The sequence below is a fragment of the Cheilinus undulatus genome, linkage group 24 (genome assembly GCF_018320785.1).
Source record: "Cheilinus undulatus linkage group 24, ASM1832078v1, whole genome shotgun sequence".
Classification (NCBI taxonomy): domain Eukaryota; kingdom Metazoa; phylum Chordata; class Actinopteri; order Labriformes; family Labridae; genus Cheilinus; species Cheilinus undulatus.
In genome coordinates this window covers 11,769,833-12,034,129 of record NC_054888.1, presented here as the reverse complement: position 1 = coordinate 12,034,129, position 264,297 = coordinate 11,769,833, and the positions used below count along the sequence as shown (strand labels likewise).

Below are 264,297 nucleotides of genomic sequence, written 5' to 3'. Positions count from 1 at the left end.
ACAATAGATGACACTGGATGGACATCAGCTGAGGAAACACAGGTAAGATTAAAGTTTATTAAGCTAAACCATGACAAAACTGGACTGAACCAAACCAGACACCGCTTGTCCAGGCTTTCAGTGGGGGCCTTTTTAATCCATGTCTGCTGCTATTTCTTGATGAGGTTTTTTTGTGTGTTTTTCGTATTTTTCCTGGATATTTCACTACTTTCAGGACACAAAAGTAGCTTAAGAATTAAGAATGTTTTATCTTGCACTTTGAACACGTGGCATAGTTATCAGCCGTTTGAAACGTGGCCTTTTGGTTGCATTTTTATATGCAAAAGTCACTGCTTGCCCCCTAATGAATATTCACCACTACTGCTTCTGCAAAGAACCAATAAACAGTCTTAATAAGGGGCTAGCATAGCATTTTTTTGGTTCACTTAATTTTTGCATTTTATACATCTTTATTTTTTAAAATTATTTATAAAACCATTCATATATTATATTCATATATATTTACTTTTGAAACCTACTATTTTTTATGTTTTGTGGGGTTTTTTGCTGAATTTTGAAGCACGAGTTCATAAGTTCTAGTCAGTGTAACTTGGTCTGAAAATCTTTCTGCTTATTCATTGTACTTCAGCTCAAATTTCAGCTTCACTTGTTCTTATTTCATCTTCATAGTGAGGAACACCCTGCATTGGATAAAGTGCATCATCTAGCTCAATTACACAAAATGGCAGGATTAAAGGCTGCAGTGAAGGAGTTTGGCCGACCTCTTCAAACAAGCTTGGATGGAACAAACCCTCCAATCAGGACCTGTTTATATCTGGACATCACAAACATTTGGCTGTCTGTAGGCCGTTGCTCTCCTGCTCCTGCGAACACTTAACCTCTGCACTGCCGAACATGTGGAATCTGTGATGTGGTGCTCAGAGGCAGAGGTGTCGGCCTTTTGAGGCCTTTCTGCGGCTTAAACTCTGTTGAGAGGATGACGCTGGCTTCAGGCGTGATGAAACCCACATGGCCGTTGAAGACAGCGAGCAGGTCATGGTCTTTTCATTGCCCGCGGCTTTGAACTGAAGTCTTTTGTTACTCGATTAATCTGAGGTAAACCGCAGCACTGCGTCTCACTTCCTTGCTTTCAGACGACGCACGCTGCACTTCTCTCATTCAAAAGGGAACCAAAGAGTAAAACAACACGATGTGCTAGTTCACAGCTTAGAGGAAGTAACGCATAACAGGAAGTAGGTGAGCAGTCTGGAACCAGCTTGCTTTTGAAAGGGCTTGAATTGATGTTTGGAGATTTTTTGGTTCCCTTGAAATAAGAGCCTGCATGCTTCTTACTGTGTGCAGAAAAGAAACCAAAGTGGCCCGAGATAGTCATGATTTGAAGCCTTAGGGCCACAAATCTCATTTTTAAAATGTCCTCCTGAGCTTTTAAGATCAACCATTACATCAGCTGTTAGGTGATTATAAACGACCATTTAAGGGCATCTGGGACATCCAAACAAACCAATAGCAGCATGGCGGCTTTTGGGTTAATTGTATGTACTTTGATACAGACAGTCAGTGAAACAGAGCAGCTGTGGCGGAAAAGGGGAAATGTTTTCTCCACGCGGTGCAAAGGTTCACAAACTCACCCTGGCTGCCTCGACTCGGTTACATAACGGTGAACATGTGAAGGGAAAAAAAGGGCAGAAAAAAGAGGGGAAGATAGAAGAGAGAGAGAGAGAGAGACAGACGAGGGGAGGAGGGGGAGAAACCAGATGATGTCATACATTCATAGTACGAGAGGGGGGATCGAGTCAGCAGGGTAAAACACATACACGCTTCTTTCTTTCTTTTACATGCCGAAACGCTGAATCCAGACCTCAGTATCAGTAGATGTGGCAAACTGGCCTTATTTGGCATCTCAGGACAGAAAGAAGGAAGGAAGGAGGCAGCCAAATTCCACATCAGGTTTTTATCAAACCAAGACTGATGCAGCGTCAGCAGCAGGAGCCTTTCAACTTCATCCCTCCTCCTACAAAAGCTGAATAACAATATCTGGAGGCGATCAAGTCGGCCATATTGAGGCCTGGGATCTTTCTGTCAAGCAAACAAGATGAATTAAAAGCCAATGAAAGCATGTTTTTTGTAGATTTCATTGATTTTGAGAACACCTGGGTGATAAAAGCTGCAAAAGCACGCTCAGACTCCTCTGTAGAGGTCTCTCAGAGCCGCCGCAGCGACCTCAAAGCACAAACAGTTCGTTTCTGACACATAAAGACACATTCAGCCGCTCACATCTGACAAAACAACCAACAGGAAGCCCAACAGACACCTCCTTGTCTGCTCTAAAGCTCGCCGTTTTTCAGAAATAGCCACCCCCGCTGTTATCAAGCGTGGGTCACACTTCCTGTCTTTCTGCCGCAAGGGATTCTGGGTGGTGCAGAAGCTCCGCCTGCCTCAGCGTGCAAGCAGGAAGTCGCCACAGTCCCACTTCCTCCTGGATGAGAGCGAATGCAGAAGTGGAGATGGTTCGGGTCAGAGAAAGGTTGCTCTCAGTTCTCTTTCTAGAATCACTGTCTTCCTCCTTGTTGTTGACATTCACATATAAAGGGCTATTTCACTGCTTTTCTCACTGTATTTTTATTTACAACAAGCTTAACGACCCTCGAAAACATAAGGTTTACTATTTTCTAGATATGTTTGACTTTGTGCACAAAAAAGTCATGATATTTTTACCTCCGCCAAGGAGGTCATGTGATCAGGTGGGTTTGTGCATTTTTTTTTTTTGTTTGTTTGTTTGTTTGTTTGTTAGCAACATAAGTCAAAAAGTCATGGACGGATTTTCATGAAATTTTCAGGAAATGTCAGAAATGGCATAAGGAAGAACTGATTAGATTTTGGGACTGATCCGGATCACCATCTGGATCCAGGAATTTTTTTAAAGGATTCTTTACTATTGGGAGATGGGGCTAATGGTGGAGGTCTGCGCTGTTACAACTTTACACCAGGAGATGACGGACATGAGTAACTTCAATCCCAGCAGCATGTTTTTGGTGTGTTTTTATTCAAAGTTTTGGAGTTTAAAGAGTTTGAAAGACGCACGCCTGGTTGAGGAGACGAGTCGGAGTGTAACAGAGAGAAAGACAGCGAATTGTTGCGAGAATACTCACAGTGCTGGGAGGAATAGAGGAATATTCATCCTCTGCCATGACAGTCCACATGTAGCGAAGCCAATGCTTTGCCTCACTGTGTCTCCACCCCACCAGGGAGGGAGTAATCAGCGAATAGATTTTGGGAGTGGTCCGGATCACCATCTGGATCCAGGAATGTTTTTAAAGGATTCTTCATTATTGGGAGAGAGGGCTGATTGTGGAGGTCTGCGCTCTCTGAGTGCTTTTCTAGTTACTATTGGTTGCCTGTCTCATCCTATTTTATTGGGAAGTGCATCACTTATGAAACCACAGCAAAAAATATGCAATGCTACATCAAAACTCCTGTAAAAATAAATATTCTGCTGCAGTATTTTGGATTTATGCCTATTATACAGTTGTGTGTGTATGCATTGCATTGCTGGGCAGTGAAAGTAGAGTTGTGGGTTAAAATCAGGGTCTGGGATGGTTTCTGTGGTTGTGTGTTTAGTAGAAATCTGACTTCTTTTGAGGTTTTGTCGCACTTTTTGTAATAAACTTTTAGATGCAGAGCTAATTAAGTGTATGTTGGTCAAATTGGTTCATAAAATATGATCTTTGAACTCCAAAATCCAATCGGTCCAGTCAGTGTGTTTTACATCACTCCATCCAATGCTCAGCATTGGAGTTTGTGACGTGAGGCTTGCATACAGCTGCTCAGACATGGAAAGCCATTCCATGAAGCTCCTGTCACAGCTTTTGTGCTTACATTAATGCAAGTGGAAGTTCAGAACTCTTCAGCTATGGAATCAGCAGAGTGCTGGTGACTTTTACCGTTGATTCACTGATTTACATGGTGTTCTGCTTCACGGCTAAGTTGCTGTTGTTCCTGAACGCTTCCACTTTCCAATGTCACAACATTACTTATAGTTGACTGTGGAATATCCAACAGAGATGAAATTTCACAAATCTTATTGCAAAGGTGGTATCCACTGGAAGTCCCTGAACTCTTCAGAGCGACCCATTAATTATCGCAAATGTTTGCAAATGGAGACTGCATGGCGAGAGTCACGATTTTATACAACTGTAGCAACAGGATGGAAACACCTTAATTCAGTAATCAACAGGTGTGGCTGAATACTTTTGTCCATATAGTGTACTTTAGGGACATACTGGCCACTTTGATTGATATGGAGACATGAGAATATTTATTCTAAATTGTGGTTAACAGCTAATAGTAACTCAATATGTCAAAGCTATTTGGACCCACCCATTTACTAGAGTGTATTCCAGCATACAGCTGGTGAAAGGTGAAGCCAGATCAGTGTCAGGCTGTGGGAGGAAACAGTGCTAACACTATAGCACAGAGGAAGATGGCTCTTTGTCCAGCCTCCCCAGGGAGCCAGTCAGACAAAACACCTGTTAGGCCTCATGTCTTGGCTCTTGTTGTCTGTCAGAGGGACATGAGGAGGGTAGGAAGCAGTGCAATTTGTTTGAATGAAGCCTCGGACTGGCAAAGGTGGTGATGCAGTGGCATCTAAGGGCCATGTGACGGTTATGCAGCTCAACATAATTTTGGATTTGGTACTAAAGTAATAATAAATGATTGATCAAGTGATTGAATCACAGTGCATATGCATTTGATTTGTAGAAACAGCATTCAACCTTGTTTTTAAGTGAAACTCACTGCACACCTCATTCAAAGGTTGAACAATTCCATGCAAAAGATAGCCTCTTTAAAAGTGATCATCATATGATATGAAGACACTGGTTTTTGCTTGATAAATAAATGAACGTCCACCAGCAAACTCTTAAGAAGACTATCCTTCGTGTTAAAAACAGTGGTCTGCTGCCCTTGAGCTGCATTTAGTCTAACATTACCTCTGCTTTAGTTATACAGTAGCGACAGTTTGTTTAGTCTTGGTGTTTGTCCCTTCAGCTACCCTGCAAAACACGGCAGCATCGAAACTGTCTGGCTTATTACTGCGCCTACACACTGACAACAAACAAGGTGACACATAACTGTGAAAGCAGCACTCATTTGTGGGAGTATTTTTCCCTTTATCTTTCATTTTTATCAGAAAATGGGGATACATGAGGCAATACAGTATGAATCTAATGAAAAGGATGGCACATTAGTGAATATAAAGGGGTTTTAAATAAAAGGGATGCTTTTATATGCAGGTTTAATGAAAGGATTGATCAAATAATGCTTTCTACTTTGAAAAAACATACATTTCAAAGCTGCTGGGTGACTTCTCATGCTGTCCTGGCCTCGATAACCACACCATTCCTCCCACATTCCTGAAACAATGACTGCTCTCTGCACCAAAAACAGACGTTCTTCAGCTCAGGGACGTGTGATGGAGTAGAAAAAAAACCTCTTGATGTGGTTACATATTGTCCTTGTATTGGGAAGGTTATCTGACTGGTTTCAGTGTAACAGAGGAAGGGACAGCCCACATTCTTTTGAACTGACCTCATGCTTTGAGACCATTTTACCTGCTCTGGAAATGGTGTGCTAAAGTAAGAAAACAGCTGAGTTTAAGAGGGATTATGTTCCAAAACACATTATCTTTACTTACAATTATTCTAACAGGGAAATGATTACGATTTGAGGTGTTATCTAGCCTACAATGTCATACAAAAATGTGCAAAAGACTTAAGGAGCTCTGGAATGGGTGCAAGAATGCAAAAAGTCTTAATGAAGTTCCTCTGCTTGAGTCTCACCGAGCTATGCGAAGAAAAATTGTGTTATTATTTATTACTATTTCCCTTCCCTAGAAGACTTTGTGTTATCTCTGCTTCGATTACCAGAGATAAGGGGCCATGTTGGGAAATTCCTGCACAGAAAAACGGGAACATTCGTGTCCAAATAAGGCTGCATGCTGGCACTTGGCATGAAGCAAAAAAGTGAGGTAAGAGCGACAGATTTGAGCTTGCGTATGCGTTCCACATGGACGTCCCGAAAGGAAAAGGCACATTTTTTGACGCCCACGCTGATAAAAGAAGAAACCAGACCTCTGACCCCAGGTGAAGACTGACGTGACACTCCTTCAAACTGCAAAAAAGCTCTGATAAGTCTTTACTCTGTGCATCTGCTGTGCACAGACATCTTGTTTTCTCCTGCTGTCTGGGAGGTCTCATACATATTCATTTCCTTCTTCTTACTTTACCTGCCACGGTCAATTCATCACCCAGCTACGTTCTCACTCAAACGCATGCACAAAAAGATGAACAACAAAGCGTGCTAATGAGCAGGAATGTCCACAGATCAGTGGAACAGCACGGCAGCTGTCGCAGCAGGGGGGTCCTCTTATTGGGCGGCTGTTGTCTGTGGCTAACGGTACCCCCCAATCAGACAATGGCACGCCTGGCTTTTCCCGCCACGGCTGTGTTAATACTGTAGAGAGGGACAGAAAAAAAGAACAACAGCAGAAAGACTTGTGGGTGGTGGTTTCTTGGGGTCACTCAGGCGCCTAGGAGAAAAAAAAAAAACCCTATGTAGAGCACCACATTGGCTGTTAAAAGACAAATGTATTAAACTGTTGGAAGCATTATCAGTCAGAGGCAGGGACATTTCCTATCTCAAGATAAAATGCCTCACATTGCAGTTATAAAAGGCTCCTTCCTGTTTAAGAGCCATTAGGACTGTTTCCAAGAGCTAGCTTGAAGCTAATTTCTTTTAGCAAGTATCATCTTTAAATCATGAGCTCTGACATCACTCTAACACCCTAACATCTTATCAGATAGTTCTGGATCAGTTAAATCCTGAACTTTAAAAGGGGGTAACTAAACTCTGCTACAGCTGCTTAGTATTAAAGAGAAAAGTAGCAACAACTACAGGAAGCTTACAGCTAAAAGGAAGATAAGACTAAGAATATGAAACAGCATACATCATTATTTACTCTCTTGAAAAACAAGGAGCCTAGTGGCTAAAACACATGTATGTCCCATTAAGAGAGCAACAGTTAAGCTAGCTGTAGCAAGGCTAACGTCACTAGCAAGAAACTCTTAAGTATTTGTATGTCCTGTAGAAAATCAGTATGACTTTTTTCATTTAACCTACTGTTTGTCAGTCTGTTTACTGCTACTGTTAAGAAATTAACTATTATGACATAAATTTACATTTTTAAGCTGCCATTAACAAGGCTAACGCTACCAGGAGCTCTGTGTAAGACCAAGCTTAGCCACCAGGCCTACTCTTTCTTCATAGAAATGTTGTAGGTGTCAAAGAAAATATGTCTGGCCTTGTTATTCTTGATATTTGTTTGGACTAAATCCTAGTTTATCTCTAAGGTGAAACAGAACAGCTAATTTTGAGCTAAAATCAGTTTTTTATGTCACAAGCATCCTATAGTTCTTTGGTTTGTATTTTGTGTAGATTTTGTGTAGATAGTACACTACTATACTTTTTTTTCTTTTAGTAAACCTTTTTTTTGGTCAGTCTATTAACTGCCACTGTAAAGAAATGTACTTTATCACATACTTTTTTAGCTGCCATTAATCATGCTAACGCTACCAGGAGCTCTGTGCAACATGAAGCATAGCCACTAGGCCTACCTTTTTTCGTATAAATGTTGTAGGGAAGAAAATATAATTTTCGTTTTATTTTTGCTATATGTTTCGACTAAATCCTAGTTTACCTGTTAGGTGAAACACAACAGCTAATTTTAAGCTAACAGCAGTTCTTTATTCATGTTACGCAAGCTAATACTTGTATTCCAAATCACATACTTATGTGAGTATTCACCATATGATCCAATATAATATTCATTTATCACATTTTTTTTTCTTTGGGAGGACATCATTAACTGGAGAAAAAGACACTAAAGTGGAAGTTGAAAGACAACAGCACAGGGCTGAGTGAGCAGGGTTAAATACAGGGAATAATTACACTAGAATACTATAATATGCAGTCTACCATTTTGCACTTACCAAAAGTAACGACAGGTAATACGCCCTTTTCTTCTGCTACTTCTTTTTAATGGCGTACTATGGCTGCTTAACCTGACACAAATGGATTTATTTCACACATCCATCTGGTAAACTACTCATAGACAGTGTTTGGGAAAGGGCAGTCAGGAGAAGAGCAAAACATCTATGCCACCAAGAAAACCAGTTTTAATAAAACTTGTAGATGAGTCTAAGCCAATCTCTTCATTGGCCCCCATTGTTTACAGGCTTGCAGTGGCTTCAACTGAAGCACGCCTGTAGCTATGGCTTCTTTCTCTTCAAATATGACTGATTGGCCCAGTCATTCTCTGACAAGAGTTTCAGCTTGAAGCTTTGCAAGATGGATCTGCCTGGGTTAATCCATAGCGGCCTTCAGGATGGACTCCGGTTAACACAAGTGATTGCCATGGTTGCTTCTTTTTTGTCTTCTTCTTCGCAGATTAGCAAACCAACTACTGCCATCTATAATGCACATGCTCAGGCCTAATATGAAAACCTTGTAATGGGCAATATCCACTACATAAGGAAACTGCTCCAGAACTCTGTTTAAGACTTTATTCTGTGGTCAGATATGGTATGATGTTTTTCCACTATAGGCAGAGGCATTATATAATCTTCTAAAAGAGCATCATTTGCGTCAGAGGTGCACTGTGGTTCTCAACAATGGCACTACACCTGTGGTACTGCCAGGAACAATGACATAATGAGACTCAAGTGTGATTGAATGAAAATAGGCAAATGGCTTTTATAAGAGGGAAAATAAGCCGCTGTCTTTCTGCTAAAAGCGAAAATATTCAAAGATGGATGATGGAAAAGGGGCTCCACATTCACATTAAAGTATTACACCACTGTAATCCTCTCCTGTATTGTAAATAGAAGTGCTACTTTCCACATGTTTATCCTTTTTGGAGCGCCAGTAAAACACATCATCATTCATTACATCCCAAACACGCAGCGGCCAGTACGTCATTCTTTAATTCACATGTGTGGGATGACATAAGTGGAACAGAAGTGGGTACAGTAATTCCCATTTGCTGCAGCGGCTCAATCTAACGTCTAAGGAATGCACAACAGGAGACGTTGGCTCGGGGAGGAGGAATGTTTGCAATTATGGCCGGTCTGGGTGGACCGAGAGAGTTTTGGAGCCTGTGTACAAAAAAACCCCAAAAGCCTAACAGACAAAGAAGGAGAAAAATGTGACTCCAGACACAATAGGGAATGGATCACTTTAGTGATAAAATGATTGGACTGTGGTTGTGTCTGCTCCCACTCATGAACTGTTCCTCCACAGTTTGTCTGCCGTCAGTGTGCTGCTCGATGGATGCAGAGATTACATAAGAGGAGGGCTGATTGGCTGCTTCCGAGCATGACAGCTAAACTGCCCTGCACACACTCATCCCAGTGGATTATGGGTAATATTGGAAAGATGCATCAAAGGCAGACGGCCAATCTGTCTGTCTGTTTTCTCTCTGCACTCTATTGATATTAAAGCTCATACTAATGCCGTGGACGCACAGTGAGAGGAAAACAGAAAAACAATGACATGGCTCTTTAATAGTGCAGCAGGGTTAAAGATAAATGTTCTTCATTGTTTTTGGATGATTGATTAAGCAGATGACCCCTTTTTATAGGATTGACCCAGATAAAAGAGGCTCAAAACATTTTAGATGTAGATTATAACAGTTTTATAGGTTTGCTGACCAGTCTGCTATTTCTAAAATGTATATAGTTAAATCAATAAATGCCTTAAAGAGTGCAATTAGCATTGGTTATAGAGTCCAAGGTATTTAAGAAGACTATCTCCTGCAAAACTGAACACTTTAAAGAACAAAGATTTAAATTTCACTTTGACATGTAAAGCTGACAACACTTCAGTTTTTAATGATCTGTATTATATCTTGCAAAAACATACATTCTAGATGGTTTGGCTGGACTGCAAGACCACATCCCTGCTATTTGTAGTAGCGACTGCACAGTGGGGATTCCACAGACATGAGAACTCACAGAAACTTGTGTGATTAAACATGACTTCAGAAGAAAAATAAATATGGAGGATGATCAACATCATCCTGACAAAACTCAACTCACTTCCACTGGCTATTGCAGGTTTTATTAGAGATCTAGAAGCGTAGATACACTGTATGGACTGAAGTATTTGGCCACACTGTTTAATAATTGAATTCAGGTGTTTCAATCAGACTCGTTGCCACAGGTGTATAAACTCAAGCACCTATGCAGTGATAGAAAATGGGTCGTTCAGAGACTGTGATGGATGCAACCTTTGCAATAAGATGGTTTATGAAATTTTACCCCTGCTGGATATTCCACAGTCAGCTGTAAGTGAAAGTGGAAGCATTTAGGAGCACCAACAGCTCAGTTGCGAAGCAGAAGACCATCCTAGAGTGGAGTCAAGGATTGCTCAGGTGCATGGTGTGTAAATGTCTGCTGATTCCATACCTAAACTTCCACCTGAATCAATGTAAGCACAAAAACTGCAGCGGGAGCTGGGTCTGCATGGCCGAATGGGTGCATGCAAGCCTCACATCAGCCTGCCTGACTGCACCTTGCAAAGAGTGAAGTGTGGCGGAGGGAATAATGGTATGGGGCTGTTTTTCAGGGTTTAAGGCCCCTTATGTAGTGGAGGACAATCTTAATGCTTCAGCATACCAAGACATTTTGGACAATGCTATGCTTCCAACTGTGTGGCAACAGTTTGGGGAAGGCCCTTATCTATTCCAACATGACTGCACCTCAGTGCAGAAAGCAAGGACTATGAAAACATGGTTTGATGAGTTCAATGTGGAAGAACTTGACTGAGCCCTGACCTCAACCACATCGAGCATCTTTGAGATGCGAGCCAGGCCTGCTTATCCAACATCAGTGCCTGACCTCATGAATGCTCTACAGAATGAACGGGCACATATCCCCACAGAACCACTCCAAAATCTGGTGGAAAACCTTCAGCTACAAACAGTGTTTTAAGTGTCACCTGAGGTCCCAAATTCTTTACATTACTGCACATTTCTGACATGTCAAGACCAGAAGAAGCCTTAAGATAACAACCCCTTAGACTTGGTGATAGTGACAGGCCTGTGCATGTCGTCCTCTATTTTACCCTAAAAACACAACACAACCACACACTGGGCCAAGGAACACAAGCAGGGAGCGAGTCCAAACACTTTCCCCCTGGGTCTGAGGCAAATCAGCGGATCAGCTAGTTTGAGTCTCAGCCATTGATTTCTCGGGCCATCTGCTCGCTTTTGGCCCCGGCAAACATTTCCATGACAACGTGATGTTGATAAATGGAGGAGTCTTATTTAAGTCTGCAATCTGCTTGTGCTGTGAAGTTAAATCTCTGCTGGTTTCTTGCTATGTTTATTAAAAAATGGCTGCTGATATGGCACGACTGAGATGAGCTGTAATCCTGGATCAACATTTTCATAACAGGAGGGGAAGTCAATGTTGTTGAGAACATAAACACATATTTCTCTGTTCTGTTTACCAGAAATATCCTCTACGTGTACCTGTGGATCTCTAGACTGGATTTTCTGGCATTTTTAATGAGTTGAGGACATGAAACTCCTTAATATGACTGATTTTGACAATATGTACTACAGGAGCAGAAAACAAAACACAACATCCATGCTGTGATTCCAGTTCCCATGAAAACAGGTTTCTCTCCCTTTGTCTGCTGGGAGATCCTCTTTCCTGTGACCTTTTCTCTCGAGTTTTAATCACGAGTTTTCTGTTCCTCTGGGCTGCATTCACTCCCACTTGTGTATAGCCTCTTCTTTATTTACAAATCACCGCCTTAAACCACATTTAATAGCACTGAAAGCTGCTGAAGGAGATGTTGTAAATGTGTCATGATGAAGGCATTTGCAGAGTGTTAAATCACCGCTACGATGCAGCACACACTGTACCATGACTTGGAACATATGTGGCTACTTTTGCATTGTGTTGAGAATTAAAATAAGCGTCTTAGGGATGAATAGCAGGGAGAGGTTTAAAGCCTCATTAAGAGGATCTAATAACGGGGCTTCAGCACTTTAATGTGATGTTGATTACAGACTTTTAAACAGGGATGAGGAGATAGAAAAGCTGTAACTCCTGAATTAAACCGCCTATAAATGTCTTGATCGACTGTTGAAACTTGCAGAGACACGAACTGAAAGAAAAACTGTAAAAGCTAACAGCTAATAGCATTTATAAGTAGTGCTACCTATATCCTTTAGTGGTTCTGACAACAGCTTTGAAATATATTTAACTTTCAATAATTTGCCTGTCAGTCAACAGAAAAAATCTACCAGCTAACTTCTTATGTTGAGCAAAGTGACTTTTAGCGTAGCTTAGCTTAGTTAGCATACAGGTAATGGAAGCAGCAAGAAGTAGCTAGCTAACATCATAGCTAACATCATCTTTGAGCGATGTATCTTGTTGCTTTGGCTAGCCCCCAAATTTGATGTTTTCATGCCTAGCTAACCTTCACCATGCTAACTTTAGGTCTCCTTTTTTAATTCAACTTTATCCATAAACAAAGTCTGTCAGTGACAGTCATGAAATAACTACATTACAAACAATACCAACTAAGAAAGACCTCAACTGCTAAAACAGAGAAAAGTATCAGAGGTCTAATCGGGGATTAAAATAAGTATACCCTGATTTAGACAGAGTTACGTGAACAGTGGCTCACTTTAACAGTGTAAAGCTAACATAGCTATGCTAGCTACTTAATTAATGTTACTCTTTTAGCCAATGTAGCAACGTTAGCTTTAGCAATGTGAGCTTTAGCAAACATAGCAAAAGCCATACATAGCTGCTATGTAAGCTTAACTTTAGCTACACTAGCTACATAGCTAACATAGAAGGGGATGCTAGTCCCCACATATGGGTGCCTGCTCGACCAACTGAGCCAAACTGGTGCAGAATGAAGGGGAATTTAACTTCCAGTGTTAAGCTTTTTATCATTTTATTGTTTGTGTTTAACAAAAGGCATTTAATGCTTACCTAAGCTAGCTGTCTCCTAGATTTATTGTCAAAATAGTTGGAATCATAGTATGCTATTCGTGTGAATGAAAATATATTGAATTCCATATATTTATCTTAATGTTGACTACATGATACGTTGACTATGAAGATTATATTGCACTGTGAATTGTTCTTTTGCTTTGGATATGTTCAAGGTATAAATCAAATCAAAACAAATTAAGTCCACTTCTCTGACTGCCTCTTTCACAGACTGTTCATCAGAGATACTGTATATCTCAGAAAGGAAATGCCCCAATTTGAAGTTACAACGTATTTCCTGTTTTAGATTTTCTTTTTATCCAGCTTTACTCATAACAAAGTCAAGCAGTAACATTCATGAAATAACCACAGTGCAAACATCAAAGATGAAGAAACACCCCAAAGCTAAAACAGAGAAAAAAAATCAGAGGTCTAAGCCACGATTAAATTATGCAAATATCCATTTTAGAAGTAGTTACATGAACGGTGGCTCAGTATTGCAGCCTTTGCTTAAGCTAAAGCTAACATAGCTACACTAGCTCCACGATTAATGTTACTACATAAGACAATGTAGCAAAGTTAGCTTTAGCAACGTGAGCTTTAGAAAATGTTGTTTACATAGCTATGTAGATTACATAGCTTACATAGCGTGTTTGCGAGTTAAGCTTTGCTACATTAGCTACGTTGTTAAAGTAGAGGAGGATGCTGGCCTCCCCATATGGGTGCCTGCTCAACCAGCTGAGCCAGAAGAGCACAGGAATCTTACTTACGCTATGCTAGCTATGTAATTAATGTTACTGCATAAGCCAATGTGGCTGAGTTAGCTTGAGCAAATGTAGTTAAAGCTTTGAAGTTACATAGCTTACATAGCTGCTTTGTGAGCTTAGCTTTAGCTACATAGCAAGGACGCTGGCCTCACATATGGTGCTCAACCAACTGGGCCCAACCGGCGCCCAATGAATTTTACTTCTAGAGCTACACTTTTGAGCAAAATAGTTGTTACTAGTGTTACATAATTACTGTTTTCCAAATGAAGTTTTAGTTGATCTCAGGAGACACAGTTTTAGCTACTCTGGCTCTTTCTATGGTGTTCAGAGGTGCATTGATGAGAAATCTTAGCGCATACATGTGGGTTTGCTGTAATATTTCAGGTGTTATTGTTATAATATCTGACAGCAGCTCCCTTCAACCTGCACATTTGTTTCAAACACTCCTCTGTGTCCTCACCTAGACATCCGCCCGCTCCCTAAGCGTTCATTTTGATGAGTGACAGTGTTGGATAAATGTTTAAAATGTAGGTAAGTTACATCTGTTTGAGCAGGAAGCAGAGAGGTTGGATTGTGTGTCCCCAGGGTGCAGAAAACTCCATCTTTGTGACTGGCTGTCTCTCTGTCTGTCATGAGTTATATAAGAATCAGCCCCAGGACTCACACATACGCGGACACAGCGTGTGCCTGACAGGACCTACACGTCTATCTGAAGAATCTGGCAACACTCGCCTCTGTGTGATCAGCATCTTGTCAGGGCGGATTAGAGTGTGTGTGAATGTTGGAGTGTGTTTTCTCTGACAGGCTAGTGGGTGGTGGGGAAAGTCAATGCTAATTAAGACACATGCTTAGTCTTGATTTGCTTCAGTTAGCAGCTAGCATGGACGGAGTAACAAAGCAAGCAAAAAACAATGCATTTCAACACAAAATTCATGTACTTGTTTTTGGCGAGTCTTAGCTGCCAAGGAGTCATGCAAACAGAAATCGTCTTAGCCATAAAAGCCTCCTAAGCTTTCTGCTGATAGCGACATGCATCAACATGTCCTTCCTATTGAAAGTAATGAGAAAAAGTAAGCCGAAGCATTGCTAAAGCTCCCCTTACTGTAGCTAGAAGCACCAGTTGTCCTATTTATTGGTCCTGCAATCCAACTAAAGCATTTCCCCCCTTTGGCAACCCACTGCTTCAGCAGCCGAGCCCTGATATGACATAGATGTGCAAAGGAGAGAATCCACTTAGCAGCGCTGTTCCCGTCATTGTGCAAATTGATCGGCCTTTAACATCTTCAGGCTGTCTTTAGGGCGATATGTCTGCTGGATGAAGGAATCTAAGAGGCTGCCAGACGCTAACATTAGCCTTTTGTTTCCACATCAGAGGCTGCATTGTGTAGAGACTGGTGGTTCGACTTGCCTGCTATCTAATCTCATCACCCTGTTAGCTGGGAGGAATGTAAATGTGATGTCAAAATGGTCGTATTTCCATCTGCGCCAGGTGTTTTACCTTTTTACTTTGCCCATTCTGGCTGGAGGCTGTTTAAAGCCGCTCTTACTGGGACAGTGTCAACACACTTACGGAGCTGTTTATCATTGTTCTGCTAGCGAGACGTACACAACGTCAAGGGCAGTGCACTCTCTGGATTTGCTTAGTCATTGTTTCCATGCTTAGTTGGACTAATAAAACCACTTTGTTTGGTTTAAGCAGGCCTGCCCACAGAAGCGTCTGGGCCCCTGAAAAACCTGGAGAGTGGGCCCTCAAAGGCTGTGATTTATTAATAATATCTATGCATGTATGTTGGAACAGTGTCATTGGTGCTAGCATCCTTGATAAAAGTTACTTTACTTTGGAGCTGAAAAGTGTGTTGAGCTATTTTTGGGTTCTGATGCTCAAAAGTATCTATTCATGCCGCTCCTTTTCATCACTGTTTCCTCCCATTTGGCCACATTTGTTTCCACATTAAACCTCGTTTTGGTACTTTTAGCCAATGTTTGCTACTTTTATCCTTCTTCAAACTTAAGCTGCCCTTTTTTTGTCTCTTTAGGCCAACTTTAACCCATTTTTGCCACTAATTTGTCACTTATAACTGCTTTCTAACTTTTTTTACAGCCCAATTTAGCCTTTTTTTTTAATACATTTTTACCCATTTTTGCCACTGTTTAACAGCTTTTCACCTTTTACCACCCCTTTTGTCACTTTAAAACAGTTTTTACCTCTTTGTACCCAGTTTTGCCACTTTTTAATTGTTTTTCATCATTTTTGCAACTTTTAGACTTTAATAAACCATATTTGCTTCTTATACATTTTTTGGCAATTTCTAATCTCTTTTTGCTACTTTTAACATTTTTCCACACTTTCTAACCCCGTTTTGTCCCTGTTTCTGTCCATTCAACCACATTTATTACCACTTTAAACCCAGTTTTGCAACTTTTATCCAGTTCTAGCTACTTTTTAACTGCTTTTTTACTGCCCATTGTTGCCACTATTTTCCTGTCTTAACCCATATTTGCTGCTTATACATTTTTTTGCCTCTTTTAACAAATTTTTGCCACATTTTTTTTTTATTACCCTTTAACATCACTATTTCTGTCAATTTTGCCGCAGTTGTTTTCAGATTAGACCCATTTTGCCACAGTTGGTCTTTTTTTTTTCACATTTTAGCATTTTTTTTCTGCCATTTTTTGCCATTTTAAAACCATTTTTACCAATTTTTACCCAATTTTTTCCACATTTTTTCACCATTGTTACCTCCCATTTCGTCCCTTTCTTAGCCCATCTTATTTACTCGTCCCTTTTTACCTCTTTTTTTTCCATTTTAGCCCATTTTTGTCACTTAAAAACCATTTTGCCCCTTTAAATGCTTTTCACCACTTTTACTGCCTCTTTTGCAATTTTTTTTTTTTTTTGCAACTTTTAGCCATATTTTTGCTTTTATTTGTTTTTCCCTTAAAGTTACATATTTTTCCACATGGGTTACTTCGGTATGCCCATCCACATGATTAAGTTTATAAAAAAAAGTCTAATAATTCTAACAAGTCTGATAATTCAAACTACATAAGGAAATGTAAAGGGCAATACTTCAAGCAGCTTTAGAGCAGCCTTTGTTTTCCCTGAAACTTCAAATAAAAAGCTTAACTACCCAGCTTGTATTATACAGAAAGATCAGAGAATCATACAGTAAGTCCTCTAGTTCAATAAACATTAGAAGTCAAATACAAATCAAGAAAACCACTCAGGACCTGAGCCAAATATCCCTCCAGTGTCAGTATGTGAGCAGAATGGGCCTGAAAACAAAGCTAGAATAACAACAGTGTTTAACGCAAGACTTGTGTGTTGTTTCAAGCCCAGGTGAGGCCTCAGAAAATAATCATTAAGTCTGGTGTGAGTAGCACAGTAGATCCTTGACTTTGAAGAATTACCACTCAAAAACAGTCCACAGGAGATCGTTACAAAAAGACTATCACAACACCTTCCAAGTTATTGCTAATGTAAGTTTCTGCCTTGCTGTATCACATCACATTGTGTTGCTAAAATGATCCCTGGATCAATTTAAGGCCCGTGTCCATAGCTGCCATTTTTGTGCTGGTGAAGCTCATTTTCAAAACAGTGCAGTCAAGTGTTTTTATTGGTCAGCTTTCTGAGTGCAAAACTCCTACAGTGTCAGCTGTGTTTGTTGCTGCACTCAGAAGTCTGGCCTGCAAAACCAAATTACACAACCATTAATAAAGCTGAGTGAACAACAGAAAAACAGCTTGTCCTCCACAAAAAACACTCAAACACCACAACATAGCTTATGTAACCTTGTTAACTGTGTGAGATATAGATTATGTAGCTATGTAGCTAAGGCTAAGTCTAATGAACTTAACGATTTGCCAATGTAGAGCTAATATCTATCTGTCTACATCATATATAATGACATATCTTCACAAACAAAGCTATGAAAAATGTTAGCTTAACAAGCTAGGTAACTAATTATCTACATAGCTTTTCTATGTAGTTACCTAGCTTCATCAGCTTAAGCTATGCTTGGTAACACATTGCTAAAGCTAACAATGAGGGTATGAAAAAAACGTTTGCTACATAAGCTAGGTAGCTAAACTACCTACATATCTTCCGAGCTAATAAAGCTTTAGCTATGTTTGGTAACATTCACATTGCTAAAGCTACCAATGAAGCTATGAAAAAATGTTAGCTACATAAGCTAGGTAGCTGCATTATCTATGTAGCTACCTAGCTTCATTGTTAACTTAAGCTATGTTTGGTGACATTCACGCTGCTGATGCTAACAATGAAGTTATGAAAAACTGTTAGCTACATTAGCCAGGTAGATACATTAAATGCATAGCCCCCTAGCTTTGTTAGCTTTGGCTATGTTGGTAACACTCACATTGCTAAAGCCAGCTTAGCTACTTTGGCTTATGTGGTAATGTTTACTATGTATTATGTTAGCTGTAGTTGAAGCTAACGAAGCTGTAGCAAGCCACTGTTATTTCATGAATGTAATTTTTGGACCTTGTTTATTTTGAGCATCTCTGTTTGACTTGGAAATGTCTAGTGGGACCACACTCTTTAAGGGGGTGAGGTAATGCATTGTAGATGGAGCTTGGGTGACAGAATGCCTTAGCAGTCTTTGATGTAGCATTTGGTGTTTTGACGCTAAGGAGTAACAATGGGTGATGTTTTTCTCTAGCTTTGAAAACTGTTGGAAATATTATAGGTAATGTAAATTCTTTAAAATTAACATCTAACTGGGATTTAAGTTGCAGTCCGTGGGTAAATGTCAAAAATGGGAGTGCTTAAGTAAAACTCATAAGCTGATATCTAATCTACAGGAAGTTAAAAAAAGCAAACATCACAGTGAGTTTTGGTAAAGATAATAAAAGAGGAGGGGACCACACACAGGCTGAAATAAACTACAGGCAGTAGGCAACACATCACTCCTAATTCACTTTCCAACAGTCTGAAGCGTTGTGAAATTCGTCCAACTCCATCAGGCACAATATTCGCAGCTCCTCGGGCTGAGAGTGCTCTTGTTATTGGGAGGATTTGTTATGGAAAGAGAGCGATGGAGGGTGGGCCTGTTTCTGGGAAGTAACCCTGCACTGACCTCTAAGACGCAGAGGGAGGGAGGACAGCGATGAAGAGGAGGATTCTCTGGGATTGTGGCAGCCTCTTCTCTCGACGCCTCCTCTCCACAAAAGTTTCTCTCTGTTAATCCTCTGTTGTTTTGTCTCGAGATTCTCATCTGCACTGAGGGCTGCTCAATGATCATAACAAGCCTCTGTGTGGAGAATACTCCATCTAAACCAAATAAAAACTAGAGTGGGGGTTGAGCTGGTTTCATTTTCTCTTACCCTTAATTTTACACCTATTCTACCTGGTTTTCTAGAGTCAAAAATCTAAGAACAAGGAATTTTTTTCAGTCCTTACCTACACATGAGAGACATGAATAAGCACATTTGGATCCACTAACATCTAGTGTTACCTCTCATGTCTTCAGATCAGATTTTCCAGGATGGCTGACATTCCCTTCTCTCCCACATCGTTGATTCCCGCCTACGTCCATCGACGTAGCATCGGAATGCTAATCTCTTGAGAAACAGATGGGACGAAACCTCAGTTAACCCTGTGCCATCACAAACATTTACATTCAGATGAGAGATAAATCAAAAGACGAGGCCTGTATCTGCATTTTTACTGCCTTTCAGATGTGGTTGGATAGAAGTTTCTACCTGAGGCCTCAACAGATGGTGTTGTTAGTTGTGAAAAGTGATTATTTATGGTGCAATTGGTTTGGAAATTATAATGAGGAACTCTGGAACAAATTCTTTTATAAATCTATAATTTATTGCCTTATTCATCTTTTCTTTTTAGAGCAAGTCTTTGCAAGAAGTCTGTGAAGGTTCTCATTCACCCAGGTCATGGTTATCTAAATCTTGGTCCAAAGGGGGCATGATTAAGGTCCTTGAAGATGCTTGAAAAGGCTTCTACTGAAGAGGCCTTTTGAGGCCCCCCTTTAGACCAAGATTTGGATCTTTGCAAGGATTACAACTGACTTATATGACAACTAGTACAACCATGGTATTCAAGGCATACTGTATGAATGCCAGCCAGTGAAAGTGAAGTGGAAGGGCTGGAGAGCACAGCGTCTTTGACCTTTAACCCCTAAAACGATCTGACAATGCTTTAGTCAAAATGTGCAAAGTTTTAAGCAATTCACACAAAACTTTGCTGAGATATTGCGTTAAAAAAAAGGATGAACATGAGGCCCAAATGACTTTGACCTTTTCCCTCCAAACTCAAAGTAGATCATCCCTGAGTTCAAGTGGAAATTTGTGCAGAATTTGAGGAGAATACTTCAAAGGGCTTTTAAGATATCCTGCTCACAAGCAAGGGATGAACATGAGGCCCAATGACCGCGATATATGGCATCCAACATCTAACCAGATCATCCTGGAGTCAGAGTGGACATTTTTGCAAAGATCAAAGAATATCTCCAAGAGCATTGTTAAGATATCATGATCAAGAGTAAGGGATGAACATAAGGCCAAATCTTCTCCAAAATCATATCAGTTATTCTAGAGTTAAAGTGGATATACAGTCATGTGTATACGTTTTTGGCATGTAGAGCGCCAAAGATTTGTCACTGGGCCTGATGTGCCACAGCCCAGGCCTGGCTTGTTGATACCATGTCTTTTGTCAGGGCCATTACATCCCTGTTAAAAGGTCCAGAGTCCATTGACAGTTTCCGGGCCCTTGGGACATCCACATTATGACCATTATGGGGCTCATGGTAACACTACTATCCACCCAGACGGTACTCTAGACCAGTGGTTCTCAAATGGTGTGGCAGGGCACACTAATGTGCCTTGAGCCAAGTCTAGGTGTGCCTTGGGAACTTGTACAACCATACGTTATGACTACGACTTTCTGGCAAGTAGCCCACTGTAACCAGGCCTGCCCACAGATCTGGCTGGAAAAAACCCAGAGAATGTGCCCTCCTCAGCGTATGTGAGTTGGATAAGTAGCATTGGTGCTAGTGTACTGGCCAACAGCTACCTCATTTAAAGCTGAAAAGCATGGCAAGCTAATTTTGGGTTGATTGGATTGGATCTTTTGACAGCTTAAACCATTTTGCTGCTTTTTTGCATTTTTGCCACTGCTTTTTACCACTTTTGACCAATTTTTTGTCACTTTTTGGAACTTTTGCCACATTTAATCAATTTTTGCAACCTTTTTGCAACTTTTCTGCCAATTTTGCTATTGTTTGGCCATTTTTTTACTCCTTCTTAATCACTTTTAACCCCCTTTTACCACCTTATTGCAACTTTAACCCTTTATCCTACATTTCTGCCACTTGTGATCTATTTTGCCACCTTTTGACACTTTCAACCCATTTATTCCACCTTTTTTGTCAATTTTCACCCGCTTTTGCTCAATTTTGCCCTTTGTTATCACTTTCAACCAATTTTACCACCTTTTTTTTCCCTTTTAGGCCAATTGGAACCCATTTTTGCCACTATTTTGCCACTTTCAACAAGTTTTTGCCCATTTTAACCCAATGTTTGGCCACTTTTTTTTTTTTTAACCAATTTTCACCCTTTTTGACCTTGTTTTGCCACTTTTTGCCCAATTTTGCCATCTCCATGATCCCACAGTTGGCTGGGCCCCAGAAATCTCTCCCTTTTATCTCCCTTTATAGGCCACCTTGACTGTAACATTATTTAAATTTCTAAAAGTCTATTTTGTATCGATTTAAACATAGTGTGCCTTGAGATTTTGCCTTAACCTTAGGTGTTCCTTGGGCAAATAAAGTTTGAAAACCACTGCTCAGCACCATTCTTACTCACCACATCCACCCCTTACTGTACCCTTAAGGTGTGGACTTTGTTATTTTTTTCAGCAGATTACTTTCCCATGCCCCTGGTGATATGCAAGGAAAAAGAGACCACAACGAGGGTTGAACAAGAAGCCAATTGGCTTATGACATCCAGAATATAATTTCTTTATTTTTTTGTTAGATTAGTCAGTTGTGAAAAGTTTGAAGAAAATCCTTTAAAGAATTCTTGAGATTTTGTGTTCAAAAGAATGGGATGAACATGAGGCCCAAAGACCTGGACCTTTGACCCACTGCCTCCAAATCTGGTTATCCTTGTGTGAAAGCAGACATTCAGTTAAGTAAAAAAAAAAAAAAACCTGGAAGCATTCTTGAGATATTGCAATCACACCTAAAGGATGAACATAAGGACCAAGGAACTCTACTTATAACCTCCAAGGTCTAATCAGTTCATCCTCGAGTCAGAGTGAACATTTGCATAAGGTTTGACAAAAATCCCTTGGAGCATTTTTGCTGAATTGCTGTGCTAAGCAAGGGATGAGCATGAGGCCCAGTGACCCGGACCTTTTACCTTTGAACTCCATAATCTAATAAGTTCATCCTTAAATCAAAACAGATAGTTGTGTGAAGTTTGAAGAATTTCCCTTTGGCATTTTTGAGAGAAAGCATGCCCACACAGGGGATGAACATGAGGCTATCGTCAGCATAGAGGCATATTCAGCAGTCTGTTTTTGTAGTGGTTTTTGCTCTGTGCTTAGAAACTCATCCTGCAGCGACATCACGCTGCTTTCTGCTGTCCAAATTAGTCTGTAATTACTCCCTGGAAAGTTTTGGACTTACTATGTGTTCAATGGTGCATTTTTAGGTCAGCTATTTATTGATTTACTTGATCAAAAGTGATGACTAAGCTGACACAATCACTCATTGGTGAATCCCAGACAGTGACTCACTGATAGTATGTGAGCCATTTAGGTCAACACCCTATCAATAAAGATAACAAGGCCTGATTTACTTTTGTTGTAGAGTAATTCTAATCATAAAAGTTAGTCTGTGGCTGTTATCGGGGCTGGAGATTAAAAATGTTTGTGAGTACGTGAGGAAAAAGATAAATATGTTGTGGTTAATGTTTGCAGCATTAGAGCAGCTTTAAGTTTCTAATTTTGGAAGATTTGTGTGCAAAGAAATCCTCTCTTAAGGCCTCAAAATGAGCCTCGCTGGGCTGATTTGCCTCCAGCTGCAGCATGAGGAAGTCAAAGAGCTGATTGCTCTTCCTGTTTTTCTGTGTGAGTCTTTCGCCTTTTTTGCCAAGTTTCCTCTATCTGAGTATCAAAGGTGAAACTGTGTCGTTCTGAGGTCAGGATTAATGAATTATAGAGGTTTGTTGGCAGAACTTTTGTTTATAGCAGTTGATGATTCCTTTGAAAACAAGCTCAAGAGGTTACAGAAGACAGAAGACGAACCAATTAAAAAGGAGGCTAATGAGGATGCTAACACATGCTGATGCTGCTTTTACTGTACATCAGAAAACAGGGCTTCCCGCAAGCTGCAGTGATTCCCCAAAACTCTCGCTCTAAAGATTTGAGCCGTTGCTGGGTGAATAGAATCCCAGATGCCGGAGTGCCTCTCCGTCTTTGCAAAGGGAAACAGCCGGTCCCTGTGTCTTTTTGTCCGTTGAGGCCCCCTCCTTACATAAAGGCTTTAGTCAGACGTGTGCCTACATTCTCTAGCCCCCCGCCTCCGATCACCCAATCTAACTTCGAACTGGACTGCGGCCCAGATGAGCACCGACTCACCCGCTTTGTCTGCAGATCTGGCACATGACCTGCTCTGGCAACTGGCACGGTGGGCCGAGCTCCAATCGCCACCCACGCCCCCATTGTTCCTTTCGCCTCTGTTTTGCCCCCTAAAAAAGTCCCCGCTTCTGAGCGTAGGCAGGGCGCCAAGATGGGCAAGACAACAATGATGGCGTCAGTGCTTATTTGTTTGGGGTGCTCAGTAGCTGCTTTATTGGAGAGCCTTTTTAGGCACAGACCGCCTCAGCGTGCTGGAATGAAGAATGACTGAAATATTTCACACCAGCTAGAGCCACACTGACAGATTCATTAAAGCATGATGTAAATACCTTTCAAAGTACCAAGGGCCCAGATGTTTACACTGCCTATACCACCCCGTAAAGCCAGGAAGTCCAATGATTTGTTGTTTAAATACCCAACACGAACTAGGGCTGCAAGCAGCAGTGAAGGGCCCTCACACCCTGAAGCATGCCTCATATTTGGGTGTTAACCAGAGCAGAGAGACTATATAATAATCCCAGAACTCAAATCAAATTCAAAATAATGGGCACATTCCACACACATGGATGATGCTGATATATAGATATGATCAGAGCAGGACCAATGTTTACTGTGTAAAATATAAAGAAAATGGGACATATTCTGTTAGAGTTGCTACTGGCATCCAACAGTAGGTGGCGCTACAGCAAACCCATAAAATTAAGACTTGAATGTGTAGAGGGGCAGACTTTGACCATACATGGAAAATTTGAAGAATTTTAGATGTTTCATATCAGAATTAGGCCAACTTCCTGTGAAACTGGCAAGATATCGACATTTTCCACCAGCATTAAAGCATCTTTTAATCAGTCTGTTGGCTTCCTCATCTGGGGACCTCCAGCAGGCATTGGGACGGTTCACCGGTTGGGATGAGAGTCAGCACATCCAAACCCGAGACCATGGTTATCTGCCAGAAAACGGTGGATTGGCTCCTTTGAGTGGGGAGTAAGTCTTTGCCCCAAGTGAAGGAGTTCAAGTATGTTGGGGTCTTGTTCATGAGTGAGGGTGAAAGGGAGCATGAGATTGACAGGCAGATTGGCGCAGCATCAGCAGTACTGCGGGCGTTGTGCCGGACCGTTGTGATGAAGAGGGAGCTGAGCCGAGAGGCAAAGCTCTCAATTTACTGGCTGATCTACCTCCCAACCCTCACCTGTGGTCGTGAACTCTGGGTAGTGACTGAGGTAGTGAGATTGCGGATACAGGGCTCAGCCTTAGAGATGGGGTGAGGTGCTAAGACATCCGGGGGGAGCTAGGGGTGGAGCCGCTGCTCCTTCGCATCAGGATACCTCCTGGTCGCCTCCCAGTGGAGGTATTCCGGGCACATATGTCTGGGAGAAGACCTAGAATGCATTGGAGGGATTACATAGTGTCTCTGGCCTGGGACCGCCTTGGGGTTCCCCAGAAAGAGTTGGAAAGTGTCGCTGGGGAAAGAGACATCTTGGTGGACTTGCTTAACCTGCTACCCCCGGGACCCGGCCCTGGATAAGTGGAAGAAGATAGATGGATGGATGGATGGATGGATGGATTAATCAAACATGTCAGTGGTTCAAGAAAGTCATTGATGACCTCAGCTGAAAATCTGAGCTTGATAAGTTCAACTCAGTAAGAGGAGTAAAGGAATGACCCAATTGGTTGCCCTCCTGTTGCCAGTAAATGGCGCTACAGTAAAACCATAAATTAACCTTAGAATGTGTAGAGGGGCAGGCCTTGATCGTGAAAACTGAAGCGAATCAGATGTTTCATATGAGAGTTACAGTAGCTTCCTGTGAAACTGGCGAGAAATTGAAATGCTCACCATTGCCAGTGAGGTGTCCATTAATGAAACATTTCAGTGTTGTGGACAATTTTTGAGGGTTTCAGTTCAAAATCTGAGCTTGATTCCTCGAAAAGGAATGAACAAATGACTAATATGTGACACTTCCTACTAGCAGTAGAGGGCGCTATGATGGGATGTTTGCATGTGGGCGTGTTTGTTGTGATACTGTTATGTTGCATTAGAAGGTTAAAGTAATTTGGTACCACCAAAAATTGCCTTATTTTGAAATTGAGTTGAAGCTGGTGGACTTCCTGTTGGGATTTTGGCATGGGTCCAAATCCCAACAAGAGGCTTTTTTGTAGGGCGGATGATGACCCATATGCAGACCCAAAATCATAAGCTTAGGGTAAATGGTGTGTGGGGGCTTGATTTTTTTGAGGGGGCAACTCAAAAATTAGAAGGGAAAATGTTCAACTGTCAGAAGGGGGTGATGTGACAAATTAATGATATTTATTAGATTGTGGAGCTAAAATATCATTGGTCCTCATGTTCATCCCTTACTTATAAGATTTCTAGCAACCACACTACAAAAGCACTTCTCTTTAACACAAGAAGTAGTCCTAGTCCAGTGGATCAATATGGCTATAAATGCTGTGAATCTTAATAGTTAATAATTGTCTAAAGGATCCTTTCCCTGTTTGACATGTTGTTACTTAATAACTGCTGATGAAATGCTGTAAAAATGACTAACAATTCAAATGAGCTGAATGAGTCACATTAAAGAAATACATTATATAAACCTGTGAGATGTTATGCATTGTTAAAGCTTTTATGTCTGCTGACATTTAAAATAAATCGAATCTCTCCAACAAAAACCAACAAGCAATGGAATTTGTGATACAGTTTGAGAGGAAGTTAAAAAGCAACCAAACTTCCCTTTATTTTTGGACACACAACAGCTCATTCATCTGAAAACACAGAGCTGGAAAGGCATGCTGGGACATTCAGGAAGCCGAGCAGATCCTGGCAACGATCAGGCCTCATTCCTCCACATGGGGTGAAAAAACTCTGCTGTGGTTCTCACTTGGACTAGGAGGAGAAAAGGAGGAATTTATTTGTAATTTTGCGGGTTGGGGGTTTAACTCCTGACCTCTGGCAGCGTCAGGCTGGACTAGTGATAAATCGCCGCTCAGATTAAGTGTGGTTTTAGTTGCTGAGATGGAAGAAATTGACCTCGAGTCAATTTTGCAAACTCCTGGGATGATAATGATTCCCATAATCTGTGTTGGGAAATTGGCGTCTGTAGCTAAACAGCCACAGGAGTCAAAGGCTGGGATATGACATCGAGGAGTAGTGGAGTTTCAACCACTTTCTCTAGTCTCTAGAGCACCTTTCACACATGTCCCTCAGAGCGGGGGATTTTCCCCCGACAGTAGAGAAAGCGGGTCCCAGGAGGTAAAACATGATATAAAAAGGGACCTGTATGAGTCACTGTAATGCTTGTAAAAATCCAAAATGGTAGACTAACATTCTGGCAACACAAGAGAGGAAAGCAGTCTCATCACAAGAGCAACTCTGACACCAGTCATGTGGTATAAATATCGTCACATAGCCCACTCACTCGTGGTGATTTTATGATTACTGTCACCCCTTATCCTGACATTTTTCAATATGAAATCTAGCAGGAAAAACATTCCAGCAAAATTGTGTTGAAAAATGTGGCCGTTTGTGGCACCTCACTCCAAAAAATTCTGGAAATATTCAGGACTGAAGTGCACATGTGAAAGGATCTCAACTCTTCTTAGTCATACGCATGTAAGCCTTAAATAAAAATGTAGATTTGACAGATTTTTCAACATTATAACTTAACCTTCCAGGGACCCCTAGACCCCAAAGTCCGTAATGTTAATGTGAAAACAGATATCTACAAAGTTATGTCAACTGTAGTATAAAGACACCTGTGTCTGGAAGGTCAAGTCACTGGTTAATCAGTATTCCTGGCCACCATTACACCACAAAGACAAAGGAACTCTCCAAGCAGCTCAGAGAAAAGGTTATTTATATTTGGGAGGATGACGCCAATGGGACATCCCTTCTAATTGTGATAACATTTGCTTCAATTACAAGAGGAGTTCTCAATGAGAGCATTTACTTCCTTTAGCCAAAACAACATGAGGTCATGAATTCCTGGGATGCTTTAAGAGTAGGATAAATCCAGGTTCTGTGTCCGTCTTCCTAAGTTAGTGGATGTTTGGCACTGAGGGCAGCAGCTGACCTGGAACTTCAATAAACCAGGGGTTTAAATGATGCTATTGTCTGACAACAAAGGGAGCAAAGAAAACTAAATGTAGAGGAAAACTTAAGATTTTCTTTCATCTTCTTTCCTAGCTTTGCTCTTCTGAGCTATCAGGCTGGTTTGCATTGCAGTAATGAGGCAAAAATTGGCCTGAATGATGCCACCCGCTGTGCCCAGACTTGAAAGTGTGATATAATTCATAATAATGATTACACACAGATTTCTCTCGAGGTCAAAGGATTTTCTACTACAACACAAGCAGATTCCTTCATAAACAACTTGCAGACGTAGCAGAGAGAGAACGAGCATGAAGATCAGTGACATCATTATATTTCTGCACACACCCACAGCACCCTGCGCTCACACGTAAAGCTTTAATAAATCTCAGGATGAGGCAAAAGTTTCTGCTAACGAGGGCTAAATCAGCCGATTCTTGCTTTTAAAATTCACGAGAGAGTGTGTTTTGGGTCTGTGGGCGTGAATGCAGGTGTGTGTTAGCTGCAGGCTATGCAGTAAAATCCCCCATTGTATTCTCAACACAGCAGAAAAACAGCATGGGTGTTTATCTTCCTGCATGGTGGGCTGTTATAATGCGTTCATTTCAGATATGCCGCTTTTGAGCACAAATATCTGTAACTGTGGCGCCATCATTGAAAACAGAGGCACTCTTGTTTAAGTAGCATTCATGCTAAGGGGGATCAGATGTCCTGATTTGACTGGGACGGTCACGTTTTGAAGCTCCATGTCCTGAGTCAAGACACAATTCTTTAAACCTTCATACTGCCCCCGTGCTAAAGTTAAACACTGATTTGTCTGTTCATTTGTCAGCCAGTCTTGTTGTGCAGCGGATGCTAAGCTAGCTCAGCTCATTATACTGCTGTGTCATGCTAGTTTGGCTAGCTGTCATGATGAAAAGTGAGATAGTGTTTACCAATGAGCTCCAGGAGAGTTTGCCCTCTTCAGAAAGTAACAGGGGATGAATATGCGGCGTTGTCCAATGTCAGTCAGCCATGGTGGAAATGCTGACATACGGGTTCATATTCAAACTAGCAAACATAAACAGTGGCAGGCTGGAAGCAGCGCCACTGAGACGGACCTCAGTGAGGCTGTTTACAACCAACTGATTCTATTGGTACAGATTAATCAAAGTCTAAAGCAGTGTTACTTAACCCTGCTCAACCAAAGAGCCAAACTGTTGAAAAATACATTTACAAGGCCGCATCTGAGTGGTGAGAAGTGGCAAAAATGGGTTAAAGTGGCAATAAAAACACCTGAAATGTTGCAACAATGGTCAAAAAGTTGCAGAAAATGGGTGGAAAAGGGCAAAAATGGGTTTAAGTGGCAATAAAGATAAGTTAAAGGGGGCAAAAAATGGTCAAAAAGTGACAAAAAGTGGGTGAAAAGTGGCAAAACACGTGTGAAAATTAGCAAAAATGGGTTAAAGTGGCAATTAAAAAAGTTAATGTTGGCAACAATGGTCAATAAAGTTGCAAAAAATGGGTGAAAAGGGGCAAAAGCGGCAAAAGTGGTCAAAAAGTGGCCCAAAATTAGTGAAAAGGGGGCAAAACAGGCATAAAATGGCAATAACTGGTTGAAAACTGTCAAGATTGGTTTAAGTGCCAATAAAAAAAGTTAAAGGGTGCAAAATTGTCGAAGTGGCAAAAATTGGGTGAAAGGGGCAAAAGAGAACAGCAACAGAAAATGAGTGAAAAGTGACAAGAATGGGCAAAACGCAGCAAAGAGTGGCAAAAAATGGGGGGGGGTGGTATTTAATGGAAAAGGGCAGCTTAAATGGGTGAAAAGGGGCAAGAAATGGCACAAAAGGGAGGAAAAATTGCAAATTGCAAAAAGCAGTATATAAGAGGCAAAAATGGGTAAAAAAAAAAAGTAGTAAAAAATGGAAAAAAGGGGCAAAAAATTGGAGATTAAGGGCGATAGAAATATAAAGACAAAAAAATCAAGTTTGATGATTAAAGCCTACTGCCAAACTGATTAACGTGACTTGCATTGGCTCATTTCTGAGGTCAAACTCTCCTTGTTTTTAAGGCTTTCATGGGAAGTAATATTTCAAGTTAAGATGTAAAGTATTCACCTCTTTGGATGTTTTTCCCTTCTATCAATATTATAAATCAACCATGGTCAATATAATTTGTTTTTGGTTTTTTGTCAAATGAATTGTGAGGTGGAGTTACAAGCTTCAGCAGTTGAGACGACAGAGACTCTGCATACAACTACTGTCGCCAGAATTCTTCACCAGTCAAAGCTTTATGGGAGAGTGGCAAAAAGGAAGCCACTGTTGAGGAAAACTCAGATTAAATCTCCACTAGAGTTCACCAGAAGGCATGTGGGAGACTCCATGGTCAAGTTTTTTGGTCTGATGAGACCAAAATAATGCTTTCTGGCCATCAGACAAGACACCAAACACACCATCCCCACTGTGAAGCATGGTGTTGGCAGCATCACGCTGTGGGGATGTTTCTTGGCAGCAGGCCATGAAAGACTTGTAAAGACGGAGGGGAGAATGAATGCAGTAAAATGTATGGAAATCCTGGAAGACAATCTTATTATACAAGGTGAAAGTTTTGGAGTTGCATTAAAGATGTTTTTTGTATTTTTCCCTGTCATAAAAGCCTAATTAAATTGACCATGACAGATTTATAAAATCAGTAAAAGGGTAAAACATCCAAGGAGGTGATTAATCTGTATCAGCGTTGTATGATTGTGTAGATATCATGCCCATGTTGAAACATTTTTGAATTGTAAGTGTGAGAGACATCTGAATGTATTTATTTACATGTCTGCAGAAGTAGCCTTCCTCAAGGTTAATGCTGGCAACAACAGGGACTTATTATTTAAGCTAAGCACGCTCTAGTCCCATGGCAGTGGTCCAGCTTCCTTGTTGTCCCACCTTGCTCTGGAAGCGTGTTCCTCTGCTGTTGTTGACACAGCTTCGAGCTGACCTCAGCTCGGTGTGACTCACTGCCATGCCAGCGGGCGTTATCGCCACTGCACTGACCTCGACAACGGGAAATAAAAAATAAACAACATGTCAAACAACTGGAAATTTGAGGTTAAGTGGTTTATGGGAGTGGGCCTAAACTGCTGTGATTCAATCAGAGCTGTAAATCTGTACAATCTGATAGATATATTTATCAGACTGTTCTAAGTCCCTGCTCTACTTACCACGATTCATTAACGCTATGGAGACGCTATCACTTTAGCATCGTAGGTGTTGCACAAAGAGGCCTTTAAGCAACACTGTTTGAGCAACCAGTCTCATGTCACATATCCTGCATGATGTAACACCATAAGGATGCTTTATTAAAGCCCTGAAGAGAAAACAAAGGCAAGGAATAGCAGGCTAGAGGGTCTGAGTGCCGTCTCCAGCAGTATGAGCATGTCATTAACCCCAGGGCCTCCAAACACAGATAATGAGCTTATAGATCCAAAAGAACATTTAACATGTCTCACTGTTAGTCTGCTTTTTAATAAAACCCTTCCTCTAGGCTACAGAAGGAGAGGAACAGAGAGTTAGTGTTGTGTAATTACAAGAGACACACACAGGCTCAGATAAAGTCATGTTAGAACCAACACTCAGCAAAATAAAAACATCTACAAAATACTGCAGGAGAAGAGCGACTAAGTCCAGAGAGGACACATCAGCTTGAAAAGCATGGGCGTCTCTCCAAATCTGACTCATCAATCACCTTTGTGCAACAGAGAGGTGTCCTTGGGCTTTTCACCTGCAGAGCTGGAACGTGGGGAACATCAGGGAAAGAACAGGATCATAAATAAGTCTCATCCACAGCTATAAGAGGCACTGTCTATACATCCATTCATTCAAGTGTCTGCTAGTTTTTAACACACAAACGCCTCCAGACAGTGAAAGTACAATAGTGGCTTTGAGCATCATCATTCCTAATCCAAAATCTGTCCATGTCACCCTTGAGTCAGAGTAGACGTTTGTGCAAAGTTTGGCAAAAATCCCTCGAAATGCTCTTGAGATATCACGTTTACAGGCAAAGGATGAACATGAGGCCCCCTAAGCTTGACTTTTGATCTTCAAACTCCAAAATCTGATGAGTTGTCCTTGAGTCAGAGCGGATCTTGCTGCAAAAGTTGTTAGAAATTTCTGGAAGTGTTCATGAGATGTCGCTTTTACAATCAAGGGATGAATATAAGGCCCAATGACCTCGTCCTTTAACCTTTGACCTCCAAAATCTAATTGGTAGAAGTTGACATTTGCACATAGTTTGAAGAATATCCCTAAGTGTTCTTGTTACACACATGAGGCCCAGTGGTCTTGATTTTTGGCATACAAACTCCAAAATCAAATGGTAATTGAGTATCCACAAGCAAAGTAAGAACATGAGGCCCACTGACCTTGACTTTGACACATGATGTCCAAAATCCAATCAGTTGATCCTTGAATCAGAGTGGACGATCTGTGCTAAGTTTGACAAAATGTCTCAAAGTATTATTATTATTAACATGAGGCCCAATGGCTTTGGCTTTTACCCTCTAAAAATTAAGCAGCTCCTCCGTGAATCAGAGTGGATCTTGGTATAATTTTAAAATGCTTTTAAGTATTCTTCCAATATTGTATTTGCACGCCAGATAGACTGTTTCATATATCTACTGCATGGATATAATTCACATTCATCTGGGAAAGCTCCCAAAGAAAGCATTAGGAAAGGGCAGAAAATTCTTAGAAAGTGATTGGACATGAGATCTGCCACATTCATTATGAGCCAATCAGAGCGAATAGACAAAATGAGGTTGTACACCTGCTCAGGTCCAGGAAGCTAAACAGCTGTATCTATCAGCAGTGAAGCATGATGTGGATAAAACATGCCGAGGCCAGTGAGAGGAAGTGAATTTTGTCATGAAAAGCTTTTTAGCGTGGTTCATTGCTCTTTAATTTCATGAGGAACTGTGGTACAAATCTGATGAAACTGATGTTGCATTCAAGAGCCACACTAAGCAAAAGCCATTGCTATTGGCAAAAAATACCACCTCATTCTCCTCAGATCAACACGATTGGTCCGAACTGTGTTTGGTTCGGCACAAACGTTACAGATTGGAGCTTAGCAAGATGAATTTGCCTGATGGCAAACATGGAGCAGTGCAAATCCATCAGCTTTGCAAGGTTATTTACAAGCAAGTGAACCACGGGACTTGACCTCTGACATATCATCTCCAAAATCTAACAACTTAAGCCTTGACTAAGGGTGGATATTTATGCCAAGTTAGGAGAAAATCTCTCAGTGGGTTCTTCAGATATCCTGTGCAGGAATAAAAGATAAGCATGAGGCCCAGTGACTTTTAATCTATGACCTCCAAAATCCAGAAAGTTGGACATTTGCACATCCCTCAAACAACCTTGAGACATTCCTACAAAAGAATGGCCTATATGGACAGAATGACAGACTTTAGTTGCCAAAAAAAGTCAAATTACAAAACGAAACAAAGCATAAAAATCCATCAATTCCATGCAAAAAAACATTCAAAATAGTATCTCTGTAAATGGCCCTGGATTGGAACAGATGTAGTTGGATTATTATATTTCTTTAAAGCTCCTGTGTTGACTTTTTAAGTAACAAACTAACTGCTTTAAAGTAGACTAAAAATCAACACTAATGCCTCCCCGTGACCTACAAAAGCAGGCAAGACAATCAGAGTCAAGACTGGCCATTTCTATATAGCTGTTTTTAATGCCTGAATCCACTGGCATGGGGTAGGCGTCACGCTCTCAATGCACGATACATACAGCTGTTAAAAGACAGAAGAATAACATAAATTTTTTAAAATACTACTTTGACATTTACATGGAAAATCAATGAAGAAATCGGCTTTATCCACAGGGGATGCCAAAATCAACTGAAAATCCTCACAGTAGCTTTAAAATTGTAACCAACTACATTACAAAGTGTCTATCTATATATTGAATGTTATATAGCATGCAAAAATAAATGAAGACATAATACTACTACATACTGGAATGAAAATAGATAAAATATGAATTAAGATAAGGTATTTAGCACACTATGCAGGAATCTTTCAAGACTGAGCCGCCTTAGATGGACTAAAAAATGAATTTGCAACAGAGTGAAGCATCTTCTCAGAGTTTGACTATCTTTGTGTATTCCCAGGAACAGTAATTGTTACCAGTGAGGCAAAAAGAAATCCATTAGCAGAAAAATGCTGCTAAAAATAGAGGAATTTGTGGTGCTTGGGGAGTCTCTGAGGTTGAGTTGCTTGCTGGATTAATGTTTATCATGAGTGTTAATTACCCACACGGTCCCAGTGGAGAGGCCTAATTACTACCCCCATGTTAATATGAAGCTTAGTCATGTCAGTGCCTTAATTGGGACTGATTATTCAGGAATAGAGCAACAGAAACAAAGAGAAAAATTCAACACTTTTTGTGTCCATAAAGACACAAGAAACGTGACTAGATTACAGAGGTCAAAGGTCAAGGTCACTTCCTCAAATGATATTGACAGCCTGGGCCCTTCTTCTTGACCCAGCACTGCCAGCGATTGTAAACCTCACAGAAGCATATCACTGCCAGGAAGTAGTTCCAGATAAAAATGTTTTTAAAGGGAATAGTCACCTAGTTCTTCACAAAGATTCAGCTACACATACGACATCTTCAAGCCACGTCGTTTTTTCAAAGAGAAACCAAAAGAGTGAGGCTTCTGTGGAGGAAAAGCAGATATATGTGGCCCAGATGTGCGCCCACAGCGAGGGAGGGGGCGTCTCGTCTGCAGTCTCTCAGCTCGGGGGAAATGTCACGGCTGTCGCTCCATTTCACCCTCAGGAGAGCAGCCGCTGAGAGCTTCTCTGTGTTTACACCTCATGCATGCACCAAGGTGACTCCTGCACGCATGCAAGGAGGATCCCCCTGCAGACGCACATGCATGCACAGCTCAGAAGTGAGAGATTTTTCAGGAGCACCTCATCAAGTCACAAAGAGTTGATCTGACACATTGTGATACTCTGCACCGTCTATACAGCTGCATCGATTCTCTGCAACTCGTCGACTAATGCATTTACAAGCAATGGAGAACGTCAACACCATTTACGCCATTGATCCGGGACCCATCTGGGGCCGGAATAATAGAGCATGTCTGGAATAATCAACACAATGTATAGACAAGCTGCTGGAAAAATCTGTAATGTAGGAACACACTTTCTCTATATGCACCACTGATTCTTAATCTGTGTTTCTGCATCAGTTTGACAGCTTAGTTAGCAACTGTGCCACTCTGATCCAACTAAAAGTGTCTCATGTGTGCTTTGTCCTCGGTTTCAAACAGCTCGGTGTCTTTGTTCAGCTATAAAAAGTCAGTTCCTGCTTCCCTGCTAACACCGGACGCAGAGCTGCACTTATCTGTAAACACATTGCATGAAGAGGACGTGACTGGGAAAAACAAGCCTGTTTGAAAGGATTACAACATTTTTAAGATTACACTTCATTTGAGAAAGTCCAGAGTCAGAATGCCCACTTCAACACATAAATTAAAGGTAAAACAAAGCAATCATGCTTCAAATAAAGGGAAGAGTTTCTTGAGTCAAGCTGCAACATTCAATCATACTTCTCCTTTTCTCAACTCTTTCACAACACCTCGGACTCATGCATGCTTTATTCCAGCTTTAAAGGGCATGTTTAATTATTCCTAAGGTAGGAAATTCACAAGAAAAGTGAAAGACTACATGGCAAGGAAAGGGTTTTTCATGCACATTATGATGTCAGAGTGAACTATGGCTTTTAGGCGGCAAAGTGTCTGAATTTAACCTTTCATTTATGTTACATTATGTAAAAACATACTGCGTCACAGCATAAAAACTAAAATCCCCTAAATCGTCTTGTTTAAGGGTAAAATAAGTAGAATTTTTCCGCTAGATTGTCTATATTAGGGGTGTCAAACTCAAGGCCCAAGGCCCACGTTATACCCGGCCCGCATGAACAGATCATGTTTTTATTCTAACTGGCCCACCGGTGGGAGGTTTGCAGATTTCCTCCAGTATAAAAATGTAAACTTAACCTTGATAATTCAAGATATCCTTAAATCATAAAAATCAGAAAAAGCGAAGAGTAAAAAGAAGTAGACAGTTGTTTTCATTTTGTATTCTCAATTTTGCATCTCACCATTACAACTCAAACCAATACATATACATAATCAAAGCTGAGTTAGACCTCTGACCTCTTTCTCTGTTTTATTTATGACATGTTCCTTAGTCTGTAGCATTTGAAATGCAATCTAATACCGGCAAATTACACCGTCTCTGATGAATGGTCTCTGAGATTTGCTAATATGACTAATATGTTTTGGCTTGTGGCCTTCATCAGGTTTATCGAGAAGAATATCACAAACATATTCTATTAATGTAGTGGGCTTACAGTTTGCTAGTATAAGGTAAGCATGGCTCTTTACTTATCATTTTACTGGCTAATTTGGCCAAGAAACAAGGCTGGCTCATGGAAAAAATGGGCAAACCTTCTGTTATCTAGATTCTCTACATATGAGATGAATGTATCAGGCTCATGTATGCAGTCTGAAAGCCCTGACTTGTTAGCATGCACACCAAAATGAAAATGAAACCGTGATGCTGCCATTACACAGCCGCCATGCACTCAGTTTAAAATGGCTAGCATAAGAAGCAAAAGTCTCTACTTGAAGCTGCTGTTCTGTTGCTGTATCCTACTCATGTTTGCTCTACTAACTTGTGTAAGTCCCTGTTGTTGCCAGCACTTGTGATTCTTCTCTGCCACTGGCTGTGCATTCTGGTTACTCAACCCCCCAACCTCAGTAATGTGGCCCCACTAGACATTTCAAAGTAGAGTGCTTGTTATTTTGTCAATTCAACAAATGTACACTATATAAGAAGTATTTACTAAACAGTAAAGATAAGGTTTCATGGATGGATTCATGGAAATGAGGGTGAAAGCTGTTAAAAGTGACCTTCTTTGTTAATACCGCAAGCAAACCTAGAATGCTTTGCAGCAGGATCCAAGACGGCCACTTTTAACAGCTTTTCCACCTGACTATGTTGAAAATGTTCCATAAAACTACAGGGTTGGTTTACCATGTACTAATAACACCTTAAGGAGTCCCCAATCTAAAACAGGAAGTGAGTTTAGCCAAGCAGCACGTCTCTACTCGTCATCTTTTGTTATGGTTTGACTGAGAGCACCCTGGCAGTGGAATTTACCTGCTGTCTGTTTAAAATGATAAAAGTAATTTGAAAAAATATGTTCTGTAACACCAAGATATGCCAAGAAATCCACATTATTAATATGTTATCATGGAAAAACAAGCATTTGTATCTTGAAATAATGAGTTAAATGAGTCCAAAGCTTCAGAAAACAACCAAGATTTACTTTGATATCATTATAAAATTGAGTAAAATTAACAGTATAGCTGCATGTCCTTTCCAGGCTTCCATAAAAATGACTAAATTATGTGTTCATATTGAAAATTGAGCATGCTACTATAAATATAATCTTTAAACCCATAGTTCTTGTCCTCCATGTGATGGTAGAATTCCCAGACTGTTTAGATAGCTGTATTAAGTTACCCTCTGAATCACATCTTGTAAGCTAACATACACATGCTCCCTCAGGCTCATACCTCATGAGCTCGTCATGGCCATATGTCAGAAAAAAGCAGCAGTTGTGGGTATCCAATGACTTCTAACACAGCAGAGGAGGAACAAGTGTTACATATTTGCTGGGTGCAGCTACTTTGAGGTCTCCTTTGTGTTATTTTATCATCATAGCCGACAGCTGAGATAGCGAGCACTCAACAAAAGCGCCACAAACAGTCTACAGAGATACGGCTGGGACAGGAAACCATAATAATGACCCCAACAAACATGTTTTCCTGTTTAAACCACCCTCTCTGTTTAGACACAGTGGAGATCTGAGTGTGTAAAGCTAATGGTCAGGTGTTAATGTGCAGTCGATGGCAGCCACATCCCGTCTCAACAGCAATGCCAAATGTAGCTCCTGGGTGCGTAGTTGCCATGGAAATCCACAGCCAGATCCTGTGTTTGTCTGTGGCGACGAGTGAAAGAGAGATAATTGAGTCAGTCGGCTTTCTGAGGAAAACCAAGCAGTGACTGAATGTCATATGCAACAAAGAGATACACTGGGAATGGGCTGGACTGATACATGGCTGCTCACTTAGTTCATTTATAACGAAGGAGAGGGTGACTGAGGGGTCTGCTGCCATGCTAGTGACACTGTGGGGCTGTGATAAATGCAGGCATGGTCGCTTAGATGATACTAACACTAGCAGGTGTATTGTTTGGCATTTTCACTGTGCATTTAAGCAGGCCAATGTTTGCTTACAAGTGAATGGTTAGAATTGACTTGGAGGTCATGAACCAAACTGTTAGAAGAATCAAGAATTTGAGGTAATAGTGGCACTAGAGGTTGGAAAATGAAAAGCTGCCTTACCAGTAAAAGCATGTTGACATAAAGCTAAAGAGATAACCATGTGCCAACTGCCAACGTGCCAACAAAGAGAAGCAATTTGTAATTGTGTTGTTTTTTAACATAACGTATACCTGCATTGAACTATCTGAAAGTCAAGGGATCAGACGACACACCCTCAGACTACATCCTCCCCTGGTTTCATTAATACCTGCAACAAATTTCAATGCAATAATTTGAACAGTTAACCTCACGGTGGCGCAAGAAGGAAAGTCATAGGTACACCAAAATTGGTAGGATTTTCTGTCTGGAAACAACAAATGGGTGTACCAAATTTAATGAAATTCTTTCAAACAGTAGTGGAGATATTCCAGTCTACAGCAAAGTGGCACACTGTTTATCCACACAGACAAGACTTGGGCAGGCCACCCTTGTATAGTTACAGCTACAAGTAAATTTAATGACCATTTTTATGCTTCCTTCTGATAAATGTACCCATTAAGGAGCGGCTTCCAACATTAAAAATTACTCAGGTTTTCCACAGGTTCTTGCTGCCAATATTATCTTGTACTCCTACACCCTAGGGCGATAGTTACAAGCCAATACCTTATCAACCAAAAGCCTTCCAACATGCAGCTCAAATGATAGAGTATCGAGTGAAACATTTCCAAAAGCAAGTGAATTTATTTGAACGTCTTTATCCAACAGACTGCTGATGAATACTGTTCAAAGAACAGAAAACTCCTCCAAAAACTAAACACACTGAATGAGGCACAGTGAAATTGCAAACCCTACCACCCAATTAAAGTGTCATTCTTTGGGAAAATCTGCTGACCTGTTTGAGAAACTCGAATCAGTCACCAGTCTAAGGAAAATATCTCCTTGAGCTCATGAATATCCGCAACAAATATTAAGGGCATCTAGCGGAATATTCTTAATTAATTTCACAATAGAACTGAAAGGCCAACTTCATGGTGGCACAAGGGGAAAGTCAGGAAAGCACTAAGTTTGTGGGATTATCTACCTGAGAAGCATGAATGGGCACAACAAAACTGAGGACCAAAGTTGTTGAGATGTTAAAGTCTAGACAAAAGTGACTTGCTTTGCATCATGAATGTCTGGAGTAAATTTCAAGGCCTTTTACCAGATTACTGGTGAGATACTTCACTATACAGCCACTAATTCAACTTCCTGGTGGCACTAGAGGGAACGCTTGGGGAAGACCAAAGTTGGTTGAACTGTCTGTCTGGGTATAATGGATAGGTGCACCAAGGTTTGTGCCATGTCATCAAACTGCTGGCTGAAGTGAAGTGTTAGGGAAACCATGCAAAAGTCAGGGAAGTACCTAAGTTGGTGGTTTCTCTATCTAGGAACAATGATTGGGTTAACTTAGTTACAAGACATGCCATAAAACAGTTGTTGATATATTGAAGTCCAGACCAAAGAAAACCTACTTACAGGGCTTTATGAAAGTTCAGGGATAGTTAAAGTCTTTGGACTATTCTCTCTTGGCATCATGAATATCAGAAGTAAAGTCCAAGGCCTTCTACTTGATAGCTAGTGAGACAATTCAAGAAAGAGCTAGAATTCAACCTCTTCTTGGCGCTAAAGGGAAACTCAGGGGACTACCAAAGTTGGCAGGATTCTTTATCTGGGTACAATGAATAGGTGTACCAAATTTCATGTCATTATACCAAACAGTTACTGAGATGTTTCAGTCTATACCAACGTGACCTTCTCGTTGACTGGCATTTCTCTGAACACTGTTGATCAGTTTTTACAAAAGGACTAGAATTTCAACCTTGTGATGAGGCTAGGCGAAAGTCAGGGAAGTACCAAAGTTGGTAAAATTGTTTGTCTGGGAATAATGATTGGGTGTACCAAATTTTGTGTCATTCCGTCAAATAATTGCAGAGATAGTTTGGACCAAAGTGGCTGATGAAGCTAAAATGCTAGAATGGCTAAGTACAATGGATGTAGCCACAAGCTAAGCATGACTAATCATCTCTAACACAATGAATAAGGACACCAAGCTTGCTAATGGAGCTTTGACAAAGTCACGTGTGTCTTGTAAATGTTAATCACTCCTTCAGATAATCAATCCAGTTTCAAAGAAGTGCCTTCACTTAGAAAAGAGGCTTCAGGAGACAGCTGATCAAATATGTCTGAATTCACCCAACAGAGCGCCGTGTGCTTCATAATCTCCAGAGTATTCCAACACGCCTACAGGAGGACAAGTTTAATGTGAGGGCTACAGGGAGAAACAGTCTCCACAAGCATCCGGCCGCCCAGCACCAGGGAGTGACTCAGCAGCAGCTGTTGCCATGGGATACCATGCAGGACACATCTGACACCCCCCCTCCTCCTCTACCCATGCACCCATCTGCTGCTGCTCCACCTTAAATCCTCCTGTCACTTTCCCGGGGAAGCTCTGTCCCAGCATGCAGAGGGAGAAACTGGCGATGGGAGGTGTTAATCCCATCTGTGGGAGGACCTGCGAGGCTTTGGCCCGAGTCTCTCCAAGCGTACTAGCCCACTGACCTCCACATCCACCCCTCCTTGTTGGTGCAGATTAATGCCTTATTAAGAGCAACTGACTTAGCAACAATCCACTTATGCTAACTGTAAGATTTGCCGACTATTGCAAGGCCTTAACAATCTTAACTGTTTGCCCCAAAGGAAAAAACAGCCAAGAATGGTCCAAGATGCTTTATCTCACTTTAGCATGCCTTGTTTTAGCACTACAGTAGAAATGAACTAATATTAGCTAATTCCCCCAACCAAAACACACCTAACTAGCTTAAAAGTGCCTGCTAATGTCTCATGGTGCATCGCCACTACATCCTCCTAAAGATCAGCTAGAACCCAAGTAAACAAAAGCAACAAACATTGGTTTTCTAGTGTTTGCTGTTTACAGATATTAGCAATGTCATGCTAATGACATTAAGGCTTTGTAGGTGGTGGCTAATTTAGGACGAAGTAGGTTAGCAAAGAAGGGCTGAGTAAATCTCCCGCTGCGGCTTCATCTTGGGTCAGGGCATGCTGACCCATAAGCCAATGGTAGCCAATACATCAAACCAGGTGATAAACACAAGAAAAACCTGCCTTTTTTGATATTTTTCCAGCTAATTTGGTAAAGACGTGCAACCAAATGGGATAAAAATGAGCGTTAAAATGCTCAGCAGACACGATCTACTTCCTGGAACACCAGATTATTTTGCTTTGAGCTTTTCTGCAATAATCACCAGCTTTAAAAGTTTTCTGCTGACTGCAGCGAACAACTTCAAGTAAAAACCTCCTTGACAGGCGGTCTGACAAGACGCTTTCAGCCTTTTTTCCCTCAGCCACAGAGGGATGCAAACCTCATCTCCTGTGCTGCTAAATCCCTGCCAGGCTTTCTGCAGAGACGTTTAAGCCTTTCAATAGTGCACAGCCTCATCCCTTAAGTAACACTGAAGGATTGTTTGGCATCTGAAGTGTGAAAGTGGGTTACAGTAAGATAAAGAGGCTAATTTTAAGACACAAAATTACATAAACTGATAAGAATAGAGATTAAATTAGGGATTGTGTTTAAATGTGCAGCTGTGTTGCAGTGAAAAATGACTCTGCAGAAGGATTTTTTTTAGTAACAAATCTTTTTTATTACAACATTTCACGGTTTTCCATTTCTGGTAATGGTTTGTGGCAGAGTTACATGACTGCTGAAACTCCAAAGACTTTTGATCTACGGTTGAAAGCAAATGCATGGAATCAATTTCTGATATATATAGTTTTTTTTTTTTTTTTCAAAAGGTTTTCCTTATTTGAGACAATTCAGAGACAGATTGCAAGACAGAAGCTATCCCGAATCACTCCGACAGAATTAACCGTAAATAAGGTCCATTTGAGCATCTCCCACATCAAGATGGAATCCGTTACACTTAAGTTTTTATCATTGTGTACATACAAAAAGAAAAAACATTGTGATAGACAACAATATCATTTTTGGGGCATTTACATTTTGGCCAGCGTACAAACAAATTTGTGCATTTCCCGAAAATTAGAAGACGATAAAAACAACAAATAAAAAGCTTGACGCCTCGGCTTCGGCGCAAAAGCAGCCACATAGGAAGTTGGGTACTGGTGGTGAGACGAAGACGAGCTTCCTGGGACGAGGGCCACACCCTGTCCCTAAGACCTCTCCGCCGCCTGGGTGATGCCAGGTGTTAGGGTGCACCTCCTGCGGCCCCCCCTCCTCCGTCTCTTCCTCATCGTCGCAGAAACACAAGGTGGTAAAGGGAGACGTTAAGGGGGGCACACAGCCCCGACGAAGGCTTCGTCTGTCATCGGGCTCGGTTATTGTTGTCGTTTCATAATTTTCGGTTACAAAGTTATACAGCTAAAAGAAGTGACTGAAAACAAGGCAATGCGGGAGGAGGAGGGGGTGTACAGTGCATGATGGGAGGGAGGGACTTCACGACGACGACGCCTTCTCCTGTTCGATGGCTGTGGAGGGAAAAGGAGCAGAAATCAGACTCAGATCTGGAGAAAATGTGCCCAGCCTCTTTTAAAATAAAAGCCTTACTTACTTTCTTTTGTTGGCAGGGGGTTCTTCTCCTGCGTCTCCGTCTTCTTCAGCTTGGATTTGTCGAATGTGTTGACTTCTGACATGTCAGCCTTGTCTGCCATTGTTGCAGGTGGTCTGCAAGATCAGGAAGTGGGCAGACATTTTAATAAAACACATGCAATCAACAAGCAACAACTCACATTAATCAAAATTAAAAATGCAGCCTTGTCATGTAGCTATGTTGTGTTAAAGAATCCACCCAAAGCACGTGCTGCACCCTGACTTTGAATCATCAGAAGGGCGTTGCCTAAATCTCAGTAACGGGACTACTTTTCCTCTAAAATATGCATCCGCCTCCTTTTGTTCGCCTGCAGCTCTGCCCAGCGTGATTTGACTGCCTTCCATCCCCGTTATCCAACACACAAACCCCACAGGGATGATACACACTCAGTAACACACACTGACTCACACAAACAGAGAGGGGACAGGCTGCTCCAGACAATGAAGCCAGTCCACAACGCCTTCAAACCCTCCACATTTACATAACAATAGGAGTTCCCATGCTGGGCAGAGCGAGGAAAATGTGGAAAAAAAGAAGCTTGAATGCAAAATGATGCAAAATTATTCCAGAAAATGTTAGATTTATTGGTTAAATGTTGCTTTTAGGATGTCCACGCACATGCAACATCCGCAAATTCACTTGTCACGTACTTCTCCCTCCTGGGGGTGCAACGTGAAGGAACCACCGCCCAGATTGGCATGCTCACATGCCCCCTTAGGTCTTAAAAAAGCCAAGTTCAATGCCAAAACACGCCAAAATTAACCGCTAAAACCGCCGGGAGTGAGAATAAAGCGCCGCGAGCGCACCATTTTCATAACGGAACCAGGCGCGTGCATCAACAAAGGAAACACGTTCAGATGGATGAATGTGAATAAAGACAAAGACACATGTCCACCATGCTGTCAAAACACACCCTTAAACGCAACATATCAACCCAAAAACCAAGCTGCGTTCACGTAAAATCAGAATAACCACCTCTTTCTTCCTCTTTATCTTTATATCACATTTCCCTAAACGCCTCAATCTCCATCCTCGCTGTTTTCTCACTCTATTTAGCTCTAGGATAAAACAATAGAGATGAAACGATACTTACCAGAGTGTTTGCTGATGCCTGGGTGTCTCTGGTCAGTGCGGTAGGTGCAGCAGTAGTGGCGCGTCTTTGCGCAGGCATTAGTTATAGTCAGAAATATGCTAATGACATCTGACATCACCAGCTCCCTGCCTCCAGCCCCCTGCTGGTGAGACACAAACCTTCATCCTGAGACTGAAACTAAACACTGGAAACACCTTAAGAGAGGCCTCATATCATCAGAATCCAGAAGGGGAAACAAAAACAATGATTTACAGCTTATCTGTGCTGAATTTATCACTCTATCTGCTATTTTCCAACACTGTTAAAGTCAGTTTACCTTCCAATACTAATGCTAATTATCACTTTATATGTTTAGCTTAAAACACAACATTATTACGGCTGTATTTGATGAGTAAACGGGTTTAAAATATGATTAAAGTGGCTCATTATCTCTATGACTTTCATCTACCTGCAGCTGCAGAGTCATGTAGAAACAGCGCCATCTGGTGGCGGCTTCACTGTTTCAGGAGATGAGAGCGTGTACATCGTGTATATGATTAAATAAAAAGATTTATCGCCATGTTTTATCATTTTAGACCACAATTATTAACCGTTTTCAAAGTACACTGTATAAATGCACGGGTAAATTTTTGTCTATTGTGAAAATTACAGCTGTTTCATTCATGTATTTCTTTGTTGATGTACGTACGCCTGAGAAACGTGACGTATATGTAGGCGCATGCCACCTTGTGGTTGTAGCACGGAAAATCAATAAATGTCGGCCAGGCTAGATATATTTTTTGAAAATTAAAAGAATGATTATATTCGAATTGGAAATATTTATATACTTGCTGTATTTTTAAAGGGATAGTTTATTTACGGATGCCCGAAGAGGACATAAAGGCAATGGGCTTTATTTAACTCCCTTTTCCCGCGAGAATGAGTGAATTTTGGCTGTTCTGAGTCAGGTAACATATCCATTTAGTTTTTCAGCTTTCGTGGATCTTAAATGATTTTATTCCCAAAAAATCCTTCCACAAAATCAACTTAAAGAGTTAAAACAATAAGTAAATAGTCTAAAGGTAACCAGAAAGTTTTGCCCCAAATGATTATAAATAGTTGAAATAATTATTTAGAATATTTGGATAGTTAATAGAGCAGGTTAGATCAAGAAATGAAAGCTAACATAAACCCCACTTAATCATTTTTTCCTAAAATGAATAAATAAAAATAACAACACATTTCCTCTTCTAAACAAAAATCTACTTACTAATCCAGTTTAGCAGGACATAAATAAAAACACAAAGCTATGTCACCTTTCTAGCTGCTGAGTAATTCACCATGAGAGTGAGGTCATTGTGATGATATCAGGGTTATCTCAGCCTCAGTTTGGTGACTACAAACTTTGATTGCATTATGGGAAATGTAGGACACAATTTTTCACCATTACAAGAATTGTAAAGCCACAAAAAATGAGGTGAACAATTCACTTGCACCTATCATGTTTCAAGTAAATGTACAAGTGATAATGATGACATCACAGTGACATCATCAGGGTTATCTCCCAGTGATCTTGCAACATGTCACTGTTTTGCATTATGGGAAATGTAAGATAACATCCACTACCATCATACAAATATGGAAAGAAAAACATATCTGAAGAAGAGATTATCAGAGTTGCATTATGGGAAATGTAGGATGCAACATTTTTTAAATTAAACCAAGTCTTTTACACATTCACCAGCTCAATAAAACAAAGTAAAGTCAGGAAGAGGTTTTTTTAAGCCATTGTCAATGCTTTATTGTCAACAAAACAGCTTTGTTACATATAAAAAAATTAAATCACGCCTTTTTCCATCCATCTTTTTTTATTTTCAAATCCACCAACAGGCAAACAGTGAAGCCTCGTCTGAACTAAAGTGACCCATTCCAGCTGTGATGAGGTTTCTTTTTTACAACTCTGTTGAAATCTTGAAATAACACTACTATCAAGCTTGGGCTCTCCTTTTTAATGACCTTTTTGAAACACGGGTAAAGCACCCAAAAAACCTCGTATGAGACACTTATTTCTAAACAGACCTGTCGATAGCTCATTGAATTATATAGAAGGGCAGGAAAGAGCAGCATGTTTGGGGAGAAATTACCCTACAGAGATTAAAATTTTACTGTAGGCAGCCAAAACATTACAATCAGAGCGTTAGCAAGTTAAGCTTTTGTTTTCATTATTTTAGCAGCTATTAAGGCAAACACCTTGGGAGGAAAGGTGCTACATTATCACATATTTATTTTTTTCGTAAGCAGAAAAAGCCAAAATATTCTAATTACATAACTTGGAGGAATGATTCATTTAAGTGAGGTACAAAAATTAAATGTTACATCATAGACCCTTTGGTTAAAGTGAAGGCCAGAACTCGGCTGTATGAAGTGAAACAAGAGAAGAAGAAAAAGGAACTCATAAATACAAACGGGTCTCCAGATGAAGTGAGATTTCGTCTCCTCAGAGACGGCGATCGTGAGGGCGCAACCTTTAAACAGTCACATGTGGTTGGCTGAAAACCATCAGGCCAATATTTTGCTGTTTGTTTTGTTTCTGAGCCTTTCTGGAGAATACGTGGCAGGAGAAGTACCGCAGAGAGGCTCGAAGAGGAGAAGAGAACAAGAAAAGGCTCCAGGTCTTTACAAAGGAACGTGGCTGAAGAGGTAGGACACGGACTCGCCGTTGTGGGTTCTCCTGATCGCCTCGGCCAGGATCATTGAGATGTCAATGACCTGCAGAAGAGAAAGGCCAGTCGGTTAAATCTGAGGCATATTACAACATGAATCCTACTGTAATCAGTGCTTTCTAATCACATCCCCACTTCCTTCTTTAATCAATGATGCAGCTTTTTTCTATACTTGACTTGGGCTTTGCTCACAAAAGAAAACTCAATGTTTGAGAATGTAGGGGCAGATTTCTGACCCAATTACGTTTAACTAACTTTAAAGCATCAGAATTTTGTGGTAGTAATAATCAGTCTAACCACATGATGGCACTATTGTAAAACAACTGATCACATGCAACTGTTATGTCAAAGGTGGCATTTTATCAGTAGCAGAGCTACTGCTCATGTGTAGCCTGTTTTTAATGCCAACATCCATATACTAACGTCACCATGTGACATGTTCTTTAACACAATTTAGCCCTTTTAGATGGCTGTGTCACCTGTTTTGGGGAGCTGTCACATCAAAGATAGATATAAGACTGCTATTTTCAGAGTGTGGGAGCTCTAATTTTTTACTACCACGTTTTCCAGTGGTATAACCTCCAGTATGCTCATTATTGATATCATTAAAACTCTCTTCCTCCAAGGCCACAATGACCACAAAATCCTGAAACTGACATGTCCTGTTGACAACACTGGTGCTGAAAAATGATCACCACCATCAAACACAGTTGTGCATCAAGTTAAAAGGAATCTGATTTGTTTGTGAAGAGCATAACAGTAATGATTCAATCTTTAAGGAGATGCTGGTGAAATGAGAGTTCTCTACCTGTATTTTGGGGCACGCCTTCATCTTCTCCTCCTGTGGGATGGTGTTGGTCACCACCACAGCCTCGAATGGGGCGCTGTTGATGCGAGAGATGGCCGGACCGGAGAAAATACCATGTGTGAGGATGGCGTAGACTTTAACTGCTCCAGCATCAATCAGCCTGAGAGGAGAAATTAAAATAATTAAACAAATTAAGAGGAAATGCTTTTGAAATGTATCCAAAACACATATCGCAATCTCAATCTGTCTGATATTAATCAACTGCCCTCATCACACCTCAGACTGTGATCCCAATTAAACCCAGACTACAGCTCAGCACCCTTTGCCTCCAAAACCTCGCTCTACTTTATGACACGTAACAGAGTAACAGAGTTTAACAGGTTAAATTAAACTGACTTGTCTGCAGCGTGGCAGATGGTGCCGCAGGTGTCGGCCATGTCGTCCACCAGAATGGCCACACGGTCTTTAACGTCCCCGACTAGCACCATTCTGTCCACCTCGTTGGCCTTCTTCCTTTCCTTATGGATGAGGGCAAAGTCCACATTGAGACGGTCTGCGATGGACGTCACTCTGAACAGACACAGAACAATCAGACAAAAACATTCAAAGCTAATCTGATCTTTTTAACATTTGGACCTTTTTTCATCCCTTTGAGTTCTCTTCTTTCATATGATGATAAAAATGTCACCAATTAACCTTCACAGCAAACATGCACTTCTCTTCAGCATGCATTATTTTCTGGATGCCTGTAACCCTCGTCAACAAGTCTCTGAAATCTCACAGACTCTTACCGTTTTGCTCCTCCTGCATCTGGAGAAACGATAATACAATTCTTCCACTCAGGAATATTTTCTCGTATCCACTGTAGTACGGCAGGCTCGGCGTAAAGGTTGTCTACAGCAATGTCAAAAAAGCCCTACAGAAAAAGAAAGAGTAACTTTATTGAGGCTGAAAGACTTTGTTAGTTTTTAAACATAATACAGTTGAAGAAAACTTCAAAAGGACTGGTAAAATTCAAACTAGATCACTCAAGTCCTGTATTGATAATAGCAATAAAAAGCTGCGTGATGGTGCCATCAGTGGGAAGGAGGATCAACACAACCCCAGCTGTGCTCTAGAAGTCTTTGTATTTATGGATGAAATTCACATATTAAAGGAGGAAATGTGTTAGACATTTCACAGTTTCAAGCATTTCCAAACTCTATTAAGTCTCTCCTGACTGAATTAAAATTATGCAAGCTCTCACTGACCATCTACTCCACCAACCAGCAAAGGACGGCACAGAGGGAAGACTGGATCAGCAATAACGTACAGAAAGTAAAGCTGTTGGATCTAGATGGCTTGTTCATTCTAGAAAGTTGGTCACCAGAAAATTAGTTTGTTAACACAGGCCTAGGGTACTGTCTGAGAGATAGAAGGGTTGCCACGAGGGATCGGTCATGCTGAAAGCGCCTGAAAACTGCTGCTGGTCTCCTGGCATATTCGTTGGGGTAAAAAGGTCCAGGGTTAAGCTTGACTCTGGCCGCCCTCCTCCTCCTCTCCAACCCTGGGTTGTCTGATGAATCCTGAGTGTCCTACATGCTTCACACGTCTGCATGACTACATGCATTTCCTTACGCTGCACTAATTACTAGGAGATAGATGTGAATTCTACTGTCAAATTTCAAAACAATGCCCCTTGTACCCCCACGCATAAAATCACAGTCATCAGGCTGGACTCCATGAAGTCAATATTTGTAAAAATAAATAAATAAATAAATAAATAAATACATAAATAATAATAAAAAACAGAAATTTTGAGATTGAGCATGTCAGATGAGTAGGAGAAATACTAAAGTAAATGCATAAGATGACTACGTTAGTTGTAAAAACAATGCAACCATCTAGCAGAAAAGGCAAGCATGGAAAAAAAGCATGATGCAGATGAAGTTTGCACACAATTAAACCCAGTTAGACATCTAAAGAGGAGCAGGAAGTAGTCTGAACTTGTTAGTACAATACAGACACACGGGGCTGTTATAATGTTGCATACAAACCTGGATCTGTGATGCGTGGAGGTCCATGGTGATAATGTGGTCCGCTCCGGCCACAGACAGCATATTTGCCACCAGCTTGGCCGATATTGGGGCTCGACTCTGAGACAAGCATGAAGACACAGTCGCTTGAGGTGAGAGTGCAAAGAATCTTTTTAAAAACCTGATCAGAAGCTTTTCTTCTGCCGACTTAAAGCAATCAGTTTAAAACCCCAAGTTATGTACGGCCTTTGACGCTCTGATTTAAAGTGAGCTGTTAACAAAACTCTCGACCACCTGGGTCTGATGGGACAGCTGTTTTTGTGCGTGAACTGGGGTGTCCACAGCCAAGGATTCACATAGCCAAATATGATTTGCAGAGAATTACCTGTAGTCGACTAAATCGTAATCATAGCGGCAGTCAAATGAAACTCTTTTGGGACAAAATTAAGAGTTTAAACATGGCGCACACTGTGAGCTCAATATGAGGAGCCAGAGTGGAAAGAAATGTCCACATCATTGAGCTGAGTAAAAGTTTAACCTTTAAGTGCAGTCTTTTGCATATTCTCCACTTTTAGACTCCACGTTTAAACAACAAAAACTTGAAGGGTTTTATCCTCCTGTACCTTAAGATACCCAGATCTTTAAAACTTTTAACAAAGGTTAATGTTTGTGTCATTTTCTACATAACCACAAGCTCTTATGGAGGACATTTTAAAGGCTGAATTGTTTATCTGAACAAGCGTCCTTATAACCTTTGAGTACAGAGCGTTGACCCATATATGTTACACGTACACATCAGTACAATAAATATAGCTTTGGTAGAAAAACTGTTGATTTGCAGGTAAAGAGAAAAGAGAGGAGAAAAGAGGAGTGTAAATGTTTGTGAAACATTCTCTCCATATGCAAACTTTAAGGCTCTATATAGACCTGATTTGTTCTACAGCAGCTACATAAACAAATGAGGCAACGCCAGATAATGATTTATGAGATAAGCAGGTTGCGTGAACCTGCTGGAATGTCTGATGGCTCATTTTTCTGAACTAAATCTCTGCAGGGTCAGTGTGCATGCCGGCCTGCAGAGTTTAGAGAGAAATACTGACTTTGATCGTCTGGTTTAGGAAGTATGGTTACTGTGAGAGTATTTTAGACACTTAGATCTGCTTATAGTTAGATTATAGTGTTTTATAAAGCATTAATTACATATTTATGGCATTTTAAACACAGATCTGCTTATAATTTTATAAAGCTTATAGGTAGATTATAGTGTTTTATAAAGCATTAATTACATATTTATAGCATTTTTAGACACTTAGATCTGCTTATAGGTAGATTATAGTGTTTTATAAAGCATTCATTACATATTTATGGCATTTTAAACACAGATCTGCTTATAGGTAGATTATAGTATTTTATAAAGCATTTATTTATATTTATTACATTTTTAGACACTTAGATCTGCTTATAGGTAGATTATAGTGTTTTATAAAGCATTCATTACATATTTATGGCATTTTAAACACAGATCTGCTTATAGGTAGATTATAGTATTTTATAAAGCATTTATTTATATTTATTACATTTTTAGACACTTAGATCTGCTTATAGGTAGATTATAGTGTTTTATAAAGCATTAATTACATATTTATAGCATTTTTAGACACTTAGATCTGCTTATAGGTAGATTATAGTGTTTTATAAAGCATTTATTTGGTATTTATAAATGTGTCATAAATGTTGGATGAGGGAGATTAATGTGATGAGTAAACTTAATATCATATGGTTCATTTCCACAAAATAATTAGCGCAGTTTGGCACATTAACCATGCTCTTGTTTGCCTTTCCACAACTAATGATCATCCAACTTTACTAATAATGATGGAAATTTCACCTCCTTTTAGAGATTTGGATCATTGGTTCAGCCCAGTAGTAAGAGCTGGCCTTTCAGCACCCAAACATCTCTCATTTAATATCTTTTTGGCCTTTTGTAAAGTCTGATAACCAGTTAAAAAAGGGAAAAAGAAAGCTGGTTCTCAAACAGGAGCTGGCTCTCATCGTCCACATAAAGGAGCCTGCTCTTAGAACCATCTTGTTCATGACTGACGCATCACTATGGCTTAAAATGAGAAGTTTTGAATCTCAATCAAGCCAGTAACCCATTAAGTTTCAGCTCAGTGCATGACATGCTGCATTTTTTGTTTCCTAATTATCAGCACTATTGCAAAGGAAGTCAAGTTTCTTTTGATATTTCAACATCCTGCAGGGACTCTAGCTCCACTCTTTAGGGTCAGACAGATACCCAAAAAGAAGGGTGCAGAGAAGTAGGACTGTGCGAGTCAGGTGTTTTAGTACCTTTCCCAACTTTTGACAGTGGAAATGCAAATAACTGGACCATACTGAGCTGAGCTGAACTGCTTGGTGGAAATGCAGCATCCTTTGCACACTACAGCTGTCACCATTTGAGAAAAAAACAAACGTTTTTATTTCCAGAACAGAAGCCATGCATAAAATGTACTTCTTATGATTTTTTTTTCAGTTACAGCTTACAATTAAAGCTCTGAAGCTTAACTTTCAAGTGAAATAAGTATTCCAGTTTGAGCCTTTTCATATAAGAAGTAAAGTGCACATGAAGTATTGTGGCTTTGGACTGATTCACGTGTTTCTACCTTGTCCTTTTTGTCCTGGCGTGCATAGGGAAAGCAGGGAATGACTGCGGTAACCCTGGACGATGAGGCAATCTTGCATGCGTTTATCATGATCAACAGCTCCATGAGGTTGTCATTGATTTCGCCGCAGCCGCTCTGCACGATGTAGACATCCTCGCCACGTACACTCTCCCCAATTTCCACACTGTGGGAACAAAAATACATCAAACATTTTAGACTCAGGACCAAATCCAGGCTGCATTATTAACATTTTTTAATAATCCTTCGCAGATTAAACTGTCATAGAGGTTATCATTGAGCTTCAATGTAACATTGATAAGCAGTGACTCAGCCTGGACTCAGATGAAACTTGAATTTTAAGAAGCAAGTTCAGGCCTGAGCGCTGATTTTCCTCTGAGGGTTTTTGGATAAAAGATTTGGAGGAAAAAGCTGCACCGTCAGGCACACATGGTCAACATCCACGCTGACGTCTAACAGGGCAGCATGTGCGTGTGAAAAATTCCTGAGTGGGATGTGTCCAGGTCCCCCTCGGCCGCAGTCATGTGCAGGAATAAAAGAGCGAGGGAGGGGTCTGTCTGTGCGGTCACAAGGTTTTTATAAGAGAGGCCAGCGCTGACACATGAGCCACAACACGTCTATAAAGGTGGTGACAAAACGGCTGACACTGGCATTGTTTTAAACTTGTGTTACAGCGGGACAGTGAGGCTCTGGACAAAACCATAAACAAAACAACTCAACCTGTGCAGTTGAGGCTTCAAATGCTAAATTCAACCGATGCAGAACGTTGGAGAACAAAGTGGTCAGCAATGTCTGGAAAGAATTAAATTCAAATGCAGTCAAGTTTCCAAGCATTGAGCTGATACTATAAATAAATAACTTGTTTAGCAACTCTGGGCTTTCACCTGGAAGCTGAACGATATTAATGCTAAGCATGGCAGAAGTCGCGTTGTTGTGTTCTGCACAAGCTTGGGGGATAACGTGCACCAAGCCTGCATCGCATTTTTCCAACTGTAAAGTGTACATTGAGCACAAATTTTTCAGAGCTGTAAAGTTGTTCATTTTTTTCAACTGTTAGCTAAGTTGTTAGCCCAGTTTAAAAGGAGAAGGTCCACAGTAACCAGATTTAAGGGCGTTCTTGTTCTTGTGTATTCAATATTGTGGATTTTATGTCATGTTTGCATGTGTACAGAAAAAGTAAACGCTGCCTTGGTGATGGACAAGGAAAACAAAAATAAGAGCAAAAATGGTCTTAGATTTAAATCTAAAGGTTTAAGCATCAAGTTGCCACACAAAAACTCTCTTATGTTGTCAAAAATAGGTAAATAACCACATAAATTACGGAGTCTGTGTTGAAAGAAAAAGTTAGTGAGTTGTCGATTGAATAGTTGTCATAATACATGGAAATAAAATGTATTCATATTGATACCCGTTTCAATACAAAAGCAACAGGGATGCCTCAGGGCTCTAACTTGGGGCCACTTCTATTTTAATTGTATATTAGTGACATTACTGAAAGAAAACAAAATTGTAAAATTTATCTCTATGCTGATATGATTGTATATACTTACGCACATATGCACACTTACGCATACAGTCAAACTCTCTCTCAACTGCAACATGATTTGAATTTATTGCAACAAAATGATTAATGTAAAGCTCCCACTGAACCCCAAAAACCAAATAGATTACTTTTTTTAGCCTGACCTTGGCTCCTTTTGATGCTTTTTTGCCTATGTTAATGCAACCCCTTCATGCATTCAACAATCCAGGTATTTTGGTATTTGGCTTGATCAAGACTTGTCTTTTAAGTCACACATTTCAAATTTAATAGGAAAATGGGGCTCCAGCTTGAGTCTTGCTTTACTGTGAGTAATAGGACAGATTATTCATGATAAAAGACTGCCTGTTTTGGATGATGAAGAAACTCAACACACATGCAACTGTTTTATATTGAAGCCCTTAGATGCCTTATATCAAAGTGCTCTTGGCTTTATCACTGATGATAGATTTCATACTCATCATTGTGACCGTTATCACTCTGTTGTCGGCGTAGGAAACAGCACAGTATTCTGTTAGTTTACAGAGCTCTCATGGGTAAACTCCCTCCTTACCTGACTTCTCTCCTGTCTAAACATCTTAAGTCACACAACTAGAAGTCAAAAAACTTGATCAAAACACAAAGGTTTAGGACCAAACGGGGTAAGGTTGCTTTTAGTGTTGCTGCACCTATCTAATGGGATTACTTCAAGTTCAAGTGACGAGTGTGTGACTATGAATGTATTTGTAATTGTTCCTTCTGTATTTTTCCTTTTCTTTCTCTCATTGTATTGCTGCAGGGTTCCCCAGTGGGTTCTCCCTGCTAAGATAAAGGGTCAAGAAAAGTGTGGTCTATGAAAAGAGTGGATCTCATTCCCAAAAATGAACAAGGATCATCAGACATCTTAAAATATGGTTTAGTAGCTGCACAGGAAAATGTTGCTCTCTGTTGAGTTTGTAGAAGGTCAGTGGCCACTAAACAAGCGGCACGACTAATTTATTCCTGTTGAGTGGGAGATGTGAGCCGTAACAAAACGGATGAGAACAAGCAGCATACAAACCATTAAAAGTAGACGTTTTGTTCTTCTTTAACAGCCTTGTGGATGGATAAATTTTAAGGTATAAATAGGCCAAAATAATCTCCATCCCTTCTGTAAACTTAAGATAAATAAGTCAATGTTAAATGATCTTTATTGGAGAATAATCTTAAGTGAACAGAGCCTGTGTCTTAGGTGTGAGAAGAGCAATTATTAGCCTCGCTTTATCACCTCTATGTCGTGTGTAAGGATGGGAACACAATCTTTGTTTTGGACTATGCTTCACCCAAACAGGAGCATTCCCCAGGGAGAAGTCTACGTGTGACTAATCTTGATGTTTTCACGGATTTCAGAGCCGCCAGCAGAGAGGGTTTTACAGCTGGGATAAAAGGGCCAAGACACCTTTAAAGGCTGTGACCCTCTTTGATTGAGGGAAACAGTGGCATTTTGGCGCTCTCTTTGGTTCACATGCAAAGTAAAGATTATAAACAACATAAAAAGCTTGAATGCTTTTATCCAGAGTGCACTGCAATACAGTGAGTGCTTCCAATAGTGACCCCAGAGGGAACCAGATCCAACTCTGACAATGTTAATGCAGCTCTCGCTGAGCAGCAGGATCACAAATACATTAACCGAGTGCACTGTTTGAATAAAGAGCACTTAGATGAGATGCTTGGAAAGCTGAATAATCACACCATCAGCTGCAAATATATTCAAATATATGATGAACTCAAAGCTGCATCGGTTCAGGTCAAAACAAGTTAAATAAACAGGCCGGTGTGATAGTAAAGGTAGCCTGGAGAAGGGTTCAAACGGGCCTCACAACCTTAACTAACTCGTTCAAGGACAGGCAGCAAAACAGACACTCAAAGTTATAACAGTCTGCAGAAATGCTTACATCAAACAGGGTACATGCTCGCATGCTGGCAGTGATTACACTAACAATCAGATTGGCTGGAATTAGAACAAATGGAAAGCATGTGATTTGAGCAGTGGGGAATTAACTAATTTCCCTTTTAAAGCAGGCAATTAAAAGGGCAACCTAGACATACTTTTGCTTTTGTCAGTTTATTGTGAGTTATCCTCTAAATTTAAGGGAAAAATATATATTCTGAACAAGTTAAATGACAGTAATTCACCTATCTATCTTTATCTTTTCAGGCTGGCCGACTAACCTAAATGTATGTCAGACGCCAGTTATCTAGCAAGTGTCCATTTTCGGACAAGCTTTCCCCGTGATACGGTTTCAAGAGTGACCGAGCTAACTGGTGTCTTGGCCTAATGCGTTTGTAGTTGCCGTAGCTAAAACAGTTGTAGCAAACTTCACGAACCCCTCTCTCCTCTTCCATTAGTATTCTTTGCTTTTAAAGAGTAAAAATATACATTTCGTATATGTATTTATACATTTAAAACAGTGCCAAGAGTCGTTAGCGAGGACAGTTTGTTTTCAACGTCTTTTAACGTACGACAGCTCAAAGTTAAAAGTCACCAGTTAACACGGTCACTTGTTGAACCAACACACCGACTCGCTTGGCCTCATTTCGACAGATGCTGAACAGCTCCAAACACTGTCAGACGTTGGGTAAAAAAAAAACTGTTATAATTAATCCAGCCAAAGCCACGAATTCACCTAGCTAACAGCAATATCCAGCTAGCTAGATGAGGTGTCAGAATGAGTTTTGTTCACACCTTACAACACTTTCCCCTCGTTCAAGTAGGTAATTAAACGTTTTTAACTTAAATTAAACAAACTTGTGTTTGCTTATCATCATTATAACATAGAGGGTATGTGTTACAGAAAAGGCTAGTGACACTAAGGCACCTGTGTGCCAAATTTTGCCCAACTCTTGTCGCCTCCCTCCTCCGTTATCACTGCTGACACTGAAAGCAGCTGTAACGTTAGCTTCGTTAGCATGATACGCAGCAAGCAACATAGCACATTACGTAATGCCAAAGCAACTCTGTTGCGTGTAGCATACTTTACTTTAACGCGTACACATGCTGGAGTATACTCCAGATAAAACTCCTGAGGTGATAAAGAGTGTTTTCCAAACTGTCCGATAAATGACACATAGGTTAGCTTGCTAGCCTGGCATGTTTACATGTGGCTAACTTGTCACGTGCAGTGTTTGAGCGCTGCCCGCTGAATAGTAAACTATTGTTAGCATCAAGCTAACCATCCCACATGGGTTACAGAGGCTGAGGCAGCATGAGCAGCTAGCCACGCCACCAACAAATATAAACACTGCTTTCTGAAATGACTCAATTCGAGGGAGTGATGTGGGAAAGAAAGTACCTACCATGTCTCCTGGTTGCTGAATTTCTTCGTTATGACTTTCCCCAGCTCCAGTCCCAGCCGATCTGCCACTTTCTGGGACAGGTCGTGGTGGGAGCTCCCGCTAAAAAGCACGATGTTAGGCATGTCCGAAAACGCGCTACAGCTGGCTCAGGAAAAGAAAGAAAAAAGAAAAAGAGAGGAAATACGGCAGGTCTCCCCACTGAAGGGTTGTGAAAAAGGGAAATTTAGCGTGCTAGTGTTGCAGTTTTAGCATTGCACTGGTGCTGCGGTGGGGACAGACAGTGTGCAGAGAGGAAATATCAGGTCAGAGTGTGCATGCTGAAGGGAAGTGCCCTCCTCTCATTGGACAGGGGTGCTTTCTCATTTAGCTGCTGTATTGTTTACTAAAAACTTCAAGGAAACATTTTAAAAACACTTTGACCTCTTTTCAAACCAGCTGCATTAAATATCCTCATCTTAAAGTGCCCGATAATGCTGTTGTGTGGATTTGCTTCACAATATGTGCCTTTTAGAATAGAAAAATCTTCTTTTCAATTATATCAATAACTGATTAAATATTATTTATTGCGCTTCCTTTCTAAATTCATAAAATAACTTATTTGTGGCGTTAACTTTAAACATCTGACACTGAAATTGATACCGTCTTATTGTGATCTAATAAAACAAATCAGCAATATTACAATTTATTTCTGTTCTATAAATGCCTTAACCTGCGTAAAACAAGCTAGAAAAAAAGGGGGAACAGAAATCAACACAAGTGAAAGTTTCACATAGGAGCTTAAAAGGTTTAATTTAAAAACTACTCTTTCATGGTAGACTTTCATAAAATTATCCTATTTAACCCTGATGATGCTATAAGTATTTACATGAGGCATTTAACTTCTCAATGTGTTTTAGAAATCTATTTTTCCCCAGAAAAACATGACACTTAAAATGACCCCGAAGTCAACATTTTATAATTATTTAGTAAAAATAGCCCAACCCTGTCAACTTGAAGATCCTGTTAGAAATGTTTGGCCTATGGTGTTTTGGCTCCCCCTGTGGACAAAATAAAACCCAATAGCTAATTTTGGCTATGAAAGTATCCTATTCTACTTTCTGTAAAATGTGTATCACTCATGAAACATTTGCTGTATAAAATTTAAAAACCTGTTTTGAGGGTTTGCTGTATTTCACTTCACCACCTACCCCTCAGCAGAAGTTTCAGGTAATAAAGTTAATGTAGAACCATTCTTGTAGCCACTGGTCTTGTTTTTTATTTTTATTCTTTGGCTGTTTGATAAAGGCATTGCAACAAGTTTTAGTCAGTTTCACACCCAGTTAAAAGCTCCTAACAGAAGCTTTAGTATTTTTAAAACTTACAGTCATATTTATGAATTTATGGCAGGTGTTTTCTTTTGTGTTTAACCTTCTTTCTCCTCCCAGCAGGGCTGAAATGACATCAGTGCTCTTAATTTACCCTTTATTCACCATTTTCAGCCATTTATGTCAGGTTAACGCTTTTTTAGGGACCATCTTCAATGATAAGGCCTCGGGAATTAAAGCTCCTGTGAAGAACTTTAGATGTAGGTTTAGAGTGGCGCCCTCTTTGGTCAAAACAGTACCACTTATCTATTTGCTGATTTGTCTAGTGTATTATTCTGTCTTTTAAAACCATTTATCGCAGTTATTTGTGGTGGAAACTGATTAAATAAAAGCTGTTTCAGGAGCGTGTATGCACTTCATGTGACACCTACCCCCCAGCAGTGGTTTCAGACATAAAAAAATAACCTGTTTGAAATATCAAATTATACTTCTGATAGTGTTTTTTGTTTTTCCAGCTCATTTAGAGACATCAGTATTAATTTCAGCTTCTTTGATTACCTTTTAAAAACTCCACACAGGAGCTTTAAGCTTCTGTCTTTTGTAATTTTCTGACATTTCAAGCTAAATTTTAAAGGGGGGGAGGAAAGGGTCACCTGATACAGCTGCTGTTCTGGACTTTGCATGCACACTTGTGATATTGAGTCTTGTTATTAGATTTTCCACTAAGTGAGGAGTCAGCTGAGACTTCATGCCTTTTTGTCTCCTCAAACCAGAGACCTGTTGTCTTCATTTTCAGCCGTGGCACACTTTCTGTGAAGACGTCACGTGCTGAGGAAGATATTTTTTCAGTTTTTTAAAGATATCCTGTAAAAAGAAGAAGCTACTCAGACTTTGTAGACTCACTTGAGGAATTTAACTTAAGGCAGAAGCATTGATTACTGGCAAAGATGGACTTTGAGAGTTTGTTTTGTTAAAGCGATAAAAACAGGGAAAGCTGATAATTCTGTTGGATTATTAGAAGTTTTGTAAGGATTAGGAAGCGATATGTTGGATTGATTTTGCCCAGGTTTGATAGTGATGTGAAACATTCCAGGAAAAGCTCAACTTAAACAAACAAAAAAAACAAAAACAGATGACAGCAGGTTTATTTTTCAGAAATATATTTTATAGATGATGTCAGAGATGAAATGTCCAAAGCGTAGGTCCCAAAGAAAGATAACATTTTTCATCAATAGAGACAAACAACAAACAAAAAATAACTTTTTTATCCATTTACATGTAAACCGAGAATTGCTCTTGAGCCACAGTGGTTATATTTATATAGAGAGAACTGGCCGAGGTGGGAGTGACAATCAAAAACGGCGATGCCCTTTTTTTCCAAATGTTTCTTTCCTGTAACAGCGCACTCACAAATCTGTGAAAGAGGAACATTCTTTGGGAGTCTTTTTGAAGGTGTGGATGTAGCAGAGGTTTGGCAGAGCGTGTTTCTCTTTAGCACAGTCCGTACATGTTCTAAGTGCCATCAAAATCATCATCGGAAACAGCGGGAACAATAACAAATGTCCCTTGAAAAGTCTTGAATTGTCACACCAACGAGGAAGAAAAAAAACATCCTGTTTGGTGCTCTTGGGAGTCGCCGCTGCTGCGGGAGGTTTGTGTTTTTATTTTTTGTCTTAAAGTCCTCCAGTGTTCTTCTTCTATTGTGCAAATACATTTTTGTTACATAGACAAGCAGGCATGCTGACTCACAAACCATGCAAAGAGTTAAAGTTGGCGCGAGCAGACGGCGAAAAAGAAAGCAGTCAAAGTTTCTACAAAAAATAAAATAAGTAAAAAAATAAGCCAAATGAAACAAGTGGAATGTTTGTTAGACATGAAAATATGTTAAATAAAATGATATCAAAATAAACATGATAGTCGCCTTGAATAAGCTGGTTAACGAAGCAGTTTACAGTCTTTGAGCGTCGATTGAAGCAGAAAAAGCTGAACATGATAGTGCAACACATGCTCAGAGAGAGAATTTAAAGATATCTGCTGAGTTTTTCCTTCTAAAAAAATCAATTTGAGCTCTTTATTTTGCATTCCCCGCCAAAATAAAACCCAGCCAGCTACATTAAACTTCCTTTAAACCTCTTTATGGATGTGTTGCCACAGTTTTAAAGGTAAGTGGTAAGGAAAAATGCATCAATTAGGCAACAAAGTGATCAAATGTTTTGCTTTAAATGTCAATTGCAGTGCCATGTGATGACTTCAGTGCAGTCGATGACGAGTTAAATACGCTGCTTTTTCTCTTTTTTTTAAGTCCATGGTAATATCGTACACCATACTGTTTGTCGCTCACAATATCATAGCTGTCATTAGTTAGAGTACATTTATAAATTTTTCCATATACAAATCTGCTATAAACAGTACATGTTATAAATACATGATTGATGAAAATGCAGAAAAAGGCTGAGAGCCTTTGGAAAGAAAGAAATAAAGAAATAAAGGAGGTGTTGCTCCTTGTTTTTGATAAATACAAGAAAGAAAGTCTTGGAACAAGAGGTGACAATAGTACTAAGAGTGTGAATGGCAGCCCTATAACTATCCAGAAAACGGATAAAAACACAGAACAAAAATCTATGGATGAAAAAGTTAGAAAAATAATCTTATACGATAAAAAATAAAAAGTGGACACGCTTACCAAACACGATTTTTTTTTCTGTTTTTCTTTATATTGATGTGGAAATCATACATGTAAGATACAAACAGGCGATTACCGCCCCGCAAAATATATTCAATTCAATATACATGACTCGCTCACACTAGCAACCAAGGTAGCTGCCAACCGGCCGATGTACGGAGAGCCGACTGGTTCAGAAATGCTCGCTTGATCCGTGGAGGGTTAAATTAGTAAACATTGAACTGTTGTACCGGGAGCCTTCTCTTAAAGGGCCAGTACGAGAAATGTCTTGCCAGCTAAGTGAAGTGAAAGTACTACTGTAAATGCAAACTCATGCTTTGGCTTTTCTCGCTTGGCTTTCTCTTTTTGGGTAAAACCTCGCTAAAAAACGTCGGGTCGTTCCGCTAAAATGCATGCTTCATGTGTTTACAAAGCAGTGACTTCTGTTAAAGGGAAGCTACATCAAAGGCTTGTTTTTGAGAGTCTAATTTTGAAGTTTCCATGTTCGCACCTACTGAAGCTGGCAACTACCTTTCCAAAGCGCTTCCTTGTGATTTTTTTTCTTTTTTTACAGAAAAATAGATCCATCCAAAAGTAAAGTAACTCTTCTTCTTCGAGAAGCTGTGCGAGACGTAAACGCCGTCTTCGTCACGTTCCGAGTAAACATGCTGAAAGATTGTTTGCTTTATTTCTAAGTCGTCCCGTCCCAAAAGGAGCGGAAACTTTTCCTCCCTCGTTTGACTTAAGGCAATCTTTTCCTGAAAACAATCCTGAAATCCAGCGGGGGACCCTCCCTCACCAAGGCACTCCTCTCACTCGTCAACCTTTTTTTTTTTTTTCCAACGACAGGCTGGTCCGGCGAGGCGACAGTCTCGTCTTCAAATCTTTGTAAAAGTCGACTCAGCTCGACCAAAGTCCACAGTGAATGCATCTTTAAAATATGATCTCAATCACTGCGATGCCGTTGGCGTCGCAGGAAGAAATAGTCGATAAAAGAGAAAAGAAACTCCCGAGCTTGCAGCCGGGATCGTCTGCTGTCCCTGGTGTCCATACTGTACGTGGTCAGAAGGCAGCTGTGTAAAGCACCGTATGTTCCTGCAGTGAAATCACACCTTTCGGCGGCAAGGCCGAACCTCACCCAAACTCCAAACACACCCACCTGCTGCCTTGGTCACAGAGTTAGCCGCAGTGGGCTAACATGAGAGGGCGAAGACTGACAGAAAAAAACGAGTCTCTTTAATTTCTTTTTTTCCCATTTTCAGTCCTCTGTCTCCTGATTGGCTCCCTACTCTGAGGCTGAGCCCACCCCCTCTCCCTCGTTATATTGGCCGAGGGGCCGCCAATCAAGGTGACTGACGTGGTGAGTGGGGTTTAGGGGGACTAAATGAAGGGGTCAGTCGAAGACTCTTCGCAGCTCAAAGAGTTGTCTCCGGAGAGGTCAATGGTAACGGTGTGACACCCCAACAGTGTTTCCCTCCGTTACAGTGGCTCCTCCTCCTCCATGGGCTCCTCCTCAGGCCTGGAGGACAGGAGAAAGAACAAAAATAAGCTTAAAGTTAAGTTTAGCACACTGTCTACCTTGAGCTAATGAACTCACCCTGACAGTGTTTACAAAGTATGTGACTCAGAAGTTCATTTGCTGTCCTGACCTTAAGACATATTTCAATAAAAGCCTCCCTGGTTTTGCAAACATCCCATCATGTGATGCAATGTTTGATTTTTTTTTTTTTTGCTTAAAGATTTTGTTTATCTGAACTCAAAGCCAAAAGTAAATCCTACTTTTTTCTGTACCTTTGATCCATGGCGTTGGTGTTAGCCACGGAGAGAGAGGCCATGGCACTGACGGCCTCGGCCTCCTCAGAGTCTCCTCGTTTGGCCTCTAGCAGGGAGAGTCCAAGCCGTGGGGAGGAGCGGTGCACCGAACGCCAGTACTTACCTAAGAGGAGTGAGAAGGGAGTTAAGGGAGGGGTAAGCACATTTGTACTACAGAAATATGCATGTTAAGATGAAGCTTTACAGCACATGCCTATGGTGTTAATAGAGGATTAAATAAATCTTTCTAAAGGGGATCATAGGATAGTATTACAGACAGGGGAACACTGTGTATCACTGGGTCAGCGTGTTATCAGTGATATGGGTTTGTGTGAACTCACTGTGAGTCTCTAAAACTTTCTCCAGAGAGCGAACTGCATTGGGGTTGGGCCTCTGCTCGAGGACGGCCTTCGGCAGCGGGTCCAGCTGCAGGGGACATGAACAGACACAACTAAATGTAAACATAACTATGAGACAGGCTGAGTTTCCAAGGTTTTTTGCACAAAGGTTGACCTGGAAAATTCACCGGGTAACATTCGTTCAAGCACTGAATGAATAAAGAGCATGTGCAGATAAAAAAAAAAATCAAAAAGATATCCGAATCCATTGAAAAAAAATTGTTTTTTTGCTTGTTTTCTTGAAACAAAGGAGTTGGCGGTCTTCTCTGTCACCAGTGTGTGGGTGCATTTCCCCAGGGGCTTATGAAGCATGCTTTTCAGCTGTGAAATATAACTAAAAAATGCTTCATTAAACACATGGAAACAACTCCTTTACTTAATAAATAGAGGCACCAGACTCCAGTAAGAAACTAATTCTACCACATGGAACAAAGGAGTTGGTTGTCTTCTTCCAAACAATTTTTGAGTGTCTTTGACATGTAGCATCCATTTAAGTTGCCTCTTTAAACCAGAAAGAGTAGTTAAAATTCTCAATAAGACAGGAGACTTCAGTGACAAAAAACACTGTTCTGCCTTGAACACGGAGTTAGTTGTCTACTTCTTCCCACCGATCTTTGTATGCCTTTTCCATATCACATCATTTTATATGCTTTTTTATACCAGAAAGAGCTGCAAATCCTAACTAAAGACACCAGAATCCAGTAAAAACACTAATTTAGTGTCTTGAACAAGGGAGTTGGTTGTCTACTTTTTTCCACCAACTTTTCGGTCTTTCTCATGTAGCATCTTTTTTAAACAGCTTTTTTAAACCAGAAAAAGCTGTTAAACTTCTCAATAATGACACAAAACCTATGTGGGAAAAAGGATAACTTTACAGACTGGACAAGGGAGTTGGCTGTCTACCCCTTTTCACAAAACTTAGGGCTCCTTTCCCATGAAGCATCCTATACACATGCTTCTTAAACCACAAACACCTGTTATAATTTGACTAAATGGTAACAGATTAAAAAAACTGTTTTTATCACCTTGGGTAAGGGAGTTGGTTGTCTACTCCTTTCACCAATCTCTGGGCCACTTTACAATGTGGCATCCTTTTTAAATGCTTTCTTGAACCAGAAACAGCTGTTTAAATGATCAAAGAAGACACCAGACCCAAATAATAGAATGGTAATTTGCTGCCTTATATAAGGAGTTGGTTGTCTACCTCTTTCCACAAAACTAAAGGTCCCTTCCTCATGGAGCATCCCTTTTGAACTGCTTCTTAAAAAACAACTGTTGAAGTTTTCAATAATCACACCAAACCTAAATGACAAAAAAAAATAATTTTACTGACTGGAACAAGAAAATTGGTTGTCTACCCCTTTTCACAAAAGTAGAATCCTTTATAAAATGCTTCTTACACACCTGTTATAATTCGATTAGAGTAATAATGATAATTTGAATAAGTGGGAACAGATTCTAATGAAAAACAAGTTTGTTGTCCACTCCTTCCACCAATACTTGGGCTTCTTATCATTTAGCATCTTTTTCAAACGCTTCTATAAAACTCAAACAGCTGTTGTAATTTAAAAAACTCAGCTGACTCAAGTGACAAAAACTGTCATTTTACTGCCTGGAACAAAAGAGTTGGTTGTCTACTCCTCCCCATCATTATTTGAGTGCCTTTTCCATGTATCATGTTTTCCAACACTTTCTTTAACCAGAAAAAGCTGTTTAAATTCTCAGTAAAGACTTATTGTCACAAATAGTAGTTTTACTGCTTGGTTCTAGGGAGTTGATTGTCTTCCTTTCCACCAATCCTTGAGTGCTTTTTCCATGTAACATAATAATTAACTGCTTCTTTAAGCCAGAAATAGCTGTTATAATTCTCAATAAAGACGCCAGACTCCATTGACAAAATCAGCACTTTAGAACAAGGGAGTTGATTGTCTACTTCTGCCTCAGTCTTAGTGTTATCATTATTTGTATGGTTTGAACTTACAAGCCCATTAAAAACCAATAAATGTCATGTTAACGCTAAGATTTTCAAAAAGAAGCCTTTTGATTTGCTGTGTATAGTGGAGCAATAGGGTGGAAATCAAAGTCAGTCATGGGAGGAATGCTACATTTTTCCCGGTCTGTCTCTGCTCTTTTGATAAGATAACAAATTATTATTATTCAGACCCAGTGTGTTGTAAGAGTGACCTCCTCACCTCCTGTCCGAGCAGGGCGGCCACACAGGCCTCAGAGGCATCGCAGATGGCGGTGAGATCGTGACCCCCCTCCAGAGCCAGGACCACCCGGCCTCCAGCGAGAGTCATCAACTGCCTGGTCAGGTAGCCAAAACCTGAGCAGATTAACATAAATGACTGACTCTCCAAAACACAATTTCCAGTCTTTGACAGCAGCCAGCTAATGTGCATGTGTTTATCAGAGATAATAAGCTAACAAGATTATCTCACATTTAGATGTCAGAGTGTAGCCGCCCAGGGGTGGGGGGTGTCCTTCCACAGCATCGAAACCAGAGGAGACCAGCACGATGTCAGGGGCAAATTCGTTGGCTATTGGCATCACCACCGACCTGAGAGGGAGTGTGAAAATTACACAGAATTGATAACATTTCAATACGAATGAGGAAGATAAACTAAATCTTTCACTTTTACTCTCAGTGCTCTTTGTTTGTCCACTTTCACTATCTCAAAAACATTCACAGGTTTTATCTCTTCAATGACCATATGATGAAATATTTCTGACTTTTAAAAAGTTAAGGGGATAAAATAAGAATTTAAGTGGCATCAAGAAACTGCAGTTGCCTTTTGAGCAATCTGTCAAAATGACTGACCCATTTATAGAGGAAACGCAAAAACAAACAAGTCTTGCAGCAATATTTCTTACAAAACAGCAATTTATCTGGCAGAACTTAAAATCTAAATAACTTGGTGAAAATATGAAAATTTTGTCCTATTATATTCCCATTTAAGATGAGTGTAAATATTTTGGATATACAGCAAGAGTTGACAAAAACGTTATAAATGTGTACTCTTTTAAAGCTACATAAAGCTTTAAATAAACCCAAAGCAGGGTTGAAAATTGATGAAATTTTAGTCATAAATCTGATGTTTTAATGAATTCCAGGACAAAATTGGCAAAGTTTATTCATTTATTACTAGCTCAAAGATATGCCTCGGTACACTATATACTGTAATTTAAGCAACTGAATATTTACCCCACAATTCTTTAACTTTTGGTCCAATTAAAAATATTTAAATGTAGACATTAAGTTTGTTTTTACCCGTACTTTAGCATGATATTGGTATTTAAAGGCCACAAAGATTTACAAAAAGCTGATTTGACTCTCTTTGTTGTGAGCTGAGCTTGTCTTTGTGTAATCTGGTGACACATTGTGACACACCTGAAGGCAGCCAGGTACTCTGCATCACCCATTGGTGGGTCCAGGCCTCCTGTGAAGGCGACGTTTACGTTGAAGCCGACTCCGGGCCCACTGCCCACCTGCAGGGGAACACATATAAGTTTCCTGGCTGTTTGGTCGTCTTTTCTCTACTTTAGTCGATTTATTTTAGGAGTAATGGTTTGTTTTTAAAGTGGACTCTACTGAAAATGGTCACAGATGAAACAATAACAAGTAAACATTTCCCACAATGCACTAGAACTGTGTTGACAAGCTTTCACTCTCACCTCATCAGGTGCTCCACTTCCAGGGAAAAAGTTGCCGTCGTCGTAGCGATGAATGGACAGATAAAGGACATTGGGGTCATCGTAGAAAGCTTGCTGGGTGCCGTTCCCGTGGTGGACGTCCTGAGTTTAGACAGCACATGTACTATAAGACTTTAAACAGAACATTACCTTACATGATTAAGATGTTGTTAGCTCTGAGACTGACCCAGTCCACAATGAGGATCTTGTTGACGTTGAGTCTCTGCTGCAGCAGCTTGGCTGCAATGGCCACAGAGTTAAAGTAGCAGAAACCCCTGAAACAGCAGCAAAGACAAGGAGGCTGTTTTAAAATGAGTGTAAAGGACGTTCCTATCTGTCGTTTTTATCATCGATGTGTAGAGCTTATAGAATCAGGACAAAGTGCAGATAAACTCTGTATTTTCTGTAATTTCTCTTCTTTCAACACTTGCTTTGTTGCATAATTTGAGTGAGTGCAGTGACGGCTGCAGCCTTACATGGGAGTGCTCTCCTCTGCATGGTGTCCAGGAGGGCGGACCACAGCAAAACCGTTCTGTTAAGACATAGGAGAGCAACAAGAATCTGTTAGTCACTGATCAACACTCATGCAATTAATAACCACATACTGAAGAAGTAGAACTCAGTTTTTTAGACAAATACACACGTAAGGTGTAGCTTTTAAATGAAAAACACTGAAAATATAGCAGATTGAGTCCTAAGAGTGTTACAGGTAACACACAAAGGGGCATGCAGTATTGTAGTACACCTGTAGAGCATTTCCAATGCCAAAACATGTATTTTTCATCCTGTGTAACGTGAAACTCAATAAATAAGGATGAGCCATCCAGTCATAGACAGAAATCAGTTATTAAGACATTAAATCCATGTGGACTCATTATTTTCTACTTCACCATTTTTTCAAAGCTAGAAGGAGCTCCATGATGTCTTTAGGATATTAAAGTACTCACACCTTTAATTTGCAATAAGGGGTATGCACTAACGTCACTATTAGAGCCTGCTCACATGGCTGTCTGCTCTATGGGGATTGGATGAAAACTGCCTAAATTAGGGCTGTGGGGACTGGACAGAGATCCTGACTCCATATTAGAGACACAGTGGACATGTATGCTGGCCACCCAGGTTCAATCAGGTTGTGGGTTGCCAGGCCACAGACACAGTGAGGTTGAGATTTTATGTTGGTGTAGATTGCGTGTATTTAACACAATTTATACACGATCTGGCAACTCTGCTGTCCCCAAACGTATGATTCTGTGTTTTTCAGTTAGCGTATTTCTAGAAGAGCCATCAGAATTACAGAAGTTTCCTGGGAGAAATGACAAAGTAGAGGTGGGTGGGGGATGGCCCAAAAATATGGGAGAAACCTCAGAAAAATGGGAAAGTTGGCAGGTCTGCCCTCTATAACAGAAAGAAAGAAGAAAACTCAATGGAGTGACAAAAGTTTGTAACGAGGGTCACCTTCAGCTCTCCTGTAGCCACTTTGAAAACGAGCTCCACCACTGAGCCGACAGCGAGCCGTGCAGCGCTAGAGGAGTGCACCTCATTCCAGATGGTGTCGCTGTCCACCTGAGTACACAGAAAACAATGATCAGAACAACATGGAGATAAAGTCAGTGTCTCTACCAGCACATTCAACCCTTCTTAACTACTCATTTTGTTTTTAATTTAGTTCAACTTTCCCTTCCATCTTCCTCCCTTATTTCCTATCACAGCTCTGCCAAGTTTGTCAATCTGTTTAATCTTTTTTTAAATATTTACAGTCACATTACTGAATTCTACTACAATTATACAGCATACGGTGACTTAGAATCTTTTTGCCTCATGTATACAACTTTGAAGAGTTTCTGCACAAAAGTTGCTATAATGTGCTTTCTTTCCATATTTTGCATCCCTTACTTGCATCATTATTTTATTGCATATTGACCGATTGCATAGATTCAAACCTATATTGCGTGCTGATGTTTAAATGCACCCTTTAGATGTGAGTGTTTCTTACCCCGACTCCTCCACATGGCAGCCGTACGAACATTGGAGTGATTGAACCTGGAGATAAACCACATTAAATCAGTGGATTCAGATTACATTCTCAGTAAATGCTGTGCTGTGCTCTGCATGTGCTAGTGAGAGTCTTACAATCAAGTTTCTGTCGGAGAGGGTTGGTTCCGTACAGCAGGACGTGGGCTTCAGAGTGAACCGTCTGCAGCTCCTCCAGAGTGGCCTTCCTCCCACGGATACACTACACACACAGAAACACACAGACCGATACAGCTCTCATGTCCTTTACAACTTTTGTGTGATGTTCACTGCGGAGTTGTTTCCACTTTTCGTACCTCACACTGCGATCTGAGGCCGGTCTCCTGCAGACGAGACCAGATGCTCTGGATTCGTCCCGCATGCTCGGGGTGGCTGTTGGTGTTTCCACACATACACTGATGCTTCTGCATGAGGGAGTCGTACACCAGGCCTGAGGAAAGACAGACAGAATCTTCACACAGTGTTTCAGCGTCTAGTGCTCTTCATTTTCTCCTGCAAACTTAACAAATATACCTTTACTTATGCCTTACTAATGTGAACAAATACCCCCTTATTCATGCCTTATTAATGTGAACAAATACATCCTTATTTATGCCTTATTAACGTGAACAAATACATCCTTATTTATGCCTTATTAACGTGAACAAATACATCCTTATTTATGCCTTATTAACGTGAACAAATACATCCTTATTTATGCCTTATTAACGTGAACAAATACATCCTTATTTATGCCTTATTAACGTGAACAAATACATCCTTATTTATGCCTTATTAACGTGAACAAATACATCCTTATTTATGCCTTATTAACGTGAACAAATACATCCTTATTTATGCAACATTATTGTGAAAAAATACATCCTTATTCATGCTTTATTAATGTGAACAAATACACCCTTATTCATACTGTATTAATGTGAACAAATACACCCTTATTCATGCTGTATTAATGTGAACAAATTCAACTGTCTGTTATACGGTTCTGTAATTTGAGTGTTTATATTCAGGCTGGAAACAAATAGTTTGAAGATAGCATATTGGGCTTAAAGACAAAAAAAGAAATTTTCACCACTTGTGATGTTTTATAACCAACAATTAGTAAACTTAACCTCCTGAGACCTGAGCTTTTGTTTGGAAACTATTTGTATTTTCTTCCACTTAACTGGGATAATTAAAATCTGATAACTTTAAAAGCTCAGTCTTGTCTTGAACAGGATTTTTTTTTAACCAAAATGATGTCCATCAATCTCCTGATGGTACAGGAGGTCAACAGAAGCACCCCAAAATTACATGGACATTCCTGAAAAACCGTCAAGCAAATTCTCCAAATTTCAAAGTAAATGCCCCCCATAATGTCTAATAAAATTCTGCAAAATTTATAAATACACTCCCAAAAATTTCTTTAAAAATGGAAGAAAATTCTTGCAACATCCAAACAAACCCCCCTGAAGTTTCCATGAAAGTTTCTAAGGACAGCCCCACTCAAATTCCCCCCCAAATCCCCCCAAACATTAAAAACAAAAACCCAAAATACAACCAAATTCCCCCCTAAATTTCAGTGGAACTTTTCAAACTATACAAACATATCCCAAAAATTTCAGTGAGAATAACTGAAAATTTCCAAACAAATTCCCCAAAATTCCATGAAAATTCCAGAGAAATTTTAAGCAAATTCCCCCCGAAAATATACTTTCAAATTCTCCAAAATTTAAACAATACATTCCCAAACATTCCTTTAAAAATGAAAAAAAAATCCTTCAATTTCTATGAAAGTTTTGTGGGATAGTCCCACACAAATGTCCCAGAAATACTCTAAATATTTAAACAAATTTCTAAAATTCCAATGAAAATGCCAAAAAAAATTTAAAAGCAAATTTCCCCAAAAAATCCATTGAAATTTTACAAAACATACAAACTTATTCCCCAAATTTTTGTGGGAATAACAGAACATTTCCAAGCTAATTCCCCAAATTTTCCATCATTATCCCAAAATTTCCAAAAAGAATTATAGAAAATTTCTCTGAATATCTAAACAAAATTGCCTTAAATTTCCATGAAAATGTCTAAGGATAGCCAAAAATACCACCAAACATTCAAACAAAATTCCCAAATTCCAAATAAAATAAATAAATAAATAAAATACCCCACGCCCCCAAATTAAAATCAAATTCCCCAAAAATAACAAACACATTTTTCAAATTCCAAGTAAAATGCAACAAAAAAAAAAAAAAAAAAATCAAAGCAAAATACTCCAATTCCAGTGAAACTTTCCAAATTATACAAACATATCCCCAAAACTTCAGTGAGAATAACGGAATTTTTCCATGCAGCTTCCCCTAAAAATTAAAATTTCCATAACGATTTCATAGCAAAGTCTCCTGACATTTCAAGCAAATTACTAAACTTAAATTAACATTCCAGAAAATGTTCTCAAAATTCCTAACAGCAGAAATGATCACCATGTTGTAGGAAAGCCAGAATGTAATGTCATCAAATGTACAGTCTTAAGAGGATAACACTAAAAATTTGATTTAAGTTGTCAACATGTTCTACACTTAAAGACTCTTCAGATACCTCATGTTTTAAACGATACTATTTCCATTACTGGAATAATAAAAGCATCTAAAAGCAAAGACATTTTCTAAAATTCATCTTGTCTTATTTCCTACTCAATCCATTACAAGTTCCTTTTTCGTTGGTTAAGTTCATGTCATAATCTTTGATCTACCCCAGGTTCCCTCGTTTCCCAAAGTAACAGCAGGTCTATATCCAAACAGAAGTCATTTACCTTTAGTTTAAGACCCTATTTAAAATCTAAAATTAAATCTAAAGAGTTTTAAATGTAAAATAGTGGTCTTTCAAATGAAAAAGGTATGTTGTAGGGGTGGTATTAATTGCAAATTACAGCAGAATTCCAAGATTAGGACTGAAGTGAAGCTTCTTTAAAATGTAAAACTAAACAGCCCGATACTCTTGATCCAAAGCAACTTTTTCCTCCCTAAATGTTCTGTGCAGTTTGGTGCTGCGTGGGAGTAAAGTAGGCCAAGCTGTTATAAAAATATCCTCATCTCTTGTGCTTGTAATAACACAGTATGTAGCATCTTCATGCTGATAAGAGCCTTCTTTAAGACTGATTTCTCCTCAGCTCCTTTAATCTTCTCCATGTTTGTTTAAAGAGTCTCATGTCTGAGAGGGAGACAAAGTGGCTGAAAAAAGGTTTTGGCAGGATTAGCTTGATTATTTCTGCTACCAGATGGGGGCTGGAGCCGTTTCGCCATCCTTTGGCCGATTCACCTGCTTTTCTGGATGCAACGTTATCTTTTATAGTCCGCTGTGTGTTTGGAAGGAAGTGAATTCAAAGCCAAAAACTCCTCAAATGAACGCTCGAGGCAGAGCAGAGGAAGCAACAGCTCTGGATATGAAAAAGAAGCTGGCAGCTTGACAACAAAAAGGAGACATTTAAAAACTTGAGTAAAAGAGGGAAGAAGTGCTGACCTGTTGTGAAGCGAGGTTTGACGGGGGGGTCGGAGGTCGGGACGCTGATCGGGAAGGAGGGGGCCGAGGCCGGAGACGACTGAGCTCGGGACAGAGGCCGATGTCCGGGGAAGGAGATTGACAGGCCGGCGGCTTCCATGGAGGCCTGATAGTTTCTGAGCTGGTGGATCCGCTGCTGCTCCAACAACAGTGCCTGCTGCTCAAGCATAAAAACACAGATAAACAATCAGAGTTCATGCAGCAGAACTGTGCAGCTCATGCTTTGCTTTTTTGCACTGGAGAATATTATTAAAGCATGCTACAGTAGGACTGTTTTGTTTACATTTGCTACTTTGAGCAACCTCTTAAAATCCTGCAAGATCATGTAAGATTAGGGCTGTTAAAAGGTCTCCAGACTGTTTTTTCAAGACTTATTTTTGGGCCTCTGTTGTAGAATAGACTAGGTCAATCTGGGGAAAGAGTGGGGAAAGGACCTGAATCCAGGCTCCCTACCTAGAGGACATCCCTCACCACCAGTGCCCCACAATGCATTTCTGTTTAGAGTCCTAGACATTTGATATTGGGTATTTTCTTGTTTTTAATACCAAAAATCGCTAGCCAAGAATGCTAACACCAGTGCAAGATTGAAATAATTAATAAAACATTTACTAAAACTCTGTTATCCTTTTGGGTCCAGTGTTGAAGGTCAGCACTATCCAAACAAAATAAAAATACACTGGACCAAGTTGTTAAACTAGGTACCATAATTACTGGGACGCCATCAGATAAGCTCACAATGACAAGATTACACCAGAACCCCAGCGTTCTCTCTGGCTTGACTATGAACTCTTATGTTGGAGTTATATTTGCTGTTAACTACACATTCGGGATGCATAATGTCTGCCACATGCCCCCTATCAAACTGTGTCAGTTTGACACCCTGGCTGTGCGTGTCCTCAAAAATCAACATGATGCAAACGCAAGATGTGGTGTGCACATGTGCGGTAGAGGGGGTGTAGAGGCGGAGGAGGCGTGACAGCAGCGGAGACAACAATGAGCGAAAGTGCACAATCCTCAACATTTTTACAAGGTTTACTGTCACTTTACAGAGACAAACACGCCTGCCAAACTAGCTGGATACTGATAGATTCAGTTTGAAAGGTTGATGTTTCAACTTGTTAAAATATGAAAGTGTCAGGATTGAAAATGTGACCATGTAAACTGGAGACTTTCAGCTGAGTGCATCGGTGGCTGTTGGTATTAGTTTAATTTTTAATTAAAAGGATATCTACCAACACAGTCGTCTAAAGCAGTGGTACAGTTGCGTTGTGTCACATAATGCGCATCAATTGCGGCCCTCAGAAGCGTGTCAAAGGTCAAACTTTCCTCCAACCAGAGCCGGGCCAGGCGCTTGAGACCAGGGCCCAGAGTCCAATTGTGGCCTCTCCTCAACAGGTGAGTAAAAAACCAGTGAGAACAGTGCTATTTCACTCCCACTTGTTTTACATCTTCAACAAAAGATGGCACTAAATTTGAAAGATACAAATATTTACCCAATAAGGTGAATTTGTCACATCATGCACGGCTCTTTTTAGGGGCGAGCATTTGGACGCATGTCAGATGGCAATGGTTTGTTTTAGGCTTCAAGTCTGTAGCAGATGTTGTGTTCTACTTGTCATTAGTCTGAGGTGAGACAGTAGTTTTCTTCACCTCTGGGGCACAATATACTTATGAATATCCTGCAGCCAGCCATGTATTTTCAAATCTTGTCTTGTCTCAAATCTTGTGTATGTTGTGATAAGAAATACAAATACGTGCCCCTTATGAAAGATTTAAAGCTGCATTTAAAGTTGATGAAACTGAAAATGTAATGGTCTTTGTTGGACTGTCTTTACTGACTGTATCTGGAGTGCTTTTATTGTTATATTACATTAATTAAAACATATAAAAATCAAAATACTTTCCCATTAAATAGAGGTAAATGAGAAGGGCTGTCTCTGAAGTTTTCCCTGCATGCTTGTTGTGAGCAGATTTTTAATTAAAACGTTTAAACTCTTGAAGTCTGACTTTGGGAACTGCAGCTGCACCTTATGGCCAAAAGAGGGCAGCCAAAACAAAAGAACCACATCAGTTATTTTGTCAACATTTAATTACAGCCAAAACAGAAGAAAAGAAGCTTCTTTATAGCTGAAAATACAACTCCATGTTGTGTTTTATCACCCTCGGATTTCCCCAGAACTCCTACATCAGTCAGCACTGAGCCGAGTCGGATCAATCCTCCAAAACTTCCCATTGATTCTCTCAGCCCACATCTCCTCCCTCCTCATCCTCTACCTGTCTGAATAGCAGCTCCTGCTCCGCCTGCCTCTCCCTGTGCTGCATCTCCTCCTGCAGCTCCTGGGGGTCAGGTGGCTCCTGCTTGATGGTGACCCCCGGCGGCAGGTTCCCGCCTCCTCCACCTCCTCCGTCCTGATGCTCCCTTAGCTCCTCCTCTGTCTCCTCTGGGTGGCTCTGGTGCTGGCGTCCAACGGGAGACTCGCTGGGTTTGGCCATCATCTACAGAAGAGAGGGAGGGGAGGGAGAGGAGGGGGGAATTTATTTCACAATAAAACAGCAGGATGTGACAAATCCCCTCAGACGTGTGAGGCTGCATTCAGACAAATCAAATTCCTGGCAAATCGCTCCTTTCTCTCCAGCATTCTTCTTTTAACAAGCTTAATTTGGATTACTCAGTCAGATTGGTGTCTCGCTCGTTTCAAACCTACCCCTCTCTAATTGAATGTGAGTGGCCGCTCTGCCGACTGTACTCTGGGGCGAAATGTGTCTCGTCAAAAACACAGATAGACATTCCATGCTCCCCGTCGTGTCGCTTTTCATCGACTCACTCCTGCTTCTAAAACCCGATTGCTGATTCACTCGTCTGCTCATTCACTTGCAGTGATGTGAACCATTCAAACACGTACTTTCAAGGCCGCTGAAAGCTCGCTGTCTTAGTTTGGGAGTGTTTCAGAGGAGGATGGAGTGTTTGCTGAAGGTCTCAAGAGTGTGCTCCAGCTACAGGTTTGTGTGCCGTAGAGCCGTAAGGGTCCGGGTCCCCTGGCACAGCGCTGACACAGCATTGACGTCAGAGCATTCCCCCATCCGCCCCCCTTCTCTACTGTTCTTTTTTTCTTTGCGTCCAAACAAACTTTGCTCCCCCCTCGTTTTTCAACTCACTCCACTGTGCTCTACTTTCCCAGAAACCTCCTCTTCATCTCTGGGTTAATCAGTTTGCTATGTGACAAGCTGGAGCCCTACATTTGTTGGAATTTTTTTGAAATATGTCAGCTATTATTAGTTTTACATTATGTAGCTAAATCTTAATGAGCCAGAAACATATAAGTATTATATATTAAGTACCCAAATTTGTTTTTGATGGTAATTTCAATATCGATCACACTTACAGTCTTTTAACTCTTTATTTTAAGAGTCAATAAATCATTCAAAGTTTAAAAAATGGGCCGTATAACAAATCAAACCAAACACCCAAAGCCTTAAGGCAAGGGTGTCAACACAAGGACACAGGATCACATCATACCTTTATCATAGCTGACATACCGGTATGAGGTCTGCAGATTTCCTCCAGTATTAAAATATAAACATTACCTTGATGATTTAAAATATACTTTTAAAGTGTTAAAAATCAGAAAAAGTAAAAGTTAAAATAATAACATAAAAAGTCAGGAATGTGGGAATAGAAGTGAATGTGCGTTATTTTCATTTTTTCAATGTTGCATCCCAAAATTACGACTGAAACGTATTATTTTGACTTTTTATTTCATATTATGACCTTTCCCATTCATAATTTTGATTTTTGTCCCAAATTTCAACCTTTTAGAATCACAATTCAAAATTTTAAGACCAATTTTTTTCTTTAAAACTCATGATTCTGACTTCTGATCCCATATGATGAGCTTTAAGAATCATAGTTTAAATCTAAGCTCTTATTTGACCTTTAAAACTCATGTTTCTGAATTTTATCCCATATTTTGACTTTTAAAACTTGAGATTTCAAATTTAGTCTCATATTCTGACCCATAAAACTCATGATTATGAAGTTTATCTCATATTTTGACCAATAAAGCTTGAGATTTTGCATTGTAATTCATATTTTGACTTTTTAAAACTTGAGATTCCAAATGTAATCACATATTTTGTCGCCCTTTCATCTCATGGTCTTTTATTTAATATCATACTTTGACTTTTTTTAATTTAATTTTATATTTTAACTTTTAAAACATATGATTTTTACTTCTGGTTTTATATTTTGATCTCAAAAACTCAAGATTTCGAATTATATCTGATATGTTCACTTTGAAATTCTTGATTTTGAATTTCTATCTCATAAATTTGCCTTTTAAAAACAGGATTTTGTTTTTTAATGTTGTGTTCTGACCTCTTGAACTTATAAATTTGACTTTTTATCTCGGATATTGGACCATAATTTATTATTGGTAAAAATGGGGTTAACTGTTTAAGTTAAATGTCTACCCATGCCTGCTTCTCTGGTCAGACCAAAATTCAGAATCCGGCCCCTTCTGTGACTGAGTTTGCCCCCCCTTCCTTAAAGTCTGTGCTCGTGAAATGAAGGATTAAAGAAACGACAAACTGAAGCAAAAGCTAATGTGCCAAAAAGTGCAGTTCCCTGAGTGTCCACTAGAGGCTGGCTTGAAAAGTAAGTCAACCCCTATAAGGGCTTATAGTAAAATGCCCAATGTTGCAAAAGAATTTAACATGTTTACAGCCTGGTACAAAGGTGGTTCTGGTGTCACAAGCTCATTTATTTATCGGCTACAACTGTACAAGTATTGTGAGTCATCCATTTCTTTTATATTTAGGCTAAAAGTGGGGGGAAATGAAGCTAATATTACTATGTAGTTGGCCTGAAACAATGGTATATGGCGCTGTAGAACGGTTGTTCTTAACTGGTCTAGTGTTTATGTAGACTATGGCATCAGATGGTCGAGTTTCAAAATGATATTCAATATGATTTAGTTCTGTTTTAATTATTTACTCTGGTGAGTTCTAACACAAAAGAAACATCTACTTTAAGAGGGAATGAACACCATATTTGCAAAGCTAACTACCTGCTGCCTATAGAGTCTTAAAAAGCAGAAAAAGAGAAGTGTCAGTCCTCTTGTCTAACTCTTAACTATAATGGAAATGAAACTGCTCCTGAAGATATTCCAGCAGAGTTACTGTTAATGTAATAAGTGGTATTTAATGGACACTAAGGCACACTTTTCATTATATAGATAAAATAATTAAAGGGAGCTAAAACAGCTCTAAGCTGTCTTGTTATCAGATTAATTTAACAGAATAAAAACGTCCAAAGTGGAGCTTTTATTTTCATCCTGCAGAATCCATCCTTGGCGTGCCAGAGGCTTTTATAGAGATGTTTGTGTGAAGAGCTGCCACAGGAGAGGTCTGAAACATATGGAAGGAGAAAGAAAGAGAGACAGAAAGAAAGAGAGGGAGAGCCGGGGGGAAGCGGAGGAGGAGGAGGAGGAGGGCGGAGGAGGTGGAGAGGAAATCCCTTGTTTCATCCACCCACCTCTCCTCCAGCGAGCACTCTAGTTTCGAATAGGTAAAGCGGCTGCTGCTTGCTTCCTCCCTGACCATATAAGGCAGCAGGCTTCCGCTCTGTTGCCATGGCAGCTTGCAGTTACCTCGGACACAGTCAAAGAGACGAAGATGCAAAGACCCACTCTTACACACACACACTTTCTGCTATACATGTTTAACCATACCTGCCTCCACCTACTTATGAAGCAAAAATACTACAGAAGGAAATCAAGGACGCATGCAGCTCTGTCAGCCGTGTTACCGCCCACACAGACGTACTCTTCAGCCCCTGGCTCACACTGACTTATAACCCTAAATAATGATGAGTTTATTTGAATGTGATGTCAGATCTGTGGTCTCATCCATCACCTGGATTCATGTTATATAACAAGGATGGTCCTGTTTACACCTGATACTTAAACCCTTCCTTACTCATCATGTAACATGTAGACAGCCTGGTTAAGCACACATGTTAAGGACACGTTGATATTCGAACTGTCAAGAATTCATCTATGTTATTTTAGCAGCATGTGTTTTGCATGAACTATATAAAACATGGACACAGTCTCAGTGATGTCACCCCTTGTTTCTGTAGAGGCATTATGAAGCTAAATAATGTTTGTCATGAAACTAGAAACAACACCTCCAATTTCTTTTAAAGAGTCTTGAAACAGCCATAAAGGTGGAGCTGGAGCTTAGGTGGATCTTCGAGTTACAACTCACCAACCTCCCATCCATCTTTGTCATATTCCTAATTGTGCAAATTTATGAACATCTTAATAACTTCAACCTTGTTGAATTTATTTTACCAATAGATACCAGGCTATTTATTTCTGCTGTAAAAAAATTGCACTTTTATGTAGGACAGAATGGGGATTCTTTTGATTTGGGAGCCAGCCTCTAGTGGATACTTTATGAACTGCAACTGTATTTAAATCTCTATATTAGCTATTGTTTTTTCTAACACCACATGATCCTGGACCATACTAATATGGTATTAAATGACACATTTCAAACATTATTATAGCAGAGAGAGGCAAGCTCAGTCAAATTCCCTATGGATTTGTTTGTCTGTGTTCACCGCAATTAAAAGGGCCTTCCTTCAGCTTGCTTATGTTTCAGAAGCTTGTTTTTTTCATGTCAACAAAAACCCTGCCCAACCATTAGCCATGCATAGTGGGTGGAAGAGAGACAACCCCAGTAGAGCGAATGACGAAGTCCATAGAAGCACACTGGCAGAGTTTCACTGGGGTTCAAGGAGAACCAACACACTTTCTGAACTGAACTTATTGGTTTAAGTACTTTTTTTGGGGCTGAATATCTTCAGCTGGCTATACACTAGACGAGTGCTTCCCAAAGTGTAGGCCAGGGCCCAGTAGTCCTGTAGATGGGCTGCGAGAGGTCATTCAAATAACATAAATTCAAAGAAATGTAAAAAAAATTAAATCATGTTTTAAATGATCTTGATTACATTATTATCAGACGTAACAAAACTCAGCCGGAAGTTTTACTGGCACTGAATCAACTGGAGACACTTTTAAGCTGACTTTTTGAGTATCGTTAATTTATCTGAAAGGAAGCAATTTCATTGAAATTACCTGCTAATGAAACAAAAATAGGATGATAGAATTAGAAGCTAATGTTTGAGTCTCATGGTATGGTTGTACAAGGTTTTTTTTTATGTAATGGGGGGGGCAGAAGTTCATGTCTCAAACTGGGACCTCAGCGTATTGAAGTTCAGGAAAGGCTGCACAAGACTGGTGGGCGGGGACCCAAAAGTAGGTTGCAAATCCATTCCCATTCAAAAAGGCTAAAAGTCTATGATTTGCTTTCATTTAGAAGGAAATGTCTGTATCTTTTTATGTTACATCTATTGTTCCTCTACAAGTCCAGACTCCCCCATTTTCATTAAAACATTTGTAAAAGATTGAAAACTTGAAGAAATTTGGGTCACAATTTGTCAGTGAGGAGGTGGTGGTAGCTCCTTGGGCTACACCAGTTGAGAACCACTGCACTAGACATTTACTGATCTTAAAAACAGTTTCAACCACTCTGTAGAGACAATTTTACAGCTGTGATTCCAATGACGAGATCTCACAGAAACTAGCGATCAAACATGAATGACATAGACCTAAAGTAGTATGTCTTGAAAGAGATAAAGGTCCTCATGTTGTTGCCAAAAATCCAGTATTGTACTTTGCTTGAAGCTCAGTTATGCTTATACCCACTACTATGTTTGTGAGCTGAACAAGGATGCAACTCTCAGTTGGTGGCATTTGCATGCTGCTTGATCTCATTGGCTCTTGCAGGTATTTGGACTAGTATTCTGTTGTGACAAGCTTTAACTCAGGCCAAAAATCCTGTAGTGTGCTACCAGCTTTCTTCAGGATCAGTCCTAGGAAGAAGTGAGGGGACGAGGGGAAGCTGTGCACTGATGGAGTTCATTCTGGTTTTGCTAAAGTATGACATCTGCTGCACCTAAAGTCACAAATTTAAAATAGGAACTCTGGTTTTGTAGACATGCTGAAGTAGATAATAGAAGGAACCACAGTTTTTAAACTGCCTACTGGCTTTATTTTCCAGCAGGAGGTTGCTGCCTGGTGAGCAACAATTAAGCCTGCTTTTATTTTTTCATGTTGTCTAATTCAATGCCTCTTTGCTGTTGCCAAAGTCTTCTGGCATAATCATTTCTCTTTTATTCCTTCACCTCTTTTCCTCCTTTTCCTCTTTTTTATTTGGAAAAGGCAATATCCCAGAATAAACATGTTTTACAGTTTACATGAGTCCCTTTCTAGATTTTTAAAGCTTATGCATAGGTAGAAGTAATCGAAGAGCTGACTGGCTTATGTGTAACCACTTAGTCTGGCAGAAATCTTATAGTCCTCAGTCATCCATGCCAGATGAATATATTCATACATATTTATATTTATGCTCTTAAACATTCAGAGCAGTGCATTTACATGGGGATATGTGTATGTGACTAACAAAGTACATCACAATAAGTAACTCCTCTTCAGTTGTCAGTATTTATGCTTAAACTGCTTCATCCTTGTCACGTTACTCCTTGCAGTAGTGAAGGTAGTGGGTGCATTAGAGGATCAGGGAATTGCATGAAAAGGTAAGGGACAGGAAGTTTTATTGCAAGACAAGTGATGAATTTTATGGGCTAATAAAGTTAATTAGAGCTAAGTGTTTATTTGTGTACAGTGCCAAGAAGTGAGATTTGATCACAAGTGGTCGCTGGAGGCAAATTCATTCCAGATATAAAAATCTACTTGTGCAATCAGACAAATATTTACGAAAGGTGTAAACAACGACAACACGTTCTCCTCACCTTGTTAAGGTGGAGCTGCTGCTGCTGGAACTGCTGCTTGTGCTTCTCCAGGAACTGCTGGTGCTGCTGCTGCACCACCAGCTGCTGCAGGGCCAGGGCCTGGGCGTGAGCCTGGGCCGCGCTCCCCTGGGGCAGAGGGGCCGACTGGGTGCGTCCCAGGGGTCGGTGCTGCCGCTGCAGCTTGGCCATGGAGGCGGCCGGGGACATGGAGAGGCCGCTCACACCTTTGAAGAAAATCAAAGAGACTTTTAGTAAGAAGAGGAGATGAAACCAAGGACGCAGAGTGTAAAGTGATAACTATTAGGAGGAGAAGTTGTCTGAGAGGGTGGTGAGGGGAACGAGAACAGAGAGGGCCTTGTTTCAGTCGACAACTGGCTGTCAGCTTCATGATGTATGTTCAAATAAGACACCAGGGCTTTTATCGTCAACTCTTCCTCTTTACTCTAAAGTGATGGTAATACTCAGACATGTTGCATCCATTTTCATAGTGCAAGCTGAGATTTTATACATTTTTATCTGCCTTAACTATAGGAAGATTATGAAACATTATATTCAAATCAATCTAATTTAGTTAGCCTACAGGAAGAAGAGAAATGACTGTCAAAGAAAGGCTACTTCTGTTTGTGTTTGAATGAAACAGTAAAATTGTAAAGCCTCCACATAAAGCCTAAAAAAATAAGATGAATTCTTGTCTCACTCCACTGGTGTTGGACCTAAGATTAGCCAGCAGATGTATTTGTGAACCAAATAAAAAATGCCATCTGTGCTGCCATACTGCCGTCCTTCTATTGTGACGATACAAGGCAGGGAAAGTGAGCCTCTTAGTCCATTTACAGCCAGGAAAAGTAACTGGGAAATGATCTGAGATGCTTGATTGCTGTGAAAATATCAGAGAAAATGACTTGATTACTTGAGTGTTTTAGAAATTATCACATACCACATAGAAGAAAGAAAGAGCGAGTCTATTAAACAAAGCCCTCGCACACAGCGAGGCTCTCTTTGATGCCCGTCTTTCAGTTGTATGAGCGTAGAATGAAACGTCTGCACCGGGCCTGTGCGTGGGCGTGCTCTCGGCCTTGTCGTAAGTTTTTTGTGTGTGGTCACACACGTACATGCGACTGTATGTGCGTCACTGCCCATTCACATCGAAGCCCCCGCTGAAAATAGCAGCTAAATGATAGTCAATGAATGAGCTGATGGGAAAGGGCGCACAATGCTAGCATGTCACACTTTTCACTGCGTACGCTATATGAAAGGGGCTCATTAGTATGAGCAGATGAATGGACGTCTGTCAGCGCGAGGGGCACACAGGGGACACACACTGAGGTTTTCATTTTTAGTGAGTCAGGAACAAAACTGACACAGACTCAAAGTCAGAATCAGAGTTGTATCGGGGGATCTGTTGTTTTTCTTCTCTGTTTTCACAGTTTTACATAAACTACTACAACAATTGTCTCTACCACTACACAATTTAATGTTATAAGTCATACTATCCCTTTGGACCCATAGGAAAAAAGCCCAGGCATTGTATTGTAGATACTGGAAATTAAGGGTGGGAAACACACGGTAACTTACAAATGTGATATCATCTTCCTCCTAAGTTTTTCAGGAGGCAGAAAAAATGCATCCACTATAGAGTATATGATATTCATCAACCATTCTACACAAAAAAGTTATGGCAATAGGTGACTGCTGACGTACAAAATACTGGCAGTCAATTATCAACATAAGAGGATTAGATTATGAACATGCCTTTGTGACTTAGGCAATTCTGACCCTGACTTAGGCCAAATTACCTCTGAAGTAAGTGAGTTAACGGTAAGTGGCAAAACTGTGACTTAGTTTGTGGAGCACCCAGAGGAGACAGAGACATGCTGCTCCATCTCTTTAACGACGCTCTCATTGTCATTTTCATTGGATGGTCTGCTCAGTGTCAGAATATTCAAGAGCTTCTTCAACCAAAAAAGGAAAAATATTTTAACCCTTTGAGGGGTATCTGGTGCCAAATCACACTGGTGCGTTCTGTGCTCTCTGTCACCATGGATCCCTGCTGTCTACAGCTGAGAGGCAGGAGAGCTACAGTGTTGATGGATTTACCCACAGAGGAGAAATATCATGGATTATGACTGTTCAACTAAAACTAAATAGCACTTTAGTTTAGTTTACATCTCCTTGATGACAATTAAACTTACTTTAAGTCAAGGTTGTAGTCATCAAAGATTTTTTTTAGCAGGTCTTATACCTTACTTCATACGGGACTAACATTACCTAGGGATTTCTGGTAATTTCTAATAACCGCGCAGAACGTCTGCTTTTTAATACTGTAAGAAATCAACCATGTCTGTAATTTGCAGAGTAAAATTTCCATTTAAGAAATGATAAGTTACAGTACAATAAAAAACTATATGAAACAATACAATGAGAAATTATATGACGATATACAATACAATAATTTATAATATAATATGATACAATACAATTTGAAATGGTACAATTCAATATGATTTTTTAAGATTTAAAACTTTAGGATATGAAGCTCTAAGTTACACTACTTTGGGATAAAATACAATAGGACACGATATGAAATGATATGATACTTTCAGATATGATACTTTAGGATAAGCTATAAAAGGGTATGAAACTTTAAGATAAGTTACTATAGGATACAGTATGATAAGATACGACACGGCACAATACGATACAATACTTGAGGACAGTGGGTCCCAACCTGAGGTCCAGGACCCCCAAGGCGGGGCGTCAAAGATCTCGGGGCACGAGGCTTTGTCTGTTCTTAGGTTGTCAAGATTAGACTTTCAAATATTAAATAAAATCATGATAAAGCAGTTAATAAACAGTTTATACAATGGTCTTTTGGTAAGAAAAACCTGTGAAAAGCCACTTCCTTAGGGTTTTATCCATGAGACAATAAATGGATGTTGATTTTTGGCAACAATATGACGCTATATTTTTTTGTTCGGGTCTTGAACAGGGGCCCAACTTGACTTGGAAACAAGTAGGGGGGGGCTTCAAGTAAAAATGGTTGGGAACCCCTGCTTTAGGATACGATACAATATGATATGAAACCTTAAGATAGATTACTTTAGGATACAATATGATAAGATATGAAACAAGACAAGATGATACAGTACCATAAGGTATGATACTTTAACGGTCACATATTGTACCCCTTTATGAAAAGTTTATATTGGTCTCTGACGTCCAAAAACATACCTGTGAAGTTTGTTGCTGAAAAAAAAACCTCCAGTATTGGATTTTTGCATGTCTAAAAAATCCCTCTGTTTCAGCCCTGCTCAGAAGGAGCTGTTTCTGTGTCTGTAGCTTTAAATTTTAATGAGCTGTCTGACCCCGCCCCTCTCAGGAAATGGATGTAGCTTATTGGATGTGGCTCTCTTGATCCTCTTCTTAGATGGCAACTGAGAGGAGGGTCAGGAGAGGAAGGTGGAACTTTCTTCCAAGCAGGGAGGGCCAACCAAACCTGGGAGCGGGGCTAACTCCCCACATGACATCATGAGGGGAAAATCTGAGAATGGCTTGTTTCAGCACACATTTTCTGAAAGGTGGAGAAAGGGGGGGTTCTGATTCTTGTGGCAGGGCTCGACAGTGCAAGTGTTTCACTCGTATTTACGCCAAAAAATAGGTGTGTGCGAACTGTCAAAAATATTTAGAGCGTTTCTTTCTTCTCTATCTTTCTGTACATCAGAGTATCATACCAGAGTCTGCTTAGAGTCAGCCTCCATGACCATTTTAAGCACAGGGACAGAAGTGTACTTAAGTTAATTGTTATTATTATTCAGAGGACCTGGAGAATGTTTAAGGATAGATGGAGCTCTTGTACATATGATTACTGTCAGATAGCCTAAAAATAAATAACATTAAAGACAAAATTAAATTGCAATACTTTTTAAAAACTTGATGATTTTACCTTTCTGTATATTTTGTATACAAATTCATTAAATAATTTTACTTTTAAATGTCTATTTGCATCGTTTATTACAGAAAACATATTATTTGATCAACTTTCATTGTGCCCCTAAATTTCTTTATGTGCTCCTAACTTGTCAACTTTGTGCGTGGGAAAAAAGTTAGCATCAAGCCCTGTGTGGGGATTGTGGACAGGCCAGGGACACATATTTTTGTTAGAAAAGCCTGAAAAAGTGTATTTTGCATAATATGCAACCTTTAATTTAAAACCTAGTGTAAAGAATTGCTTTGGATTGAAGCCTTAAGAAGAAAAAGGCATTAAAATAGTTTGTTTGCTTGTTGTATACATATAATCAAGATACATTTTAACTATTAATAACGTTTTCCTGTTTGATCATTTTCTGGCATACTTTTGAAGGTTTTGACTGTTCATTTGGTTTAGTTACAAACATTTATATATCAGTAAGGGTTTCTATTGAGCTAAATCATTATTCCAAAGTTTTACATGGGTTCTGAAAGGTTAATTATAAGTGTCTTTATTAAAACTTCTCCGACCTGTCACCAGGGGGCTCTGTGCCGGACTCTGCTCCATCAGCACCATGTGTTGGAGCAGCGGACTGTGCGCACCATGTCCGCCTGTTCCTGCTCCAGCCTCAGCTAGGTAGGGGGTCAAGTGGCCGCCAGAGAGGAAGGGGGGGCTGAGAGAGAGAGCCGGCTGCAGACCTCCATCCTGCTGGGCTGAGGTCACCTGAAGGAAAAGGAGTGGGAGCAAGAGAGGTGTGTTTCTGGTAAATGTCTGCAGATTTTCCAGATAAATAAATGCACATGTAGCCTGTTTGTGACTTTGGCTAGCTCAGCGGCTGTTTTTCTCCTCACATTTGAAGCAGCCGTGGCCGTGGCAGTGGCGGGCAGCCCCAGGGTGATGTTGGGTAAGGATGGTGAAGTGTAGAGGGACAGCTGGTTAACGGAGCCCCGCTCAGCACCGCTGCACAGCCTCTGGGCCAGAGACGCCTGGGAAGCACATTTAAATGATTTATTCATGTTTGCAGCGTGAAGAAGGAACAGCACTGCAGCGCTAGATGTCCACACATGAGGAGAGAGCTACTGGCGATATGAAATCGTCACGGCGACAAGCCTCCTCCACACTGCCTGAGTGCTCCTAATGGCTGCCACAAATAGCTTCTTGCCAACTCCTCGGCTGTCTTCCTCCTCTGCAGACCCATCACGCCTCACTCAGAGGCTCTGTGGATGCTACAGGCTGCTATGTTTAAAAGCTAATAAAGCTGCAGAATAAGGCTGCATAATTTGTTTATAATTTAGCCTTAAGTAGATTCTCTGCAAGTGCTGCGATGTGTTTTTGTGCCTATCACATGAGGCTGAACTGAAGCTACCCCTAACTCATGTTTTGTGGCATAATACATAAATTATCACATAATTTGAATGTTTTTATGCCTCAAATTACAAGTATAGAAGGTTATAGAAGGTTTATCATCTACTTAGACTTCTGCAGAGGAGACATTAATCAGAATTATGGAAATTAATCTTTGCTAAAAGTTTTTGCACAAGCAAAAGACAAAAAGTCAAATCTTTAAAAGTAGTGATTCACATATTTTGAGTTAGAGGGCTTTTGTTTTAAATCAGCTTAGTGCCTTGAAAATTGAAACACCATGCTAGAAATGCTTAAATTGCAGAGAGCACTGAGGCAGCCCTTTTACCCAATATCTTACTGACAGTAAAAGTCTGGATAAACAGAAGACCAGTCCTCAGTTGAGCTTACCAGTGGGGTACCACAGGGATCGATTTTAGGACCGTTTCTATTTAATTTGAAAGTTACTCCTAAGAGACAGAGGAGGTGCTGCATCTATTTTGTATTCTTAAATTTGAGTTTGAAGGCTTTTGAAAAGACTTTTGAAAGGTAAAAGACATCAAAAAATGTCTATATTCTGAGAATGTTACCTCTGTGTTGTTGGACACTGGCACAGTGATGCCGTTCTCATTGGGGATGTTGTTGGAGCTGTTATTAGGCGAGCTCGGGCCTGAGCCTGGGGCGCTGCTACACGCAGAATCTGAAACACAAACACATATCATACACAGAGAAAGGAGAGCTTTTTGAAGATCCAGGCTCCCCTATATGTTTGAGTTTCTCTCACCTGCCATGTCGAGCGAGCGTTTCTTGGCAGTGGTGATGGGACTGTCTCGGCGACGCAGCAGCGGACTGCTCCTCCGCTCGCTCACCTTCTGCTTCAGCCGGGAGCGTAGCTTCAGGTTGGGCTCGGAGGCTGAAAGATAGACAGAGGCAGAGGGACCAGACTGAGTGATTTTTTCATGGTTTGAATACTGACTGGCTACAGTATATAGTGAGGGAAAAGGAATAGTAATAAAAAGCTGTAGCAAAACTTCTTTTCTAGTGCTGCTCATTGTTTAACCTCCTTTGTGTTTGAGGTCATGTCCCCAGTTCAGTTTCCTCATAACTCCCTTAATATTTTCTCCTGTTTTGTTAGACTTATAAGTTTGAGTAGTTTGCTTTTTGTACCACTGAACCCCATCATCAGTCAGCCTCAGTCAAGTCCTCTCTTGGGTTGTTTGCCTTTTTTAAGAGGTTAGTGTTAATGTGACATTTTTCTCAATTCTGTGATTTGAATAAAAGGAAATGCCAATAGTTTTAAAACCCCGGGCCTCACTTCTACGTATTTTCTTGCAGGACCAAAACATTTTCAAATTGCACCAGTAGATTCCTCTTGGCTGCAGCTGAAAGATGTCTGGAATGCAATCCTTCCAACAACAGCATGCAATCTAAATATCTCTGCTGAAAAGGTTGTTTTTGACAAGGACAGGCAAAAGAATCATTCCACATATAGGCCATTTTTTGCCTTTTGAAACAGGAAAGCAAATTTACATATGTCTTTTCAAAATTGCGAGGCACTGTTGACAAAAACACCAACTATACCTGGCAGACAAGGGAGTCGCTGATCTACCACCGACTGATTATGCTTGTTTCTTGGTGTTTTTGATGTTTTAAAAGGTTAGCTTTGATCAAACCCAGTTCAGTACTGAAAAAACATCAAATAAAGTATAATGGAGTGTGTAAAAAGCAATGGCAAAGTTGTGCCATACTGGGATTTCCCATTAATTGCTTAATCCCTGTTAAACAAGACTAAATCAAGTCATACTTAATGAAGTTTTACAGTATCATACAAGTCTTGTTTCTTCCATTTAACAAGGTATGTCCATGATTAATCACAGCCTTTATTAAGGCCAAATGCTTCTGCCTCATTATTCAACAAAAACAGGCCTTAACGTTAAGCTTAGACATTTTTATCTAGCCGGGAATTGTAGTCAAAGCTTCCTTTTCAAAACCAGCAAACTCCACCAACACATGGGAGTTGGTGATCTACCTCTGAATGTGTTCTGTTGATTTTGGTGTGTTACAGAGGCCCTGGAAAGGTCAAACCTTCCTTGTAAACAATCTTATCAACCTAGAAATTATGTTTTTAAACTATCAACTGACCAACTAAAGTGTGACACTGCGTGCAGATAAAGCTGGTTATGTGGTGTTCCATCACCATTTCAAGCTTCCTTGGGGTTAAACTTTACAGCTCTGGACAAATCGATCAAAGGGTGGGAGTGTTACCTGAGCTACAGCCTCCCAGGCTTTCATCTTAAACTCACATCAATCCATCACGGAGTGCCGTACACAGATCCGCTCTGTTATAAAACCTGTTTGCTCGACATATTGGTACATGCCGCTCTTTATTTATTGTACAAATCCTCCCCCCGGTTCAGATGCTTTCTGAACTTGCCAAATTCTGAACCACTTTCCCAAAAGCATCGCGGCTAAAAAGCAATAAGCTCCAATTAGGGAGCCATGTCTGAATGCCTAAAGGCCTTCTGGTCTTTTGTGTACGCTGTGACCGACTTGTGAATGGAGACAGAGAGAAGGGAACGGCATGTCACCTTGGCTCTGGCCATTGGGGCTAACGCTTTGTTTACTTTGCCCTGCCAATCAGCGGCGTCGGATAATTTCACTATTCATTATCCAATTTTTAATTACCAAAGGAGGCCTAAATCCAAAGTGGTACACCGCTAACCCTGTTTGTGATATAACCAGATTAATCTGCTACTAGATTTCTTACTTTAAACAGACGCTATGAAGAATGAAAAGCCACTTTTCATGAAACCACATCTCACTGGAAAATCCTTTAAGTAGACGTTCATCAAAAATTAACATAATCCCGATTGAAGTGTCAGATAAAAATAAACGTGTGAAAAAGAGTGAAGTGTGAAGTTTGAGGCGTGAAACTTCAGTAGCTCAAAGTAGGAGGAACATATCAGGCCAGTTGGAGTCGAACCAACTGACGTAGGTGGAACTCTGTGGAGCCAATTAACTACAAATAAAGATTTCCAAGGTCCACTGGCCTATAACCTCTTTTATGGATAATTCTAAAACAAAGATGAAAGTTTTCTTGGAAAGACCATTTCTATGGCGTTGAAAATTTATGTCATCAGCGTATAAAGAAGCCAAAACGGAAAACAGGAAACCAACTGCGCCAAGACCTAATTCTGAATATTTTAACTTTAAAAGTACAGTACTGTGCAGAACTTTTAGGCAGTTCTGGGCCAAAAACTGAGGCTGAATTAAGGTGTAGATGTGGTGAGTAAGAGGCCAGGAGGGAGGACTGACACAACCCCAGTCGTGCTCTGGATGTCCCGCATATAACCAGTGGCATAGGAAAATAATCTGTTGAAAAAATAACCACACCCTCACAGCGGAGAAAGGGGTGGATGTGGCAGGTGGTAGGGTTGACACAAGCCTCTGATTGTGCTGTGGATGGCCCAAGGGCCCAAAAACCGCTGGTGGTCTCTGGGTATATTAGCCGGGGTAAAAAGGCCTGGACTAAAGAGATGCTGACGAGCTTGAACTTGGCTTGCTTAGCAACACAAGAGTGCGTCGACATGTGTCCAGCGTTACTCTGGCTGCCTCACCCTTTCTCTTCAGCTCCAGGTTGTGGCACATCAGGCCGGTGATGACTGTTTAGCGCCCTTTATGCCTAAAGCGTATGCACATGACTGTACATAATGATCTTTCAGTGATTAGAAATGTTTATTTTGCTCTTAGACCATATTAAGTTTCCACACAAATTGTATCTAAAAGTGAAAAGATTAATCCAAATGGGGAACAAGGTGCAAAGGTGAAAAAATCCTGCAAAAGCTGCGTAGAAAAGCAGCCAACAAGTGTAATTTCCATTTTTTTCCCTAAGGAAACCCTTTCGATTAAATATTTATAGCTTATGTCATCACTTTACACTTTAAGCTAAATACCTTTAAGATTAAAGACCATAAACTTTTTTTCTAAGTCACAATTATAATCCTTGGCACACTTTCAGCTTTAGGCAGAGGAAAAAAGAAGATACAATTATGAATATGATTTTAATTTAACCTTGGTTCATCGCAACACTCAGCAGAAAAACTCTTTCAATTGTTTTTGTTCCAGACTGTTCAATATTCAATGTTTTTCAGCGGATTGAAAAATACAATTACAGTCAATCTTCTTCAATGTTCCAACCATCACCTTTGGTCAAGCTTTGGGTGACTGAAAGATAAGGTAGAGTTCGACAAATACAAGCCACTGAATATTGGCTGAGTGGAAGAAAGCTGCTGCTCCTTCATACCAACAGGAACTAGTTGAGGTGGTTCAGGCATATAATAAAGATGCCACCTGGGTGCCTCTTTTAGAGGTCTCCCAGGTAGGTCCAACTGGAATAAAACCAGGGGATTGACCCAGAACTCACTGGAGGGAATATCCTTTCTGGGCTGGGAACGCCTCAGAATCCCCAAGGACAAGTTGGAAAACATCATTGTTCTTAGCCTTAGCTTGACCTCATGTCAGCAGAAGGCAATGGATGGATGATAATAAACTAATTTTTACTTAATTAATGACTAATATCAACAGCTATTTTCTCAAGTTTTGATCTGAGGACATTGTTATTATCACTTTAACTGTCTGAAATCTAAACAATTACTTCTACTTTCTTACATACACAAGCCTGTACTAAGACAAATAAGGCTAAATAAACTTGGAAGTGATACCCAGTGCCACACAGTCTTAACATGCCTACTACATAGAAACAAGAGGGGGGCATGGGCACATACAATCACACATGATATCAATGCACAGATGGTGCATTGTCGACCTGTTAAAATGGGCCTCACTATAGAGGTGAAAGGCTGTGTATTCACTGGGTGAAATCCTGCATGTTGCTATGTATTAATGGGGGGGGCTGCTCAGTCTGGTCTTCAAATGACGCCATACTCTGTAAAGTAGCGGTCTGCGTATGAGCTATTGTATCTGTGTGAGGGCCTGGCTGCCCCAGTTAGGCTACGAAAAAACCCACAGTGAAAAGACAGGACCAGCATGCTCTGCCTCGGCTCTATCAAAAGGGCACAGAGAGTCAGGGTGCCTCGAACTTTCCCAGCCCATCTGCAGCTTTCCGAGGCACTCATGTGTATGTGAGAACATGATGCAGACGAGGTAGATTGTAAGTCCATATGATGCTCTCTGACCCTTAAATGTGCCCCATGTAATAAGAGCTAATGATTTTAAAAGCTTCCATTTGTCTCAGGTTTTCACAGAATGCCTCTTGTCACGCAATTCCTCTTCCACTAACACATTACAATAATTCTGATTCTTTTTATTGAAGCAGTTAAGTTCTAATCATTAATATTTTCATTATAACAAAAATTATTTTAAAACAATTTAAAAAATAGTGGCAATTCCCCCCATAATCAGTTATGTAAATTATTGAGTGGCAAAGTGCAGCATTCTCATAAACTTGGGTGATAGTCAGGCAAATAACCAGTTAGCAGTAAGTCAACTTCAGGCGTTTTATACTGCAGCACTTAAAAGTGCTGATTCAATGGGATCATAGATATAGGAAAGGACATTGCTCTCAGTAGGGTGGCTGGGCTCTGTCTACCCAGGAAAAGGTCAAAACTAAGCTTTATTTTTACTATGTAGCTAGACGGAGCAGTGCTAGCAACACTCTTTCAATCCCATTTAGAAGCAAATGTCCACATTCCTGTGCTGAAAGTTGAATGAATAGCTTATATGCAAGTATTAAAACAATATTACAAATTAGGCATCCCTAGTTAGGATTCCCACTTAATCTACCTGGGGTCTTTACTACAGAAGCAGTTCATGTATTCAATTGGGATGGCTCCTGGACACCACCATTTAAAGGCTTTCCAATCAAGTAAAGATCCAGGCAGAACCAGATCGAGCTGGAGAGACTTTGTATCTCCTATGGATTCCTTGGCACGAATGAAAAGTTGCTGAGGAAATGGATGTATTGCTTAACATACCACCACGTAAATATGACTCCAGAGAACAAGATGAGTCAATGAATGGACGTTTGTAACTCACTACTTTGTCAGCCCAGCAGTTCTATACATATTATAAACATTCAACCTGCAAAATACATGTTGGCTTTAAATAGGAACTAGTTTTAGGCACAAGCACCTGCTGAAGTGGCGTAAATTGGATGATAGCATCATCTTTGGAGCTTTGTATGGCATTGATCTGGCATCTTTGGCTGAGATACATAACCACATACACTTTGCCATACCTTAAGTCGTAGAGGAGAATTTCTCTGGTAGACTCAGGTAGTAGTATTGACTTTTGGGTATAAATATGAAACAGCATAACATATAAGGACCACATGCATTTTGCCATACCTTCCATACTGAAAGGAATGTACATTAAGCACTTAGCCTTGATAATAGCTGGTATAATCTTGGTAGAGACCTGGATTTGTAGTGGTTCTAACATGGCTTTTGGGCCAGACTTTGGCCATCATTCACTTCTTTGCTGTTCATTTGGCCCAATCTGAGCCAAAGGAAATATGTTGTCAGGGAGGTTGGTTACCACCAGAAATGTTCCTAGACAACAAATTACTACATAAATTTAAGGCAGATTCTAATTTAGGCTAGTCCACTGAATACGGCCAAGCCACTAGAAGATATACCATGTGTCCACTGTACTGATTTATTACAGCAGAAACCATAATCGCCCTTGGAATTGCAGGCTTGAATTTATAAAACTATAAATAACTACTTTAACCAACTAGTTCTGATACCGACTAGCACGACCAGGGGTTTTCCTGGATCAAAATGAGACAGTAGGGGAACCTATCTGATCATGTACATTTACATGTGTGCATACTTGCTCAAACATTTTCACAAGCAAGTTTAGGAATTATAATTGTGTGATTGAGAAAGATAAGTCTGTTTTATTATGCAAAAATTGCACTGCCAGCACATATGGAGTGTTACAGTTAAAGACGTCAATTACATCCAATGCTTCCTTTGAAAGAGGATTTCCATCATGAAAACAGGTCCAGCTGATGATGGCTGGTGGTGCTGTGAAAGTAGTAAAGTCATAGTATCATCACAGCCTCTTTAAGAAGCTGAAAACAACAATTTTAAGCCATTTAGCACTATTTGATTTTGTGATACTCAGTTTATATCTGAATAAAAGTTCTAGCGGCACAAGGTTGAGCAAGGAGATGCACAAAAGAGCGCTGTTGCTCCGTTCGACCGTTGCTGGGAGCCCTGGGTGCCAGTCTTTTACTTTATGGCCAGGCGGTGAAATAAAAGAGCCTCTAACCTCCCCAGAGCTGATATTACCATAAGTAAACCCCGCAAAGCACGTCATCGCTGTGGGCAAATATCAGGGTGGCACAGGTTCTCTCCTCTCCAACAGACGAGCACAATCCTCAGCCTTATAGAAATCAAGGGACAAACTGACAGTCCAGAGTCGATCTCTGCACTCTTTACCATTCTCACGCCTAGTTTTTATTGAAGTAAAGCATCACAGTGCCACTTGCTGGATGAGTTTAAACCCTGCTTGCCAGCTCCCATCCTCTGTGTTTTCATCCTCTATTGCCCTGCTTATAAAAAGAAACCAACATTCCCTCCATCCTTCACCACAAATGTTTTTCTTTCCATGAAGAAAAATGTCTTGAGGTCCTTCAGATGGTCAGCGAAGCCGCAAAATGCTCATCTTCTATGCTCCATCTCTCTGTTTATCACTGTTCCTTCTCTACTCTTCATCTCCTACGCTTCCTTTAACTCTATGTCTCTCTTCCCTCTCATCGTCTTCTTCTCCGCTCGCTCGCAGGGTGGAATGTGGCTGTGTGGGCCAGTGTCAACTGTGGTCTCTCTGCTGTTATAGCCAGCAGCCCGGAGGCTCAGAGTCAACAGGGCTGCAGCGCTGGCTGTAGCCTCCTGCCGCCGCGCTAAGTGAATAATTGCACTGTAAGACGACCGCTGCTTCACGGCTACAACACCACACACACCGCTAGCACTTTGCACACACATACTGAGATGTACACACACACACAACTGAAAAATGAGTGCAAACAGCTGATTTTACTCTGCAAAGAGGTCTGTGCTTGAAGAACTGAAGCCTGGAGACACTTTCTGGATCTGCAGGATTCTACGCAGCTAGATTGACTATAACAATGCTCAATGCAGAGGTAAAGTTAACATATAAACAAGCCCTTTTCACAGGGTGCAAAGGCACTCGCTCTACAAACAACCGTTATCTAAATGCAGCACTTTTCCTTTCAAACACAACAGCAATACTCCTTGAATGATAAAGTACCATAAAATAACAATAAAAGTGAAAGTAAAACAGAAGGTAAGGAGGCTAAAGGTGAAAAGTAATAAAATTTAAATTTAAAGTTAACTGTCTTTGCCCATTGTGTTTGTACAAGCTGAGTGCAGTCCATTGCTTTTTCTCTCCACAAATCCATAACAAATTACACTGCTTAAAATCAAGTGATATTAGAATATGCATGCATTCAAAGATTTAGGGCTTCCTGTTAGACATCACTTTTTTTTAATGTATTTTTACTTGATAGATCAGCCACAGAGTCACTCTGATAACCACTCAACAGTTTTTGCAGTAACTTTGTCCTTTTCTTGCCCTTATACATTATTTTCTACCTAGTCCACTTTGTATACCTTTGTTTATATTTTTATTGATGCATTTATATTCTTTTTTTTTATGCACTACAGCCATTTTTTTTACTCTGTATGGCTAATTTCATATTGTCCTGTTTCCATATCTATTTCCAGTTGAAATCTTGCTTCATTTGCACGGCAACCATTCTTGGCTCTTAATTCTTTACTGTAATCATCTGTTTATAGTGTCTCTTCTTTATGTAGGCGTTTATATACTGTATGTATTGTCTGAAAACGTATTTTTCTATATATTTACTTGCAATTGAGATTTTTTTTTAGTTAGACTTTTGCTTTTTGTACTGCTGCAATGCTGTGAAAACTCGAAGTATTTTGCTTTGTTAAAGGTTTAATTAGCATCCATGAAGGCATGATATGAGCAAGCAATCAAATGAGACAGCTCATGGGTTTAATATGCGTCCACTGTAAGCTAAACAGAGTGAAGAAATATTGCTGCTGCGAATTACCTGGCCCAGAGCTATCATACAGATTGAAAACAATAAAGGGCCGAGAATAGAGCCCTGGGGAACCCCAAAAGTAATTGCTGCATTACTAGAAGAGGCGCTCCCATATGGTAAAGTGTTAAAATAGAATCCATCTGAGCAAGTTGGTTTAAAAGTGCTATTATCAGACAAATGAAGGGAAGCAGAAATATCAGACGGAAAACTACAGAAAGCACCAAATCCTAAAATAAGCAAAAATCTTTAAGCATCCTAGCAAAAGATGCAGGTTCCATCAGCCATTAAAAGCAATTTGATATAAACCTGTACTTATGAGCACTGTCAGTCAAACTCAAGTTTTTTAAGTCTTTGCAAAACAATAGTTGATTTAATACAACCCAGCAGGATTAAGAACTCTTAAAAACCAATAAATGTCAGCTTCTAAAATGGTAAAAACCTCTCTCACTCTATTGAACTCACTCTATTGAACTCTTGAACCACCTACGCTTCTACTCTCTCAAAGACTCTCATGTGGGGGATGCTGGGAGACCCTGACAGCCTAATGTGGATGTGATTAATGGTGCCGAGCCCTGATGCCTGATCTAAATTATGCTGGACGTGAGTCTGCATTAAAGCTACTGGACATTACAGTTGCTAGTTTTATCCTCTCAAATGTAAGGCTGCATAGGAGCGAGCAGACAGATCTGCACTGCCAAAATAAATGTGTTAGTGTTTATGTGTGTGATGTACCAGTTTTTCGCAGTGGGAAGTCATCACGCGGGTTGTAGACACCCAGCACAGGGTGGTTGTAGGTGGAGACACCAGTCTGTGGAGGCGAGCTCTGATCCAGAGAGCTGTGCTGAGTTTTGCTGTGGAACAGAAACACAAATATCCAGAGATTTAACAGCACTACCAAGATAACAAGATTATGTTTACAAGGGCAAAAATCTAAATACAGTGGACATGTGACCCAAAGAGTAATCCTCACAATGTATCTAACTTCATGGCTGTCAAAGATCTTTATGATTAACGCATCATGCAAATCCTTTGGCAAGGCCAGCAGACGTGCTGCCATCTGCTCACAGCCTACAGAATAAGGTGGTGTTTGTGGGAAAAGTTAAGCCGAGCTGGCTCTTGACCAAATGTTCCTGACTAGTGGATGTACACACTCGTCTGTCCCAAAAGTGAGGGGGCTGATGGGTCCAATGAGAGGAGAAAATTTACATTCAGGAGAGAAGGGTATAGAAAAGTAGAGACAGGTGGAGAGGAAGGAGAAAGATGGTATCACTGTCAGCTGTTGAAAGTCCTGTGGGTGTTTTTATTACACATAAAGGTTACGTAACATTATGCATTTGGTTATGTATTTGCATTTTCAGGTTGAAGTGCTTTTATTGCGCAAAATTAACTTTTTAAATATCTACAATGTTTAAACATTTTAAGGTGTTTATTAGGGGTGGAAATTGCAGGCTTAATCACGATATGATACAATACTTGGTATGTGGGCCACAACAAAATCATGATAACAGCAATTGATATTTCTTTTAATCTGTATCCACTGATTTTAGCCTGATGTCTTCCTTTCCATATTTTGCCAATTATTTTCCATAGATTTTATTTTTATTTATGTCATATGCTTCATTGTGAGGAGTCATGAAGTTGGAGAGCTCAGTCAGTCACAGCAGCAGGGAAAGTTTTGCTATTTTTTTTTTTGTTTCACTTGGCAGAGAAGGTTATACTCAAAAGATGCTCCCTGGGTTAGTGAATCAGCATGCTTTGACTTTCCAGGGAGTGCATAGCTAGAAACTCCCATATACATCTATGACCATGAGTACTGAATACGATAGAAATAACTCAAAAGTAATTAATCCATAGTAGCATGAATCTGAATATAAGGGTGCAACAAGCTTTATGCTATAAAGGAGGAAGCTGGGATGGAGGACGTTAAGCTTTGTTGAGAGAAAGAGCTGTGATTGGCTGTGGGAGCTTGGATGCGATAATTAGGATCAGCTGGTCATCAGCTGATCACAGTTGGACGTAGAGCTGGGCAATTAATTAAAAATATAATTGAAAACGACATTTAGAGCCTCTAACTGGCATAAACCCGCGGTGTCAATTATTTCAATTTTTTCCCTTTTTCTTGGAAAAATTTGACTTTTTACGAAAACATTTTCATTTCAGCTGATGTCTGTTTTGATTTCTAATGTTTCAATAAATAACCACAAATAGTTAATAATGTGTTTCTTTCAGTTGTTTGTTTTAAAACTATACAAAAATTTACAGAAGAAACCGAGTCTGAGATTGGAAGTGGAATAATCGTTCATTAATCATAATCAAGATAAAAAGTTTAATTAATTTTGATTTTTGCCATAACTACCCAGCCCTAGTTGGACCTATGACTACCATGTCCTGCATGACTAATGTTGGGCTGGTCGTATAAACTAGGTTTTTTCTGTAAAGGTAGTTTTAAAACCAAACACCTGCTTAATAAATGTTTTTGTCTGGAAAAGTATCTACATTTCAATTTATCATTAAAAGAGAACAGTCTTAGTGTGTTGCAGTTTAATATAAATCTATTTCAATTGGAATTATCTTGTTTTTTAAAAAAATTCAAAGTACACCTGACATATTTTTTTGTGCTTCAGTTATTTTTTTTTTGTTTTTAATCATAGAAAATCAATGCAACACGAGTGGTCATTACAAAGACTATTTATAAAAGAGTTATTTTTCTATAGTTATAGTAATGGTGTTACTCTTGTAATTGTTTGAAATGCTTCCTTTATTAATGAAGAGATGACATATGAACAATGGACCTCATTCCCCAGACATTCTTGGAGAAAATTTCTTCTTGTCATCATGGCGGCGGGATCGATGTCCGTCTCTCAGTTTAAGGAAGCTGATTAGAAACTTTTTTGCATGCTAATAACAAGTGAAATGAAACTAAAGCGATTGTGATTTGGAGCAGGACTACATCCACTTCAGAACCATGTAAGTACTCCTGCACTTGCAGTCAAGTGCATAGCTGTTTTCACAGTTTTATGTGGACATCTGACATCTTCACTACTTCCCATCTCGGTTCTGTATACCTTCTGATTTTGCAGACAGCTTTGCAGTCTCATGTAAGGGGCAATTTTCTGTGCTTTTTTGGAAGAATGTGCACAAGCTTACAGTTTACAAGTACATGGCTCTAACCAAATTTAAGGAAAAAGATGAGAACAATTAAGTGATTTAAGAACACATTATAAAGCTGATGTAGGTTTTGCCCAATGTCTTCCACAAGAAAGGCAGAATAAATAGGGAAAGAGATGACCTTTCAGTGTCTAATTCATCTAACCCCTGCTTTTCAATCCAGAAACCGCAAAAGAGAAAAAGGGACTGACAATCAGATTCTTTTCACAAATTTAGTTTGCATAACTGTTTTCTAGTCATGCAAATTGTCCACTGTTATACACAGACAATGACAGCGATTACCACGGTGAACAAAGAGAGGCAACACACCTGCGAACCGGCTCCAAAGATGCTACAATAAACGTTCAAGGCTGAGCCTGTGGTCTAAGAGCCCCTATCATCGGGTTCCAATATCCTGCTCTCACGTGCACGTGTGTGAGTGTGCATGTGTCTGTTTTATAACCCTGCTGCATCCATCGCTCAGTCAGGCTCATAGAGCGTGGCGGGTGAGGAAGACGGGAAGCTTGGTGACAGATTATGACAAAAGCTAATACATTATTCATCTGCTGTCAGAAAGAGAGAATTACAGTCTAAAGTTATAAGGATATGCAGGTGGATTCTACTGTCTTACTGCTTTCAGTCATTATTTGGAATTAAATTTATGCTGCAAAGTTTTTCTTTTACTTTATGATGCAAACCACCAGCTGTGAGTGAAAAGTAGCATCTAAATGAGTCTTTACTTCATCGCTTCTCTGTTAGCTATCAGGGATGTCACAAAACCAGATCTGAAAACTTTGATACAGATCTCGTAAAATTAAATATATTGATATCATATTAAGAGGTATCATTCTTATTATTGATGATGGAGCTGTTTCTCACCGGTACCAGTACGGAGCATCATTGGGGAGGCCTCCTTGGTTGAGGCTGCGCTGAGCAAGGGCCTTCTTCTTGTTCAGGACAAACTCCTGCAGCCGCATCTTCACCTCAGTACTCGCCACAGCGCCTTGAGAAACCAAGATGTAGGAGAGGAATGAGGAACAACTCTAAAAACAGCTTCCAGAAAGTCTAAGGCAGCTTGATTTTTGGTTTTATCCCTGGCCCACCAGTTGTTCATTTATTCTAAGAGGGTTTTAATCACTCACAGAACATCCAAGCCTGAACTTAGAACACTTAGGATTTCATTTAAAGCATCTTAAACCTAACAGGATGCCCAGATGTGCTAAATCATACCGTAATCTCTCAGTTTGAGATGTGTAATTATGAAAATCTGTCTCTGAATGCATGATACTATCCTTTTAAAAATGATTTGTAGATTTAAAGTCTTCAAGCATTTACCAAGCTTAAATGATACAGAACTAAATCAGGTATGGGATAAGATAAATTACAAGGTTACTGGTGAATAAGTTTCAGAAAATTTTCAGGACTTTTCTCCTTGAACAGAACTCTACATTAGTTATCTGGCTTTGGGCTCATTTGGGCAAAAAAGGCATCTTTGGACTATTATTTTGAGCTCTTTCAAACTTAAATTGACATGTTTTTTTCTGTTTTGACACATCAGAAAACCTCAGAAGATCACTTAATAAGTAAAATCCCCCAAAGCTACAGCCATGTACTATTGAATAAGCTGCCATTTAAGCTAAAGATGAGGGATTTTGAAATAAGAATGCAGAATAAAGACACAAAAGCCTAAGAAAATTACCCACAAACCACTCACGCAGGTACACGTGAGAGCAAACACACAGAGCAACCTCCATCTTCCTCTTATTCAAACACAAACACACACTTGGCTCGCACAGATGCAGCCTCGCTCTGTAACCGCTTTCCATACGGTGTGTAAACTGCTCTCAAGGACTCCCGTCCGCTGGCTTTCAATGAACTGTTGAGAGACATCCAGCAGGCAGCGGTAATAGCTCGGCTTAGCCCTCCGTGCGCCAAGGCCACCGGCTAATACAGCTCGTTTACCGCCGTAAATACACAGGTTCTCCAAGTAAAACGGAAACACACATACACGCTGACATTTGAATTCAGAGAAACACACACTGTGAAAGCAGATCTCAACGGTCCTTTTAACCTTGGTGCGATCTGAATGAAGCGTTCTTGCAAAGCAGCTCAGACCCCCAGCAGATGCTATAAAAAACGTCAGGCTCTCAAAATGGGAACACGAAATGACTTACATGTCGTCTTTTGAGATGTGTGGGTCCCAAAAACTTTTATTTATGTCATCTTTAACCTTCAGAAGTGAACAGCAGAAGACTGGAGTGCTTTGGTTTTTTCAAGACTATGCAAATTAAAGCCATTTCTGACTAATTCGAGTCACAAAAATGATTTTTTAATTGGACAGAATTTCAGCTTGACCACTGTTGTCTGTGTACAGGGGGGCATACAGCCAAACAACGCCTGATCAACTACTCCCATCCAGCCAGATGAATTTCATGCACATTTTAAATTCTGGTAATAATAACACCCATTTCTTCCTGATTTTGCTTGAACAAACTAGCAGAAACCAGCTGAAACCACCTTGTCAATACAGAGATGAAACACAGTCAAATTAGCAGAAAACAGCTCTGGACCTCAAGCTAACAGGAAATATTAGCTTGCTAGAAGAGGTGCTCTTTATCAGCAGGCAAGGTAGGAAACTGTTTGGGGCCCTAGGCTAGTAGGGGGTCCTTGAACTCTGAATAACTATAAACCAAAGCAGGGACTCAAAATGTGCAAAATTTGCAGTGACAGTAGGAAACCCCCTAAGGGGGCCCCATCTAGCAGCACTCACTCATATACATATTGTAACATACATATTGTAAATGACTTTGTTGTTGGTCTATCCTTCATTATGGGGGACAGAGATACATGAGTAACAGAACTTCTGCCAGCATCAGCCCTCTAAGCCCTGAGCTGTTTTTTAACCGTTTTGTCTCACCTGAACTTATTGTCTTAAGAAGCTTGCAAAACATCAACCCTGGGGTGCACAGTCAAGCTCTAAATATCGTTTTATCAGAACAATTTGGGCTTTTAGAATATATGTGCTGCAGTAGCGTCATATGATTAACTTGAAAAAAGTTATGGGACAAAAAGAGTATAACAAAATAATTTAACAGAAAACATCAAGATTTTTATGTGTGACACACAATAATCAATAATGACTGACTTTTTTGCACAAACTTGTTCTCCCATCTCAGAAAGTCTTTAAAATATTCAGAAATTTACAAAAAAAAAGTCCTTGCATGTCTTTGTGTTTGCTCTATTTGTGGCATTACTCAAAGCCTTTGCTGTCTGCAGTGACACAGAGGGCCACAGCACAGGCTCTCTGTCTCTCTTTCTTTCTGTAATGTGCTATTCATACCGTCTTCTCCAGGATCTAAGTGTAAATGACAAAACAGCCTGCCACCGGTTGTCACAGCCTGTCACAGTGCATTGTGGGATACAAAATAGACAATACAGTGGACAGCAGTAGCTGCTATAGCAGAAACGATCGAAAAATGGATAAAAAATGGATAAAAAAATGATAAAAATACATCCATTATTGGAATTATGCATGTGGATTTAATCTATAGAGATTTGTATTTCTAGCAAGTCCCAGGCTCCCTAGAGAAGCATCCAAAAAAGGGCTATAAGCATCACTGGAATAGCAAAACAGAGGACTTCTAGAGGGGAAAACAAGGAAATACATGCCTTGACTAAAAGAAAAGACTAAAATCTAAGATTGTTTATTGACTAAAGCTGGACTAAAATGTTTCAGATTTTTCGTCGCTTAAAATATGACTGAAACTACAAAGGCAAAAATGACTAAAATGTAACTAAAACTAATAAACATTTTAATCTTAAGATTAAGACTGAATTTAAAATAGCTGCCAAAGTCAATATTGGTGGGGATCAATGCTAGATAAAGGGGCCCCTTGGAATTTTTGCCCAAGACTCATCAGACTCTAGAATCACCACTGCTTGATAGTCAGCTTGTAACTGTTGGTGATGCTGAGTGTGCAAAGTGAGAGCTATTTGACACATCTGAGTTCATTTGACATCTGTAGGAGCATTCAAAGGAAACTTTATTGACAATTGCTCATCCTCTGTCCTGCTGAAAGTCATAGAGAATGAGATGAAAAGCCAACCTAACATTTAGACAAACCTACAGTGTTTGCAGAGGCTAAGGAAGTTCAAGCAGCAAGAGTGATGATTATGTAGCTGTTTCTGTTTTCCTGATGCCTGGCTGTGCAGAGCAGAATTTCAGCAAAGAGGTGTGAAACTTTTCACATAATTTCTCCAGTAACCGCTTTTCGTTTTCCAATATTTGTTGCTGCTCTTAATGTGCCAATTTGTCGCACGGGAGGTGAGAAAAAACATGAAAAGTTACAGTCAAAACTCAGAATCAGACTGAGCTGTGTGAATTCTCAAGGTATACAAACAAAAAAATGTGTTTTTGTGAAATTTGTCTACTTTAGGAAATACGTCAAACTCGAGTTTGGACGCCTGGTGTACAAACTTTGCAGCCACAGTTTTGCTTTTGATTTAGCACATAGACTGTATTTGTAAATGAAAAAGGAAGCCAAGCCAGGACATTTCAGTTCCTCCATGTTAACAGATAGGACATGGGTGAAACTATAAATCAAAATACATAGCAAAAAATTGTTTTTCTGACCCAGATTCTGCTGTGGTGGTTAGTTAATATCATTCTGATTTGAGTCCAAGAGTTGATTTTTCTGTGTTGTTTTTTTTTTTATTAATTATTAGATGTTAAAAGAGCAGATGTGATCAACAGCTCTGTTAACAAATGTGTCCTCTGCAGTGTTTTTAACTGGATTAGCAGAGTAGAGATGGAACACAAGAAGAAAAAAAAATCTAGCAATACAGTAATTTAATATTCAAATATTCAGGCATCTTTAGCTTTACTTTTGTACAACGCAAGGAAACAGACATGTACAGTCCATATTAATACCCATTCATTAATGAAGCATCTCTATGTGCTGGATCTGTGACTCACTTTCCTGTCCTCGCTCCTTGTTCTTCAGTAACTGCAGTTTCTGCTCCCTCTGCTGCTTCTCCAGCTCCTGCTCCAGACGGTGGTTCTCCATCTTCCTCTGGTGTTCCAGAAGCTCCTGCTGGTGCTTCAGCGCCAGAAGCTCCTGCTGTTGCTGTAAGAGGAAACAAAGACAAAGAGCGTCAACGATAAAGTCAGCACTGAATGCCCTTTTTGCCTCATGTCTGAGAAAGTCTGCGGTGATTAAAAAGAGAAAGAATCAGTAGTAAGAGTATTAGCTGTAGGAGATGCTGCGCAGTGTGGCCTCTTTAAGGAGAGACCTGTTGGAGTTCCTGCATGTTACTCCAGCATTGTTTTTCTGCTTAGTTGTTCTTAAAATTGACAAATTACATGGAAAAACAATCCTGTCTGTGTATAGTCTAGCTACAGGTCGTTCTCTACTTAAAGGTCCATGCTGAGCAGCCTCTCCTGTAGCTAATACACTTACTCTTGGCAAGTACCTCATATAGCCACTCTGCAAATTAGCAAACTGTCACTTAAACGGCTTCATAAAGGTTTCTTTAGTCATATGAATATGTTCCAACACACTTTAAGTTCATCACTTCCTTTAAAAGGCATTAATCCCTTATTTTATGTCTTTGAAGATCCTGTTACAGATTTTAATCTGGTTATTAAAATGGCTGAATTTTACACTGCTGTCTCTTTAAAGGTTAAAAATGCGAACAAAGCCATCCACGTCACGATTGTTTATTTCTATATAAAATTAAAGGACAAAAAACATTGCTGCAGGGTAGGTGTCAGATGGCCCTTTTTAGATTTTCCCACATCAAATATTCACATTAATTTCTACATTTCTTTTATTTTTTTGTACAGCACAAATCCAAAGAGATAAGAAGTGACACTCTCCAAAGAGGGCGCCAAAATCAACACAAACTTTAAAGTCACACAGGAGCTTTAAGCATCTGTTTACATTCTGCTTAATTTCAGCTAAACTGCCATCTGATATAATTAGTAAAGGCAGCTGTTTGAAGCAACAAAAAAAACCCTTTGCAATCCTATAAAAACCTCAGGCCACACACTTAAGCCTTTAGATAAACATAAACAATTTAACTGTGGATGAGGCTTCTGGAAGACGCATAACACAATCTGCTCCATTTCTCGTCGTTTGAAAAAGGAGAGAGAAGAGCATCTGTTAAATGCTCTGGATGTTGAAATGTGTCCTCCTCGGGCTTTTATGCTGAAAGCACAAACTCGGCAGTTTGTTCTGTAACAAAAAGTCAAAAATAACCCCCCCCATTAAAGCCAGAATGTTCTCACAAACACCTCTTAGTGATCATTGAAGCGTCCTTGAACGAGCCCCAGAACTCACAGTGAGTCACAGCGGATAAAAGTGTCAATTAAAAGCTTGAAATTCACACAGAAACCTCAAAAGCCTACACATCCAAACTCCAAATCCAGTCTACATTATCCGGTAATGTCTCAGTGATATATGTTGCCCTTACTGTGAAGGCAAATCATATGTTTGAGGCCCAGATTTGAAGCTGAAGGTGAGAGGAAGGTGAGGCAAAGCTTGTGTGAGGGCACATCTGCTCTCTGGCCTGCTTCCATCTCTGGATCCGCCGTCTTTTTTTGACTTTCAATCAACATTGGGGATCGGGGATTGAGTGGGAGGGAAGGCTTAAAGTACCCATCCCACCCACGCACACAAAAACTCCAACAAAGCAGAGATGTGCACACTGAATTCACCATTTTTAACACTTTAACTGATGCAGTGAAGAGTTTCAGGATAGTTTCCTGCTGTCAACATGCATGAAAGGTGTCTGCAGGCATTAAAGTGTGTATAAGCAGGTTTGTGCTGCTGGAAGCAAACTGGGCAAGCATGTGAGAGTGTGTTTGCAGATATTTCAGAGGATGTGTAAGTTTTAATGCTTGTTAGCCTGAGTGTGTGTACAGAAGCTGTGAATGGGTCTGATTGAAGCAGGGCCTCCCTGCTCTGGTTGTGCGTCACAGGTCTCCACCTGAGTGGTCCTGCAGCCCCCCCACAGGCCAGACGGGCCCTCAGACTGCATCAGTCATCACTCAACATGAAAAACAAGCCAAGTGGAGGTTGTTACATTTGTTGTGTGGAGGACTTTAATGTCAAAAAGAGAAAAAAAGCTAAGCAGAAAAGTGGAAAGAGAAAGAAGGAAAGGGAGGAAGAAAAGGGTGTAAGAAGGACAAAACAGGAGGAAGGGAAAAGAGGACAGAAGCATGAAAGATGGGAAAGATGTCAATTAAAAGGAAAAATTTGTAGGATCAATGAGGGGAAGGAAATGGAAGAGGAGAAAGGATGAATAGTAGGAAGAAATCAAGAAAGGAAAGGAAAAAGATGCTGGGAAAAAAGTTTGAAAGGAAAGATTTTTTGTTCTAAAGGATGGGGACGACAGAAAGAAATCCAAAGTCATTAGGCATGTTTACATGGACCACTTGTAATCGGAATAAATGCCTGATCGGAATGAAAATGCTTCATATACACACTCCATTCGAATGAAATCTTCCGATCCGGCGCATTCGGAAAAGAATTTCATTCCGAACGAGAGGGGTGGTTTATGTCGATCCTCATTCGCATCAGCGTCCATGAAAACACTTGATCTGATCACCTCTCCCCGTTTGGGGTAGTTTTTGTCTTACTGCGCATGTCTGCCCCACGTGACATGCTTCCTTATTCTCCCCCTCTGAATGGACTACAGCAGAGGCCTATGTACCGCTGAGCTTGCTGCTTTAACAGGGGAAGCACCAGAAACATCAGAACTGTCTGCAGCACACCATAAAGGTCTATTTCTAAGAACGTTAAAGTAGAAATAAAGATAATATAAAGTACAAACACTAGTGAGTATACAAACCAACATTTTTGAACGGGGATGAGTTGAAAAAATGAGCGAGCGACCTGACGGTGTAAAGCTAACTTCTATTAACTTTTAACTTTTATTCCAAAATATTTCAAGGTCAGAAAGCCAAGGGCCAGACACTGAATTTTTTTCCACCCATTACACCATTAAGATGTCTTGGATGTTCAAAGATATAATCTAAACAGGACAGGTATAAATGTGCTATGTATCACAGCATTTTTTTTTACATCTTTAAACATTTTTAGACTCCCAGAGCTACACCCCTCACCTATTGAGTGAATACTTGACTTTAGGGCACGTATGAGCCCTACAGTTGTCTTCTGCATACCCGTTCTATCAGAATCTTCCTTACACCCCTGCATGCGTCATGAACTGACCCATCTCCGTGCGTAATTTTTTATGCCTTTTAGCGTTGCACCAAGTCATAGGACGGCCTGTGTACAGATTAGGATTAAATTTGTATTTATAAAGAATTTTTACCATTTGATGAGACCCGGAGTTAAATAGGATGCCCCGTTTAACGTAAGTGATCAAGACCATAATTGCACTTCTTGTTGACATAAAATTATATCGTATGTAAATGAAGTTGATATTAGTTTGGCATTAAAGATTTTTATAATAAGGGGTTAAATCAGGCTGACACTGAACTGAATCACTCACCAAAGCGAGATATGAAGTACATAAAAGAAGGAAAAGGGGAAGCAAGAAACAAGTAGCAAGGATAAACAGGAGGTAGAGAAAAGAGAAAAGAAGGGAATGTAAAAGAAAAGATGTGAAGGGAGACAGTGGAACAGAATGGGGAAGACACTAGAAAGGAAATAAAAGAAAATCCAAAAATAGAAAGACAGCAAGAGAGGGAAAACAAAAATGGACAAAAACAGGTCGACCAAATTGAGGAAGGAAGAGAATAAAGGAGAAGAAAGTCAAAAGAATGATCCAACAGACAAAGACAATACAGAAAAGAGGACGATTAAAGAAGGAAAGGACGTAAAAGAAAGAGTGGCACGTGAGGAATTAAAATCATTACTTTCAAACTAATGTAATCCAGCATGCTGAGATATAATCTCCTCCCCCAACAATCCATTTTTAGACTTTTTATTCTAAGTCCTGTAAAAAATAAAGTAGTTCAGCTGCATGTATGAGTATTACAATTCATATTACAGCTTTAATACCCTGAAAAAGAACAAACAGAGGAATATTTTTATGTGACATTTCAGCCTGGTAGGAGCAGTGTGCTGTGGTGCGTTCAGGGGCCTAGATGTATTAAAGCTTCAGAGTGTGGGCGTGCTGATCTAGTTTCACTTTGTATATCCAGGTCACTACGATATAAATGTGCAATTCCAACACGATCTGTTATATGTCACGTTCTGCTTGATGAGCAAAGGGATCCCTGCTTAAATTACTTTTGTGTTTGTGTTGTATCTGTAATATTAGACGCTGATATTGAGGCTATAGCAGGGCTGGAGCATGAGGGGTTTAGTTATGTAACACACCACCAGCTCTGCAGAAGTCTGTCTGATTCCTAGCACATCCTTCTATCGCTGTTATCAGTCTCTGAAGCTGAAGCAAATGAAGCCAGAGTGCCTCCTTGTTTTGTACTCGCAGCAGAGTGCTTTTAAGGCTGACAGAGCCGCTGCTGCAGAGTTTAGTCTCTTAATGAACAAGTGTGGCAGGCTAAATGAAGAGCTGCCTCTGCTTTGTTTTGTAAAGTTTTATTAAACAGGTTTGGGCTACAAGCCTGACACTTTGATTTTGGATTGTTGCCTCTTGAATTAAGTAAAAATGCACTCTTTCTGCAGCTTTAATTTTGTTGGTTGTTTACATTGCTGGCTGCTGTAAGCCTGCAGCTTTAATTATTGATGATGCTGCTTTTCCTGGAAAATAAAGGCTTAATATACACTAAAATAGGAGTGGGAATTGCAGGATTGTTTACAATTAAGTGCTATAAGCTATTGAAAATTATGACAACATATGACAAGACACAAAAAAATCCCTCTATGTATGAACTGTAGACCCAGGAAGCTTACAGAAATCCAAAACCATCAAACAAACTGGGAATCTTTCAACAACATACAAAGATTCAAGAAATGAACTGGTATGTATATCTGTATACAAGACTGTGTAGAACTTTTAGGCATGTTTGGGCCAAAAATAAAGCTGAAGTAAGTTGGTAATAGCAAGTAAGCTGCCTGACGGCACCATCAAGTGGGAAGGAGATTAACAAAACCCCAGCCGTGCTCTGGATGTCCTTGTTTTATTACAATTTCTCGCTGACTAAATCATTTTAAATACCCATGAAAAAGTGAAGTCCATCATTACTGTTTTATTTACTGTAACTTGATGCCAGTTACACCCCTTCATCTCTTCTAGAATATCTTATCCCACTCTTACTTTTACACGCTGCTTCATAAGGAGGCGTATATGCCGCTTCTATGGAGGTATACTTTATAGTAAGTTCTGAGAAAAAGTAAGCCAAGTGAGATATAAAATGAAGACATAAATGTACATTAAAGAAGTATTTGGCCCTGAATCATATCTTCCATCTCGCCTTAGTGTTGCCAGAGAGATGTTAGGCTGCAGTCTTCCCCTAATTAAAAACTACTCCTGTTAAAAACAGATGGTGTGATTCAGAAGTGGTGTAACAATTTCCCTTTCAATTTTTGGTCCCTTGATGACTAAAGAAGGCACACTCTCTATTTAACTATTCTGTTGTGCTGAGGATGGTAGGTGGTTTATTTACACTGTGTCCAGTGTTTTACTTCAAATGTCTTTTCCAGCCAACAAACCCTAATATGTGACTTTAAACATTTTTGTTTATTTAAGATCAATGTTTATTAATCAGTAAAATCCAAAGATATAAGATGTTCATTCAGGTAGCTATCATTGCAATATGACATATCAAAACTTTAAGTGTGTTTGCCTGTAGGCTGTGGTAGAGTACAGTTTTCAACACTTAGAGTGGATGCCTGAAACCTTTAAGTACAGACCTTGAGTAAATAAACTTCGTATCAGCATGAATCACCCTATAAAAACGTAAGACTCTTACCTTAATGTGCTCTTGGAGCTGGGCCTCATGCTGGCGTGACAGCTGTTCGTGCTGCCGCTGAAACTCCGCGATGAGGATCTGCCTCTGGATCTGCTGCTTCTGTTTCAGGGTCAGCAGCTCCTGCTGCAGCTGCTGCTCTCGCACCGAGGCCGCCACCACGCCGCCCCCGCCACCCGGGCCTGATCCTCCCAGAGACCCCGGGCCGGACGACTGCTGGCCGGGCGGGGAGAGCGATGACACCTGCTGCTGCTGCTGTTGGTGGTGGTCCACGCGCAGGTCCATAGGGATGGCGGCTGGAGGGAGACGCAGGGGCAGCGCTGAGTTGATGTCCACTGGAAGAGACAAGGATGGACAAAGACTTGTTAAAAAAGCTGATCCAACCAGAAGAACATTTTTGTGGATTAACATTTTAAAATTAACTTTATGTAAGTTGTGCTCTGTTATCAGGCTGATATGGGCCAATCACAATATATCAGCGTCAGTGGATGTCTTCAGAAGTCCTTCAGTATGTTAGCTTATTTTTCATAAAATGACCAACTTGGTCGGTTACTGGGCTGATAGTTATCTGGCATGCTTCAGGTCATTTTTATTGTTAATAATGTTTTTCATTATCCACCAATATTGGAAGAGAGGTTCAACAGCGCAGGTCACTTTGAAAATGATATCCTAAATAATAATGTCTTTAAATTACTGTTAGTTTAAATTACATTCTGACAGATGTATCAGTCCTCTCCATTTCCTTACAGGCTAATACTACAATAATCACTCCATTATTATCCATGTTTATTACTGCTAAAATAACACATTCCTTCAGTCAGAAACACTCTCGTGCAAGAAGCTGTATGTTATAAAGGAGGAGGTTGGGGTGGAGGAGGTTAAGCTTTGCCAACAGCAGCAGCAGCATGGTGCATTCGCATTAATGCAAGCAGGGATTAGTGAGAAGTATTTTAATTCACCGCTGTGTTGAAAGAGCTGTGATTGGATGTAAAAGCTGGGAGGCAATAACTAGGATCAGCTGATTGTCTAAGCACCTATGGATGGTCATATCAGCTCAAAATCTATCCATAATACATGCAGAAGTAATCTACTTTTATTCCAATTAAAATGAACCCTATGTTAGCTAGCAAGTCTGAAAATTTCTCTGCTCTAACAGCACTGGGTTCCACCTTTTTGTGTTGAAGCTCTAAGCAAAGCTGAGCCCTCCATGACCTACGTGAATGGAAAAAGTGATGTATTTCTGTTAAAAATCAACATAAATTTTAATTGTTTTACCAATACAACCCTAAGAAAACAAGTCCACACATTTTTCTCACCAAAATAACTTCACATTCATTATTTAACTCATGTTTTACCATAATTTTAGACATTATTTTGACACCTTTGGCATCCCCTAGGGCAGTGGTTCTCTACTAGTCTAGCCTCAGGACCTGGCAGTCTCTCAAATGACAAATCGCAACCCAAATTTACAAAAATTTTCAACTACACATGGTTAGCTAATTAAATACGTTGCAGTATGGACTGATAAGTTTAACACCCCCTTTCCCTATCATTATTGGACATTTTTGCCAATTTTCCAGAGATCTTGAAAAATTACTTCATTGTCGTGGAAAAGCACCTTTTTTCATTGCAAAAAAAAGGAGAAAAATGAGTTGAAATATTGATAAAATGTTTAAATTTACCCAATTTCAAAGCAAAACATAGTAAAATAAAAGGTGTTGATGCATGCCCAATAAGGACTTCACAGAAACACCTTCATGACCCACTCAGAACTTCTCCCTGACCCACCAGTTGAGAACTACTGCACACAGGACACCCAAAGATTCCCCTAGTTTGATGACAGCCTTTAAAAGCCACTTAAAATGAATGAATACAGCAATATTGGCAGGAGCTGGGTGTCTGGTCTAAAAGAAAGAGCCAAAATGAGAACAATACAGCTTTATAGGGATAGCTCTGCTGATGCTTGTGCACTGACAGTGAAATCAGACTCAAAATTAGCAGATCTGTCAGGCTGTTACTTATTTGATGACTGTCATTCACAATGTAAACAAAAAGGTGGCAAAAATCTTGATAATTCAGGTCATAACAAAACTATATGGCCTAAAATGACTGAGATTTCCCCGAGTAAATGATACTCTTCTCTCAAAACATCTTGCTGTTTTGGCTGTTAGTTAGATGAAGAATAGGGAGAAACATTATGCAGCTGAAAGGGATTACATCAAAGCCCTGCAAAATGTTATTTAATGCGTCTACCTGCTCAAGGATGCAGAAAAAATGTTGGCACCAAACAGCAGCGTTATCTGGCATCAAAGTCCAACAGTTATGAGGCATGAAAGGCTTTGGAAATGGATTCAATTTTCATGACTATCCTTTTATTTTCAGCTTTAAAGAAGAAGATAATAATAGTTGTTTGTAACTGATAATTATTGATTGTCATCTGAGCAGGAATCCCCACACTAAAGGTCTAAATATTTAATATCTGTCCAAAGTAATCAATCTGAAGTCCCAGTTATAGTAACCATCTTTCTCTTTGACATCACGTCAATTAAAGGATCGTTCCTCAGCCCTGACCCCTTGCCTTTAAGTGGCAGGATCTCCTTATGAGATCAATAAAGTTTTACATCACATAAGAATATCAGATAGTCTCTTTTTTCTTCATGTGTTCAGTAAGAAAAACCTGCTGCATGACAAAGCTTGCATTGACCCGACTCAAGGTCTGCAGCCTCCCACAAATCACCGCACAGGAAGCCTCCCAATCTTGCCGCTTCCTCCCTGTTAAATCTGAATAAACAGGAGCCGATAGGCCGATTATTTACCTACATGTTTGTAGAGAGCGCGGCGAGAGCCAGAGATACTTGCTCAGAACTTTGTGCTAATAAAGAGGCAAACACGCCAACGCCGGTGCAGCTAATAGCTGGGTTAGGGAGCCAAACAAATGCACAGGCAAACTCAGACATGGGAAAATCTCCTGGGCTGCACCAGAATCGAGTTAAAACCTAGAGAGATTTGTTGTGGTTATTTTTAGGATGTCACACTTTCACTCAAACCGAGTGCGAATAAATACACTTTACTTGTCAAATAGCCACTCAGGCCCGCTATGACAAACTGTTAGAGGGATATATAACAAGAAAGGACATCTGTGCTGATAGCTTTTCATTTTGACTCAGATTTTTAGACTCAAAGTGTTGTGATGGTTGGCACACTCTGATAAATCTTCCTCCGTGGAAGTTATAGCTGATTATACAAGACCGTTGCATGAATGGATGAGGGATACAAGTAGGCTTCTAAGTGTTTTATAAGTGCTGTTAAACATAAACACTCTTTTCCCTGGATAGAAGAGAGCTTTTTCCATAGAAACATACCCCAAAAAGTGGCGATGTCCCAATATATACTGCATGTTCACAATTAATTGTGCTGCTTATCTCTGCTTATCAGCTATCACTCACAGCTTCAGTGTCCTGAGGAGACACGGCAATCATCCAGAACTAAGTGGCTCAAAATAGGTGAAACTAACCGACAAATGAGGCGGTGTTATGATGCCAGTTTTAATATAATTGTTGCCGCTTTTTATCCGTAAAGGATCACCATCAAAGATCAAAAGACAAGTGGGCGATTTGCATATGCATTCTGCCTTGCAGATCAGATAGAGATCTCACTTTATTAAGTTGATCCTCTTGCATTCAGTATATGTTCCATTTTTAATCAAATATTGTTGTGGTTTCGTTTTTAAGCACTTGGCAACACTGGTTTTGGTAAATGCAGCATTAATAAACATTATAATTGTTCCTGCTGCTTCCTCTTTTGTGTGCTGGCAGCCCTGTGTGGCATGAGTCATCAATGTCATATGACAACAGAGCAACAACATGCATCAGGTCCTTAGGGACCGCCATCGTATAGGCGATGACAATAACATGAGTCAGTACAGTCCAATAATCTCATCAGAATGCAATTATTTCCTTGTAAGCGAAGCAGCTTTTTGCCTGCTTTGACTCTATCTAACAAGGTGCCCAATATAAAATTAACTGCGCTCTGTTTTGGCTGTTTAGAGCTCAGTGAAGAAGCAACAACACTTCGACTTTGGCACTTGATGAAACCAGACATGAGGCAGACAAACTCCTACAATCGTGACTCATTCTGTGGAGAAAGCTCGAATAAAAAAAAATAAAAACATGTAGAAAACTTCTCATTTAAAGTGACATTTCTGTTCCCAGACTCCAAAAAGCGGCTTCTTGCAGTTATGTCACGGCTGTACCTGGATCTGTATGAGTCAGATCCAGATTCTGACTCAACATCTTCTCTGACTATTAAGGAAGTCTTAGCTGTGGGCTGAAAGTAGCAAAGGCTCCTTATTAAGTCTCTATAAGTCAGTTTAAAGCTGGCAGCAATGGTAAACTAACAATGTGAGCTGCTTAAAAGGCCCCTTCCCCAAATTTAAAACTCCTGTGTGGATTTTTGGGCTGGTAATGACATGGACTGAAATTAATACTGATGCCTCTTCACGACCTAAAAAAGCAAATGAGCCCACTAGGAACAAGTATGATTCTCTCTATGGAGTTTTATTTCAAATGTCTGTTTAAGCAGCCATGGGGTAGGCGTCAGATTAAATAATAACAGCCTTTTTTGAATTTTCAGCATGAAAGAAGTACAATGATTAAAGTGAATTCTACTTATACATGTGCCAAACAAATTTAGCAAAGAAAAGAGTATTAAAATGAGCTTAACAGGCTCTGAAGTTTAAAGCTAGCATGCTAAAAAGGCTGTTTTTCCTATATTAAAGCTCCTGTATGGATGTTTTGACTGGTTATGGAAAAGACTGAAATTAATTTTGATTTATCTTTATGACTTAAGAAAACAAATGAACCCACAATGGTTAAGTATGTTTTTTTTCTATTCAGTCATTTTTAAAGCTTGTTTCAGGAGCCACAGGGTAGGTGTCCGTCATAACAATAACAGCCTTATTTACATTTTCTACACAATGAGTGAACTGTACACTACCTCAACAAGTACCAAACAAGGTTATCAAAGAAAAAAAGAACCAAACTGACAATAAGAGGCCCCTGAAATAGACACACATGTCAGTTTAAAGCTGACATCAAAGGTAAACAATGTAACTCACTAAACAGGCTGTTTTCTTTATTTAAAGCTCCTGTGATTACTTTTTAAGCTGTTATGAAACAGACTGAGATTAAAACTCTTGCTTTCTGGCTAGGAAAATAAATGAACCCACCAGGGTTAAGTATGGTTATTTCTATTCAGTTATTTTTAACACTTGCTTTTTTTGTGTGTTTGTTTGTTTTTTGCAACAGGGTAGGTGTGAATCAATTTAATACACAGCCTTTATACACTTTATGTAGCAAAAATTTTTAAAACAATGTCTGATTTACTTCAATCTGTAAGAAATAAGATAACCAGAGTAGAAAAAAAACGATCAAACTGGCCATAAGGCCCCTAAAAAAGACACAGTCTGTTCAGGTAGCTTTAAAGCCAACATCTAAGGTAAACAAACAACTTTGGCTGCTAAAAAGGCTGTTTCCCTAATTTAAAGCTCTGGTAACCCATTTTTAACTGGTTATAAAACCAGTTATGAAATGAATACTGATACCTCTTTATGAACTAAGAAAGTAAATAAACCAATCAGAGTTAAGTATGGACATTTCTATTCAGTTTTTTAACCCTTGTTTCTAGCAGACACAGGGTAGGTGTCAGTCAAATCAATAAAAAGCTTTTTTTTACATTTTCTACAACAAAGCTTAAAGAGTGAATCATATTCTACTTTAATGTGTAAGAAACAAGATAAGCAAAGAAGAAAAACAAATCAAACTGGCCACAGAAGGGCCTATTTAACTCTAAAAGGCTTTTTTATATATATTTTAAAGCTCCTTTGAGGATTTTTTAAACCAGCTATGAAAAGAGTGAAATTAATATTGATGCCTTTTCATGATCTAAGAAAGCAAATGAGCCAATCAGAGTTAAGAATGAGTGTTTCTTTATAGTCGTTTTTTTAAAGCTCATTCCTGCAGCCACAGGGTAGGTGTCGTCATATCATTAAACAGCTTTATTTTTCATTCTAGGCAGCAAAAAATAAAGTGAGTGAAACATGTTTTGCTTGAATTTGTTGAAATTAGATTGTCAAAGAAAAAAAGGTACAAAATTGACACAAGGGGGCTCCAAAAAATGAAACAAACAGTAGCTTTAAAGCATGTTCTGCAAAAATAGAAGCAATCTTAATAATCTAGTAAGGCAGCACAGGAAAGATACCAAATTGCAAACTTTGATATGATGAAGTAACAGGCATCCAATATTGGGTAATTTATTGTTTTAAACAAATAAAAAGTGCAAGAAAGCTCCTTTAACTTGCTCAAATTGCAGGTAAACACAGGTGTAGCACATCCATACCAAAATGTCTCGATGTTTTCATGCAGTTTAGACAGTTTCAATCCTTTGCATCTTTCTTAAAGAACAGATGACGTTTAAAAGTTTTGCTACTTTTTATGACTTTATCGTTAAGCTAGAGTAGTATTTATTATATTAAAACACACGGTATTAAAAAAGTTATAAACATTTTGACAACCTTACATTATCATGACCTTAAACTGCTGTTGCAGCTTCAATCTTAGCAAATGCAAATCCATAGCGCTAACACACACCTTGTACACAATGTTCCTCAGAGGCTACTGAGTCCCAAACAGCCTTATTGATGTTGACGCACGCTAAAGCACAAATGCACCTCTTACGGCATCCCCGTCACAGCAACAGCGCTAATAAGAAGGAGCCACAGACAGACATACCCATCAGTGCTCTCCTCCTCCCTGTCTTCTTAGCAGCCTCCTCTCTCCGTCTGTATCGTTACACCTTCTCCTCCTCTTCCTCTCTTCCTCCTTCAGCCTCTCACTTACAATGACAGCACTCTCCCTCTCTTCTCTCCTTCATCCGACTTCTCCTCTTTCCTCCTCATCCCCGCTTCTGTTTAACCTGATGGGCGTCTCTCTCGCTCCCCTCTCTCTCCTCCCTCCTCTCTCCCCTCCCCTAGTCCCTCGTTCGCCCAGTGGTGACATCACAGGGCAGTCTCAGGCATGCAGGCTGTTTATTCTGCAGCCCTCTGCTTTTCCAGGAACAGACGTCACACTCGCAGCACTTTCTCTCTCCTCCTTCCTCCCTTCAGCCTCGCTCGACCTGTTATCCTTGCTTCTAAAGGCAAAGGAAAACCCTCCACGCCGGTTGTAGTGCATTGAATATCTGCCTCACCCCCCTCTCGCTCTACTTATAATAACCACCCCTCTCTCTCCCTCCCTCTCTGGTGTGGTTTTAATACTGTGTGCTCAAATTCCAGACCCTGGAATTTGCCTTCATTTCCCAAACAAATAAAACCCACAAAATGGTTTCAGGTGAAGCCTGAGTAAGGACTTTTCCCTGCAGAGAGGCTCCCCAGACATTTAAATACAGAGGGGTTTTAATAAAATTAGGGATTTGTGTTTGTTATTTCTTAATTTTAAACATAATCTCAACTTGAGTCATTGTCATCTATAACTTTGCCACTGCAGATCTCTTTTCTTATATTAAACAGGCTTTTATTCTGAAATTCAGCTGTTTGAAATGCACAAAAGACGTACTTTTGGTTTTGATACAATTTGAATCTGATCTTTCTTTGTATGCTCTGATTTCGTTTACTTCCCTTGACCTCTTGTGGCTTCACTGTATCATCTTTAATCTGCCTTTTAAGACAAGATAAACACAAAAAATAGGCTTTAAAGGAAAGTTTCAAGTATGCTTTTGCAGAAAATAAAATCCAGTTAAGAAATTCCAAGAAAACTCTTGAAAAAGTTCAGGCAAAATTAGAAAAAATGAAGCAAAAATGCAGTCTTTCTTAAAGCTCCTGTGTGGAACTTTGGTTTGTTTGGATTTTGGCGCCACCTGTGGACAAAGCGGTACCTCTAATCTTGGTTCATTTTATCCTTTACATTCTTCGGTAGAGTTTCTGACAAGTCTCATCCTGCTGTCTTTAACAGTCAATCATATTGCAAGAATATGATGTAGAAAACATGACAGAAGTCTATTTCTCCAGTTTGCTATCAATCTCATCTGACACCTACCCCCTGGCTGCAAGTTTAAAACATCTAAAATCACCATATAGGAATAATCCACCTTCATTCTGAGGCTGTTTACTTTTTAACCCATAAGGAGACATCAGTATTAATTTCAGACTATTTTGAAGCCTTTTGAAACCTCCTGACAGACTTTAAAGCATTCATCGTCTTGAAACATTTAGTTCAAAACTTAAAGGGGACATAGACCTCACTTTTTAGTGTTATTGCACAGTTATTTAGGTATCTATTGACTTATAAAATGTGCAGTAAGCCAACTAAGTAATTTGTTTGAAGTCCTCCTACGTCTGGAAACACCAAACTTGGTGGTCCGCTCAGAATCTGGGCTCCTGTCTTTGCCACAGTGGAAGTCATTATAATAATAACTTCCCCTCACTTGGATTCAACACCCACAGCCATACAAGAATGCAGTGTGTTGGCAAACACTAAGTTGAAACTGTACTGCTGTCGCCATGTCTGTAGCTGTTCTTCAGACTACTTCCACAAAGCTCACTAACCCAATTTAAAAAGCCAACCGATAGCATCAGAATCATTTTGTAGAAACAGCACAGTTTAGCACTGTTTTGATCTAGAAAATTCGAGCAAAGCTGTCCAGTGGCGGTGTCAGGTAGGGATGAGCACTGAAACCCAGATTGTACTGAATTATAAGGCAGGTTTCGGTGCTTCATTTCAGTACTTGCCACCCCAACACGATCAAGTCACTCCAAAGGAAAGGCATGAAATATGTTTAGTAAAGAAGTTCTGTTTGCTTTCCTCGTTGGCATCTTATTTCTGAATACTTTAGGACACCAAGGCAGCTTTTATTCAGATGTTAACTTTTAAAACACTTTTTTTTTCTCTAAAAAGTATCGGTTCAGGCACCTTTAAAAAGTATCAATTTAGCAACTGTATAAAGATACCCAACCCTAGTGTCAGGTTATATTCACATGCTTCAAACAGAAGCACTGAGTGACGATTTTCAGCTCAGGAAGGTGGACGTAAACTCGCAAAGATGATCGAAAGCCGGTGGTGCTAGCATGGCTAACATTAGCCACATTCTGCAAACCAATTTTGCTTTGTTACAGTGTAAAGTTGTTTTTATAGAACATACGTGTTTATTTGGCTAGATAGAATGATTAGTCCCATTTAATCGGATGGGAAATTATTCGCCTAGACACATTGCTTGGGTGAGCAGAGGGAGAGGGGCACGTAAGATGGAGTGGGAGAAAGGCTGTTAAAAAGTGGTTTATCGGGGTCTAACACCTCCTCTGGTGTTTGATCCATATCATATTTTGGCACATACATTACCTTTAGACCACAGTGGACTGTGTTCAAGGTGGAAAAGGGGTAAATAAAACACGTTGCCTTTAAAGTCAACGGACTTCAGATAATTTTGTAAAGTCCAGTTTAACAGAGTTAGGGTTAATGTTTGCTTTTGGACTTTTTCTAGGACAGATTTAAGAGAGTTGTTTTTGTATTTTTGACCAGTTTTTGACAAGATAATGAAGACAAAAATTATGAGACTCAGTCAGTGATTGCTCAAAACAGAGCACTTCGTTGCTTTTGATTGAAGATGATTTGAAATACATTCGATGTTGCCAGTGGGGGCTTTCAGTCAAAAAAAACAAAGTTCATGCATGAATATAAAATCATTTAAATACATAACACATCACTTAACAGCATTTAAAGACATGTTACAATTTGCTTACAGTGCCCTGACAGCATGCAACTCCAGTGAGCATCAGTGACAAAGTCAGCCTGACTTCACTGTTTCCTATTTGAGTATTCCAACTCTTTGGAGAAGTTCAACACGATGTTTATACCCTGATGCCCCATTTCTATTTTCCTTTCAATCGCTCGGAGGCTTGGACGAAGAACAAGGAAAGAAGGAGACCTACAAGGGGCTGAGAGTGTCCTGCAGGAGGATTTTCTCACTCAACAGAGCTTATTCTGTAAAATGGAGAGATGTATTTGCAGCTGAAATGTTGTGCTTTGACAGCTGTTAACATAAATACAAAGAACCACATGTATAATTCTCAACCTTCCAAATCAAAGCACTAGACGTCTTAATGTTGCAAGGAGAAACGTGTTGAAATCTGCTGAGCAGGGAGGTAAATATTTAACAGATGCAGTTTTTGACGAAAGCAGTGACGTATTGCACGTTCCTACATTCTGTTACTCTGAAGATTGCTGGATACAGACACAGATGAATGAAATTTGTTCAGAACTTTTTTGCTTGAATGACTCCACAAAAAAACATCTCCAAAAGGTCGATAAACACTTGAAACATGAGTCTTAGTCACCACAATCATGCCCAGCTCTGTGCTGTCAGGTAGTAAGAATATTTACGTCCCATTAGACAAACTTGGCTGCCACTTGTCAAAGATAAACTCTGATATCAGCTCATCTTTGTATACAAGAAGTGACGTCAAACGCTCGGTTTACTGATGTGCTCCGATAGGAGACAATATGGGGGCACTTGGAGAAAACCAAAACAAAGAGAATCGTGCCGTCTCGGGGGAGAGCGGATGAGCTTCTAGGAATCTTATGCAACTTTACACAGAGAACAAGGGCTTCAGTTCAATTTCAGTTTGTCAGACTGAATCAAGTTTCCTCTAAGATCTAAAGCCTGCAGGGAAACCTTACAGTTCTTTTCATATTCTTTGCTTTCTTCTGAGCATTTTTAAGTTTGGATATAGAACTTTTTTTGACGCAATAGAGGGAATCTCTGTGCAATTATAACACTACTTGAGGTTATTTTGCTTCAAGCATGCTTTTATCTCAGCAGGTTTTGCGCCTCTCTATCCCGGATCTCCATGCCCTTTCCTCTGCATCCTTCTCTTCCACCTCCATCTCCTCTAAAACAAATCACAATCTGTTTACAACCCTCTACAACTCCTCTGGCTCTTATTGCAGGTCTATTTATACCAGACAATGCAGAGAGGGGGCCGGCGTCTCAGATTTAAGACTCGGTTTCTCTCCGACTGCCCCGACTCGGCACTCGTTAGGCTTAATAGATGTCACACTGAGCCGAGCAGAGCCGCCTCGGAGAAATGTGATCGTTCTTCTTTAAAACCGTGCGAGAGGATGACAAGGAAGAGGAGATATTCAGTGCAGGGGTTTCATGGCAAATTTAGCAGCGGGGCGAAGATGAGAGGCAACAAGTCGCACATCTGTTGATGGCAGTGAAAAGCTGCTTCCTGATTGGTCTCCCAGGATGGATTTGGAGAACATCAGCTTAAGTTACTGTCATTCCTGCCCTTAGTTTTTAGAAGATAAAACTCTTCCTTGCAGACCACCTGCAAACAAGCCTGATTATGATCTTGTGACCTTAATAAAGGAGACAGAACATTGTGGGAGTGACGGAGGGACGTGTCGAGGAGCAGCGAGTCCTGTTCTGCAACAAGCGGGTTCAGACTTGTCCCCGTCTCAATGATGTCATAGAGCCGTCTGCAGCTCCAAAGCTTAGCAGGAAAGAGACAGGTGACTGTGAGGTAGAGGTACAAAACGTGAGAGTCAGAGGAGGACGACGTGTGGAGGCTGAGGTATAGTACGTGCAGGAACGAGTCTGTAAAAGTGTAAATAAAGACTGCAGGAGCCTGGATGAAGAAATCAGAACTAAAAGGGAAGATGACACTGACCCATCCTGATACCAGACGCAGGTAATGACGCAGTCTGGGCTGCAATGTTGCACAGAATACAGTTTGATAAAAGCAAGATAAGTGTGCAAGTCTGTGTCCCTTAGATAATACTGACAGGTGTGAAAAGCAGACTACTGATCAGTAATCTCTCACTACCTCTGGGGGGTACATGTCAAATGTTTTCTTTTAAAGATACATTTTTGACCTTTTTATGAATTTATTCAGAGAGGATGGTGGAAAGAGTTGATTGGGGAGAGGCATGCAGGAAAGGAGACACAGGCAGGACTAGGTTGTGCCCCATATATGGAAGGTCAAAGTTGGAGTCTGACATGTATCTCCTTCCCTGCATGTCATTCTCCACTCTTTCATCCCTATTTCTGACTCTATCCAATATCCTCTATCTTTATAATACAAATTTTAAGACCTTTACTGTCATCTGACTTTCTGAGAAGCATGGATCAGACTGAAGAGGAGCAAGCCAGAGGAGGAGGTGTTACAGGGGTAAGGTCAAGAGGCCTGATAAAGCTTTCATAACATTTTAAGGCAGTAAGATGAAGTTATGCTAGCTTTAAACTACCTTAAGATCGATCAGGGCCAATTCATGGCTAAAAGCTTTAACTCCTGGCTGAATTTAGAATCAGAATCAACTTTAATGGCCGGGTATGCATGTTAGCTTTGCCAACATACGGAATCAAATGCTAAGCATACAAAATAAATACCAGAAAAAAACATATAAATCTTAAATTAAAACATGAACAATTTTTTAAGGTTTTGTAACTACTATAGAAAAGTCTGTGTGAATTAATGGTAAAGAGTGCACGATGCTGATTAAACAGGATTAAAGATGATTAGATCCAGTTTGTAATGCTGTGTAATGCAGATGAACATGAGGTAGGTTAGATATAAATAATGAACACAGTTACAAAGTATGACATGAAAAAGCAAAACGAGATCAAGGCTGTCACTTCTACTCTATACTGAGTCTTTCAAGTCCTCCAATCTATCCTTATACTATATGTAATGAACTTTATATTTTATATCGTTATAACAATATTGTACACAAAGTAAATGCACATTGTGTTTTCATGTATCATGCAAAAAAGAGGAAAAATCTAATACGAAATCATAGAAGTAAGTTTTGTTTTATATCCAGGTCTATGTTAACCTGTGCAACTGTTTCTTAGTTGTACCCAAAAATGCAAAGGCTGTCTCCAGTGTGGCGATTAGCTCAGATGTAGCTTTAGCATAGCGTCACTTTTACAAGAACTGGGCCAGGTTTCTGCGTGGAATAAAGAATAAAAACAACACTGAAAGTTTTTCAGTGGGAAAGATGTTTTCGCTCTTCAGTCAATCGGCTTCTGTATGAGTTTGTGAGTTACCAGGTTGTGGTTAGTTGTACTGTGAGTGGTTGTATACAATGGCTGCTAGTGGAGTGATTAGCTCAGACTTAGCCACAGTAGAGGTTTTGTCAGAACTGGACAACGTGCCAAGCAAGGGAAGAGAGCAACACTGAAAACTTTTCGTGACAGAAAAGATGTTTTCGCTCTTCTCCCGGTCTGCTTTGTCATGGGTCTGTGATCATTATGGTGGGGTCTACCAGTGTATTCAATGGCTACTGCCAGGGTAGCTTTTAGCTCAGGAGTAGCTGTAGGAAAGTGGCAGTTTTATCAGCACTGGACTACATTTCTTTTTAAACAAGTGCACAAAGCCACAAAGCTTGTCTGGGCAGAGAGGATGTTTAGCACATCTCCTAACTGGCCTTAGCATCAGTTTTATTCACAGAGGAGCTCCGCCGTTAACAATCTACAGCAGCAGTAGACTGTCAGCACAAGAGTTGGCATGTGTACGTCATTTTGTCTTGTTGCTCTGATTGGCTTGTCATGAATGCGACAGACGGAATGTTCCTACAATTACCTTTTCGAGAAAAAAGTCCTGTCCTTCCCAAACACTTTCTATGGGAGCTTTCCCAGATGAATGTGAAATATAGCCATGCAATGGGTATTTCATACAGTCTATCTGGTGTGTCAGTTTTGGTCAAGTCACAATACTTTTTAATGCTTTAAGTTCTTACAAATCCGTTTTTAAATCTGCAAAACACCTCGAGTTGCTTTATGTGTGCATGGTGCTTTACTAATAAACTTGCCTTGCCTTTTATTTATTATCTATATGTTTAATGTTTGTATTTTTAAGTTCCAAACTTTCCCTTACAGGCCTCTCAATTGAGCTTTTTTCAGTTTTAATGAAAATCTTAGGAGCTGCATTTTACTTGAAGGAAATGTTATTGGTTGTTCATAGGATATTATGCAGAGATGGAAAGCTTTTTCACTCTAGAGAGCTACAAATATGGACCAAATGATAACTTGATCCTCATTAAACCTTCTCTACTGCAACATATGGTTGGTGCTCAGGAGGTACGATGACTTTTCTACTAATTGGAAGATCTGGGGTCAAACTTTGTCTCCTGTAGTCCACATTTAAGTGTTCCAGGGCAAAAAACTGACCCTTCAATGCGGTGAGTGAATTAATTAAGCTTTGATTGGACTTGGATGGTAAAGTCAAAAGCTTGAGAAAATCTGTATAAATTGGCGAATGTTGACATCTATTTTGTAGCGTATACTGTCAGTAACATTGGTTTCTCAGCTACTGACTGTGTTTTCATTCTAGCATTAGATTTGCACTGATGAGAGGAGCTCATCAGCTACACTAGTAACTTGGGTTAGAATCAAATCATTTAAATTTTGATCATTTTTGACAAGAATATATCACTTTTTTCTGAGTGTCTTGAGGGGCTTTTTAAGGTACTTGTAAGGTGGGAGGTTCACAGAGGGTTGGGATTACCTGGTCTTTACAGCCTGAGTTGTCAGAAATCTAGAAACACCTTTAAAGAGTGCAATCTATTTATATTTTTGAGTCTAAAAAAGCCTAAAAATATAGGAAAAGGTCCATTTCAAACTTGAATTTGTCATTTTTACCCTGGAATAAGACATGTACAAGAGGGAAAAGCAAGCGTTTTTGAAGCCAAAGTGGCCACAAAAAGGTAAATGCTTGGCTTGATAAATAGATGTAGTAACCAATGGATTTGTTACATTTTCTTTGATTTAGCTACCATTTTTCAGAGCACAAAAAAAGCCTTTCCAGAGTATCATCAAGCTGATGGTAAAAAAAAGATTCAGGGTGTCAAATATGTGGCATCAGCATGGAGGGAACTAAACTGTGGTGTTTACTTTGAGTCTTATTGCTCCATGCAAGTGCAGAAGATGCATGTTGTCTGCTTGATTGCGTCCACAGGAGTCGGATCACATTAAAGACTGCAGCTTCTGCATCTTCTATGAAGAAACTTCTCCTGTCTTTAGTGGAAAAAAGTGTGTTTTTTTTATGTTCATAGACAGGTGTTTTCTCCTCATCCCATCATCCAAACAGCCCGGGTCACACTCGCTTCCAAACATGGAAGGAAACCCCCTCCACCCTCTCACCCTCTGGCAGCTCTGTATCCAAGACAACAGATTTAGAGAATATCTGATGAAGTCACTCCGGTGGATTTCAATATTTTATCAGCGTAGCCGAAGGCGCGCAGAAAATAACCCCCCTACCACAACATGAGCGCACATGTGAGGCTTTGTGAAGCTCTGGGACGAGAGGGAGACACTTCAGGTCAGAGTTGGGGAAAATTAAGTTGTAATTCTGAAGCAACAGGCTGGCTGAGCTTGAGTGTTACACCTGCACTGTGCTGCTTCTGTAAGAAGAAAACCCAAGTTCTGGTCGATTTTAGTTCCTTCATTATGGCATTAGATAATACATTATGCATATTACATCAGACTCTTTTCCCCTTCAGATTACCTCATCTCCATCTGTGCCCCTTTTCATTCCTCTCCTCCTTCTTTACTACTTCTTCTTCTCTTCTTTACATCTTTTACACACTGGACACAAATGAAGCATATTTTTGAAATTCCAGCTGAAAAAGAAGCTCTGTTTCAGTTTTGGGACCTTCAAACTGTCCCAGGAACTTGCTAAATATAATTGGCAGCCATTTCTCTGGAGACGTCCGACAACAGTTTTATATAAGCTCACAAACAGAGCGCCTACATGCTGCCTTTTCATTCAACAAAATGGCACTATGAGACAACTGCAAAAAGGAGTTAGAATGGAAGGTTTTAAAGGCTACAACTTGTGAAAAATGAATACAATTGTGCATGCAAAAGTCACTGCATGGGGTTGACAGTGAATGCACATGCACTGTAAACAAACATAAAGAGAGAGAGTGTCCAACCTGTTGGGATGTGGTTGAGCGCCGATGTCTTCAGCACCTCCAGCGGCTGCTCCTTCCCCAGGATCCCCTCTGTGGGAGAGAGAGCACACTCCGCTTCAAATATTGTCCGCAACATTGTGACCAAAGCTTCAGGCGACACAACCAAACTGCTAATCGGAGAGGGGGGGGGCGGTTAAGACCACAGCCGGAGCGGGCGAGCTCCGAGCGGGCTCAGGTCATCTGCGAGGCTGCGAGACGCCGCCACCTGAGCGACTGCGTGGTCCATAACCGAAAGATCCGAGTGTGAATTTGCAGAGTTGTTCTAAAAATAAGCCTGAAATGTGGAGGAAAGCGATGGAGCAGGCTGAGCTGTGCGCGAGCGGAGGGATGTTGGGGCTCGACTGATACTGCCTGTGCTCAGCATAGCAAATGTGGCTGGCAGCAGCAGCAGCAGCAGCAGCAGAGAGGGATGAAGAGGGGGGGATGGAGAGGGAGGGGAGGGGAGGGAGAGGTAAAAATAGCTCACCCTTTTGTGTATAACTGCACATGCAGAGCACGCACACACAGCGCACATACACATGCAGACACAAAGATACAGTCCTGCTGCCTATCCTGCTGTTTTTTTTCTCCGTGCATGCATGCATTTTTCGTCGGTGTGTGCTAAAGTGTGGAGGCTTTAATTATAGTGGCAACATGAAAAGGCTTTTGTAGCTGCCGAGCCCTGGGAAGACATGGCTATAAAAAGCAGAGCGACAGAGATGGAGGGGTAGGAGGAGGAGGTGGAGGAGGAGGAGGAGGATGCATCGGGGGAGAGAGGGGGAAGACGGAGGTAAGGAGGGGATAGAGATGAGAGAGGAGGAAAAACAAGAAAGCAGCGCAAAAAAAAGGAAGAGGAATTGACATGCATCACGCCTGCACACTAAGGCTGGGCAGTGCGGACCAAAAATCACATATCAGTACTGTTCAGCTAAATGGATATTCTATTCTGTGAATTAATAACAAATGGAGTCAACATAGCAGAAGTACGAACTTTGATATGATTCTAGTAAAAATCAAATGTTACAGAGACCAGTTTGGAACCACTGCAACAAAAACAGACGTCCTAGACACACAAATTCCTACACATTGCCTTCACCGTGCAAAAATCGGCAACATTTCCACATATCAGGGTTGTCAACATTTTCTACACCCTTAAGTCCCACATTTTGAAATAAATTCTGCATTATTTTAATGATGAGTTCCAACAAAAAGTAAGCAAACTAATGCTCTTTATTCATACTGGTTAATAAAAAACAAGAGATCAAGAGAGTACTGACTACATTGTTTAAATACATTAGTAACATGTTTGAAAAACTTAGGCAGTGTGTAAGGATTTGCCTACAATTTTAAGTTTGACACCAGGATGTTTAGCAAAAGTGCTGGTAAAAAAAAAAAAAAGATTCACGTAGGAATCCCAAATTCAGTTTGAGCACAGCAAACCCACTGCAGGTGTTTTTTGTATGCTTTTTCCCACTACAGTGGTGTGCAGAATGAGATCATGTCGTTTTTAAGCAGCAAAACCACTCCCTCACATACATAATCAGCACTGCCTGCAAACACAACTAGCAGTTGACTAATAACAAATATTCTGCTAGCATGTCAAAACACATGCCTGATGTTGTCATGGTGATTTGAGATGATGTCCCACAGTTTAAAAAGGAAAAAGAGGCCTGATCGTGGTTCTGCTCTCACTGTATGAATGTGTGCACTCATGACCAAAGCGTTACAGATATGACAGAAATCAATCTGACCAGTCAGAAGCAGCTGGTAACCAGGCTGTGGTCGCCAAGTCAACCTGTTCTCTGCATGACAAATGATGTATGATTACATGAAGACTTTCAGGATTCACACATCACACATCATAGAAAGTTGAAATTATGACTCTTGACAGTCAAAATATTAGATAAATTCAAAATCAGTGGTTTAAAACATCAAAGTGTGAGAAAAAAAACATTTTAAATTTTGAGTTTTAAAGGTCAAAATATCACTTAAAATTTAAAATTGAGGATAAAATAATGGGATAAAAGTCAAAGTAAGGAACTGAAAAAGTCAAAACATGAGAAAAAAAATCTAAATGATGAGTTTAAAAGGTCAAAATATTACTTAAAAATTTAAAATTGAGGATCTAAAAGGTAAAAAAAATAAGATAAAAAGTCTAAATTGTGAATTGAAAAGGTCAGCATATGAAATAAAAAGTCAAAACCATAACTTTGCGTCATAACTGTGAGAAGCAATAGGCTATATAGAATGTGAAATGAAAATTTAAATGTATTTGACCACATTCCTGACTTTTTATCTAATTATTTTAAATTTAAATTTTTCTAATGACTTAACGAGGAGATTTTAGATCATCATGGTCAAGTTTACATTTTTTAACTGGATGAAATCTGCAGACCTCAAACCAGTGGGCCAGTTATAATAAAAATATGATAGGATCTGGTGGGCTGGGTGTAACTGTACCACGGGCCGGATTTGGCCCCCGGGCCTTGAGTTTGACACCCCTGCTGTAGCGTTACAATCATGAATACTTTTCTTGCACAATCTATTCACATTGTATTATTTTCAATCCAAGCACTAATTAAATTAATCTTTGTTTTAAGTTGCCTCTGCATTTAAATGATTGAAATTAGTGGATAAAAACACAAATACAGGCTAAAAATGCATCATTTTGCATCAATATATTTCACTGTGCTTTTTAATTTCATATAGTAATTGAGAGCTCCTTAGTGCTCCGCAGACTGGAGTAGATGATGAAACTCACACTGAACTGAACCGCAAGACATTCAGATCTCTTTTGTAGAGGACTAATATTTTTGTAAGTGTGGTGTCAAACAGATATCAATACCATCAGACTTTTAATCAATAATAGAAATGCTCCTCAATTAAAGAAGATAATCATGTTTATTCATTCTGTGGCCAATAAGGATATTACTGTAAGTGGATAGTAACATAAACAATGTTTATACTGAGGCCTGGATTCTGTTTTTATTTAATTCAACATAACGAACTGAAATAAAGAACAGTCTCCTTCTGTATCTCATTTGAAAATACATCCATGTATCTTAAAAATCAAGCCACACTGCACACACACTCACATCCCCTGCACATGTATGTATTTTTAGTAAATCATAAGCACCTGATCCATATATATCTCGAGCACGAGGCTTAAAAGACATCTCAAGCGCACAAACATGCAATTATTCCTTTGGATGGGAGATGAAAAGCCATGTAAAATCCCTTTGGAGGAATAAAAAAGGAGGGAAAAAACAGGCGAGTATCTCACTGTGCACAAGCTATTTCTGGAATTCTCTCTGGACCAGACTGGCACACACACACACATACATGCACACACTTAATTAGACATGAAGCTTGAGGATGCATTGTACGCTGATTTGGAATGTTAGTCTCGCACCCTGTTCCTACAGCATTCAAGGCAAGGACTTGGGTGTGGACGCAAATGCTGAGCGATTGATCCAGTTTAAATATCAATCATGATTCTGACATCTTGTGGTCATCAAACAAGATAATCATGATTAAATGTTTATCATAGTGCATGCTGTTGCGCTTATTTTGTCCATTGGTTTTGTCGTTTGAGGTATATGAGGTACACAGGGCACTGGTTTAGCACATTTGGTAGAGCAAGCGCAGCAGTATTTAAAGCCAAAATGCTAACCAAAGCTACCTTTCACTCAACCTGAGTCTAGTTTAGCTACATCGCAGTGCCCTACGCCTTTATGAGTCCCCCATACTTTGCAGGCGCAAAATATTTACGCTACTTTCCGGTCCCATTACTACATTTTTAGCTTGAATGTATACAGGAAACCATAGTAACTGAAACTGAGCGTAGCAAGTAGGAGTACGGTTGCTAAATCAGCTAAGGTAGAAAACTAGTGATGTTCCAGAGTGACTATGTTCTTAGCCAGCTTAACATGCATTTAACCAGCTAGTGTAGAAAATGCTCAGAAAACAGTCAAATTCAGCAAAGGATCATTGTGTCAGTGGGTATAAGATGCAAGGCTGGTATGCTGAGGAGAGTAGCTAAAGTTAGCTGCTAGCTCCACCAGCCTTTGTTCCTCTTTGCAGATTAATATCATGGTTACTCATCACTTCAGCTGAGCAGTTATACATGAGCCTACAAACAATCTTATTTCCATTTTCTAGTCTAAAATACTGCTATGTCGCACTATACTTTATTACAGTATTAAAAGAGCATCTGACCAGGATTTCAGAAACATTATTGATAGTTAATTCAACCAACTTGTAAATCTCACACTGGAAAATCTCATCCTACTGATACTGACCATTGCTATACAGCAGAGCAATCACAGAGCTTGTGGTCTGCATCTTTTCCTCAAATAGTTTTAGTTGTTAGGATGTATATGTTAGCTACATATGCTAACAATAGTTTCAATGTAGGGGCAAAAAGCAAGCTAAAGCTTCCTGACAAACAGCTACAACGTGCTGGTTGCATTCATGTCAGCTGTGCCTTTGATTACATTTAACTTTAATCAATTTTAAAGTTTTAATCAAAATCCTTTATTCAACCAGGCAAATGTGAATTTCTCCTGTAAAAGTGAGCGTTAAACATGGAGTGTGTACTTGCTGCCTTTTTGTTTACAGCATAATGTGCCCCTCCTGCCAAAAGAGCTCTCACCTTCATTTGAGTGAGGAGCAGAGGGAGCCACGGTGTGTACTTTGGTTATTTTGGAGAGCTAGAGAGCTTAAGACAGTGACAGAAAGACAGCTGTTGTTATTGACAAAAAATGGAAACCAGCCTCAATCCTATGGTGACAATTTGATTTCAAAGGGTCAGACCTGGAAATGCAAAATAACTTGCAGAGTTTGTCTTACAGTTTTGGCTGCCCTTCAATGCAACACTCCAAATGTAATGAACCATTTGAAATTCATGATAAAGCAGCTGTAGAGGGTACAAATCAGGTGTTTATTCACCTCAGATGTTCTCACAGCCAATTGAGGATTAAGCTTACAACTAAACAGGTGTTAGTCAAATTAGAACTTTCCTGTGGTTTCATACACACACAGTGTCAGACTTCATTTAAAGCTGAGGAAATATAGTGCAAGAGCAGACAGGTGGTCACATCGACACCCCTCCAAAACAAACACCAACCATAGCTGATATCTCTCATTCAAATCACGCACAAACCGCCTAGATTTTGCAAAGAAAATCGGTCACATCTGTGACTAATGACACCTGTGGCTTGCTGTAAGTCTACACCCCAAATTGCCGGTAGCTGCTTTACATCTCCGGCTTAAACGTGGGGGGAATAAGGGAGATGTGTGTCTTTGTCTGCGGTCGCTTTAGACAAAGTGTGTGAGCTTTCAGCGCAGACCGCAGCACTGATACCTGAGACACACGTGAAGGGAGCACAGGTGTGTACAAACACACATTAGTGAGAAGAGTGCAACATAATGAAGCAACAAACCACAACCACTGCACACTCACAGAAGAAAAGTGCCATATACCTTGGCAACAGGGTCCATCAATCTTGAATGTAGCCTAGTTACCCAGCAGCCCCCTCCTCCCTTTCTCTCTCCTTCTCTCCTCCCTTCTCTTCTTAGTCCCACTGGGCAAGCATCGGGAGACGGAGGGGAGCTATAAATAGCCTCGGCTAGCCTCAGGCAGAGAGTCAGTCAACTCAAGCTAATGCAGCTAGGGCTCGTCGGAAAACATGCATGTTATGATCGGCACTATAAGTAGGAAGGATTCAGGAGCTAAAAGAAATGATTGAGAGCTCTGTGCTGGATTCTAAATGGCGTTTGTGACAGGCAAGCTTTGACCCCCTGGATTGGGCTCTGTATGTTGACAGGGGCCTTTGTTGTGTGGGAGAAATGAGATGTCTGTCCGTGGCGTTTACAAAGAGAGAGAAAGAGAGGAAGGAAGGATGCTCCGGCCTCATTACATTCAGCGCGCTTCCGTCCTGGCTGCTTCGTCCAGGGTGACTCCAGCGTGCAAGGTGAACCAGACAGGAACAATACGATTAATCAAACACGCCTCTCCTTGAAGAGCCTTTTCCTCTGGGTCGCGCAATTTGCTTCCCGAGGGCAGCGGCTGACGTCACGCCCGCTGATAAAAGAGAATGGGTGACCCCTGTGTGAGTCGCCACTAGTTTGCGGCCTGTGAACGTTTGGAGAAACAAAAAAAAACAACCATGTGTGCATCGTTTCAGGCTGGTACAGTGGGAAAAACACGGCACTAATGCAATTTGGCGAGGCGTCTGAGTGCGTCTTTGTGCCTCTCTGTGAATGGCGTCATTTGATATAAAATCACAAATTAGTTGGGAATCAGTAATTAGAGTGCGGGTGTCTGTTGTGCATCCAAAAACCCATCAAAGTCATGTGGTCAGTTAATCAATTTAAAAAGACAAAAAGTGAAGCTGCAGGGATGCTGAGGCTTGAAATGCAAGGCACCAAAACTTATAGCAGAGATGATAAAACAAGTAAAACTGTTTTTCCACACCTCGATTAGTGCTCAGCAAACTGGTCTGGCGCTTAAAAACAAGAGCTCAATAAGACCGAGCTCACCCCAAACAACGCTGCGTGCCCAGCTTCTCGCTGCTCGGTTAGAGACGCTGGGAACGGGACGCATAAAAGACAAGCGGGAAAATGAGCCCGCTAACCTCAAGAGAACTTTCATATTTGTCCTCAATCAAACAAACTCCAGTAGGAAATAGTATGAAGCAGCCAGACAAACCTTTAAAGGGCATTTTACACTAGCTTTACTGAATCTGGAGCTTTGAAGGATTGTTATGTAGGGATGTACCTTTAAATGCAATTAAAAACAATGCAAATGTGGACATTTGACCATGTCATTAAAGCAAATATAGCAATAGTCCATTTTTTAACCAGTTGAGGGCACTACATCTTTTTAGCTTCTCATTTAACTATGCATTATTTTACTATTAACCTAAAAATGAGAACTTATCACTTTTGTTTATAAAGAAAAAATATTGAAAAAAAACATACTTAGCATTTCGTTGCTGGCAAAACACAATAAAAGAATCGTATTTATTAATTTATTGACTTGGCATATCGTAACACACTTTGTATCGTAAAATAAGTGTATCATCACATCCCTATCATCATGTTTAGGTCTATATTTGCTAAAAATAGCAAAAAACTACCCCTACATTCTGTTTGTGGTTTATTTTTTTGGTATTTTTATGCCTTTATCAACAGAGATAGGACAGCTAATAGTCACAAACAGGGATAAAAGAATGGTGAAACAAGCCACATGCTGGACTTGAACCTGGACTGCCCATATACATGGGATGCAAACTAACCACTAAGCCATCTGCACCACAAAACCACAACTTTATTTAATACAGATGTTTCCAATAAATTAGAAATGGAATTAAAGAACAAAAACTTTTAAAAAGAGTCAATTTTGACTACACAAGACCTCCTAAAAGCTGGATTAATTTCAAGGATTATTCAAATAAAGCTTAGGCACTATAACAAACCTTCATGGCCACTGCTTTAACAATCTCAACCTCAATTTAGCCTTATTCACACCTGCACAAAACTCCTGAAAATGAGCACAAACAGCCAAATTTTTCACCCTGAAATTTCCCTTCTCCCCTACCCTTCATCATCCCTCCAGTCAAACTGCAGGAAAACTTCCTGGTGTAAGGGACAAGTTTGAATAAGTGAGGCGGGAAATTTTCAGGGTATAGTTACCTGCGTAGGTTCAGTGTATTTCTCACTAGCATTCAATGTTTCTAGTTGGTTAAACGGTTAAAGTTAGATCCCTCTACAGCTGGTACCAGAATCAAGAGACAGTTAAACAAGTTAATCAATATCTTTTTTATCAGTTTAGGCTTTCAATCCTGCCCAAATACTCTGTCTAAACAGAAACACAGCCACCAGTAGCTCCAGTTAAAGCTATAATGCTCTTTTAGCCAATGTAAACAACCCTGAACTGATAGCACTGATAACATCACATAGGAACAGCACGGCAACGCAATGTTGATCAGCAAAGAGAATCCAAGGCTGTTGGTGCTAGCACTATAAACGTCAAAAGTCAGATATGTTACCCTTTTAAGACAAGTTTATATTGGTCTCAGAGGTCCCCAAAACATGTCTGTGAAGTCTGTTGCTGAAAAAACACTCCAGTATTGGATTTTTGCATGTTTCAGCCCTGCTCAGAACAAGCTGCTTTTGTGTCTGTGGCTTTAAATGTTATTGAGCTGTCTGACTCCACCCCTGACCACTCCCCTCTCAGGAAATGAATGTGGCTAAATGGATGTGGCTCTCCTGACCCTCCACTTAGCTGAGAGGAGGGCAGAACTTTCTTCCAAGTGGGGAACGCCAACCGAACCTGGGAGCGGTGCTAACGCCCTACATGACTAACCTTGCAAAGCAGATGGATACGCCCGTTTCCTTGTTTTTCCTGGTGACTCCATCTTGCAAAGCTCCCATCTGAACCGTTTAGGCACAATTGTGCGCAATTTTTACTGTTGTCTTGGTGCTTACTTGACTTCAGAAAAGTTGCGTAAACAGCATCATTTGTGTTTAATCAGATGTTAAATTATCCATGTCACTAGTAGCTAGGTTGCCAGATTTTACCTTCAGCTATTGCAGGTGTGATTTAAACATTCTACATGAGTCAGCTTGGACTTCCTTGTTTGTTTTTCACATTTAGATGCTGAAAATGATGTATGCTGCCAGACACAGAGCTAAAAAACTATACAAAGGTTGATGAAAAAGGCAGCCATAAGCTTTTGGACATTAATCTCATTTTTCTAAAGTATAAATGTGAATTGAGCAAGGATGGATTCTTCCTCGACTTCTGCCTAGTGCATTCTGGGGTTGATTTGCATCCCTCTGCAAGAACCCCATGCAGCAGTAATGAGGTATGAAAAATGCATTGTCTATTTCTTCATGCAGATTGGTGCTTACATATTCAATGATTATTATCACAGATGATGCTGAATGGACATCCACACATGGTTGCTGGGAGACTTATGATGCAACAGTCATGCCTGGGTAGCTGGGCCTGACACCTTACAGCACCCACAACGTGTGAGATGACAGTTTCTCTACAGCTAGTAACAAGTGCACGGCCTAATATTTGGTGCATGTCTCTTGACTTATTCAGGATGTAGGAGGCCCCAGCAATAGTTGCACTCTGCTCCCCTTGTGTAACGGTAGCAGTCCCTTGATGCCCAGGCCAGACATTCATGCTTTGTGTCGAGCCCTGTGCAGCAAAATGTCAAAAGGCACAGGACTGGGGCTCTGACGCGGCAGTGTAAACCGTAATTGCCGCTGACAGCTCATTGGCAGGACACAGTGTATCCCGTTTCTCAGCTGGGATTGAGACAAAAGACGCAGGGACAAAAGACGTGTCCCAGTCCTTTCATTAGCTCATGTTCCCTCTCTGCCTTCTCTGTCCTAATACCAATTAAAAACACAGCTTCTCTTATGCTCCAAGACATCCAGCCCAGATAAAGGCCATGATTAGGTGTTTGTTTTTTGGAAGGGGGATGGGTGGCGATGGGGCGAGATGGGTGCAGCCCTCCGTTTTCACAGGCACAAAGCTGAGCCTGTGCATGTAGGGGGTCGGCCGTTGCACAAGAGACCCCCTCTTGGGTTTGTTCTGGGACGAGCTGTTAGTCATGTTCAGCCAAGTTGGTGGTACATAGGAGAACAGAACCCACAAACTGTCTGGCTGGCAGGAGCCTCATCCTTGTTCGCCGGGTTCAGAGAGGGGAAGGGAGGGTGCGGCATTGTGGGAACACGCCGCTGAAGTGCATTTTGCAATCTGCCACAATTTCGTAATTTGCTTTTGTGAGGGATAGAAAAAAAAAAAACATGTCAGCACAAGTGGACAGCAGACAAAACGTGACAATGAGGCTGGAAATAACCCCTACATGAAGCTCATATCACACTGACCGGCACACAAAAGAGGCAGCGGTTGTGTCATGCGTGCACTCGTCCCGGCTCTCCATTTTTAGCTGCACGACACACAGCGACCAAGCGCTCAGTCGTGAAGAGGAGAATTAACACACGGGGAGACCAAAAATAATGATTGTTTGTTCACCATGCATGCACGTGCGCATATCTGGTGTGTGTGCGGCTAAAAATAGACTCAGGGATAAGCCGGGCCCTCTTTATTGCAGTGAAAACTTTTAACCCCTTCACCCCTGGATTGGAGCTGCAGTGTGTTGTGCAGTTGCGTGCATCTGGATAAGAGGATGAAAGCGGGGGTCACTGAATGGGTGCAGAATTGAAAGCAGGATGAGAGGAGATAAATGTAAATTTAATGCATTTATTATCCATATACATCCTATACTGTCACACCACTGTGAGAAACAACTGCAGAGAAGCTTCAGCCTTACTTTAAAGAATAGTTTTAAGAGGTTAACTCATTAATAGAAACTTTCTTGCCAGACAAACACTAGGGGAAACTGCAGCCTGAATCTGCACCTCTATTGGATCAGTTAAAAGTTATGATTCTAGCTCAATTGCATTTCAATTTGCCCACATATTTAGGGAAAGTGCTTCTCATTCGTTCTCTCCATCTGCCAAAAAACACAAGTCTCTCACTCCCAAGTGTGCCCCTTAAATCTCTATGCCACCGCTGCCCGGTTAATAGTATCTGGCAGGTGTAATAAAAAGCAAATCCATAATATAGACTTATAGCCATCCGGAGAACGGTGTGCATGAGGTACAGCGGTGTTTATCAAAGACAAAGAAGAGACCCAATGATGGCTGAGATGATGCAAAATCAGTGCTAAATTTAGTGCCTCCAGACTGGTTGTCAACATTATAAAACCACAATAAATCAAAGGGAAAATACAATTTTAACATGAAAATGAAAGAGTAGAACAGTCCCGTCCATTCTAGGTTCAATAAAGAGAGCCTGTCCTAATATACTTCAAGATTAAGAGGGCAACTGGAGACTGAGACAGGATTCTTCTTATGATCTAATAAATAATACAGCTGTATCTTCTCTTCAGTAACTTACAGCATTGTCTCTTGCATCAGTTATCGCACTCCAGGGAGGGAAAAGCCCTTCACCAGGGTATTATCATGCATGTGTCACTACCTCGTCCGTAGTACTGTTTACGTCAGCAGTGGTCCCTTGTTGTTCCTGCCAAATGTCCCCGCTGACCAGATAGTAAAAAAAGAGCACACAACTGCAAACACAAACATGGGCTGCAGTAGATTCAAATAGGGTTAAAAAAAACAGACTCTGAAGACTGGCTACACAGGAGATGTTTTTACATCTAAACAATCCTAGAAGCGTGGAAGACCACAGGTAAAGCACAGTTTCAATCAGTTTTTAACATTTCAGTGTTCTATCTGATGTTTGTAGCAATGATTACACAGATGGGATTCCATAGACACGAGATCTCACAGAAACTCATGATCAAACGTGACTTTAGAAGAAAGACAAATATGGAAAACGGTTGACATTGTCTACTGGCTATCCCAGCATACATTTTATTTTGCAGCAAAAACCAAAACAAGGCAAAAACATGAGTGAAATCTTGGCAAAGAAGACAGTATAATAAGCTATGTTGGTGAGCGTTAAAACTGCTACACTCAGTACGTAACACTACCTGTTCTGTTTTCCACCTTTTTAGTCATGGACTAAAACTACAACTAAAAAAAGGTTAATGAACTACTTTACTAGTTAAAATAGATCTGTGATTATAAAAAACACAGGTAAAAGGTAGGTTCAGTTTTCAGGCAGGCTGACCTCTTGGCCAGGTCACCCTTATGAAAGAGATCCTGATCTCAATGGGTTTTTATCTGGTTAAATAAAGGTTAAATAAAATAAATAAAAATAGCTTTAGATACTACGGATGTTCCTAACAGTATATTTTCGCATTCGTCTAAACGCTAATTTAAATTTCGTTTAATCAACTAGTCTAAAGAGGAGGAAACAAAGTCCTCACAGGGTCATAGTATAAGCAGGTGTGACGTTAGCCTGATATACTCTGTACAGCGTGGCTAACATTACAAGCTAGCTACGCCAGCCTTCGTTCCTCTTTGCAGGTTAATATCATGCTTTGATATGTGGCCTCTTTTTGCTTCAAGTGGAAGTTGTAGGCGAGTTCAATCCACGACAGCCTACATATCCCTTTATTTCCATTTACTACTTTAAAAAACTGTCATACTGTGCTGTTCCTGCTACAGGCTAACCGCTATGCCACCACTGAGCTAGACAGGAAGGCAGAGGCCATTAATTGAAGCTACAGCGGCCTCTAGAGGCGGGAGGTTTATTACTGTTTAAAAGAGCATTATAGACTGGGATTTAAAGCCTATGTTTACAAAAATGATTGGTAACAATATATCTAATAACAAATTTAACCTTTTGAGTGATTACCCAGCTCATCCCTAACAGTTTTGATGGTTTTACCCACAGTGGAAAAAAATCATGGATTGTGAATGTCCAACGAAAACTAAATTACATTTTAGTCTAGTTTCATTCATTTTGACAAAAACTAAACACTAAACACTTTACTTTTAGTAAATTTTAATCAATCATTTTTTAATCATTTTAATCAAAAAAAACTTCTACTAAAACTAAACTCAAAATAGCTGCCAAAATTAACACTGTAAGGCATCCTGATCTGGTTTGATATGTATACAGAGAAGTAACTCCTGACATCACATACTTAAGGACTATTAGAGGAGTATTTGGTCAGCCAGTCTCAAACTGAGCCACGTCCCCTTCTGACTGTTTGAGGACTACGATGTCGAAACTAGTCATTTGATATTTAATGGTTTAAAAAATCTGGTATCATGAAAATGCTTTCAGGGAAAGATTAAAAGCTGCATTAAAAAAGATGAGCTTTTTAGCCACCCAGTTCTTTAAGGAATCATTTAATGGGTTGGGAACTTGCTTGGAGCTAGTTTGCTTCTCTAATTGTGTTAAAAAGTAATGAAAGCACTAGAGACAATAAAAGAAGCTGGCAGGTGAGCAGACAGTTCTGCTTAGACTCTGGAAACAACAGTGTCTGTAAATCTAATCGTGACTAATGCAAACACAACCTGACTAGTTTGTCCACAGCATAAATCTGCAAAGCAACAAGTCCGCCAGTGCCTGAAGCCTAAGAGCCCTCTATCTAATCTTGGGTACCAGCCCAAACGATACAATCTCCTGACCCTTCTCATTAGTGTTTATTTGACTTGGTTTTATTTCCCTCACTGTTTTCTGTTGTACTTCACGGCTGTATAAACCATGAAAAACGGTTGCGCTTGTAACCTAGTTACAGCTGAGCCTTCGAGGAAGAGAGCACTGTGTCAAGTTCACCGGTTCAGAGCCATAAAAGGAGCTCACGCCCACACAGACCGTTCAAAATAAAGCAGTAAAAAATCTAACCTGAGCACAGTTTATGTCTAACTGTAGACAAGACTTAGATAGTGCATGTGTGGAATGTCCTCATCTTTAATTTTTGCGCATTACAATGTAAAATTCAAGCCTCTCATTCACAAATAATCACATACTGTACCTAGCACTTACTTTCAAACCACATACTGGCCTGTGTGTGTGTTTATGTCTGTTTGTGTGTGCATGACTCATGTGCAGAAACAGTTCTTTCTCCAGCGGTAAACTCTGCAGACTTTCCTGGAAAGCTAGCTGCACTTTCTGACTAACACAGAGTCAAATCGTTGCCAGCAAGTGGCATCACCTTCCCTCTTAAAAAAGGCGCTGTACCACCTGAGGAGGCCGCCTGCTCTTTTTTAAAACTTATGTTTTCATTTTCACTTAGAGCTCATCCCGCCTGCAACACTCTCAACACGAAGTGTCTGAGGTGAAGCTGAAGTTTCTGCTTGGTTTATCAGGGTACTAAAAGACCAACATGAAAGATGAATTAAGAAGAGTGCTTCCAGGAAACTTAAGCACACAACAAATGCATCTTTTATGTACTTTTCCTAATTCAACACTTGGAGTTTCTATAAACATGAGACATTACAGCTTGCTTGTATTCGTTAACATAAAGAAGCCCTAGCACCATGCTAAAATGGTTTCAAGCACTGCATTTCAATGGAATTATAATGTCTTTTCTGATTTTTAGGAATAAAGAAATTAAAATTACATAAAAAAACCTACAAGTCCATTCTTAAGTTCTTCCTTAGTTATGACATTGCATTTGCAGAATTAACATTATTGGTTGTTGTTTGATAGCAACAACAGACGTGTCGTTATTTAACATTCGTGCATTTGTTGTAGGGATGTTCCCAGCATCTTGCTGCCCTTTTGGTTGGTTTAAAATTTAACCAGCTAATGCTAAAACGGTCCAAGTCATACTATTTTTAGACTATTTCACCATGTTTTGAAACAGTTTATTAAAAATCAACATTGACAGACATTTAAAATGCAGCTGAAATGGCATGTTGGACGGTGCTATTCTCTTTAGAATGTGGCTAATATTAGCATTACGAGCTAATGTCCCCTCATGCTTGCACTACATGTGTTTGTGCTTTGCTACAATTGAGTTCTCATATGTCCCATTTCCTGCACTGCATCCAAGAGAAGCAATTCGGCTACTCTGCTAGTTTACATCCTGGCAGTAGAGCTAGGAGGGAAGGCCCAACGATCGAGGCTTTAGCCTTTTCTACTGGAGGGCTTTCAAATGGGGTTTACAGGTGGATCAAAAACATGTGGCGTATGCTGTTCTCCATGACCGGTAGTTGAGGAGCAGAACACAGGAACACAATCATGTAATCTGCCATTATAATAGTTGAGCGCTGGGTGTCTCACATACAATTTTAGTGGGCTATGATGTAATCTATTCAGGAAAGATGCGTTTGGTTGTACACATGGAGACAAAAAAGTTGTACAGATTTGTTCACTCTAGGTGGTTTCAAAAAGTTTCAGGCTCCTAAAACGCTGGTTTTATGTGGATGAAACACCAATACAGTAAAATACTTTTGCCGATACACCTAAACCCGTCTCTGAGTGGACCCCCAGAGAACCAGTTTGCCATAACTAGTGTTAGTAAATTGCTACTTTTTAAACAGTGTTGGTACCACCAATATGCCCCTTTTTTCCATGTGGGCCCTTGGAGGGGGTCAGATCAATTAAAAGGTTGGAAAGAGATGCCTGAATTAAGAGAGAGAAATACCTTAAAAAGATGCCAATAGGTGGTACCCAGATGGCCTAGAGCAGGGGTTCCCAAATGGTGTGGGAAGGCACACTAGTGTCTGGCTAGGCCCCTGAAAAAAAGTTTTTCAACATATTTTGCCACTTATTTTGACAACTTAACCATTTTTGCTGCTTTTTGCAACTTTTTTAAAATACTTTTTGTCACATATAACCCACTTTTGCTACCTTTTTGCCTACTTTTGCTATTGTTTGGACATTTTTTACCAGATCTCTAATCACTTTTAACCAATTTTTATCACGTTATGGCAACTTTTGCCCTTTTCGCCACTTTTCTGCCACTTGTAATCTGTTTTGCCACCTTTTTGACACTTTCAACCCATTTTGCCACCTTTTTGCTAATTTGTGTTCACTTGGTTTGGCCTCTTTTTTGCCCAATTTTGTCTATCTTTTAAATCACTTTAACCAATTTTAACCACCTTTTTACAACTTTTAACCCCTTTATGGCCACTCGTAACCCATTTTTTGCCACTTTTAACACATTTTTGCCACCTTTAACCCATTTTTTGGCGCCCTATGCCAGCTGTTACCAATTATTGGCTCTGTCTTGTCACTTTTGCCATGTTTTTTTCATCACTTTTAACAACATTTTTGCCACCTTTTGCCACCCCCAGTTTATCCTCCTTTATGGGCCACACTGACTATAATATTATTTAAAAAGTCTATTTTGTATTGATATGAATATGGTGTGCCTTGAGATTTTGGCTTTACCTTATGTGTGCCTTGGGTGAAAAAGTTTGAAAACCACTGGCCTAGCGGCCTAAGGTGCTATCCTTGTATGCGGGCGGCCCAGGTTTGAATCTGGCCTGTGGCTCTCTCCCCACTCACATCCCATTTCCAACTCTATCCCCTATCCTCCTCTGTCAAAAATAAAGGCACTAAAAAGCCCCAAAATACATCTTTTTAAAAAAGATGCCAATAGAAAATACATGTAAATGAAACAGGTGTAATTTCTTTATGTAAGAGGCTCAAACATATCATATTTGAGCCTTTCATATGGAAGGGCGGGGAGATCGCATCAGAAATCTAGATTTCTATTGGAATGGTAGGTATCAGACATGTTGGTACCAAATTTTGATGCTCAACGTTAGAGTGCATCTCCATTTTCCTAGTAACAGAAGCGCTAAATTCAGGCACAACAACAAAGATGGTGGGACCAAGACACTGCGAGTGTTCCTACCAGCCTTTCAAATGGCATTTTTCCTGGTTATTTATACATTTCAATTTCGCTCTAAGACACAAAACACGTAGTCTCTAACATTAGCACGCAGGCCCTCATGTAAACCAGTCCAGCAAGGCGTTGGTGCCACACATAAACCACTCTTTCTGACCTGGATTTAGTTCTCTTGCAATGGAAGAACCAGTGCTAGATGAAGCACTGGCTCTGAACCAGCCCTGGAACTGGCTTGGCAGAAAGAGCTGTGTTAGATAAGATTTTAAGAAATGGTTGATCCCATGGAGTTCAGTTTTTCACCATGGATGGGGCCAAGAGGAGCTATGGCAAGGTATTTATCAAGATCAGCCAGTCTAGATCAGATATAGAAAACCAAGAGGAGAACAGGCAACCTTTTAGCATCCAACAGTACTACCTCTTTAATGCCAAGCCTTTCCTGTTCATGACTTTATGACTTTACAAGTTTGATTTAAAGGACCCATCTAACCAGCATTGTAGCCCTACACAAATAAAAATACTAGAAGTTGTCCAAACCCACAAGTAACTCTAGTACTTGCCAGGGTGACAGGCTTTAATAGCTTAGGCATCTATAGTAATGGGTACAGGTTGTATCTGTTGTATACTGCTCACTTTATTTCATAGTTTTAATGTCCTTGCCAAGGGACAACTTGTCTTCTTTTCCATCTTTTTCTTCACTTATAGAAATGGGTGATGAATTAATAAAAAGAGGAGGATGGGGCCACACATTTAGGCCCATCATAGGCCGTCTATTATCCATTTGGCACCCAGCCACAAACAAAGAAGCAGTTGAGTCAGATTCGACAAGAAGCAATCGATCCGAGGAGTGAGTGTGATCAAACTGCTGCCTTCCTGCAGAGCTGACACATGTTGACGCTGGTTAATGAGACAGCGGTGAATCCTTACTATTCAGGATGCTACTGGTGCTCGATCTTACACAGTAAACAATGTTTGTGAGTATATTTTTCATCGCTCTGTGAGTACAGCATGTGTTGGTTTTCCACAAAGATCACCTTTGTTGATATCATTTCTTGTTCTCACGCTCTGAATACACAGAAACTTGTGGTTTTTGTATCAGGATAGAGGGCAGCCCAGATTGTCTGCCAGACCTGATAAGGGTGCTTGGCATGTGACCACAACCACAGAGGGGCCCCAGAGACTCATGGGAAAGATGGTAGCACTTGATGATGAACCTGGAGCTCAGGCTATGTGAAGTGAATGATAATGTAAAGTAACCTTTAAAAGGAACAGCAAACACAGAATAGCACAGAACTGAATTAAACTGCTCAGCTTCAAGGATGGGCCCCATAGATTGCCCCATCATCACAGATGCCCAATCTGGATCCGGATCAGACCAATTTTAGACACCAGGATTGGATCATCCCTAAATAAAACTCTAAAGTATTTTCTCCTAACTCTAAAATGACATAAGCAAATTAATTTATACATTTCTCGCTAAAATACAACCCAAATGTTTAAAGGATTAATTTTGTTTTGTTTTTTTTTTGTCGAGGGAAAGATGCACAGAGGACTAAACCTCAAATTTATGACAAGAAACTGAAGCTCGCAGATACACATCCATTATTGTTTTTTACCCAATTTTCCTATGACAGCAAGTGACTTCGTTTTTTTGGCATCAACCTAAAAACATAAATATGCTCATCTTTATGTGATAACCAGTTGATATTTGGAGATCTGGAAAAGATGGCAGAAATTGAGCCTTTACCACTGGAAAACCAGTGTGGTTATCTTCCAGACTCTGGGACCTTGAAGAGTGGAGAGGCACAGAATCCACATTGCTTGATGTCCAGTGTGAAGTTTCCACAGTCACTGATGATTTGGGCTGCCATGGCATCTGCTGGTGTTGGTCCACTGTGTTTTCTAAAGTCCACGGTCAATGCAGCCATCCACCAGGACATTTTAGAGACCTTCATGCTTCCTTCTGCTGACAAGCTTTATAGAGATGCTGATTTCATTTTCCAGCAGGACTTGGCACCTGCCCACACTGCCAAAGGTACCAAAAGCTGGTTCAGTGGCCATGGTGTTACTGTGCTTGATTGGCCAGCAAACTGGCCTGACCTGAACCCCATACAGAATCTATGGGGTACTGTCAAGAGGAAGATGAGAGACACCAGACCCAACAATGCAGATGACCTGAAGGCCGCTATTAAAGCAACCTGGGCTTCCCTTACACCTGAGCAGTGCCACAGGCTGCTCGCCTCCACGCCACACCGCATTGATGCAGTAATTCATGCAAAAGGAGGCCCAACCAAGTATTGAGTGTATAGAAATCAACATACTTTTCAGAAGCCTGACATTTCTGTGTAGAACATCCTTTTTTATTGATCTTATGTAATATTCTAATTTTTTGAGACACTGAATTTTGGATTTTCTTATCTGTAAGTCATAATTATCAACATTTCAAAAAATAAAGGCCTGAAATATTTCACTCTATGTGTAACAAGTCTATATAATATATGGGTTTCACTTTCAGAAAAGAGTGACAAAAAATATTGAACTTTTTCATGATATTCTTATTTTTTGAGATGTACCTGTATTCAAAACAAGGGTTTCCTGTTAACTACCCTTACAAAATAAGACTAAAAAGTGTAGGTGATTACTTTCTCTATAAAAATTCACAGAATATAGGCATGAGCGTGCAGGTCATCTCTAAGTTTGCCGTTATTTCAGCACAAATCACAGTGTTACTATGATTTATCATGATGTAAAAAGCATGTTTTTTTTTTAGGTCCGTTTGGACTACCAGCAGGATGCACAGACTTCACTGTCACTGGTTGAGCCGATCTAGCTTACAGCCATTTGATTGGTTTTAAGTTCCTTTAAGATAAAAAAAAAATATTCATTATTATGGAAAACTGAGGAAATAAAATTATTGATGTGTCAGTTTAGGGCAGTGGTTCTCAACCTTTTCAGCCCGTGACCCCCGAAATAAAGGTGACAGAGACCTAGGACCTACACTGTACCTGAAGATGGTTGAACACAGCCACAAACATTCAAGAAAAGTCATGTTCAGACAAGGCCGCCCATTAGGGGGGAAAAATGGGAGAGCTGTCTGGGGCCCAGCCAAACTGGGGGCCAACAAAATCATGGTTCATTGTAAAGTTAAGCTGTGGTATTTTATATTTTACCTGAATAATAACCACTCTTATCAAAGAAACAAATTTTAATTTATTTGTGTAGTAAGTAGCCCTCTTAAAAATGTAAATCCTTTTGTTGAAAACAGAATTAAAATACATTAAAAATAGATAAAAAGGGTTAATAATGGAAAAAAATCGGTGGGAAAGGTGGTGAAATTGGATTTTAAAAGTAGCAGAAATGGGTTAGAAATGACAAAACTTATAACCTAAAAAATGGCAAAAATGAGTGGCAAAAAAACGTTGAAATTTTGTGAAATGAGATGAAAATTAATATAAACTGGCAAAAAAAAGGTTAGCTGAGGCAGAAAAAGTCAGAAACTTGCAAAAGTGGGCATATTAAATTTTGAAATTTGGCTTAAAAAGTGGTAAAAGGGGTTAATAGTGGCAAAAATGTGTCAACAGAGACAACCATCGACAGAGAGTGGCAAGATTTGGTTTAGAAGAATAAACAGGCAGAAAAAAAGTGGTGGAAAGGGTTTAAAACTGACCAAAAAATGGGTTTTAAGTTGCAAAAATGTGTTAAAGTTGGCAAAATTGATGGGAAAAAGTGATGAAAACGGTTTAAAATTTGGCAAAATTGTCAGAAGTGGCAACAGTGTAATTTAGAAAATGTTCTTTTTTGTTTAAGGCATCTGGAGACCCCCTCTCAGTGTCTCACGGCCCCCGATGGGGTCCCGACCCCAACTTTGAGAACCTCTGGCTTAGGGCTTCCTTGACTAGCTAATCATCCTAATCTTTATTAAATATGCTGTAAACCATTCCAGCTGTTGTCTCCATGCTAAGCAGAGGTGTAAAACTAATGTTGTCAGCTAATAAACCAAAGCTCTAGTTACACACAAGAATCACTCCTGTGTAAACACTCCGGCCTGTTTGTTGATATGGCGGGATATGGCTTCACTGACGTGAAGACCTTATCAGCCTGACCCTCGCTTTTGTTCTGGGAAACATAAACCCCAACAAAAGCGTTTTAAATTTCACTTTTCTAGGAAGAGATTTACAGCAAATGATATTTAATCTAAAAATCCCACTGCTGCTGTAATAAAGAAAATGAGTAAGTCCTGGATCAAAAACGTGCACGCTACTAAGCTCATTTACAGATTACAAAAAAAAAAGGCACACAAGCACGGCCGGCACGCACGCAACAAACACGCCAGAGCTGCTCACACATACACATGCTGGCGGCTTTATTTAGAGGGCTAGTGCATGATGTGAAGTAAGTGCAAATCGAGCTCAAAAAGAAGTTGGCAGCTTTAATCACTCTGAAACACAAGAGCACAACAAAGCCGTGCATCTGAAAGTCTCATTGTTCACCCCGGGAACAAAGCCGATGTTGTTTAATTGCACTCAAAATAAAACACATTTAACAGTAGCAGAAAACATGATGCAACCCGAAGCCACCGGATCAATTTTCCTGCATCTGTCTCTCAAAAGAATAAAAAAACAATCAAACTGATGCCGTCTCAAACATTTCAGTCTGAAGAGAAGCGACAGGAGAAGCCTGACAAGCTCCACAAGGCCAATTTATAACATTTCACGTCTTCAGATGTCTCTCGGCTGCTTGTTTCTGTGTCTCTCTGTGTGCGCCGACATCCAACAAGTGTGTCTCTGAGCTGTCATTCAAACGAGGAGAAGCAGCACCTCAAATTGACGCCCACACTTGGCAGCACACTGAGGACCACGATCGTTCTCCTCTGAAGGCTTTTTCAAAGGACGAGAACGAGAGACAGTGAGAAACAGCCGCTGCAGGTACGAATCTTCTATTTTTGGCCCTCTAGTGGAGACTAAACTGGATGTTTGAGGTAGAGGAGGAAAAAGGATGGGAATTATAAATGGCTAAATCTTATTTTATTGTGACAGGAGCTGCTTAGTTTATCCACTCTATCAGCTGCAGCAGCCTGTGGCCAGAAAAGACTGAAGTTTCCTTTCTTGGCGGTGTTCAGATCTGGGCTTAGATTCAACATCTTTGTTTGTCTTTTTCCATCAGATTAGACTGTGATAAAATTATAACAGAGGTATCATTTTGGAATATTCTAAATCTTTAAAAAAGACAGCTTTTGAGTGGTTTGGTTTCAGTTTTATTTGACAAAATACTATGAAGCAGAGCAGAGGCTTTCTGAAAGATTGAGTTGCACCATGGGAGTTGTAGGATCCAGCTTCTGCTTCAGTTCTTAACATTTTATAGAAATCTCTTTATTTGTAACTCCACTATGAAATACGTAATAGGACACATTTTGGAGAATCAATGATTTTATTATCTTTTCAGTCCTATATTGCTTTATTTTTTAAATATTCTGACTCTATTTTAGGACTTCCTGTTCAAGAACAGGGCACTGTGGTGATTTTTCAAAACATTTATTTGTGTAAAACTAATGAATCCATATTAATTTGTCTCAGAACAACAATTTTGATTTGCACTGAGCTTTTATCTGCCACCTACCCCCTTTCAACAATTTCAGATATTTACATCAACATAGAAATAAATATAATTTATACATTTATAAATTTATAATTTCTAAACCAAAGAAATGTTTTAATGGTCTTATCAATATATATAATTTATTTTACAGATTATTTTCTTTTAAATGTATGCAATTTTTAGGCTCTAACAGTGAGATCAGTCGTTATATCGCAACCCGCCACAAGGGGGCGATTGATATATTTTAGCTGAGTTTGATGAGTTTGATGCTAATATGTTGTGCAGTGATGAATGAAAAACACAAGCAGAAAAATTGCACTCCCAAAACACCTGAAGCCACAATTTTTTATTGGCAACAGCAGGTTGTTTTTTTTCAAGATTGGACTGATACATTTTTCTTGCATACATCATATTTGTTAATAATGGTTAGCAGGTGGATTTCTGAGAAGTGGATGAAACATAAAGTCATTCCTGATTGAATTGTTACAATCTCATTTATTTTGGGAGTCATTTTAATAACTGTGGGTGGGTGATAGGGGCCTGATGTGGTCGCCAGTTGATGATTACTGCTTTATGGTATCGCTGGTGATTTATTTTGCTCTAGTAGGTCATAAACAGACATCTGTAATAAATTCAGTCTGTTTCATAAGCAGTTACATACTCCTGATAGGAGTTTTCAAAAATGCAAGCCCATTGGGGTGTTAACAAAACATCGACATATTTAAAAAGATTTTTCTTCAATTAATTAATGTGTTCATTTATTTACTTGTTGATCTAGAAATGCATCCATGAAGTAGTCTTTTTGGCTATTTATTTTAATTTTCTGTTATTTATTTATCTATGCATGTAATTATCCATGCTTCTAGTCATTTATTATTCTTATTGATCTATATGTCCTTTTAGTTATTTATCTATGTACTGTATCTCTTAATTTATGTTTCCAGTTATTTATTTATATTTTTAGTTATTTATCAAGATAATTAGTTATTTAAGAATAAGTAAGAGAAGATGGACAAATTGCAAGTTTGTTGTATTAAAAGACCTTTTGAGGTTGCCTTAAATCAATCAAAGGAATGGTAATAAATCAAAATTTCATCCTTGTAAACTTTGGGATATAAACAAACATTTTTTGTAATAAAGTAAGATTTATGTTTAAAGACTTTACAGATCCTTGGAGAAACAACTGATTTGTATTTAAGCAGAAACCTTGTAAATTTCTTGTAAATTCCAGAGCATCATAATAAAACTGTAATAGCTAGCCTTACTTGATTTTTCAAAGCAAACTCAAGACCTACCTTTTTACTGTGACTTTTAAGTAAAATTTCCTTTAGGTTTTATTTCATATTTTAATTTTTAGGACTGCCTACTGTCACTTTGTTTTAGGATTTTAGCCTAACCTCTAGTGTTTCTTTATTCTTAACTTTAAGATATCGTTTCCTCGGTGCGCACACTCCTGCGTGTAAGGGATCCTTTATATATATGACACATCTGCCAAGGTATGGACTACTGAGCGGGGAAGAGGATGGGGTTACTGGGTGGGTTGGTGGTCCGGTGGGGGTTGTGGTCTGGGGTGGGTGGGGGGGCGTGAAATAATGTATTTTCTTTAAATTGGATGTTGTGAGTAAAGCACTTTGTGCTATATTGCATTGTATGAAAAGTGCTATATAAATAAAGATTGATTGATTGATTGATTGATTGCCTGTTGATACTGTTATCACCTACCTTGTTTAATTGATCAAATACTGTTGTGATCATGATAAAGATTAACAATCAGAAAGCATAAAACAGTAGTTCAAATAGGGACAGTTTCTGTACATTACTTGCACACCTCCTATTATCAATGACTGTAGAGCATAAGCAGGGCATTAATTGTGTCAGCCCTGTTTATGGAGTAGATCAGTAAACGTGTAGGAGAATTACAGTGGGCGGTTTAATGATAACTGTTGAGCCACAGTAATCCCAGGTTGATCTTACAATCTACAGTGCTCAGGGAGAAAGTGAGCCCACAACACGCCGTCTTCACTAGGAGGGAAGACTGAAACAACATACACATGTGCACTGGGGTACTAGCTACCTGCTCTACACTCTGTGGTGTTCAAACATGTCAGTGATGAAGATGTTAGAGAGCTGGCAGTTACCTCGGCGGTGGTATTTTTAGCACACGCACACACTCCCAGGTGCACAAAGTAAACACGGTCGACACCGTCAGCTACCACAGGAAGCTAACCTTTTCATCCGCCAGCTGCTTTCCGAATAATTTATCAGGCAGGCTAAAACACAAACCGAAGCTTCTAAAGTGAGCGTGATTAGGTGTCAAAGAGGGAAGTCGGCTCTTTTAATGAGCCCGAGTTATGGACTTTTTTTCTCTTGCTCTCTAGAGCTCATTCATATTGCATCAAGCCAATTAACAGTCATAAGATGAGATTAAAATGTTTTACTGCCTTTTAGAGGGCTGCTATCTGTTCGTGTTCAAAATCAAATGTTCACGTTTATCAATATAGAAAGATTTCCCTTAATGTGGCTGTATTGATGAGCTTAAATCTCTTAATTTCAGCAGTAAAAAGAAAGATTGGTTTATTTGCGGTGCTTAAGCCTAACAGATGCTGCAAAATATCCTCCTAATTCTGGAGATTTCTTACAAAGAGTTCAAAAGAATTCCCATCCAATTATTTTAATGGTTTATATTTATAAAAGACTGGAATTTATGCACTTGCATCACAAAAAACAAACACTTTTGAGCTCTCTTTTTAAAATTAGATTTTTGTCTGTTAAGAGAATTTATGAGTTTCAGCTGTCATAGGTCCTACCTTGATGGCTGTGTGATGTCATCGCTGACAGCTCTATCAGGTGGCTGTCCAGGCAGTGCAGCAGGTGAGCACCCAGGCTCTGTGTCTCAACCGTAGAGCAGATGTGTGTCTAGTGCAAGTGCGGCTTTGATTCACAAGGTGCAGTCAGGACGGTGCACACAAACTGTGGTTATCTGTGTTTGTTTTTGTGTTTTCAGGCTGCTTCAACACTCAGGATGGTCCCTCAAGAATCCCTCAATGGTGGCGGGAACAGGAAGCTGACATCCAGCTGCAGCATCCAGTCCCCAGGAGGCTTTTGATTCGCTGCTTCAATCAGAGCGGTGGCTCGCTATCCAGCTCTGGTACCAACCTATCAGTGTGGAAAAAAAGGAGGAATATGTCACTACTTTTTTTGTAGAATATTCTATCTGATTTCTGACACAACAATGCCAGTTATCATCTGATTTTTGTTTACACTGATTCAAAATCCCTGCTTAAGTTAGAAAGATCAATACATAAACAGTCTGAGAAGAAGGGGAGCTGGCAATATAGTAGCATTATAATAATTCATGCATTTCACCACATACACAGTGGCCATTTTTAACAGATGTCATGAACAGAGTGGGAGCGCTAGATGATTTTTTAATGATGTACAGCTGTATTCCAATTTGCATATCATGTATAGTACTGTAAAGAACTTTGAGGTATGTTTGGGCCAAAATTGAGGCTGGAGTAGGACATAGATGTGGCGTCTAAGCCACCTCAGGGCACCATCAGCCAGGAAGGAGGATTGGCACAACCCCGATCATGCACTGGATGTCCTTACATATTACCAGGGGCATGGGGAAATAATCTGTTTATTTAAAAAAATAACAATTTCAGCAGTTTTAGAGAACGGTAAGGGGTGGATGTGGGAAATAAGCATGGTCTAGGGCAGTGTTTCCCAACCATCTTTCCTTGTGCACTTGCCTATAGATACTAGGGCTGGCAATTAATTGCAAATTAGATTAAATCGCAATATGGCCTGCTGCAATATTTCTTAAACTTGAAATATGTCAAAATACCAGTTTAATAAATCCATTGTTTTGCCGCAGCAGAGATTTTATGCACATTATGCAAACATTCAAGTGTCAGTTTTTTTATCATGGTTTACAAAAATCCTCCTTTTTGTGTTTTATTATGTTTTTCTTGAAAAAAAAAAAACATGAGTGACATAAAAATGATAATGCCCTTATAAAAGGAAAATGACATCACGTTTGCAATACGAGCAAAAATATTTTGCTCAATCTGTATAAAACTGATGAAGCATAGCGGTACTTCACAAAAGTCATACCCCAGCTGCGATCAGCTGGTTCCCAGCCTCACCTCCTCCACCCCAGCTGCCTCCTTTATAGCTTAAAGCTTGTTGCACCCCCATATTCAGATTCATGCTACTATGGATTGATTGCTTTGAATACACATGGTCTTTTTATGGAATTATTTATTGCTTGAATTTGGTAAAAATACAAAAGATTAACCCAAGAATAATCACATATTAAATCGCAATCGCAATATTTGGGGGAAAACAATCGCAATTAGATTATTTTGCAAATTGTTCAGCCCTAATAGATACATGCAGAATCTGGATAAAGTTAAAATTTCATGATTCAGCTGATCAGCAGGGAAATCTGGATGAACTTTGAGCCTAATTTCAAGTAAAAACAGCACACTTGATGTCCTCCTTGATCCAGAAAGTGATACTAGAAATCCATAAGGCTTCGCTGATGTTAGCTTTAGATAACCAACAACATAATTCAATTAAGCATTCAGTTTACATTACAGTTGAGGGTTGTCAAAACGTCCTTTACTTTGATTGTTTCAGTGCCTTGCTTTCAAAATTCAGGTCTCTATTCCTTTTTTTCTAGAATTGAATCAACAATCAAAAATCTGTCATCATCACAACCCTTTAACAGTAGTGCTGGATTTTATTGTTTCCTTATTGTACAATGTCAGATAATCTAATGGTAATTTTAAAAGTGATGGATACCAAATATGTGGTTTGAAACTTAAACATGGCCAGTACCCTTCCAGGTCTTTCCTATTCACTGTCTTTCCAGTTGCTGATCAATCAGAAAAGGCTGAACCTTACAGCTCTACATCATGAAAGCACTGGAGCTGAACATCATGAGAGTGACATCAGGAGAAAAAAGGCCAATATGGTAAAGAATTTGTCACAGGCTGATATCAGTCTGTTGAAGGATGGGAGTGTAGAGTCCATCAGGATGGCTATTATTGTCTCACACGCTCAAAGCTCATTTTCCAGTTATTTATAGTATTGATCTTCCAGTGGTAACTGTTGACTAAAGTCTAAGATTGCACTTTCAGCACAGATCTTTTATGTCTTGATTATCTATAACTGTTAAAATAGCACTGACAGTTTTATGTCCACAAAAGCAATTAGATTTTAATTATGAATAATCTAACAATGCAAATGAGGGTTATTGGGATGATGAATGAAGGTTTACATGGTTGTAATTAATCAATATAAAGGAAGCTTTATTAAGAGGAAACACCTTGTAGAGCTCCAGGCAGACAACAAAAAGGAGAATGAGGACTTTTAACCAACATGGCAGACTGCTCTCACTTGATTTTGGAAAAGAAAATCTGTTCTTCCTGCAGGTGAGTCAGTAGCTAAACCACATATAGGGATGAACTTGTACCACTTTTTCAAACCAAGCACATTTGAGTTTTCACTGTTACATGAACACAGTTCTGTTTAATTCTCATCATGTGTTTCTCACCCCTCCCCTTGACTATTTAGTAGTACATAGTTTGTAGTGTGTTACTTCTGACATCCTCATTTGTTAAAATATCCCCCAACTGCAGGCATGACGCCAACTTTGCCACAACTATTGAGTCAGAAACATTCTGTTAGGAAAATGATACACAGAACAGTTTCTAAAATGTTTCATGAGTGCACGTAAAAGTTCTTAGGCACCAGTACCTGATACACGTATCCACATCTGTGCATCCTCACAAAAAAATGTAGCTAGCTAGCTTGGTACGTCTTTTCCTGATGATCATTTTTCAGGGGTTGCAGTGATGTCTAGCCAAAGACAGAAAACAGTATTTAAATGGACACACCTGGACTTGATACTGGGTTATTGATTTGATAATTATGATGCAATGCAATGCAACACAATAATGTCAGTGTTAGTATACAACACTGGATATTAATAGTGGACACAATACAACGTGCAACAACACTTTACAGCAATGATATATTATTGATATGGTACAATACATAACAATGCTACAGGATTAGGGTGGTCCTGATCAGCATTTTTGGCCCCCGATCCACTTTTATCTACCAATTCTAAGCTCCGATCCCATAATCCTATTTGCCTAGATTAGAGTTTCAATGGTTTTTGTTTACAACAATATCTTAAGTAAATAGAAAAACTACTAGATGTCATTCCATTTAACTCAGCACAGCTACCATTGCTGTAAAACACTTATAACCAAATTTCTACTCAGAATGGTGTAATAGCTCTGTTTCACTTTAAAAATTGGTCAAAAATAAAGTTACATATCAACTTAGTACAGTCAGACTAGAATCAAAAATCCGCTTATGGGGTCAAAACAGCTGACAGACCTGAGCGGTCACAAAAAACATGACATGAAAAAAGTGAATTTAAACAACCTCAGCTCCATTTTAAAGTGGTGTAGACTTTAATAGGATCAAGACTAGGGGTGTGAATCTCTCCTTCTCAAGACGATTTGAACTGAATCTCGATTCATGGACTACGATTCGATTCACTGATGATTCATTAAAATACAGATACATCCAGCTACCTAGCCTAGCAAACACCTACGGAGAACGTTACTCTCGTTTAAAGGTAAAAGGTCACCACGGGTCACATGAGATTATAGACGCTAAGGTAGAGCATGGCAGAATGGGCAAGGAAGACAAGCAGCAGAGCCTCAATTAACCGATCTATAACGTCAAAATCGGTCCAAAGACCGGTTCGTGCCGCATTTTACCGATCCAGGGCTCCGCCGACTGATGCACTCAGACGGCTGACGTCAAGATCAGTTAACCGATCCATATCAGATTATCTTTACACCACTAATCAAAACAAATGAATCAGACAGATCCAAAACAACAACCCCTGATCAAATGGAGCAGCTTAATCTGAGATACTAACCAAAACACTACCACTGCAGTAAAACCTGAATATCAAATACAATCCACTTTTGTTATTACAGTGATATTTCTAAAGTACAACTGGAGCTGCTTCAGAGCTTTTTCCTCCGTCACACTTACTTCTTTACCCACTGTTACCTTTACATGAAGTGAAGGTTCTTGTTTAGGAAAACCAACATCACGTTCACATTTTCAGTGATGTTTTGTTGTTTTATTGCTCTCTCAAGGGTAATTATTTTTCCTCTTAAAGTCCAGAGTTTGTTGCTTCAGTGTAGCAGCCTTCTCGTCTGTTTCTATAGTGAAGTCACAGTACTGTGATGCATGTTTAGTTCTGAGATGTTGGATCGAATTAGTCAATTGTTTTGCCGTGGTGTTACACTGTTGTCGCTCTAAAACTTCAAGTATTTCCATACCGCTGACATCTTAGCCATAGGAGTGCTAATGTTGCTAGTCTTGCTGCTGCTCTGTTGTCTAAAGGCCGGCTGAGACTACACGATTTTTTCACAATGGCACCATGCCAGTCTATGCGACCAAATCTTGTCCTGTCTTGGCAGCCTGGCCACACCACAAGAGTGATCCCGACCACTCACCGTATGCTGACGTCAACACCGTCTCCGTGAGTGAGTGCGAGTTCACAGGTTGTACTAATGTACACATTAGTTTAAGGGCATAAAAGGGGATAAAAGTGGTAAATCTTGTAAGTGATGATGCAAAGATAATGAGCAAATGTTCTTCTGTTGTTAGACGTCAGGATTCACGTCGTTAACGTCAGGTCAGGGTGTCAAACTAGACACTGACATGCTGGTCTTGTTGAATCGTGGTCGTGGAGTGTCTCGGACTCGTCATTAATTGCGTCACACTACAAGACCGTTGTCGTTCCTGATGCTCTAAATCGGGCCAAAGTTTTGACGATGAGCTGCAACGTTGCAGTCGGGTTTAAATCTGGCTGAATTCGTGTAGTCTGAGCCGGCCTTCACTCGTGCGTTTACGGCCCGCTGCAGAATTTGCTCCGTTAACAACAGCTGATGTAAATGATCAACTAGGCTGATCAGATCAAACTGACAATTACCAATCAATTAAAGAACAGCTCTGATACTATACACGCAGATCGGGACACCCCTGAATAGGATAGGTATGATATTTAAATGAAAGCAGACAAACTGTTCAGACAGGTCTCTCTCTCTCTGTCTTTTGACTGCAGCAGTTTTTGGTTTAAAATATGACTGATGAAAGTATTTAGAAGTTTCAGTGCTTTTTGATGCTTTTGATCATTAAAATAATGTTGATCGTCTGATTTTGACCCCTATTCTTTGTATTGTGCTGAAATACAACATCAAAAATGACAGATTCTTATGGGAGCAGATAACCATCCACTGAGTTGCCAAGTATTGATTTCTATGATCTTGATTTCATAGTGTATTACGGGGCTAATTATAGAATCCAGCTCCTTAAAAATAAGTTTTTTCTTTTAAGTAAAATCCAGCTGCAATGCAGATCTGAGACCAACCTCTAAAACTCGATACAACCTCAAGTTCGACCTCGAGCTTACTCTGCAAGAAGCTGAAAACCAGTCAGGCAATAAATTGCTTGTCCTGGAGAAAGTTTTTTTGACTGGGGTGCTACAACATTGAGAAAAATATGAAATAAAGGTGATGAATTACTTTAATATGGAAAAGGCGGAACAGCAGTTGAAAATGTGAATTTTCAGGATGGATAGCTTTGATTTTGTTTATCTGTTAGAGGTTAAATATTCTTTTTTTGTTTGTGTTGGAAGTCACTAATTGATCTTTTTATGTTTTTTTTTGAAAGATTGCTCTTTTCTTTGTTTTCAGAGTAGCTTGAATTCCTTGAGCCTGGAGCAGTAGTGTCAGATGTAATCAAGGCTAGTGCCCAAAGCATCAAGTCGACTTTACCAACACAGATATAAGGGGTAAAACTGCCCGAGGGTGAGGTGGGTGGGGGGGGGCAGCGGCAGCGATGGAGGAGGCATGGGGGTAGCAAGCGTGTTCACGCCCATGTGTGTGTGCTGGCAGAGGTCTCAGAGGTCTCCTGAAGCAGGATGGATGCATGTGTGTCTGTGTGGCTCTGTGTGTGCAATTAAGGGGGGTGGGTCTCAAGACAAGAGGGCCAGACAGTGCAGCCGCAGGACAAATTGCCCCCCAAAAAAGTCGGTCACTGCACAGTGCATGCACACTTGCGCTTTGTGATGAGGAAAAAAAAAAAAAAAAGGCAAGGCAAGGAGGGGTAAAAGGAGGAAAAAGGGGAGGAGGGGGTGGGCTGTGGACGTGTGTGTCATTGGGAGTAGCTGACACTCCAGGGGGGCTTCATGCAACACCATTCTCCCGGGGCATCTCAGCAGTCTCGGGAGGGGTATTCATGTGTCGGCCATTGTCCCTAAAAAGAGCTTGTTTGATGCAGGGTGACAGATTTGGGGAGACATGCCCTGAAGACAAAACTGGGGGAATAATAAACACACAGACCTGGATAATGTTATCATAAGGTTAAGGGGGGAAATGCGCCAAAATGAACAAAAAAATAGGCTGTTTTGATTCAATTTCTCATCACTTAAACCTAGCATGTGCTTTGATAGAAGATATAGCTGCTTGTCATAACAAGGTGGGTATATTCAGTTAGCTTAACCCTGCACTCCGCTCCAAACTCAAACTCTCTCTCATATCTAACGACAAAAATTCACATTTTCTGACTCATACTTCCTGTTACAAGGCGTTTAGCTCGGTCGAAGACACTTTAAACCAGCCGTAATGTGCTGCTTTGATGTTGCTTTAACAACCCGTACGCCCCCATTCACAAAAAAAAAGATTGACGCATGCAGAGAATTACCACCGCCCATCCCGAACCATTCACACACACTCAAACACACACTTACGCAGGCCTGTACCTTCATTTTACGCATTTTTCTCCCCAACAACACAGCTACACAGCGACAGAGTCGTGTTTGCAGTATGTATATTGCAATAAAGCCTAAGGCTCGGCCGTGCACTAAAAATAGCACAGCAACAATCGGCATAATAAACATCGCCTGTCCATTCCCCCTCCCTCCTTATTGCCTACACACTTCCCGCCCGCTACAGTGCAACAAACCGTGTGGAAATTTTAGCTAAATTGTCTTACGATGTGGAGCCATTCCTGCCAGAAGTAGATATAACTCATGTGAAAAAGCAGGCGTGAAAATGCAACCGGGAAGCCTGAGCCGAAGCGGAGCGGAGCTGAAACTTCAGCCGGACATTGTTTTGATGAATCCTGTCTGTGCATCGCATCCTTGCCTGAATATCAACATCAAAGCGGCGCAGCTCGGCTACACACTCACCCTGCGAGCACACAAAAGCACCAACAGCTCACCTACACGGGCCAGGAGGAAGCCAGGAGTCCCAACATGTGTCCCTCAAAGCTTTTATTCCTCTCCCATGTTAGACTCTGGGGTTTTTCTCAGCAGAAGGGAGGGGGGGGACGAAGAAATTCATCTCCTGACAGATTCCGCCATACTGGATTTTTGTTACAGCCACAGCGTCACATGGAGCGCCCCTTACTTTTACCAGGGGCGGGCTTAGCCTGATGAAAATGTGATCATCTGCCAAAACACAGCGTGATAATATGTGGAAATATATGTAAGAGGTTGGAAAGAGGGTTTCGATTATTGCTGTTACTACTAAAGGAAAAATCTATGGGCGTGCCCTATGTTATAACCAGCTATAAAAGTAGTAAACACACACTAATAACAAAAAATACTCATGAGGAAAGTTTATGTTTAGAGCAAAAGGCAAATCAGAGTGCTTCACAGAGTTAAAAACATAAAATGTATACAATTTAAAAGGCATTAAAATGAAATGTTTTAAAATTAAAGATAAGGTAAATGGAGAAAAGCAAGCAAAATAAGATCTTAAACACAAATATATCAAAATATCCTGAAATAAAAGTAATCTGATCTGTGTACCTTAAAGTGTAACAGCATTCTGAAGTCTCAAACTCCTGGGACCTGAGCTGTAAAATATAATATTAAAGCTTTAACATTTGAATAAAAAGATTCCCCCAAATCCAATGTGAATTCCTTTAAAACCCCAAGCAAATTCCCCTTGACTTTTCATCAAATTCCCCCTAAATCTATGTATACATTACCCAAAAATTCCATAAAATGATGGAAAATTTCCCCAAACATCCAAACAAATTTCCTTAAATTTCCATTAAAAATCTTAAGAATGTCAACAGATAGGCCCCTTTTTTTAAAATAACACATACAATTCCCACATTTCCAATCAAATTCCCCCATAATCACAAATACAGTTTCCCCAACTTCCATGAGAGTAGTTGAAAATTTCCAAGCAAATCCCCTTAAATTTTTGTCACGTTTCCCCAAATTTATGTATACATGACTCAAAACTCCATGAAAACGACTAAAAAATTCCCCACACATCCAAACATTTTCCCTGAAATTTCCCTGAAAATTCTGAAAAATGTCAAGGATATCCCTGAAATTATATTTTTTTATTACATTTATATTTTCCCAAATTTCCATGAAAACACCAGATAATTTCAATTCAAATTCCCCCAAATCACAAAATATTTTCCACACTTTCATGAAAAAATATGAAATTCTTCTAGCAAATTCTGCTTAAACTTTTATCAAATTTCCTTCAAATTTATATATATATATATATATATATATATATATATATATTACCTAGAAGTCCATAGAAATGATCCCTCTAACATCAACACAAATTCCCTGAAATTTCAAAGGAAATTCTCAAAAAATTTCAAAGAACGTCCCTGAAATTAAATTTAGAAAATGCATATCCATTTCCCAAATCCCCATGAAAATACATACACAATACAAAAAATATATTCCCCAAAATTCCACGAAAATGCCTGAAAATTTACAGGCAAATTCCCCTTAAACTTTTATCAAATTTCCTAAATTTATGTATACTTGACCCAAAATTCCATGAAAACAACGCCAAAATTCCAAGAACATCCAAACATTTTCCCTGAAATTTCCATTGAAATTCTGAAGAATGTCAAATGTTACTTTGAATTTTAATTCAAATACCCCAAAATCACAAATTATTTTCCAATCTTCCATGAAAAGAGCTGAAAACCTTAAAGCAAATTCCGCTTAAACCTTTAGTAAATTTCCTGCAAATTTATGTATATATTACATAAAATTCCATGGAATTGATCCCCACAACATCCACACAAATTCCCTGAAATTTCAAAAGAAATTCTTGAGCCATTTCAAAGAACTCCAGTGAAATTCAATTTTTAAAAATACATATACATTTCCCAAATTCCCATAAAAATACAGAAAATTTCAATTTAAATTCCCAAAGATCACAAATATATTCCCCAAGCTTCCATGAAACTGCCTGAAAATTTACAAGCAAATCCCCCAAAACATCCAAACAAATCTCCTGAAATTTCAATGAAAATTTGTGAAAATTTCATAGAATACTCTCTGAAATTCCAAATCAAAAAATAGGCATTTCCCAAATTTTCATGAAAATACAGAAAACATTTAAATCAACCGACACCCAACCAGAACTCACCACATTCTGTGATTTACATTACATACAGTGTCCCAGCTTTTTAGGAAATGGGGTTATATCTTTAACTTTTTCACAAGGGAGAGTTTTATGTTTAACCATGTATGTTGATGCTGAATTTCAGTATTCATTTCAATACCCAGACTAATTATTTACCAAAAGGTTTAAGAAAACATTGATGCACTTGAGTATCAAATCTTCTTGCACTGTTATCAGTATTTAGTTGATGATTTACATGCAGATATTTTTATTATATATAGGCAACACATGCACAATATAGTGCTGGAGTGCTGGATAATAAAGGAACAGTTACATTTAAGAGTGCAGGTTTTTCTTTATTACTTTTAATGCTCGATTATTTGATTTCATTTTCAAGATTATCCTCAAATTTGATTGATAGAACTTGTAAAACTCTCCCCCAGTATATGGCTTTATACTGAATCATAAACCCTGCATCATAAAACATGTCCAATTACATCCCTGCAGCACACATCAAATATTTCCCACTGAGTTGTGCTGGAAACTCACTATTATGCATTAGAACAGAAAATTCTGATGTTAAGAACCACAGTGTACCAAAGTACAGTACTTGGTGATTGTACTTCCTGCCACTTATAATAACAAGTACCAGTGCAATAATCCAACATGCAGTTCCAGAATGCCTAATGATAGTCATTACTTAGTTTTAATAACTTTATCCTAGTTTATGATGTTTTCCATCTGCTGTAACTGCTGTGTAATATTCATACAGGAGCCTGCATGTCTGTGCTTCACAATAATGACTTTTTAATAACATTTTTCTGCTCTACAGAAACTGTTTATTGTCATTATTACTATTTAGAATATTGTTACAGTCTTCGCGGTGTTTGTGCACCACTATGTGATCACTTTATGAGACCTTTATCCTACTGTGTTGCATTTCACTACTCCACTGTTATTTAGAAAGTAAGTTGTGTTGTGGTTACAGTCAACTGAGGATACTTGTATTCCAACTTCAATTCCTTTAATCCACATCAGCATCCCTGTATAAAAAGAAACTGGTAACTGTGGGCTTTATACTACTTGTAGGTGATTTCTGAGTTACCTAATAGTGGTTAATGATGGCTTATCTTCACTGTAATCATTACAGCTCTCATATTCTAATAGGCTGTCATCTACAGGTGGCCTGTACACCTAACTGGAATGTTTAATCATATTATTTTGAATAACTATATAGCAAGAAACTTCCTTATCTACTTCAGCTATTTTTTAGTTGGCCTGTGCATTGGGAACTTGAACTTTGTTGCCATATCACCATCACTCATAGATTGTGAAAAACCTTCAAAGTCTATTGTAACAATGGTAATACACCATCAGTTGGGATAATAACATATCATTATTGTGTTATAAGAGCATTTGTGTTGTAATAATAAGAAAGCAATTTGCTGCCTGAGATGTACTGCAGTGTTTCCAGCCTTCCCTCCATTATTCAACCCTTTCCATGAGCAGAAGTGGCAAAATGAAACTAACATTTTTATCCAATTCTGGCTCATTGCAACATGAAACTCCTTCCCCACTGCCTTCTCTGATCCAATATGCTTTTATTTCCATTACATTCTATTTGATTTTGCGCCTCAACAGCCACCCACAGGCAGAGCTGCGACATCACCGCCTGGTTTAGCTGACTTGATTACTGTAATATGCTAACCAGTTTCTATATGGGCTACATCTGCAGGCAATGATAGTGCTATTATTCACCACGTGCAGGTAGACTACACAGTGCTGCTAGGAATTAAGTCTGCACACATAGGTTCCTGTCATAGCCCCAGGCTCCAGTGACATCTAAATGAAGTTCACAGAGAGAGTTGGTATGATCATATCAGGAGTCAAAGAAATACCTTACCTCCATTCCATTATTAAGAACCCTGGTTCTTAACTGGGTGGGTCATGGCCCAAAAGTGGGTCACAAAGCCATTTTCGGGGGTCATGAGTGTGTGCCTGGAAGAAATTATGTGGCAAATATCACTTATGTGCTTTTATTTTGAAAGACATGTCTACATCTATTGGTTTCATTGCATCTTTTGCTCCATTTCAAGTCCAAAATGCCCCAGTATTCATTAAAAATACTTGGTTATGATTATTTCAAGTGTGTCAATAAGGTGGTGGTGGGTCCTGACTCTGACTACATTTGAGCCACCAGTTTAGACTTTTCATTGTACTATTTTTCATGTTATACCCCTATCATTGTAGTCTACCCACAGGTTTGTTGAATAAATCTAACACAGCTTGTGAACTACATTATTTAACAAGATAGGTTGTTCAAAAAAAGAACACCTGGGCCCCAGTTTAGTTCAATGTGCAGAGCAGGCATCCATATACGGAGGCTATAGTCCTCAACACACTGGTTGTGGGGTCAAATCCCTGTCTTAGTGCTGTTTGGTGCACATCTTCCTGCCACTCTCTCCATAGATTTCCTGTCTATCTCTAGCTATCCTATCTAAATAAAGGCAAAAAAGCCAAAAAAAAATCATCTAAAATAAAATAAAACTGTAACAGTGACATTTTTGTTAATATTTTGCTTTAATTCTATTGTCACTGTCACTTTGTTTTGTTAGATTCAGGTCTAAGTCATTCATTATTTTTCATATATCTTGCATTGTAGTGCTATTACGCTGAGTTACATGTTCACCCATTTTTAAAGTTTAATACTATGAATTTTTTTATCTTATTACTTAATGCCTTTCCATGTCTTTTATATGTATTGACTTAGTTAACCTCAAAAACTTACAAATAAAATCATTTATGTTTGTTTTTGGGCTAGCTATGCTTGTATTAGATAATGTATTAGCCTTCTTTTAGCTGACAACTCCATGTAGTTTGCTAACAGTGAATTGACATGGTAATATTAATTAACAAAAGTGTCTGAAGATGGTGTTTTTACTTTTATGTTTCTAAAAGTTGTTTTTTAATCGTTAACTTCTAACTTTTATCCAGCTAACTATGGCTTATGCAGAGTTTACATTTAGCTAGCATTAGATTTTATGGGCTATTTCTATTACTCTTAACTTTCTTAGTTAGGTGTACTATTTTCTATGGCTAGTGCTTTCAACTCATAGAGGGAGAAGCAGATTATCTCAACACTATTATAACTTTTATTACTCACGAAGTTTATTGTAGTTTCACGTGTAAGAGAGTAGACGCCATCTTGGCTCCTTGTCCTCCCGGAGGACCGAGTCCAGCGGCAGTTTCTCATCTATCTCTAGGGCACTTAAAGAGAGCGGGTACTTAAACTTACTAAAGCCCTGACCTTCCCTCACCATCACCACTTTTATTACTGCCAAGAGTCCCTTTTTTATTATTTCTAACTCGGTCCCAGCTTTGAGCTGAATTTATTAATCGAGGTCGCTCCTCTTTTGGAGTACAGGGGAGGCCCGTTGGGACTGCCGTTTCCATAGCAACAGAGGATTATAATTTGTGTGGAAGAGCTCCGGTTACGTAAGGCAGTCGGTCTTGGAGGCATCTCTGATGTTGTGCTTGAGTAAGCTCTTTAGTCTTAAACCCTGTATGACTGCAGACCTCTTTACTATGTAGTGGCATATAAAATACAAACAGAGGAAAGACTAAAGGCTTACCTGAGAGGAAGAGACTCCCTTTATAATACCTTTGTTTACAAGCTGGACCAACACCATTCACTTTCTTCTATATTGAATAGACAGCCTAAAGACATTCAGCCATAAAACTAAATAATATAACCTGATGATGCGTTGTTGAAAATATAAATAAAAATAGTATGCAATGATTTGCAAATCTAACACACCCATATTTTACCCACAATAGAACATAAACCAAATATTGATATGTTACTGAGACATTTTACCATTTTATTAAAAATATACGCTCATTTTGAATTTGATGATGGCAACATGTCTCAAAAACTAGGGGCGGAGCCATGTTTACCATTGTGTATCATCCCCTCTTCTTTCAACAACAGTCTGTAAACATCTGGGAAGTGGGGAGACCAGCTGTTGGAGCTTTGGGAGAGGAATGTTGTCCCATTCTTGTCTGTTGTAGCAAACCCATACCATCAGAGATGCGTGCTTTTGAACTCTGTACTCATAAGCTGGATGGCCCCTCTCATCTTTACCCCCGGGACACTGCATCTGTGGTTTCTTAAAAGAATTTCAAAGTTTGATTAATTTGACCATGGAACAGTTTTCCATTTTGCTCATTATATATGATCTTTGGCCCAGATAAGACAGAGCATTTGTGGATTGTGTCAACATGACTTCTTCTCTGCATCATACAACTTTAACTTGCATTTGCAGAATCAGGGCCTAAAGTTCATGATCATAGAGGTTTCTCCAGATTCTTTGGATCTTTTAATGATATTATGAGCTGTAGCCAGTGGGATATCCAAATTCATTGCAAGTTTAAGCTGGAGAACACTTCTTTTTTTGCAAGTTAGTGAACCTCTGAACTATAGCTAATTACCGTAATTAGTGAAAAAATGCTCCTCTGGCTGTTTTTCATTGGTACCACTTACTTTTCCAGCATTTTTTCTACTTTTTTGAGATGTGTTGCTGCCATCAAATTCAAAAAAGTTAATATTTTAATGGAGTTCTAAAATGTCTCACATTCAACATCTGATAGGCTGTTTAGGTTAAGTTAAACAGAACAGCCACATTTGGTTAAAGGTTGACTTTAAGACAAATGTTAGCTTACTCTGATGAAAATACTTCATTACTGATTTTTAACCTCCACCAAGGAGGTTATGTGATTGGATGGGTTTGTTTGTTTGCTCGTTTGTTAGCAACATAACTCAAAAAAGTTGTGGACAGATTTTGATGAAATTTTCAGGAAATGTCAGAAATGGCACAAGGAAGAACTGGTTAGATTTTGGGAGTGATCCGGATCACCATCTGGATCCAGGAGTTTTTTCAAAGGATTCTGTACTATTGGGAGATAGGGCTAATGACAGAGGTCTGCGCTGTTACCACTTTACACCAGGAGATGGCGGACATGAGTAACTTCAATCCCAGCAGCATTTTTGGGTGTGTTTCTATTCAAAGTTTTGGAGTTTATAGAGTTTGAAAGACGCACGCCCGATCGAGGAGACGAGTCGGAGCATAACAGAGAGAAAGACAGCAAACTGTAGCAAGAATACTCACAATGCTGGGAGGAATAGAGGAATATTCACCCTCTGCCATTACTTCCGGTCATCCAGTGGGACCATGGGTGAGACTGTCAGTGCATCTGTTGGCACCGGCAGGCAACGCTTTCAGTCCACTCTTAGCAAAGCCAGTCCACTCCACTGAGGAGGGAGTAATTGGCGAATGCTGTGGTGGGAGGCATATGAGGATGGATCCAGGAACTTTTTAAAGGATACTTCACTCTTGGGAGATAGGGCTGATGGCGAAGGTCTGTGCTTTCTGAGTGCTTTTCTAGTTAATGAAATGTTTTAAGATTGTTACAGCAAGCTGATAAGCATATCAGAGGTTTATGTGACTGATTAGTTGTTGAGGTGTTACAAACTTTATCACAACATTGCTTTAACCTACAGCTAGAAATAGCATGCTAATAGGTTGGTATTTGGTATTGTTAAATATTCTAACCACTTTTGTGTATTAGCATTAAATTAACTGAAGTGCCTGGCCACAATTTTACCTGTTGCTATAAGTTCAATGCTAATATCATGATAATTTATGTACTGTTTTGCCAGCCATGTTAGCTCACCATTTTAGTTTGGTATGTTAGCATGCTAACAACTTTACTTGTGTATGTGCCATACAGGATATGGGTTGTTGAGGTGTCAGAAAGATGCCTTAAGCTAAGCGCTAACAACCTTCTACTAAGTAAATATTTTACAGCAAGGTCTAAGCTCAACATTTAGTTTAGTGTGTAAGAGTGCTAACTAATATATCTGATGCTTATATTAGTTGGTGAAGTGATGGGCCGTTACCTTTGCCACAATGCTGCTTGAAGCTAAATGCTAATAGCATGCTACTATGCAAATATTTATATGTGTTTACCGTGTTATGTGTAAGAAATAGAGCTCAGCTGTTGAGATTTTTAACCTTTTGATAGCATGCTAACATGCTAATATTTATAAGTGTTTTCTGTATATAAATTAGAATATCTAACCTAAATTCAGTCAACCCAACAAGTAGCTTATAAGCTAAAAAGAAATGTGGCAAAATGAGTATGATTTTCCTTTATTTTGAAGGATATGTCCACTTTTCTTTGTTCCATTACATTTTTGTTCCACTTCATTTCCAAACAGTTACATTTGTCATTCAAACATTTGGTTTTGATCAAGAATTTTAAGAAATTTGGCTTGCAATTTGTCCTTACAGGCTACAAAGCATTGTAGCCTGTTAGGCCCAGCATTGCTGATCTATGGGTTTGACTGCTACAAACATAGCCTACATAAAACACTCAAATGTGTCTGTATGTGAAAGTGTTTATGTACAGAGCAGTGATGGCTTATATTGTCCACAGCAGCACATTTGTATTTCAGTGAACATCACTCAGACTGCCAAATTGCTGATTATGTTGGTTTAACTATTTCGCATCGAGGAGAGGATCTATCATCTTCTTTTACAGTTTCCAGGATTGGTGGATCATCTTGTTTGGAATATGATGATTTCAAAAGTATCTACCAAAGTGGCTCCTGCTCAAAACACAGATCCTGAATGATGGTGTTCCAAAAATACTACTAATGATTTTGGCCAGCAGCTGGAAAAGGAGCAACCATTCAATCAAGCTGCAAAGTCAACAGGCAAGTGTGCTTGGACTGTGCAAACTGCCGTTCTGCTACCACAGCGGACACATCACACGCGGGCTGTGGACCAGGCCTCTTGCAGTGAACACACAACTGGCTGTTAGTGGTTTGAGAAGGGAAGCCGTCATCTCACCCAGCGAGGTCCCACATGAGTCAGACACAGCGTGCAGACAAAGCGGGCAGACCTCAGTGTCATAAAGAAGGTTTGCTGCGCCAGCAAGAAAGAACTTCTGAACGGCTCACATTGAATTTGACAGCAGATGATGAGGCCTCTCAACATTTATCAGGGTTTTAATGCAAACATAGCCCTTTTCTTTTATTTTTGGTCACTTATATTTAAAAATAAGACACAAAAACTTTCCAGGATGACATGAAAGTGAGCATTTAAGAGAGAAAAGAGAGAAAACGGAGCCATAAAGGGTTCTTATTAAAAAGAAGCAGAGTCAAGGCTTCTTACAGTCGAGCCAGTTAGTCTAAAACTTTCCATCAAAGCCTCACCGAGCTGCATGGAGTAATTACCTCTCACACAGCAACAGCTCCCAGGCCTTATTAATGATACCGTTGGTGTGTGTTTAAAGGTGCTCAAGCAGAGTGTGTGTGCCTATAAAGTAACAGCACCCCAGAGTGTCCTGCTTTTCAGACACAAACCAGCTTGCCGAAGTGATAAACCGGGAAATGTTGTTATGACGGCTGGCTCCCGGTCTCTGCTGTCCTGATGACAGAAGAGAGGAGCCCACCCAAAGTGCTGTTCCAGTATATCTGGGTAAAAATAGGTAGATCTAAAAGGACGAAAACAAACTAGGAAGCGCAAGGAGAAAGAAAACTTTACAAGGGCTTGAATTCTTCGGCTAATCCCACACTCAAAGGCATCACTCTTTTCCTTTTAAAAGTGTGTTTATTTGATTTCAAAACACCACAACCATACGCCTGTTGAGCCACAGGAATCTGTATTGAATTTAAATTAAGGCCAGTTGGAAAAAGTTAAGAGATGTGACTGAAGTTGAGCTAACACAGCTATTCAAAGACTTTCAGGAAGTAAACAATTAATTGCTCCTGTCAGCCAACATCTCGCTTTTAGCTAAATGTTGAGATCAGCATGCTAACATGCTAAACACACTTGTAATACTGTAAAAAATGACTAACTGAACCACAGTAGGCTATTTGATGTAGATAAGAAAAGAAGCCATTTCTAGTTTTAGTAATCCAAAGTCCAGTTAATGCCCAATGCTAATATCAGCATGCTAACATGCTAACAGGCACCATGAACACAGTCATAATACTGTAGAATTTAACTTAAATTTAGTTAATTTTAAGTTTAAGTTTAGTTTACGTTATCCAAAGTTGTGGGTGGAGCTTTATGCTAACATCAGCATGCTGAAATGCCCTAATAAAACACTCATTATTGCTGAATAACTGAAATTAGGCTAAAGTCTAGTATTAAAGAAGTTTCGCGCTAAAATCATTTGTAGCTCAAATTAGCCAAATTTGTGATTTGAGCTACTGCTAATATCAGCACAATATGCGAATAGCCGTTACTAAAGCACTTGTATTTGTAAAGAATGACTTATTTTTAGGTCACATATACTATTTAGGAAGTTATGTACTAAAATCGTTTATAACACAGGTTAGCCAAAATAAGGATTTGAGCTAGGTGCTAACATCAGCACGCTAACATACCCACAAACACTACAAAAGCACTGGAATTACTGCAGAATTTAATTTACTTTAGACTTTAGCTTAAGTTTAGTATTAGATAAAGCTCTGTGATTAAACTATTTGTAGCTTAAGTTACCCAGTCTTGAGCTGAGCCAAATGCTAATCTCATCAGGCTGACAAAGACCCTACTTAAACTCCCATGTTACTGCAGAATTTTACTGAAAATTTGTTTTAATTAATTTTTAGATTAAGTTATATAACAAAACAATATGTAGGCTAAGTTAGCAATAACTGTTTTGAGCTAAATGCTAACTTAGGTAGGCTAACATGCTAACAGGCCCTGCCAAAACACTAATTTGGAATGACGGAAATGCAGATCAAGTTTAGTATTAAAGAAGTTTTGTACTAAAATCATTTGTAGCTCAAGTCAGCCAGAGTTGGCTTTTGAGCTATAAGCTAATACCAGCACACTAACATGCTAATAGGCCCAACTCAAGCACTTGAAGAATGAAGAATTTTACTCAAATGTAACTTAACTACGCTAGGCTTTTTGGAAAAGTTACAAAAATAAAGTATTTTTGGTTCTAGTTTGGTAAAGTCAAAGACAGAGCTGACGCAACAGGCTGCTAATGCTAAATGCTACCATAAGCATTTTAAGGTTTATATTTAGTATTTAAAGTAGTTCTGCAATGAAACCATTTGTAGCTCTAGTTAGCCAAAGTTTGTGGTGGAGTTAAACACTAGTGTCACCATACTCACACACTCAAAGATCCTACTAAAACGCTTGTATTGCTGCAGACTTTGCCTGGGATTTAGTTTAAATTTGGTATCAGAGGTAATGAAAATAGTTGTCACTCAAGCTAGCCAAAGTTATGTTAGGAGCTAAAAGGTTCAGATTTTGAACAGTCTACTCCTCGTAACATGCTCATGAACCCTAAAAACACATTTATATAACAGCTGCAGAAATGTAACTTCAGTTTTGCCCAAGTTCAGTGCAGGAAATAGCTCAAAAATTAAACGATTAATAGCTTTAGTTAGCCAGAAGTGTACCTCAAACTATGTCTGTATGCTAGCATGCTAACGGTAAAAATATAGTTATTTTTCGAAGGTATTTTGTTCAGTTAGCTTGGTGCTTAGCTAAGTGGTTCTTGAAAAGGGTTCTGGGACCTCCGACTACTTTATCTGTAACTCTATTCAAAAGTGGCACCATGGAAGAGTATTCAGCGATTTTTGTCATAAATTTTATGGCATAGACTTTTCGTAATAGAATGAGCTAGCTTAAAGATGCGACATTGAAAAAGATCAATTTTCTACTTTAGTCAGTTACTATTCCAACATTGCTAATTAGCACAACAAACATTGTTTTGGCTAACTCTCTTTGCCAACTTTTGTAATTTCTGTCTATTAATGGCACTGTCAACAATATATTTCATAGAGTGGAAAACTAAAGGTTTAACATTTCATTTTTAGCAGGGTATGAATTCCTGTACCAAATTTTGAGCCAGTTTATGAAACAGATGCTGGAATGTTTGATTTAAAAGTAAGCTAGCCTATCACTGAGTGCTAACATGGCTAAAAACAAAGCTCTTTGTTCTTTGGGTATTTCTTCTTGTTATTTTTCTTTTTGAAGGTGAGATATTGTGATTTTTTGGGGTCTCTTTTAAGCTTTGAATTATAATTGAAATACACCATCATAGTTTAGAAGGGAACTACCAACAGCTTATGTATTTTCTTGAAGTAGACACTGCTATTCGAATGTATTGTTTCATGCAATACAGTGGAAATGCTCAATACAGAAGCATCAAAATTTAGCATGAGTACAGTGCTAGGGTAAATGCTGGCCAATAAGCGATTTTCCACACATCTACCATTCAGTTATTAATTTCTCTTGTTTAGCTCTTCAGCCAAAACTACATAATCCAAACTTTTGAAGCAAAATCTCTTGAAAGATGTATAAATGTCCCCAAAGACATCAAAATAAGGGATACACAATAAATTAAAAGGGTGATTTAACAACTTTTAAATCCATGGCTGATGTTTTATTGGAGTGAATCACAAGTTTTCTGAGGTCTAACTCTTGATCTTATTGATGCATATAAGGTATTTCCTGTTCTCAGAGTGTAGACACAGCCCTGACCAAACAAGAATGTGCCCTTTTCCATAAGTTACTCAGTCATATTGTTTACCTTTGAGGGTTTATTGTAGTGTTGTGGACATATTCTGACTTTTATTTATGAAACCTGCTGCCTTAAGGAGCTGCTAAGCCTTAAAGTATTCCCCAAGTCTGGCTGTTAATGAAGACAGAGTGTGTGTCTCATGATAGTCAGACTACACTTCCAAAGCATTTTTCCTGGGAAAAACTGTGTCCTGTTTTTTTCTGAAAAGGGTTAATTTAATTATAAAGAAAAATATCAGCCCTTGGATATGTATTTGTAGCATCTTTCAAATAAAATGCCACAGAGTGCAGTAAAAATGTCCAAAACTTTGATTAATATTCTCCAATAAATCCAAAAGTAGAAGCTTTTTGGTGGCAAGACGTACAAAGAAATACTGGTGAAATAAATCGGCAGTAGGCATCATCATAACTTTCCAGCGTTATTATAAATCTTTCTCTCGAGGCAGAATCAAAATGTCTAAATAACGTTCACTCTGATGTTTCCATATTTCCCCACATCATGAGGCGGTTGTATTTTTCCAGGGAAGGCTTGAAGCAGCAGGCACAGGCAGCCAGTAAAACTTCTTTGGGCATGCAGTCCCCAGGCCCTGCCAGGCGAGTATAGCGGGAGACATAAAACCTCGAAAACCTGAAGTAGACAAACTGTGCTAAGTGTTCATAAAGTATCTCTGGCTAGGGAACTTTTGATGGAGTGATTTAGGAAAAGAGGAGAGCTACTTCTAAATGGAGTAGAGCTAATGTAGTTCGTGTTTTTTTGCGGTCTAGGTCAATCCCAGCTAACTTGAAGTTAATGTGGATTTTTGGAGTGTAAATTTGCTCAAATCACTTTAAGAAGATGGATTCAAGCATTTTACAACTGACAACAGGTCCTTTACACATTGTCTTTACTTTACTGTTCTATATGAGCTGCTGTATGTATTTTAAACTGTATTTGATTGTAAATATATATGTTATTGTGTCATTTTTCTGCCATTTTATAAGCTAACAGGCTTCCAAGTTAAACATTTTGCACCACATGAAATTCATATGGTCAAACAGAAATGCATTGTGTTTATATTGCTTTCAACAGACTTGCAAATTGCAGTTTCATGACACAACACCTGTTCAATAGTAGTGCAGATGATGATGATTCATAAGTGTCTAAGCTTGTAGATTACTGTTCGCTACATGGAGGCCCAATGAGTGTTAGTCACTGAGGGAATAAAGAGAGTGATTTCTGCTCCTAGTAAAGGAAATGCAGTGTAATCACATTTTGAGAGCGAGGGAATTTATCACAGCCAGACTAAAAGAGACATCGTATTATAATCACACAGGGAGGATAACGTTACAATGATAGTTTATTTGGGTAAAGTGGAACAATTTTGCTAAGGAACGCTTGCTCCCAGACCTTTCACATGTCTTTAACCCAGTTCAGAAATAGAAACACATTATTAGTGTTATACTGCTGTTGATCATAGTGGTTGTAGCCTATATACCATAATCATTATCCATTAGATTTTAAGTGTAATTTAAGAAATGATGCCTTGGTGACGCACCAAGACAATCAAGGAGAAGAAGAAGAGGAAGCCGGAGAAAAAGGGTGTGCAGTACAGGAAAGATGTCAGGTTGAGAGGGCTGCACACAGAGTATGGCCTACAGGAATAAGTGGCTTGCACAAGGGCACCTGGGCAGGCCCCAGGAAATGAACTGACACCTCTCCAGCCTTGGCCCAAAATAAAACTTGTACTAGTGAAAGACAAGCTCCCAAGCCAAGTACCTTAAAAAATGCTACTGATGCTAGATATAAAGAAAAAGCATCCTACACTGTAACTCCATGCAAGTTGAAAATACTAACAATATATTTTTTTAACTGATTACGAAAAAATTTTAAAATAGTTGAACTATTTTTTTAGTATGAGTCTAGCTACAATATATAATTTACATATTTCTCTACCACTCAAATTTATGTTTCTCATTTCTTAATTTTGGAACAAATGCCACTCACTAATTTCAATGAATATAAGTATCAAAAACTGAAAGGTGCACTTTGATCCATAAAGTGCTTTTAAATTCAGTTTAGGTTAACATCCATGTATTTTAGATGTTGGTCCCTATAGACATGACCATTCTAACTTAGAGGGCAACTTCACTCATGGTGCAAATGTGCACATGAGAAAACTATGTAGATTAAGAGATGACTCTAAAAAAACATGAGGTCAATGACAAAAAATATTTAGAGTGGTCCATTACTGTTTACTTCGGACTACAATTGTGTTCTTTAAGCTCTGAAAATAAAGCTGAAACAATTATTTTGGATTTTAAGTTAACAGCTGATTTTTTTTAGCAAACCTTTATCGTTCAGTCTCAGTAATGGACAAGAATATGACAGTCAAAATATCTATATATGACATTAATATTTTTAAGATTTAATCAAAACGAGCTGTTATATTTACAGTATTTGAAGGATTGGTTCAATTGTTGTTTTTTTTAGTTTCTACAAGATATAAGCACTAAATAGGGTAATACTTAACTTTAATTCTGATTTTAAAATGTGAGATCAAATAAATATATGTCGTTATAAACATTATCGAGACATGTCTTGATATTTAAACTGTTATTGTCAGATATAAACAGGAAAACATATCTTTATGACACAAAATGTGTTATTAATTTTGTTTTAATTTCAGTAACTTCATAATTCAAACACACTAAGTCGTCTAAGTATCATTTCCACCTTTAGTAACACATTTTTTGTGCTCTAACATCAAATTCTGAACATTTATTTTCAATCTTTTGTAATACAACAGCGCCATCTTGTGGACTCGTTAGCTAAAGACGCTAGCACTGTGGCTAGCTTTTACGTCATCATCACGCGCCTGGCTCTCCAGCCACTGCTGCATGTGGAAAACATGGGAAGGCAGTCGGTTTGACATTTAACTACTTTTTACCTCTATTAACACAAAGGTCAGTGAGTCTTTTATTGCCGAAAGTGTAAGAGATAACACCCTCCCGGCTTTGTAAGTGGCTAAAAAGCCAGGTAGTCTAAATTAACACAAGCTAGCTGTACTTTAGCTCTTACTTTTCGGTTGTTTTAGTAGCTTTAGCCTGCTAACGGAATGGACAACACGGAGGAAAACGCGATAGAGCTCCATGGAGATGAGGAAATTGTTGAAGTTATTGATCTAAACGAGGTAGAGCCTGGTCCTGGTGAGTAGATAAGCTGCTGACTATAGTTTATTCCTCTTGAAGCACCACTTTCTATGTGATTTACCTTTATTTCTCTGGATCTGTCAGATGATTTGGCTGATGACTTGGAGGATGTTGACTTTGAGGATGCTGGAAACGCAGAGGAGGATAATGAAGGCTGGGAAACAGAGGATGAGATGGAAGCTGAGGCTGAACAGGATGACAGCGAGCTTACTTTCTCCAAACACACTGGTACCACCTCACCTGAGTTTGTCCTCCTATCATCAGAGTAAGTAACAAAGCTTTAAAATGCCTCCTCTTCCTCTTTCCAGGCTCCGTGTTCTGTGTCAGTTTGGATCCAGCGACAAACAGCATGGCTGTGACAGGAGGAGAGGACGATAAAGCTTATGTTTGGAGGGTGAGCGATGGAGAAGTTCTGCTGGAGTGCACAGGTGAGACAGAGGGCTATGTTACTACCAGTACCTTTAACTCCTTATGTTTGTAGTTATAGTGGAGGGAACTGGTGCTTTAACATTAGCATTAACACAAGATCAAACTTGTAATGACAGTAGGAGGCTAAATGAAAGTTGATCTCTTGTTTTTATTTAAAGGTGCAGTGTGTAAAATTGGGACTATCAACATCTAACAGTCAATTGGATCTGGAGTGTGATGCTCATTTCTCTGGTGTTAGCTGTGGGAACCAGTGGAGTTTAATATACAGCAGATACATGCTTATCTGTTATTTGGTTCCTTTTGTGGTGCCATAGAAACATGCCAAATGCAAAACTCCAAGATGGCAGCATCTATGGAGGGGTCCATCCCTATGTATGAATAAAAGGTTTATTTTGAGTTTATTAAAAAACATAACTTTTTTTCTATTCATGGGATGAAACACTAACCTCCTTATAAATACTATGTTTCACATTCACCAGATTTGTTCCAATAAATGCTACATGGGCTATATATTACACATTGCACCTTTAAGCCAGTAAATATTTTGACATAAACAACGTGTATTATCCCCAATAATATTATTGCACTGAGAGAGTCATGGCATGCATGTATAAATAACACTTACAACTACAGTTGACAGCAATGCCAAACTTGCAATATGAAAAGTTAAGACTATAAACCAGTTCATTTAGGTGTACTCAGAAAGCACAGCATAAAAATAAAGGACATGAAATCGAAAATAAATAGATAATGCCCAGCCCTATGTCCCTATGTTTTAGATGGATTGTTTGACAGCTGTTGGTAGCACTTTATCTTAGTGCAGTAATTACCTTTTAATTTTAGACTAATTATACAGTAATAAATGGTTATTATCCATTAATTTCTTGAAAATAAGGTGGTATTAACTGTATAATAAGCTGGAAATTACCTACCTAGTAATAACATGGAAATATGGCCATTTTAAGGAAGTATTTACCTTGTAATAATGTATTAATCATCAAGTAATTTCTAGTAATATAGTGGCAGTTCGCTGGTATTTGACTCTAACCCCAAACACTTACCTCTTACCCTAAATATTACTTATTCAGAAGGAGACACTTTAATGCAGTGGGCAAAAAATAAAGGATTACCTTGGAATTATTGAAAAACTTACATGAAAAATTATCATCTTATTTCGAATAAATTACTTGGTAAAATACCACCTGATCACTAGAGAATCACAACGATATTATGAGGGTTAGGGTTAGGGTAAAATACCAGCTAATTAACAGAGAACTGCTACAATATTACAAGAAATTGCTTGATAATTAAAACATTATTACCAGGTAAACACGTCCTAAACATGACCATATTTACAAGTTTTTATTAGGTAAAAAGTCAGCTCATTACTTGGTATTTACCATGTTATTCTTTAGAAATTACTAATTGATTTCCATTTGTCACTATAAAATTGCTTCTCTTCTTTATGACAATCTCAAATGTGTCTTTATGCTTCTAAATAAATCAAATGACTGTAGATAAGTGGGTTTTTTTGCTTCAGTTTTGAAAATTTTAAATTTTAAAAAAATATATTCATTTTCAATATTTACCTTCTTCGGTGTTTAAAATACAAATTTTCACTCATTTATCATGATCTTTTTATAAATATAGCAAGGAAAGTTCATAAACTATGCAATAAATTAGTTAAATGTGGTACATTGAACCCTCTTTAGAGTAGGGAGGAAAACATAAAAAGACACACAGCAGAGCGCAACTGTAGCATCACCTCAACTCTGCAAACATGCTGTCTAAAAAGAGGCTGATACTGACTGCATGATTTTTAAAACTGAAGGAGAAAGATTTATTTTGTCTAATTCTTAAATTTAACCACAGTATGCAGCTGCACGGTCTCTCATAGACTTCATCCCTGCCCTGCTTTAATGAATGTCAGAGATTTTTGCCTTGTAAAACCAAACTTCTATTCCTGTGGGGGATTATAACAGCCGCTCTCATGATAGCAAATACTTTGCCTGCATAATAGCCTGTCAGCTACAAATGCAGACATTGTATCTCACTTTGGTGAGTGACTCAGTTCAGTGTCAGCCTGATTTAATCCCTCATTGTAAAGAATATGTAATGCCAAACTAATATCGATTTATTTTATGTCAACAAGACGTGCAATTATGGTCTTGATCACCAACGTTTAAATGGGACATCGTTTATAAATATTGTGGCGTATTTGACTCCAGGTGGCGTTAAATGCTAAAAATTACTCTCTCATAATGATAGAACAAATTCTTTACAACTGAAAATTTAACCCTAACCTGGTCACAGGCTGTGACAGGTACTATGACAGGAGAGATCGGCATTTTTGGTCTTGGTGCAGCACTTAAAAGGCATCAAAATTACGCACGGAGATGGCCCCGTTCATGACGCGCGCGGGGATGTGAGGGATTCAGCGAGAATGGACATGCAGAAGAACAAATGTTGTGGCTCAGACGTGCTCTTAAGTCAAGTGTTCACTCAGTAGATGAGGGTTTATAGCTCTTTGAGCAGTAATAGCGCAGCAGTCAGGGAAACATCTCCGCAGGCTGCTCTCTCTCTCTCCCTTTCTGGACTCTGTGCACTGATCCTAGGTCGGGTGAAATAATCTGGGGGTTGATCAGATATTGTGGACTATAGGTTGCCCTTTTGAAGCCATTATCAGTCATGTTGAATGTATCTTTATAATGAATATTCCAGTCTTGTAAATTTAGCATCAATGGGTCTTAAAAACGTTAAAAATGTGAAAAAATAATCCATGTCTGACCCTCGGCTTTCTGTCCTTGAAATTTTTGGCCCCTGGGAAAAAAGTAATTTGGGAACCCTGTTCTGCATCATGAAATAAACAGCTCTTTATTGGAGCATTTATTGAATTTGTCAAAACAGAAGGACAGTGTTATCATGTAAAATAACTTGTAAATGTTCATCAAGCTGAACCAAGATAATACATGACACAGTTGCTGTTTTGGGGAGTGATAATTTTAAGTAACATGCATCTTGTTAGGTTGCATCTTACTCACTTTATCAAGAACATATGAAGCAGGAAAACAAACTGTATTTTTTTTAAAGATAAAATGTATTTTTTCCTTTGTGTTTTCCTGCAGCTTTTACAAAATACAACAGCCTAAAATGGCGAAACAATGACCAAAACTTGCGCCGTTTTGTGTGTTTTTTTTTTTTTTCCTCAAACAGGTCACAAAGACTCGGTGACGTGTGCCGTGTTCAGCCATGACTCCTCCCTCGTCGCTTCAGGTGACATGAGCGGCCTGATTAAAGTTTGGAAAGTGCAAACCAAAGAGGAGATCTGGTCCTTCGAAGTAGGAGATCTGGAGGTGCGCTGTTTAGTTTGTGCATCTGTTAGCACTTGTGTAACATGTTTTTATTAGGCTGAAGGCATTTATGGGGAAACAAGAGATGATGGCCGCTAAGTTGCTCCTTAGCAGGGCAACAACCCATGATAATTATAACTCTTTCTTAATGGCCCCAGTGGAAAAACGCAGTGGAAATAAAGGGGAAATAACCTACATTTCTGTGTGTAAAGTAGCTGTTAATATGTGGTCGTCTGCCTCATTTCCCCCTCAGTGGTTGGAGTGGCATCCCTGTGCTCCTGTGCTGCTGGCAGGAACAGACGACGGTAATGTGTGGATGTGGAAGATCCCATCAGGGGACTGTAAAACCTTCCAGAGTTCTGCTTGCCAGGCAACAAGCGGAAAAGTCCTCCCTGATGGTAAGACCACAAACAAATAATATAAAAGACAAAGTGCTGCTGAAAAAGTAGTTCTTATAACTGATGTAAATATGTATTTTTTACATGTCTAGGTAAACGGGCTGTGGTTGGATATGAAGATGGAACAGTGCGTGTTTGGGATTTAAAGCAGGGAAATGCGATTCATGTTATAAAAGGTGAGTCTGACATTACATTTTAGAGTACAGGAATATATAAACATGACAAAAACTAAGATCTTAAGTAGTTTTCCTTTGTGTATCCAAACAACTCCAAGATATCAAACAGACTAGAAACTAGTCTTTCTATTTTACTCTCCTCTATTTTATCTGTTATAAGGAAGTCCTATTTAAAACAACGATAAAATATGTTTAGAAAGAGCCCAGATGGGCTGATTGAGATTTTATCATCTTGATTTGACGTGAAGAATTTTATTGCTCCCTCACCAGCAACCACAATAAATAAAAGCCTTTAAGTGAGACTATAAAACCATCATACATGAATCAAATCCAGTTATGGCCCCATAAATTAGGAAGAGGAGTGCAAATAAAACCAACTTAAACAAATTACATAAGACTGTCTTCAGTTATTTAGAGACGTGATAAAACCCAGGCAGATCAGCTGCACCAGGACTGAGAATTTCCCTGCCATCAGCTTGGATTAAAGGCACTCTAAACTCACTTTTTCTGTCTAAAAATGTGGAGAATTCAAATGTAGAAAATGCTCATAAATTTGGTGTCATCTTTCTTAACAGGTCAGGAAGGCCACCAGGGGGCACTGACATGCCTGGCCTGCAACAAGGACGGCTCTTTGGTGTTGACAGGGTCAGTGGACGGGTGTGCAAAGCTCATCAACACTGCGACAGGCAAGGTGGGTGTGAGAAAAACATTAAATATGTAGAATAAAAGGCAAGAGAGGTGTGGAAGTCACCAGTATCGTCCTGCTGTTTTTGTTTTTTATATTAGTTTCCACCATTTTTCTTTTGTCTGTAGTCAACTTAGATGATTATTTAGGTTTAAAGGTTTAAGCCTACACTTTTTATCCTAATTGTGAACTCTGTCAGATACTCATCACCTCTTTTAGATGATTGTTTTGTTCACTTTACAATAAATGCCTTATCCTTGGTTGATTTTATTCTATTTATGTTTTAAAACACCAGCTTATCTGTATGCAATATTAAAAAAAAGACTAGCCTAAATATGGTAAATATTAAAGATAAAGCTGGAAAGTTGTGAAATTTAAAGATAAGATACTTCAGATGAGTAAAATAAAATGAAACATAAGTAAAAAACAATGTATTTTACTACTGCAAACTCAAGTTCAGGGCCTGTTTTGTTTCTTTTCTCAAGAATCAGTGATATTTATCTTGCATGTTCTTTCTTGTACGCATCTCATGGAAATATACAGACAAAAAAAAATAAAGGTTGACAATTAAATTTGACATTTAAAGCCGAGTATCAGTGTGGAACACAAATTGATTGATGTCAGTAGTCAGTAGATCCTCTCTGAGGTCATAATTTTCCTTTTTTTTAAGGTTTTCTGGGGGTTATTTTTTGAGTAAGACTTAAAGAGCCACAAGTCATCACAAAAGACTGCTTTTTATGTTGTCTTTATCTTGTCTTTGTGTTCATAGGTGGTCGGATCGTTCTCTGTCGAAGGAGGGAAAGCCAAAGCATCAAAAGACGACGAAGAGTCCAATTCTGTGGAGTCTGTTGGTTTCTGCAACATGTGAGTCATACAGCAGTTTAATTATAGCGACAAGCTTCCTTTTTATGAAGGTACATTTGCATCTGGATGTTCAGTTTGGTTCTATACGGTTAGAGCAGAAATGCTGCACTTATTTGCATTTCCTCAGCCAGCTGCCGGTGAAGGACATCCAGTGTTTCGTGCTTTTTCTTTTTGGTATTTGGCTGTTTATCACAAGAAGAAGACAAGCTTTGTTTGAGAGAAGGCTGCCGGCCAAAAGGAAATGTACAGCTGACAAAATGAAAATTAGGAAACGATACCTGAGAGCTTAGGTGAGAAAGACAACAGGACAGTGCATTTGACAGGTAAACTCTATTGACAGTGAGAACAGAGATAAATGGATGGGTTGAACTGAACCAGACTAGTGGAAATGCACTATAGTAATACTCACCATTTAGCTCCCGAGGCAAAAGCTATAGACGTTTACTTTAGGGATGTAATAATGCTCTAAACACATGCTACTGTATGTGCCAAAATGCTGCTTCATAATGTGTTTTTATCTCTAATTTTCTAACCTGATTTTGACAGGAAGATAAGTCAACTTATGAATGAAAACGACTTCTCTTTAACCCTCAGACAGGCCCACTCACAGATTTGGCAGGGCCCTTGACAAACCCTCCAAAAAGGGCCCACCCAAGCTGTGATTTATGATGATGTTGGTGTATGTGTGTTGGATCAGTAGCATTGGTGTTAGCATCCTGAATAACAGTTACTTCATTTTGGAGCTGAAAAGTGTGTCAAGCTGTTATTAATGCAACTTTTGTTTGCCACTCTACATCCCTATTTGCCTTTAAACCATTTTTTCACATTTAAACTCTTTAATCACTTTTCCCCCACTGATTTTTGCAACTTTTGGCCCATATTTGCCACTTTCTACCTATTTTTTGCACCTTTTTACATCTTTATCACTGCATTTTGCTGCATTTAAGCCATTTAGACACTTTATGAACCCTTTCCACCATATTTTTGGCCCATTTTGATTCTTTAAACCCATTTTGACACTTCCTGCTGGCTATTACCTCTGTTAATCCCTTTTACACAACTTATGTGACAATTTGCTAAATTTAACCACATTTCTCTCTTTGTTCTGTTCATTTTGTGCCACTTGTAATCCCTTTTCCTCACTTTTGCTTCCTGTTTTTACAATTTTTAAGCCATTTTCACCCTTAACACCCATGTTTTGCTTATGTTAATCCATTTTTTCCACTTTAAACACATTTTGTCACTTTAGCCCATTTTTAATTCTGATTTTAAAAAAGGTGTTGACACTTTAAAGAAGGCTATATACTACAACATAAATAAATAGTTAAATTATGTGCTGCTTTGATACAGTAGTTGTTATTAAGATACAAAAAAAAAAACCAACAGAATATCAGTTATCACAGCTTTAATTTTGCCAACCTCCATTAGCCCCCTGCGTTTGTCTGGGCCCCAAAAAGCTCTCCCCTTTATGATACAGAATATTTACACTACTGTCTTATCTGAAATCAATCAGGAGCTTATGTAGCTTCAAAAGGATAATAAAAGTCTTATCATTGTTACGTTTAAGCATTCAGAGGGGTTTTGATTGCAGTTTGATGCATATAACTTTAGTTTTTCAGCCTTTTTGCAGCTGTAAAAGTTGTTTAAATAGTCTAGGTTGCAGCTGTGTATCATGGTGTGGTAAGCTGTGGTTTCTTGTTTATTTTTGAGTCCTCCTTTAAGGGAAGTGAACTTCACGGTGGGGCTGAGGGAGGAAAATGTGGGTCAGAAAGAATCACCAGAGGCGTACTTTATTAGCTGCAGTTTTTTAAAAATATGTCTCCATCCTTTGTCCTCTCCAGTCTCCCCCTCGTAGCTGTAGCGTACCTGGATGGGACTCTGGCCATATACGACCTCTCCACACACGTCCTGAGACACAGATGCCAGCATGAGGTAACAAAAAGCCAAGAGAGGGGCAGAATGTGCATGTTTGTATGTGTTTAACTCTGCTCACCATAAACCCAACCATAGATTCTCACAGTTTCCTCCTCTGTGTACTGCAAGCAGTTTGGGGTTATGTCACAAATCATGCAAGCACGTCTACTGTGACCACAGAGGTCAGCTTGAGTCTGCAGATAATATATCAGCATAGATACGACGTTCATCAAAATATCTGAGAGAGGACGTCCATTTAAGGAAGTCATATTTGTGCTTTGCACATTAAAGTTAGCTTACTTATTTGTTTTAACTTAAGAAGCACATGATGCACAAAGCGTGGTGAAACAGGCTAACAAGCTAGAAAAATTAAGACTGAAAAGAAAAGTTTTAGAGTGAAACAACAGAGAGAAAACCAGTAGTAAAGTTTGAAGTATTGGCTGGATGTTATTAGATCATTTTTTGAAAGAGAAACTAAGGGCAAGAATTACAGATCAAGTCAGAATCTCAAGGCACACCATGATTATATCCATGCAAAACTGCCTCTTTAACAAGTCTTACAGTATCTTTAATTTTTAACTGAAAGCACACCTAGACATGCCTTGCTGCACCGTTTGTGAACAACTGATTTATCACAAGTACAATCTGTTTTAGCAATTTTTCAACTTTTTGTCCCTTTTATTTGTTATTTTTACACCAAATTATCCAAAAATTGTACTTATGAAACAAAAGCACAGTTAGAAAATTCCAGAAATACAGTTGAAAAAAAATGTAATCTACTCAGAGGTTGTACATTTTTGGTATTTTGATATTATGTGATAATGAAAGTTGTAAAACAATATTATTGTATCAAAAATAGCTGTGGAAACACAAAAAAAGTAAAAGTATCTTTCACAGTTGTAATGGTGTAGTAATCAAACATTGCTGTACAGATTCACACTGCACAACAAGACTTGCCTAAAGGCACCATGTAGGAAACACTGCAAAAACACAATGGATAAATACATCAACAAATGCCCACAGTTCATGAATAAATAAAATCTTTAAATTTGATATTGTGTGCCTATATGCAAAATATGCTAATTTAGTTGCTCATTTAGTCATTTACAGTGATGTTTTGGTCTTTTGCTCAATCAGAGTCCCATATTTACACTCTTTTTCACTTTGTTTTTGGTCCCCTCCATCTTACTGTGAGACTTTCGGGAATGTTTTGCTTTCTTAACCTGAATTTAAAGTAGGAAATAACACAAATGTACCAAAAAAATTCAGTGTTGTTTGGGGAAAAATCAAGCAGAAATTACTTAAATGCATTTAAAATTGTTTTAGCTTAATTCCTTTGGTTAAAAATCTTTTCTTATTTAAAATAAGAAAAAAAATCACAGAAAAAAACAATAAAGATCTTTAAGCTACCCTTTCATTTGATTTTTAGAAATTAAACCCAAATTTCTAATTGATTCAAAGCTACTATTATGGCCTCTATTTAAAGACCCTGTAAAGTGAATCTGTATTTAGGTTTGTTGTACTGTTATGAACCCCCAGGTCAAATTTCAGTCAGATAAAACATCTTTAAGTTTATTTAATTAAACTTCAAAACCATGAAATTGAGGCAGTAATTTCTACTTCAAGTTGGTGTGGGCGTGTCTGTTGAAGCCACGCTCACTCACTAGAAGTACAGTCCTCTCAGATTTAGAAAAAAAATATGGAGGAAAGCATTCATGCTATTAGCCCGCCCCTTGACCTTATGGTGACCTGTATCACAGTGCAGCTGCCTGGCTCTATGCCAGAGAGGAGACAAATTTAGTTTTCTGGCTGACATCTGTTTTATGGTGGTTTTAACGATCATAGACCACTGTGGCTGATACATTTCACAAATTTACCTCATAATGGACAAAAAAATACATGTAACTATTAACTTTCAATCAAGGCAGTGACATCAGCTGACAACAGACTGTACTGAGATGAACTGCTCTGTGTTTTTATATCATTGTAGCTTTAGGGGGTCGGGTAACTCCCTATTCCACATATTTGCCCCACCCAAATTAAACCCAGCCAGGACAGAGGTGACAAAATCTTAAGGTCTAAATCCAAAATTCAGACACATGTAGATCTCAATGTTTTCACATGATTACAGCATCCATATTCCTACATATCTAGTGTGTTAAGACATAAATTTTGGATTTCACTTTACAGGGTCTTTAAAGCTCCTGTGCAGTACATTCCATTTGTTAGTTTTGGCGCCCTCTGTGGTGAAAACAGTCCATATTATTTTTGTCTGTGTTTATTGTGTTCATGCCTGGGAGCATAAGAGTCGGCTATATCACTTTGAGTAAATATTCGTCGGTAAAAATGTTAAGCTAGCAGTATGTTGTGTCTTCTTACACTTACCACCAGCCAGCTAGGTTTCCAGGTATAAAAACCAGCATTGAGAAGTAGCTACTCTTGCTGCTTATGGTCTTATTTGTTTTTTATGCCTTTAAGAGCAGTATTAATTTCTTTTGCCTAGATAAAAATCCTTACAGGAGCTTTAATATCCCACTTAATATGTGGTAGTCTAACATGTAAAGGCAGTGTAGTAAATGTAAGCAAACTTGAATGATGATCATGTGTTCAAAATGTGGCAAAATGGGCTTTTAGTGTTGAATATAAAGGAATAAATAGTTTAAACTCCCTCTTTGTGTTGCTCCAGGCTGGTATCGTTCACCTGCAGTGGGAGGACTCTTCTTCTGTGGTGTCTACCTGCTGCTTAGACGGAGCGCTGCGTTTGTGGGACGCTCGTTCCGGCAACATGGTGTCAGAATACCGGGGGCACACGGCTGAGATCCTTGACTTCACCTTGAACAGGTCTCGTCTTATATCACCGTTTCTTTGTGTTGTTACTGCCGTTAGCTTTGTGTCTCTTGACCTTTAAATGACATTGATTTCTGATTGTTTCTTCCATCTCCTGCAGGGAAGCAACCCTCGCTGTAACTGCTTCTGGAGACAACCAGGCCAAAGTTTTCTGCCTCCAAAGACCAGATCGATAAAGCGACAAAGAAGATCAGAAACATGAAGAAGAGGAGAGACTTTGAAATCAGACTTTTTGCTCTCTAATCAAAGAGAACATGCTCCCCTTCTCCTCAGGATTTTAATCTCTTACTTTCTGCCCCGTTTAAGCCATGCAGTAGCATCCAAAAGTCGATTTTTTTTGTCTATTTTAGAACTTCAGCTGCATTTCCGAGCAGAGGTTAAAGCTGAGTCAATAACACCTGAAGTAACAGCGATAAAAAAGAAGACTTTGATTTAAATTCTTTGAAACAAACTCATCACTACTTCCCCTTAGGTATGCTCTTGTTGAGAGACTAAACAGAGAAATTCAAAGAGAGATAAATAACGTGTCCTTTGCCTTTGACATCCCTTTTAAAGTTCTGCCAACAATGTTTTAGACAAACAGATGACAGAGAAGAGCCATTAACTTTGTTCTTTGTTATAATATTTGTCTGTAATTGGAGTTTTATGTTTGCTGATTGATTCAGAGTCAAGTATTCCCCTTAAATGTACATCCTTGGAATAGTTTCTGGTATACCCTCAAGTGTAAATACAAAATAATAAATAATATACTTTCTGCATCTTATTTAAAAAAGATTCAGCCTATTGTTGAACACTTCAGCATCGTCAGCACCCAAGATAAGTGTTTATACTAGCTTCTATTTCTGTCTGAGGTTAGATAACATGGAGCTCACTGTGGAGCACAAAAGGGGATGCTCTGTGGGTCACAGTGACATGAGAAAATGATACAATCAGACGTAAAATCAATGTGAATCAGAGTGGGATATCTTCTTATTTAGACTATCTTTGATTCACTCAGATTGGGTTTATCAGATAAGCGCAAAGGGAGGATGTGAGTCATTTCAGAGACGAATATCAAGATATGATTCAAGTTGGAAAATTGTAAATCTGAAGGAGCTTAGTTTAATGTATTTAAAGCCTGTCCAATACTTTAAGAGCAATGTCTCCTGGTGCAAACCGCAGATGTCCTCATTTCTCACAGCAATGACAAATTTCCTCTGGATGGGGAATTTTACCCAGAAAGAGTGACCCTAACTTTACTCATTTCTTTAAACAAAAGTAGTTATGGAATTTTTTAGAAATTAATTCTTTGACATTTCCAAAGCAGTGGTGAGATTCAGAAGATATGGCTCTGTATGTATTTTTTCATGGTACAACACTGGGATCGGGACTCCCTTGAGGGTCGCCAGGTGCCTTGAAAAGAAGCTAAGAATTTTGAAATGATTTTAAACTGTGTATTTTACCCATTTTTATAAATATATAGGCATTAAATAGTTGAATGTAAAATAAAAGTATGGTCATTTGGTGAGATTTATGCTGAAATTAAAGTAATGTTTAAGAAATCCATAAAAAGTAAGTCTGAATAAAGGCCTGCCTACAGATTTGGCTGGGCCCCTGACAAACTCATAGATTGGCCCACTCCAGTTGTGATTTATTGATAGTAGCATTGGCGCTAGCATCTGGGGAAACGGTTACATAAATTATGTCAAAACATTATTAGGTTCATATCGTGAAAATTTTTCTTTGTGACACCTTTTAACAACTTCCCCCGCCCAATTTTACCACTTTATTTGCCCCTTTTAATCAATTTAGCACAATTTGTGCCCATGTTTGCCACTGTTGACGACTCTTGCCATATCTTAACCTGTTTTCATCACTTTTTTCCACCAAATTTTGCAGTTTTAATCCCATTTCACCACATTTTTGTCACTTTTAAACCCTTGTTTTTACAACTTCTAAACCACTATTGCCACTATTAACCCCTTTTAACCACTTTTTATGCCCATTTTATCCAATTTCCCTATTCATTATGTCCATTCTTGCCAGTTAAACCCATTTTTCCCACTTTTTCATCCTCTTTCACCACCTTTTAAGCCACTTTAAAGCCAATATTGCCACTGGTAGCCCTTTTACCACTTGTTATGCCCTTTTTTGAAATGTAAACCCATTTTTGCCACTGTTTTCTAATTCTTGCCACTTTTAACCCAGTTCTGCTACTTTTAAAGCCCTATTTCACCACATTTTCCCTGCGATCTTTGCCGTTTTTAACCAATTTTAGCCATTTTTAATCTCATTTTTGCTGGTTTAAACATTTCTGCCACATTTTAATGTCATTTCACCACCTTTTTAGCCACTTTAAAGCCAATATTGCCACTGTTAAACCCTTTTAGTACTTCTTATGCCCGTTGGTGACACTTTTAACCCATCTCTGCTACTTTTTCAGTCCTATTTCACCACTTTTTCTCAGCAGTTTTATACGTTTTTAACTCATTTTAATTCTGTTTAGATGAAAAAGATTTGCATTTTTAGGAAGGCTATATACTATGGCACAGGTTATTAGAAAATATATATTTGTTGCTTTGATAAGAGTTATTATTATTCAGGTAAAAAGATAAAATATGTAAATCACAGCTAAACTTCACAATGAACCCTGATTTTGGTGCCCCCAGTTTGGCTGGGTCCCAGAAAGCTCTCCCCTTTATCCCCACTTATAGACAGCCTTGTCTGCACATGACTATTCTTGAGTATGCATAGCCGTGTTCAACCATGTTCAGGTACAGTGGGGGTCCCTGTGGGCCTGGCACCTCTATTTTGGGGGCTGTGGTCTGAGAAGTTTGCGAACCCCTGGTCTAGAGAATAGAAAAGATGTTCATTGCCATTTGCATCATTATAGAACGGCACTGATAGATTAGAATTTGTGGGTATTGGCACCAGAGTCAGGTTTATACTATATATACTGCCTGGCTTTTAATATTCCTTTGCAATGTTAACTATCAGGTGAAAGAGTGAAAGTGCAGTAGTGGGTCAAGAAATTGCACATGTTAACATATCAATCAACACAAAATATATGAATTTTTGTAAAAAGAATGCTTTTAAAAATGTAGCTTTTTTTCTGCCTTCCTACAAGGGAAGCATGAGGCAAGAGGAGCAGCAAAAAGGGCCCAATAACAATAGAATGACGCTGATTAATTCAGAAGCACAATAAAGGGAGAGCTGGGGTGGAGGAAGGTTGCAAAAAATGGCGTACAGGGGAAGCTTAATATGACAGCATGTGATTAGCCAATAGCGTGCTTAGAGTGAATCAGCTGGCTTCGATTTTTTTAGGAAAATAAAATCACAAATTCGTCCAGATTTTTCTCACTTCATTGTAAATATAATCTATATGTAACTTTGTCTACCCTTTTTATGAATGAAGGGAAATTAGTTGATGGTGCAAAATAGAGCAACCTTAACATTTTACTGCCCTGACCCATTCCCTCTAATCAGGAAGTGCATTAGCTCAGCATCCACTTTGTAGTTTGTTGCTGTGTCAATACTTTAATACAGGCTGTGCTTCCACTCATATTAGCCTGAACATGTGACTAAGTGTTTGCTAACATCTATCAGAGCCTGTTAAAAGAAAAGGTCACGACTTTGCTGCACTTAAAGGTCTGCTTCTGGTCATTACCGCTTTAATGTATATGTCTGCGCTGCGCTGTACTGCACGATGGGCAGTAACATGTCTTAGAGGCTATGACGACCAGGAGTGAGTTACCCTGACCCTGATAAAGAGCAGGCTTGGTCAAAGTGGTTTAACTGAAAGGAAGTCAGAAAAACATGTGGCTCCTGAAAAAGAAACATGATTCCTACTCACTCTCACCTGCAGCTGATGAACGTTAAAGTCTATTTTCTGTTCTTTGTGACTGCAGCTATAAGAAAAAACAAGTTTCCTGTGCACAAGTGCTTCTTCCGTGTCCCATGAATTCGCAGCACATGCAGTCATTGTGCGTGTCTCGGTGTCCACGTGTGCAATCATAACTCAGGCAGGCAGGAAGGTAGTAAAACGCGTGCATGTACAAGCATGTTTGTGTACTTCTTAAAGGCATTGTTAAAATATTACCTACTCTTGAACAGTATGATGAAGAGATGGTGCAAAACAAGGCCTGTACAGCAGAGTTTCATACGTAATCTTTGTATACAGCTGCAACATGTTCGGTCTCAAAGGTCAGCCCTAGCGAAGGCAAAGGCTGGGCGGATTATCACCTTTAAATCTCAACAGGGATGAATCCTGATCCATTAAATTGCAGCTTTATTCTCTGATGGCTGCTGTGGTGATAAAAGAAGCCGAACTAATCGGTTGAGTGGAGAAAGGGAGAAAGGCAGGTGGTGTTGGTGCCAAGGTAAACAAGCTGGTGGAAGAAGAGACAAATGACAAATCCATTACAAATACATCTGTGCCAACAAATCTTCAAGAATACAAATTATCTGCAGCTGTTACAACAGTTTAACTGTTAAATACAGATCGATTAAGCTGGCCAAATTACTGTTTCTCCCTAAAAAGGAGAAAAGAGACTAAAAAGGCTGTCCCTTCTTTAACTAGTTGATGAAACGTTGCCGATGAAAACTTGAAATTTTATAGAAACAAAACATTTTAATTGAAGAGGCTGTCAGAATTTTACGGAAGTCCAATGTGGATCATTTTTGACTTTGCTTTCCTTTGATAACAAGCTAATTCATGGAGAAAACAACTGTAATTGGATCACTGTCCAGGGAAAACAAGCATTATCATCCAAAGATAATAAGACGGGTAGGTTAAATACTTGGAGTAGCCTGGCCAATTACTGAGGCCAATACTTTGCATTTGGCCGATTATCAGTGTCAGCATTTTATTTTACATATAATCAACATAATTAATCAAAAATGCACTACTTTGGTTCAACCGCAAAGCTGGTCTTCCCCTCTGGCTTTATTTTAGCTTAGCTAGCTAGATGTCATGAGCACTAGCCAATTATAACCTAAGCCTGAGTGCCACTGACACAGTGAGAGCATGACATCATTTCCTGTTTTCCTGATTCCACTGTGTTGCTATGTGCCATTTCTCTAGCTGATAGCACATTTGTAGGCCATAACAAATGCATACAGTTTGCAAATATTGGTTATCCTTCTTGTGAACTTCTAATAATCTGTATCAATATCAGCCCTGAAAAACCAATATCATTTGACTCCTATTAAATACTTAAAAAAAATATATGTATTCAGTATCATGTGGAAATGGTGTACAATAAAGATACATGTCATCTTGGGGCTTCCGTAGATACAACTGCAGTAACACTGAAAACATTTGCTTGTAAAAAGGAAACACAACGAGAAGTTGATGCCTCAGTTTGGATGTCAACACTGAAATAAGGGAAAGTGTCAGGGCAGCTTGGGTTGGTATCTTTAAGGAAACTACAATAGCAAGCTAGATCCAACCATGTAAGTTGGTTTCTATGGATTTGTTACAGGCTTTTGCTAGCCAAAGATTTCTTCAGTTTGTCATGATGTCAAGGTAATGTCAGTGACCATCACCTAAACAAACAAATGCTTATTTATTACATTTTTCCATTGTATTTATAAAAATGTGCTGTTCTTAGTGAAACTTAACTTGTAGCTGTCAGCTATTTTAAAGAAATGAGAAACCTAAAAACTGCCCTCTATTTCAGTTTGAAGACACACTAAAACACTGACACCTTTAAGCTAACGTAAGCTAACTCAAACTAAAAGCGCTGACCTTGTTTTAATGTGTACCTTTACTGACTGATATCACATCCAGTGATTCCACTGTGTATAAAATACCAAAGATTAGCAGTTGTTTAGGAGCCATGTGTTCCAGGAAAGCAGAGATTCTCTGTTTTCTCCTTAGTCGCGTGTAGATGTTTTTCATGTCCAGCTTGTCCTCCCTGTGTAGTCTCTCCAGGCTCAGGAGCGTCTCTGTTTGAATCCACTATCTGACGGGAGCTCGTCCATCTTGACCAGGTCCAGGTCTGCTCTGGACTATCACTGAAGGAGGCTTCCGTGTTTGGCTAACAAAGCAGGTCACCACCGGCTTTCCATCCACCGCTGTGTTTAAATATGAGACGTGTGTGACAGCTGTTATGAAGTGAGACATATACACTGTTGTATGTGTACGTTTAGTTCAGTCGTGGGCCAAATAAGAGGAGCATACACATCCTAGCACATGTTTTAGCCCACTTAGAGCATGGAGGCTGTGGTAGATACAATGACACAAAGATTTTATAACTAGAAATACTTATAAAAACAGAAAAAACATGAAGTTGAAAGCTAAACATGAGCAACAAGCATTACCTATCTAAGGGTGTCTACAAAACCTTTTTATGTCCTTGTGTAGGTTTTTTTTTTTTAACTATTTGGATTTGAACAAACATATGCTCATTACTGTCATGCTGAGGAAGCAAACATTACTGCTAGCTTATGGCTAGTTTTTGCACCTGTAAAACCACAAATTGTTCAAGTCTTCATTTTGTTTGTTAGTTACAGAAATGTGCTAACCTTGCAAAGCAGATGGATACGCCCGTTTCCTTGTTTTTCACTGGCGAATTCATCTTGCAAAGCTCCCATCTGAACCGTTTGGGCCCGGCTACAAAGTGACAGGACCGATCAGCTACGAGGAGCAGTACTTTCAGGCGCAGCAGAGTTGTGACGTAAACAAGCAGCAGCAAGAGCTGATGCAGTTATTAAGGAAGAGATTAGCGTGGATGCTGCTAAAGTGCCAGTTTTATCAGAACTTGACGACATTTCTTCATTAAAAGAAGAACAAAGAACAGCAGTGAGTTGTTTTCAAAAATGACAAAAGTCAAGTACTTTCATGTCTATAGTCACCATGTTTTGCGTTATTCCTCAGTAGATGCACACCTGCAGCTTGCTAGCGGCTACGTCACTTGCTTTGTTGCTCTGATTGGCCCGTAGAGATGTGACAGACAGAACGTTCACCCAATCGTACTCCGAGTTTTTTTCAAAGCCTCTGCCTTTTCTCAAACGTTTCCTATTGAAGCTTTCCAGATGGATGACATCCATCTGGTGTTTCAGGTTCGAAAGATAAGTATCAAAACAGGTGACGTAGCAGATATTCAACTGTTAGCAAGCTAGTATGCTAGCTACCATTAGCATCCCCAAGCTAGCTAATGCTTTATTAGCAACAGCCGCACATTACAATTAAGAAAAATGCATTTAAGGCTAAAAAAGTGTGTTTTTGTCACACACAAGTCACATGAATTTAGTAGTGAGTGAGTCAAGTTTTGGTTATAATTGCCTTACATGTTTACAACTTGCTGTTAAAAAAAGAAGAAGAAAAAGAAGAAAACAAAGGCAGTCAAAACGTTGTCACTTCCTGTAGGTGCAAAAACAACAGTGCACGATTTGAGACAATGCTAACCCGCTGCGATTAAGTGCTCTGTACTGCATATAAGTGTACTGTATTATACTAACTGAAGTATGCAATTTGAGACACATTAAAGTTTAGCTAAGCTAACAAACTCCTGACTCAGGCCTAGCCAACACACAAGCCAAATAGCTGATTCAGAAACCAAACTAATACTGATACACAAACTTACATATCACATGTTGCGTACTGTTGACGTATTTCCAGACCAAGCTGCATTGATAATGTAGCAACAAGCTAGCACAACTGTCATGAATAGAATATGCAACAAAAAAAATCATACATTTATCGTTAATACAGCTATGTATTCATTTGATTTTTATCTAAAATCATATTAACTAGATTAATGTAGTTATTTTTTTTATCACAATTAATTGCATTATTTGTTGTCCCTTTTAGCACACTTTGGTGGAGTCTGCAACATCACCCTGCAGCCACAGTGATGTAAAACTAAATCCACCAGTGCTCCTTAATATCGTACATAACTTTAAATATGCACAGATAGCTCAGTGGAAATGTCAACATTAAATATTTACATTTTACTGTTCCCTTATAATCCATTACAAGTTACTTTTTCCTGGTTAAGATCATGGCATAATCCTCGATCTACCTATAAAAGTAGGTCTGTATCCAAAAAAGAAGTCAGTAACTCTTAGTCAAAGAGTAGAAAAATCCAAAATGACAAAAACTGTTCTGAATGCAAAATAGTGGAATTTTAAAATGTGAGTAAAGGGTGCCATTAATCCTGATTAACTACAGGACTTCTGCGATTAATCACGACAGCCCTAATATTGAAATATTAAGATATAGTTACTTTTATATTTTCCCTACCTGTTGGATAGATGGGGAGCTCCACTATTGTATAGTCTGTGATTTGTACTGCAGTTTGAGATAGTTTGGTGCGCCTCTAAGTACTTAAAAAATTTAGAAATTTCAAAGCATTTCTACATCTGTTGAACTTTAAAAATCCTTCAATTTACACATTTTAGTTGCTTACTAATACACACAAACTGTGAAATTATAACAGTTGATTTTTCTGACTTGTGCACATGCTATCCCTCTCTAATTGGGGTTAAGCATTACTAACTATGATGTATTTTGCAGAGACTGTCCTGGAGTCATTATGGAGCATGTAAACCAAAGCAGACCCCAGGCCTGGTGATGTTACTCTGGAATGTTTTTATCAATTTCAGGCTGCAGCGATAACAACTTCCCATCCTCTTCCATTCATGGATGTGCTCTGAAAGCTGGACAGTGAAAACAACCAGCATGGGCTCATGGACGTAACAGATATGTAAAAGGAAAAAAAAACGTAAGTATGTTAGGGGTAAGTGGACTGTGCTGCCTCATCCTTGGCACGACTGACCTCTCAGGAAAGACAGACGCACACTCAAACTGCCTCCTCCCCCTCCTCCTCCTTCTAGTGTGTACTTCCTCTTTAAAGTATCTGAGAGGAGCAGCCCCACACTTGGCTGCTCAGTCACTCTTTTGCTTCTGGTGAGGGTTTAAAGGTTGCAGTAGCTGACTAGAAGGATAAAAAGAGGCTCCACTGGTTCATGGCGAAGGCCGTGCATTGATAGTGTTTCTTCTCTGTGGATGTGACATGCAGGGGGAAAGGCTTGGAGCTATCAGGAGCGTGATAAGAAGCGGGTTTTTATCTTCAATTTCTTTGTCAGGGGACACATGACTGGACTGCTCATCTCAAGGTAAAAATCTGTCTTTTGGTGTAAAAAAAGTTGATTTCCCACTGATGATATGTATTTTAAGGCAGGTTAAAAAGAATACTAGTAATTTACTTTTACATTACTCTGATTCAGATAAAAAGGTTCTTTATGGAAGCCCTAAATGGACATAATCAATATATTTTATTTGACTCAGTTTTCCAGTGATAATGTGGTTATTTTTTAGATCATATTGATCTTGTTATCATGAGTAAAATTGTATGAAAAGGTCAAGAACTCTAGAAAATGACCTTATTTTACTCATCAGAGGAAACTGGGATAATACCCCATGTACAGGTGCATGTCCCCTTAGGGCTGCCGTAGTTTAGAATATATTTTTGGGAGAAAAAAGGATTTAACAGCCGGATAAATCTTACATACTGAAGCCTTTGCAATAAGCCCAGCCACACTCAATCCATTATTTTAAGTTACACATCTGTGATCTTGTATTTGCCATTTTAAGAACCTTTAAAAGAGTAATTGCTGAAACAGAAGCAGGACTTTGCTACTATAAAATCCCCTTATTTAACTTGTGTGCTTGTAAATGGTATGTAATGGATGTGGACACTGGAAACACTTGTATATTGCAAAGGGAACTTTATTGTCATATCTAATATTGAACTGTTAGGAAAAACATCCATTAAAAGCACTTACACTGCAATTACCTGACATAATCATCCATAAAAAAAGCAAAATAATGAAGTAGATAGACATTAAAGTACATGTAATACAGCTGTTATTTAAGGCACCAGAGGGTAACAGCACAAAGTGTTTTCATCAAGTCAGTGAGTATCTCTAGGACCTGTATCACTTTCTGAAATATAACAGACACAAAAGATGGTGTAACTCCAGAGTCCCATCTGATGAATTATTGAACAGCAGCAGCTTCACGTCCATTACCATGTGTTCTTATCTGTTATCTACAAAGAGGTAAGATGTGACGTGGTGGTCAATGAAAGGAAGGAAAACAGCACTCCGTGTTGTTGCTACTGCTGCTGTTGTTGTCTAACGTTGCCTGCAATCAGCTTTTTTTTCTCGTACGAAGTAAGTTTAATAAAATAAGTCTGCTCTATACCGAAAAAGCTAGATCAAATTTTGGCACAGTTAGACTGGATTCTACAGAAGCTCAAAGAGGACATGCTTAACATTTTATTTATGTTATATTCCCATGGTAACAGGTAAAATTTGTTTTGTTTGTTGGCTTTTTTAAAATGTAATGGCATAACAATGCTTGTTTTCCTCTGATTCTATTTAATCTTTGCAATATATCAGAAGATTCACTCATTAATGAGGAAAAACCGTTGTTGTAACCCCAAGATAAAGAGATAGATAAACTGAGATTGACAGGAGTTAAATAAATTGTATGCTAATCTTTGTGCCAGCAAAGATTAGCCACCCTTCCTTAATGTAATTTAAAAAGAGAGAATTAATGGCCACATTTGGTGTAATTTTTTTTATCCAGTGGGACTTTTTCATTTGATTTTTGGTTGCTTTAAAGAGGTAGTGAACACTTTAACATTTTTTTTCATCTGTACACTGAGGTAATTTACTGAACTATAATAAAACACATCAGTGTTGGTGTTATAACTGAAATTTGCACCAAACTGATAAAAATCTGGATTTTTACAGCTTTTAATTAGGTCGGACATCTGCCTTGAAACATCTTTTCTGAAAAGGTGGGGCTTATGTGACGTAGAAACCGACCATCTTAGGTTTCTACATTACAAACTCTATATAAAAGGTAGAATGTTACCACCTCTAACTGACTTTACCATTCAGAGACCACTCCCATCCTCTCCTGCACTGCTTCGGCTCTGAGAGCCCCGGCTGGCTACTAGGCTATAGTAACGCCACTGCTGGAGCAAATGACCCAAACAGGTAGTGCTCAGAACCACCACGATCTGCCACCACACTATAGTCAGCCTAATCAGGGGACTCTGGAGGGAAAAACTCCTCCACTTTAAAAGATCGCTATGAGGCAGCAGTGCTGTGGGACTCCGTCTGTGTCTCTCTCTGACAAGGGGACATCACTGTCACTCCTGCCTCAACTGGAAAACCCCGTCCTTTACCCCTCCCTCCTCTCAGAGTCAAACTGCTCACTTTCTGGGCATTTTTTGAATTACAGAGGTGGGCGGAGTTAGCTCTGAGCCAGGGGTTCACTTACACTTTAAAGACATTAGCATACTGGGCTAGTTCAGGCAGGCCATGGAGGCAAGCACTGCCATATCAGCTGATCACACACAAGCCCCTATCAGCTGATGGCCAGCTGATTCACTCTAGGGCACGCCATTGGCCAATCACACTTAGACTGCCTAATATGAACTGCTCTAGCCTGGCTGTGCTTTGCTGCTCCCTCTGCAAGCCGCTTTTTGCAACCCTCCTCCACCCCAGCTCCTCCTTTATGCTGTTTCTGACTTAATCAGTGGCATTCTGTTGTCACTGATGCCTGCTCTGCTCTGGGTTTTTGCAAGAACATGTGCTGCTCATAGAAGGGTAGGGGGATCCCAGAACAGCCATACTGCAAAATATAAATAACGGCAATAAGTGCAACATAATAACTCTCTATAAAGAAAAATATGTTTAACTGCAAATCATGTGTTTCTTGACAAAATGGTTCTGACTTTAATTGGGAAAACTTACTCTATGGCATTTGTCACAACTCTTAACAGCAAAAGAGAACTTTTTTTTCTTTTTTTAAGAGGATGCAATCAAATCAAATCTCTTTGAAAAAACCTAATTTAAGCTGTTCAACCCAAAAACACTGGTGCCAAGATGATGGAACTGAAAGTGTGAAAATGCTGAGTAGTTTCCTTTTGGCTAATTTTCAACTTCTATTAAATTGTTTTGAATTGAATAGAAGTTAAAGGTTCCCGTAATTGCTTTTGAATTAGTGTTAAAAAATTAATTGAATACAAATGTTGATATTTAGCAGATTACTGAATGTGTGCCCAGCTTTTTATAAATAAACCTCAATCAGCCCATATCTGGTGCTCTTCCCATTCTTTCCTTTAAATCCATCTTCCAAATTATCCTCCCTGTCTCTGTCTTTCCATCGCCGGCTATTTTTGCCTCTACTCCTGACAGTCCAGTCCAATTCTTTTTCCCCTCAGAGGCTGAGCACATACAGTCCTTAGCAACATGCATCATTTATTTCAATTAGCAGGTCCTGTCTTATTTTTTTTACTCCTTTAAGAGGTCGCACTGCTTGAGTTTAACTATGTGCAGTTTATATTAATTTTGATTCGATTTTAAGAATGTTTCGTAGCAGTCAGGTCTCATCTTTATCTCCTCCATGTCTTAAGTGGACCTGTTCTTTCTGAGATATTTATCTCTCTGGTATTTATCTCTCTGCTGTATTGTCTCATTTTTCATCTCTATTGCATTTCCTCTTTGGATTGATGAAAGCTGTTTATGTTTGTTGAGCATAAAAACAAACCTGAAGTTCATAAAAGGTCACTTGCTTTGCTCTGTCTCCATACAGGGTAGCAGCACCTTGATGGGAGTGGATCAGACCTTCAAATCGTAGGAAGCGTGCAGATATAAAGTGTGATGGAAGGCAACGACTCCCTGGCTTTGCTCTCTGGGGAGCGCCTCATCTACGCCATCACCATCCCACTGTCAACTTCCATCATCCTCGCCAACCTCGTCATCATCTTGGGCATTGCCTGGAACCGCCAGCTCCACAACACCCCAAACTACTTCTTCTTAAGCCTGCTGGTGGCGGATCTCTGCACAGGCGTGGCGCTGCCCTTCATACCGTTAATGGGACTGAACCGTGAGTTGAGTTTGAACTCCTGCATGGTGGCTCACATTTTCCCAAACTTCCTCTTCCTTGCATTCCTTTTCAACTTGGTGATGGTGCACTATGAGCGCTACATTTGCATCGTTGACCCTTTGCATTACAACAACTTGTGGATGCATCGCAGCTTCCCTCTTGCATTGGTCGTGGTTTGGGCGCCACCGCTTTTGTACGCATCTCTGCCTGCGTTTGGGTGGAATAACTGGACAGGACCGGATTGGAACAGCTGTTGCGCTGGAAGCCAGAAGTTTCTGCCACTTTCAAACTGCTCGACAAACGGAACTGCCTGCTGTTCGTACAGACGGGTATTCCCAAACGCTTTTATCTACTTGGAGGTGTACGGACTAGTCTTACCTGCGATTCTCACCATTGCTTGCATGACTGGACGTGTTTTATGGATCACCAGAGGCCAGTTGAAGGACATTTGCCGCCTCCATCGCTCTGTTGAGCGAGGAACTCAAGCTTCAGATCGAGAGCAGAGGTTGAACCTCCGTTACACCCGTTGTGTCGTTGCCGTGTCGCTAACATTTCTCGCGTGCTGGGTCCCCTACCTTATTTACATGCATGTCTGCATAGCGTTCCTGATCAGTGACACCAAGTGGAACTCTACCACTCACATCGTGCTTTCGTGCACTGGCATCGGAAGTATGGCCGTGGTGCCGCTGGTGCTTGGTTTAGCCAACAAGCAGTATACAGAACCGGCGTACAAACTCCTACAGAAGCTCCGAGACAGATGGAGGCGAAGGACACAGGGTTCAGAGGAGGTGGATGTCTGAGGAAATATGGATGAATGTGAATATTTATGACAATAAATCTAAGATAAACTTTGTTATGAAGGTTGAAGAACTGCATAATGCACTGTATCTTGATCAATGCAGGCAGTACGGAGTGTAATGTTACAGCAGATAGTACTTTTGCATTGATTCTTTCTTAATTTATTTACCATGCTTTACAAAACATCTCTGTGCAGAGATAAATGGATCTGATAGGCTTTAAGACATTTGATTAAACAATCTATCTGGGATAATTTTCTCAACAACAACCAGCTTTTGATTCCTGTCCCTAATGCTCGCACACTCACTAAGCTAAAGTAATGTATTTATGTTTGGATTGTAAAACAATGCCATTTTTCTGAATTCAACCATAAAAAACGTGCTTAATGTGGAAGCTGGAAAGTATACTACCACTTTGTTTACATTCTGAAGAAAGGTTAATAAAACTAGCCTTGTATCAGTGTTATACATCCTATAAACACAGCTCAGACATAAAGCATGTACTCATTTCTCCTTGTGTTGCCTGGTTGTAGATATTCTCCATCTGTCACCCACTTGACTGCAATGTTTACTCCTACTTCCCTCATGAGTGTTTATCTATATACTGGTATGCGAGCTGAAGAGGGGAGAGGGATTCATCCACGGTCTGTGATACATCTGAAAGACAAGGGGAGATAAAGCTCTGCAAGAACAAAGAAAATCCATATAAATGAGTCTCTAGATTCTGATGAATGTAAAAGCGTAAATACTGACGTTGAAAGCTTGAAAGTTTATTTGCAGCAAAGATCCAGTCAAGAGAAATTAAAGTCTTATTTGGGACTTGATTGAACACAGAATCTACCGTATGCCATTTGTTTCCTGAATGTGGTTTAAATGTGTACACAGCAAGTATGTGGGTGGAAAGGAGACAGCCGGTAAATGTGAGCTGAGGAGGAAAAGCGGACGTTAATCAAATCAAAGAGCAAACCAGGTACGAAGTGTTACAGGACAATAGGAGAGACGGGATATCATCAAGACATCTGTACATCTTTTGTCTGTGTTGCTAAGCCATGTTCCAGTATGTTTTCCACATTGGAAGACCATACATGTCTCTGGAAGACGGAGGAGAGTTGGGATAGGAGGATGAGGAGGCGAGACCGTCAGGCTCCAGATAATGACTGTTCACTGTATTTAGAAGAGATATGAACAAACGACAACAAAAAAAAAATGTGTCCAAACTGTGTCTAGTGTCTCAATAATTGTGTAAAAATGCTTATTTCTCTATCCTAGAATGGAAATAAGGCAGAAACCTCTCTAATATCTATCAGTAGCTAACAGCCCATTAGCTAGTTGAGCCTGGAGTCATGAAGTGTGTCTCAAATCGCATACTTCTGTAGTGAACTGACCACAGTAGCCTACTTAACTGATGCAGTACAAAGAATTTTCTCACAGTTTTGTTTCAAAGCAGGCACTAAAAGGAAGTGGTAAAGGTTTAACTACCTCTGTTTTCATCTTCAATTTCTATTAAAACAGAAAGTTTTAAACAGATATTAGCTCATTACAATCCAAATTTGACAGCTGAACTTATATAGCCCTAAAAAAAAGGGTTTTTTTGATTGCTAGCGTGCAAGCTAACATTAGCATCTGCTGGGTAACAGTACAACACCTTCTACGTTATCAACGTGGTGTTCATTGAAGGTGTTTGTCCAGCTATTTTCAAAAATTTAATGCTTCTAATGAAGTATAACTATTTCTCAAAGTTTTTAGACTCTTCATGCAAATTTCTATTAAGAAAGACAAAAGGAGCAGACATATTGTTCAAGTTGCTTTATTCATTGTATTCCATTGCACTTTTCATACAAACAGTAAATCTATGTCTTATGATTTCTTTCTGTTTATTTTTGAGGTAAAAAAGGCACAGGTAAATGTGAAAGAGAGAACAGTTCCAACACTTCAGGCTTGACAACTACATTTCAGTTTTTATTATGTTTTCCAAGACAGACACATGGCAACACAGACTAAAATATTGTTTCTGTATTTATGATTGTAAACCATTTGATGTATGCAGCAGCAATCCAGAATCCATTTTCATCCTCTTTAAGACCAAATGTGATTTAAGGAAAAAGTATATGAAAGAAACAAATTAAAGAAAGCTGAAAAAGACTTTGATGAAACAAGGCACTCCATGAGTCTTTCCAAATGTAAACAATGATTAAAAACCTTATTAAAAATACTGCATGAGTTAAAAAAAATGTCCAATTTCAAGCCCAGATTCCTGGATAATTATGATTATCCTTAGAAGATGCTGTTGTTAGACTGTTCACCTGACCAGAAATCACAAAAACCCAGAATTATCAAATCAAATATCAAAAGATTGAATTGAAATCAACTCATTAAATTCACATTTTGTAGATTTTTTTACACAGCTTGTGGAGGGGCAGACAGTGCAAGTTAATCTTCAGGATAAATGGAGCTTTCAGACACGACTTTTCCTGCCTCCACTTCCACTCTGATCAGCACTCGTTTCTTGGAGGCAGGGTACACTGGCATGATAACGCCGTCTGCAGGGGTGTTGGTGGTTTCCGGGATGGCAGTGTGTTCGGGGGCTCGTTGCTTCTCTGGCAGGTGTGGCTTCGATGGCAGGTGAACGTCTGCGTGCAAGTAAGGACTTGGATTGGTTTGGTTTTAGAAATCTGAGCAGAAGAGAGGTTTGATTTTAGTGGCACACAAAACATGAATCAATTGTGAACATGCTGGTTTTTATGAAAATAAGGTGCTTTTTTTTTTCTTTTTTTTTTTGTTCCCTTGGATAATTTCTATTTTAGTTTTTATCTCAAACTTGCTCATGTGTTCCTTGCACCCATCTTTATCCACATACACCTCTGCTACTTTCCTACATTTCCCATGATTCTTTGAAAGAAGAAATTATTATTTTTGGAAAATTTTAACCAATAATAGGGTCTACACATCTATAAGAAGTCACAGGTGAAGTCCAAGCAATCTCTAAAACTATAGCACAAAAATTCTGATAATGGCCAATAAGATGGAGTGTTTTTGTCAAGTTTTTGCATCTTTTTTTCTAATTTTCATTTACGTTTCTATCCTAAGCTTGCTTATGTGTACTTTGCATCTGTGTCCAATCCACCTTAGCTAGTGTCCTACATTTCCCTTTATTCTTTTCCAAAGATAACTTTCTGTTATAAAATGCTTTCTTTCACTTACTCCTGGGTTATTTTAATTCTAAAAATATTTCAAACCTGTATATTTTTCCAGCATGCATAGAAAAAAGTGCAACACACCACACAGCTACCAATTAATCCCAGAATTTCTGTCAGCAGGAAAGAGTGTTAAAGCTGCTCATTAAAGATAAAGTGAAAAAAGGATCCTCACCTCCATTGCGCATGAGTTCCCTCATTCTGTTAACATAAGAGAAAACAGAATAAGAATTAAAGGTATGATTTTAACCAACAGTCACATGAGTTTATGGTTTAATGGAGATACCTCTGCTCTTCGCCCTCCAGCAGCTTGCGGTACGTGGCGATCTCGATGTCCAGAGCCAGCTTCAGGTTCATCAGCTCTTGGTGCTCACGGATCTGTCCAGCCAAGTCCTGCTTGGCGCGCCTCAGGGCGTCCTCCACCTGTGTGATGTCCTCCCGGGCCTTCTCCAGGCTGGTGTCGCCTTCTGTCCTCACCTCGTTGATCTCCTTCTTCAGAGCCTCTTCCTGACAGGACAACAGAAAGATAAGGAGAAGGTCAGAAGCTGGTATGATATCTGTGCCTAAATGAAAGAGTATTCATCTGTGGGATCCGAACCTTTCTCATAAGAGCCTCCAGGTCTCCATTTAGCCTCTGAATGAGGCGCACCATGTCCGAAATATCCCTCCTTAAATCACGCACTTCTTGCTCACGTTGGCCTGCATTGAGGACCATGGCGTCCATCTAAAAGAGGGAAGAAAGAGTGCATGCAGTACAATTTAATTACATTTAAATATCAGAGATGTTATACCAAGAACAGGTTAATTTGTCACTATCAGGTACCTTTTCTTCTGCTTTGGCCATAAATAAACCGTCTCCTCACCTTCCTCTGGTTCCACTGCTCGGCCTCCTCCCTGGTGCGGGAGGCCATGTTGGCATACTGGTTCTTGACACTCTCCACGATCTCGTCCATGTCCAGAGACCGTTTGCTGTCGTCACGCAACACCACAGTCTCGTTCTGCACCTGAGACTCCAGCTCTTTGATCTCCTGCAGGGGGCGCACATGAGTTAATCCATTATGTATATTTCCAAGCAAGACCGCCCATAAGAGCCGATACAGAGGAGAGCTTTCTGGGACCTGGCCAAACTGGGGGGTCCATGGACATAAGCAAAATCATGGTTCATTGTAAAGTTAAGCTGTGATATACATATCTTATTATTTACATAATAGTAACATAGTAATACATAGTAATATTTTTATTCATTTGTTCTGTAATATATAGCCTTCTTAAAAATTTAAACCTCATGTCTAAGAAAACTGAATTAAAATAGGTCATAATGGCAAATATGGTGTAAAAAAATGGCAAAAATGTAGAGAGAAGGGATTTAAAAAGGAGCAGAAATGGGTTAAAATTGGCAAAAATGGGCACAGAAAACGGTAAAAGGGGGGTAAATAGTGCTAATAATGGGTGTGCAGTGGTGCAACGGGTTTAAGAGTGGCAAAAATTGGATATAAGTGGCAGAAATAGGCAGAATAGGTGGTGAAATTGGATTAGAAAATGTCATGGTTTAAAAGTGGCAAAAATGGGCATACCAAATAGTTAATTGCAGGTAATTGGCCTTAATTGGCATCATGTGGTAAAGGAGTTAAAAGTGGCAATAACTGGTCAACAGAGGCAGCAAATAGTCTGATAGTGTTAAAAATGGGTTAAAAGGGGCAGAACAGGCAGAGAAAGAGGTGAAATGGGATTAAAAGTGGAAAAATTGGCATAATGAATAGTAAATTGTGGCTAAATGCTGGCAAAAAATGGGCATAAGAAGTGGTAGAAAGGGGTTAATAGTGTCAACAATAAGTCAACAGATGCATATAATAGGCAGAAATGGGCAAAAAAAAAAGGCTAAAACTGGCAAACAATGGGAGACGAATTGGTGGGAAGGGTTTATATGTGGCTAAAATGGATAAACTTTGGCACAAATGGGCAGAAAAGGTGGTGGAAAGGGTTTAAAAGTGGCAAAATTCAGTTAAAAGAGGCAAAAAATAGACAAAAAAATGTGACATTGGATAAGAAAGTGGCAAAAACTGGTGTTAAGTTGCAAAAATGGGTAAAAAATTGCACAAACCTGTTGAAAAGTGGCAAATGGGTGGTGAAAGTGTTTAAAAAGTGGCACAAATAAATAATTTCAAAATTAGAACTCTAAAACATGTATTAATGTGAGCTCAAGTTACCTTAATTTCACACAAATGTGTTCTTTCTACTTAAGTTTAGACATGTTTAACTATCTCTTAAAACAGTAACTGACATTTTTAAACAAAGTGGAAAACACTACAATAAGGAAACTGAGGTGCTTCAAGTATAAAAAAATGTAAAAATGAGTAAGGAAATGCTTTAAAACCTTTATTAGAATGACAATATCATTTAAAAGTCAATATATTTTGACCGAAGGAGTAAATGTTTGCCCTCAGTGAGTTTGAGGTAATTTTTTCCAGCATTTATGTGTCAAAACAGAATAAGGTTCATCCTTACCTCATCATATCCAACCCTGAGGAAGTCCAGTTTTCCCATCAAGTCCTCCAGCTCCAAAACCAGATCCACCGCCTCCAGGTGACCTTCATCCACATCCTGTTCCACAAACACATGTGTGGTATACATATTTAAAGATGGCATATAGAAAAGATGCTGCCTTACCATCATCGAGTCAGAAATCCACTAATGCCTTTGAAAAAATGTCTACATGGTGGAACAAAAAAGCAGAATAAGAAGCTCTGAGTACCTTTTTGGTGATGACAAATTCATTCTCCAGTTCAGCTTTCTTTACCAATTCTTCTTCATACCTGAAACCAACACAACATAATTCAGTTTACCTCAGTGCTGAACTAGAAGACAACATGTTGCATGAAATAAACTGCAGTATCCTGCTGACCTCTTCTTGGTGTCCTCCACCTCGTCCTGCTTCTTTTGCAGGTCGGCCTGCAGCTTTTCTCGGTCGCGGAGCAAGTTCTCGATCTGTTGCTCCATCTCGTTCCCCAGCTGCTTCACGATATCGTCGATTTTCCCCTCGTAGTCCTCCTGCTCCTTGAGGATCTTCAGCTTTGTGTCGAGTTTTTTGTTCTCATCCTCAAGATTTTTCACCTAAGAGAGAAGCAGGGTTTAGTCTGCCTTTTACTATATCTGTAATTCGTCAGATGTTTGTCTTTCTGCTTGTTTGTGCCCACTTAACTAACAAATCTCCGTCAGAGAAAAGACCCTCTGACTCATAGCTATGCATTTGTCCACTAGATGGCGTCCTACATGCAGGTCCACCTTTCTTTACATGAACAAAGCTGTAAGAAGAGACTTTTCATGTCCTCAGGACACAAAATAATCAAAGGAGGCAGAGGCCCTTTAAAAGCTTTGACTGAAAACAGGATTATATGTCTCAAAGCTCCTCATTTAACTTTGAGTTTGTAAAATATTCATAGGGATTTTTTTGTTTGTTTTTTTGGCTTTTTACCCTGTTTCAAATGAGGAGTGTTATTGAAATGCATAAAAGCACGAAAAACAACAAAAAAACTTCATTTTTTTATGACCAAAAATTCAAAAGCATAATGTATAATTTTATTTCTTTAGTTTAAATATTAAAAATAAATAAAAAATAAAGTACTAAAAATATTGTAGTTTCAATCTTTATTGTTTTCAGTTTTTCAAGTGTGTGTAAAATAAGCAAACTGATAAATAACTTTTATCGATTTTTAAATGTTTAATGGAATTATCCTCGTATTTTTACTGCGTCATTGCTAATCAGTAAAATTAAGAATCCAAATAATTATTTTTAATTTTAAAATTGTTAACGATTTATCGCCATTATAATTTTAAGTTTGTTTAAATAAAAAGGAATTATTTGTTATATTGAGAACAACTGCACGATGCTACTTAATTTTATTAGATAAAAATACGTAGCATAACTACTTTCGCTGCTAATGCTTTAATTTTATATTCTTATTTTTATTTCCTATTTTCCTTACCTTGTCAATCAGCCGGACGAATTTGTCGTTGAGTCCCACCATGTCGTCCTTCTCCCGGGACTTCCCTGCCCCGTCCACCTTGTTGGTCGGTTGGCTCTTCGCGGGACCCGTAGTCCCGGGAGTGTAGGACTGGCTGCTGTAATCTTTGGCCTTGGACATCTTGCAGTTCGAGTTGACACCTGACAGCCGACCTGTTGAGCGGTGAAGGTACCTGCCGCCCTCCTTCACCTGCTTATAAGGTGGACCAGGACCACCTGTCACCTCCCCATAACTTCATGCATCCAATGAAAAGAGGACAAGTGCAGTATTACAGTGAGAAAAACCAGAAAAGTCAACATGAAAAACTTGAATTTCAGCTGTGGACCTGTTTGTCCAGGGAAGGTGGTGGGCAGCAGGAGCCAATGGCATCCCTGGGGAGGATTCAAGCGGAAAAAAACAGGTATAAAACCCACCTGTGTCTGCCTCTTTCATCCTTCAGGTGACTCTCCTGCCTGTTTTGCTCTCTGCCTCCATCTCTCTCTCATCCAGCAGCCATGCCTTCAAAGAACACCGCCGCCAGCATGTTCGGTGGAGCCGGGGGACGAGGCTCGCGGGCCTCCGTAGCCAGCCTGGAGGGGCTGCGTAACGTGCTGCGCAACGAGACGGAGAAAGACTCCGCTCCAGCCGCCAAAGCCAAACCGAACGCGGCCCCCGCTCCAGCCCCCGCCGCCCAGCCTGCAGCCCCCGGGGACGACAAGCAGACTCTGCGGGGGCTGAACGACAGGCTGTCCGGGTACCTGGGCAGGGTGAGGCAGCTGGAGAAGGAGAATGGAGACCTGCAGAAGCAGATTGATGATATTCTGGCTAAGAGGAAAGCACCTGAGGGAAGGGACTGGGATAAGGTGGAGAAACCCCTGGATGACCTCAAGAAGCAGGTGAGCATCACATTTATTGATTTTATTTCTAATTCCAGGACTTTTGGTCTGTGAATTTACAAATTCTGCCCATTTTCCATATTTAAAAAACAGCATTTTCTCATAAAAGACAAAAAATATTTCAAAATAAAATAATTTCCTCCTTAAATTTATTGTTTTCCTCTCTTCAGATCAAAGACCTGACCATGGACAATGCTAAACTGCTTCTCCAGATTGACAACACCAATCTTGCTAATGATGATTTCAAGGAAAAGTGAGTTTCATACATTAAAACAGCAAATAAAGCAAATTACAAGGATGTAATTATAAACTTCACTGTCTTATAATTCTATGCTGAAAAGACACACCAACGGCATATGGCGCCCTCTGCTGGTTAAAAAGGGCAACATGTATTTTAGTCTAATTGATCTAAATTGTCCATATTTTTTAACTTATTTGCAAGATATCAGTACATACCTAAACAGTAGTACATTATTTTATTGGTTAATGCATACTTTTTGTGCTATTTTTAACAAAAATCTAAAGAAACAATGACTCTGAAGTGGTTCTTTTATTAAATGTTGGGGTTTCCTTCTTTTTTTTGCAGGCTGGAAGACGAGAAAAAGGCACGCAAGGAGTTAGAAAAAGACGTGGAGGATCTGAAGAAAACCATGGAGGACACCAAGATGAACGTCAAGCAGACGCAGAAGGAGATCGACCTGGTGAAGGAGGAGATCGATCGCCTTGAGAAGGAGCACAAAGAGGTGAGACTGATCATGAATCAAAAATAAAATCAAGTTTCTTGTTTGGGATATGACTTTTATAACCGGCTCTTTTAGGAAGTGGACAACCTGCGTGAGAAGATTAAGGACTCTGAGGTGAGGGTGGAGATCGACTCCCAGAACTCTAACTTGGCAGAGATGCTCAACAAGGTCCGCACCCAGTATGAGAAGCTAGCCAAGAAGAACCTGAAGGAGACAGAGGACTGGTACCAGAGCAAGGTATGCTATATGGCAGCATGTGCACATTTAGTTCCCTCTGACCTGCTTTTTTTAACAACCATTTCTGTGTTTCCCCCACTGCAGTTCGACCACATTAAAGTGGAGGAGGCCCAAACCAACGAGGCTTTTATCTCAGGAAAGACAGAGCTCAAGGATCTGCTCAAACAGAAACAAACTTTGGAAATTAGAATCCAGGGTCTGCAAAGCATGGTAACCACACACGATAACACATAATCATCACTTGTCGTTACGCCATTAAATATGACGTCTTTTGGAGGTACATTCTTTCACACATGAGAGCTTGATTTAAGTGAGAGGCTCGTCCAGATCTCACTGTATATTTGCAAAAACAGGCTGACAGAAGAGGTACAATTCTTGTAAACCAGAGCTTAAACTCTTAAGGTCTCTTTTCAAAATGTTTTGTTTTATAGTGTCAGGAATGTTAAAACCAGCCGTAGGGGTTTTCTTCTACCTGTCCTTTTCATGAGCATTCCTCATTGCCCTGTCATTACACTGTAAAGCTGCTTAAGTCACATTGACTTTGGATGTGAGGGGCCACCTGGATCTGCTCTTACATAACCAAAAAGGACAACTTTTTAATTATTTGACTATTTAATTTATTAAAAATTGCAGATATTGTGTTGGAGTTTGAGTATGGGTCCATACCAAAAGATGGTATGGATGGTGATTTGCAAATTTCAAGGGGAGATATGAAGCCGTTGCAGTCGTCATCCAGTCAGAGATTTTTCATGGTGTCTTTATAATCTTATATCAATTGTTTCAGATCCACAATCTGGAGGAAACCCTCAAAAACTCCAAAGTGGAGTACAATCAGCGCCTGTCTCCCCTCTACAAGCTGATCCTGGACCTTGAGAGAGAGCTGAAGGAGGTCAGGGCTGAGGTGGAGCGCCTGGTCGAAACCAACAAGAACCTGCTGTGTGTCAAGATGAAGCTGGAAGCTGAAATCGATAACTACCAGCAGCTGATTCATGGCATGACGGCTGATCCTGAGAGGTGAGAAGTCAGAAAACACAGAAATAGTCAATAATGGTTTTAGTTTCTATGATGTCAGAGCTTAAAATACACCTTTTCTTCAGTGAAATACTATTGTAAGGATAGGTGCGTATGTTGACACTGAAAACATAAAAAAATGTCCTTTAACTGAAAAAAATGAAAGAAAAATGTACATATTATCTACAGAATAGGTTGAAAATGTGTACCTTAGCTACATTATTATTGTTCAAATGTGAAATTTACCTCCTAAATATATTCTATAATTTCATAAATCTTCCCTAAGTAGCTTCAAAGTTTGGTATTTTCTCAATGTAGCTGATGCAGCTTGTATAGCTAATAGCTAATTAGCCTAGCCTAGCTTAGCCTTCTAGCTAGAAATGGCCACCTAGCCTAGAGAGCTAAATTGGTTGCCTTCCCTGTTTACATTTTCCTTTCTACACAAGGCTAACTACCTTCTAGTTAACCATAACACCTTGCTAGTGAGATATAAAACATTCTTTAAATGTCAGACTAGTTTCTGTTTCAGTATTAGCATAAACACATAAGAAATAAACAATAGCAAGTTGTACCTTTTTTGCTAAGTATGTTAGCATACTTATCCTCCTCTTCCCTGACAGCTCGGACCTTTCTTTAGAGGACGCACTAAGTAGCGGTAAGTTTTGAACCTGGATTGGAAAATAAATAACAATAGATTTAGCATGTTAGCGCTAAAGCCTGGTTGATAGGCTTATCTCTGCAGTCTTCACTGAATAAGAGCGTTACTATCACTTTAAGCAGAGTTAAACTTTATTTCTAACCCTCATACATCACTTTTTTGAAGGATAGTTTTGGAAAATACACTTATAACCAATCTAGTCAGAGGCAAGACAAAATCAAAAACCCCTGGCTAATTTGCCATTTTACAAGTAGATGTGATCCCGTTAGCTTAGCTAACGGCTGCCTGGCTCAAAGCTAAGAAAACACAATCATTTATTTTTTACTGTGAAATCAATTTCATATTTAACAAGTGGTTGTGGGCTTTTTATTCACTTATTTTATAATTTTTGATCATAACCAAGTAAGTTATTTTACATTTTGCTAAGCTAGCAGCTTCTTAATCAAGGTCAAAGCTCACAAATAATACATTGTTGCTATTATCATTGATATTTATTAATCTGAAATCAAATTTGACATTTTACAAGTAGTTTTGACCTTTTCTTTACTACTTTTTGTAATTTTTGGTTGTAGCAAAATTAGCTTTCTTGCCCAGTTTTGCCAAGCTAACGGGTTTGCTAATCAAGCTCAGAGCTTACAAATGACATTATTGCTGTTATCAGTGTTTTTCATTCATTTGAAATTAAATTTAACACTTAGCAGTTGTTTTGAGCTTTTTCCTTTATTTTTTATAAATTTTGGTCTAAAGCTAGCTATTCTAACCGATTTTGCTAAGCTAACAGCTTTTCATCAAGCTCAAAGCTCACAAACAACTTTCTTATTGATAGCTTTAGTTTTATATATTACATGAAAATTAACTTTGACAATATATGATTGGCTGTGAGCTTTTGTTGTCTTATTTTATTATTTTCATTTAGAGCCAAGCTAGCTGGTTTGGCCATTTTTGCCAAGCTAATGACTGCTAGCTCAAGCTAGTGAAGCAAAGATCTCAAATTGGCACAATTATTCAAATCAAATTTAGTGTAAAGAAAAAACAAAAAAAACAAAAAGTGTATTTTCCAAACTGTTACATGATTCCTTTAAAGCTAGCTGTGTAACATGAATGCACTTTAACGCCACATGCTGCACCCTGTTACTGCATGCATCCACACCTGATTTTAACACCAGGTTTCTGATGAGCAAATCAGTCACTAAAGATCAAAGAATGATTCCTCTTTTTGTCTCTCTTGTGAAAAAAAAAACAAAGATTAAAAATAATCTAATGTGTCTTTAAAGTTAAAATGTTACTGATCTTGTTTTCAGACCCGCAAAAGCCTAAGAAAAAGGTGCCTGAACAAGAAGTGAAAGATGAAGTTCTCGTGAAGCAAGAAGGCGCCCCCTCTTTCCAATCTGCTCCCCCCAATGCCCCTGAAAATGCCCCTGTCACTGAAGGAGACCCCATCCAGGCTGAGGAGGATTCTGTCAAGAATGCAACTCCTGATGCACCAACTGAAAAGAAGGCATCCAAGAAAAACGAAAAGGATTCATCCTCTTCTTCTTCCTCCTCCTCCTCCTCTTCTTCATCCTCTTCCTCTTCGTCCTCTGACGATGAAGATAAGAAATCAAAGAAAGAGGCTGAAGTGGCTGAAGCCTGAGCTTAATAGCATTTTTATCGATCAGTGGTTACTTGTAAACCCGTGAATCTATTACAAGATTATTGAGATGTGATTTTTTTTGAAAGTTGGGAAATAAAATCCATTTGAATCAAAAATAAAGTCTTAGTGTTCTATATGAATGCATCTGTGTCTTTTTGTTCAGTACATAGACTTTTCTGATCACAAAGAGAAGAGATTTTTTTAGCCTGGAGTACTTCTAAAAGTGCCGAAGTATATATGAAAAGATTTTTCTGTACAGGTAAAAACAGAAATAATGACTCAGAAGAAACAAAACCATCCCTTTTTATTATATTAACATAAAAACAGAGGTGCTGTTCCAACAAATTGGGATGAAACTGCAAATATTTTATTCGTCTGATGACTCTAATCTCTGAAATGACAGAAAAGTCTGAAATATTGCCATTAAAGCAGCAACACATGATTAGACTGCTTGCTTTTTCAACCACAGCTCGAGAACACAGATTTCAATCTACTTTAATGTAAAACAATTTAAAGGGGGAGTTCTTACATTAAAACTGCACTTCTCATGTTTAGATTTTTTTTCCACTTTGTTTAATAATTACTTGTTTGGACTTTACTTTGTAGTGCATTTTGAGCCACAATAGGTGCACATAAATGAGCCATTTAGGCCAGTTAAATTCATAGCTTATTTGAATCCCTGGCCCCTTTTCATGTATAATAGCATGTAGATGTCATAAAGGGAAATGCTGACAAAGTCAGGACACTTCAATACCAGTGATGTTTTTTTGTAAGAGTGATTTATTTTTTAAATGACAATGGTACAGACAACATGAAAGCACAGAGAGGGAGGAAGGGAAAGGAAATGAGGGCTGAAATCATCCAACACATGGATATTATATGGTGGGGGGTTTTGGGGCAAGCAAGAGTACCAAATGGAGTAAAAGATATCGTATCAAAAATTTCAATTTTTATCATATATATATTTATATAGGACTAATAATTCTCTTTAACTATGCAAAGCAAGGAATGCCCTTTTTTCCGTTTTAACTTGAGCCGTGGCTTTCCCTACGTTGAGCCAACATTATTATTCATTAAAAAAAAAAAAAGACTGGACACAGTTTTGGGAGTTTGGGTGGGGGGCATTATTCAGATGCATCCTGGAGTCCTGTCCGATGTGGCGTTTGAGTCTCGGCGTAGCGTGTTTGGGCGTGTCCATGAAGGAGTCTGGATCCGACCTCAACGGGAGAAGGTCTTTCCACTGAAAGAATCAGACGAAGACACATTAGTAACAAGAATGAAAGCAAAATCTAATACAAGATAAGACCTTGATGATTTTGGTACTTTTAACTGTTTTTACAAGGATTAACGGATGGTTTTGAGGTTTTGAATTTGTTTCCCTTTAGAGTTAGCAAAACGAGCTTTATACCCCAATAAACTCAGTTTAGGCTTGCATAAGGATTAGAACCTAGCCCTGCTTGAAAGTAAATCCTACTTCCCGCACTTAAGCACACTTTTTCAATTCATATGGAGTCTTGATATCAATTTAATGTTTGTGAGGCAGCTAGCATAATCACTTAAACCACTTAAAACCAGCCTTAAAACAAAAAACCCTGTCATTTTCACTTGAGTTTGGGTTCAGATTCAATAAACAACATAAAAATGGAAATCTATTGAGCTTCAGAAGGGCTGTCAGGAGTTTGGCAAGCTATTTCCAGGTTCCTGCCTTTATGCTAAGCTAAGCTAGGCTAAGTAGCTGCTAGCTTAAGTTAACTCTTACAGTGTATACCCAAGTAAGGTATCATTCTACTCGCCTGAAACTCAAAAAAAGCTAATTAGGTTGTTGGGTTGTTTTTTTTTTTTCCTATATTTAAGTCTGTATTCTTATGGACAACCTAAGTGTAGCAGTACTTATTTCCCTTTGATATAGCCGTAACCTTTAATACTAGATATTTTAAACACTGTTCCACAGCATTCTTTTGTCATATTAACCTTTCATATATATTGTGTCCACTTTGGGGAATTAAATATGCCATAATGACCAGCATTTGAGGTATTTATACCAAGGAATTCTGTTGCCAAATCCAGGGTTCACAAGAATCTTCTAAATGTCGTAAGGAGGACAGCTATTATGTTTTCCCATCGTCCTCGTGTTAAACTTTAACCACTGAACAAAGACTCAGTTATCTTTCAGTTTCTATTTTCCTATTATATTAGAGCTAAAAGTAAAAAAAAAATCAAGCAGGCACATCTTTGGAGGTTTTAAAAAAGCAGTGAGCTGTAAAAATTCCTTTCCTGACTCATTTTAAACACTGCAAAAACAGTCTTGGTAAACACAGCCACACACCTCGAAACCACTAAAACACACACACCTGCAATCTAAAGGCAGATTACAAAGAAAGAGGAAAATAATCCCATCTTTGAAAATGTTAAGATAGCTTATCTCAAGAGGGAAATGGGTTTTATTTGTCGTTTATTGGTGAAATTCTTCACTATTTCTCTCAAATGCAGCACAGGAGACAGAGTGGAGGCCTGTAGATTTTAATTTAAAATCTAAACGCAATGAAATAAATGAGACAGAGAGTAACATTTATAAGATACAGCAGCCTGTACAATACTAAAGCCTACTCTAAAAATAAGAAGTTGTTGACATAAAACCTGACACACTGGGAAGTGTATGGAAGTCAGTTGGAAAGTGTTCAAAAGACAAAAAGGATTAACAAATAAGATAAGATCTGGCAATCTGATCCATGTTTGGTCTGAAAAACACCTTCAGTTTGTTTTGCTTAAAATCTCTGAATAGGATGAAGATAACATCTGGTCAAAAAAATCTGAAATATCCTGATCCAATAATTATGCCCACACAACATAATTTCCATAGTAACTGAAAAATCAAATTTTAAACCTTCAGTTTAAAGCAGCATTGTGGGCTTTTAAAGTGTCTGAAACAGGCTGAAATTTACAGCTGATACAGGCCTTTACTTAAAGCAGACAGGCCAATATTTACAGACAATATAGGCTGATATTTACAGCTTAAATTTGCTGATATTTACTGCTGATATTAGCCAATATTTGTATCTGAAATAGGACAATATTTACAGCTGACATAAGCAGATATGCAGTGCTCAAACTGTTTCTAAGTTAAATGTAAGGTATTGATGAGCTTCTGTCAAATGGCTAATAGCACATGCTGCATCATCAATCTGAGAATTCTGTGCAATTTGAATTAATGTTGAATTCCTTGAAAGGCTGAAAAACTGAATCAACTTTGAAAGGTCACGGTGAAAGAACAAATGATTTGAAATAGTTTTTTAAAATGCCTGATATGTTTGGAATATTTTAAAGGTTGAATGGAGTTTCTAGGTGTATGTGTGATTGAATAAAAGGGTTTGAATGAGGTTAAAAAGTATGAAAGTGGAAGTTCTGAGAAATGTTTCAGTTCATGTAAGTGGGCAAAAAAAAATGCAGGATATGAATGACAGGAATCCAGATCATATGTATTGGATCGGAGCCAATATAAGCATTTATAATTGATCGGAGATCGGCAATTTGATCCAATCAGCCCAGCCGATCATTTACGTCAGCTGTTGTAAACGGAGCACAATTTACAACAGACTGTGAACGCATCAGTAACACAACAAAGCAGCAATAGCAACATTAGCATTCCTGTGTCTCCGAACTAAACATGCAGCGGAATACGGTGACTTCACTATAGCAACAGGCAGCTTCACCGAAGCAACACACTCTGGACTTTAAGAGAACAGACAAGTACCCTCGAGAGAGTGTAAAAAGATAACAGAAAAAGTGGTTGAATTCATCGCTTTGGACAACCATCCCATCTCCGTGGGGGAGAATTTGGGTTTTTGTCGTCTTCTTGAGCTTTTAGACCCACGCTATGCCCTGCCGTCTCGACATTACATTACTGACACTGCCTTACCGGAGCTGTACAACAAAGTACGTGACAGCATACTAGAGAATTTAAAAAGCAACTTCAATGCTGTTAGCTTCAATACAGACGTTTAGAGCTCTGATGTTTGCCCCATGTCACTGCTGAGTCTCACTGCACAGTCCCCCACCTTTGAGTTAAAGCATGCAGTATTACATGCACGCCAGTTTCATGGGTCTCACACAGCAGAGCATGTAAAGCAGGCCATCGAGAATTTTCCTCAGCAAGAAGCTACACTTAATTTTAAAGTAACAGTGGGTAAAGAAATAAAAGTGCGGGAGGAAAACGTGATGTGGCAGCTCCAGTTGCACTTTAGAAATTGCACTGTAATAACAAGAGTGCCTTGTATTTGATATTTGGGTTTTATTGCAATGCTAGTGTTTTGGTTTATGTCTCAGATAAAGCTGCTACATTTTAATATGAATTGTTGTTTTGAATCTGTATGATTCGTATGTTTTTGATCCCATTCAAGTGAAACTATTTTGAATTCAGTTTTTGTTGTGACTAATACAGTCAAGTTAAAATGTAACTTTTTTTATTTATTGATGGATTATTACAGCAAAACAGAGCTAATACACCATTTTGAGTAGAAATGTGATTTCTTTTTTAAGTTAAGTTAAATGGAATAAGTTTGAGACATCTTGTAGTTATTCTGTTTACTTCAGTTATTTCTGTAAACAAAAACAATTGAAACTCTAAGTAATTATGAATATCAGATCAGGACTCGGTATCGGCAGATATTCAGTATTAAAAAATTGGATCGGGATCGGAGGCCAAAAGTGCTGATCGGGACAACCCTAGTCTTAACTAAGTCTTTGCTTCAGATGAAATAGGAAAAAGCTGGATAAAATCTTGTCCCAGTACAAAAAAGTTAATCTTGGCCTAAAATGTGTACGATTTCTTGCTCTTTCTGATTCCACTGGCTAGCTAAAGACGTGGAAAAACTACCACTACTACTACTTATAGAGGCTACTCACGAGATGGTCTTCATGTCCTTCTTTTCGCTCTCAGGTCGAGCGCGGTTCAGCACCTTGAGGAAGTCTGACGTCTTGGCCCTCATACGTGTGTGGATGTAAGCCTGCGGAGGGGAAAAAAAAACACATTCTCATCAAGTAGCCACTGCTCAAGCCCCCAACTAATCTTGAAGAAAATCTAAACAAATATGAGATTCTCTGGTTTTGCAGTGGACATAGTTTGGATTTTTCCTGAGTGGTCAACACTTTGTGACAGGTGCAGCGGTGTAATCACAGCATGCAGGAGAGACAATAGCAAACACTGTATAATCTCCTGTTCGTCACGCTTCACCCACTGTCAACTGTCCATAAATCTATCTGCTGTGTCACCCACGCAGACTCCCGCAGTCTGAAAACATCCAGCGCCCATTATCTGCATTACGAAATCGCACAAAAGCCTTTGAAACGTAAGCCGCGTAAAAAATGGCTTTGATTAGGGCTTACAGTTGAGAGGAGTCCATTAGAGGAACCATCCCAAGTATGTCCCAATTTTTGAGTGATGTGTACACAAACGCCCACACAGTTTTAAAAACCAGTGTGATGGCTGAAGGAGGCAGAGCGAGATGTCGACAAGTGGGGGGCAGTGTTTTTTGAACCAGACTTTCTATTGTGGAGAAGGTGGTAAAAAGACGAGGTGTTATTAGAGAGGAGGGCTTCATGGCCTTTGATTAAAACAAACTTTCAGCTCGTTCAACAGGATGTTCCTCGGCGTTTATTTAGCTGTGGTTGAACCAAGATATACAAAGTCATCATGTGACCAACCAGCTGAGTTTAAGTGTTAATACATCAAAAAACCTGTAATTTCTTCCCAACTTTAACAGATTTATGCTCCATTTAATGATCTTATTTTTAGTTTTTGCAGTTTTAATCTTTCACTGAATTGTCTCGACAGTGTATTTTTACTGAAGGATTATGAAGTATTTATCTACTTTCATCTTTGGTTAATCTGGTGCTTTATTCATAGCTAATCGACTCATCTTTCAGCTGATAAAATTTTTTTAAAATGTGCATGGTTCATTGAAGGTTACTGGAGCCTAACGTCACATGTTAAACTTGCCAAAGTTGCTTAAAATAGGACAGTAATGCCAAGAATTAAGCTAACTTTAGATAATACTGCTTGGAAAATATTGGAACATTGGGGAACTGTAATCCAGAGATTTATAAAGATTCCTAAATAATATTTTAAGTGAGGATTAAATGTATTTATCAGTTTTTAGATTTTCCTGACCTAAAGTATTAAAAGAGGACTTGCTGGGATTGTTGGTTTTTATATTTGGACCCTGTCTCTGTTGAACTGACCTTGGAGCACTTTATGTGGTAGTGCAGGTAGTCCCTGAAGGTGTGGATGAGGTTGATGGTGTTGTCTCTGGCATTGGCATTGGTGTGACGAGGGAACAGCACTGGAATCAACACAAAAACAAAGCCATCAGCATCAAATCAGCCGAATAATCACAGCTGTAACAAAGTACACAAAGTGAAAAAAAGAGGGTTTTAGCTAGTGACTGTAGGTGCTGACCAAAGGTGATGTATCCGATGTTGTCTCCGACGGCAGCGTCCGTGTCCTTCAGCTCCAGAGGGGGCTCCCTGTGGCTGAACAGAACCTGAGGGGCTGTGTGGCTGGCTCGCCGTCCCTCTTTGAACTCCTGTACACATAATAAAGATACGAACAGTATTATTTTAAGAGTCTGTTTTCATTTTCCACTTTATTTTCAATTAAATCCAATACAACAGTCCATTCATTTTTATTTGATAAATTAATTTATGGTCATACCCCCATAAAAATAGTCTATAAGCAGTTATTATCATAAATATTTGTGTGGTACTTGGATATTTGGAGTTTTAGTTAGCTTAACAGCAGAAAAAGGAATAAATACAAGATAGATAAGAAAAAATGGATTTTAAATATTAGCTTACTGGCAAAGGCCTAGAATGTTAGCTAAATAACAAGAAAAAAACGTTTTAAACAGCAAACTAAGATTGAAATATTAGCTTAACAGCACAAAATGCTTTTGAACTGTTTGAAAGTGAATGAGTTGTAAGGTTAGCTTGTCAGCAAAAAGGCTTGAAATGTTAACAACAACAAAAAAAAAAAAATTTAAACCATGAGCTTTGCAGTGAAAAGGGTTTACATGTTAACTTACCAGCTAACTGGGATTTCCATTTTAGTTCAGTTTTTAAAAAAAGGCTTAAAACGTCAGCTAAACAGCAAAGGGAAGGTTTTATACTGCTAGCTTAACAGTAAAAAGGGTTCTAATGTTAGCTTACTAAAAAAGAAAATAGATTTGATTCCAAAAAGGGCCTACACAATGTTTAAATGTTAGCTGCACAGAAAAAAGGGTTTAAACCTTCAGTGTATTACAAAAAATAATTAGTTTGATTGCAAAAAAGGTTTAAAATGTTATCCAATTTCCAAAAAATTGTTAACAGCAATAAAAGGGGTTTTCAGCATGTTAGCTTAACAGGAAAAAACCTTTAGCTTAACTGTTAAAAGGGCTGTAATGTTAGCTTATTTGATTGCTTAACAGTAGTTAAAAAGTGTTTAAACTGTTAGCTGAACAGCAAAAAAGTGCTTAAAATACTTGCCAGGCAGCAAAAATGTTTTATTTGTTAGCTCAAAAGCAAAAAGGGCTGAAAAACTATCTTATCAGCACATAAAAAAAAAAAAAAAACAGTTTATTGGCAAAATGAGTTAGCATGACAGCAGAGGAAATAATTCTAGCATTAGCTCAACAGCATAAAAGATTTTAACATATGCTTAATGGAGAAAAATGACTCAAATATTACCCTAAAATAAAAAAAAAAGAGTTTAAATAATAGTTTTGTAGTAAAAACAATGGAAAAGCCCCGCTGACTTATCTTGTGTTCATAAATGACTTTCCATTTAAATTCCTTTGTTAGCTAATTTTGTTAGCAACAGACTTCTTGAGCTGTTGTGATGCTGGAGAATCAGCCAGGCTAAGTAGCTAAAAATTAAGTTTGTGTATAGATAAATAGTCCACACATGTTTTGCCTACAGTAAGAATGCTATGCTACATTATACAAGCTTCCTTTTGGCATATAATCTTCCTTGACAGTGACCATATCTCAGTGTACATATTCATCTTAATCACACAAACAACATACCAGGAAAACAGGAAAATCTGGTAAACCTAATGTTAGAACGGGGGAATGTTTACGATTGGTTAATTAAGGTGATAGCCCACACTAGCGCTTCTATAGTGACATAAAAACAGTTAAACCAGCAATTTAAAAGTGTGCTATTAGCAAATAGCTCAGCTGAAATGGCCGAGTTCATACTGAATTTTCAATGTGTGACTGGTAGCAGGTTTTTCAACATGTTATAAGAGCCACAAGAAAGTTTTTGGCTCTGAATTTCATTGGGAAAGGCTGGTTTAGGGTTTGAGTCACCAATGCAAAGCAGCCCATTGTGATAATAAGGGTCTTGTAAATACTATAAGTAGCAAGTAAGGAGGTTAAATTGGTGGACAGTCAAGTAAAACATCACCAAACAGGCTAAATGACTGATTTTTGATTGTAACAGCCTTGCACACCTGCATGAACACTTTGCCGATGATGACATCGTCGTCGTCTTTGAACACCGTGCTGAACACCACCGTCACCCTGTCCTTCTTGGCCTCCACATACCTGAGAAGATGAGTGTGTTAAAGACCAGGATTAACACCAAATTGACAGCATAATCCTCCTGTGATACAGAAAACCCTTAACAGCTCATTTTCAGCTCAAATTGGAGAGGTGTGAGGGTGAAATCTGACACTCAAAGCAGTCAAACTCCCACATACATGGACTCGTCGTCTCTGTAGTGGACCACGGCCCTCTGCTCGCCCTCTTTGCCCTCCTCCTGGAACTTGAAGTACTTTTCAAACACAGAGGCAAAGCAGTTCCTCTTGAGCATGCCCGCCTGGTGAATCACCTCATCTTTATTGGCTGGCAGAGCGTCCAGGTCATAGAGGAGGGACACGTTGTAGCCTGGAAAGAAACGGAATTAAAAAAGGTGTAAATCCTCTTAGTCAGACATCTTTTACTTTCACAGTTTCCATTTAAGGAACAGTTGAGCTGCCAAAAACTAAAGCACACTGGAAAAGATGTTCTAGAAATGAGGAACTGAGCTCGTTGTGAGGATGCTAAAAATGATCTGATTCTAGCAGTCGAAAAGCAAAACTAAAAGAAAATTTGTTGGCTAAGAATGGATGTCAAAAATTTCTAAAATAAGTTAAGCAACTTTTTTAGGACTTACCAGCCTCTGCTGAAACCAGGAAGTTCCCATAAACCCTCTTGAGCAGCTGAAATTAAATAGAGGATCTTTATTTGCATCTCATTTCTCTAAAACAGTTTTGGCACAAAAAGCAAGAGACTACAAGCCTTAAAGCTCCTGTGAAGACTTTAATGTTTGTGTTGAGTTTGGCGCCCCCTTTGAAAAAAGTCAGATCTTTTTAACTGCATTTTTTGCCCTGTCCATGTAATATTTTTACTGAAATTCTGCTTTCTTTGACAGTGAAATTCATCATTTATAATTCATCTTTGCTTTATAAAATGTAATAAAGGCTGCTGTAGCCACACCTGACACCTACCCCCCGTCACTTCAGATTGCAGCTTTAAAAAACAACTTTACAAACTAACTTATTTTGTCTATGATCGTCTTGTTTGCTTGGGTAGCTCATAAAGAGACAACAGTGTTAATTTCAGTCAGCTTCACAACTGGTTACAAACTTCACACAGGGGCTTTAAAACACAATCTAAGAATCAGACTCTAATAGAGAAAACAGGGCCATAACAGCGATGTAAAATTTAGATAATGACCATAGATTATCCATTTTTGATGCAAGATAAGTAAAGGAATTCAAAAGGTCCCCAAGATACTTGAATAATATCTTGAATGGCACTTTCAAAGCTGCTCTTTGATTGTCAAAGTTTCACAGCCTGCAGGGGAATCCTCGGAGACAAAGCAGGTGGTTTAAGAGATGGGAAGAAACCAGCAGAAATGTCAACACTAATAAAAGAGGAGCCAGACGGCTAAACAAACTGGCTGCACAACAAAAGGACAGGAAAGGAGGGAGGTAGGCGTGTTATCGAGAGGGTTTGAATCTCGATGTGGGGGCCTCTTTAATGGATACCTGTCGCTGTGGAATGAAGCAAGGCTGCAGGAATATGAAAAACACCATCCTGGACTATGATAAGTCAACATATCCATCATGGTGTAACTTTCATTTTAAACGGAGGAAGATGTGAGCAAAAGACGAGGAGATGAAAAGCTTTAAACAGCCTGAATATTTGACTGTGACACTGTTGATCCCTCTGCTTTTCAGCTTAGAAGAGAACAAGAAGGGAAGCTAGCTGTGCGTGGACGTCAGCCAATACACACATACACAGAGTGGCTGCCTCTCGCAGTCAGCACTTCCTTGCCTGGGGTGAGTCACACACGCTCACTTCCTGCTTCTGGCAGAAGCCTCAGCAGCTGCTTTCTTCCTTACATGGCAACAGAGGCTCTTGTGGCGGAGGTATGTGTAGATAGTAATCATGAGCTCATTCAGCTTTTTTAAATTGATGCTGATCTGTTATTCTTCTTGGATTTAACACAGTGACAGTGATTTAGCTGTTGCGTGTGCATGTTTGTAGGATTTCTGCAGGATTAGCATGAAAATTGGCATTGGCATTAAAATTTTGCAAGAAAAAAATACTAAGAATTAACTGCACTTGTTCACTTTAAAGGACCAGTGCATCAGAAAACCAAAATCACATTTTTCCTTGATGTAAAAGTCACTTTTTGGACGTTTTTTGGAAATCTTGAGATGCTCCCCAGAGTTGCAAACACCCTACTTAGAATTACATATGTGTATACAGTATGTATGCATGTGCTGAGGAATGTGAAAGTGGGTATTTAACTGTGAGTGTTAGTGAGGCCCCTGTTTCTGCCCAGACAAGCACTGAGAAAGTTTTTTTCTTTATTTCATACCTCGTCAGCGCCGTGCTCCTGCAGCTCCTTGTAGAACTTCAGCGAGATGCTGACCATCACTTTGGTCTTGTCCCCATTGGGGTTGGAGATGTGGTACAAGACGCCATCGAAGTCTGCAGCACAAAATGCAGTAGATTAATGAGCGGTAACATGCCAATCCTTCTTCTAGCATGCATTCTGTGATTAAATTACATCTTGATGCATGCAAAGACAAGATTATTTCAGTCATTTGCATATTTGAGGAGTCAATACAGATTGACTGCACAATGGCAGAGTAGCAGCAGCATTAAACAACTTAAAAAGTTACTAAAAATACATACAAACTCATTAATATACAGCGACAGTCAAGTTTTTATCCAGTCAAACTTTTTAAGACCACGTAATATTAATTTAAGGCAATATATATACTGTTAGGGTGTTTTTCTAGTCGTATGTAGGATTAAAGTAAGAGTTTTGTCAATTAAATATAGGACTTTTTATACCCAACCCAAACTTTTAATAGCAAACCAATGATTTGAGTGGTGTCACATGGTTTTACCTGCAAACGTCACATCGACGGCCTCTGGTTTGGTTCTGCAGGGACAAAAATAAGTTAGAAGCTGCATGAGACGATAAGAAAATATTCACAATTGCTCATCCTGCTACTTTGCATTTCATTTGCACAACACTATGATGCTTATGTGGTGTTAAACTGCAATTAAAATGACGTGTTACAGTCATATCACGCTGGCTGATACCTGCCAGGTTCCAGCATCACCTCTGGAAGATTGTTTTGATATTATTATGTTAACAAAATATCATGTGTTTGGTTGTTTCATAGGGTTTTGGAAATAAAGCATATTTACAGCTAGTTTTTCTAGTGCATTTAAAAAGCGTGGAAGGTTTTTTAACTATATTCTTACATTAAAAGACTCTATAATGAGCAATTTCACAAGAAAATTCTGTGCAAATTAAAACTGCTTGGAAAACAACACTACAAACTCTTTGTTACTGTTACATTTTCCACCCAAAATCTTTGCAACACATCAACATAAACACTCATATTCGCCCCTGTTTTTTGTTGTTTGACACTGCCATGCTTGTTAATGCAGCAAAGTACTATTTGTGTGCAAGTAAAGTAAAAAAAAATGAATATTTGCAAAGGCAGATGCTGCCGCAGCATGTCCAGAGAGCATACTCTGCATGCTCCGAGGAGCTGCTGCTGCCTCTGCACAGACTTGACTAAGCTCGGGGACAAGAATGCGGAAGCTAAGGAGAGGGTTAGCGAACAAGTAGCCACCGACTACTTCTGTGACACAAATAAATAGCTTTTATTGAATGGAAACACAAGCGTCAGCATCCTATAATGAGCTCTATTGTGGTAAAGCGTGGTTAAAGACTCGTGACGTAGGGTATGAAAAGCAGGAATTAACGGTTGAACTGAGTTAATAACTGTCTACATTAACTGCAATAAATAAACGTTGAAAACTTTTTCAACTCCTAAATAAATAGGTTTGAATAAATTATATAAATGGCTAGTCGAGTTTTATACAGACTTATGTATGGTGGCGGCAAGCTATCTAGCAGAGTAACCTAATTTTATATCGAAAATCTGGCTATAAACATTAGCGGGTGTTATGGTGTCAAGAGTGACCGTGTTAACTGGTGACGTTCGGGGGAATACGTCTACATCTGTCGTGATTACAGGACTAATTAACATCCCAAGAGCAATTTTTGTTAATTTTTTATACTCAGACAATTTCTGGTGGCTGTATTTTGGCGGAGGAACAACGATAACATAAGCATAGTCATCTATCGTAGCTATCTGTAATTGCAGACGTTGAAAATCACCAGTTAACACGGTCACTCGTTAAGCCGTAACACCACATAGCGGTTTGCTAGCTAGTTTCGCGCTGTTCAGCTGCTAAAAACGCTTTATTTTATTATTAAATTACACATGCCAGGTCTAAGCAGCAAAATAAACTAGAGTACTCAGCTATTTTTCCTTTCTTGGACTTTGGGAGGGCAACCAGGGGAGATTAAATGCATTGGGGCTATAAAATCTGGCACATACTGACCGTGCAGACACACCCCAGCTTTGGGCAAACCAGTCACGGCAGAACAGCAAGCTCATTCATTTCTGCTCTTTTTTAATATTTAACATCAATTAAGATTAAAGAGCGGACTTTTGTAAAGCTGCACACGTTTTAAGTTGCAACAGAAACCCAATCTCTGAACTGAATGCCTGCATCACCCTAATTAAAACGCTAAAGGGGAAGCTAGCTGACGTTAGCTCTGCTAGCCAGGTGTAACAATGATTTCTCACCCGTTGGATGCGCCGTCGAACTTCAACGTCAGCGTCTCTTCTATTATACGGTTATTGATTTCTAACAGGATCATCTCAGCGGGCGCCGGTGTCGAGGAAAAGGGGGAATGATCGGTGTTATTTGGTGGGATTAACCTCTTTGTGTCAAATTCGGCTAATTTTTCCTCCCTTGACAGACCAAACCGCTTCCGCCGAAGCTCCTTCCGCCTGTCACTTCCGCGTTTTTTACACCCAGGACCCCAGAAGATAAGAGTGCCCCTAATGATGCCTGTAATAAATACGTTATGACATGTCCTACCGTTGATGCCACTTGTTATTTTGTTCCTGTGGCGATTTAGGATCAGACCTTTTGGGGAGCTCAGCTCCTCATCAAACTATGGAAGGGATTAAAATTAAAGGGTTAAAATGAAATTAAGACAAGTCATATTTTAAAATTCAGATGGGGCTCTTGCTTGGATCATTATCGTTTTAGGAGAGCTAAAATGGGATTTATGGTTGCTCCAGCATATTTTTTGATATTGTTCTGATGTTGATTACAGGGAAACTTGATCTCCCTGCAGACTCAAAGTAAGGTGTTAACAACAGATAGATGCAGCTCAAACTGCTACAGATAAATGTATACTTTCTATTCAGACCTGTCAGCAACTCTGACATTTTCTTCAGTTGTAAAAACAAAAACACAGGCGTCAGTCTAATTACAAAGCATGTCTATGTAATAGTTAGTAATGGTCACACATGCTGTCAACACCTAAACAACTCTAAATGGTTTGACTGTGATTTATGAATGTGAAAGATCACAGTTTGTCATTTTGGCGACTTTTGGTCAAAATGATCTGACTTCTGCTGTCAGCAAGGCATTCTGGCTTTAGAAACTGATGCTTATTAGACGTTTTATCCATTTTGGATTATTATTACATCTGTAAACTGGTGAAAATCCCAGTACATCAGCAGTTTGTGAACTATTCTGACCAGTCAGATCATTCCAAGTCACTTAAATCACCCTTCCCTATGCTGATGCTCAGTTTGAACTTCAACAGATTGTCTTGACCAGTGTGATCCAACTTTTTTTTAGGCATCAGGACCCATCACCACCCCCTTAATGACAAACTGCTATAGGGGAATAATCTTTGAATCTGTGTTCTGGCATGCACGTCTGCTCCTTCTTGGGAAGTATATCTGAAGTCAAAGAAACGTATCGAGTCAGATTTCCATCCAGATTGTTCTCTGAGGAAACATAGAGGAACAGTAAACATTCTGAGTTAAAACCTGATGTGTTGCATTCACTGGCAAAAGAGCACTTTAGATAATTACCCTTGTCCTCTCTTCTGCAATTTATGACTCTTTTGTGTGACACCTTCAGTAAACAACATACTTCCTTTTCATTCCTACTCCATAATGAATAAAACTATTCATTGGGCTTAAACTGTCTTTACCTATGGCCTTCATCTTTTCCTCCTTATAATATCATCATACAACAGTTTGCAATGGCCTAAAAATCTATTAACTTCCACTTACTAAAATGAAAGATGCAATTAATCTGAAGTTTGGAACATTTTGAGCATTTTCATGCACCTTGTTGAGCTGTGCTGCAAAAGGCTGCTGGTCTTTGAATGCATCATGCTTTCTTTTATTGCTATTTATGCAAAAAATGATGATGAGCATCTTCCAGATTAACAGCAAAGAAACCAGGGTGACATCATCTTTATAATACCTAAAAATTAGCAGTTAAAGGAGTTACAATTATTTTGGAAATCGATGGAATAAATGGCACTTGTGTGCTTTCATACAATTTTGGCCCCCCCTTCATGGGTCAGGGCCCCCCGGTCCAAAAATAAGTAGAAACGGCCCTGCTGGGAAGCAAAAAAAACAGAATCATGTATAAAAAGTGATATCCTTAAAAATGACTACCATCATAAAGTGAATTCCAAACTTTGTTTCTCACTTCAAAGGGATTATAATTTGCAGGGATTTGCTTCAGTTTCCATGGTAATGTCAGAAACACACATAGGTGATGAGTGGCTGGATTTACATGTTATATTTACAACCTCTGACTTTAAAGTTGACAGTACGCCCCCTGGTAATAAATAGTTTAACATAGCTTCTCATGAAAAAGGTGGAAAGATAATCTGAGTGTCACTCAGGTGGTTTCACAGAAGTGGGTTTTGTTTTTGTTTTCAAGAAGGTAACAACTCTTTGTCAAGTTTCACGTCATCCTCGACAAGCATTGTTGAAAGTCAAGATTATTTTGGAGAGCGATGGTAAATAAATGGCATTTTGTGTGTTTTCATATTATTTCGGCCACCCCCTCATGGGTCCATGCCCCCAGTCCAAAAACGTGTAGACACGGCCCTGCTGTGAGGACATCCAAGTGCAGACTGAAGAGTAGTACCACAGAGGGAGCTCCTGTCAAACAGAATCATTAAGACAACTACATCATAGAGTGAATTCCAAACCCTGTTGCTCATTTCAAAGGGATTATGAATTGCAGGGATTGCCTTCAGTTTCCATGGTAATGTCAAAATTGCACATAAGTGATGAGTGGCTGGATTTGCATGTTATATTTACAACCTTTGACCTGAAAGTTGACAGTCAGCCCCCCGGTGAGAGAAATAGTTTCTCTTCACCTGAAAAAGGTGGAAAGATAATCCAAGTGTCACTCAGACGGTTCCACAGAAGTGGAATGTGTTTTTGTTTCCAAGAAGCTCTGTGCCAAGTTTCACATCATCCTTGACACGCATTGTTGAAAGAGATGAAAGAAGAGCAGACGGGCATCTTACTGAGACTTTCTGGAGAACTGAACGGTCCTGCTGAGAGATGGAAAAGGATAACAATATCTGTCACACAGTGTGCCAAGCACACTGCACTTTATTTCCTCTTTCTTCTTCTAACTTTGTTTCAGAGATGGGATATTAAATTATTCATCTGAAGGTTTATTTTTTGTGATTCTGTATTAGATTGGAAAAAAAAAGTCAACAGAAATATGAAAGATTTATCAAATAAGATTTTTTCCCCTTTTTTAATTTTTAGAAAAAATGAAAACCTACAAAACTTTTGGTAAAAGAAAAAACTAAAAAACAAAGGAAACCATGCTTATTTAAAAAATGGAAAATGGAAAAGTACTTTAAAAAGTCACAAATATAGAAAAAAACATTTGTATTCTTTCATTCATAGTAAGATAAATAAACAAATAATAAAGCAAGAAAAAAGTTATATATTAAAACATATTTAAATGTAAATCTTCAGTGGAGAAAAAAATGGAAAGTGTAAAATATAAAAAATATGAATAATATATATTTTTAAGAATGTTAGTGATTGAAAAAAGTCCTTAAAAAACATGAAGTCACAAATGTATTTTTTTAAAAGAATTTATTTTCACTGTCATCATATGAAAAATTCATTGATAGATAAAAAAAAATAATAATAAAGAACAAAAAAGATATGTTTTAATGTTCAAAAGCTTTGGCAGAGGCAAAAGAATGGGAACTATGCTTAAATAATGTATGAAAAAATGTTAGTGATTTTAAAAAGTACTTTAGTAGTCACAAAAGTAACAAAAATAAAACATAAATCATTATCAGTGAATCTTAAATAAAATTCAATGATAGAAAGATAGATAATTAAAAAAATAATGAAATACAGAAAAATTATATTAATTAAATTTAAAAATGTACAAAAATAACCTCTGGCAGAGAAAAACAATGTTTTTCACAATGTTTGCCATTGAAAACAGTATTTGCAGAAGTCACAAAAATAAGAAATATATTCTTTATTACTGCATATTAGATAAAATTAATTGACAGAAAAATAAATTAATAAATAAATAATGAAATACAGAATAACATGGAAAATGTGTGCTATGGAAAACAAGTAATTCAAAAACATAAATAAAGTTAAAAATGTACTAAAACAACTTTTTATAGAGAAAAAACAATGGGAAATATGCATAAATAATATATTTAAATAATGTATGTGATTTTAAAAAAGTATGTACAAAAACTAGAAATTAGGAAAAGATTAACAAAAAGTCAGTTGTTTTCAGAAAATATAAAATAAAAATGACTGGTAAACAAATAAATAGATAAACGTAAAAATGTACAAAATATCTTTTGGTAGAGAGAAAACCACAGTATATGTTTTAAAAAATAATGCTTGGTTTTTTCATATTGTTGTTGTTGTTGTTTTTTTGTTTTTTTGTTTGTTTGTTTTTTTTAAATTCACTTTTTTTTTCTTTTTTTTTAAACCATGGAGTCGAGACAGTTTATAAAAATATATAATAAACAATGACAGAATTCCCTGAAAAGACATTTAACAATAATGAATTTAAAATGAATTAATGAATCTCCGACAAAATAAAAATAAAAGCACAAAGCATGAATAAAGTGTGCTCCAATAAATAAGAAAAAAAAATATACATTGGAGGTTTCAGACAATTTTACTCAGTAAGTTCAGTATTTACTGAAATCAATTAAGATGAATGTAATAAAGCATTTTCTATTTGTCCAAATATGTTACAGGTGGTATGTTGTATTAACAAATTAAACAAAACAACAATTAAACATAAATATATATATAATGATTAAAGATAAAGATTAAAACAGATATGAAGATGGCACTACTTTTAGGCGCTGATTTGCTTTTCATTTCACATTTTATATTCCTGATCACTTTGAGAAAACTAATAGAATTGAATTGTTTGACTACTGAATGGTCAAACTGAGGGCAATAAATCCTTGCTTCTTCATTAAATAAATGTGGAGAAATGTTGCACTTTAAATTTGAACCTGGATGTTACTGCAAAGAAAGACTTGAATGCAGGCCAAGCCAACACAACAACACTGATATTTACTCTTCTCTTACGGTCTGTAACATTACTCTCAATCTCTCACAGACACAGACGCGTTGTTGACCATGACATTGTTTGCCAAAGTCAGCAGGAACTAAAAACAGGCCCGTCCTGTTGGGGGACCGTCATATGTCAGGACGGAGTCTGCAGTGACAGATTTAGTGATGTGGAGACTTTTTATGAGCTCGGACAGCTGCAGACGCTGTGATGCAACACAGTGCAGCGATAATTGTGCGATAATGACCTGAAGATGAGGTGATTGATGGAGACAAAGGTGGAGTGAGGGGAGATGAAGAGGAGGAATGTGGCAGTGAGGCCCCCTCTCACCTGGGGCCTTCGTCCTCTGGCATCCATGGCTTTTGCCTTATCAGGTTTTCTCTGCAGGCGCTTTATGTAACACAAATAAAGTGATAACTCACCTGAAAATAATAACAATGTGCAACAGATTTCTTTAAAAGTGGATGCACAAGTGTGGGAAGAAATCAGAGGAGTAATACCGGACTGTTGCAAGGGCAGAACTGAGAACAAAGTGTTGCATTTCCAGAAAGTGTCCCACCTTACCACATGACACAGATTACACAACAACTTGCAACAGAGTGACCTCAAGTGGTCAGCTATCATCCTAACTGGGAGATTTGTGTGTTTAAACTTGCCGTCTTCTCCACAAAAGGCATTTAAACCAAGAAATTAAACTCCTATAGGTACATCAGTTTTAAAAATACTGAGTCAAAAGGCCATCTAAGGATACACTACCCAGATATTACCTATGAAGAGGAATATGTCACTATTTTTATTTACAACAAGAAAGCTTGAGAAAGATTAAAGCTGCTCTAAGTTTTTTTTTCTTTTTATGAAACAATGTGAAATTGGCACTTATTAATGCTAACTGATCTTCAGAGACAACAAAACCATTTTCAGACATACTGACTACCCTTACATGGTTATTTTTCATGCTTATGTATGCTGCTTTAGCGGGGTAGGTGTCAAATGAGGTAATTAATGGTGTACTGCCAAAACAGCCTTCGCGTAAGTAATATCAAGTAGAAAATCAGAAAAGATATCAGAGGTACAACTTTGTCCACAAGGGGCACCAAAATCAACACAAACATTAAGCTCCTCACAGGAGCTTTAAACTCTCTAATTTAACAAGCAATTAGCAAAGTCAGTCATGTGTATAGTTTTAGGCATGTAGGGTGCTAAGGATTCATCATGGGGCATGATGTGCCAAAAACCGGGGATAAAGAATGAAAGGGAGGCAAGCCTGCCTTAAAAAAGAGCCATTTATACCTCATGCCAAACAAGTTTAATATTCTGACTAAATATATACAATGGATTCAAATCTTCACAAGTAATCCTTAGGTGTGTTTGTCCTAGTGCATGTTGAAATATGTGCTGTTGAAGTCCCATTGCACCAAAAACATTTTATGACGAAGGCAGGTGCTGTAACATAGCTATAAGGGAAGGAAACAGGACATTGGGTCAACTCCTTATTTAAAAAAAAAAAAAAAAAGTCTCACTTATACGGATGATTTTCAACACAGACTCACTTTTGTGTTTAGCTGTTTTCGATTTTGGACATTACGGCTAAGCAGAAGGTGAGTGGCTCAACTAGCAACATTGCATCATAACCTAATTTTAATAATATGTAGCTTTTTTGAGTTAAAGAAAAGCTATGTTCTATTAGAATGCAAAACAACATTAAAGAATGAAAAATAGATAACAAAAAACTTTCCCAAGTAAGTGGTTTTGCTGCTTTAGCTGGGCTTAAATAGCTTTCATAACAGTTACCATAATAGCTATCATTCAGACTTTTCTAGCAAACATTAGCATAAAATGTTAACTCCAGTCCGAAACTGTGGTGAACTAACATCATACATGCCCCAATTATGTTTTGTGTAACTCTTCCATACTTGTGCGACGCTTTCTCTACTGTTTCTCAACATTTTTACTCAGCCGTCTCACTAAGTCATTAACTATACACAGTGAAGATAATGCTAAAACAGCTCAGTTTCTTAGCCTAAAATTGTGGATACTAGCTGTGCTAAGTTTTAAAAACTTAACATATTGATATTGTTCATATCTTTGTGTTTTTAAACTGAGTTTTTAAGCATAACATGCTTGCTAAACTTGATAAACTTCTATACTTGGGCCAATCTTTATTAACATTTTGTACTAAACTGTTCACTTAGCTGTCTTGCTGAGTCATGCTAGCTAAACTATTTTCAGTGAAGCTAATGCTGCTCAGTTTCTTTCCCTCAAATTGTTGATATTCACTACTACAAGTTTTAAAAGCTTGACATATACAGTTCATATCTTTGTGTTTTTATAGTAAAGTTTTTTGGGTGTAAAATGCTTGCTAAACTTGCTGTCGTTAAGCTAATGCTAGAGCCACTGAAATTTCCCTCTATCAATTTGTGGTTAATAGCCACTACATAATTCTTAGGTAGAAACTGTGGTTAACTACAGACTTACTTTACTGTCTTTAGTACCTTTCTTTATCTCTATTTTACACTCAAAATTTTCACTTACCCATCATGCTGAGTCATGCTAGCTTAAATATACACAGAGAAGCTAATGCTAAAGCTGCTCAGTTTCTTCTACAATCAGTTTGCTTTCTTTATAACTCTTATACTGGTGCCACTCTTTCTGTTCATGTTACACTTAACTTTTTCACTTGACCTTTTCACAGCTGAGTCTATATACAGTTAGGCTAATGCTGAAGCAGCTCAGTTTCTTAGCCTCAAAACTGTTTATACCAAATGCAATTTTTAAAGTGTGACAAAATAATTCTGTTCAGATCCTATTTTTTAAGTGAAAACACCTGGCTAAACTTGCTATCATTAAGCTAATACTAGAGACACAAAAATAGTAACACAATTTGCCCATTTAGTGAACTTCATTTTCTTAAGTAATACAATTTGTGTTATTTGCGGTTTTATTTTTAACCAATTTTTAAGTGTTAAGCTAGCTTAACCCACTTTGTGTTGGCCTACTTTGGTGGATGTGAGCTCCTAGACTTGTTTGAACTTTTGTGAAATTTTGTGCTATTTGTTATTTTTACACAGATTTCAATGTAAATGTAATGTCAATTTTAAAAAAGCTATCAAGACAAGCTACCGCTAAGCTAATGCTAAAGACACTTAATTTCTAAGCTACGTGATATTTTCCAATCGTAACAAATGAATTGTAAAACTCGCTTATTTATCTCTTTAATGTTTGATTATTACAGTACAATTACAGAACAACATCTGCTGAGGCTCAGTCTATTTGCTCTTTATTTATGCTTTTGAATGCAACAATTTGAAATGAAAACCAGTTTTTCTACGTCTGTGATCATGAACTTGAAACTTTTTCTTTCACCTGCAGTCATGTCGTCATTCACCGCTATCTTTGATGACAGTATCTGGGACATTCTAGATGAAACTCTCCACAACAACACAACCTTCATCCCAGACCTGAAGACATTATCATGTGAGATAAAACCACTGGATCCAACAGCAGCTGTGACGTTGTGTATCATTCTCTTTGTCATCTTTCTACTTGCAATACCAGGGAACCTCCTAGTTGGGTGGGTGATCAGCACTAGCAGGCAGGCGCTAACGCCATCAGATGTGTACCTGTTTCATCTGACAGTGGCGGATGGTTTAATGGCGCTAACCCTCCCGTTCTGGGCTGTAGCGCTCATCCAAGGATGGGTCTTTGGAGACTTCATGTGCAAGTTTCTCAACCTTGTTATTGAGGCTAACTTCTACACCAGCATCCTCTTCTTGGCATGCATTAGCATTGATCGCTATCTGGTGATTGTGTACGCTAGCGAGAGTTTGCGTGGTCGTCAGAGGATGTGCAGCCGGCTCCTCTGTGCGGCCGTTTGGGCTCTTGGTTGCGCCCTTGCTCTTCCAGCACTCTTCAATGATGCCTCAAAGTTTGACCCCGACTCTTGGAGGATGATTTGTTCTGAAAACTTTGACATTGGCAGCGCCTCATCCTGGCGGCTAGCTACACGTGGGTTCCGCCATATTTTCGGCTTCTTCCTCCCTCTTGGGGTCATGGTTACCTGCTACAGCATCACCTTCATGAGGCTGCTGCGTACTCGGGGGTTCCAAAAGCACCGTGCCATGAAGGTGATCATCATTGTGGTGATTGCCTTCCTGCTGTGCTGGACGCCTTACCACATCACGATGATGGTGGATACGCTTCTGCGGGCTGAGGTGATACCGTACAACTGTGCCATGAGGAGGTCAGTGAACTTGGTGCTGGATATAACCAACAGTTTAGCTCTGCTGCACAGCTGCATCAACCCCGTCCTCTACGCCTTTGTGGGGGAGAAGTTCAGGAAGAGGATGGTACTGCTGCTCCAGAGGAAAGCCAGACAGGAGAGGGTGTCAGGGTCGAAGTTCAGCAGGTCGACATCTCAGACTTCAGATGGAAAAGGAGCTGTTCTCTGAAACAGCAATGAACAAAACATTGTAAGCTGTTAAGGTGTTTGCTTATGACAAGAAAGACTAAAATCAAAACTTCTTTGAAGAGATGTTCAGACTTTCAAATCAAAAATAGAAACGATGAGAGATTCTAACCCCATTATTTAGTTTTAGAAGACCATCAAAGCAGTAGGGGACAATGATCATCAAAAAATGATTAAAATTTCAGGTTAGTTCTGCTTTTTTTCTACATAAAGTACACAGCACATTATCAAACTTATATCAGCTTTTACAGGATGATGTTCGGCAGTGTGTGTATAGTCGAGCCAAGCAGTGATCTGCTAAGATTGTCATGAGTCCATCCTCATTTTTGTCTCAACATAATGCCTTATATTCTGAATTTTATGGTACAATGCTGCCATCTTCTGACTGTTTATTTGCCTAGATTGATATTTTAAACATTTTCACATTCAGATCTTTTATGTAAAAGTCTGTCTCCCCTTTCTTATTGTATATTTGTTTGTATTTATGCAACATGTTACAATGCAAAAACATTTGTAAAACTAAAAATCTTGTTTTTCTTCTGTATAGCTCAGAAAATGCTTTCAAATTTTAGATTTGCTGTGTTAATTTCTAATATATATAAACTGTATTTTTAAATTTCCATTTGACTTAATGAATTTGTTTTGTATGTATGTAGTTGGATACACAGCTCCTAATAATAAATATATCTTCTTAACCATATATTTTACTTTTTTTAGGCTGTACTTAGTAGGTCAACCAAAGAAAAACTTGGTCGACTAAAATCGCACAAGATCATCAATTAATCGATTGGTCGTAGGACGGACCAAAAAAAAAAAAAAAACTTCATGTTATTTCTACATCAAACTTATCACTGACAGTGTAGTCAGTGCATCTAGGTGGTAATTAAAATTCAAAATAAACCCAAAATGAATAAATTAAGTAAATTATATTTGAACAGTTATATTCATTGTTGTTTTTTTTTTTTTGTAAATTATATTTGTAACACTAGATAACTGAAAAAAATAAAAACAGGACGTCTCCCTTCTCACCCCTGCAAAAAAATGGATTCTTCCAATTAAAGTAGCACATGCGATTGTTCAACCAGTTGGATTTTGGTCGAACATGAGGTCATCGACCAATTAATTGACCAATTGACTTGAGGCTGTCAGCCCTACTTAGGTGTGGATTGTAGCATGCTAGCCACCATCAGGTGAGAAGGAGGATTGACACAACCCCAGTAGTGCTCTGGATGTCTTTGCATTTCACTAAGGGCATAGGAAATAATCTGTCGAAAAATAATGTCCAAACCTTTAGGGTGGATAAGGGATGGATGTGACTAGTAATCACAGCCAAAAAAAATATGGGTCATTCTCAGGCCACAAAGTGAATGTCTCAAAGAGTGAATGTTATCCGGTAAATGAGTTAGCACTACAACTTTAACCCTAACCCGATATTCCTTTTAAAATCAGCCCTACTGGTTTTAAATACCACGGGATAAAGGTAACCAGAACATTATCTGCTCTCTTTTCTTCCAATTTCTCCCCTTTGCTGTCTAATCTTAAGCAGGATCTTCAAAGATGGGAAAGTTTACCCCATCACTGATTGGAAGAATTAATAAGATTAAAATGAACATTCTTCCAAAGTTTTTATTCCTATTTCAATGTCTCCCTGTTTTTTTGAATAAAAAATTGTTTAGCACTGTCGACCAAATAATTCCTGGCTTTTTATGGTGTGGCAAAACAGCCAGGATTAGTAAAGATGTACTCCAAAGATGCAAATTCAATGGCGGATTATCTTTACCTAATTTTCAATTGTACTATTGGGCTGCACATGCTCACAAGGTTTGCTTTGGTGCAAGTTAGAATGACAATCATGTACTAAATCCTCCCTGCAAGCTCTGCTTCCTACCAACCCCTCTAGATTTACACAGAACCCAGTGGTCCATTCCACTCTGAAGATTTGGTATCAGCCTAGAAGTCACTTTAAATTCATCTCTCCGTCTATCTTAACTCCTGTATCAAGGAATCACTTATTCAAACCTTCACTTTCAGACTCATCCTTCTCTACCTGGCATGATAAAGGGCTGAAATCTTTTACAGATTTATACAAAAATAATGTTTTCTGTAGTTTTACTGAGTTGCTGGCTGGATTTCACCTCCCATCCTCCCACCTTTTCCGGTATTTTCAAATTTGGAACTGTGTAAAATTACTATTCCCAATGTTTCCGCAAATGCCTCCAACTCAAATGTGGCAAGAACTTTTACAACTTAATCCCTTTAAAAAAAAAAATCACAAATTTCTAGGATTTACAGATGTTTACTATCTTCTGATGATACTCACACTACTAGGGTAAGGGGGGCTTTGGAGGATGAACTTGGTCTGACATTTGAGGATGATTGGTGCGATGCTGCCCTCGATACCCTTCACACAAGCTCAACATGTGCACGTCTCACACTCATACAACTCAAAGTGTTTAGAATTCACTACTCTAAAGCGAGATTGTCTCAAATATAACCTGACGTCACAGATAGCTGTGATAAATGCCACCACTCTCCCTGTAATTTAACCCATGTTTTTTTCTTGACCCTGTTTGATTTACTTCTGGAAAAATTATTTTGATTCGTTGTCAAAAATACTCTCGATCTCTGTAAATACTTCTCCCCAGAAAACTATACTCAATTCAGTCAGACAATTAGAAGCTTTGGCTTTTACGTCCTTGGTAGCAAGACGCCACCTTCTTTTACAATGGATATCTACTATATCTCCCTCCAGCGTTCAGTGGCTTGGAGAAGTGATGTCTTTTTTGAAATTGGAAAGAATCAGATACTCTGTCAGAGGTAATCTGAATAATTTTCACAAGAAATGGGACTCTTTTATAGCCTATTTTAATTCTTTAAACCCCTGTTAAGACCATAAAGCCCCCCCTCACTCATTCACGCATTCACTCCTTACTTTCTTTCATTCTTTCTTTTTCCTACTTCTCTGCTGCTTCCCCCTCTAACTTTACTCTTTTCTATCCGGTTTTATATAGTAGTTTAACTTTGTGTGTGTGTGTGTGTGTGTGTGTGTGTGTTCTTTGCAAAAATTAAAAAACTATTAATGGGAATACAATTCGGTGCAGTAAGAAATGGTTTAGACTATAGGCTTGGATGTTTATATTGTGGATAAGATGTTATTTGACCTGTTACAGAGATTTTTTATTTTTATACAGGTATATGAAGATGTCAAGATGCTGATGTAACTGTTTCAGCAGTTTCTGTGCAAAACTCCCAAATAAACATATTAATGAAAATAAAAAAAGAAAAAAGATAAAAGTAATCACAGCCTAATGAACAGTCCAGGCTGGTAGTGGGATTCCCACACGCCCGTGGTGGTCCTGTTGATGTCCCATGGGCACGATAAAACGCCTGCGGTCTCTGGGAATATTTCCTGGGGTTAAAAGATCCGGGCAGAAGAGGTACCATTGAGCTTGACCTTGGCTGCCAAGAGACACACTTGTCGCCATGGTTTTTTTTTTTCAAACTTTATTTATCATTTTTCCATATCAAAAATACAGTTATCAATGATAAAGCATTTCTTTACAAACATAGTGGTAAACCCCCCCCCCCCCAGGTGGTATACCCAAAGCACACCCACAAAGTCAAACATCCACAAAACAAACTGGGATTAAACAGAAACCCAGTCTGGAAAGAAACAACAAATAACAATAATAACAGAAGTTTGTAAGAAAAGAAACAGACACCTACAAAAAGACCCAAACCAATCTGCCTTCATCATTATATTCATAATGCCAACACTCCAGACCTCTGACATGGAAGAGATAAATAAAAAGAATGCAAACAATCACAGTGCATTAAAAAAAAACCCAAAAAAAACAGAACAATTGTCAAAGAAAAATAAAGAGAAAAGAAAAAAAAAAGGGAAAGGGTAGGAAAATGAAGATAAGGGTCAGGCAAAAGGCAGGGTGAGTAATGGATATGAGGGATATGAGTAATGAACTGTGACCAGGTTTTTTCATATTTATCCTCTAACCCACGTACTGTATACCTAATTTTTTCCAAAGCTAATCCCAACATCACCTCTCTAATCCAATGTACGTAGGCAGGGGGGTTCTTTCCCTTCTAGTTCCGCAATATCAAATGACGGGCATGCAATGAAGCATAAGCAATTGCACTTTTATTGAGGCAGGACAACTACAGTTCATCTCTGACTACACCAAAGACAGCTATTAGGGGATCAGGTTGTAATGATTTGCCAGATATTGCTGAAAGTGACTGAAAGATTGAAGACCAAAAACCTTGCAAAGATGGACATGACCAAAGCATGTGTCCCAAAGTGACAGGAGATTGACATCTTGGGCAGGTTGGTGCAACATTGGGGTATAGTTTAGACAATTTATCATTAGAGTAATGCAACCTGTGGACGACCTTAAACTGAATCAAGCCATGTCTGACACAGAGAGATGATGATGTATACGTTGTATTGTATTTTTCCAGGTATCTTCTGGTATAGCTTCTCCAACTTCTCCTTCCCATGCTGTCCTTCAAAACAGGTGTGAGTTTCGAAGAGAATTCCCTGTAGAATTCCATAGGGAATCCATCTGGACCTGGTGCCCTTCCCGTTTGAGACAGCCTGATGGCACTTACTATTTCTTCAGACAACAGTGGCTGCTCTAGAGATGACTGAGCCTCCTGAGAAAGTTTTGGGATCTCCAGAGAATTGAGGAATGAGTGTATTTCCGACGAACTAGTATCTGCCTCTGATTGATATAGGGTAGAATAGTGTTGTCTAAATTGGTCACTAATGACTTGAGGGCAATTTGATATTGAGTTAGCACCTGTATCCATTCCTGTGATCATTTGCTCAGCAGGTTGCTGTCTAAGCTGAAGTGCGAGAAGCCTCCCTGCTTTATCCCCATGTTCATAATAAACCTGTCTGGATTTTAGAATATTTTTTTCCACTTTCCATGTCATAAGCATATCGAATTCAGACTGCAACCGTAGTTTCTCCTTAAAGAGATCTGGTGTAGGTGAAAGAGCATAGCGCCTATCAATATCAGCAATCTTGCCTGCAAGCTCTTTAAGTTGTTCTGAACGTTCCTTGTTCTTGTGTGCCACATATGAAATAACTTGTCCCCGAATGTACGCTTTCATTGATTCCCACAAAACACCCCTCGACACATCCTGAGTGTCATTCATTTCTGGAAATATATCAATCTGATTTTCGAGAAACGTTCTGAAATGTTTACGTGAAAGCAGTTGGGGGTCTAACCGCCAAGTTCGTCGGGGAGCTACATTAGCTGGAAAAACCAGACCCATTTGTACTGGGCTATGATCGGACAGCACAATACCATGATATTTGCTGCTGGAACTCAGGGGAAGTAGCTGGTTATCAACAATAAAATAATCAATCCTGGAGTAGCTATGATGAACAGGGGAGAAAAAGATGAAGTGTTTTGTAGTAGATTTTTTATTCCCCAGGGGTCTGATAAGCCATAGGAGCGAAGGAGAGAGTTAATAGCCACTGCGGCTGAGGAGAGAGTGTTATTTGACCTTATGATTGATATATCTAGCTGGGCATGAAGGACACAATTAAAGTCTCCGCCTAATATCAGCTTGTAGGACTTAAGGTCTGGCAGAATTGAACAAAAATTAACAAAGAATTGTGCATTGTCCCAGTTTGGTCCATAAATGTTGGCCAATATTAATGGTGTATTAAAAAGTTTACCAACTACTACAATATATCTTCCATTAGCATCTGATATTATTTCAGAATGCTCAAACGGGATTCCCTTCCTAATTAGAATTGCCGTTCCCCTGGCTTTATACTTAAAACATGAATGATATGTCTGTTCAACCCACTTGCAACTTAATCTTTTTTGGGCATTAATATTTAAATGTGTCTCCTGCAGCATTATTAGATCAGGTTTTAATGATTTCAGATGACTGAATCTTTTACTCCATTTAACCATATTATTCAGCCCTTTAACGTTCCAGCTAATAAACGAAATTGCTCCTTGTTGCTTGTTTACATTATCCGGACTCATAATGTAACAATCTGAAAAATACTGATCCTGAGTCTTGGCTGTATCTTGGCACTTCTGTACTTGAGTCAAATCATAATCCACACATAAACCCCAAACAAAATCAACAAGGACATACAAATAAACATAGACACTCCCCTTACCACCATGGATTCCCGGGCTGGTCTTCCTTCGACTTGAGACTATCCTATCCTAGGCATATAACACGTCTAAACTACCTTGAACTCTGACATGAACTGCGCGTGGGTAGAACAAAATGTAAGAGGGCTTTCCTCTTAATATTACCATTACTGTATATGTGCTAGCACTTGTGCTGGTAAAAGGCTGATAACTCCCTTAACTCTTGCAGTTGGAGAATGTCATCAAAAAATAAAAAATAAATAAAATAAATTTAGTAAAATAGTAGTAATACTGATAATAATAATAACAAAAGTAAATAAAACAAGGAATAATAATGGTGGTAGTAGGACTAATTAGACAAAGGCATCAGCAGGAAAACATCAGGATTATAATGGCATATTTACTTTTAACTAAAACATTTTCTCAGACTAACCTGGCAGGGTAAAGGAAGACAGCTTTAACAAACAAACAAACTAACAAAAAATCCCCAGGCCATGATAAGGTGTCAACATAAAAAGGTCAATACCAGCATCTGATTATTACTCCCACCATCAGTCACGTGTGGCTGCAAAATATGCATAAATGTCCAACATGGAGCCTTGGTCCAAGTTTGTTTTTTGTTTTTTTTTAAACCACATTTTCATTTATTTGGCAACTTCAAATATCATTTAGTTTTGTCCATAATCCAAACATAAAGTGCATCCAACTGCAGCATAGTGATGTTTATCCTTCAGAGTACATATCAGCGTTTACAAACTACTGTAACATGCACACGCAGCACATATGATACCTGTCATGTCCCCGTACTAAATGTCACTCTCCCTCCGCCTCTCGTGGTTGCAGGTCGGTCTCAGTGTAGTGCTTCGCCTTGTTCGGATCCTCCAAAGATAACCTGCTCGCCAGCTGGGGCCGTGATCTTCAGTGTAGCTGGGTATGGCCGAATAGTCCGGGTAAATGAAGAAACGTTTGCCGTTGCGGGAGATGGGACCTGCATTCATGGCTTTACGAAGGACATCCACCTTCTCCTGGAAGTAATGGAACTTGATGACTATGGGCCTCGGTGCATCCTTCAGTAATTCAGCCACGGCTCTCTCTGCTCGTGTATTTCCAAATCCTTCCGCCACGCCAGTTAGTCTACAGTTATCTCGCCGCTGTCTGGACTCCAAGTCTTCGGTCTTACCTGCCAGACGGGTCATCTGTGTGGACAGCGTGTTGACTTTAGCCTCTAGTGCTATGACTCGGTTAGCTTGGCCGTTAGCCTCCTCCTGGAGATGATCGACACGAGTAAATGTGGCGTTTTCCTTCTGCGCTTCTTCGCGTAACTTCGTAATCTCTGAGCGAACATCTTGGTTCGCACACGCTGCTCTGTTTGCTTAATGGCGGCCCCGGCTCCGCTTCCGCGGCCGGATCAACATTGGGCGAGTCTGAGGCGTCTGGGCCTGGCTTCGCCTTCTGAGTTTTAGGCGTTATGAGCAACTTTGGACTCAAATTCCGACCAACAACACGGTTAACTTGAGTTGTTTTACACTTTGAGACACGTTTGCACCAGAGAGGACGGAAAGGAAAGGAGAATGATTAAATAAACGTTAATTCCAAGCAGAGCTCACTAAAACACGTCTTTAAATGTCTCTGCTCAGCCGCGCCCCCAACACTTGTCACCATGTTTTGAGCCTGGCTCTCAACGCCATCTCCAGCCCCAGGTTTTGAATCATCGGGCCAAAGGTTGAATCCTTAGTGCCTTATGTGCCTAAAACTTATGCTAAAGACTGTAAATATTTTAAGATTTAACAGTAGGCTTTTGGTAACAGTTTTGGAAAGGATAACTCAATAAAACAGCTAATGAACAATCAATATCACACATTCCACTCAAAAATGAAATAAAGTTGGAGTGATATAAAAGAAAAATTTTAAATTAGAAGATTTCTTTTGTTAGTACCTCAAAATGCCATTTAAAAATATTATGTAAAAGCGCATATTTAGATATAACGTACCCCTTTCTTTTAATAGTCTCATTTGTTAGAACCGTAGTGGTAGTAATATGATTCTTCCAGTAGATGGCGCGCTCGGACCAGGTTCAGACAGAACACGAGCCTGTAGTAACGGTTGTAGTGGTCTGCATCAGCTAAGGATATTCATTTATGAACTGTCCTTTATTTTCTTTACATGTTATAAATCAATGTCCGAACCCCACAATAAGAGTCAAGAAAAAAACAGTTTTCATTTAGTTCTGAAAACGTCAAAACAGCCAACGCTTTCCAAGCTTCGTCACGGAAGTCTACAGCCGAACTACGTTACCCAGAAGCCAGTGCGGCTACACAACAGACGATTTCCAAATTACGCTCTGCAGCTTCAGATGGAGCTCACGAGGTATGTGAGAGACACTCAATTTTGTGTTCCTGAAATTATATTTGAAGTTTTTGCACTGTCTTCAGATATCAGAACTAACTATTTTTGTCTGATTTTGTTCAAAAACACTTGTTTTTACAGATGTGTTTCTTATTAACGCTAACTAAAGCTACAGGAGTGTATTGTTTACAGACTTATAAACTAGCTTGTTTGCTAGCTGTGGCTGCAGACTGTATTGTTAACTGAGAGTGAAGTGGTTCGAGGCTCGGCTTGCGTAAAGGCATACACAAAAACAAACACGTCACGTTTAGCTCATTAGCAGCTAACGTGGCTCTCAGTTGAGTTGTTAGTTTTGGTGTGCTGGCTATGAAGCTCTGGCATGCTAACACTGAGTTACCCAATAGACTGACTGCTTTTGTAACTTGTTTGCTTTACCCTTAAAGTCTTAGCACGTAGTTCAGGCCACCTTATTAATTCAGAGGAAGCTAACTGTGAGTATATTTGTAAGTTTTGTTGTGTTATACTATTTATTAGAAAGAATTCAGGCTAAATTCTGAACCTTTTAAATTTAATGAAATGACTACTTACTACTAAGAGTTTCATGAAATGTTTGTTTTTATTTATTTATTGAATTTTATTGTTTTTCATGCTGATCTATTACCGCAACCTCATGTCACAACAATTCATATTTTGTCATGATTGCTTTTGAAGACTTTGTTGATGTTTCAATAAGTATTTGTGGTTATTTTAGTATAATTTTCTGATATAAAATGCAGCACATTCATGTATTTCTTTATATATGCAATTAATGCTTTTTTAATACAAAGGTTGTAGATGCACAAAAAATAGCTTTCTGTGATTAAAGTGACATGAGTGAAGCTACCAATGTTACAACCAAAATAAGCTATTAAAGGATAATCTATAATATTTTTGTTCTGAAGAAATGTTTTAAGTATGCATGTAAGTTGTCAGGATTTATTGAAAATCTAGCTGTTTTTGCCAGATTTGCTTATTTGTATAGCCTTATTGTTAGTCACAGTTTTTTTGCTTCCTGTGTAAATAACACATGCATGCTCTAATGTCAGCTGTATTGTCAATAACACCCTGACAAACTGACAACATTGTTATCTTCTCAGGTTAACAATGACATCAGACTCGGCTGTTGGATTGCCCACTGTCAGAAAATAAATGGAGCAAAGGTCAACATTTTCTCTTACATGCAAATGGCAACATGTAGCAATCTAACTAATGTGTCATCGCCCTGTTAAGTGATTCATTCTCACCATTTCAGTATTTCATTCTAGCATGGAGAGGCAGAAAAGCTGTGCAGAAGGAACAGTTTAATTGAAGCCCACTCTGCTGCGTTTTAAGTCTAAACAAATCCTCACATGGTGAACTGACCGAGTGAAAAAAAGCTACACTCTGCATCTCAGAGTGGTCCACAAACAAGCCGACACGATGGTGGAAGATGATACAGCCGGCAGTGCAGACAAGTCATTGGAGGAGATCGACTTGAAGGTACCTGCAGCTGAAGACGACGTACGACTTGAGGATGGAGACATCAGCATGGCTCAGTCTCCTCCTGAAGGCCCTGTGGAGGAAAAAAAGGAGCCCAGAAAGTGGAGGTGGGCTGTGATATTCTTGTGTTTCTACGGGTTTATGGCATCGGTAAAGCCTGGGGAGCCCTTCATTACACCGTATCTGCTCAGCCCTGAGAAGAACTTCACCCGGGAGCAGGTCAGTATGTGTCATCAGACTAATCGAATAGTTTTGTAACATTTTAATAGAAAACAATTCATGCAGTTCAGAGTAAAAGTTAACCACTAAGACTCTTTCATAAGCCGCTCTCCTCACAGTCAGACACTTATTACACAGCCGAAGTGAGGGGTGCCCTGTGGGGAGTTTGCTGATCCACCTTACTGGGGCCAAAGTTCACATTCCTGCAAAGTGGGTCAGTCAGTGTAATAGGCTTGTTGAGGTTTATAATCGTAGAATGGCTGCGATATTATCAGTGGACCACGATTTTTTTAAATACCATGGGATCAGTCATTTTTAAGCCTGTTCTCTGGTTACATCATCCGCTCATACAAGGAGCTTCCGTCTGCGGAATGACTCCCAACAAGGAGAAAATGCAAAATGTTATCAGAATTTCTTGGCCTGAGCAGTTGAGACTGTTAAAATTAACTACAACATCCAGAGCAGCAGCCAGGTGGATAAACTTTAAGGGACCAGGAGACATCACTGTCTCTCCTCTCTGCTCTCTGTCTGTATATGTGCCTAAAGTGCGCTCTGTGAGCTAGAGAGGAGCTGAGACACTCACCATGCCACTTCAGTACAGACACCTGCAGTTTCCTGCACATGTGTGTCGAGTTGTCGATACATTTCAGAGTTCTTTAGAGTGTAACGAATGTGAAACAGTCTGGAAATTACATCTGATTTCTCTTCATCACTGCCTCCTTTGCAACTACCAGCAGGCTTGGTCTTTCTTTCTCCTCTTCTTCGTCAGCTTCCACTGCATGCTCCTCTCTTTCCCTGTCTCTCTGCAACTTCCTTCGTTGAACAAGAGCCCACTGATTAACTAAACCACAGACAGACTGGAGAGTTTCAGCCCATTCAACACTGGTAGTATGTTGGGTGAAGTTGATCATTTACCCCATCCAGTTGTGTCTGGAGAAGTCTGATTTTGCTCAAGTTTTCTGCCTGTTCAGTATTAGTTTTTCCATTTCCCTGTTGCTTGGAGGGGGTTATTGATTTTGAGTCTCGACAATCAAAAAATCTCCCTCTATCCCACTTTCTCAGCTCAGTCACTTGTGGCCAACATTTGTCAACTCAGCTTTATTTATAAAGTACCTTTTATGCTTAAAAGCTTGCAGTGTCCAAGTGCTTCACAAAGAACAGATATGGAGGGAATAAAAACAAAAAGAAGACAAAAATGTATAAAATCTTTAAAGATTTATAAGAAGAAGAAATGATAAAATATTTTGAATATAAAATAGATATTAGTATGATGATACATACAAGAAAAAATAATTAAACACAGTTTTAAAAATCAAACATACACCCAACAACAAAAGTTAAGTGAAAAGTTGGATGAGCCCTAATGTAAAAACAGCTTTAAAATGCTGACCAAACATTGTAAAATCTCTCCACATTAAGATCTTGATTAAAAAAAAAGTACTTTACAACTCCAGTGATTTAAAAAAAAAAAAAAGTACAACGATCACATTTTGTCTACAAAAGCAGAAAATCAGAAGCTTATTAAAAGCAGATTTTATCATGGAGCTGTTGTGATTATTAAGTAAGTGGTCATGATGTAGGTAGCCTGTGTATATTATGTTATCACACTGATGTCTAAAGGTCTAGAGTTAATGACATATTAATTATTTACAGTTGCCCAGCAATTACAATTTTTTCAGCCTATTTGAAAGATAAGACTTTATATTGTAGGTGACATCAGCAGCTGTTCATGGTCAAGGCCATTTACTGTCAGAATAAGTGCTATGTGTGCAAGACAGAGAGGAACCTGACTTACTTTGACCTGTAGAGTTCTTACAATTGATTTCTCAGTTGAGCCAGAGATATCAGGCTTTATTGACTTGCCTGATTCCTTTTAAAGTTAAGCAATCATTAAAGTCCCCGTAAAGTGATGAGAAAGTCTTTATTTTAGGTTTGTTGTTTGATAGGCCACTGTGTTGCAAGCCAGCATGCCAAATTTGAGTTATGAAAAACATCTCCAAGTTTATAAAATTAAACTTCGAAATCATGAAAATGAGGCAGTAAAATCTGCTCTAGAATGTGGGCGTGTCAGTTGAATAAGCTGAAGCCACGCCCATTCTGGAGAAATACGATCCTCTCAGAGGCTTCTGATCAGAGTGCAGCTGCCTGGCTATCTGCAAGAGCAGAGACAGAAGTTGAGGATTAAATGTACTGTTTTCTGGCACAAATCTCCATTATGATAGTTAAAGTGAGTGATTCCCATCCTTCTTTCTTAAGCCCCCGTGACCCAGTTGGAAAAATTTAACATAAATTTAAATTGTTTTCATTGAGACTACCCCGACATGATATGCCTGCATACACTTTTTCTTGGCAGAAGATCTATGTGTAAACTATCCATTATTAAGACGCCTTATTAGGGCTGCTTCAGGAGAAAATTTAAAGAGGATTTGGTCATTTTTATTTTATTTTTTTAAATTTTTTTAAAGAAAAAAAGCTCTTATATATTTTGACTTTACACTGTTGTAAATTTAAATCTATGAGTTTCTAATGCCAAAATTTTAGTTTTTTTAACTCAGAAATTTCATGAATTTCTCATAAATTTGTGACCTTCAAACTCTGAAATCCTGATTTTGTTTTCTTGTAAATTTATAACTTTATCATCTCAAATGTTTTAATAAAAATTTTGCCTTTTATCTCAAAAATTTATGGATCCTCTTTTTAAACATCCTGGGATGGCCTTAATATACAGTCATTATGTTTGAAAATTTTATTTTTATAGAAGTTATGTTCATCAAATATGTGTATCAAAATGTGTATCATTTTTATACATGAGACACCAAAAAACTGCATTCATGATACTGTAATCTAGTCATTTAACTGTTATGAATTTACTGTTCTAATAGTGATGTAGTGACTGTCATTTATTTTTCAGGTGACCAATGAGATCGTTCCGGTGCTGACGTACTCCTACATGGCCGTGTTGGTGCCAGCCTTCCTCCTGACAGATTTTGTGCGCTACAAGCCCGTCCTGATAATCCAGGGTATCAGCCAGGTGGTCATCTGGCTCATCCTGCTTCTGGGCAGCAGCCTCCTCCAGATGCAGTTAATGGAGTTCTTCTACGGCATCACCATGGCGTGCCGTGTAGCCTACTCCTCCTACATCTTCTCCTTGGTCAGCCCGGCCCTCTACCAGCGTGTGGCTGGGTACTCGCGCTCCTCCGTGCTCTTAGGCGTGTTCACCAGCTCGGTCTTGGGACAGCTGTGCTTGTCTATGGGGAACATTACCTTCTTCACGCTCAACGCCATATCTTTGGGCTTTGTCAGCTTCGGTCTGCTGCTTTCTCTGTGTCTGCCGTGGCCGAAACGCTCACTGTTTTTCAACCGGAATCAGGAGCTGGCGGCGGCTAATAAATCAGAACTGGACAAAATGAACCCCAAAGAGAGCAGTGCACCCTCTGCAGGTCTTCTGTGCTCGTCGTCACGCTGGAAGGACTCCATGTTCGTTCAGATGCTGCTGGAGCTGAGGAACGTGGTGAAGATGTCCAACCTGAGGCTGTGGTCGCTGTGGTGGGTGTTCAACTCCACGGGGTACTACCTGGTGCTGTTCTACGTTCACATCCTGTGGAACAAAGTCTACCCGACAACAGAGACCAAGCATGTTTACAACGGGGCTGTGGAGGCAGCGTCTACTCTACTGAGTAAGGCAATCCTCAAAATCGAATCAATTATTTTAACTCTTTTTCCAGTTCATCTTCTACTGACTTCAGCTTGATTTCCTTTTTATAAACCTAAGTCAGCAAAAACTTTGGGAAATACTGTTGATAAAAATCAAATAGCATACAAATATGTCTAAATATGATTTAGGTTGTGCGTTCAATTCTTTAAACAAATGCAGGATAATCCATATTAAACTGACAAATAGGCAAATAATCTCTTAAATTATCACTGGACTTCTGCTGCCTTTACCTGTACTTGTTTTGAGGGAAAAAGTCAGGTCAAACTTTATGTAAATATCCCATTTAAAACCACAACACAGTGGTGTAGAGGTTTATTATTGAAATGAATATGAATGTAAAGAACAAAAAGCTACGGCCTCTAAAACTATCTTAATGTTTGAAAATGATTATTATCACAATTATTATCGGTACCGGCAGATATAAACATTTCTGCCGATCTTTGCAGCCAATATTTTGGATATAAAAATCTGCCTATCTCATCTGTAAATGTTTGCATACAAGCAGATACACTTGTAAAAAGTTTTAGACTAGACCAACAGACCTATGTCAGTGAAAGTCTTTTTCATTATTTATCATCATTCTTTATACTTTACAGTCTATTTTAGGGATTAAAATTTGTTAATTTTGTCATTCTCAATTTTTAAATTGCACATTTAAAGGGCTGAGGTTTTAGGCGCTAACTACATTTAAATATCCGTATCAATATTGTTCAAATTAATTTGTAAATATCAGCAAAAATCCAATATCGTGTGTCCTTAAAAGTAATCTCTGTAGGATTTTCTTAAAAACAACCAATAATTTCAACCTTTAGTACTTCTAAAAAAATTTGAGCATTTCAGCTTTAACTATAAATAATTTAGTTTGCCCTGCTGAGCATTGACTATGTCTAAAATCATTCATCAAATCAGAATATTCAACATCCTGTCCTCATCAAAACATCTCTCATCCACTGAGCCTTGGACAGTGGGTCCTCGGTAAAAGCTATAATGTGAGTGGTCATCTTATTTATTTTTATTCTCAATATCGCACAAAAACCCTCCATTTATGGACATGGACCCTAAAGTCTCAGAAAAAAGCATCAGATGTATAAGTAAACAAAAATGACACATGAATGTAAAGAATGACTCTACAGCCGAAGTTCAAAGGTCAATCCTCCACCTTTATGATGTCAATTGATTACATCACTATAGAGCTCAGGAGTTGCCCTTTAAATGGCTGTAAAGCAAAGATGGTAATAGCTTGCAGGTCATGTGCAAGCAATAAAAGTTACATAAAAATATAACCTTAAAGTAGCTCAAAGATAAGACTGGTCAGTGCTTCCTCTCAGTGATGTCTTGAGTATAACCCTGAATCATTTTAAAGTTATTGGTCGAGGAAACACAAATTTATACTCTAAAGTTGTTCTTTTGGTTGTGATTTGAAAAGTGAAAATGTGCTTGTATCAAAAGATTAAAAAAAAATTCAACAGAGCAATAAAAAAATGACTTTTTGAAAATCTAATCTTTGTAGTGATTGTTTTTTCGGCATTTTAGGAATGTCGATTTTAAAGCTGAACTTCCAGCAGCCTTGCAGGTCTTGACGAGTCCGTGTCTTCCCCCAGGTGCCTTGACTGCCTTCACTGCCGGCTTTGTGAAGATCCGTTGGAACGTCTGGTCCGAACTCGTCATCGGCGTCATCACGGCGGTGCAGGCCGGTCTGCTGCTCCTTATGAGACTCACAGACAGCATCTGGGTCTGCTATGTGGCCTACGTGATCTTCAGAGGCTTCTACCAATTTCTGGTTCCCATCGCTACGTGAGTGCCAAATAATGTAAACTCATCATTGAAGTCCTTCGAAACTCATCACCAGAAAGGCACCTTTTCTAGGGTGTTTGAGGTTATGGATGATTTTTTTGTCATTTTAAGTACCTGGAAAGTGGAGCTATACAATGCTTTCCACATTATTAAGCAAATGACATTTTTCTCTTATTTTCCGAAATATTAATGCAAATGACAGTCAGAGTATTTTTCAAGTCATCAGCCATTCGAACATAATTCAGATGTTTTTGAACAAACTTAATGATAACCGTTTTTTTTTTTTTTTTAAATAAAACCCCCAAAATGCACTTTTCCACATTATTAAGCAGGCCACAGGTTTTAAGCAATATGGGAAAGAAAAAGGATCTCTCTGCTGCTGAAAAGTGTCAAATAGTGTAATACCTTGGACAAGGAATGAAAACATTAGATAGTTCACAAAAAATTAATCGTGATCAACATACTGTGAAGAAATTTGTGGCTGATTCAGAGCTCAGACGGGTTCGTGCAGATAAAGGCATAATGAGGAAGGTTTCTGACAGACAAATTCATCAGATTAAGAGAGCAGATGCTAAACTGCCATTACAAAGCAGCGAACAGTTATTTGAAGCTGCTGGTGCATCTGGAGTCCCACCAACCTCAAGGTGTAGGATCCTCCAGAGGCTTGCAATCGTGTACAAACCTACTATTCGGCTGCCCTAACCAGTGCTCACAAGCAGAAACGGTTGCAGTGGGCCCAGAAATACATAAAGACTCATTTTCAAACAGTCTTGTTGACTGATGAGTGCTGAAGAACCCTGGATGGTCCAGATGGAGGAGTAGTGGATGGTTGGTGGATGGCCACTATGTCCCAGTAAGGCTGTGACGTCAGCAAGGAGGTGGCGGAGTCATGTTCTGGGTCAGATTCATGAGGAGAGAGCTGGTAGGTCCCGTTAGGGTCCCTGAAGGTGGGAAAATGACCTCGGCAAAGTATATAGAGATTCTGACTGACCACTTTCTTCCATGGTACAAAAAGAAGAGCAGTGCCTTCTGTAGCAAAATTGTCTTCATGCATGACAATGCACCATCTCATGCTGCAAAGAATACCTCTGTGTCATTGGCTGCTATGGGCATAAAAGGAGAGAAACTCATGGTGTGGCCCCCATCCTCCCCTGACCTCAACCGTGTTGAGAACTTTTGGAGCATCCTCACGCTAAAGATCTATGAGGGTGGGAGGCAGTTCACATCAAAACTGCTGTTCTGGGAGGCTATTCTGGCATTCTGCAAAAAAATTCATGCAGAAACTCTCCAAAAACTCACAAGTTCAATGGATGCAAGAATTTTGAGGTGATCTTAAAGAAGGGCTCCAATGTTAGCATGGAACTTGGCCTGTTAAGATGTTGTTACACACCATCCCGCAACCTTCGATCTTCAGACACTGGCCTACTTTCCATGCCCAAAACCAAACTCCGAACTTATGGAGACAGAGCCTTCAGTGCTGCAGCTCCCACCCTCTGGAACACACTTCCTACAGACATTTGTAGCGCTCCATCTCTGGACACTTTCAAAAAACGTCTCAAGCACCACCTGTTCACCACAGCCTACAGTCTTCACTAAACCACCCCTTACACTCATCCTACCCCTCACATAGTTTGTCCATGTATATGTGTTCCTGTAAAGCGTACTTGGGTTTCTTGAAAGGCGCTATATAAATTCAAGATATTATTATTATTATTATTGTTATTTTGATTGAAATAGCTTTTGATTTCAGTAAATATGACCTCTTAATGCTGTAAATTAAAAAAAATAGCCATTTTCAGTTCTTTACAACCTATAAAATGTTTTAAAACTCTGTATAATGTATAATCTATGTAACTTAATAATGTGGAAAGGTGCATTTTGGGGTTTTTATTTTAAAAAAAAATAACGGTTATCATTATGAAGTTTGTTCAAAACATTTGAATTATGCTCGAATAGCTGATGACTTGAAAAATACTCTCTCATTTGCATTAATATTTTGGAAAATAAGAGAAAAATGTCATTTGCTTAATAATGTGGAAAGTGGTGTAATGCAGATGTGACTATGGGGGTAGTTTGTTTCTATTGTACGCTTTAAAAAACTGACTAGTTGCATATGCAAGTTATCTAATTGTAGCTTTGTCTTCTAGTTGAGTTATTTTGAATTTGCTTAAACGGTAGCATCATGCTCATGTATCTGCCCTGTGCTGATTATGTTATCACCACAGTTTCCAGATCGCCTCGTCTCTCAGCAAGGAGCTCTGTGCCCTCGTGTTTGGCATTAACACCTTCCTTGGGACCATCCTTAAGAGCATAATCAACCTGATATTTATAGACAAGAGAGGCCTGGGTCTGGATGTGCACTCTCAGGTAAAAGCAGTCATTTTAAGAACCAAATTTTATTTGAAAAGGGTAAAATGATTATTACACTAGTAAATGCAGGTGTGTTGTTTCATTAAATTAAAATTTTCTCTCACAGTTCCTGGTGTACTTCGTCTACTTCACCATCCTCACCGTCGTCTACTTGATCTGTGCTGCTTACGTTATCATCCGTCACTTCAGAAACCGGCCGAGGGAAGAGGCCGGGGCAGACGAGCAGGCCACATCCACCGAGCTCTGCCCTGTGGCTTCAAATTCAGAGGCAGAACGTTTGTCCAATGGCAAAACTGCTAAAGCATAATGACAAGATGGGAGTTCTCATCGTCTTCTTAGCAGAATTTGAACTCTTGGATGAGACTTCAGTCTTTAAAGTGCCTCTTCTGCTACCTAAAGCTGCTACACTAAGTCAGACAGGCTGCAGGCATTTATGTCTGACTATTGGGAGTTTTTGTCTGCCAGAATTGACACAAATGGAGGAGCAAAATTCTCCTTTTAGTTTATAAAAAGCAGTACGTCTATGATGCTTTTGTATTATCTTAAACAGAGAGGGGGCATTTATGTAAGGGCAGGACTGAGTTTTTTTGTTTGTTTGTTTGTTTGTTTGTTTTTTACATACAAGGAGTTTGCACCTGCATGTGCAATGACACTTGAACGGTGCTTTTCCGCTACATGGCACTGGCTTGGCTTGACCCTACATGACTCAATTTGATTTTTATTTTTGGTATCAATTCTAGCGAGCTGAGCAGATACTAAATTGTGACCTGAGAGACACTGCGGACTGTAGAGTGGTTCAGGTGTCCGAAAGTTGAAATCAACCCCCTTGCAGTTTTGGTTTAATAACTTCCTAAACTCAACAAACAAAACAAAATTGTCTCCTTTCTGTGAAAAAAAAAAAGCTGCCGACCAAGAACAAGGGACTCCTCAATATTAACCAGACTGTACTTTAATGGACAAAAGAGTGCCTCGTAACAAAAACAGTTGATTTGAGCTGATAGCACATGTGGAAAAGCTCCATAAAGTCCATCATTATCAGTCTGCATATTCAGCTTAACACTCCTGTTGTACCTGATGTTACAGTTCCATTTTAAGTGCCGTTTAAAGGAAGAAATGGACCACATTAGCTTTTTATGTTGAGTCTTTCTAGTATTGATAATCACAACTTTTTGTAGACAACTCAGAGACACTGGCTGCTTTTACCCAGCCTGTTTATTTAAAGCTGTTAACTGCAGATTTCATGCAGTGTGATATGATTATATTGTCGCTGTTATTCTGCTCTTTGTAATGTAAGAGCAGTAGTTTCAGAGTAATTTAAATCATCTTTATTTTGTGCTGAATATGTAGGGAAATCCCAAGAAATGTGTTCACACAAATACACTGTATTCATTTATCAAATCATGCCTCACTTGATTTGTACAAAGTCTGATATTTGTTTTAATGTTTAATTTACAGCCATACAGCAATGATCAATAGTCTTGCTGCTTATTAGTACCAATGGTGTTCATGTTTTCTGGCATTCAAGTACATAAAAGGGCTTCTGTTCTGTTTTTTTCATATGTTGAAAACCTTGACATATTTGTCTTGAACATAGGATCACAGTGTTACTCCATACAACCATAGTGTGTTTTTTTGTCTATATGCTGCTGAAACATGCTGGGATGGTCCATAGATTCAGACTATCCTTAGTTTTTACTTGCATTATACTTACATTAAGAATGTATAGGTATTTTTTAAACTGATTGAAATGGCTGAGAAATGAAATAACTGTGAAGCTGTCTGAATAATGTTAAAACAAGTAAAACACTGCCTGTAATCTGATGTTTATTTTTTATTCACAAATAAAATTTGATGGTTCGACCTCTTTGATCTTTTATTGCTGAATTTATCATACTTAGTCTCTTTGAGATGATCGCAACTTTAACATTTTTTAGCACTAGAATCAAAAAGTAACCGAATATTATCTAGTATCTGCCTTTTCAACATGAGTGATCACTAAATGTTGCAGATGAGTTTGCGAAGAGTTGGGCTCCATGTGTATCTCTTGTTTGTTTTTGTCTTGATACTAGATGTTGCACTCCACTTTCATTGTTTATTGAGGGTTTAATACATTTAATCATAAGATGTTCCTAACGGGCAGCTCAATTTTCTAATAAGGTAAACACTGCATAAGTATATCGACAAGCAGTGAAATAACCTCTTTAGTCTCCTTTTGATGTTGGTAGAAAAACACTTAGCAAACAGCTTACAAAAAAAGGTGGGGGCCCTCACTCATAGTCATGGCTAAGATTAGCATTAATGTGGACGTGCATGTCTGCACAATAAAAAAGAAAAACAAAGAAAAAACAATGCCAATTCTTTCACAATTAAAATTATATAATAAAAAGGTAAAATTTACTACTTCTATCTCATATTTGTGCCTATTTTTCCATATATTTTGGATTTTTATCTCATTTTTACAACTTTATACCACGAGTTTGACTTGTTTGTGATAATTACAACTTAAGTTGGAATTTTGACTGTTAGGCCAAGATTTACTACTTTCTATCTCATAATTAGGCCCTTTTCTCTCAAATATTTGTCTTTTTCAACTAAGATTTTTGAATTCTATCTAGTAGTTATGATTTTTTTAGTGCCAAAACTTTGACTTTTAGTTATAATTATGACTTTAGTTGGAATAATGACAACGAAAACTTGATATGCTACTTGCTATCTCATAAATTGGCCATTTTTCTCACATACTTGACTATTAGATTAAATATTTTGATTTTATCTAATTTTTCAGACTTTCAATGCCGCAAGTTTGACTTTTTTGTTATAATTATGACTTTATGGTGCATTCTTTTTATCTTTAAAGTTGGGAATTCCAAGATGCTACTAGTATTTGGTATCCTGAATGACATATTTAGCTCAGGTGTGCTGTCATTCCCATTCCCAACATCTAACTTCCCCGATAAACTAATATTTTTACATTGATCTTTTAGCTCTACTGTTTTTCTGTCTTTCTAACAGCTGAAAATGACTTTCAAACATTAGCTAGCTAACGCTAAGCCTTACTGTTGCTGTGTTGTGTGTATGCTAGCTTTGTGTCAGTTAGCTAGCATTTAAAATATTAGCTTTTATCTCTGCTTGGTTCTTTTGTTAAAATTAGCAACAGTTACCGTTCAAATTTAAGTATATTTATATATTTTGTCTAGTTAGAACACAAATGAACATTAAAAGTAACATGTCAAAATAGCTTTGTGTAAGTTAGCTAGCATTTAAAATATTAGCTTTTATCTCTGCCTGATACTATTGTAAATTTTAGCAACAGTTACTGTTCAAATTAAAGTATATTTACATATTTTGTCTAGTTAGAACACAAACAAATGAATATTAAATGTAACATGTCAAAATAGAGTTAGAGACCAGATTTTAAAGGTTTGTTGATGTGGTTTGTTTGACCAGCTGCTCACAGCATGAAAATTAAAGCGTCCTTTTGAGAGCTCGTTTGTTTTTCTGCATTTTATTTGTAGAGGGAGGCCCGTCTGTTATTCTGAGCTGTTTCTACAGCTGACAGAGCCCTCTGGGAGAAACTGGGCCTTTGGAAACTTTTCTTTTCTACATTCAAATTTAAAAATACACAAAACTTTGAGAAAATATAGAGTAAAAAACGCTGTTGAACTGTCAGTGGATTTGCCCTTCAGCCTTGATGTCCTTCGTGTAAACAATGACACAGCAGTTCATGTAGATGGTCACTCATTCACTCTTTCATTTAAATCTATGGAAGCCCAGTTAGAACACTTAAAAAGAAAAAAATCTTAACGTTAGTTAATTATATATTAATAATAATAATATAAATAATATTTTTAAGTCATTAATATAAGATTAAAAGTCAAAATTATAAGAATTGATATTTAGATTATGACATATAGTCTTATAATGAGAAAAGTTAGGGAATAAAATGTCTATTTGCCCTTGTTTGCCAGTTCTTTGACACTTTCAACCCATTTTTCCAGTTTTGTGGAACTCTTTTGCCACTTGTGGCTAATTGTGTTGGTTCTTTTGCCACTTTTTGGCCTAATTTGCCTCTTCAAACCCTATTTCATACATCTTTTTACAACTTTTAACCCATTTTGATACTCCCCCCCCCATTTGTCCCATTTTTGCTTTTTGCCCACTTTTGTTGCTCCTTTTTTCACCTTTTGCCCTATTTTTACACATCTTTTTCCCCAATTTTAACCCAGTTTTGAAACTTTTTGCCCTATTCTGCCACTTTTTCAGTTACTTTTAAAAACCTTTTGCCCTTTTTTTCTACTCCTTTATATCACCTTAATCCCATTTTTGCAGCTTTTTGCCCATATTCGCTACTCCGTTTCTTCCTTTTTGCTTACTGATCCACATCTTACCCAGTTTTCTGCCATATGCCCATTCCTGCCACTTATTTTTGCCACTATTCCCCCATTTGTTTTCACTTTCTTAATTATATCTTAAGTTTTCTTCGTTTCTTCTCTTTATGTTGTGACATCCCTACATTTGTGAACATTATGGCTCAGCTATGAAGTCTGGTATTACTTTCCTAATTCTTCAGTGTGCCCATCCACGATTTTGCTTACCCCATCGGGCCCCAGAAAGCTCCCCCCCCCCCCCATTGACTGTGGCACAAAAAACTTGATACTAATGTTGGTGGTGCGTAAGAGATAAGCTCCTCCAGATCAGATGGGCAAAAACTGGGCTAAATAATCTGATAATGTTATGATATTCACATAACTTTTCTTTACATATGGTGTTAACACATGATTGTTTTAATATAAAAAATTTAAATTATTATTTTTTTACTTTTTGACATGCAGTACAAGTCTTACATGAAGGACATATTCACAGCTAAACTCAGTGGCAGTGATATATGCCTGTTGGCTGCCCTCTTGTGGTTGAACAATTTCTTTCAAAGTGGTAATGCATAAGACCATTTAAATATGAAACACTTATTTTAATGCTTGATAATGTGAGTTTTTATTTGATAGAGACCATCAGAAAACATATACAGTACATTAAATGAATATTTCTACATTCTTCAAATCCTCCTGTAGGTCACATCTCAAATAAAACACAAAAATGGGAGAAAGTAAATATAAGAGCACATTGTTTAAAAAAAAGGCACTTTGGCACATCTGTAGCTGCTAAAACAAGTGTAAAAAGCAATAAAACTCCTCACTTAACGTGACAAAGTTAAGAATGGGCTCTTTAAGAGTAGAGGTCTGTTGAAAAGTGAAAAGTAAAGTGCAAGGAAGTGTTGAAAATCCACAAAACAAAGTTTTTTTTAACCTAGTTATTCAGGCTTTAAAGCTATGAGAAGAATAAAAACTGTATGTGAGTAACAAAAACTAACATTTGTCATAAAAGTAGTGACTGATTGACCTTGTTCGAGCTTAAAAATGTTAAAACACTTGCTACAAACACACAAATCTGCTTCTGAGGGTTCAGCAGTAAACTCGTGTACAATGAGCTGATTGTTGGCAGAGCTGGCAGCCCACGCCGCACAATGGCGTCCCTTTTCTCTGCTCTATTATCTGCCCAGTTCCTCATCACACGGTCCAAGCTGCAGGAATCCACGCCAGACGTGCTTTAAATCACAAGTCTTCCTCTGCTGGGGGAGTTTAATGAGACCGAGGTGCCAGGTACAGACAGGAAAGACTTGCTTAGGAGTTTCCTGGTATTGTCTTAACTGTGAGGCCTCTCGATGCCTCTTTGAAAAACGTAACAGACACGATCTTCAAGTCTAAAATCTTCTCCATGTGTCAGTGCTTTATCACATTTTGACTTATTTCTCTCTGCCTTATCAAGATAATACTAAAACTTCCCTTCTTGGTGTCTTTTAGAACTTGTTAAAATGTTTAACTTAGAGGAATCCCTTTTGTATGAATCCAGCATTTAAGTCTTTAAATGTCTTAAATTTATCAAACCTATTTCAGTGCCTTCGTTTTAGTGCTTTGTCTTCAAAAACCACTAAAATGTATCTCTCAAAATAAGGGAGTTTTGAGGGATCTTCAATTCTATATCTTGTGTAACTGCAGAGCAGACTGATCCAGACGTGTACGTCCTTTTTTTGTTCATTGGTTTCTCCTTTCACTTTCTCCATGGGGCATAAAACCAGACAAGTCCTGACTCGTAGTCCTGGTTTGGCTGCTTATGCCATTGGTGTGTCTTCTAAAAAACATGAAAAACCAAAGGAGAAGGGTTAAGACACTCTGAAAAGCAAAATTTACTGAGTTCATCTTTTTTCTGTTGTGGATTACCGTCTGTTTTTTCCCTGGCTTGGTGAGAGGTGGTGCCGTTTGATTCTGCAGCATCTCTCGCTGTATGGAATTAAATACATGAACGTAAATCAGCTTTTTCCCCTCCATAATAGGAAATAAGGTGGCTGGAAGGTGTCAGATGACTGTGAATCCAAAATGCTTTGCACTAACAGAAAATTCAAATGCAAAGAGCTACAACATCAAAACATACAGCTGCAACATGACGGCAAGTAGTCATGTGGAAGTCAGATGGGCACGTGTGTTTTTCCAAAAGGATGTATGAAAGACAGAAAACAATCAAATAAACTATGGTTCTGATTAATGCTGGATCATTTTACAAGCTTCTAAAGCAGCAAGTCACTTTCCAGGGGGGTTTGAGGGTTCAAAAGACCCCTTCTTGCACCCAAAGGTCCAGAGTTTAAGTCATTTTTTAGAATAATAAATGTGATCCTACTTCTAAAAAAGACGACCAATAATTTATAACGAATTTATCAAAAAAAATATAACCAAACAGAAGCTCTTGTATTGCTAAAAGCTCTCCTTTTGTGATTGCCCTTCTCTTAATGATTATGTGAAGAATTTGTGCAACTGACCCAACAAATGCATGGGGCAGTTTTCTCATTTTGCTTTGGTTGCACCACCTATGCACAAGTTCAAATGAAGCATACTTTGAACATTAACTAACTCACCAACATTTAGGATTTCAACATAGGTGTAAGTTATAAGGTTAGAGGTGTAAAGTCCTCTGTAAAATATAGCTCCCATATTTGCAAAAACAACAAGAGAATAGATCTCCAACCAGGTTGTTCAGGCTAAGTCACACCTCTGTAATAAAGTAAAATACACAGCAAAATTCACAGTTTTAATTAAACTCACAAAGAGTTAAATCTGACACTTAAAGTGTCTATATTGATCACACTACATCAAGTTAAACTATACTGTTAAAAGCCTTAAATTTTTTACAATATGACAAAGTTGTAGTAAGTCTTGAAATTTGTAGCAAGGCGGGTCTCCTATGACAAGAACAAAGCAGAGAGTCAGCCTCATAGCAAGGTAACACCTGAAGTCACAGGCAAAACTCTAACTCAGTGAATAGCTTTACTCATGGTGCAAAATCAAATACAACCCACCAGGTATATGAGTAAAAGATTCCCAGCAGGGATCACTGTACAACAGCAACATCCAAACCCAACTAAACAAACATCTAGACACTGCCCAAGGGTATGATGGGAACTCCGTCTACATACACCCCAGATTTGAGATGGCAAAGGACAGAGCTTAGATAAACTAACTCCTTACAGATATCATCTGAGATATGGACATTCCTGTTTTGGGATGTGAGTCATCCTCTCTTTGTGCTACTGTGTAGTCAACAGAGTTGGAAAAAGTACAACGGTAGGTTTAAGTACAGTCAGGTGGAGTACATGGAGTTTGCAGGTTACGCTTTAATTTCCCATGTTAAAATCATCTCATGTTATTGAGAAGTCCTGATAGTACAGGCTGTAAAATCAAAATGTCAGATTTTATATACACTTTTGGTGCTGTTTAACAGCAGTAATCATAGGTTTTTTTCATCTGTTAGCCTATTTAGAAACAATTAGACATGAGAGGAATCTCTGTGAACACTGTATTTAAATTCTTATCACTGATTAGCCAAGTTAAGTGAAAATGTCCTAACTGGAATAATATTTTCATTTGAATGTTACGCTCTGCTACTTAAGCTGAACATTACGTCTCTGTGGCGCCAACAGACACAACTTAAGCTGCAATTTAATGAGTTTCAGCGTATGGTTTAGTGTGGACTTTATGTCAGAACTTGTGCATATTTGGTGCAACAGGCTGCTGCTCTTGCTCCAAATGCAGTCCTCTAATTTGAACCTCATAATCCATTTTAAAAATGAGGAAAAATGCAAAAAGGTCATATTTTTGGGAACAGAACCCTCATTTTCACTAGACATTGACAGCACTAATAGCTGCAGTTGTTTGCATTTGGGTTCCAGCTTTTTTCATTCATCTTTTCTGTTGATGCTTAAAGTGTTTTGAATGTGCAGTCATTTAACCCCTCCTGGCCTCTGTCAGAAAAAAGTAGAGGAAACAGAAGCGAGGGTTGACACTTACGAGTTGTATCCTTCCTCCAGAAGTCTGTTGAGGAAAGCGACAGGAATGTATGCAAACAGAAAACAGAGCAGAGAAGAAGTCTGTTATTAAATTTGCTTTGTTTCAAAAGCATGAATGTGTTCAACAGAGGAGGTGGCATGGATCACTGACCTGCTTCCCATGGCATGGATGCTGCAGGAAAAAGTCATAGGAAAATGCATGTAATTGTATTTTTTTAATGCATGTGTTGCTATATGGAGTTATGATATAGTTTATCTACAGAAGGCCATTCTGTCTTACCTTTTTGGAAGAACCACATCCCTGAGGAAATGCAGGGAGACATAATAAAACATAAATAATGTGAACCATCTGCTTGAAATTATGTCATTAGTAAGTCTTGCTATGTCACGATTTCTTACCTGCTTTCCACCTGTGAATGAGCACGGTAAGCAGCACGGCGGACAGCAGACAGATAAAGACTGTGACTCCTGTGGAAATGTTCACATTTCCTGAGGTTTCACCACTTTCACCACTATCTTCTGTAAGAAGACAAGAATCAGGAACAATTGGGCTTAAAGAGACACTTCCTCTTGTGTCCTCTTCACAGAAGCGTGCTGGAGAGATAATCACTCACCTTTGAAGAACGGGTTGAAGACGGGGTCACTGCTCTCTTGACTGACAGGATTCTGCATCTCACAGCTGAAGTCTTTGAAACTGGAGCTGCCCTCCTATACACAGTCAGTTAAGCATTAAAAATACAATACTGATTTTTTTCCTTTGCCAGGTCTTGGATGATTATCTACAACTTTTCATTGTACATACTCTTGTCAGATAATTGCCATTTGTATTGCATTAGAAAAAGCAAAGCAAGAGAGAATACCTTAAACAAACCGCCCCTCATCATCATCACATGGTAAAGAATCACCGTACCCTTGAAACACTTGTCTCCCTCTCTGTAGCTCCAAAGTTCCACTTGTAGTTCACCGGTTCGGCTCCTGTTGTGTTTCCACTACAGAGCAAGGCGCAGCCTGCTCCTCCTGTTTCACAGCCTTTCATAACGGAAGGTTTAGGGACTGGAACTGTTGTTTGTAACAAAAACAGACAGAAACAGGCTGTTATATGGCATGGAAACCCTGACCAGCTTTCATTTCCTAGTTGACATGTGGCTTTGTGACTCTTACAGAGGACAATGAGATTCGTTGAACCAGCTTTCATGTTATTGATTTCTGCTTTGTATGATCCTTTGTCATCTTTTGTCAGTTCTGTGATTGTCAACTCTCCACTGGAGATGTTCAGGCTGCCACGTACTTTAGAAACAAAGCAAAGGTTAGGGCAAATTAAAAAGTTGCTATCCATTATAAACCTCTCATATTTCCATCAAAAAGACACCATAAAAATCAGCTAAACTCGACTTATGTAACATCTGAACAGACCGTAGACATCAGCTTCGGTGTCAGGTGCATCCCAGTGAGCGGCGAGGTTTCCATCACGTTTCCACACTATATTGACGATGGGCTCAGATGTAGGAATTGGTTTGAGGATGACGTCATCGCCCACTTTCTTATACAGCACATCACCTGCAAGGATGAAAAAAAAAAACACCTTATTATCAGCTCTTTTTACTTGACCAAGACTTAAAAACTTACTGTCTTGATTAAAGCTGCATTTTTAAAGCTCTTTGAGAGTGAAATTTTCCTTTCTGAGAATATACACAAAAGATCTGTTTCCTGCATGTGTATTTGACCAATCACGCCACAGCTTATTAGCATCAAACTCTGTGACAGTGTCAGGATGTGGAAGTGGGACACAATTGCGGACCCGGGTTTCTTAAAGTTATCCCAGAAGGATAACCACTAAAATCGCAAGCGGTATTTAGGAAAGGGAAGGGAAAGAACCCAAATTGGTAGCACCCAGAACTAAGAATCTCCCCAACTAAATAAATACTGAGAAAAGAGAACAAAACCACCGCTGCCTAGCAGCTGACTAGAAACAAAGCTCTAAGGGGAAAGAAAAGCCTCCTCCAATGAAACACTAAGGTCACCAGACTAGTGTAAAATAAAGCAAAAGGACTGGGCAAAGGCCTCCAGAACTAAACCACTTCAGCTGGTAAATCCCAGATAATATACTCAGGCAAGTTGTCAGTTATGTTTGTGCAAACTCTCACTAAAACACAGGAAAACACAAAGAGATGCGCTCACTAGCTCTGAAGGTGAGGTAATGAGTCAGCACTGAGAGCTGAAAACCAGGAGTATAAGTAGGCTTTCCACACCTGGCCACAATCAGGAGCCATCAGCTCACACACACCTGGCACTGCACTGATTGATCACACTCAGTAAGAACCCTGTGTGATCTCCCTCACAGACAGACATCAAGAGGGCTCCAAAATATGTAGCTAAAATATCTCAATCGCCCCCTTGTGGCTGGCTTCAGTAAAGGTTATAAGTATATAAGAGGTGACAAGTACTATATATTGCTTCACTGTTAAAAGCTTAACATTCATATTTAAAAGAAATCATATTTTTACAAGAATATGTTAATTCAGACAAACAGTTCATTTAAGTTTAGTTTATTTCAATGTCCAATTCCAAAAAATACTTGAACGTGTTATCTTTTTTAATTTTGTCCGGATAATTCATACTAATCTTGCCATATTTAAGCAATATCAAACGAGAGAAAGTGATGTACAGCTATAATGAGAGTTATAACATTAACTAATGCAGAAAAAGGTCTGTTTTTATGTTAATTTTGTGTAAATTATTAAGAAAAACTTGTCTGACGCGGAGTAATACCGGTTGTGAAAAGTCCTAGGGATGTTATACTCAATATCGGCACTCATGGAATGCTTCTTGTCCAATCAGAATGCTCAGTTGGAGGTAGCCGTTACATTTAAACGTTCAGTTTCAATTGCTTACTTTCCTTTACACCTTTATTTTTATTCCATTGATGATAAGCTGTTTTGGATAGTAAGTGCTACCGTTCACTTACACTTAAATATACTAGATATACTTATGTTTTAAGTGTGTTTATCAGAATACAGACCAATCCTGCGACGTTCCTCCATTATTATTATGTTATTCTTGACATTAGCATGTTCGTGCTCTCATACAGCAGCGCCCATCCCCTCTGTATACTTGACAGTAATAGCATCTGTTGCTGTACTTGTTTCATCATGCTGGTTTAAACTGGGTGGGGTCGTGAAATAAGCTACAATACTGTAGGACAGCCTGAACATCTACTTAAAACCAACAAAAGTAGCTTTAACCGCGTGGAAAACCAGAGCTAAAAGTTCGCTTAAAAGCAACAAACTCACCGGAGTCTGCGGACACAGCAGCCAGCAAAACAAACACCCAGCCGGGTACAATCATGGATGTCACAGACGGCCACATCTCCGTGCTTCTTGGTTGACTTACACGGTCGAAAACAAGCAGTAATGCTCTCCTCTTCTGTCTCTTAACATGTCACTGAGCTCTGTTTAAAAGCTAAGAACATTATAAGCTAATATAACAAGGCTAACTTACTAAAAGCGTGAGTTCATGTTGAGAGGCGGTGGTTGTTGCTCAAAGTGAAAGTCACCATGTTTCTAAAGGCTTACTCATGCTCCACCCCTTAATAAAACAGGGACCTAAGTCACCAAATACACAAAAATGGACTAAGACTTACAAAGAAAACCACACCATGTTTGTGATACCAGCGAATCAAAACCACAGATTCAGGGTTGCCAGGTCCGCGGTTTTCCCGCGGAACTGTGACGTATCTGCATACCCCTCAGAAAGTAGGTAGTTGCGCCCCTGTGTCTTGTGTATGAGTATCTGTAGCAGAAAAACTACTCTATTTACACTCAAGTACAACTAAAACAACCTGCAGAGAGGCAGGAAAACATGGAACATGGCACACAGACATACACGCCACCCACAGAAAAGCAGAATGTCTGCGGGAACTCAAGCAATATGTGCAGTATGGCAGAGGTTTTAAGTGTATCATTTTGAATTTCAGCAGTGGGCTGGTTTTGGGCTAGTTTTTATCAGCCATTGGGCTGGTTTTGGGCTTGTTTTTATCAGCCATTGGGCTGGTTTTGTCACACAGACCTGGCAACCCTGCACAGATTGCTTTGTGCAAAAGTGCATATTAAATAGTACTATTTTAAAATGGTACTCTTCCGCCGGCCAGAGGATGTAACTGCATTTTCCTTCATATTCTCCTGTCTGCTGTAGTTTCACTCCTTACAACTGATTCTTAACCTGTCCAACCTCAGGACCCACCAAAAACTCCCTCATGGAAAGTTATGACTCACAATACATATACATATTTGAACCATTTAATCATGTAGACCGTACATTTCTGAGGTCCAGTCTTACAGACTGTTCATCTCAAATATTGTATATCTCTACGAGGAACTGCTGTAATCTGCTGGTGCATCATATTTCCAGTTTGAGATTATTTTTAAGGTTTAACTTTATTCATAAAAGTCTGGCCCTTTTATTCATGAATAAGAACCATTTCATAAATACATCAGAAATAAAGATCAGAGGTGTAATTAGGGATTAAAAAATGTATAAATCCATTTTAGAAGTAGTTAGATGGTGACTCACTTTAGCTCTGTTAGCCTTAGCTAAAGCTAACATAGCTATGCTTGGTAGGTAATTAACATTACTACATAAGCCAGTCAGCTAAGTTAGTGTTAGCAAGGTGAGCTTTAGCAAATGTAGCTAAAGCTTACATTGCCACGTAGATCATGTCAGAACATAACTTACATTCCTACTTTGTAAGCTTAGCTTTAGCTATATAGCAGCATTATCTGTAGCTAAATTGGCTT

The 264,297-nt window shown here is 39.1% G+C and overlaps 9 protein-coding genes and 1 pseudogene across 19 annotated transcripts; 5 read left to right on the top strand and 5 right to left on the bottom strand.

Annotated features, from left to right (window-relative positions):
* Positions 1-45,448: 45,448 nt before the first annotated feature.
* Positions 45,449-57,072, bottom strand: LOC121506305 (ribose-phosphate pyrophosphokinase 2). The gene is made up of 7 exons (XM_041782052.1): positions 56,756-57,072; positions 51,883-52,066; positions 49,241-49,339; positions 47,996-48,120; positions 47,601-47,774; positions 47,205-47,364; positions 45,449-46,442 (listed from the first exon to the last, which is right to left on the bottom strand). Exons 1-7 carry the CDS (start codon positions 56,875-56,877, stop codon positions 46,350-46,352), a joined length of 957 nt encoding a protein of 318 aa, XP_041637986.1. The 5' UTR covers positions 56,878-57,072; the 3' UTR covers positions 45,449-46,349.
* Positions 57,073-59,221: 2,149 nt separating this feature from the next.
* LOC121506247 (histone deacetylase 4-like) lies at positions 59,222-157,917 on the bottom strand. Of its 5 annotated transcripts, XM_041781961.1 has the most exons (28): positions 157,785-157,917; positions 153,222-153,323; positions 150,260-150,608; positions 125,530-125,598; positions 109,544-109,875; positions 103,613-103,763; positions 99,517-99,640; positions 96,223-96,341; positions 87,163-87,291; positions 86,969-87,078; positions 85,889-86,023; positions 85,568-85,760; positions 81,071-81,294; positions 74,467-74,688; positions 72,154-72,349; positions 68,952-69,085; positions 68,755-68,857; positions 68,618-68,664; positions 68,080-68,187; positions 67,101-67,156; positions 66,812-66,899; positions 66,607-66,726; positions 66,323-66,420; positions 65,373-65,491; positions 65,124-65,257; positions 62,875-62,959; positions 62,513-62,657; positions 59,222-62,240 (listed from the first exon to the last, which is right to left on the bottom strand). In XM_041781961.1, the coding sequence occupies exons 3-28, from the start codon at positions 150,279-150,281 to the stop codon at positions 62,201-62,203; spliced, it is 3,303 nt and encodes a 1,100-aa protein (XP_041637895.1). In that variant the 5' UTR covers positions 150,282-150,608; positions 153,222-153,323; positions 157,785-157,917; the 3' UTR covers positions 59,222-62,200. The 5 variants fall into 5 exon arrangements, with proteins under 5 accessions (XP_041637895.1, XP_041637893.1, XP_041637894.1 ...); XM_041781959.1 differs by lacking the exon at positions 153,222-153,323; XM_041781960.1 differs by lacking the exon at positions 153,222-153,323 and having other exon boundaries at positions 157,789-157,917.
* A 15,518-nt stretch (positions 157,918-173,435) lies between these two features.
* On the top strand, positions 173,436-185,173 carry LOC121506010 (angio-associated, migratory cell protein). The gene is made up of 11 exons (XM_041781486.1): positions 173,436-173,760; positions 173,848-173,991; positions 174,072-174,191; positions 177,406-177,545; positions 177,796-177,940; positions 178,033-178,116; positions 178,692-178,807; positions 179,571-179,665; positions 181,507-181,597; positions 184,266-184,420; positions 184,527-185,173. The coding sequence occupies exons 1-11, from the start codon at positions 173,670-173,672 to the stop codon at positions 184,600-184,602; spliced, it is 1,257 nt and encodes a 418-aa protein (XP_041637420.1). The 5' UTR covers positions 173,436-173,669; the 3' UTR covers positions 184,603-185,173.
* An 8,148-nt stretch (positions 185,174-193,321) lies between these two features.
* gpbar1 (G protein-coupled bile acid receptor 1) lies at positions 193,322-199,158 on the top strand. Its single transcript, XM_041782307.1, has 2 exons — positions 193,322-193,528; positions 197,025-199,158. Exon 2 carries the CDS (start codon positions 197,093-197,095, stop codon positions 198,116-198,118), a length of 1,026 nt encoding a protein of 341 aa, XP_041638241.1. The 5' UTR covers positions 193,322-193,528; positions 197,025-197,092; the 3' UTR covers positions 198,119-199,158.
* A 782-nt stretch (positions 199,159-199,940) lies between these two features.
* Positions 199,941-205,471, bottom strand: LOC121506476 (intermediate filament protein ON3-like). The gene is made up of 9 exons (XM_041782306.1): positions 205,293-205,471; positions 204,212-204,420; positions 204,062-204,122; positions 203,815-203,910; positions 202,173-202,337; positions 201,908-202,033; positions 201,596-201,816; positions 201,485-201,510; positions 199,941-200,787 (listed from the first exon to the last, which is right to left on the bottom strand). Exons 1-9 carry the CDS (start codon positions 205,449-205,451, stop codon positions 200,780-200,782), a joined length of 1,071 nt encoding a protein of 356 aa, XP_041638240.1. The 5' UTR covers positions 205,452-205,471; the 3' UTR covers positions 199,941-200,779.
* Positions 205,472-205,541: 70 nt separating this feature from the next.
* LOC121506475 (keratin, type I cytoskeletal 18-like) lies at positions 205,542-210,624 on the top strand. Its single transcript, XM_041782305.1, has 9 exons — positions 205,542-205,731; positions 205,824-206,206; positions 206,377-206,459; positions 206,793-206,949; positions 207,025-207,186; positions 207,271-207,396; positions 207,971-208,200; positions 208,818-208,852; positions 210,157-210,624. Exons 1-9 carry the CDS (start codon positions 205,629-205,631, stop codon positions 210,486-210,488), a joined length of 1,611 nt encoding a protein of 536 aa, XP_041638239.1. The 5' UTR covers positions 205,542-205,628; the 3' UTR covers positions 210,489-210,624.
* Positions 210,625-211,565: 941 nt separating this feature from the next.
* Positions 211,566-223,920, bottom strand: arpc2 (actin related protein 2/3 complex, subunit 2). The gene is made up of 10 exons (XM_041782347.1): positions 223,703-223,920; positions 221,936-221,970; positions 221,398-221,510; positions 219,682-219,727; positions 219,227-219,413; positions 218,978-219,071; positions 216,943-217,069; positions 216,726-216,826; positions 215,391-215,491; positions 211,566-211,728 (listed from the first exon to the last, which is right to left on the bottom strand). Exons 1-10 carry the CDS (start codon positions 223,774-223,776, stop codon positions 211,707-211,709), a joined length of 900 nt encoding a protein of 299 aa, XP_041638281.1. The 5' UTR covers positions 223,777-223,920; the 3' UTR covers positions 211,566-211,706.
* A 6,155-nt stretch (positions 223,921-230,075) lies between these two features.
* On the top strand, positions 230,076-233,627 carry LOC121506062 (annotated as a pseudogene).
* A 7,753-nt stretch (positions 233,628-241,380) lies between these two features.
* slc19a1 (solute carrier family 19 member 1) lies at positions 241,381-252,972 on the top strand. 6 transcript variants are annotated; one of them, XM_041781585.1, is made up of 7 exons: positions 241,381-241,517; positions 242,633-242,695; positions 242,801-243,233; positions 246,145-246,910; positions 248,550-248,742; positions 250,968-251,109; positions 251,219-252,972. In XM_041781585.1, the coding sequence occupies exons 3-7, from the start codon at positions 242,955-242,957 to the stop codon at positions 251,417-251,419; spliced, it is 1,581 nt and encodes a 526-aa protein (XP_041637519.1). In that variant the 5' UTR covers positions 241,381-241,517; positions 242,633-242,695; positions 242,801-242,954; the 3' UTR covers positions 251,420-252,972. The 6 variants fall into 6 exon arrangements, with proteins under 6 accessions (XP_041637519.1, XP_041637522.1, XP_041637520.1 ...); XM_041781588.1 differs by having other exon boundaries at positions 242,788-243,233; XM_041781586.1 differs by lacking the exon at positions 241,381-241,517 and adding an exon at positions 241,526-241,987.
* Positions 252,973-256,085: 3,113 nt separating this feature from the next.
* LOC121506209 (carcinoembryonic antigen-related cell adhesion molecule 1-like) lies at positions 256,086-263,107 on the bottom strand. 2 transcript variants are annotated; one of them, XM_041781895.1, is made up of 11 exons: positions 262,795-263,107; positions 260,918-261,061; positions 260,666-260,791; positions 260,415-260,563; positions 260,119-260,212; positions 259,904-260,023; positions 259,785-259,805; positions 259,656-259,676; positions 259,506-259,529; positions 257,388-257,447; positions 256,086-257,298 (listed from the first exon to the last, which is right to left on the bottom strand). In XM_041781895.1, exons 1-11 carry the CDS (start codon positions 262,868-262,870, stop codon positions 257,279-257,281), a joined length of 855 nt encoding a protein of 284 aa, XP_041637829.1. In that variant the 5' UTR covers positions 262,871-263,107; the 3' UTR covers positions 256,086-257,278. The 2 variants fall into 2 exon arrangements, with proteins under 2 accessions (XP_041637829.1, XP_041637830.1); XM_041781896.1 differs by having other exon boundaries at positions 259,904-260,020; positions 262,795-263,100.
* Positions 263,108-264,297: the final 1,190 nt, after the last annotated feature.

Excerpts from the sequence above, each read along its gene's own strand:
- LOC121506209 (XM_041781895.1), bottom strand. The coding sequence starts at position 262,870 with ATGTGGCCGTCTGTGACATCCATGATTGTACCCGGCTGGGTGTTTGTT. Across the intron at positions 260,564-260,665 it reads AACGAATCTCATTGTCCTCT|TTCCAGTCCCTAAACCTTCC; the intron begins GTAAGAGTCACA and ends TACAAACAACAG. Across the intron at positions 257,299-257,387 it reads AGCCAGGGAAAAAACAGACG|AAGACACACCAATGGCATAA; the intron begins GTAATCCACAAC and ends CATGTTTTTTAG.
- LOC121506305 (XM_041782052.1), bottom strand. The coding sequence starts at position 56,877 with ATGCCTAACATCGTGCTTTTTAGCGGGAGCTCCCACCACGACCTGTCC. Across the intron at positions 49,340-51,882 it reads GCCAGGACAAAAAGGACAAG|AGTCGAGCCCCAATATCGGC; the intron begins GTAGAAACACGT and ends TGCTTGTCTCAG. Across the intron at positions 47,775-47,995 it reads GATGCAGGAGGAGCAAAACG|AGTGACGTCCATCGCAGACC; the intron begins GTAAGAGTCTGT and ends GTGTCTGTTCAG.
- LOC121506476 (XM_041782306.1), bottom strand. The coding sequence starts at position 205,451 with ATGTCCAAGGCCAAAGATTACAGCAGCCAGTCCTACACTCCCGGGACT. Across the intron at positions 202,034-202,172 it reads AGCAGTGGAACCAGAGGAAG|ATGGACGCCATGGTCCTCAA; the intron begins GTGAGGAGACGG and ends TCCCTCTTTTAG. Across the intron at positions 201,511-201,595 it reads CTGGAGGGCGAAGAGCAGAG|AATGAGGGAACTCATGCGCA; the intron begins GTATCTCCATTA and ends TTATGTTAACAG.
- gpbar1 (XM_041782307.1), top strand. The coding sequence starts at position 197,093 with ATGGAAGGCAACGACTCCCTGGCTTTGCTCTCTGGGGAGCGCCTCATC.
- slc19a1 (XM_041781585.1), top strand. The coding sequence starts at position 242,955 with ATGGTGGAAGATGATACAGCCGGCAGTGCAGACAAGTCATTGGAGGAG. Across the intron at positions 243,234-246,144 it reads AGAACTTCACCCGGGAGCAG|GTGACCAATGAGATCGTTCC; the intron begins GTCAGTATGTGT and ends TTTATTTTTCAG. Across the intron at positions 246,911-248,549 it reads GGCAGCGTCTACTCTACTGA|GTGCCTTGACTGCCTTCACT; the intron begins GTAAGGCAATCC and ends GTCTTCCCCCAG.
- LOC121506475 (XM_041782305.1), top strand. The coding sequence starts at position 205,629 with ATGAAAAACTTGAATTTCAGCTGTGGACCTGTTTGTCCAGGGAAGGTG. Across the intron at positions 205,732-205,823 it reads ATTCAAGCGGAAAAAAACAG|CCATGCCTTCAAAGAACACC; the intron begins GTATAAAACCCA and ends CTCATCCAGCAG. Across the intron at positions 206,460-206,792 it reads AATGATGATTTCAAGGAAAA|GCTGGAAGACGAGAAAAAGG; the intron begins GTGAGTTTCATA and ends TTTTTTTTGCAG.
- arpc2 (XM_041782347.1), bottom strand. The coding sequence starts at position 223,776 with ATGATCCTGTTAGAAATCAATAACCGTATAATAGAAGAGACGCTGACG. Across the intron at positions 221,511-221,935 it reads CGTCGATGTGACGTTTGCAG|ACTTCGATGGCGTCTTGTAC; the intron begins GTAAAACCATGT and ends TTTGTGCTGCAG. Across the intron at positions 211,729-215,390 it reads AAGGACATGAAGACCATCTC|TGGAAAGACCTTCTCCCGTT; the intron begins GTGAGTAGCCTC and ends TGATTCTTTCAG.
- LOC121506247 (XM_041781961.1), bottom strand. The coding sequence starts at position 150,281 with ATGACATCACACAGCCATCAAG. Across the intron at positions 66,900-67,100 it reads GCAGAGGAGAGCACTCCCAT|GGGTTTCTGCTACTTTAACT; the intron begins GTAAGGCTGCAG and ends CTGCTGTTTCAG. Across the intron at positions 66,421-66,606 it reads GAAGTGGAGCACCTGATGAG|GTGGGCAGTGGGCCCGGAGT; the intron begins GTGAGAGTGAAA and ends GTTCCCCTGCAG.
- LOC121506010 (XM_041781486.1), top strand. The coding sequence starts at position 173,670 with ATGGACAACACGGAGGAAAACGCGATAGAGCTCCATGGAGATGAGGAA. Across the intron at positions 178,117-178,691 it reads TGCGATTCATGTTATAAAAG|GTCAGGAAGGCCACCAGGGG; the intron begins GTGAGTCTGACA and ends CTTTCTTAACAG. Across the intron at positions 181,598-184,265 it reads GACACAGATGCCAGCATGAG|GCTGGTATCGTTCACCTGCA; the intron begins GTAACAAAAAGC and ends GTGTTGCTCCAG.